The 243,793-nt window shown below is 45.9% G+C and overlaps 3 protein-coding genes and 1 pseudogene across 3 annotated transcripts; all 4 read right to left on the bottom strand.

Moving 5' to 3' along the window:
• Positions 1-2,912: 2,912 nt before the first annotated feature.
• LOC127047340 (perilipin-3-like) lies at positions 2,913-11,479 on the bottom strand. Its single transcript, XM_050945460.1, has 8 exons — positions 11,455-11,479; positions 9,292-9,371; positions 7,390-7,585; positions 6,586-6,668; positions 5,678-5,915; positions 5,005-5,180; positions 4,459-4,587; positions 2,913-3,278 (listed from the first exon to the last, which is right to left on the bottom strand). Exons 1-8 carry the CDS (start codon positions 11,477-11,479, stop codon positions 2,913-2,915), a joined length of 1,293 nt encoding a protein of 430 aa, XP_050801417.1.
• Positions 11,480-15,546: 4,067 nt separating this feature from the next.
• LOC127046257 (stimulated by retinoic acid gene 6 protein-like) lies at positions 15,547-119,726 on the bottom strand. The gene is made up of 24 exons (XM_050943058.1): positions 119,490-119,726; positions 114,325-114,400; positions 112,702-112,802; positions 110,471-110,601; positions 108,799-108,919; positions 108,404-108,449; positions 105,923-106,051; positions 103,379-103,449; positions 102,692-102,803; positions 101,643-101,796; positions 99,881-99,956; positions 96,877-96,958; positions 92,847-92,895; positions 92,633-92,750; positions 89,941-90,060; positions 88,952-89,115; positions 87,478-87,615; positions 19,257-19,327; positions 18,415-18,610; positions 17,638-17,720; positions 17,247-17,532; positions 16,364-16,554; positions 16,028-16,150; positions 15,547-15,925 (listed from the first exon to the last, which is right to left on the bottom strand). Exons 1-24 carry the CDS (start codon positions 119,507-119,509, stop codon positions 15,554-15,556), a joined length of 3,030 nt encoding a protein of 1,009 aa, XP_050799015.1. The 5' UTR covers positions 119,510-119,726; the 3' UTR covers positions 15,547-15,553.
• On the bottom strand, positions 44,061-47,962 carry LOC127046330 (perilipin-3-like; annotated as a pseudogene).
• LOC127046308 (perilipin-3-like) lies at positions 62,040-67,634 on the bottom strand. The gene is made up of 7 exons (XM_050943178.1): positions 67,575-67,634; positions 66,496-66,694; positions 65,709-65,791; positions 64,805-65,042; positions 64,131-64,306; positions 63,592-63,720; positions 62,040-62,405 (listed from the first exon to the last, which is right to left on the bottom strand). Exons 1-7 carry the CDS (start codon positions 67,632-67,634, stop codon positions 62,040-62,042), a joined length of 1,251 nt encoding a protein of 416 aa, XP_050799135.1.
• Positions 119,727-243,793: the final 124,067 nt, after the last annotated feature.

Genomic DNA, 243,793 nt, shown 5'->3' with positions numbered 1-243,793 from the left:
TACCAAGTGACCTGTCCTCTTTATAAGTTACCACTTCCCCGATTTTTTTTGCCATGTGCAAATTTTATCAGTGATGATTTTATTTTTTTTCTTCCAGGTCATTGATAAAAATGTTAAAATAATATTGGGCCAAGAACTGATCCCCATGGGACCCCACTAGAAATACATCAACTCCATGGTGATTCCCTATTTACGGTTACATTTTGAGACCTATCAGTTAGCCAGTTTTTAATCATATGCCATCAGCTAGCTCATTTTAACAGGGATATTAAAATAAATCAGATTTCTCTGGAGTGCAGGCAGCAGGGCTCGCAGGGGAATAGTGAGAGCCATACTTTTAGATGTTTTATCAGCATGATTGGCTGAGAAGTACAACTACTGAGTGAGACAATGCCTCTCAGGGAATGCTTAGGGCTCATGATTCCTGCCCAGAAGAGCTGACCACTTCAGGACAGCAGGACTTGGCTCCTAGAGGGCAGCGTAGCTAAAAGATAGCACTTGGACAAGGTAATCAGCCCATTTCAGGTCTCCCAAGCTCCCAGAATATGCTTCCTGGAGTCTGTAGCCCCATTCCACACTAGGGTGCTGACCCTGTTGTTCCGTGCAATTGAGCATTTTCTGTGGTTCTTTGCCTGTCTGTCTATTTTGGGAAAGGCTGAGATGTTTTCTTTGGTCCAGGACCACCAAGTTGCCTCCTTAGTTAATTTCTGGCTATCCTTATGGATTCCATTTATGATTTTAGCGTAATTTTCACTAGCCCCAGCTTGTCTAGGAATACTCTTAAATGTGTTCTACAGGTCTCTCTGCTGCTCCTTGGCAGGTTAGCTACCTTCTAGTACTGCAGTGACAATTTTCCCTTTGATTAAAATTGAGAGCTACACAAGTGCCTTGTGTCACATGGGCCAGGAAGCACACATGCACCTTTTCTGAGGAGAAACAGCTGCATAGGACATAAAAGGTCTCATTTGCTTATGCATGTGGTGTCTTTTCCATTCTCACACAGATGAGTGGTGGGAGCAGGAGAGACATTGTCACAAAACTTACTGGAAGTGTTTCACTAGTTAATTGCATGGGATTTTGCAAGCAACCAACTTGGGGCTAATTGAATTTCAGTGAAACCCTGGCACCTGAACCAGGGCCACTCAAGTACAAGCTGCTACATCTTGAGCTAAAGGAGGCCATAGCAAATATTCACAAATGGTTTATACTAACTGAGGCCAGACTGATTTGGTTTTTTGAAGCCCAGGAAGTTCTATAAACACTGCAGCTTTACTAGCATTCTAGTAATCTGAAAAAGAACCATTCATGTGGAACCACACTGTCCACAGCAGAGACACTTAATACTTGAGCTAGGGAAATGCTGTAAGTAGCTTTGATCAGAGTGACAATTGGAGGTGGGGGAGAAGAGAGAGGGAAGAAGCATTCCCTCAAATTCTTTTGGGTAATTTCTCAAGTGTTTTCTACCTGTGTTAGAATACTGGGCTAAGTTCTGCTTCTTTGAAATCCATGCAAGCATGTTGAGGGCAGTAGAAACCAAAGGGAGGAGCAAGTTATCTGAGCCTTGTCTTCAAGCTGGCTTGGTTCCCAGGTAGGTGGGGACTATTAAGGGTGAGACTACAGTCACCTTTCAGGGGAGCATTTTACACCAGTACTTGTAGCAGTGAGGATGCTTTAGCATCATCCTGCCTGAGACCAATTTCCCCCAACTGTGCCTGACTAGAAATAGTTAGCGCTAAACTAGCTTCTCTGATGAAGGCTTTAAGCATCTTTGTTAGAGCATAAAGCCACAGAGAGTTTGAGTGGCAGGACTCGGAAGGCAACACATGCTGTCAGGCTAAGAAATGGGGAAGGGAAGGGAAGGCAGAGTGGCAAGCCTCAGGAATCTGAGCGATCCAAGGCCGAGCATCATCCCCATGGCCAGGGTCTGAGCAATATTCTGGACCTGCATTGTCTACAGAGTGGTGGAACAGCACCTATGAGAGATCTTTTCCTGGCATTGTTAGCACTCAAAGCCTGTTCCAGGGAGTTGGGAAGGCCCAGGCCAGCAAAGGAACCAAAAAGTCAGGCTGCCCTACTCAGAGAGCTGATCTCCAGGACCTGGCTCAGTCAGAGGGTCCATTCGAGATGGGATAGCAAGACAGGGAGCCATGTGGAGAAATCTGCAGATGGTTCAGATGAACAAAAGGACAAGAGACTTTTGTTGAAAGCAGCTTGTGTTTATTGTGGAAGAGGCTAGTTGTGTAAACTTACAGAAATGTTTGGTCACAAACAGAGAGACCTTTATCCACTGGCCCATATGCAGTTCCATTAAGAAGGCTTGTTACAGTTACCTTAGAGAAACCCAGCACAGGAATGAGAGGTGGGAGGAACACCCATAACTGAACTAGCAGCATTGGTTAAATGCTGTTTGGAGGAAGGCAAGGTGGAGCCCTCATGCTGAACAAATGATACCTTAGAACCTCTAGGTGGACTGAGTCAGCCCCCTGTACCAGCATGTGCTCAATACCCCAGGATTCCCATGGTAGTGGGGTTCTCATCTCTGACCCACCCTTCTCCAGCCTGGAAGTTAGGCCCTACTGAGCTGGTTCTCCCTTCCTGCAAACCCATCAACAGCTGTCAGAAACCAAGTCACCATGACACACATGCCTTTCAGGGCTTCCAGCTAAGGCCCATTTAATAGGTGGATGTTCTAGACAGTTGGGTACTCATGAGAAGGTATCCTGTCAGTCACTAACTAGTGGGGAGGTGAGGAAACCAAGGATTAGAATAACAGACCCAGTGCAACTAGGCTCAAGGTGATGAGATTTGCCTGCATTCTGTGAGAGAGTTGCTGCAATAACTGAAGAGTGCAATATGCTCTTCACTACAAACATCTGCAGCATGGTGGCAGAAGACACATGGATACGAAACCTTCAGGCTGTGACCTTCTCCTCTGCTGGTTCCCCCACCGGCTCTGCAGAGTCTCCAGCAGGAACAAAGGGTCCCACGATCCATGTGAGGGGAGCGTTCTGCACCACATATTCCAGCAGCTCATCCAGGGATTCCTGGGCTTTGATCACCTTCTCCCGGGTCTGGGTCAGGATACCCTCAGAGAGCTCCTGGAAGGACTGGACATTGGAGAAGGAAATCTGGAGCTCTCCCATGTTCTCATAGGCTTGCTGAACCTTCTCCTGGAGAGAGGCAGGGAGACCCTGGATGTTGGGCAGGAGGCTATGGCAGGCAGTCTGCACCTGCAGGATGAGGTTATGGGAAGTGGCTAGAGCCTGGGACCCCATCTCCTGTGGAGAGATAGGAGGGAGTGTGACCAGGTGTGTGTGACGCTCACTCCTCACACTGCATTTTAACAAGAGGACAGTGACACTGACACTCTGCACCCCACATTCACCATAGTAATATGATTGTGGCATTTTGTACAGAGTATGCCTTGTAAGGTATCATTCTGAAAGTCTTCATCTGTTAAACATTAATATCTCAGATTGTATATGCTATCAGTGTATGTGAAGTTACAAAGTTTTGCTATGTAATTGAAGACACCCACAAGCAGCCTTTGAGGCACAATAATGAAGCAGCTATACAGTGCTGATGGCCCATCCACCAAGACAGTGGCCTATGGAAGAGCTTAGCCTTCCTGTGAAGGTTTCAGCCAGCCTGCTGAGTAATAGCAGCCATTACTTAGCAAGGCATGCAAGGGCACGTGACTAGACCACATGACACTGAACTCCATTTTGGTATCTATTCCCCCCCCCCCTCCTCAAACTGCGCTGGGAACAAAGGGTTCCCGCCATGTGGAGAGATGTCTCTTGGCCTTGCTCCCCACACAAGAGGGCTTTTGGAAATCCCTGAGAGGCAGGGTAGGCGAAGTGCTGGTCCCAGGCTAAAGGGATTTCTAGCCTAGGTATAGAAACTTGGTGGACTGCTCATGTCAACCAGGGTGAGAAACTGCGAATTCAAACCATATCAAGTATATTAGCATATAAATGCTAGCAAGCACATTACTTAGGCTTAGTTATCACTTAATTGCTTAAAGTCTATCTTTCTGTAGTTACACTGTTAAGATAAAACAAGTTTGTCTTAAAGTGAAGTGTTTGGGAATCCTGCCTCTGCTCAGAGGCTGTTGCATATCTTCCCCACATCAAGGGGGGAAGCAAACTATATTAATGAGAATATTTGTACAATCCCTGTGCAGCACAAGGTAGTATAATTCTAGGTTTTTGCTCTGGTAGTGGTGCATGGCAGGGGAGCTGGGAAATTGCATGAATGGCTTTGGTAAAGCTCTCAGATAACTCAGTTGGGTGTGTGAAGCCACCTGCTGTTGTGGTGGGTGATTCACAGCCAGCCTCTCCAAGGATTGTTATCAGCAGAGCAACATGAGAAAGGCCAACCCAGATGAGTATTTAGGGGGCTCGGTGGTTCCAACAGCTCCTAGATTGAACCCCAGGGGTACAACCCATCAGATACCTCTGGCTGTGGTGAGCTGTCATCCTCACTGTCACCCAGCTGGCCCTTGTGCCACTCCAGCCACATCTGCTGCAGCTTCTCCTGCCCATCATGAACCTTCTGACTCACGGCCTGCTTGGCATGTTCCATCTAGGAGGACACATGGTTCAGTCACTATGCAGGACAGCAGAGAACAAGAGTGACTCCCAGTATTGTTCCCAGTGTCTTGTGTACAGGGGAGCAGCAGAGGCTGAGTGAAGCAGACAGTGCCACACCTGTGATACCACTAGGCTAGAGACCCTCCACCTGGAAGGGAGCTGTTGACTTCTGCAGCCACCAAAGACCAGTGTCACCTGCATCCATGGGAGTGGGTGTCCTGTATCATGCACCCAGCACTACATGGCACCCAGCTGGGCTTTGGACTGTAGTTGTGTGCGGACACTACACGACCCACACACACCTGCTCATATGATCATTCAGGGACATGCAGAGCTTGGCAAGCACCAGTCTGAGCTTCAGTGATTAGAGCAGCTACAGGGGAAAGCACAATAAGAATAAAGGCCCTACCAGGTCGATGGTTTGCTGGAGCTGGGAGAGGGCTTGCAGGGCATGCTGCCTGGCTTGTCTCATCTTGCCCAGGGCGTGCTGGTAGGCTCGCTGGCGGAGTTTGGTAGAAAGGGAACCCAGACGCACAAAGTAACTCTTCTGCTTTCCAGACCCCTCCATAGGGGTTGCCAGCTCAGCTGGAATACAGCAAGGGAGAAATGGTCAGTTGTGATGAGATGAACTGCAGAGTCAGACCCCAGCATGTGGTATCTTCTTCCAGGCTATGGAAGCCTAGCTACAGGCACAGATATATCAAACACACAAGGTGAGGATCACAACAATGAGGGAGCAGGTAGAGACAGGGACACCAGGATTCATTCCAAGCCCTGCCTCCTGGATGAGACTGGGGATTTGCTTCCACCCACCAATACCATATTTTCTGTAAAGAAAGGATCTCTAGTCAATTGTTTCCAGCTGCCAATATTTGCTGCAGGATGTCCACCAGCTGCCACTTAATGGGCAGAAAATAAGTCAGAGTCTCAAGTTGCAAGAGACAGCAGGCCCATGTGATCAGGGTGGGTTGCATGGCCCTTGTTACCCCACAGAGCATGAGGGAGCAGAGGAGTAGGATACAGAGGTTAACAAAGCCCCATTCTGCTATTGGGCCCTAGAGATCCAGCACCAGTATTCTTACCAAGCTCCTCCGCTGTCATGGGGAGGTAGTGGTCAATCAGTTGCTCAGATTTCCCTAGCACTGTGCTCATGCTGCTGGTCACTGCAGATTTGGTCATCTCCATGCTCTCCTGGACAGCCCCTTTGGCCACACCCACCATGCTGGTCACTGCGTCTTTTGCCTCACCAGCCATGCTGCAGACTGCATCCCTGGCCTCTGCCACTGCAGCATGCACAAGGTCTTGGGCATCTGACGCCACCTAGAGGCAGGTGTCAAAGGAGAGGTTGTGGCACTCTTACATTAGAGCTTAGAGATGGCTTTTGGGGGCAGGGGAGGGGGAAGGAGAAGAGAAAAGCATAGCAAGAGAAGCCTGGAAGTGGGGCAGGATCTCTCCCTCCAAGTGGTTAATGCTCATATGTGGAAGCTTTCTAGCATACTAACCAGCATTCACCCCCCCCCCCCCCCCGCATTGAGCTGACTGTGTCCTCCTTGTGGAAGTGCTACAGCTGTAGGAAGCTCCAGACAGAACCTGGATTTCAAGAAAGCGGGGTGGCTCCAGGCACCAGCACGCTAAGCACGTGCTTTGGCAGACCGCCCCCAGTGACTTGCTGCCCCGTTGCCACAAGAGCGGCAGGCAGGCTGCCTTTGGCAGCTTCCCTGCAGAGGCTCCACTGGTCCCATGGAGTCAGCTGACTACCTGCAAGCGTGCCTGCAGGAGGTCCGCCAAAGCCATGGGACCAGCAGACCTCTGCAGGCACGCCTCGAAGGCAGCCTGCCTGCCATGCTTGGGGCAGCAAAATGTCTAGAGCTGCCCCTGCAAGAAAAGTGTTGGTTGCTACTTAGGAGCATCAATGAGTAGACATGGCAGTAATTGTGGTCTGCCCACAAACCATAATGTGTGTTTTGTAACCAAGATGAAGGGTTCTTACCTTCTGCACAGTCTGCTGCAGCACTGGCAGCTTCCCCTCCAGGGTGTCTAGTCCCTTACAGGCATATTCATTTGCTGCTGCAACTAGAAGAGGATCAGAGTTGTTTGCCTCAACTCCTTCCTATGTGCTCAATCACAGCAAGCATTTGGGCAGGGGGACCCCTTACCCCAATGTCCCTTTGTTGTAAATAGCCTCCCTATGTGTCATGTGGGGCTCAGGAAGAGGTTATGCAACTTGGCCAACAAAGTCACATGAGAGTCAGGATTAGAACTCAGGTCCTGGCTGCCAGTTCTGGTTTCAGAGCACTAGCCCCAAGATCCCTCAGGAGAACAAGACAGCTCCCTTAAGCAACCAGAACCTCTTGGAGATTAATGTTCTGTTGCACTCTAGCTCTTGTCAGGGATTCCCATGGGCTCCTGCAAGCATCACTCCAGTATTTTGTGGACTGGTTAGTGCCCCATTGGCTTTATGGCCATGGATAGATCAGGGCTGGATGCTGCTCACTCTCAGCTGGCTTCTCAGCCCATGGACAGGGGGAAACCATGCCCTGCCCCACAGCAATCCCTGCAGAGCAGCACTAGTCCCCATGGAGTGTTACCTGCCTGCCCAGTGTCTTGTCCTAGGACCTGTGTCCAGCTGCAGGGAGACAGCACACCAGGAGAGAGGTACTGTCTACAAACGCTCATTTGAACTGAGGCAGGATATGTCAGGTAGACACGCCCCAGGCTGGAGCCTCTTTGCCAAGCCCAGTACCCACCCCAGGCTGTTCATACAGGAGTTTCCTGCCTCCCGTCCCTTACTCACTCTGCGAGTCCAGCTGGTCCAGGATGGGCTGTGCCCCTGTGACGGCAGCAGAGGTGATGGCTCTCACCCCAGTCTCTGCCACCTCAAAGACAGCTTTCACGGCTGGGTGGGTCTCTTTGGTGGCCGCATAGCTGGCAGAGGCCATCTCACAGGAAGATCTGATCAAGGGCAGGCCAGCCACCCTGCCCACTGCAGTCTGAGGGAGGGAAAGGAGTCAGCTAGGGAACATCCACCATCTGGACCAAGTGAACTCTGCACCCAGCTAGCCACAGGGCTCCCCCATCCCAGGGGATTTCTGGCCCCCCACCCCCACAGCCTCAGCAATAGCAGCTAGTGACATCCCCAGAATGTTCCTTGCTTTCTTCTGCACATGTACAGCATAGCAGAGCTCTGCTTCCAGCAGCATAGGGGGCTATATTTATTATACCCTGGCTGGGATCCCACAGCTAAGCACTAACCCCATCGTTGCTGCTGCCACCAGGATTAATACAGCTAGTCCTGGGCTTCCTTTCACAAGAATTAGTTGACGGAAAGAGTCCTGCCTGAATCCCACTGTGCTCTAGGGTTATCAGCTGCAACCAGTGCAGCAGTGAGTAGGGCTGGGCTGCTCTAGACTCAGACTCCAGGACTGGAAGGGCACTCGAGAGGTCATCGAGTCCAGTCCCCTGCTCTCATGGCAGGACCAAATATTGTCTAGACCATCCCTAATAGACATTTATCTAACCTACTCTTAAATATCTCCAGAGATGGAGATTCTACAACTTCCCTAGGCAATCTATTCCAGTGTTTAACTACCCTGACAGTTAGGAACTTTTTCCTGATGTCCAACCTAAATCTCCCTTGCTGCAGTTTAAGCCCATTGCTTCTTGTTCTATCATTGGAGGCTAAGGTGAACAAGTTTTCTCCCTCCTCCTGAGGACACCCTTTTAGATACCTGAAAACTGCTATCATGTCCCCTCTCAGTCTTCTCTTTTCCAAACTAAACAAACCCAATTCCTTCAGCCTTCCTTCATAGGTCATGTTCTCAAGACCTTTAATAATTCTTGTTGCTCTTCTCTGGACCCTCTCCAATTTCTCCACATCTTGCTTGAAATGCAGTGCCCAGAACTGGACACAATACTCCAGCTGAGGCCTGACCAGTGCAGAGTAAAGCAGAAGAATGACTTCTTGTGTCTTGTTTACAACACACCTTTTAATGCATCCCAGAATCATGCTTGCTTTTTTTGCAACAGTATCACACTGTTGACTCATATTAAGCTTGTGGTCCACTATTACCCCTAGATCTCTTTCTGCCATACTCCTTCCTAGACAGTCTCTTCCCATTCTGTATGTGTGAAACTGATTGTTCCTTCCTAAGTGGAGCACTTTGCTTTTGTCTTTATTGAACTTCATCCTGTTTACCTCAGACCATTTCTCCAATTTGTCCAGATCATTTTGACCCTGTCCTCCAAAGCAGTTGCAATCCCTCCCAGTTTGGTATCCCTCTAGAACTGTTCTAGTTAGCACTTGCCAGAGCCACTTGGCTTTTCTTCCAAACAAATAAACTTCTCTACAAACCAGAGAGCACCAAACAGTTAAAAATCAGAAACACCACGATGTTTTGAAACAAGATTTGGAAAATTGACCTTTTCAGTTATAGCAACTGCAAGAGTGACAAGAACATTGATTTCACTTAGCTGCTCTGTGGAGTGGGAGCCTCGAAAACCTGAGACCCCCTGCTCCAGACAGGCTGCCCAGGACTCTGTGGGGCTCCCCTTCAGAGACTGGATTTTATCAAAAGTTTTTTGTTGACTCTGCAGTAGATTTGCTACAACATTTCACTCCAGCAAAATCAACATTTTCTGCCAGAATGAAGTTCTGTCAGAAGGCCAGGGAGATGCCAGCTCCCCAGCATGGACCTACCTGATGCTCCTGTCCCTGGGGCTCAGGGCAGGCAGCCTGGATTTCACTCCTGTTACCAGACATGCAGAAGGGAGTATTCACTGCAAGAACCAGGAGGGATTGTTAAGGGATCAGCAGGCCTCAGGTTGCAGCCTCACACTCATTTCTAACAGCTGCTGCAGTCCCTTGGCCAGTCAGTGCCTACCACAGTAGGGCACCCATGTGCTTCCCCACGGAGGGAAGCCACACTGCAAGACCAGGTACTGCAGGAGAGCCATTGCCCTTTGCAACTCTCTCTTCTGACTTGTCCTAGCTACACGGATGGCTGGGACCAAGGAAACCTGTCCCAGGCCCTGGAGACTTCAGTGAGTAGGACACAGGGTCAGGCAGAGGCAGGGGAAATTCCTCCTGCCAACAGGAGTCAGAGCCACGGCAGGGAGCTGCAGCCAGGCTGCAGGATCAGGGCAGTAACTGCACTAAGGGAGGAGTCAGCTTCTCCTTCTCTCCCACCTACTCAACACATCAACCCTAGCAGATCAGTAGGAAGGGTCTAGCAGTGCCCCTGAAGCAACACAGGCTAGGCTGAGGGGGGGAAGAACAGAGCAGCCCTGCATGTTTCTAGTGTCTGGCCCCCTCTCCTTTTCCACAAGCAGACCAACCACTTCTGGGCACCACCTCCTTGGACATGGGGGTGCGAGAGGAGATGTCTACCACACCCTGACCATAGACACACCCCAGGCTGGAGCCTCTTTGCCAAGCCCAGTGCCCCTGATGGATGGAGAGAACTGAAAGAGGTTCAAACTCTTCAGCTCTCCCAACTGAAAGCCAAACACGGCAGGGCAAGCACAGCTTTAAGATCCATTTCAACAACAGACAAGCTCAAACAAAACAATCCCCCCCCCAGAACTCAACATTTCAGACCCTAGAACCCCAAAGCCACAGTGTAACTCTAACTCTCAGCCCACCTCTCACCAAGCCTGCACTCTGAAGCTCCCTCAACAGTACACAAACCAGCCCCTGCACAGCTTTTATAGCCCAGTGATGATGTCAGCAGAGGGCAGGGGCCACTTGACAGACAGCTCAGCAAAGCAATCAGGAAGGTGCACTCTCTACCCTGACCGCTGAGGTCTGGAATAGGGGTGGAGCCTGGAAAATAGCAGCGTTAGGAGAGTTGTTTGCCTATATAGAGTCCCAGCTGTTCCAGATAGGAGCGTTGACCACTGTGATGCTATACGAGACCGTGGAAGCTGTTTCCAGGGCTCTGAGTTCTCCTTGGTTCATGTAGAAGGTGGTGGGATGCCTGTGGAGTGCTGAGGGGACATTTCCTAGGGTAGGCCACATCCAGCACCTGACTGCCCATGGGCCGGCCCTGCTGTTGTGCAGCTCTGCTGACCTCAGGAAAGGAGCTGAGGGTGGGCTTCAGGGCAACTCCACTCACAGCAGCTCAGAGCTAGTGTAGGATCGGGACTGCAGGGTTTTCCCCTGGGACGGTATGTGTATATCACAAGGGACCTCCTCACACATTGCATGTGGATGCTTCTCCTCAGGCAACCCTCCAGCTCCAGGTGCCCACCGAGCAGCGTAATATGCCTGTGCACTCAGCCGAGAGAGGACTCAGGCTGCTCCTGGAGCAGGATGGGGGCTAAAATCTTAAGCATCCCCCCAGCATGGACTAGGTGATATGCCTGCATCAGGCCCACCAAGCTGCAAATAAATATAGCCCTCATTTTGGAAGTGCCCATCAGCCAGGGAATTCCACACCAGCTCATTGGCATGTTTCAATCCAGGCGTTCAGGTCAGTGGGCAGCAGGGTGGTTGCTACAGCTGTTTGCTTCCCCATCCACTTTGGCAGAGGCTGGGTGCGTTCTCTGTCCCAGGGCTGGCTCATGCTGGGTGGAATTTCTCCCGGCAGACGACCTCTTTGTGTAGCGTTCAGCAGATGGGGCTCCATTCCGGGGGGAGGCCTTTGGCCCTTACCCCAGTACTATTCATATGTAGTGAATCGAACTAAGAACTCCATCCAGTATCATTACCTGAGTCTTGCTGTCTTCTGGGAGCCCTGTTCAATGTTTGACAATCTCTCTGCCATGGTTTGGTGTCTGGCTCGTATATGAGTTGATGCCGTCAGGAGCACTGTCCCAGCAACAGGCATTTCCTCAGCAGACTCTCCTGGGTGCCTTTTACCTTTGCTGTTGATAGCATTTCCCATCTCCACTAACTGCACTCAGTCTAATATAAGTGTCAGTTCAATACGTGGAACCCACAGGCTCAGGGGGTACCAGAGGAGCCTTTGGGGAGATGCTGGGGATGACAGCCACAGGGCAGGACTAAGTGTGGAGACAAACTCAGGGAAAAGCTTGGGGGTGGGGTGGGTCAGTCAAAGCCACTATGCTCGGCTCTGCCCTCTCCCCATGATCGTTCCTGCCCTAGTTACTCCAGTGCCACAGCCCTTCCTAGCTGGAGCGACAGCAGATCACACCATGGATAGCTTCTTTCCATAACCTCTCCATTTCCCTTCACACATGCAGTAAGGTCAAAGCAGGGAGTGCAAGTGGCTGGAGCAGCTGGGGAGAGTGACAGAGGCCTGGGGCAGAGGCTGGTGCTCACATCACTCCTTTAAAGCAAGCCTAGGTTTTCATATCCATGGTTCTGTCCCACAGAGGGATGTGAGTGGGCTTCCATCCAAAAACACGATCCTCAGCTTCAGTGGCTGCAAGTGCCAGAGTGGGGCAGTGTTAGGCCCTGATCCTACAGTGAGCCCTGCATTTACTCAGACCCCCATTAACTTCACAAGCAGTTGGGAAGAGTAGCTGAGTTCCCAAGGGCTCTGCACAGGTGCAAGGATCCCCAGCACACACAGACCATTGCATATTCAGGTCATAGAAACCACCTTTCCCTCCATAGCCCCCCACCACATGTACATGCAGGCAGCAGAACAAGCCCAAATGTGTTCAGAGCACAGTGCAAGTCTTTCTATGTGGTATCTGCAGCTACAGTTGCTAATTATCCAGGAGGTACCGCTCAGGAGAGAGAGAGAGCTGGGGGCAGGAAGCATCTCTTTCCTTTTTCCATTCCTCCTTCTAATATTCAGATCATTGGGATGGAGCTGGTGTGATCTCTCTGCTCATACCTTGGATCCTCTAACAGGCCATTGGATTAAACACTCGAGCCAGTTGGTGTATCATGCTGGGGCCTGTTGAACTAACTCATTGTTCCATGTGCCATAAACACTGCATCAGGGGTTGGTCAGTTCGCTTTCTGTAACTTAAGCCTGGTTCAGCAGCAGTTTCTATGGGGTATCTTAGGTCTGACCCTGGCTTGGGGATGTGTTAGAAACACTCCTTCTCTATGTAAAGATTAGCTGTAGGGACTGTGCTGGGGAAATGCAGGCTACAATGTTTGCCATGCTGTAAAGAAAATCCAGCAGCTGTTTCTATCCAACTTTGAAGCTAAGATCTGCTGATGTGAAATTCACTCATTGATCTCACACATTTTATTAGACTTGGACTAAATAGCAAAGGGCTTGAACACAGACGTCAGATTATCTGACCAGAACTACTAAAAATCTGTAGTTAGTTATGCTTCTATATCCCTAAAAGGAGCTGGCTAGGACCTTTACTCACACAAGAAGGGCTCCACCTAGCTAGTGCTTTTACTCTCAGTCTTCCCCATGAGTGTGTTGGAGGGACCTCTGTTAATCCAGAGCACAGTAGGGTTTATAACACACCTCCAGTTACACAGGCAGATTAGCATCAGTGATAGCTCCCTGTCAGTTAGGGAGCTTGACATCCCCAGTCCATTGGCGTACAAGAGAGGCCTTGTCCAATGAGGTCAGGAGTAACCAGCCATGTAAGCTGCTTACATCACCACTTTGGTTACTATTCTCCATCTTTGAGAGCAGTGGCATCTTTAAGCCATTCCTGGTCATGGTGCTGCTGCAGCGCTGAAGCCAAGACACATGTCCTTGCCTGAAGCTTTTTAATAGCTCAAGCCCTTGTTAAGATAAGCAACAGTGATGGAGCTGCTTAGATAATACTATGCAAGTGACTTCAAGTGTAGACACAAGCTCTCAGTAAAATGCATTAAAAGCCCAGTCCTGGTCCTATTAAGCATCTCCCACAACCATGAGCCATGTACCTGTACTGTTATTGGCCTGGCTAGGTTTGCACTAGGAAATGTTAGACAGGTTCTTGGCTAATGGCAGGGAGGAAGGATGCAGGAGGGCTGACGTCCATGCTTCAGCAAGACTATCTGCTGCTCTATTTCTTGCAGCTAGTCTCCCTGTGTGTGTTTTGTTAAATACCAGTTGCCTGGAATGGTCAAATCACCAACTCTTTTCCTAGACACTTGCAACCTGTTCAGCTGTCATGAGATGGTCCTGGCCATTGTGATGCTTCTGATCTAGGTTGAAGTAGCTGCTCTGCTTAGTCTCATTGCACTGGACTAGAAGCAACAGGGCCAGCTTTAGGAAGTGCGGCGCCCAATTCGAACATTTTCAGCAGGGCCCTGGCAGGGATGACTTAAAAAAAAGACTTTCATTTCTTGGCAACCTGTTCCCTATACAAAGTTCTGATTTTAGGGATGTGCCACAGTCTGTATTTTTTGTAGAAATAGGGTTACCATACATCCATATTTTTCCTGCCGGATGGCAATTTAAGAACCAAAAAGCCTGACATGTCTGGGAAAATACAGATGTATGTTAACCCTACCTAAAGTTCTTTTTTTTAAAAAAAAAAAAAAAAAAGAATGGGCCTGATCTAGAAATGAGCTCTGTTTCACATGTGTGGGTCCCCATCACTCCCTTGGGGTGTGCTAGGGTGACCAAAAGTCCTAATTTTATAGGGACAGTCCCAATTTTTTTGTCTTTTAATTATATGATCTTACTACCCCCCACCCCCATCCCAATTTTTCACACTTGCTGTTGGGTCACCCTAGGGTGTGCACATGTGTGGGTCCAAGCTGCTCCCTTCCCTCCCTCTTTGAAGCAGGTGTGCAGGGTTACTGCAGGGCACCAGTGGACATGGGGTTAGCTGGAGGCAGGGCAAGGAGGTGTGGGACTGGCTGGCTTCAGGCAGGAGGGTACAGCAGGGGTTGGCTGGAGAGAGGGTGGCGCTGGCTGGAGACACAGGCTGTTGCAGGGCTGGCTGGAGGTAGGGGTGAAGGTATGGGGCGGTACAGCCCACGCTGTATGGTGAGTGCCCCCTCCTCCTCCCTCTCCCACCAGGGTAGCAGCAGCAGCTGCCTGGGGCCCTGCTGGCAATTTAAAGGGCCTGGGGCTCCCCTGTTGCTACCACCCCAGCCCTTTAAATAGCCACCAGAGCCCCACCACTTCCCCAGGCCCTTTAAATTGCCCCCTAGGGAAGGCAGGCCACACCAGTACAGCGCACCAGCTCTTCCCCGTACACTGTACTGGGACTTGGGCATAGGGCCCTCTCAGGGGCAGGGCCTGATTCAGGGGAATTGGTTGAATTGGCCTAAAGCTGGCCCTGAGAGGCAAGGCCTGGCAGTCTCACATCACTTTATGTTACCCTTTTAACTGTGCTTGTTACCAATAGCAGGTTCTCAGTTCTCCACCCCCATTTCCTCTCAAGGTGATAGTGCCCTAACACCCTGGGTCTTGCCCTCTTAGTTGATCCCAGAGGCTGTAGTGTTGCCTTGCTACCCACTGGAAGCCAGATGAGTATTTCCAATGGGTTATTGCCTCCATTTCACATGCTTCTTTTGAGACTTTTCTCAAATAGGAGGCTCCTGAAGAGATGCCTTCACCCAGGAAATAAGCTCAGCCATTCTGGAGCCCTGCCAGAGAAAAGGAGGGTGGATGGGTCTGAAGGAGGCAGATGGGTCACCTGTACTGTACATGTTTATATAGCGCACAAGCTGGGAAGGGATCACATTAAGCAGACCGCAATTTGAATGCAGTTGAGGTTTATTGTGCAGTTAAACCCTAGTTTTATGCAATACAAAGAGCTAGGAAAAAACCAAGCTCAGCAGCATTTTGTATGTACAGAGAAAGACAGCTGTATGTCGGTCACAAGCCATGTCCTCAGAGAAGCAGACTAGCCCTGTAAGGGGTGCAGTCCTGCATGATTAGTGATGTCACCCTGTAACTGCTAATAAACAGTTCCGGGGAAGTGACCTGCAGAATTAAAGAACCTGAATAAGGAGAGTTGAAATCAGTCCACCATCTGCCTAAGCAGAACCACAGTCTCAGCAAGGACACCCCACACTAACTATGCAGGCAATTCAGCTGGATTCCTAACAGCAGCAGGGGGAATGGAACCCTTCAGGCCTCCACCTTCTTTCCTTCCTCCACCAGCTCATCAGGATATGGTGTGGACTCTCTAGCAGGAGTGAAGGGTCCCACGATCCAGTCCAGGGGAACATTCTGCATCACATATTCCAGCAGCTCATCCAGGGACTCCTGGGCCTTGCCCACCTTCTCCCGACTGTGAACAAGGGCACTGCTGGATAGATCCTGGAAACAGCTGGCACTGGAGAAGGAAGCCTGGAGCTCTTCTATACTGCTGGAGACCTGCTGGGCCTTGTCCTGGATAGTGTGGGGAAGGCCTTGGACGCTGCCCAGGAGTGTAAGGCAGGTGGTTTTCAGTTGCTGGGTGAGGCTCTGGGACATGGCTAGAGCCTGAGCTTCAACCTGCTGGAGGAAGAAAGCAAGACAGACTGGAGTATCTGCAAGTCACCCTTACAGATGGGGGAGTTTGCTAGAGCAAGGCTGTCAGGGAAAGAAGGAGGAGAATACCTCTGCTGAGTCTGGGTCCTCCTGTCCTTCAAACTTCCCCCTGCAGCACTGGAGCCACATCTGGTGCAGACGGTCCTGGCCATTGTGAAGCTTCTGATCTACAGCCTGCTTGGCATTATTGATCTGCAGGAGGAGAGTGCAGTTAGCTGGAAACTGCAGGACGCGGCTGGCCAGGAAACCTCCCCCACAGTTAGCTGTGGGTAGCAGGCAGGCAGCACTACTGCAGTGACACTGCGGGGCCTAGGAACAAACAGTGCCAATGGCACTGAGCACAGGAGGCTGCAGAGACCGTGGCCCATAGCATCTACAGGGAAGAGGAGAGGGTCATGTTTCTACCAGGTCAATGGTTTGCTGGAGCTGGGAGAGGGCCTCCAGGGTGCGCTGCCTGGCTTGTCTCATCTTGCCCAGGGCGTGCTGGTAGGCTCGCTGGCGCAGCGTGCTCGAAAGGGAACCCAGACGCACGTAGTAACTCTGCTGCTCTGCAAGAGCCTCTCCTAGTCCTTCCACTGGAGTTGTTGCAAGCTTAGCTGCAAGGGGGAAGAGGGGTTAGCTGGCAGCAGTAGTGCAAGTAAGCCAGTATGGTCAGGTACGCTGTACCATTAAGACATTTATTGCTGGTATGCTGTACTACCAAATGTCTTGCTATCTGCTGAACACTGCAGGGCTCTCCTGGGAACCACAGTGGTGAAAGGAGCAGAACAGAAGCAGCTCCTTCAGTGTGGCTGTACCACCCACAGCTGCCCCACCATCCCTTCCATACAGCTGCATCTCCTGTCTAGGAGTGGGGTTGTGTATGTGGGGTCACATGTCTCCACCTTTGGGTCCCTCCCATGAATTACTGTACTGGTACTGGTAAAATCTACTTGCACCACTGGTTGGCAGGGCCAGGATACAAGGCAGCTGCATTCAGACCTCCCAAAGCTTGTGGCCTACAGAATCTCTCTCAGGGCAGGTTTGGATGTCCTGCAGCACTGACCAGCCAAGAAGCTGGTACTTGTACAGGGAGCAGTGTCAAAGCCATTAGACCAGCCTCCTTTCATCAGCTAGAAGAGGGCCCAACATGAAGGAACAAGGGGAAGCCTAGAAGCCAAACTATGCTGCAAGGGAACCTCGAGGAGAGGTGGCTCCTTTGGCAGCTCAGCTGTCAATGCTGGGAGTCCAAGCCATGCCCCAAGACATCAGGCTCACATTGGTTTGTATTCAGCAAAGGGGTTCTTACCAAGCTCCTCCTCTGTCATGGGGAGGTAGTGGTCCACCAACTGCTCAGATTTTGCTAATGCCATGTCAATGCCACTTGCAGCCATCTGCCCCATGCTGGAGCCCATCACTGTGCTCATGCTGCTGGTCACTGCAGATTTGGTCACCTCCATGCTCTCCTGGACAGCCCCCTTGGCCACACCCCCCATGCTGGTCACTGCATCCTTTGCCTCAGTGGCCGTGCTGCAGACTGCATCCTTGGCACCCACCATTGTGGCACGCACTAGGTCTTGGGCATCCAAAGCCACCTAGGGAAAAAGGGGTCAGAAGAGAGGCCACTGAACACCTAGCAGAAGTGAAGGGCCCACAGCCTCAGCCTGCGCCAGGACCAGCCTGGACACTAGTGTGGTTACCTTCTCAATCGGCTGCTGCAGGATGGGCAGCTGCTCCTCCAGTCTGTCCAGAGCCCTACAGGCATATTCATTGGCTGCTGCAACTGTAACACAACCACAGAACTAGTTCCCTTAATTCATTCATGTGCACTGATCTTGTGGGGCTGCTTATCTGTGTACATGGAGGGACTGGTGTTCCTAAGCAAGTGTCCCCAGATTACTGATGGGGAAGCCAAGGAAGAGGGGTTGGGTAAGTTGCCCAAGGCTATGGAGCCAGTCTGTCAGAGCCAGGTTTAGCATTCAGGAGATCCCAGCTGCCACTCCCAGCTTCTCCTAGAGGGTTTCAGGAGTCTCCAGTGCCTGCAATGGGCTCAGATCCCTTTAGCACTGAAGCTGCAGCCAGTGCCCTCTAGCAAGTATTGCTCAATTGCATTAGGTGCCAGACTCAGTGCATGTGGCTGTGTGCCACTGGGCCAGCCACACACACCAGGGATTGTGCCTGGGCACTGCCTCCCTCTAGGCTGGCCCAGCCCAGCACTGGTACCTAAGCAAGAGTCACCAACAGAAGCTGCTGCAGCATCCGAGCCGCTCCGGACAAGGCCAGTGCCTTGGCCAGATCACTCTAGGAGCTAGCAGAGGTCAGTGGCACAGGAGACGGGAGTCTGAGGATTCAGTTTGCCGCCAGTTGGAAGTAGAGTTCAGTAGTGGGCCTAGAGCCCTGTAGGCTGAGCCTGCAGCCAGACTCACCTCCCCTGCCATGCACACTGGAGTGTTCCTGCCTCCCTTCCCTCAACTCACGTTGTGGCTCCAGATGGTCCAGGATGGGCTGTGCCCTGATGATGGTAGCAGAGGTGATGGCCCTCGCCCCAGTCTCTGCCACTTCACAGACAGCTTTGATAGCTGGGTAGGTCTCTTTGGTGGCTGCATAGCTGGCAGAGGCCATGTCACAGGCAGAGCTGACCAAGGGCAGGCCAGCCACCCTGCCTATTGCAGTCTGAGGGAGGGAAAAGGGGAGTCAGCTGGGGAAGAGCTCCTGGCTTGTCAAGGTGCCCCTGTCTCTTTCCTTCTGCAACCACTGATTCTGTAGGAGACTGTCCTCAGAGCTAGGCAGCCTCCTAGCCCTGTCAGCAAGGTTTCAGTGGCCTTCCTAAGATATTAGTTACCCACCCAGAAGCCTGGTTCCATTAGAATACCTGCCTATGTTTAGCAAGATCTCAGGAATGCTGCTTGCATCCTGGCATGCCCACCAACAAAACAGAACTGTGTCACAATCTCATTCTGTCAGCGAGAATGGGAACAGAGCGACTTTGTCTTTCCAAGTGCAGCCTTTCCTGATCAGGAGCCATGTCTCTGTCCAGCACCCAGTACAATGCCCCCCTCCTTTTTGGAGCCCTTGGGCACTACTAGAAAAAGGGATTTGCCAGTGTTAGTGCAGACAGCATTCACAGGGTCACCAGTGCCAGTGCTCATCCTGGCTTCAGGAGGCACTTCTTGGCAGTGACTCCAGCATTCTGAGAACTGGAACTTGAAGCATCGGCTAGTATTGTGGTTAGGAGTCCCCATCTCCAGCAATAGGCACATTCAAGCCAGACCAGCGACTCCAGCTGCCAGGCACACCTGCCTCCCCAGGAGGGACTCACCTGTTGCTCCTGTGCCTGGATCTCTACCTGTGTTTCATTTTCGTTAGCAGACATGGTGGAGTGAGATGTCCCTGCAAGACCCAAAAAGGAATATTGAGGGGCTATAACAGGAAACACTCAAATCAATGTTGTATAAGGACACCAGGAGAGCTGCTCCAGTTCTGTTTTCTCTAAAAGTCAGACCAGGTTGTGCCCCTGTGGTAACACCCTCTCTACAAAGAGAGCAGGCGATTGCGTTAAACTTGATCCGAGGCAGGCCCAGAGACAGACAGTTCCTCAAGCCCAGGGATGCACTTGTAACCCACACCTTCTGGGTGTGGTGTCTTGTCCCATCTAGTGGCACCAAGACCAGTTAGAGAAATTAATGAGTCTGCTCTGCAGCCGTAGCTAGCAGGCCTTGGCTTTTTGCTCATGCATTTAGCACCAAAGGTACCAGGTTCAATCCCACCCACCAACAACCAAGGTCTGTCAGTGTTACACATTCCCAAAGCTTCTATTCAGACTTACGGACTCAAAAATGCCTCCCAAGGGGAGCACCAGGACAACCACACAGTTCATCACAGGCACCCTCCTAGTTCAGTCTTTTCCCAGATAGTGCCAGGGATTAATTCCATTTGTACCAGAGTACAATCACTGAGATGTTTTCCTGCTGAAGGTAGCAGTCATTGACTACACACAGAGAACACTGAATTGAGACGGTCTCACTGGTGAGCGTTGGGACCTCTAGAACAGCTAGAGTAAGGAGTGTTTCAGTCTCCCTGGATATTTAATTACATAGAGATCCCCACTAGGGCAGACTGGTTATTTTAAAGCCAATTTAGCTGGTAAAATACAAGTATTTTCTATTATCAGTTAAAGACTGATCTGGTAAAGAAACAGATTCCAGTTCAGATAAACTGACACCATCACCCCTAGAAGTGAGAGTGAGACTACTAGCCAGAAAGCATTTCCATTATGGGAAGGCACCAGGCTGGTTTTCATTTAGTGTTTCCTATATCATCTGTAGGAGATACATATTGGTTACCCAGCACCTCAGTCTCAGCTGACTCAGTCACCTCAGCCAAGTGTTTCCACCTGCAGATCATTATGACAAGCTAGAACTCAGACCTCAACCAGAAGCCCCAAATCCCATCTATGAATGGGAATAGCACAGCTTCACTCAGGTAGAGAGGTAAGGGGACACTTTTTCCTATAGTCTAGGCTCTAATTTAGTTCTCTTTGTTAAACATTCCCTTCTCCTCTAGAGAAGCTTCTATCTCCTAGAAGCTACCATTAATCCAGGCCTCCTGGTTTGGAAGACAGATAGTCCAGGGAAGGAAACTGTTTGCTCAGGAGACTCAGCTATTACCTAGAGATAGCTTACACAAGTACAACTACCAAGCACTGAAAGGGGCTAAGAAATTCTGATCACTCAATCCTAACTACTACTGTCAATCAGGCAAGACATCAGGTCACACTCTGTGTAAGAAAAGAGCCCCCACCTAAACATCCTCAGAACCTAGGAACCAGAGACCCAGTATAGCACTTAGCTACAAATCTTACCAAATGGCCACACTACTAATCCTTCAGCAATACCAGGACCTTCCCCTCTGTCAGCCATTATATTCTTGTGATGATGTCATCATGGGGCGGGACACACTTGACAGACAGCTCAGGAGACCAATCACACAGCTGCATTCTCTACTTTACCCAGTAAGGGCTGTGAGCACCCTGAAAAGTTGCAGGGTTTCAGAATTGCCAATTTTGGTTGGATGTATTCCTGGAGGTCTCATGACATGATAATCTTTAATTAAAGATTAATCTTTAATTCCTGGAGACTCCAGGACAATCTTGGAGGGCTCGCAAACCTAGCTTCAGATTACGAGCTGTTTGGGGCAGGCCTTTTACTCTGTGTTTAGACAGTACCTAGCATGATGTGGTTCCAGTTCTTATTTTGGCTTCTAAATGCTCCTGTAATACAAATAATAATAATAATGCTTCATATTTTTATAGTGCTCCCGTTGTTCTCTCAGGAGAGCGCCTTTACACTCCAATTCCCTGGTAACATTTTCAGTGTAGAAGGTTTTTGTCAGTAAAATGGTCTAAGAGAGGAGAGTGCTGATAGCTGATGCATTGTTTTGCTTTTGTGCCCACTCCAGAAAAGGCTCTGGCAGTTTCTCTGGCCCCAATGGCGCAAGCTGCTTCCTCGGTTCATTTATAGCTTTCTTGTTAGTGGTATTGTCCAGAGTAGAGAACATGGCACAGATTTGTAAAGGTATTTAGCTATTGCTCCACTCAGCATTGCAAGGCCTAAGTGACTTGGGCCTAGAACCTCAAAGATAGTTATGTTGCCCCACACTGGGCAACAAGGGGTTAAGGGACTGCTCTGAGCTCTGCCAGCTCCACTCTGCCACATCTGCAGGCAATGCACCAACTGGAGGAGGAGTTAAAAGGCAGGAGAGCCACTCATTTGGGGGCAAGCCAGAGAAGAAAGTAGACCTATACCTCTAGGAGAGAAGAGGCAAGGCCATGCCTCTCCCTAAATAACTGTCCATAGGTCCCTCCCTGAGGGAAGGAAGGGCCTGCTGCAGACACATCCTGTGTGGGAAGCATTTCTCTTGCCTATGGATGTGTGTGGAGTCCCCCCTCTGAGGAGGCTAGTCCTTGGTTCTGCCCCCTCACTGTGGCTGGAACAATAAGCCCTACTCCTGGAGGAGCCCTGAAGTGGACCCCCCCTTAGCTGGAGGAGCCCCAGGCTGGTTGAAGCCTGGAGTCCCACCTGCTTGGAGGAGCGCTGAGCTCATACCCCCGCAAGCTGCCCAGGAAAAGCCACAGCATCTCTTATAAAAGGATCAGGTTCCTCTTTAGATACCCCATGCAGGTTCTGGGGTGGCTGATGAAATGGTGTTTGTAACTTTGCTTCCTGGGTTCATTAGTAATCTCTCTGCAGTCCAGGGAGATTACTGATGAACCCAGGAAGCTGAATAGCACATATCACTGCCTCAGCTGCCTGGGAAACTGCATGGGGCATAATAACCCACACAGATCCCAACAAACCCTGGGCATCTGGCAGCACCAATGGAGTCAGAGTATCTCCTGGCCTACTCTTCCTGCCACCCATGCCTATGAACTCTGGACTGGATTGATCCCCTTTATTTTTGTTTGGACTACCACAGTAGGGGACAGCCTTGGGCTGAGCTGGGCCATACCACTTGAGAAGGCAGTTGCCCTCATGCTGCATTACCCAGATGGCAACCTTGGGACAATTTCAGGGATGTGGTAGAAAGTGGGGTGAGATCAGGCTCCCCTACCAACAACCCCACTGCATGTCATTGGCCTAAGCCCTGACCACTAGGTGATGCCGCCCTCCCAGCCAACCTTGGATGAGGGCTATCACATTGCTACATACCTTTCAGGATCTAGGCTGTAGAGGCTATGTTTTAGTGCCAATCAATGGGATGTAGACTACCAAGTGCATACATCACTTTTGAAAATGAGATATGCCCTGCAGTGCTGAGTGGAGCAATGCTTATATATCAGGTGTCAGTCAGTTTTTGCTTACACCAGTGAGACTGATTCCATAGTGAAATGAATGAATCTACTTTACTTTTCCCCTTTGCTGAAGTAGTTTCAGAAATTCTTTCCTGGGTGCTGGCTGGTGAGTCTTGCCCACATGCTCAGCGTTTAACTGATCATCATATTTGGGGTTGGGAAGGAATTTTCCTCCAGGGCAGATTGGCTGAGGCCCTGGAGAATTTTTGCCTTCCTCTGCAGCGTGGGGCACGGGTCAGTTGCTGGAGGATTCTCTGCAGCTTGAGGTCTTCAAAGCACAATTTGAGGACTTCAATAACTCAGACATAGGTTAGAGGTTTGTTACAGGAGTGGATGGGTGAGATTCTGTGGCCTGCATTGTGCAGGAGGTCAGACTAGATGATCATAATGCTCCCTTCTGACCTTAACGTCTGTGAGTCTAAATACCCTGGGAAATCTTAGCGGGTGTCTTCCACTGCATGTACAAGGCAAAGCATGAGGCCCAGGCCTGAGAGAGGCTTCTGGTGCTACTTGAAATCACTCCCTTTGTCCCTGAATGTAGTGCTCCCCGGATACACTCTTTGAGCACCATTACATGTATTTGACAGTCTCTTGGCTGCTGTTTGGTGGTCTGGGTGCTGTTGGTGCTGAAATCAATTTTCCATTTTAAGTTAGAGCAATTATTATGCTGCCCAACAAGAGCATTGTCTCAGTCACAGAGATTTCGCAGGGAGAATCTTCCACATACAGTGTGTTAGGTTCCTCCTTTGCTTGTCATAGAATTTCCCAGCTGCACTTGTTACAGCCCCAATCCTGCAACTAGGTATGGGTTTAATTTCAGGTGCAAGTAGTTCAACTGAAATCAATGGGACTGCTCATATGCTTATAAAGTTAAGGGTATGCATAAGTGCTTTCAGGATTGGGGGACTATATTTTCAATTTGTAGCTCTGCACCCTGCAAATTAAACGAATCACTTTGGATTATATTATTTTTTGAGACTTTTTCTTATATAGACACTTATTGCCTCCCACCCCCGGTACCATTTTTTCACAGTTGCTATCTGGTCACCCCAAATTAAATGATCCATGTAACACTGGGCACTCATTAAACTGTTTGCTAGCTATTCTTTGTTTCCTCTGGAAAGCTAGCTTGTTTCCAGGCAGTATGATCTTGAATCAGGCTGTTGTTAAGGTCTTTGCAAGCAGAATCTGTAAGGTTTTTTCTGCTCTACAAACTATGAAGCCAATTCACAGTAGTGAGACAAGACTTTCCCCTCCATCTGACAGATGGTCTAACTGAGAACAGATGGGTTAGTCAGGAACACATCCACTGAGGTCAGTGACAGAAGCAGGTAACAGCAGTGGGAAGCTAGGCTGGCTGTAGCAGTGAGGTGGGTCCCCAGAAAGAAGGGCATCAGGAAGGCATGGAGATTTCTGGGTGGCCTAGGTGTGTTTCACTGGGAGCTAGATCCATTCTTATAATGGAAGTGGGAAGGCTCAGATGCTAAGGAAGAGTAACAGCTGGTATTATGGTGGATAAAATATGATCTCATAAAAGTGACCCCAGCAATGTTAAAGCATATTAAGTTTCCAGACCATGGATTGTGTAACAGTCAGCACTGCTAATCCAGTGCTACAAGAGCCTATGAAGTCACTGTTAATGTTGGGCATTACATTGCCAGTCTGAAAATGAGGTCTAGGGGTGTCTAGTAGAAACAAGTGAAGGCCTTATGGAATGTTCTCATCAGCATTCTAAATAATGTGAACACTGGGGAATGCCTGCCCCCCACAGAAAATGCAGGCTTTCCCCTTCTTTATTTGCTGCTTAGGTTAGAGGTAGATCAGGTGTGTCCTGCTGCAGCGCTAGCACTACATGAATGGTTTCTGTTCAGAGATTATACTGTTCATGTTGTGGGAGGGAGATACTATAATACCTTTGGCTGCTTTTTGCTGGCCCTGGAAGGAAAAGAATTGGTGCGTTTGAACAGGCTTTTGGAAAGCTACCTAAGTTGCACAGTAAGGGGAGGAGGGGAGAAAGGGAAATCAGCTGCAGTTGGTTTGGTCACATTACAGGAAATTGAGGGTATCTGGGCACGAGTCCCCCCACTGTGTAATGTGCTTCCATTTTATAGTAAAACTCCTTAGATTTTATACCTAGCAATTAAAACTTACATCTTCTCATGCAGTGCTTTTAATGTTTGAGGCCTGCTGCTTTTGTTGTGGAACAGTACCATGGAAGATACCAAGTGCACTTGAGAAGCCACTGAGATCTTGTAAACTCTCTGCTAAATTGCTAGTGTTAGATTGTTTCACATGCCAGAGCTCATTCTGTACCTATCCCACTTATCTGAACAATAGTCATGGACTCTCATTAAAAGGTCAACCACTGCACGTATTTACAGGCCACCACCATCCCACACCACCTACTAGGGATTTTTTTAAAAGCTTTCTTGCTTTAGAAAGTTATCAGTAGAACTGGCTGTGATCTAGTGCAGCATAGGACTGGTGATGATAGCTACGTGCTGAGAGGCACCTGGAGGGTCAAATGCTTGGAGTATCAGGAAAAGGTTGGGATGGGTAAGGGGCTGCAGGAAAGAAGCTGCTTTGCAGGGGCCATTAAATGAGGAAATTGGTTCCTACAGAGAGAGAGTTCAACACAGAAGCTTAGAGTCTTGTGACAAGTGTTAGGTCGGAACCCTGTTCAGAGAGGGGAGCAGGTAGAAGAAATGACTCTAGCCAGCTGCTCATCTAACAGACAAGTATCTTGTTTATGTCATCTTAAATTAGAGATCAAAAAGTAAATGTGGCATAAGGCTGGGTGAGATTATTTCAATAGTCTTAACAGAGTGCTAGTACAAAAGTGGGGTTCATTGCTCATGTCACTCTGCTGCTCCGAATTTGGTGTGTGCCTATCACTTCCTGTACAGAGACAGTAAGATCTGCAGGGACCTGGAAGGTTGTGCTTGTGTTTCCAGAGGGTTGTGGCTTCAGGGAACTGATCCACATCAGGCAGAGACAAGATCTCTTCATGCTAAGGGCAGGTGGCAGTGAGATGCTTCAACCATGCATACCCCTGGGGAGCACCATACAGGATGCAGATTAATTTTGGTATGCAATCATTTACCCACTCAGGGCATCAAGTTCAGACAGAAGTGGCTGTTCACCACTGGTCTTCACTCTTTTCTCTGCCTCCCAGATAGGCAGGTAACTCCTCTGGGTAGAAGTGTAGGTAGTAGAAGCCACAGCATGGACAGCCCTGACTAGAGATGGCCTGGCCACCCAGCTTGCTACATTCTGGTGGGAAGGAGAGACAGAGAATGAATCTCAGTGAAATAGCCTGAATGGAATTAGACAATCAACTGTTCCAAACTAACAGTCTCTCACATTTCTGGTCTCCTGAGTAGGAGGAGTCCCAGAAGTGGGGAAATATCTGGTGCTTTAAATTAGTTTAATGAGTACCAGGAGAGGCTAGGTACCAAAAGTTCATTACTTTTCACCCCTACTTTGTATTAGTGTGATGATTTGTTGCCACATCACCTGGTGGATGGCTTGTTAGCCAGTAAATCGGATCATGCTGGGCTCTCAAGATTTGCCGCCCAGTATTAACTCAGTCAGATTCCTTCAGAGGTTGTGGGGGAGAGTTAGACAGGGACAGAAGAGAAGAAAAACTCTGGAGTTACAAGCATTCAGGACTGGAGCGAGCCAGTAGTTTTCCTTCTTAATTTACAGTGCTGTTCCACCCTGCACCCTATGATACTGCCCTCCCCTGGGTGGCATCACCTTCACATTCATTCTGTTCTAGAATCACTGAAGCAAAGGCTGTTGGACTGTAGTTACACCAACTAGTTCTGGAAAACAAGACAATGGTTGTCTTAACAGTTGCCATCGGTTAGTTGGACACCTAGAACAGCCCATGATGCAAGATGTTTTTGTTACTTTCTCAGAACCATGGTGAAGTTGACAGCCACTGAAAGGGCAGAGGGGGATTGTTAAGGTGTAGCAGCCAGCAAATTACCCTATTTTGTAGCATGGTTAGAGTGAAGAGACAATATGCAGTGCCTAGCAGTGTTGCTGCCCACTGACTGAATGCACCCAGCCACTATGGAGAGGGCCCCCATTTTAGAATGCTAGCATGGGAAGGTTCTGTGGCAGTTGGGAGTGACAGTTGGGCAGCTCAGGTCAGCATGGGGGAGAGAGCAACTCTTGCGCGGCCTTTTCCCTTGCTCATCCTGCCCCACAGCACTCAGCGCAATGGCTGACAGAAGGGCTTGGCAGCTCTGGGCTTGGCATCTCCAGGGGACTCAAGACAAGCAGCCTCCCTCAGGTGCAGGCACACTCCCAGTTGCTGTCCATCAGGACATCAGTGGATTTTCCTGCCTCGAGAATATCTGCCACCTCCCAGTCAGTGCTGGAGCTGAACCAGCCATCACTGCTGCCTGGCATGGAAGTGCCAGACCAGAGCCTGCCAGGGGCTGACGGAGGGTGTGGGGATGTGGAAGGGACCTGCCCGTGACCCAGTAGTCCACAGGGATACAGGCTTAGTTAGGCTATTTATTTAGCTTCATACCCTATGCAGAAAAGCACCAAGCTAAGGCTCTGGATGCCTTTGACATAGGTTAAACAGAGTGTGGCTAAAAGTCAGATCTTGCCAGAAAATGAAGGATCCTCCTGGATCCATGGAGACTGACTGGACTCTGGATTTGTTGGCACCATACCAATGGTTGGAGAAGTGCTTTAGGTGGTGCAGCTTGGGAGTTCGAGCACATAAATTGACAAGGATGTGTTATTTTCTGGCAGGATCTGACTTTTACTCACACATGACCTGGTACCTAGCAACTGCAGTGTAACATGCTACATCCTGTAGCTCAGGGCAAACGGGAAAGGGAAGGTCCCACATCCCATGGTGAGAAAAGAGACAGTCCTAAGCATAGGCGTACTTTGACTTCTGTATTTGGGGGAGCAGCTCCAGTCAGACCAATGGGGCCATGCATGGGGGGGCTAATTCCACACCTGCCTGAGGCTTGCACTTTGCCATCCCCAAAAGTATTCCCATGGTCCTAAGGTCCATGAGGGAGAGGGGAAATAGGAGATACTTGGGGACAGGTTGTTCTATGTGGTGAGGTCAGTGAGCATCCTTAACAACTTTCTCTCCTCTTCTAGCTTCCTGGCTTGTGAGCTCAGGCTGTGGAGGTGGGCGTCTGCAGAGACAATACGTTGGCAGAGCTCCAGCTACAGGTATGCCATCTTTCTTTCCTGATTCAGAATATTGTCTACAGTATTTGCTGTTCTTGCGAAGCCAAAGGCTGTCCTTATGACTCACTGTGACTTCAGTGGGGCCAGGATTTAACACTGGGACTCAGGAGTTCTGGGTCCTATGGAAGCTCTGCTATAGGCTTCCCATGTGACCTTGGGCAACTCACTTAATCTCTCTGTGCCTCAGTTCCTCATCAGTGAAATGGGGATTGAAACAGGGTGGCTTGCCCCATGGGCTGTAAAGCCTGGGGCTAAGTCAATCATAATGACAGGATGAGCCCCACCTCAGAGGAATCAGGTGATTCTAGTATAAAAGGAGCAGGAAGGTGCAGTGAAGAGGGGAGTGGAAGCTCAGGAAATTGTGGCACAGAGTGAGACAAGCTCAGTGGACAGTGAGGCCTTGGGGAGAGAACAAAGGTCCCAGGAAGGAAGGCCTGAGAGGAGGAAGAGAGAAACTGGTTTGTGTAGGGACTTTGTTTTGGGGAGACATGGAGTTTTATTTGCACTTTTTTATATTAATAAACCCAGACCCCAAGGAGAGGTATTTTTTGACCCAGAAGAAGCCTGAAGTGACGTTTATTTGAATAGTCCAAGAGGGGAAGCTGAGGCAAGTTGTCTATGGTGTGACCATAAGCCCTGGGGGGGTGCATGGGAGACAGCTGGCCCACCCTCTGCCTGTGTAGATTGTAGGCTCTTCAACAACTGCTGCTTCCTCTCACTATGTGTATGTACAGCATTTACCACATTGGTGCCCATGTTTGATTGGAGACCTCATGTACTACTGTGAGATGAATAAATATCAATTTTTAACTGTAATGTCATGACGGTGTTCTGAAAAGCAACATGTTATGTTAGGACTATAAAGGTAGCTGTGCAAAAGACTTTAACTTTTAGGCATGGAATTAATCATCATCCTTGGTACATGTTTGTATGTCATTAAAGACTTGTTGAAGATCCTGAGTGGTATTGAGGAGCTGGGGCAGGTAGCAGGGTTCGCAGGGGAATAGTGAGAGCCATAATTTTAGATGTTTTATCAGCATGATTGGCTGAGAAGTACAACCACTGAGTGAGAGAGTGCCTCTCAGGGAATGCTTAGGGCTCATGATTCCTGCCCAGAAGAGCTGACCACTTCAGGACAGCAGGACTTGGCTCCTAGAGGGCAGCATAGCTAAAAGATGGCACTTGGACAAAGTAATCAGCCCATTTCAGGTCTCCCAAGCTCCCATAGGAGGCCCCAGAATATGCTTCCTGGAGTCTGTAGCCCCATTCCACACTAGGGTGCTGACCCTGTTGTTCCATGCAATTGAGCATTTTCTGTGGTTCTTTGCCTGTCTGTCTATTTTGGGAAAGGCTGAGATGTTTTCTTTGGTCCAGGACCAGCCAAGTTGCCTACTTAGTTAATTTCTGGCGATCCTCATGGAATCCAATTTTCACTAGCCCCAGCTTGTCTATGAATACTCTTAAATGTGTTCTACAGGTCTCTCTGCTACTCCTTGGCAGGTTAGCTACATTCTAGTACTGCAGCGACAATTTTCCCTTTGGTTAAAATTGAGAGTTACACAAGTGCCTTGTGTCACATGGGCCAGGAAGCACACATGCACCTTTTCTGAGGAGAAACAGCTGCATAGGACGTAAAAGGTCTCATTTGCTTATGCCTGTAGTGTCTTTTCCATTCTCTCACAGGTGAGTGGTGGGAGCAGGAGAGATACTGTCACAAAACTTACTGGAAGTGTTTCACCAGTTCATTGCATGGGATTTTGCAAGCCACAAACTTGGGACTAATTGAATTTCAGTGAAACTCTGGCACCTGAACCAGGGCCACTCAAGTACAAGCTGCTACATCTTGAGCTAAAGGAGGCCATAGCAAATATTCACAAATGGATTATACTAACTGGGGCCTGACTGATTTGGTTTTTTTGAAGCCCAGGAAGTTCTATAAATACTGCAGCCTTACTAGCATTCTAGTAATCTTAAAAAGAACCATTCATGTGGAACCACACTGTCCACAGCAAAGACACTTAATACTTGAGCTAGGGAAATGCTATAAGTAGCTTTGGTCAGAGTGACAATTAGGGGGCATGCGGGGGGAGGGGGGAAAGACGAAGAAGAGAGGGAAGAGTTCCCTCAAATTCCTTTGGGTCACTTCAAGTGTGTTTTCTACACTGTGTTAGAATACTGGGCTAAGTTCTGCTTCTTTGAAATCCATGCAGGCATGTTGAGTGCAGTAGAAACCAAAGGGAGGAGTCAGTTATCTGAGCCTTGTCTTCAAGCTGGCCTGGTTCCCAGGTAGGTGGTGACTATTAAGGGTGAGACTACAGTCACCTTTCAGGGGAGCATTTTGCACCAGTACTTGTAGCAGTGAGGATGCTTTAGCATCATCGTGCCTGAGATGAATTTCCCCCAACCCTACCTGACTAGAAACACTTACCAGTGCCAAACTAGTTTCTCTGATGAAGGCTTTAAGCATCTTTGTTAGATGATAAAGCCACTGACAGAGTTTGAGTGGCAGGACTCAGGGAAGGCAACATGTGACTAGTCAGGCTAAGAAATGGGGAAGGGAAGGTAGAGTGCCTTAGATCACTCAGATTTCTGAGGCATGCCAGAGCATCATTCCCATGGCCAAGGTCTGAGCAATACTCTGGACCTGCATTGTCTTCAGAGTGGTGGAACAGCAGAAAAGCACCCCTGAGAGACCTTTTCCTGGCATTGTTAGCACTCAGAGCCTGTTCCAGGGAGTTGGGAAGGTCCAGACCAGCAAAGGAACCAGAGTCAGGCTGCTCTACTCAGAGACCAGGACTCCAGGACCTGGCTCAGCCAGAGGATCCTTTTGAGATGGGATAGCAAGACAGGGAACCATGTAGAGAAGTCCGCAAATGGTTCAGCTGAACAAAAGAACGAGACCTTTGTTGAAAGCAGCTCGTGTTTATTGTGGAAGAGGCTAGTTGTGTAAACTTACAGAAATGTTTGGTCACAAACAGAGACCTTTTTTATCCACTAGCCCATATGCAGTTCCATAAACAAGGCTTGTTACAGTTACCTTAGAGAAACCCAGCACAGGAATGAGAGGTGGGAGGAACACCCATAACTGAACTAGCAGCATTGGTTAAATGCTGTTTGGAGGAAGGCAAGGTGGAGCCCTCATGCTGAACAAATGATACCTTAGAACCTCTAGGTGGACTGAGTCAGCCCCCTGTAACCAGCATGCGCTCAATACCCCAGGATTCCCATGGTAGTGGGGTTCTCATCTCTGACCCACCCTTCTCCACGCTGGAAGTTAGGCCCTACTGAGTTGGTTCTCCCTTCCTGCAAACCCATCAACAGCTGTCAGAAACCAAGTCACCATGACACACATGCCTTTGAGGGCTTCCAGCTAAGGCCCATTTAATAAGTGGATGTTCTAGACAGTTGGGTACTCATGGGATGTTATCCCATGAGTCACTAACTAGTGGGGAGGTGAGGAAACCAAGAATTAGAATAGCAGACCCAGTGCAACTAGGCTCAAGGTGATGAGATTTGCTTCCATTCCATGAGAGAGTTACTGCAATAACTGAAGAGTGCGACATGCTCTTCACCACAAACATCTGCAGCATGGTGGCAGAGGAGACATGGATATGAAACCTTCAGGCTGTGACCTTCTCCTCTGCTGGTTCCCCCACCGGCTCTGCAGAGTCTCCAGCAGGAACAAAGGGTCCCACGATCCATGTGAGGGGCGCGTTCTGCACCACATATTCCAGCAGCTCATTCAGGGATTCCTGGGCTTTGGTCACCTTCTCCCGGGTCTGGGTCAGGATACCCTCAGAGAGCTCCTGGAAGGACTGGACATTGGAGAAGGAAATCTGGAGCTCTCCCATGTTCTCATAGGCTTGCTGAACCTTCTCCTGGAGAGAGGCAGGGAGACCCTGGATGTTGGGCAGGAGGCTATGGCAGGCAGTCTGCACCTGCAGGATGAGGTTATGGGAGGTGGCTAGTGCCTGGGACCCCATCTCCTGTAGAGAGATAGGAGAGAGTGACCAGGTGTGTGTGAAGCTCACTCCTGTCACACTGCATCTTAGCAAGAGGACAGTGACGCTGACACTCTGCACCCCACATTCACCATAGTAATATGATTGTGGCATTTTGTACAGAGTATGCCTTGTAAGGTATCATTCTGAAAGTCTTCATCTGTTGAACATTAAGATCTCAGATTGTATATGCTATCAGTGTATGTAAAGTTACAAAGTTTTGCTATGTAATTGAAGACACCCACAAGCAGCCTTTGAGGCACAACAATGAAGCAGCTATACAGTGCTGATGGCCCATCCATCAAGACAGTGGCCTATGGAAGAGCTTATCCTTCCTGTGAAGGTTTCAGCCAGCCTATGAATAATGGATGCAAGGGCATGTGACTAGACCACATGACACTGAACTCATTTTGGTATCTATTCCCCCTCTCCCCCCAAACTGGGCTGGGAACAAAGGGTTCCTGCCATGTTGAGAGACATCTCTTGGCCTTGCTCCCCACACAAGGGGACTTTTGGAAATCCTTAAGAGGCAGGCTAGGGGAAGTGCTGGTCCCAGGCTAAAGCGATTTCTAGCCTAGGTATAGAAACTTGGACTGCTCATATCAACCAGGGTGAGAAACTGCTAATTCAAACCATATCAAGTATATTAGCAAATAAATGCTAACTAAGCCTAAGTAAGGTGCTTGCTATCACTTATAATTGCTTAAAGTCTATCTTTCTGTAGTTAAACTGGTTTTATCTTAACAGTGTGTCTTAAAGTGAAGTGTTTGGGAATCCTCTGATCAGAGGCTGTTGCATATCTTCCCCACATCAAAGGAAAAGCAAACTATATTAATGAGCATATGTTGTACAGATCCCTGTGCAGCACAAGACAGCATAATTCTAGGTTTTTGCTCTAGTAGTGGTGCATGGCAGGGGAGCTGGGAAATTGGCTGGGGGGCCTCCTGTTTGTCCATGAGTGGCTTAGGTAAAGCACTCAGGTAACTCAACTGAGTGTGTGGAGCCACCTGCTGTTGTGGTGGGCGATTCACAGCCAGCCTCTAAGGACTGTTATCAGCAGAGCAACATGAGAAAGGCCAGCCCAGATGAGTTGTTAGGGGGCTCAGTGGTTCCAACTGCTCCTAGATTGAACCCCAGGGATACAACCCATCAGATACCTCTGGCTGTGGTGAGCTGTCATCCTCACTGCCTCCCAGCTGGCCCTTGTGCCACTCCAGCCACATCTGCTGCAGCTTCTCCTGCCCATCATGAACCTTCTGACTCATGGCCTGCTTGGCATGTTCCATCTAGGAGGACACAGGCGTTCAGTCACTATGCAGGACAGTGGAGAACAAGAGTGACTCCCAGTATGTCTTGTGTACAGGGGATCAGCAGAAGCTGAGTGAAACGGACAGTCCCACACCTGTGATACCACTAGGCTAGAGACCCTCCACCTGGAAGAGAGCTGTTGACTTCTGCAGCCACCAAAGACCAGTGTCACCTGCATCCATGGGAGTGGGTGTCCTGTATCATGCACCCAGCACTACATGGCACCCAGCTGGGCTTTGAACTGTAGTTATGTGCAGACACTACATGACCCACACACACACACCTGCTCACATGATCATTCAGGGACATGCAGAACTTGGCAAGCACCAGTCTGAGCTTCAGTGATTAGAGCAGCTACAGGGGAAAGCACAATAAGAGTAAAGGCCCTACCAGGTCAATCGTTTGCTGGAGCTGAGAGATGGCCTCCAGGGTGTGCTGCCTGCCTTGTCTCATCTTGCCCAGGGCATGCTGGTAGGCTCGCTGGCGGAGTTTGGTAGAAAGGGAACCCAGACGCACAAAGTAACTCTTCTGCTCTCCAGACCCCTCCATAGGGATTGCCAGCTCAGCTAGAATACAGCAAGAGAGAAGTGGTCAGTTGTGATGAGATGAACTGCAGAGTCAGACCCCAGCATGTGGTATCCTGTTCCAGACTATGGAGGCCTAGCTACAGGCACTGGTGTGTCAAACACACAAGGTGAGGATCACTACAATGAGGGAGCAAGCAGCGATGTGGACATCAGGATTCATTCCAAGCCCTGCCTCCTGGATGAGACTGGGGATTTGCCTTCACCCACCAATACCATATTTTCTGTAAAGAAAGGATCTCTGGTCAACCGATTCCAGCTGCCAACATTAGCTGCAGGATGTCCACTAGCTGCCACTTAATGAGCAGAAAATAAGTTAGAGTCTCAAGTTGCAAGAGACACAGCAGGCCCATGGGATCAGGGTGGGTTGCATTGCCCTTGTTACCCCACAGAGCATGAGGGAACAGTGGAGTAGGATACAGAGGTTACCAAAGCCCCATTTTGCTATTGGGCCCTGGAAAGCCAGCACCAGTATTCTTACCGAGCTCCTCCTCTGTCATGGGGAGGTAGTGGTCAATCAGTTGCTCAGATTTCCCTAGCACTGTGTTCATGCTGCTGGTCACTGCAGATTTGGTCATCTCCATGCTCTCCTGGACAGCTCCTTTGGCCACACCCACCATGCTGGTCACTGCGTCTTTTGTCTCACCAACCATGCTGCAGACTGCATCCCTTGCCTCTGCCACTGCAGCATGCACAAGGTCTTGGGCATCTGAAGCCACCTAGAGGCAGGTGTCAAAGGAGAGGTTGTGGCACTCTTACATTAGAGAGAAGAGATGGGTTTTGGGGGCAGGGGAGGGGGAAGGAGAAGAGAAAAGCATAGCAAGAGAAGCCTGGAAGTGGGGCAGGATCTCTCCCTCCAAGTGGTTAATGCTCATCTGTGGAAGTTTTCTAGCATACTAACCAGCATTCACACACACCCCACACTGAGCTGATTGTGGCCTCCTTGTGGAGGTGTTACAGCTGTGGGAAGCTCCAAACAGAACCTGGACTTCAAGAAAGTGTTGGTTGCTACTTAGGAGCATCAATGGAGTAGACATGGCAGTAATTGTGGTCTGCCCACAAACCATAATGTGTGTTTTGTAACCAAGATGAAGGGTTCTTACCTTCCGCACAGTCTGCTGCAGCACTGGCAGCTTCCCTTCCAGGGTGTCTAGTCCCTTACAGGCATATTCATTTGCTGCTGCAACTAGAAGAGGATCAGAGTTGTTGCCCTCAACTCCTTCCTATGTGCTCAATCACAGAAAGCATTTGGGCAGGGGGACCCCTTACCCCAATGTCCCTTTGTTGGGAATAGCCTCCCCATGTGTCATGTGGGGCTCAGGAAGAGGTTATGCAACTTGGCCAACAAAGTCACATGAGAGTCAGGATTAGCACTCATGTCCTAGCTGCCAGTTCTGGGTTCAGAGCACTAGCCCCAAGATCCCTCAGGAGAACAAGACAGCTCCCTTAAGCAACTAGAACCTTTTGGAGATTAATGTTCTGTTGCACTCTAGCTCTTGTCAGGGATTCCCATGGGCTCCTGCAAGCATCACTCCAGTATTTTGTGGACTGGTTAGTGCCCCATTGGCTTTATGGCCATGGAGAGATCAGGGCTGGATGCTGCTCGCTCTCAGCTGGCTTCTTAGCCCATGGACAGGGAGAAACCATGCCCTGCCCCACAGCAATCCCTGCAGAGCAGCACTAGTCCCCATGGAGTGTTACCTGCCTGCCCAGTGTCTTGTCCTAGGACCTGTGTCCAGCTGCAGGGAGACAGCACACAAGGAGAGAGGTACTGTCTACAAACGCTCATTTGAACTGAGGCAGGATCTGTCAGGTAGACACGCCCCAGGCTGGAGCCTCTTTGTCAAGCCCAGTACCCACCCCAGGCTGTTCATACAGGAGTATTCCTGCCTCCCCTCCCTTACTCACTCTGCGAGTCCAGCTGGTCCAGGATGGGCTGTGCCCCAGTGACGGCAGCAGAGGTGATGGCCCTCACCCCAGTCTCTGCCACCTCAAAGACAGCTTTCACGCCTGGGTGGGTCTCTTTGGTGGCTGCATAGCTGGCAGAGGCCATCTCACAGGCAGATCTGACCAAGGGCAGGCCAGCCACCCTGCCCACTGCAGTCTGAGGGAGGGAAAGGAGTCAGCTAGGGAACATCCACCATCTGGACCAAGTGACTCCTCAATCAGTTACCCTCTTGGGATTGTTAACTCTGCACCCAACTAGCCACAGGGCTCCCCCATCCCAGAGGATTTCTGCCCCCCACCCCCACAGCCTCAGCAATAGCAGCTAGTGACATCCCCAGAATGTTCCTTGCTTTCTTCTGCAAATGTACAGCATAGCAGAGCTCTGCTTCCAGCAGCATAGGGGGCTATATTTATTATACCCTGGCTGGGATCCCACAGCTAAGCACTAACCCCATCGTTGCTGCTGCCACCAGGATTAATACAGCTAGTCCTGGGCTTCTTTTCACAAGAATTAGTTGACGGAAAGACTCCTGCCTGAATCCCACTGTGCTCTAGGGTTATCAGCTACAACCAGTGCAGCAGTGACTAGGGCTGGGCTGCTCTAGAACTGTTCTAGTTAGCACTTGCCAGAGCCACTTGGCTTTTCTTCTAAACAAATAAACTTCTCTACAAACCAGAGAGCACCAAACAGTTAAAAATCAGAAACACCAAGATGTCAATTTTCCAAATCTTATTTCAAAACCTTTTCAGTTATAGCAACTGCAAGAGTGACAAGAACATTGATTTCACTTAGCTGCTCTGTGGAGTGGGAGCCTCGAAAACCTGAGACCCCCTGCTCCAGACAGGCTGCCCAGGACTCTGTGGGGCTCCCCTTCAGAGACTGGATTTTATCAAGAATTGTTGACTCTGCAGTAGATTTGCTACAACATTTCACTCCACCAAAATCAGCATTTTCTGCCACAATGAAGTTCTGTCAGAAGGCCAGGGGGATGCCAGCTCCACAGCATGGACCTACCTGATGCTCCTGTCCCTGGGGCTCAGGGCAGGCAGCCTGGATTTCACTCCTGTTACCAGACATGCAGAAGGGAGGTGTCACTGCAAGAACCAGGAGGGACCATTAAGGGATCAGAAGACCTCAGGTTGCAGCCTCATACTCATTTCTAACAGCTGCTGCAGTCCCTTGGCCAGTCAGTGCCTACCACAGTAGGGCACCCATGTGCTTCCCCAAGGAGGGAAGCCACACTGCAAGACCAGGTAATGCAGGAGAGCCATTGCCCTTTGCAACTCTCTCTTCTGACTTGTCCTAGCTACACTGATGGCTGGGATCAAGGAAACCTGTCCCAGGCCCTGGAGACCTCAGTGAGTAGGACACAGGGTCAGGCAGAGGAAATTCCTCCTGCCAGCAAGAGTCAGAGCCATGACAGAGAGCTGCAGCCAGGCTGCAGGATGAGGGCAGTAACTGCACTAAGGGAGGAATCAGCTTCTCCCTCTGCCTCACACACTCAACATGCCAGGAACCAAGCCCCAGCAGAGCAGTAGGAAGGGGCTGGCAGTGCTCCTGCAGCAACACAGGCTAGGCTGAGAGGGGAGGGAAGAACAGAGCAGCCTTGGGTGTTTCTAGTGTCTGGCCCCCTCTCCTTTCCCACAAGCAGACCAACCACTTCTGGGCACCACCTCCCTGGACATGAGGGTGGGAGAGAATATGTCTACCACACCCTGACCATAGACACGCCCCAGGCTGGAGCCTCTTTGCCAAGCCCAGTGCCCCTGATGGATGGAGAGAACTGAAAGAAGTTCAAACTCTTCAGCTCTCCCAACTGAAAGCCAAACACGGCAGGGAAAGCACAGCTTTAAGATCCATTTCAACAACAGACAAGCTCAAACAAAACAATCCCCCCAGAACTCAACACTTCGGACCCTGGAACCCCAAAGCCACAGTATAACTCCAGCTCTCAGCCCACCTCTCACCAAGCCTGCACTCTGAAGCTCCCTCAACAGTACACAAACCACCCCCTGCACAGCTTTTATAGCCCAGTGATAATGTCGGCATTGGGCAGGGGCCACTTGACAGACAGCTCAGCAAAGCAATCAGGAAGGTGCACTCTCTACCCTGACCGCTGAGGTCTGGAATTGGGGTGGAGCCTGGAAAATAGCAGCGTTAGGAGGGTTGTTTGCCTATATAGAGTCCCAGCTGTTCCAGATAGGAGCGTTGACCACTGTGATGCTATAGGAGACCGTGGAAGCTGTTTCCAGGGCTCTAAGTACTCCTTGGTTCATGTAGAAGGTGGTGGGATGCCTGTGGAGTGCTGAGGGGACATTTCCTAGGGTAGGCCACATCCAGCACCTGACTGCCCATGGGCAGGCCCTGCTGTTGTGCAGCTCTGCTGACCTCAGGAAAGGAGCTGAGGGTGGGCTTCAGGGCAACTCCACTCACAGCAGCACAGAGCTAGTATAGGATCGGGACTGCAGGGTTTTCCCCTGGGACGGTATGTGTATATCACAAGGGACCTCCTCACACATTGCATGTGGATACTTCTCAGGCAACCCTCCAGCTCCTGGTGCCCGCCAAGCAGCGTAATATGCCTGTGCACTCAGCCGAGAGAGGACCCAGGCTGCTCCTGGAGCAGGATGGGGGCTAAAATCTTTCTTTAGCATCCCCCCAGCATAGACTAGGTGATATGCCTGCATCAGGCCCACCACGCTGCCAATGAATATAGCCCTCATTTTGGAAGTGCCCATCAGCCGGGGAATTCCACACTGGCTCATTGGTGTGTTTCAATCTAGGCGTTCAGGTCAGTGGGCAGCAGGGTGGTTGCTGCAGCTGTTTGCTTCCCCATCCACTTTTGCAGAGGCTGGGTGCGTTCCCTGTCCCAGGGCTGGCTCATGCTGGGTGGTATTTCTCCTGGCAGACGACCTCTTTGTGTAGCGTTCAGCAGATGGGGCTCCATTCCGGGGGGAGGCCTTTGGCCCTTACCCCAGTACTATTCATACGTAATGAATCAGACTAAAAACTCCATCCAGTATCATTACCTGAGTCTTGCTCTCTCCTGGGAGCCCAGATAAATGTTTGACAATCTCTCTGCCATGGTTTGGTGTCTGGCCCGTGTACGAGTCGATGCCGTCAGAAGCACTGTCCCAGCAACAGGCATTTCCTCAGCAGACTCTCCTGGGTGCCTTTTACCTTTGCTGTTGATAGCATTTCCCATCTCCACTAACTGCACTCAGTCTAATATAGGTGTCAGTTCAATACGTGGAACCCACAGGCTCAGGGGGTACCAGAGGAGCCTTTGGGGAGATGCTGGGAATGACAGCCACAGGGCAGGACTAAGCGTGGAGACAAACTCAGGGAAAAGCTAGGGGGTGGGGTGGGTCAGTCATAGCCGCTATGCTCGGCTCTGCCCTCTCCCCATTATCGTTCGTGGCCTAGTTACTCCAGTGCCACAGCCCTTCCCAGCTGGAGTGACAGCAGATCACACCATGGAAAACTTCTTTCCATAACCTCTCCATTTCCCTTCACACATGCAGTAATGTCAAAGCAGGGAGTGCAAGTGGCTGGAGCAGCTGGGGAGAGTGACAGAGGCCTGGAGCGGAGGCTGGTGCTCACGTCACTCCTTTAAAGCAAGCCTAAGTTTTCATATCCATGGTTCTGTCCCACAGAGGGTTGTGAGTGGGCCTCCATCCAAAAACACGATCCTCAGCTCAATGGCTGCAAGTGCCAGAGTGGGGCAGTGTTAGGTCCTGATCCTACAGTGAGCCCTACACAAACCAGCCCCTGCATTTACTCAGACCCCCATTAACTTCACAGGCAGTTGGGAAGAGTAGTTGAGTTCCCAAGGGCTCTGCACAGGTGCAAGGATCCCCAGCACACAGAGACCATTGCATACTCAGGGCATGGAAACCAACTTTCCATCCATAGCCCCCCCACATGTACATGCCCATAGCAGAAGAGGCCCAAATGTGTTCAGAGCACATAGATTCATAGACTCTAGGACTGGAAGGGACCTCGAGAGGTCATCGAGTCCAGTCCGCTGCCCTCATGGCAGGACCAAATACTGTCTAGACCATCCCTGATAGACATTTATCTAACCTACTCTTAAATACCTCCAGACATGGAGATTCCACAACCTCCCTAGGCAATCTATTCCAGTATTTAACTACTCTGACAGTTAGGAACTTTTTCCTAATGTCCAACCTAAATCTCCCTTTCTGCAGTTTAAGCCCATTGCTTCTTGTTCTATCATTAGAGGCTAAGGTGAAGAAGTTTTCTCCCTCCTCCTGATGACACCCTTTTAGATACCTGAAAACTGCTATCATGTCCCCTCTCAGTCTTCTCTTTTCCAAACTAAATAAACCCAATTCTTTCAGCCTTCCTTCATAGGTCATGTTCTCAAGACCTTTAATCATTCTTGTTGCTTTTCTCTGGACCCTCCCCAATATTCTCCACAACTTTCTTGAAATGCGGTGCCCAGAACTGGACACAATACTCCAGTTGAGGCCTAACCAGCGCAGAGTATAGCGAAAGAATGACTTCTCGTGTCTTGTTTACAACACACCTGTTAATGCATCCCAGAATCACGTTTGCTTTTTTTGCAACAGTATCACACTGTTGACTCATATTTAGCTTGTAGTCCACTATGACCCCTAGATCTCTTTCTGCCATACTCCTTCCTAGACAGTCTCTTCGCATTCTGTATGTGTGAAACTGATTGTTCCTTCCTAAGTGGAGCACTTTGCATTTGTCTTTATTGAACTTCATCCTGTTTACCTCAGACCATTTTTCCAATTTGTCCAGATCATTTTGAAATTTGACCCTGTCCTCCAAAGCAGTTGCAATCCCTCCCAGTTTGGTATCGTCTGCAAACTTAATAAGCGTACTTTCTATGCCAACATCTAAGTCGTTGATGAAGATATTGAACAGAGCCGGTCCCAAAACAGACCCTTGCGGAACCCCACTTGTTATACCTATGTATAGGTATGCAAGTCTTCCTGTGCAGTATCTGCAGCTACAATTGTTAATTATCCAGGGGGTACCACCCAGGAGAGAGAGCCAACTGCAGGCAGGAAGCATCTCTTTCCTCTTCCCATTCCTCCTTCTAATATTCAGACCATTGGGATGGAGCTGGTGTGATCTCTCTGCTCATACCTTGGATCCTCTAATAGGCCATTGAATTAAACACTTGAGCCAGTTGGTGTATCATGCTGGGGCCTGTTGAACTAACTCATTGTTCCATGTGCCATAAACACTGCATCCAGGGGTTGGTCAGTTCGCTTTCTGTAACTTAAGACTGGTCCAGGAACAGTTTCTATGGGGTATCTTAGGTCTGACCCTGGCTTGGGGATATGTTAGAACCACTCCTTCTCTATGTAAAGATTAGCTGTAGGGGCTGTGCTGGGGAAATGCAGGCTACAATGTTCATCATGGTGTAAAGAAAATCCAGCTGCTGTTTCTATCCAAGTTTGAAGCTAATATCTGCTGATGTGAAATTCACTCATTCACCTCACACATTTTATTAGACTTGGACTAAATAGCAAAGGGCTTGAACACAGACGTCAGATTAGCTGACCAGGACTACTAAAAACCTGTAGTTAGTTATGCTTCCATATGCCTAAAAGGAGCTGGCTAGGACCTTTACTCACACAAGCAGGGCTCCACTTAGCTAGTGCTTTTACTCTCACTCTTCCCCATGAGTGTGTTGGAGGGACCTCTGTTAATCCAGAGCACAGTAGGGTTTGTAACACACCTCCAGTTACACAGGCAGAGTAGCCTCAGTGATAGCTCCCTGTCAGTTAGGGAGCTTGACATCCCCAGTCCATTGGCGTACAAGAGAGGCCTTGTCCAATGAGGTCAGGAGTAACCAGCCATGTGAGCTGCATACATCACCAGTTTGGTTACTATTCGCCATCTTTGAGAGCAGTGGCATCTTTAAGCTATTCCTGGTCATGGTGCTGCTGCAGCGCTGAAGCCAGGCGACATGTCCTTGCCTGAAGCTTTTTAATAGCTCAAGCCCTAGTTAGGATAAGCAACAGTGATGGAGCTGCCTACCTAATACTAAACAAGTGACTTCAAGTGTAGACACAAGCTCTCAGGAAATTGCATTAAAAGCCCAGTGCTGGTCCTATTATGCATCTCCCACAACCATGAGCCATGTACCTGTACTGCTATTGGCCTGGCTAGGTTTGCACTAGGAAATGTTAGACAGGTTCTTGGCTAATGGCAGGGAGGAAGGATGCAGGCTGGCTGACGTCCATGCTTCAGCAAGACTATCTGCTGCTCTATTTCTTGCAGCTAGTCTCCGTGTGTGTGTTTTGTTAAATGCCAGTTGCCTGGAGTGGTCAAATCACCAACTCTTTGCCTAGACACTTTGAACCTGTTCAGCTGTCATGAGATGGTCCTGGCCATTCTGATGCTTCTGATCTAGGCTGAAGTAGCTGCTCTACTTAGTCTCATTGCACTGGACTAGAAGCAACAGGGCCAGCTTTAGGAAGTGCGGCGCCCAATTCGAACATTTTCAGCGGGGCCCCGGCAGGGATAACTTAAAAAAAAAAAAAAGACTAAAAAAAAAAAACAAAAAACAAAACCCCCATGTTAAAAAAAGCCTTTCATTTCTCAGCAACCAGTTCCCTATAAAAAGTTCTGATTTAAGGGATGTACCACAGTATGTAATTTTTCTATCAAGAGGGTTACCATACGTCCATATTTTCCTGCCAGATGGCAATTTAAGAACCAAAAAGCCTGACATGTCTGGGAAAATACAGATTATGTTAGCGCTACCTAAAATTTATTTGAAAAAGATAGGCCTGAACTAGAAATGTGCTCTCTTTCATATGTGTGGGTTCCCACCACTCCCTGGGCGTGTGCTAGGGTGACCGAATGTCCTTATTTTACAGGGATAGTCCCATTTTTGGACTCTTTTTCTTATATAAGATCCTATTACCTCCCACCCCATCCCAATTTTTCACACTTGCTGTTGGGTCACCCTAGGGTGTGCGCATGTGTGGGTCCCAGCTGCTCCCTTCCCTCCCTCATTGAAGGAGGTGTGCAGGGTTACTGCCCTGGGAACTGCAGAGCACCAGTGGACATGGGGCTAGCTGCAGGCAGGGCAAGGGCTGACTGGAGGTAGGGTCTGGCTGCAGGCAGGGCAAGGGGTTGAGGGACTGGTTGGTTTCAGGCAGGAGAGTATGGCAGGGTTTGGCTGGAGACACGGGCTGGTGCAGGGCTGGCTGGAGGTAGGGGTGAAGGCACAGGGGGGTACAGCCCACCCTGTATAGTGAGTGCCCCCTCCTCCCTCTCCAACCAGGGTAGCAGCAGCAGCTTCCTGGGGCTCTGGTGGCAATTTAAAGGGCCTAGGGCTCCCATGCTTCTACTGCCCTGGCCCTTCAAATAGCCACCAGAGCCCCACCACTTCCCTAGGCCCTTTAAATTGGCCCCTGGTGAAGCCAGGCCACACCAGTACAGCACATCGGCTCTTGCCCGTACTAGGGCTTGCGTGTGGGGCCCTCTCAGGGGCAGCGCCTGATTCAGGGGAATTGGTTGAATTGGCCTAAAGCTGGCCCTGAGAGGCAAGGCCTGGCAGTCTCACATCACTGTATGTTACCCTTTTAACTGTGCTCATTACCAATAGTAGGTTCTCAGTTCTCCACCCCCATTTCCTCTCCAAGCCATAGTGCCCTAACACCCTGGGTCTTTCCCTCTTAGTTGATCTCAGAGGCTGTAGTGTTGCCTTGCTACCCACTGAAAGCCAGATGAGTGTTTCCTATGGGCTGTTGCCTCCTATTTGAGAAAAGTCTCAAAGGAAACATGTCAAATGGAGGCACCTGAAGAGATGCCTTCACCCAGGAGATGAGCTCAGCCACTCTGGAGCTCTGCCAGAGAAAAGGAGGGTGGATGGGTGTTAAAGAGGCAGATATACAAACAGGGTCACGTGTACTGTACATAGAGCACGAGCTGGGGAGGGATCACATTAAGCAGACAGCAAATTTGAATGCAGTTGAGGTTTATTGTGAAGTTAAAACCTAGTTTTATACAATACAAAGAGCTAGGAAAAAAACAAGCTCAGCAGCATTTCATATGAACAGAGGAAGACAGCTGTATGTTGGTCACAAGCCATGTCCTCAGAGAAGCAGACTAGCCCTGTAAGGAGTGAAGTCCTGTATGATTAGCGATGCCACCCTGTAACTGGTAACAAACAGTTCTGGGGAAATGACCTGCAGAATTAAAGAACCTGAATAAGGAAGAGCTGAAATCAGTCCACCATCTGCCAAAGCAGAACCATGGCCTCAGCAAGGAGACCCCACACTAACTATGCAGGCAATTCAGTTGGATTCCTTCCAGCAGCAGGGGGAATGGAACCCTTCAGGCCTCCGCCTTCTTTCTTTCCTCCACCAGCTCATCAGGATATGGTGTGGAGTCTCCAGTGGGAATGAAGCGTCCCACGATCCAGTCCAGGGGAACATTCTGCATCACATATTCCAGCAGCTCATCCAGGGACTCCCGGGCCTTGGCCACCTTCTCCCGACTGTGAACAAGGGCACTGCTGGATAGATCCTGGAAACAGCTGGCACTGGAGAAGGAAGCCTGGAGCTCTTCTATACTGCTGGAGACCTGCTGGGCCTTGTCCTGGATAGTGTGGGGAAGGCCTTGGATGCTGCCCAGGAGTGTAAGGCAGGTGGTTTTCAGTTGCTGGGTGAGGCTCTGGGACATGGCTAGAGCCTGAGCTTCAACCTGCTGGAGGAAGAAAGCAAGACAGACTGGAGTATCTGCAAGTCACCCTTACAGATGGGGGAGTTTGCTAGAGCAAGTCTGTCAGGGCAAGAAGGAGAAGAAGGAAAATACCTCTGCTGAGTCTGGGCCCTCCTGCCCTTCAAACTTCCCCCTGCAGCACTGGAGCCACATCTGGTGCAGACGGTCCTGGCCATTGTGAAGCTTCTGATCTACAGCCTGCTTGGCATTATTGATCTGCAGGAGGAGAGTGCAGTTAGCTGGAAACTGCAGGAAGCGGCTGGCCAGGAAACCTCCCCCACAGTTAGCTGTGGGTAGCAGGCAGGCAGCACTACTGCAGTGACACTGCGGGGCCTAGGAACAAACAGTGCCAATGGCACTGAGCACAGGAGGCTGCAGAGACCGTGGCCTATAGCATCTACAGGGAAGAGGAGAGGGTCATGTTCCTACCAGGTCAATGGTTTGCTGGAGCTGGGAGAGGGCCTCCAGGGTGCGCTGCCTGGCTTGTCTATCTTGCCCAGGGCATGCTGGTAGGCTCGCTGGCGCAGCGTGCTCGAAAGGGAACCGAGATGCACGTAATAACTCTGCTGCTCTGCAGGAGCCTCTCCTGGTCTTTCCACTGGAGTTGTTGGAAGCTCAGCTGCAAGGGAGAAGAGGAGTTAGCTGGTAGCAGTAGTGCAAGTAAGCCAGTATGGTCAGGTGCGCTGTAACATTAAGATATTTATTGCTGGTATGCTGTACCAGCAAGACATTTGGTATCTGCTCAACACTGCAGGGCTCTCGCGGGAACCACAGTGGTGAAAGGAGCAGAACAGCAGCAGCTCCTTCAGTGTGGCTGTACCACCTACAGCTGCCCCACCATCCCTTCTATGCAGCTGCATCTCCTGTCTAGGAGTGGGGTTGTGTATGTGGGGTCACATGTCTCCACCTTTGGGTCCCTCCCATGAATCACTGTACTAGTAAGAGTTAAAATCCACTTGTGCACTGGTTGGCAGGGCCAGGATACAAAGCAGCTGCATTCAGACCTCCCAAAGCTTGTGGCCTACAGAATCTCTCTCAGAGCAGGTTTGGATGTCCTGCAGCACTGACCAGCCAGGGAGCTGGTAGCTGCACAGGGAGCAGTGTCAAAGCCATTAGACCAGCCTCCTTCTATCAGCTAGAAGAGGGCCCAACATGAAGGAACAAGGGGAGGCCTAGAAGCCAAGCTATGCTACAAGGGAACCTCAAGGAGAGGTGGCTTCTTTGGCAACTCAGCTGTGAATGCTGGGAGTCCAAGCCATGCCCCAAGACATCAGGGTCACATTGGTTTGTATTCAGGAAAGGGGTTCTTACCAAGCTCCTCCTCTGTCATGGGGAGGTAGTGGTCCCCAACTGCTCAGATTTTGCCAATGCCATTTGAAAGCCACTTGCAGCCATCTGCCCCATGCTGGAACCCATCACTGTGCTCATGCTGCTGGTCACTGCAGATTTGGTCACCTCCACGCTCTCCTGGACAGCCCCCTTGGCCACACCCACCATGCTGGTCACTGCATCCTTTGCCTCAGTGGCCATGCTGCAGACTGCATCCTTGGCACCCACCATTGTGGCACGCACTAGGTCTTGGGCATCCAAAGCCACCTAGGGAAAAAGGGGTCAGAAGAGAAGCCACTGAACACCTAGCAGAAGTGAAGGGCCCAGAGCCTCAGCCTGCATCAGGACCAGCCTGGACACTAGTGTGGTTACCTTCTCAATCGGCTGCTGCAGGATGGGCAGCTGCTCCTCCAGTCTGTCCAGAACCCTACAGGCATATTCATTGGCTGCTGCAACTGTAACACAACCACAGAACTAGTTCCCTTAATTCATTCATGTGCACTGATCTTGTGGGGCTGCTAATCTGTGTACATGGAGGGACTGGTGTTCCTAAGCAAGTGTCCCCAGGTTACTGATGGGGAAGCCAAGGAAGAGGGGTTGGGTAAGTTGCCCAAGGCTATGGAGCCAGTCTGTCAGAGCCAGGTTTAGCATTCAGGAGATCCCAGCTGCCACTCCCAGCTTCTCCTAGAGGGTTTCAGGAGTCTCCAGTGCCTGCAATGGGCTCAGATCCCTTTAGCACTGAAGCTGCAGCCAGTGCCCTCTAGCAAGTATTGCTCAATGGCATTAGGTGCCATACTCAGTGCATGTGGCTGTGTGCCACTGGGCCAGCCACACACACCAGGGATTGTTCCTGGGCACTGCCTCCCTCTAGGCTGGCCCAGCTCAGCACTGGTACCTAAGCAAGAGTCACCAACAGAAGCTGCTGCAGCCATCCGAGCCGCTCCAGACAAGGCCAGTGCCTTGGCGAGATCACTCTAGGAGCTAGCAGAGGTCAGTGGCACAGGAGACGGGAGTCTGCAGATTCAGTTTGCCACCAGTTGGAGGTAGAGTTGAGTAGCGTGCCTAGATTCCTGTAGGCTGAACCTGCAGCCAGACTGACCTCCCCTGCCATGCACACAGGAGTGTTCCTGCCTCCTTTCCCTCACTCACGTTGCGGCTCCAGATGGTCCAGGACGGGCTATGCCCCAATGATAGCGGCAGAGGTGATGGCTCTCACCCCAGTCTCTGCCACCGCACAGACAGCTTTGACGGCTGGGTGGGTCTCTTTGGTGGCTGCAGAGCTGGCAGAGGCCATCTCACAGGCAGAGCTGACCAAGGGCAGGCCAGCCACCCTGCCTACTGCAGTCTGAGGGAGGGAAAAGGGGAGTCAGCTGGGGAAGAGCTCCTGGCTTGTCAAGGTGTCCCCCCTCCTCGGTCTCTTTCCTTCTGCAACCACTGATTCTGTAGGAGACTGTCCTCAGAGCTAGGCAGCCTCCTGGCCCTGTCCGTGGCCTGCCTAAGACATTAGTCACCCACCCAGAAGCCTGGTTCCATTAGAATAGCTGCCTATATTCAGCAAGATCTCAGGAATGCTGTTTGCATCCTGGCATGCCCACCAACCAAATAGAATTGTGTCACAATCTCATTCTGTCAGCGAGAGTGGGAACAGAGTGACTTTTTGTCTTTCTAAGGGCACTCTCTCCCGATCAGGAGCCATGTCTCTGTCCAGTACCCTGTACAATGCCCCCCTCCTTTTTGGAGCCCTTGGGCACTACTAGAAAAAAGGGATTTGCCAGTGTTAGTGCAGACAGCATTCACAGGGTCACCAGTGCCAGTGCTCATCCTGGCTTCAGGAGGCACTTCTTGGCAGTGACTCCAGCATTCTGAGAGCTGGAACTTCAAGCATCAGCAATAGGCACATTCAAGCCAGAACGGTGACTCCAGCTGCCAAGCACACCTGCCTCCCCAGGAGGGACTCACCTGTTGCTCCTGTGCCTGGATCTCTACTTGTGTTTCATTTTCGTTAGCAGACATGGTGGAGTGAGATGTCCCTGCAAGGCCCAAAAAGGAATATTGAGGGGCTATAACAGGAAACACTCAAATCAATATTGTAAAAGGACACCAGAAGAGCTGCTCCAGTTCTGTTTTCTCTAAAAGCCAGACCAGGTTGTGCCCCTGTGGTAACACCCTCTCTACAGACAGAGCAGGCCCTTGTGTTAAACCTTTGATCCAAGGCAGGCCCAGAGACAGACAGTTCCTCAAGCCCAGGGATGCACTTGTAACCCACACCTTCTGGGTGTGGTGTTCTGTCCCATCTAGTGGCACCAAGACCAGTTAGAGAGATTAATGAATCTGCTCTACAGCTGTAGCTAGCAGGCCTTGGCTTTTAGCTCATACAGTAGAGACTCATGCATTTAGCTCCAGAGGTCCCAGGTTCAATCTTGCCCACCAACAACCAGGGTCTGTCAGTGTTACACATTCCCAAAGCTTCTATTCAGACGTAGAGACCAAAAAAGGCCACCCAAGGGAAACACCGGGACTGCCACACAGTTTATCACAGGCACCCTCCTAGTTCAGTCTTTTCCCAGATAGTGCCAGAGGTTAATTCCATTTGTACCAGAGTACAATTACTGACAGAAGTTATCCTGCTGAAGGTAGCAGTCTTTGACTACACACAGAGAACACTGAATTGGGACAATCTCACTGGTGAGTGTTGGGACCTCTAGAACAGCTAGAGTAAGTAGTGTTTCAGTCTCCCTGGATATTTAATTACATGAGGGATCTCCACTAGGGCAGACTGGTTATTTTAAAGCCAATTTAGCTGGTAAAATACAAGTATTTTCTATTATCAGTCAGAGACTGATCTGGTAAAGAAACAGATTCCAGTTCAGATAAATTGATACCATCACCCCTAGAGGTGAGAGTGAGGCCACTAGCCAGAAAGCATTTCCATTATGGGAAGGCACCAGGCTGGTTTTCCTTTAGTGTTTCCTACATCATCTGTTTGAGATACATATTGGTTACCCAGTACCCCTGTCTCAGCTGACTCAGCCACCTCAGCCAAGTGTTCCCACCTGCAGATCATTATGACAAGCCAGAACTCAGACCAGAGCCTGAAGCCCCAATCCCCATCCATGAATGGGAATAGCATGGCTTCACTCAGGTAGAGAGGTAAAGGGACACTTTTTCCTATAGTCCAGGCTCTCCTTTAGTTCTCTTTGTTAAATATTCCATTCTCCTCTAGAGAAGCCTCTATCTCCTAGAACATACCATTAATCCAGGCCTCCTGGTTTGGAAGACAGATAGTTTCCTTCCCTGGACTGGTTGCTCAGGTGACTCAGCTATTACCTAGAGATACTTTACACAAGTAGAACTACCAAGCACTGAAAGGGACTAAGATTCTGATCATTCAATCCTAGCTACTACTGTCAATCAGGCAAGACATCAGGTCACACTCTGTGTAAGAAAGGAGTCCTCACCAAAACATCCTCAGAACCTAGGAACCAGAGATACAGTATAGCACTTAGCTACAAATCTTACCAAATGTCCACACTACTAATTCTTCAGCAATACTGGGACCTACCCCTCTCTCAGCCATTATAGTCCTGTGATGATGTCATGATGGGGTGGGACACATTTGACAGACAGCTCAGAAGACCAATCACACAGCTGCATTCTCTACTTTGCCCAGTAAGGGCTCTGAGCCTCCTGAAAGGTTACAGGGTTTCTAAATTGCCAGTTTCGGTTGGATGTATTCCTGGAGGTCTCATGACATGATAATCTTTAATTAAAGATTAATCTTTAATTCCTGGAGACTCCAGGAGAATCCTGGAGGGCTTGCAAACCTAGCTTCAGATTATGAGCTGTTTGGGGCAGGGCTTTCACTCTGTGTTAAGGCAGTACCTAGCACAATGGGATTCCAGTTCTTATTTTGGCTTCTAAATGCTCCTTGTAATACAAATAATAATAATAATGCTTCATATTTTTATAGTGCTCCCGTTGTTCTCTCAGGAGAGCGCCTTTACACTCCATCTCCCTGGTAACATTTTCAGTGTAGAAGGTTTTTTCAGTAAAATGGTCTAAGAGAGGAGAGTGCTGATAGCTAATGCATTGTTTTGCTTTTTTGCCCACTCCAGAAAAGGCTGAGGCAGTTTCTCTGGCCCCGTTGGCACAAGCTGCTTCCTCGGTTCATTTATAGCTTTCCTGTTAGTGGCATTGACCAGGGAAGAGAACATGGCACAGAATTGTAAAGGTATTTAGCTATTGCTCCACTCAGCATTGCAAGGCCTAAGTGACTTGAGCCCAGTACCTCAAAGGTAGTTAGGTTGCCCCACACTGGGCAACAAGGGGTTAAGGAACTGCTCTGAGCTCAGCCAGCTCCACTCTGCTACATCTGTAGGAAATGCCCCAACTGGAGGAAGAGTTAAAAGGCAGGAGAGCCACTCATTTGGGGGCAAGCCAGAGAAGAAAGTAGACCTATACCCCTAGCAGAGAAGAGGCAAGGCCAGGCCAGGCCATGCCTCTTCCTAAGTAGCTGTCCATAGGTCCCTCCCTGAGGGAAGGAAGAGCCTGCTGCAGACACATCCTGTGTGGGAAGCATTCCTCTTGCCTATGGATGTGTGTGGAGTCCCTTTGAGGAGGCTAGTTCTTGATTCTGCCCCCTTATGGTGGCTGGAACAATGAGCCCTACTCCTGGAGGAGCCCTGAAGTGGACCCCCCTTAGCTGGAGGAGCCCCAGGCTGGTTGAAGCCTGGAGGCCCACCTGCTTGGAGGAGTGCTGGGCTCGTACCCCCACAAGCTGCCAGGAAAAGCCACATCATCTCTTCTAAAAAGCTCAGGTTCCTCTTTAGATACCCCATGCAGGTTCTGGGGTGGTTGAGGAAGTGGTGTTTGCTACTCAGCTTCCTGGGTTCATTAGTAATCTCTCTGAAGTCCAGGGAGATTACTGATGAACCCAGGAAGCTGAATAGCACATATCACTGCCTCAGCTGCCCAGGAACCTGCATAGGGCATAATGACCTTCCACACTCCCCACCAAACCCACAACTGGGCATCTGGCAGCACCAGGGGAGTCAGAGTATCTCCTGGCCTACTCTCCCTGCCGCCCAAGCCTATGAACTCTGGACTGGATTGATACCCTTTATTTTTGTTTGGACTACCACAGTAGGGGACAGCCTTGGGCTGAGCTGGACCATACCACTTGAGAAGACAGTTGCCTTCATGCTGCATTACCCAGATGGCAACCTTGGGACAATTTCAGGGATGTGGTAGGAAGTAGGGTGAGATCAGGCTCCCCTACCAACAACTCCACTGCATGTCACTGGCCTAAGCCCTGACCACTAGGTGATGCTGCCCTCCCAACCAACCTTGGATGACGGCTGTCACATTGCCACATACCTTTCAGGATCTAGGCTGTAGAGGCTATGTTTTAGTGCCAATCAATAGGATGTAGGCTACCAAGTGCATATATCGCTTTTGATAATGAGACATGCCCTGCAGTGCTGAGTGGAGCAATGCCTGTATATCAGGTGTCAGTCAGTTTTTGCCTATGCCAGTGAGACTGGTTCCATAGTGAAATGAATGAAACTACTTTACTTTTCCCCTTTGCTGAAGTGGTTTCAAAAAATCTTTTCTCATCATTATTAAGAAAAGTGCTCCAACATCATGAGCATCACAAGTGTAACTCTTATAGTAAGGTCCCAGCAGGGAATAAACTCCCACCAAGCGGAGTTTAGTAAAATGAGCAAATGTCCTTGCCTCTGGAATCAGCAACTCTTTTGAAGGGTATTATCCTTTTACTCCTTTGCTAAACTTGTCATCCACTTTAAGAGGAAGTTGGAGTGAGAAATGTACATATATTTCTTAACGTGCTTTTCAAAGCATTTCTACTCCACTGTGTGTGGAATAGAAATCTAAATCTGCTGCAATTTCACTGAATCTTTCTGCATGTCATTTTAACCATTCTTAAATTGAAATGCTGGTCAAAGCGGCTACCTCTAGATATAGTAATAAGAGGTGTGTGAGTCAAGTAAAAAGAAATGTCCTGATTGGCCTGAATATCAACCTTCTTCTGGTAAGTATGCCCAGTGGTCTGTGATGGGATATTAGATGGGTTGGGATCTGAGTTACTACAGAGAATTCTTTCCTGGGTGCTGGCTGGTGAGTCTTGCCCACATGCTCAGGGTATAACTGATCGCCATATTTGGGGTTGGGAAGGAATTTTCCTCCAGGGCAGATTGGCAGAGGCCCTGGAGGTTTTTTGCCTTCCTTTGCAGCATGGGGCACGGGTCATTTGCTAGAGGATTCTCTGCAGCTTGAGGTCTTCAAAGCACAATTTGAGGACTTCAGTAACTCAGACATAGGTTAGGGGTTTGTTACAGGAGTGGATGGGTGAGATTCTGTGGCCTGCATTGTGCAGGAGGTCAGACTAGATGATCATAATGCTCCCTTCTGACCTTAAAGTCTATGTGTCTAAATACCCTGGAAAATCTTAGCAGGTGTCTTCCACTGCATGTACAAGGCAAAGCTTGAGGCCCAGGCCTGAGAGAGGCTTGGTGCTACTTGAAATCACTCCCTTTGTCCCTGAATGTAGTGCTCCCCTGATGCGCTCTTTGAGCACCGTTACATGTATTTGACAGTATCTTAGCTGCTGTTTTGTGGTCTGGGTGCTGTTGATGCTGAAATTAATTTTCCATTTTAAGTTAGAGCCATTATTATGCTGCCCAACAAGAGCACTGTCTCAGTCACAAAGATTTCGCAGGGAGAATCTTCCACATACAGTGTGTCAGGTTCCTCCTTTGCTTGTTATAGCATTTCCCAGTTGCACTTGTTACAGCCCCAATCCTGCAACTAGGTATGGGTTTAACTTCAGGTGCAAGTAGTTCAACTGAAATCAATGGGACTGCTCATATGCTTATAAAGTTAAAGACATGCGTAAGTGCTTTCAGGGTTGGGGGACTATACTTTCAATTTGTAGCTCTGCACCCTGCAAATTAGAAGAATCACTTTGGATTAAATTAGGGTGATCAGATGTCCCATTTTTATAGGGACAAGTCCTGTTTTTTGAGACTTTTTCTTATATAGAGACTTGTCATGGTACAATTCCCCCACTCTGAACCTTAGCATCCAAAAGATGGGGTACCAGCATGAATTCCTCTAAGCTCAATTACCAGCTTAGAACCTGTAGCGCTGCCACCAACCAGGAATTCCAGTGCCTGGTACACTCTGGTCCCCACAAAACCTTGCCTGGGGACCCCCAAGACCCAGACCCTCTGGATCTTAACACAAGGAAAGTAAACCCTTTCCCTCACCGTTGCCTCTCCCAGGCTTCCCCTCCCTGGGTTACCCTGGAAGATCACTGTGATTCAAACTCCTTGAACCTCAAAACAGAGAGGACAATTCACCTTCTTCCCTCCTTCTCTTTCCCCTTCCCAGACTTTTCCTGAGAGAAAGTAATCCTGGCACAGAGAGAAATCAGCCTCTCTCTCCCTCTTCCCTCCTTTCTCCTCACCAATTCCCTGGTGAATGCAGACCCAGTCCCCTGGGGTCTCACCAGAATAAAAAAACAATCAGGTTCTTAAACAAAAAAAGCTTTGAATTAAAGAAAGAAAAAACAGTAAAAATTATCTTTGTAAATTTTAAAAAAATGGAATAGGTACAGGGTCTTTCAGCTATAGATACTGGGAACACCCTCCCAGCCTAAGCATACAAGTACAAATTAAAATCTTTTCAGCAAAATACCAATTTGAACTCCTTTCAGCCAAATACACATTTGAACTTCTTCCAACCAAATACACATTTGCAAATAAAGAAAACAACCATAATCCTAACCTGCTTTATCTACCTAGTACTCACTAGTCTGAACTTATAAGAGCCTGTATTGGAGAGAAACCTGGTTGCACATCTGATCCCTCTCAGCCCCCAGAGTGAACAACAACCAAATTCTAACAGCACACACAAAAACTTCCCTCCCTCAAGATTTGAAAGTAGCCTGTCCCTTGATTGGGCCTCTGGTCAAGTGACAGCCAGGCTCACTGAACTTGTTAACCCTTTACAGTCAAAGAGATATAAAGTGCTATTAACTTTTCTTATCTGTTTATAACAAGACTTATTGCCTCCCACCCCCTGTACTATTTTTTCACAGTTGCTATCTGGTCACCCCAAATTAAATGATCCATGGAACACTGGGCACTCATTAAACTTTTTGCTAGCTATTCTTTGTTTCCTCTGGAAAGCTAGCTTGTTTCCAGGCAGCATGATCTTGAATCAGGCTATTGTTAAGGTCTTTGCAAGCAGGATCTGTAAGGTTTTTTCTTCTCTACAAACTGTGAAGCCCTGATCCCGAGGCCCGCCGGGGATATCAGTTGGCTGCTCCTTCATGGGGCCGTGAGCACAGGCGTGTACTTGGCGCGGTTTACCCCTGTCCCGGACATCTGCCCCTTCTGCGGCATGTGGGAGACCCTGGCGCATGTTTACTTAGAGTGCGCCAGGTTGCAGCCCCTACACTGGCTCCTCATTAACATCCTATTATGTTTCTGGCTGCACTTTTCCCCTCACCTCCTTCTCTACGCACTCCCTATCCGCGGCCCCACGAAGTCCCAGGACCTCCTGGTCAACCTCCTCGCCCTGGCTAAAAAGGCCATCCACATGACCAGGGAGAGGAGGTTGGCCGATGGAGACGCCGGTGACTGTGGGGCTTGTTTCCAATCCATGGTCCGTTCACGTATCCGGGCAGAGTTCCTTTAGGCGGCGTCCACTGGCTTCCTTGACGCCTTCAAGGAGCAATGGGCACTGTCCGGGGTTCTCTGCTCGGTATTCCCGTCAGGCTCCCTTCTTATGACCCTTTGACCTCACTCCTGTCCCTGTTCTTTTATTAGTTGTCCCCCGGAATTAGTGGGTTTCTGAAGTCCTGTGGATCCTCCCCTTAGGCTGGAGGGGGACCCTTTAGTAGTGGGCGGGCTTCCGCTCGCCCGCCCACCTCTCTGATACCCAATAGATACATTCTGGTGGGAAGGAGAGACAGAATGAATCTCAGTGAAATAGCCTGAATGGAATTAGGCGTTCAACTGTTCCAAACTAACAGTCTCTCACATTTGTGGTCTCCTGAGTAGGAGGTGTCCCAGAAGTGGGGAAATCTCTGGTGCTTTAAATTAGTTTAATGAGTACCAGGAGAAGCTAGGTGCCAAAAGTTCATTACTTTTCACCCTACTTTGTATTAGTGTGATGATTTGTTGCCACATCACCTGGTGGATGGCTTGTTAGCCAGTAGATCAGATCATGCTGGGCTCTCAAGATTTGCAGCCCATTATTAACTCAGTCAGATTCCTTCAGAAGTTGTGGGGGAGAGTTGGACAGGGACAGAAGAGAAGAAAAACTCTGGAGTTACAAGCATACAGGACTGGAGCGAGCCAGCAATTTTGCTTCTTAATTTACAGTGCTGTTCCACCCTGCACCCGATGATACTGCCCTCTCCTGGGTGGCATCACCTTCACATTCATTCTGTTCTAGAATCACTGAAGCAAAGGCTGTTGGACTGTAGTTACACCAATTAGTTCTGGAAAACAAGACAACGGTTGTCCTAACAGTTGCCATCAGTTAGTTGGACACCTAGAACAGCCCATCATGCAAGATGTTTTTGTTACTTTCTCAGAAACCATGGTGAAGTTGACAGCCACTGAAAGGACAGAGGGGGATTGTTAAGGTGTAGCAGCCAGCCAGTTACCCTGTTTTATAGCATGGTTAGAGTGAAGAGACAATATGCAGTGCCTAGTAGTGTTGCTGCCCACTGACTGAATGCACCCAGCCAGCATGAAGAGGGCACAGAGAGACCCCCATTTTAGAATGCTGGCGTGGGAAGGTTCAGTGACAGTAGGGCAGCTCAGGCCAGCATGGGGGAGAGAGCAGCTCTTGCGCGTCCATTTCCCTTGCTCATCCTGGCCCACGGCACTCAGCACAATGGCTGACAGAAGGGATTGGCAGCTTTGGGCTTGGCATCTCCAGGGGACCCAAAACAAGCAGCCTCCCACAGGTGCAGGCACATTCCCAGCTGCTGTCCATCAGGACATCAGTGGATTTTCCTGCCCTGAAAATATCTGCCACCTCCCAGTCACAGTGCTGGAGCTGAACCAGCCATCACTGCTGCTTGGCATGGAAGTGCCAGACCAGAGCCTGCCAGGGGCTAACGAAGGGTGTGGGGATGTGGAAGGGACCTGCCCGTGACCCAGTAGTCCACAGGGATACAGGCTTAGTTAGGCTATTTATTTAGCTTCATATCCTATGCAGAAAAGCACGAAGCTAGGGCTCTGGGTGCCTTTGACATAGGTTAAACAGAGTGTGGCTAAAAGTCAGATCCTGCCAGAAAATGAAGGATCTTCTTGGATCCATGGAGACTGACTGGACTCTGGATTTGTTGGCACCATACCAATGGTTGGAGAAGTGCTTTAGGTGGTGCAACTTGGGAGTTTGGGCACATAAATTGACAGGATGTGTTATTTTCTGGCAGGATCTGACTTTTACTCACACATGACCTCGTACCTAGCAACTGCAGTGTAACATGCTACATCCTGTAGCCCAGGGCAAACGGGAAAGGGAAGGTCCCACATCCCATGGTGAGAAAAGAGACAGTCCTAAGCATAGGTGTACTTTGACTTCTGTATTTGGGGGAGCAGCTCCAGTCAGACCAATGGGGCCATGCATGGGGGGGCTAATTCCACACCTGCCTGAGGCTTGCACTTTGCCCTCCCCAAAAGTATACCCATGGTCCTAAGGTCCATGAGGGAGAGGGGAAATAGGAGATACTTGGGGACAAGTTGTTCTATGTGGTGAGGTCAGTGAGCATCCTTAACAACTTTCTCTCCTCTCCTAGCTTCCTGGCTTGTGAGCTCAGACTGTGGAGGTGGGCGTCTGCGGAGACAATTATGTTGGCAGAGCTCCAGCTACAGGTATGCCATCTTTCTTTCCTGATTCAGAATATTGTCTACAGTATTTGCTGTTCTTGTGGAACCGAAGGCTGTCCTTCTGACTCAATGTGACTTCAGTGGGGCCAGGATTTAACACTGGGACTCAGGAGTTCTGGGTCGTATAGAAGCTCTGCTACAGGCTTCCCATGTGACATTGGGCAACTCACTTAATCTTTCTGTGCCTCAGTTCCTCATCAATAAAATGGGGATTGAAACAGGGTGGCTTGCCCCATGGGCTGTAAAGCCTGGGCTAAGTCAATCATAATGACAGGATGAGCCCCACCTCAGAGGAATCAGGTGATTCCAGTATAAAAGGAGCAGGAAGGTGCAGTGAAGAGGGGAGTGGAAGCTCAGGAAATAGTGGCACAGAGTGAGACAAGCTCAGTGGACAGTGAGGCCTTGGGGAGAGAACAAAGGCCACAGGAAGGAAGGCCTGGGAGGAGGAAGAGAGAAACTGGTTTGTGTATGGACTTTGTTTTGGGGAGACATGGAGTTTTATTTGCACTTTTTTATATTAATAAACCCAGACCCCAAGGAGAGGTATTTTTTGACCCAGAAGAAGTCTGAAGTGAAGTTTATTTGAATAGTCCAAGAGGGGAAGCTGAGGCAAGTTGTCTATGGTGTGACCATAAGCCCTGAGGGGGTGCATGGGAGACAGCTGGCCCACCCTCTGCCTGTGTAGATTGTAGGCTCTTCAACAACTGCTGCTTCCTCTCACTATGTATATGTACATCATTTACCACAATGGTGCCCATGTTTGATTGGAGACCTCATGTACTACTGTGAGATGAATAAATATCAATTTTTAACTGTAATGTCATGACGGTGTTCTGAAAAGCAACATGTTATGTTAAGACTATAAAGGTAGCTGTGCAAATGACTTTGACTTTCAGGCATGGAATTAATCATCATCCTTGGATACATGTTTGTATGCCATTAAAGACTTGTTGAAGATCCTGAGTGGTATTGAGGAGCTGGGGCAGGTAGCAGGGCTCGCAGGGGAATAGTGAGAGCCATAATTTTAGATGTTTTATCAACATGATTGGCTGAGAAGTACAACCACTGAGTGAGAGAGTGCCTCTCAGGGAATGCTTAGGGCTTATGATTCCAGCTCAGAAGAGCTAACCACTTCAGGACAGCAGGACTTGGCTCCTAGAGGGCAGCGTAGCTAAAAGATGGCACTTGGACAAAGTAATCAGCCCATTTCGGGTCTCCCAAGCTCCCATAGGAGACCCCAGAATATGCTTCCTGGAGTCTGTAGCCCCATTCCACACTAGGGTGCTGACCCTGTTGTTCCGTGCAATTGAGCATTTTCTGTGGTTCTTTGCCTCACTGTCTATTTTGGGAAAGGCTGAGATGTTTTCTTTGGCCCAGGACCAGCCAAGTTGCCTCCTTAGTTAATTTCTGGCTATCCTTGTGGAGTCCATTTATAATTTTAGCCTAATTTTCACTAGCCCCAGCTTGTCTAAGAATACTCTTAAATGCGTTCTACAGGTCTCTCTGCTACTCTTTGGCAGGTTAGCTACATTCTGGTACTGCAGCTGCAGTGACAATTTTCCCTTTGGTTAAAATTGAGAGTTACACAAGTGCCTTGTGTCACGTGGGCCAGGTGTTACCAGATTTGCCCATTACTTTGGGATAGGCTCATTCATTTGGGTTACTTTTCTGGGGAAGGGGATTCTGTAATTCTATCAATGTACTGCTTGTGTCACTTGTGTCACATGGAGCTCTACTTCTCCCTTCCCACAAGTCCCCTCCCAATGGAGCTATCGTGCAGGACTTAGGTTCCCTAGGGCTGGGTTTCTCCAGCTCCAAAACCAGATGAGCACACACCCACGCACACATACATTAACAGAGCAAGTCTGAGCGGACCGGGTCAATCAGCACTGTCAAGCTGACCTCTTATATGTCCCTGGACTCACTGGGCTGGATGAAGCTGCACTTTCAGGCTGACTTTCCTTATATGCCCTGGGCTCCATGGACTGGATCAAGCATCACTTTCAAGCTGTTAACCTTATGTGTCCCAGATTCAGCACGTCCTTATCCCCACCTTCACAACACAATTGTACTGGCAGTAACCTACTTGATGAGCAAACCCCACAGGATTTTGGGTGCTGCAGGGATCTTTAGCTTAGGTAAAAGAAGCGTTGCTGCAGAGTAAATGGGGGAAGCTAAAACCACAAAAGAGTAAGGTTCAGCAAGAGAGAGAGAAGCAACCAGCTTAACCATACAAGTTATTTTTTGAATACAGGTGATAACTACACACGGAGGGCTAAACCAACATAACATACATTATTAAAGGTTAATACCTAAGGTAGAAAGGAAAAATGAAAAGAGAAAGAGAGAGAGGAAGGGGATCTCACCACTCCCTGAAGCTTGAACTGGTTGGGGTTCCCAGATGATGCTGGTAGCAGCGGGTCCTGAGGGCAGGAGGCAGGCAGAGTCCCCAGCACGATTAGTCAGGAGAGTAGGGAGTCCTAGTGGAACTGGTGCAGAGTTTGGATCTGAGCATCAGAACCCTGACTGGAGGGTGAGTAGGGATTTTTGTAGAGAAAATACAATTGTTCAAGGGAAAACAATAGATTTGTTTATAGGTGAGGCTGATAACTCAAGAGTTTTCTTTAGACTAGACAAAAGGAGCTGATCACTCTTGGCTATGGGTGGTGTTTTCTTCCAGGGAGCTCACAATGCAACTAGGCGGCTTTACTATTTAGATATCAATTAAGGATTCATTACTAGAATTGGTCTGATAATTGCTGAGCTGGGTGTGTGCAGGCCTAGGTTCATTAGCATCTGGAGCAGAGATTCCCATGATGCAGTACTTCCCTGATTTTTCTAGTCCCAGAATTCAGTGTGGTTCTTGGTTCTCCATTCTGTATGCAAATTGAGATGTCTTCCTGTCCCATCTTTCATGCAGATGAGCCTAAGGGATTCGTCTCTGCTCTCCATTCTGTATGCTAATGGAGATGTCTTAATCTTGTCACTCTTGTCAGGGGGGGTCTAGGTGTGTCTCCCAATGCCCTTCACTGCTCTCTGCAAGTTCTTTTCTCTGATAGGTTTTGGTTTAAGCAGAGGCTGAGGGGTGGGGAGGGGGAAGATTTTCATGAGTTAGGCTGGATACTGCACCCTGGTTCCCCAAGAACTCAGAGGTGTCTGGTATCACAGGAAGCAAACATGCAGACTTCCTGAGGAGAGACAGCTGCATAGGACATAAAAGGTCTCATTTGCTTATGCATGTGGTGTCTTTTCCATTCTCTCACAGATGAGTGGTGGGAGCAGGAGAGACATTGTCACAAAACTTACTGGAAGTGTTTCACTAGTTAATTGCATGGGATTTTGCAAGCCACAAACTTGGGGCTAATTGAATTTCAGTGAAACCCTGGCACCTGAACAAGGGCCACTCAAGTACAAGCTGCTACATCTTGAGATAAAAGAGGCCATAGCAAATATTCACAAATGGTTTATACTAACTGAGGCCTGACTGATTTGGTTTTTTTGAAGCCCAGGAAGTTCTATAAACACTGCAGCCTTACTAGCAGTCTAGTAATCTGAAAAAGAACTATTCATGTAGAACCACACTGACCACAGCAAAGACACTTAATACTTGAGCTAGGGAAATGCTGGAAGTAGCTTTGGTCAGAGTGACAATTGGGGGCAGGGAAGAAGAGTTCCCTCAAATTCCTTTGGGTCATTTCTCAAGTGTCTTTTCTACCTGTGTTAGAATACTGGGCTAAGTTCTGCTTCTTTGAAATCCATGCAGGCATGTTGAGTGCAGTAGAAACCAAAGGGAGGAGCAAGTTATCTGAGCCTTGTCTTCAAGCTGACCTGGTTCCCAGGTAGGTGGTGACTATTAAGGGTGAGACTACAATCACCTTTCAGGGGAGCATTTTACACCAGTACTTGTAGCAGTGAGGATGCTTTAGCATCATCCTGCCTGAGATGAATTTCCCCCAACTGTGCCTGACTAGAAATAGTTAGTGCCAAACTAGCTTCTCTGATGAAGGCTTTAAGCATCTTTGTTAGAGCATAAAGCCATAGAGAGTTTGAGTGGCAGGACACAGGGAAGGCAACACGTGACTAGTCAAGCTAAGAAATGGAAGGGAAGGTGGAGTGGCATACCCCAGAAATCTGAGTGATCCAAGGCAGAGCATCATTCCCATGGCCAGGGTCTGAGCAATACTCTGGACCTGCATTGTCTTCAGAGTGGTAGACCAGCAGAAGAGCACCCCTGAGAGACCTTTTCCTGGCATTGTTAGCACTCAGAGCCTGTTCCAGGGAGTTGGGAAGGCCCAGGCCAGCAAAGGAACCAAAAAGTCAGGCTGCCCTACTCAGAGAGCTGGTCTCCAGGAGCTGGCTCAGTCAGAGGGTCCATTTGAGATGGGATAGCAAGACAAGGAGCCATGTGGAGAAATCTGCATATGGTTCAGATGAACAAAAGGACAAGAGACCTTTGTTGAAAGCAGCTTGTGTTTATTGTGGAAGAGGCTAGTTGTGTAAACTTAGAAAAGTGTTTGGTCACCTGCAGAGAGACCTTTTTTATCCACTGGCCCATATGCAGTTCCATTAACAAGGCTTGTTACAGTTACCTTAGAGAAACCCAGCACAGGAATGAGAGGTGGGAGGAACACCCATAACTGAACTAGCAGCATTGGTTAAATGCTGTTTCGAGGAAGGCAAGGTGGAGCCCTCATGCTGAACAAATGATACCTTAGAACCTCTAGGTGGACTGGAGTCAGCACCCTGTACCAGCATGTGCTCAACACGCCAGGATTCCCATGGTAGTGGGGTTCTCATCTCTGACCCACCCTTCTCCAGCCTGGAAGTTAGGCCCTACTGAGCTGGTTCTCCTTTCCTGCAAACCCATCAACAGCTGTCAGAAACCAAGTCACCATGAGACACATGCCTTCTGAAGGCTTCCAGCTAAGGCCCATTTAATAGGTGGATGTTCTAGACAGTTGGGTACTCATGAGAAGGTATCCTGTCAGTCACTAACTAGTGGGGAGGTGAGAAAACCAAGGGATCAGAATAGCAGACCCAGTGCAACTAGGCTTATCAAGGTAATGACATTTGCCTCCATTCCATGAGAGAGTTGCTGCAATAACTGAAGAGTGCGACATGCTCTTCACCACAAACATCTGCAGCATGGTGGTGGTGAAGACATGGATACGAAACCTTCAGGCTGTGACCTTCTCCTCTGCTGGTTCCCCCAGTGGCTCTGCAGAGTCTCCAGCAGGAATAAAGGGTCCCACGATCCATGTGAGGGGAGCGTTCTGTACCACATATTCCAGCAGCTCATCCAGGGATTCCTGGGCTTTGGTCCCCTTCTCTCGGGTCTGGGTCAGGATACCCTCAGAGAGCTCCTGGAAGGACTGGACATTGGAGAAGGAAATCTGGAGCTCTCCCATGTTTTTATAGGCTTGCTGAACCTTCTCATGGAGAGAGGCAGGGAGGCCCTGGATGTTGGGCAGGAGGCTATGGCAGGCAGTCTGCACCTGCAGGATGAGGTTATGGGAAGTGGCTAGAGCCTGGGACCCCATCTCCTGTGGAGAGATAGGAGGGAGTGTGACCAGGTGTGTGTGAAGCTCACTCCTGTCAGGCTGAGCTATATAGCACTGTCACACTGCATCTTAGCAAGAGGACAGTGATACTGACTCTGCACCCCACATTCACCATAGTAATATGATTACTGGCATTTTGTACAGAGTATGCCTTGTAAGGTATCATTTTGAAAGTCTTCATCTGTTGAACATTAATATCTCAGATTGTATATGCTATCAGTGTATGTGAAGTTACAAAGTTTTGCTAGGTAATTGAAGACACCCACAAGCAGCCTTTGAGGCACAACAATGAAGCAGCTATACAGTGCTGATGGCCCATCCACCATGACAGTGGCCTATGGAAGAGCTTAGCCTTCCTGTGAAGGTTTCAGCCAGCCTATGAGTAATGGCTGCTATTACTCAGCAAGGCATGTAAGACATGTGACCAGACCACATGACACTGAACTCCATTTTGGTATCTTTTCCCCCATAAACTGGGCTGTGAACAAAAGGTTCCCGCCCTGTGGAGAGACATCTCGACCTTCCTCCCCACACAAGGGGACTTTTGGAAATCCCTGAGAGGCAGGCTGGGGCAAGTGCTGGTCCCAGGCTAAAGGGATTTCTAGCCTAAGTATAGAAACTTGGTGGACTGCTCATATCAACCATGGTGAGAAATTGCTCATTCAAACCATATCAAGTAAATTAGCAAATAAATGCTAACTAAGCCTAAGTAATGTGCTTGCTATCACTTAATTGCTTAAAGTCTATCTTTCTGTAGTTAAACTTGTTTTATCTTAACAGTGTGTCTTGAAGTGTTTGGGAATCCTATATCTTCCCCACATCAATGAGGGAAGCAAACTATATTAATGAGCATATGTTGTACAGATTCCTGTGCAGCACAAGACAGTATAATTCTAGGTTTTTGCTCTAGTAGTGGTGCATGGCAGGGGAGCTGGGAAATTGGCTGGGGGGCCTCCTGTTTGTCCATGAGTGGCTTAGGTAAAGCACTTGGGTAACTCAGTTGGGTGTGTGGAGCCACCTGCTGTTGTGGTGGGCGATTCACAGCCAGCCTCTAAGGACTGTTATCAGCAGAGCAACATGAGAAAGGCCAACCCAGATGAGTTGTTAGGGGGCTCAGTGGTTCCAACTGCTCCTAGATTGAACCCCAGGGGTACAACCCATCAGATACCTCTGGCTGTGGTGAGCTGTCATCCTCACTGCCTCCCAGCTGGCCCTTGTGCCACTCTAGCCACATCTCCTGCAGCTTCTCCTGCCCATCATGAACCTTCTGACTCATGGCCTGCTTGGCATGTTCCATCTAGGAGGACACAGGGGTTCAGTCACTATGCAGGACAGTGGAGAACAAGAGTGACTCCCAGTATGTCTTGTGTACAGGGGATCAGCAGAAGCTGAGTGAAGCAGACAGTCCCACACCTGTGATACCACTAGGCTAGAGACCCTCCTCCTGGAAGGGAACTGTTGACTTCTGCAGCCACCAAAGACCAGTGTCACCTGCATCCATGGGAGTGGGTGTCCTGTATCATGCACCCAGCACTACATGGCACCCAGCTGGGTTTTGAACTGTAGTTGTGTGCAGACACTACATGACCCACACACACACCTGCTCATATGATCATTCAGGGACATGCAGAGCTTGGCAAGCACCAGTCTGAGCTTCAGTGATTAGAGCAGCTACAGGAGAAAGCACAATAAGAATAAAAGCCCTACCAGGTCGATGGTTTGCTGGAGCTGGGAGAGGGCCTCCAGTGTGTGCTGCCTGGCTTGTCTCATCTTGCCCATGGCATGCTGGTAGGCTCGCTGGCGGAGTTTGGTAGAAAGGGAACCCAGACGCACAAAGTAACTCTTCTGCTCTCCAGACCCCTCCATAGGGGTTGCCAGCTCAGCTGGAATACAGCAAGGGAGAAATGGTCAGTTGTGATGAGATGAACTGCAGAGTCAGACCCCAGCATGTGGTATCCTGTTCCAGGCCATGGAGGCCTAGCTACAGGCACTGATGTGTCAAACACACAAGGTGAGGATCACTACAATGAGGGAGCAGGTAGAGACAGGAACACCAGGATTCATTCCAAGCCCTGCCTCCTGGATGAGACTGGGGATTTGCCTCCACCCACCAATACCACATTTTCTTTAAAAAAAAGGATCTCTGGTCAACTGTTTCCAGCTGCCAACATTTGCTGCAGGATGTCCACTAACTGCCACTTAATGGGCAGAAAATAAGTCAGAGTCTCAAGTTGCAAGAGACAGCAGGCCCATGTGATCAGGGTGGGTTGCATGGCCCTTGTTACCCCACAGAGCATGAGGGAGCAGAGGAATAGGATACAGAGGTTAACAAAGCCCCATTCTGCTATTGGGCCCTGGAGATCCAGCATCAGTATTCTTACCAAGCTCCTCCTCTGTCATGGGGAGGTAGTGGTCAATCAGTTGCTCAGATTTCCCTAGCACTGTGCTCATGCTGCTGGTCACTGCAGATTTGGTCATCTCCATGCTCTCCTGGACAGCCCCTTTGGCCACACCTACCATGCTGGTCACTGCATCTCTTGCCTCACCAGCAATGCTGCAGACTGCATCCCTGGTCCCTGCCACTGCAGTACTCACAAAGTCTTGGGCATCTGAAGCCACCTAGAGGCAGGTGTCAAAGGAGAGGTTGTGGCACTCTTACTCTAGAGCTATAAGATGTGTTTTGGGGGCAGATGACAGGGGAGGAGAAGACAGAAGCATAGCGACAGAAGCCTGGAAGTGGGGCCGGATCTCTTCCTCCAAGTGGTTAATGCTCATCTGTGGAAGCTTTCTAGCATACTAACCAGCATTCACACACCCCCACATTGAGCTGACCATGGCCTCCTTGTGGAGGTGTCACAGCTGTGGGGAGCTCCAGACAGAACCTGGATTTCAAGAAAACAGGGGCAGCTCCAGGCACCAGCACGCCAAGAGCGTGCTTGGGGCGGCAAGCCACTGGGGGCACTCTGCCAGTCGCCATGAGAGCGGCAGGCAGACTGCCTTCGATGGCTTGCCTGTAGAGGGTCCACTGGTCCCACGGCTTTGGCGGACCCTCCAAAGGCACGCCTACGGGAGGTCCGCCGAAGCCATGGGACCAGCGGACTTTCCACAGGCAAACCTGCGAAGGCAGCCTGCCTGCCATGCTTGGGGCAGCAAAATGCCTACAGCTGCCCCTGCAAGAAAGTGTTGGTTGCTACTTAGGAGTATCAATGGAGTAGACATGGCAGTAATTGTGGTCTGCCCACAAACCATAATGTGTGTTTTGTAACCAAGATGAAGGGTTCTTACCTTCTGCACAGTCTGCTGCAGCACTGGCAGCTTCCCCTCCAGGGTGTCTAGTCCCTTACAGGCATATTCATTTGCTGCTGCAACTAGAAGAGGATCAGAGTTGTTGCCCTCAACTCCTTCCTATGTGCTCAATCACAGCAAGCATTTGGGCAGGGGGACTCCTTACCCCAAGGTCCCTTTGCTGTAAATAGCCTCCCCATGTGTCATGTGGGGCTCAGGAAGAGATTATGCAACTTGGCCAACAAAGTCACATGAGAGACAGGATTAGCACTCAGGTCCTGGCTGTCAGTTCTGGGTTCAGAGCACTAGCCCCAAGATCCCTCAGGAGAACAAGACAGCTCCCTTAAGCAACCAGAACCTCTTGGAGATTAATGTTCTGTTTCACTCTAGCTCTTGTCAGGGATTCCCATGGGCTCCTGCAAGCATCACTCCAGCATTTTGTGGACTGGTTAGTGTCCCATTGACTTTATGGCCGTAGAGAGAGATCAGGGTTGGATGCTGGACACTGCTTGCTCTCAGCTGGCTTCTCAGCCCTTGGACAGGGGGAAACCATGCCCTGCCCCACAGCAATCCCTGCAGAACAGCACTAGTCCCCATGGAGTGGTACCTGCCCAGTGTCTTGTCCCAGGACCTGTGTCCAGCTGCAGGGAGACAGCACACCAGGAGAGAGGTACTGTCTACAAACACTCATTAGCCAGGACATTAGAGTGAACTGAGGCAGGATCTGTCAGGTACCCACCCCAGGCTGTTCATACAGGAGTATTCCTGCCTCCCCCCTCTTACCCACTCTGTGACTCTAGCTGGTCCAGGATGGGCTGTGCCCCAGTGATGGCAGCAGAGGTGATGGCCTTCACCCCAGTCTCTGCCACCTCACAGACAGCTTTCACAGCTGGGTGGGTCTCTTTGGTGGCTGCATAGCTGGCAGAGGCCATCTCACAGGCAGAGCTGACCAAGGGCAGGCCAGCCACCCTGCCCACTGCAGTCTGAGGGAGGGAAAGGAGTCAGCTGGGGAACATCCACCATCTGGACCAAGTGACTCCTGAGTCAGTTACCCTCTTAGGATTTTTAACTCTGCACCCAGCTAGCCACAGTGCTCCCCATCCCAGGGGATTTCTGCTCCCGCACAGCAGAACCTCAGCTGGGTCAGGAATAATAGCCAGTGACATCCCCAGAATGATCCTTGTTTTCTTCTGCACACATACAGCATGGCAGAGCTCTGCTCCTAGCAATGTAGGGGGCTATATTTATCTATTATATCCTGGTTGGGATGCCACAGCTAAGCGCTCACCCCATCATTGCTGCTGCTGCCAGGATTAATACAGCTAGTCCCGGGCTTCCTTTCAGAAGAACTAGTTGACAGAAAGAGTCCTGCCTGAGAAGTGCCTCTGCACGAATCCCACTGTGCTCCAGGGTCATCAGCTGCAACCAGTGCAGAAGTGACTAGGGCTGGGCTGCTCTAGAAGTGTTCTAGTTAGCACGTGCCAGAGCCAGTTTAGAAGAAAAGCAAACATCTCTGCAAACCAGAGAGTGTCAAACAGCCAAAATCAGAAACACCAAGATGTTTTGAAACAAGATTTGGGAAATTGACCTTTTCAGTTATAGCAACTGCAAGAATGACAAGAACATTGGTTTCACTTAGCTGCTCTGAGGAGTGGGAGCCTCCAAGACCTCAGAGACCTTGCTCCAGACAGGCTGCCCAGGACTCTGCGGGGCTCCCCTTCAGAGACTGGATTTTATCAAGAGTTTTGTTGACTCTGCAGTAGATTTGCTACAACATTTCACTCCACCAAAATCAGCATTTTCTGCCACAATGAAGTTCTGTCAGAAGGCCAGGGGGATGCCAGCTCCCCAGCATGGGCCTATCTGTTGCTCCTGTCCCTGGGGCTCAGGGCAGGCAAACTGGATTTCACTCCTGTTACCAGACATACAGAAGGGAGTTGTCACTGCAAGAACCAGGAGGGATTGTTAAGGGATCAGCAGACCTCAGGTTGCAGCCTCACACTCATTTCTAACAGCTGCTGCAGTCCCTTCGCCAGTCAGTGCCTACCACAGTAGGGCACCCATGTGCTTGCCCAAGGAGGGAAGCCACACTGCAAGACCAAGTAATGTAGGAGAGCTATTGGCCTTTGCAACTCTCTCTTCTGGCTTGTCCTAACCAGAAGGATGTCAGGGACCAAGGAAACCTGTCCCAGGCCCTGGAGACCTCGGTGAGTAGGACACAGGGTCAGACAGAGGCAGGGGAAATTCCCCCTGCCAGCAGGAGTCAGAGCCATGACAGGGAGCTGCAGCCAGACTGCAGGGTGAGGGCAGTAACTGCACTAAGGGAGGAGTCAGCTTCTCCCTCTTCCCCACATACTCAACACATCAGCCCAAGCAGAGTACTAGGAAGGGGGTGGCAGTGCCCCTGAAGCAACACAGGTTAGGCTGAAAGGAGGGGAGAACAGAGCAGCCCTGGGTGTTTCTAGCGTCTGGCCCCTTCTCCTTTCCCACAAGCAGACCAACCACCTCTGCGCAGCATCTCCTTGGACATGGGGGTGGGGGAGGAGATGTCTATTACACCCCAACCATGGACACACCCCAGGCCAGACTGGAGCCTGTGCCCTCAGGGACGGTATGCATATATCACCAGGGACCTCCTCACACATTGCATGTAGTCGCTTCTGCTCAGGCAACCCTCCAGCTCCTGATGCCTGCCAAGCAGCGAAATACGCCTGTGCCCTCAGCCGAGAGAGGACCCAGGCTGCTCCTGAAGCAGGATGGGGGCTAAAATCTTTAGCATCCCCCCAGCACAGACTAGGTGATATGCCTGCATCAGGCCCACCAAGCTGCCAATGAATATAGCCCTCATTTTGGAAGTGCCCATCAGCCAGGGAATTCCACACCGGCTCATTGATGTGTTTCAATCCAGGCGTTCAGGTCAGTGGGCAGCAAAGTGGTTGCTGCAGCTGTTTCTTTCCCCATCCACTTTGGCAGAGGCTGGGTGCATTCTCTGTCCCTGGGCTGGCTCATGCTGGGTGGTATTTCTCCCGGCAGATGACCTCTTTGTGTAGCGTTCAGCAGATGGGGCTCCATTCCGGGTGGAGGCCTTTGGCCCTTACCCCAGTACTATTCATACATAGTTAATCAGACTAAAAACTCCATCCAGTATCATTACCTGAGTCTTGCTCTCTCCTGGGAGCCCTGTTAAATGTTTGACAATCTCTCTGCCATGGTTTGGTGTCTGGCCCGTGTACGAGTCGATGCCGTCAGGAGCACTGTCCCAGCAACAGGCATTTCCTCAGCAGACTCTCCTGGGTGCCTTTTACCTTTGCTGTTGATAGCATTTCCCATCTCCACTAACTGCACTCAGTCTAATATAAGTATCAGTTCAATACGTGGAACCCACAGGCTCAGGGGTTCCAGAGGAGCCTTTGAGGAGATGCTGGGGATGACAGCCACAGGGCAGGACTAAGCGTGGAGACAAACTCAGGGAAAAGCTTGGGGGTAGGGTGGGTCAGTCATAGCCACTATGCTCGGCTCTGCCCTCTCCCCATTATTATTCCTGGCCTAGTTACTCCAGTGCCACAGCCCTTCCCAGCTGGAGCGACAGCAGATCACACTATGGATAACTTCTTTCTATAACCTCTCCATTTCCCTTCACACATGCAGTAAAGTCAAAGCAGGGAGTGCAAGTGGCTGGAGCAGCTGGGGAGAGTGACAGAGGCCTGGGGCGGAGGCTGGTGCTCACGTCACTCCTTTAAAGCAAGCCTAGGTTTTCATATCCATGGTTCTGTCCCACAGAGGGATGTGAGTGGGCCTCCATCCAAAAGCACGATCCTCAGTTTCTGTGGCTGCAAGTGCCAGAGTGGGGCAATGTTAGGCCCTGATCCTACAGTGAGCCCTGCATTTACTCAGACCCCCATTAACTTCACAGGCAGTTGGGAAGAGTAGTTGAGTTCCCAAGGGCTCTGCACAGGTGCAAGGATCCCCAGCACACACAGACCATTGCCTACTCAGGGCATAGAAACCACCTTCCCCTCCTTAGCCCCCCACCACATGAACATGCAGGCAGCAGAACAAGCCCAAATGTGTTCAGAGCACAGTGCAAGTCTTTCTATGTGGTATCTGCAGCTACAGTTGCTAATTATCCAGGAGGTACCACCCAGGAGAGAGAGAGAGAGCTGGGGGCAGGAAGCATCTCTTTCCTTTTCCCATTCCTCCTTCTAATATTCAGACCATTGGGATGGAGCTGGTGTGATCTCTCTGCTCATACCTTGGATCCTCTAACAGGCCATTGGATTAAACACTTAGACCAGTTGATGTATCATGCTGGGGCCTGTTGAAATAACTCATTGTGCCGTGTGCCATAAACACTGCATCCAGGGGTTGGTCAGTTCACTTTCTATAACTTAAGCCTGGTCCAGGAACAGTTTCTATGGGGTATCTTAGGTCTGACCCTGGCTTGGGGATGTGTTAGAACCACTCCTTCTCTATGTAAAGATTAGCTGTCGGGGCTGTTCTGGGGAAATGCAGGCTACAATGTTTGCCATGCTGTAAAGAAAATCCAGCTGATGTGTCTGTCTTAGTTTGAAGCCAATATCTGCTGATGTGAAATTCACTCATTGACCTCACACATTTTATTAGACTTGGACTAAATAGCAAAGGGCTTGAACACAGATGTCAGATTAGCTGACCAGAACTACTAAAAATCTGTAGTTAGTTATGCTTCCAGATGCCTAAAAGGAGCTGGCTAGGACCTTTACTCACACAAGCAGGGCTCCACCTAGCTAGTGCTTTTACTCTCACTCTTCCCCATGAGTGTGTTGGAGGGACCTCTGTTAATCCAGAGCACAGTAGGGTTTGTAACACACCTCCAGTTACACAGGCAGAGTAGCCTCAGTGATAGCTCCCTGTCAGTTAGGGAGCTTGACATCCCCAGTCCATTGGGGTATAAGACAAGCCTTGTCCAATGAGATCAGGAGTAACCAGCCATGTGAGCTGCATACATCACCAGTTTGGTTACTATTCTCCATCTTTGAGAGCAGTGGCATCTTTAAGCCATTCCTGGTCATGGTGCTGCTGCAGTGCTGAAGCCAGGCGACATGTCCTTGCCTGAAGCTTTTTAATAGCTCAAGCCCTAGTTAGGATAAGCAACAGTGATGGAGCTGCCTAGATAATACTAGACAAGTGACTTCAAGTGTAGACACAAGCTCTCGGGAAAATGCATTAAAAGCCCAGTGCTGGTCCTATTATGCATCTCTCACAACCATGAGCCATGTACCTGTACTGTTATTGGCCTGGCTAGGTTTGCACTAGACAGTAGGAAATGTTAGACAGGTTCTTGGCTAATGGCAAGGAGGAAGGATGCAGGAGGGCTGACGTCCATGCTTCAGCAAGACTATCTACTGCTCTATTTTTTGCAGCTAGTCTCCCTGCGTGTGCTTTGTTAAATGCCAGTTGCCTGGAGTGGTCAAATCACCAACTCTTTTTCTAGACACTTGCAACCTGTTCAGCTGTCATAAGATGGTCCTGGCCATTGTGATGCTTCTAATCTAGGTTGAAGTAGCTGCTCTACTTAGTCTCATTGCATTGGACTAGAGGCAACAAGGCTGGCTTTAGGAAGTGCAGGGCCCAATTCAAATATTTTCAGTGGGGCCCCGAGCAGGGATGACTTAAAAAACAACACCAAAAAAACCCGTATTAAAAAAAGCCTTTCATTTTTTGGCAACCAGTTCTCTATAAAAAGTTCTGATTTAAGGGATATGTCACAGTATTTATTTTTTGTACCAATAGGGTTACCATATGTCCATATTTCCCTCATGGATGGTGATTTAAGAACCAAAAAGCCTGACATGTCTGGGAAAATACAGATGTATGTTAACCCTACCTAAAGTTTTTAAAAAAAGATGGGCCTGATCTAGAAATGAGCTCCATTTCACATGTGTGGGTCCCCACCACTCCGTGGGGGTGTGCTAGGGTGGCCAAATGTCCTGATTTTATAGGGACAGTCTCAATTTGGGGGTCTTTTTCTTATAAAAAAATCTTATTACTCCCCACCCCCATCCCAATTTTTCACACTTGCTTTCAGGTCAACCTAGGGTGTGCATGTGTGGGTCCTAGCTGCTCTCTTCTCCCCTCATTGAAGCAGGTGTGCAGTGTTACTGCCCTGGGAACTGCAGAGCACCAGTGGAGATGGGGCTAGTTGGAGGCAGGGCAGGGGCTGATTGGAGGTAGGGTCTGGTTGCAGGCAGGGCAAGGGCTGCAGGACTGTCTGGCTTCAGGTGAGAGGGGTATAGTAGGAGTTAGCTGGAGACAGGGTGGGGGGCTGGTGTAGGCAGGACAGGGAGTGCAGCAGGGGCTGGCTGCAGGCATGGGGCTGGCTGGCGACATGGGCTGGTGCAGGGCTGGCTGTGGGCAGGGGATGCAGGTATGGGAGGGTATAGCCCACCTTGTATGGTGAGTGCCCCCTCCTCCCAGGGTAGCAGCAGCAGCTTCCTGGGGGCTATTTAAAGGGCTCAGGGCCCCCCTGCTTCTACCACCTGAGGCCTTTAAATAGCCACAGGAGCCCTAGGGAAGCAGTGGGGCTTTGGTGGCTATTTAAAGGGGCCAGGGCAGTAGAAGCAGGAGGAGCCCTGCACTTTTTAAATAGCCCCCAGAGCCCCATAGCGCTTCCCTAGGGCTCCAGCAGTGGGCCTCTGGTAGCAATTTAAAGGGCCTGGGGCTCCCAGCAGGGGCTGGAGCCCCAGACCCTTTAAATTGCCCCCTGGGGAAGCCAGGCCACTCCAGTACAGCACACTGGCTCTTGCCCGTATGCTGTACTGGGGCTTGGGCATGGGGCCCTCTCAAGGGCAGGGCCTGATTCAGAGGAATTGGTTGAATTGGCCTAAGGTGGCCCTGAGAGGCAAGGCCTGGCAGTCTCACATCACTGTATGTTACCCTTTTAACTCTGCTCATTACCAATAGCAGGTTCTGTTCTCCACTCCCTTTACTCTCAAGGCCATAGTGCCCTAACACCATGGGTCTTTCCCTCTCTTAGTTGATCTCAGAGGCTGTAGTATTGCCTTGCTACCCACTGGAAGCCAGATGAGTGTTTCCAATGGGCTGTTGCCTCCGATTTGAGAAAAGTCTCAAAGGAAGCATGTCATATGGAGGCACCTGAAGAGATGCCTTCACCCAGGAGATGAGCTCAACCATTCTAGAGCCCTGCCAGAGAAAAGGAGGGTGGATGGGTGTGAAGGAGGAAGATGGGTCACCCGTACTGTACATGTTTGTATAGTGTACAAACTGGGAAGGGATCACATTAAGCAGACAGCAATTTGAATGCAGTTGAGGTTTATTGTCAAGTTAAACCCTAGTTTTGTACAATACAAAGAGCTAGGAAAAAACCTAGTTCAGCAGCATTTCATATGTACAGAGAAATACAGCTGTATGTCAGTCACAAGCCATGTCCTCAGAGAAGCAGACTAGCCCTGTATGGGGTGCAGTCCTGCATGATTAGCGATGCCACCCTGTAACCAGTAATAAACAGTTCTGGGGATGTGATCTGCAGAATTAAAGAACCTGAATAAGGAAGAGCTGAAATCAGTTCACCATCTGCTGAAGCAGAACCATGGCCTCAGCAAGGAGAGCCCACACTAACTATGCAGACAATTCTGTTGGATTCCTTCCAGCAGCAGTGGGAATGGAACCCTTCAGGCCTCTGACTTCTTTCCTTCCTCCACCAGCTCATCAGGGCATGGTGTGGAGTCTCCAGCGGGAGTGAAGGGTCCCACGATCCAGTCCAGGGAAACATTCTGCATCACATATTCCAGCAACTCATCCAGAGACTCCCGGGCCTTGGCCACCTTCTCCCAACTCTGGGCAAGGGCACTGCTGGACAGATCCTGGAGACAGCTGGCACTGGAGAAAGAAGCCTGGAGCTCTTCTATAGTGCTGGAGACCTGCTGGGCCTTGTCCTGGATAGTGTGGGGAAGGCCTTGGATGCTGCCCAGGAGTGTAAGGCAGGTGGTTTTCAGTTGCTGGGTGAGGCTCTGGGACATGGCTAGAGCCTGAGCTTCAACCTGCTGGAGGAAGAAAGCAAGACAGACTGGAGTATCTGCAAGTCACCCTTACAGATGGGGGAGTTTGCTAGAGCAAGTCTGTCAGGGCGAGAAGGAGAAGGAGAATACCTCTGCTGAGTCTGGGCCCTCCTGACCTTCAAACTTCCCCCTGCAGCATTGGAGCCACAACTGGTGCAGACGGTCCTGGCTATTGTGAAGCTTCTGATCTACAGTCTGCTTGGCATTGTTGATCTGCAGGAGGAGAGTGCAGTTAGCTGGAAACTGCAGGAAGCGGCTGGCCAGGAAACCTCCCCCACAGTTAGCTGTGGGTAGCAGGCAGGCAGCACTACTGCAGTGACACTGCGGGGCCTAGGAACAAACAGTGCCAATGGCACTGAGCAAAGGAGGCTGCACAGACCATGGCCCATAGCATCTACAGGGAAGAGGAGAGGGTCATGTTCCTACCAGGTCAATGGTTTGCTGGAGCTGGGAGAGGGCCTCCAAGGTGCGCTGCCTGGCTTGTCTCATCTTGCCCAGGGCGTGCTGGTAGGCTCGCTGGCGCAGCATGCTTGAAAGGGAACCCAGACGCACGTAGTAACTCTGCTGCTCTGCAGGAGCCTCTCCTAGTCCTTCCACTGGAGTTGTTGCAAGCTCAGCTGCAAGGGGGAAGAGGAGTCAGCTGGTAGCAGTAGTGCAAGCAAGCCAGTATAGTCAGGTACGCTGTACAATTAAGACATTTATTGCTGGTATGCTGTACCAGCAAGACATTTGGTACCTGCTGAACACTGCAGGGCTTTCCTGGGAACCACAGTGGTGAAGGAAGCAGAACGGCAGCAGCTCCTTCAGTGTGGCTGTACCACCCACAGCTGCCCCACCATCCCTTCCACACAGCTGCATCTCCTGTCTAGGAGTGGGGTTGTGTATGTGGGGTCACATGTCTCCACCTTTGGTCCCTCCCATGAATCACTGTACTAGTAAGAGTTAAAATCTACTTGCACCACTGGTTGGCAGGGCCAGGATACAAGGCAGCTGCATTCAGACCTCTCAAAGCTTGTGGCCTACAGAATCTCTCTCAGGGCAGGTTTGGATGTCCTGCAGCACTGACCAGCCAGGGAGCTGGTAGCTTCACAGGGAGCAGTGTCAAAGCCATTAGACCAGCCTCCTTCCATCAGCTAGAAGAGGGCCCAGCATGAAGGAACAAGGGGAGGCCTAGAAGCCAAGCTATGCTGCAAGGGAACCTCAAGGAGAAGTGGCTCCTTCGGCAGCTCAGCTGTGAATACTGGGAGTCCAAGCCATGCCCCAAGACATCAGGGTCAAATTGCTGAATACAAACCAAAGGGGTTCTTACCAAGCTCCTCCTCTGTCATGGGGAGGTAGTGGTCCACCAACTGCTCAGATTTTGCCAATGCCATGTCAATGCCACTTGCAGCCATCTGCCCCATGCTGGAACCCATCACTGTGCTCATGCTGCTGGTCACTGCAGATTTGGTCACCTCCACGCTCTCCTGGACAGCCCCCTTGGCCACACCCACCATGCTGGTCACTGCATCCTTTGCCTCAGTGGCCGTGCTGCAGACTGCATCCTTGGCACCCACCATTGTGGCATGCACTAGGTCTTGGGCATCCAAAGCCACCTAGGGAAAAAGGGGTCAGAAGAGAGGCCACTGAACACCTGGCAGAAGTGAAGGGCCCACAGCCTCAGCCTGCGCCAGGACCAGCCTGGACACTAGTGTGGTTACCTTCTCAATCGGCTGCTGCAGGATGGGCAGCTGCTCCTCCAGTCTGTCCAGAGCCCTACAGGCATATTCATTGGCTGCTGCAACTGTAACACAACCACAGAACTAGTTCCCTTAATTCCTTCATGAGCACCGATCTTGTGGGGCTGCTAATCTGTGTACATGGAGGGACTAGTGTTCCTAAGCAAGTGTCCCCAGGTTACTGATGGGGAAGCCAAGGAAGAGGGGTTGGGTAAGTTGCCCAAGGCTATGGAGCCAGTCTGTCAGAGCCAGGTTTAGCATTCAGGAGATCCCAGCTGCCACTCCCAGCTTCTCCTAGAGGGTTTCAGGAGTCTCCAGTGCCTGCAATGGGCTCAGATCCCTTTAGCACTGAAGCTGCAGCCAGTGCCCTCTAGCAAGTATTGCTCCAAGGCATTAGGTGCCATACTCAGTGCATGTGGCTGTGTGCCGCTGGGCCAGCCACACACACCAGGAATTGTGCCTGGGCACTGCCTCCCTCTAGGCTGGCCCAGCTCAGCACTGGTACCTAAGCAAGAGTCACCAACAGAAGCTGCTGCAGCCATCCGAGCCACTCTGGACAAGGCCAGTGCCTTGGCCAGATCACTCTAGGAGCTAGCAGAGGTGAGTGGCACAGGAGACAGGAGTCTGCAGATTCCGTTTGCCGCCAGTTGGAGGTAGAGTTCAGTAGTGGACCTAGAACCCTATAGGCTGAGCCTGCAGCCAGACTCACTTCCCCTGCCATGCACACAGGAGTGTTTCTGCCTCCCTTCCCTTACTCACGTTGTGGCTCCAGATGGTCCAGGATGGGCTGTGCCCCGATGATGGCAGCAGAGGTGATGGCCCTCACCCCAGTCTCTGCCACCTCACATACAGTTTTGATGGCTGGGTAGGTCTCTTTGGTGGCTGCATAGCTGGCAGAGGCCATCTCACAGGAAGTGCTGACCAAGGGCAGGCCAGCCACCCTGCCTACTGCAGTCTGAGGGAGGGAAAAGGGGAGTCAGCTGGGGGAAGAGCTCCTGGCTTGTCAAGGTGCTCCTGTCTCTTTCCTTCTGCAACCACTGATTCTGTAGGAGACTGTCCTCCGAGCTAGGCAGCCTCCTGGCCCTTTCAGCAGGGTTTCAGTGGCCTGCCTAAGACATTACCCACCCAGAAGCCTGGTTCCATTAAAATAGCTGCCTATGTTTAGCAAGATCTCAGGAATGCTGTTTGCATCCTGGCATGCCCACCAACAAAACAGAACTGTGTCACAATCTCATTCTGTCAGCAAGAGTGGGAACAGAGCGACTTGTTGTCTTTCCAAGTGCAGCCTCTCCCGATCAGGAGCCATGTCTCTTTCCAGCACCCGGTACAATGCCCCCCTCCTTTTTGGAGCCCTTGGGCACTACTAGAAAAAAGGGATTTGCTAGTGTTACTGCAGACAGCATTCACAGGGTCACCAGTGCCAGTGCTCATCCTGGCTTCAGGAGGCACTTCTTGGCAGTGACTCCAGCATTCTGAGAACTGGAACTTGAAGCATTGGCTAGTATTGTGGTTAGGAGTTCCCATCTCCAGCAATAGGCACATTCAAGCCAGAACAGTGACTCCAGCTGCCAAGCACACCTGCCTCCCCAGGAGGGACTCACCTGTTGCTCCTGTGCCTGGATCTCTACCTGTGTTTCATTTTCGTTAGCAGACATGGTGGAGTGAGATGTCCCTGCAAGGCCCAAACAGGAATATTGAGGGGCTATAACAGGAAACAATCAATATTGTATAAGGACACCAGGATGGCTGCTCCAGTTCTGTTTTCTCTAAAAGTCAGACCAGGTTGTTCCCCTGTAGTAACTCTCTCTCTACAGAGAGAGCAGGCTATTGCGTTAAACCTTGGATCCAAGGCAGGCCTAGAGACAGACAGTTCCTCAAGCCCAGGGATGGACTCGTAACCCACACCTTTGGGTGTGGTGTTCTGTCCCATCCAGTGGCACCAAGACCAGTTAGAGAGATTAATGAGTCTGCTCTACAGCTGTAGCTAGCAGGCCTTAGCTTTTCGCTCATGCAGTAGAGAGTCATGCATTTAGCTCTAGAGGTCCCAGGTTCAATCCCACCCACCAACTGTCCATGTTACACATTCCCAAAGCTTCTATTCAGACTTAGAGACCCAACAATGCCTCCCAAGGGGAGCACCAGGACAGCCACACAGTTCATCACAGGCACCCTCCCAGTTCAGTCTTTTCCCAGATAGTGCCAGGGGTTAATTTCATTTGTACCAGAGTACAATCACTGAGATGTTTTCCTGCTGAAGGTAGCAGTCATTGACTACACAGAGAACACTGAGATGGTCTCACTGGTGAGTATTGGGACCTCTAGAACAGCTAGAGTAAGTAGTGTTTCAGTCTCCCTGGATATTTAATTACATAAGAGATCTCCACTAGGGCAGACTGGTTATTTTAAAGCCAATTTAGCTGGTAAAATACAAGTATTTTCTATTGTCAGTTAAAGACTGATCTGGTAAAGAAACAGATTCCAGTTCAGATAAATTGACACCATCACCCCTAGAGGTGAGAGTGAGACCACTAGCCAGAAAGCATTTCCATTATGGGAAGGCACCAGGCTGGTTTTCATTTAGTGTTTCCTATATCATCTGTAGGAGATACATATTGGTTACCCAGCACCTCAGTCTCAGCCGACTCAGTCACCTCAGCCAAGTGTTTCCACCTGCAGATCATTATGACAAGCCAGAACTCAGACCTCAGCCAGAAGCCCTAAACCCCATCCATGAATGGGAATAGCACAGCTTCACTCAGGTAGAGAGGTAAGGGGACACTTTTTCCTATAGTCCAGCTCTAATTTAGTTCTCTTTGTTAAATATTCCATTCTCCTCTAGAGAAGCCTCTGTTTCCTAGAACATACCATTAATTCAGGCCTCCTGGTCTGAAAGACAGATAGCTTCCTTCCCTGGACTGTTAGCTCAGGAGACTCAGCTATTAGCTAGACATAGCTTACACAAGTACAGCTACCAAGCACTGAAAGGGGCTAAGAGATTCTGATGACTCAATCCTAACTACTACTGTCAATCAAGCAAGACATCACATCACACTCTGTGTAAGGTAAGAGCCCCCATCTAAACATCCTCAGAACCTAGAGACCCAGTATACCACTTAGCTACAAATCTTACCAAATGTCCACACTACTAATCCTTCAGGAATACTAGGACCTACCCCTCTCTCAGCCATTATATTCTTGTGATGATGTCATCATGGGGCAGGACACTCTTGACAGACAGCTCAGGAGACCAGTCACACAGCGGCATTCTTTACTTTGTTCAATGAGGGCTGTGAGCACCCTGAAAAGTTGTAGGGTTTCAGAATTGCCAATTTTGGTTGGATGTATTCCTGGAGGTCTCATGACATGATAATCTTTTATTAAAGATTAATCTTTAATTCCTGGAGACTCCTGGACAATCCTGGAGGGCTCGCAAACCTAGCTTCAGATAATGAGCTGTTTGGGGCAGGCCTTTTACTCTGTGTTAAGACAGTACCTAGCACAATGTGGTTCCAGTTCTTATTTTGGCTTCTAAATGCTCCTGTAATACAAATAATAATAATAATGCTTTCTATTCTTATAGTGCTCCAGGTGTTCTCTATGGAGAGCGCCTTTACACTCCATCTCCCTGGTAACATTTTCAGTATAGAAGGTTTTTGTCAGTAAAACGATCTAAGAGAAGAGAGTGCTGATAGCTGATGCATTGTTTTGCCTTTGGGCCCACTCCAGAAAAGACTGAGGCAGTTTCTCTGGCCCCGTTGGCACAAGCTGCTTCCTCGGTTCATTTATAGCTTTCCTGTTAGTGGCATTGACCAGGGAAGAGAACATGGCACAGAATTGTAAAGGTATTTAGCTATTGCTCCACTCAGCATTGCAAGGCCTAAGTGACTTGGGCCTAGAACCTCAAAGATAGTTACGTTGCCCCACACTGGGCAACAAGGGGTTAAGGAACTGCTCTGAGCTCAGCCAGCTCCGCTCTGCCACATCTGTAGGAAATGCACCAACTGTAGGAGGAGTTAAAAGGCAGGAGAGCCACTCATTTGGGGGCAAGCCAGAGAAGAAAGTAGACGTATACCCCTAGCAGAAAAGAGGCCAAGCCAGGCCAGGCCTTTTCCTAAGTAACTGTCCATAGTTCCCTCCCTGAGGGAAGGAAGGGCCTGCTGCAGACACATCCTGTGTGGGAAGCATTCCTCTTGCCTATGGATGTGTGAGGAGGCTAGTCCCTGATTCTGCCCCCTCACCGTGGCTGGAACCAGGGCCGGCTCCAGGCCCTAGAGCACCAAGTGTGTTCTTGGGGCCGCAGGGGGTGCTCTGCCAGTTGCCGGGAGGGCGGCAGGCGACTTTGGTGGACCTCCCGCAGGCGTCCCACGGAGGGTACGCTGGTCCCGCGGCTCTGGTTGTGCATCCGCAGGCATGCCTGCGGGAGGTCCACCGGAGCCGTGGGACCGGCGAGCGGCAGAGTGCCCCCTGCAGCATACCACCGTGCTTGGGGCGGCAAAATGGCTAGAGCCAGCCCTGGCTGGAACAATGAGCCCTACTCCCGGAGCAACCCTGAAGTGGACCCCTCTTGGCTGGAGGAGCCCCAGGCTGGTTGAAGCCTGGAGGCCCACCTGCTTGGAGGAGCGCTGGGCTCGTACCCCCACAAGCTGCCCAGGAAAAGCCACAGCATCTCTTATAAAAAGCTCAGGTTCCTCTTCAGATACCCCATGCAGGTTCTGGGGTTGTTGAGGAAGTGGTGTTTGCTACTCAGCTTCCTGGATTCATTAGTAATCTCTCTGCAGTCCAGGGAGATTACTGATGAACCCAGGAAGCTGAATAGCACATATCACTGCCTCAGCTGCCCGGGAACCTGCATGGGGCATAATGACCCCGCCACATTCCCCACCAAACCCACAACTGGGCATCTGGCAGCACCAGGGGAGTCAGAATATCTCCTGGCCTACTCTCCCTGCCGCCCATGCCTATGAACTCTGGACTGGATTGTTCCCCTTTATTTTTGTTTGGACTACCACAGTAGGGGACAGCCTTGGGCTGAGCTGGGCCATACCACTTGAGAAGGCAGTTGCTCTCATGCTGCATTACCCAGATGGCACTCTTGGGACAATTTCAGGGATGTGGTAGGAAATGTGGTGAGATCAGGCTCCCCTACCAACAACCCCACTGCATGTCACTGGCCTAAGCCCTGACCACTAGGTGATGCCACCTCCCAACCAACCTTGGATGAGGGCTGTCACATTGCCACATACCTTTCAGGATCTAGGCTGTAGAGGTTATGTTTTAGTGCCAATCAATGGGATGTAGGCTACCAAGTGCATACATCGCTTTTGAAAATGAGATATGCCCTGCAGTGCTGAGTGGAGCAATGCCTGTATATCAGGTGTCAGTCAGTTTTTACCTACACCAGTGAGACTGATTCCATAGTGAAATGAATGAAACTACTTTACTTTTCCCCTTTGCTGAAGTAGTTTCAAAAAATCTTTTCTCATCATTATTAAGAAAAGTGCTCCAACATCATGAGCATCACAAGTGTAACTCTTATAGTAAGGTCCCAGCAGGGAATAAACTCCCACCAAGTGGAGAATAATGGCACTGGTAAAATGAGCAAATGTCCTTGCCTCTGGAATCAGCAACTCTTTTGAAGGGTATTATCCTTTTACTCCTTTGCTAAACTTGTCATCCACTTTAAGGGGAAGTTGGAGTGAGAAATGTACATATATTTCTTAACATGCTTTTCAAAGTCATTCCTACTCCACTGTTTGTGGACTAGAGATCTAAATCTGCTGCAATTTCACTGAATCTTTCTGCATGTCATTTTAACCATTCTTAAATTGATATGCTGGTCAAAGCGGCTACCTCTACATATAGTAATAAGAGGTGTGTGAGTCAAGTAAAAAGAAATGTCCTGATTGGCCTGAATATCAACCTTCTTCAGGTAAGTATGCCCAGTGGTCTGTGATGGGATGTTAGATGGGGTGGGATCTGAGTTACTACAGAGAATTCTTTCCTGGGTGCTGGCTGGTGAGTCTTGCCCACATGGTCAGGGTATAACTGATCGCCATATTTGAATTTGGGAAGGAATTTTCCTCCAGGGCAGATTGGCAGAGGCCCTGGAGGTTTTTTGTCTTCCTCTGCAGCATGGAGCACGGGTCACTTGCTGGAGGATTCTCTGCAGCTTGAAGTCTTCAAAGCACAATTTGAGGACTTCAGTAACTCAGACATAGGTTAGGGGTTTGTTACAGGAGTGGATGGGTGAGATTCTGTGGCCTGCATTGTGCAGGAGGTCAGACTACATGATCATAATGCTCCCTTCTGACCTCTAAATACCCTGGGAAATCTTAGTGGGTATCTTCCACTGCATGTACAAGGCAAAGCTTGAGGCCCAGGCCTGAGAGAGGCTTCTGGTGCTACTTGAAATCACTCCCTTTGTCCCTGAATGTAGTGCTCCCCGGATGCACTCTTTGAGCACCATTACATGTATTTGACAGTCTTTTGGCCGCTGTTTGGTGGTCTGGGTACTGTTGGTGCTGAAATTAATTTTCTCTTTTTAGTTAGAGCCATTATTATGCTGCCCAACAAGAGCATTGTCTCAGTCACGGAGATTTCGCAGGGAGAATCTTCCACATACAGTGTGTCAGGTTCCTCCTTTGCTTGTCATAGCATTTCCCAGCTGCACTTGTTACAGCCCCAATCCTGCAACTAGGTATGGGTTTAACTTCAGGTGCAAGTAGTTCAACTGAAATCAATGGAACTGCTCATATGCTTATAAAGTTAAGGACATGCATAAGTGCTTTCAGGGTTAGGGGACTATATTTTCAATTTGTAGCTCTGCACCCTGCAAATTAGAAAAATCACTTTGGATTAAATTAGGGTGATCAGATGTCCCATTTTTATAGGGACAAGTCCTGTTTTTTGAGACTTTTTCTTATATAGACACTTATTGCCCCCCACCCCCATACCATTTTTTCACAGTTGCTATCTAGTCACCCCAAATTAAATGATCCATGTAACACTGGGCACTCATTAAACTGTTTGCTAGCTATTCTTTGTTTCCTCTGGAAAGCTAGCTTGTTTCCAGGCAGTATGATCTTGAATCAGGCTGTTGTTAAGGTCTTTGCAAGCAGGATCTGTAAGGTTTTTTCTGCTCTACAAACTATGAAGCCAATTCACAGTAGTGAGACAAGACTTTCCCCTCCATCTGACAGATGGTCTAACTGAGAACAGATGGGTTAGTCAGGAACACATCCACTGAGGTCAGTGACAGAAGCAGGTAACAGCAGTGGGAAGCTAGGCTGGCTGTAGCAGTGAAGTGGGTCCCCACAAAGAAGGGCATCAGGAAGTCATGGAGATTTCTGGGTGGCCTAGGTGTGTTTCACTGGGAGCTAGATCCATTCTGATAATGGAAGTGGGAAGGCTCAGATGCTAAGGAAGAGTAATGGCTGGTATTGTGGTGGATAAAATATGATCTCATAAAAGTGACCCCAGCAATGTTAAAGCATATTAAGTTTCCAGACCATGGACTGTGTAACAGTCAGCACTGTTAATCCAGTGCTACAAGAGCCTATGAAGTCACTGTTAAGGTTGGGCATGACATTGCCAGTCTGAAAATGAGGTCTAGGGGTGTCTAGTAGAAACAAGTGAAGGCCTTATGGAGTGTTCTCACCAGCAATCTAAATAATGTGAACACTGGGGAATGCCTGCCCCCCACAGAAAAAGCAGGCTTTCCCCTTCTTTATTTGCTGCTTAGGTTAGAGGTAGATCAGGTGTGTCCTGCTGCAGCCCTAGCACTATATGAATGGTTTCTGTTCAGAGATTACACTGTTTATGTTGTGGGAAGGAGATACTATAACACCTTTGGCTGCTTTTTGCTGGCCCTGGAAGGAAAAGAATTGGTGCCTTTGAATAGGCTTGTCGAAAGCTACCTAAGTTGCACAGAAAAGGGGCGGGGGGAAAGGAAATCAGCTACAGCTGCAGTTGGTTTGGTCATATTACAGGGGATTGAGGGTATCTGGGCACAAGTCCCACCACTGTGTAATGTACTTCCATTTTATGGTAAAACTCCTTAGATTTTATACCTAGCAATTAAAACTAACATCTTCTCATGCAGTGCTTTTAGTGTTTGAGGCCTGCTGCTATTTAGTTGTGAACCAGTTCCCTGGAAGATACCAAATGCCTTTTATTAGGCCAAATCGCACTTGAGAAGCCACTGAGATCTTGTAAACTCTCTGCTAAATTGTTAGTGTTAGATTGTTTCACATGCCAGAGCTCGTTCTGTACCTATCCCACTTATCTGAACAATAATCATGGACTCTCATTAAAAGATCAACCACTGCATGTATTTAAAGGCTACCACCATCCTGTTACCGAAATGTCAGGTCTGCCTACCTGAGAGCCAATGACAGCCAGACAGGGATAAGGAAAGGTTGCTTTATTTTGCAGAAGAAAGGAGAGCCTTGTACCTTGGTACAAAAAACTTTACTTTATACAAAAACCAAGAATTTTTTATACAGACTTATACACAGGCTTTGGTTGTGCTAGCAATTGATTGGTGGTTAACAAACCCTGCACTTTTGCAACCTGCTTAGCAAAAACCAGCTAAGAACCAGCTTTAACTGTCTTAAAACTGATAAGGGGAGACAGTTCAAAAGTTCAGGCTACTGTGTCCGTGAGAAATTTAATTTTTTTTTAATGGTTGTCAGCTATTATAAGGCTACTAACTGTTAGGGGGTCTCTGCTAATTGTTACAGTCCCCCCTTCGGGCCTGACAATCCCAATTGTCAGGCCCGTTACGCAATTTGCGATTAAGCTGGAGGGTGAAATATTGTGTGTTTTTTACAGACAGTAGAGCTCTTAGTAATAGCACTATATAAACATTTTGCACATTGCAACATTACCCAAACAATACATAGAAAAAAAAGAAAAAAATAATTTATTTGACAATTGTATGGAAAAGGCCAATAAACCATGACCCAAGGTCTGGGAGGAGGTTTTTAAAATTAAGAGTATGATTAAGAGATACAGGTGGAAAACAACAGCTGCATTTTGTTTATACATAAGTTATCTGATATTTTGTTTTTTTTTATTTTTGAGAGATGCCAGTCTATTTATACAAGGTCAAAACAACTTCTTACACAGTTTTTTTTTGCTTGTTTTATATAATTTTTGCTTTTATAAATTTTGTGTTATTAGGGTTACAGCTAGCTTAACTTTGGCTAATAGAGAGTGTTATGTATTAAGATTTTTTACAAATTTTTGTTAGGTTTTTTTGTATTTTTATACTTCCCCCTTTTGCACGTTTAGTACAACAGATATTTTTATATTTTTATTTGCATTAAGCTATGGATTTTTGATTTTACATTAGATGTTTTAATTTTAGGGGTTTTTATTGGATATAATGACAATGCATGATTAGCATGGACATGAAAGGTATTACTATTACTATGTTTTTTACAACAACAATAACATAATTTTAAACTAACTAACAGCAATACAAGCAATAACATTTTCATAGCAACAATATGATGGGGTTGTACAGTTTTGGTTACAAAGCATAATATATTATATTTAGTACATAAAGTAGACACTCTATAAGCTGTATGAAAGGCATTTTTTTTAGCTTGATATATATTTTGAAACACGTGAATTTGCCATTTTACTTTAGAGATTTTTTGAATTTTTGGTAACAATGAAAGCAAATTTTGAAACCATTCAGGTATTAAACTAGTACAATTAAAGAGTATTTGGAATCTAAGGTTACTTGCAAAATTTTATTTGAAAGCCAATAAACAATATGATTGCCTGCAGTGGTAATGAGCGGCCGCAGGAGTTCTGGGTCCCAGTCAAGCTCTGCTACAGGCTCCCCATGTGACCTTGGGCAACTCACTTAATCTCTCTGTGCCTCAGTTCCTCATCAATAAAATGGGGATTGAAACAGGGTGGCTTGCCCCATGGGCTGGAAAGCCTGGGGCTAAGTCAATCATAATGACAGGATGAGCCCCACCTCAGAGGAATCAGGTGATTCTAGTATAAAAGGAGCAGGAAGGTGCAGTGAAGAGGGGAGTGGAAGCTCAGGAAATTGTGGTACAGAGTGAAACAAGCTCAGTAGATAGTGAGGCCTGGGGGAGAGAGAGCAAAGGCCACAGGCAGAAAGGCCTGGGAGGAGGAAGAGAGAAACTGTATTGTGTATGGACTTTGTTTTGGGGAGACATTGAGTTTAATTTGCACTCTTTTATATTAATAAACCCAGACCCCAAGGAGAGGTATTTTTTGACCAAGCAGAAGCCTGAAGTGATGTTTATTTGAATAGTCCAAGAGGGGAAGCTGAGGCAAGTTGTCTATGGTGTGACCATAAGCCCTGAGGGGGTGCATGGGAGACAGCTGGCCCACCCTCTGCCTGTTTAGATTGTAGGCTCTTCAAGGACTGCAGCTCCCTCTCACTATGGTTATGTACAGCATTTACCACAATGGTGCCCTTGTTTGATTGGAGGCCTCATGTACTACTGTGAGATGAATAAATATCAATTTTTAACTATAATGTCATGATGATGTTCTGAAAAGCAATATGTTATGTTAAGACTATAAAGGTAGCTCTGCAAAAGACTTTAACTTTTAGGCATGGAATTAATCATCATCCTTGGATACGTGTTTGCATGTCACTAAAAACTTGTTGAAGATCCTCAGTGGTATTGAGGAGCTGGGGACTGCTCAGATATGTGTGTGTAGAGAGAGGACACTGAAAACCATAAAGGGGCATAACAGGACCAGAAGTAAGTGAAGAATTTAGATGGGCATTTGTAGATAGAAGTAGAATGGCTTGGAGAAAGTGTGTGATAGGCTTGTCAGAAGAAGGGGACCTTCTTCCCACCACCTGCAACAGCTTGACTAGAGAAAGGTGATAGATAATTTCCCATCTTGACCATCTCAGGGTGAGGCAGCATGATAAGAAAACATAAGCATCCCTGTGCTGATCAGGGTTCAGTGGTTTGGTAGAATGAGAGAGGCTGATTCACTCCTCTGACCAGATCAGTCTTAGAAGTCCATAAAGAAGAAGAGCTCTGTGTAAGCTTGCCTCTCTCACTAACAGAAGTTGGTCCAATAAAAGACATTACCTCACCCATCTTGTCTCTCATCGGTAATTAAAAGCTATTAGTGAATAAGAGGCATCAGTTGTCAGCTATTTATAACTGGATTGTAACTTTTTCAAACTCACTGCCGGTGTTTAATTGCACATTCATTAGTCCCTGCACAGGCTCTGGCACAGTTGGGAATTAGGACAAACAAAAGTTGTGCTTGCTGTGAGAGGAAAAGTAGTACAAAACCGAACTCTCACTGGAGCCTTGTATCCAATGGGGAAATTTGGTTCTGTCCCCTTGAACTTGCATACTTGGCAAAATGAGAGAAGAGTGGTCCTTGGCCACACACAGTCAAGGAAATATTGGCCAAAACCAATGCACCTTGATTTGGTTTAAAACAATGAAAATATTGCTTGGGTTTATAGTGATTTAACGCAATTCACAGCTGTCTTTTGGAAACACATGTAATGCACAACAACCAATGACAGCAAGTGCTCCTGGACATCCATTCCCATAGCTCTCCTGTCAGACCAGGGCTGAGAGCCCTAACTGCTCATAGTGTATAGTTCCATCTTCTGAAGGTCCTAAAAGGCAAGTCACCAGCTGTTCAAGAGTCTTCCAATTTCCACCTGCAGAGTAAGCTAGACACAAGGGTTCTGTGGCACAGCACTGGCACCAGACTGCATGTTAGGCTTCCTGAGTTCAGTGAGCCTGGGGTTGTTAAGAAGGGTGTAGAGCAGCAACCAGCGTGTCCTGGCTCTGGTTGACACTCTGGCTTCTAAAATGAAATAAATACAGAACTCAACACACTCCACTTCTTTTTCTTTTGTAGCTCAAAAACTAATGAGTAATATAATTTTAGAATTAAATAGCTCAGAGTACTCAGTAAAGTGGCATATATGTTAAATACTCCAGTTAAAGTGCTTACCTGATCTATTATTGAAGGAATAGTATTTGGTGGATTTGTGCAGTTTTTTCTCAGCCAGAAGAATGTGACAAAAGCTGAGGAGGGTGGGGTTAGTGTGGTAGTGGTCCATAAATATCATACCAACCCATGTGTTGAATCCTGCATTAAAAAAGGACCAGAGACATGCAGCTTAACTCCCTTCTCTATACACTGCAGGCCCAGTACTGCATTCTTTGTGCACCTGAGACTCCTATTCAAGTCAGTAGGCATTTGCGAGAACAAAGAATGCAGGCTCAGGCTCTTCATTCATATACAGACACAAGCTTTTCAACCCAAGTCCTCCCTGGGCATGGTGTGGGTGTAGGGAGCCTTTGACAGGTTGGGTGGTGCTTGCTCCACTGCTCATTTTGAGGGGTGGAGGCACTGGAAGAATTAGGATTCTTTCATTCAAAAAAGAAAGAAAGAAAAACAAAATTTGTTTAACAGAGCAGTAGTAGTTCATAAAAGTTAGGCCATCCAATCAGGAAAGAGAAACCATACCATGTGACTTGAGTGGCCAGTCACAACATTCAAACAAAAAATTCTGAATGTGAAGGACAGTCTGAATACTAACTACAAAGAGTTTGTAAACAACCCTCAGCTCAAATGTGTTTGTGAACACACCAGGCCTTTGGAATAATTAATTGTGATCTGGTCTCAGAAAATTAATAAGCAAGGAGCAATAAATATATTGACCAGCTGTAGTCTAAACTCCCAAGTTCAATCCACAAATAAATTACTGATTCTGTGTTTTAAAAGAAAACTCCCCTGTGGGAGCTTTATTCTTCGGAAGCTTCCCCTTTTTGGCTCAAACCCATCGCTGCAGAGGGGCAGAATCTATCTTCAGGGTTTATATCTTTGTGTAGTGTTTAATGTTAAAGAAAGCCAAGGATAAAATCCTGGGAGAAGTGGAGTGGCTGCATCTGAGTAGAGTAACTGAACTATTCTGCCTGCGCTGTTTTCTATAGCACCCAACACCATAATACCTGTGATGGAGCCAGAGCTTGCTGCACAGTGCTCCAAGAAGGAGCATCATGTGCTCGCCATAGTGGCTGCTACTGTAAACCACCCTAGGAGATGAGGGGTCTTTGCCCCCCTCTAGTGTCTGACCAATGGAAGAGGTTAAAGAGTGCAGCATCTCTCAGTTACAGCAATCAGGTGCTAGAGGCTTGTGCTTTTAGCATGGAAGATCTTGGATTCAAACAAGCAGGATTAGTTACACTATTAGCTCTCAGATACATGTATGGAGGCCAAGGCCTTGGCCACGTACAGCCTGAGCATGGCTTGTGCTATATTCTGCCTTGCTCCTTTGCAGGTGTGTTAGGCATGAAGAGGTTCCCTGTAGATACATCAGATGTTTGCTTGAAAAGCTCCAATATTCTTTATGAGAGAGCCACCAAATAGCAAATCCCCATATAAGCCATCCATGCAATGCTCTGACATTTCATACACTTACCCATGTCAGCAGCTTCATACCCTTTCTGCATTATAGTCCTGTCTATCCGTGCAATCAGCCAAGTTCCCAACACGACACTGCAAAGCAGTCTGAACAAACAAGCCCCCAAGCCCAGGAGCACATTGTAGAAGAATAAAAAGTAATTGAAGTTGTGGAAAGCTTTCCTGAAAAAGAGGGGAAAACCCACTTTCACACCCACTGCCCAATCATGGCTTTGGTTTGAGGCTTCAGTGTGCCACAACAGCTCACAGGGAACTAACAGATAGACCAAAGACACAAAGGTTTTAGATCTCGATCCACCCCTAAATCCCTCATCCCTGGCCCCGCACCAGATCCCATATACCCCCAGCCAGAGCCCTACCCCGCACGCCGGCCCCAGCCCAGAGCCCCCTCCTACACCCCAAACCTCTCATTCTTGGCTGGGAACCCCTCCCTGCACCCCAAGCCCTTCACCCCAGTCCCACCCCAGAGCCTGCACCCCTAGCTGGAGCCCTCACCCCTTCCCACACCCCAACTCCCTGTCCCCGCTCAATGAAAATGAACGAGGGTAGGGAAGAGTGAGTGATGAAGAGGGGATGGAGTGAGAGGAGGGTGAGACCTTGGAGAAGGGGAGGGGCAAGGGTGTTTGTTATTCTGCAATCAGAAAGTTGGCAACCCTAAGATTCTTGGTGCTGAACTTGCAAAGTCCTTGCACTCCCCGAAGTATAAGGACTGCAATTTTTCAATGAGGGGAGACTTTTAGGGCCCACTCCCCCTCTTCCCTTTTGCTGACCTGAGCACAATAGACCCTGTAGCCTCACTTACAGTCCCCGCTCCTAACTGCATACCTTATACCACCTTACTACTTTGGGATTTGGCCCAGATCTCCACACACTCCCAGTCGCATGGTGTTTGAAATTCAGACCCTTTGTATGAATAGCCCCATGCAGTAGGAGATCCTTGTCTGGAGGATGCAAGACCATAAGGGCTGTTTCTTTCCTACCACTCACCTGTTATTGAGAGCTAATGGCTTCTGCTTATCATCTGGCAAGATCTTTGGCTGAAGGAAAAATCTTGCAGCAATCTTGATTTGTACTATCATGAGCCCTGTGGCAATTCCAACTGTAAGACTGTAATAGAAAAGGAAAAGAGAAATGACCCTTTTAATATGGATGTTGTTGTGAAAGGGACTGGGAATATAGCCTGTTAGAGCCCCTGAGTGATGGGAGGAGAGACCTGCATTTGATTGCCAGCCCCTGGGACTGATTCCCCACTGCCCTGTGCAAAGGAAGAACAAAGCAGGTGTGAAATGCCACCATTCTGCTTTGTAGGGTTTTATGCCCACTTCGCACAGGTGTAGAGGAAGATGCTGCACTGCCATCATGCACTTACCTGTGCTGTATCTCAGTGGTTCTCAACCTGTGGTCTACAGCCCTCCACCCCCACCCCTCCACCCCGGGTCTGTCTAAGGGGTCTGCAAAGGACTTAGACTGAAAACTGACTGACCAGAATTCAACTCTATATAAAGAGAATAGATTTCCAAAGGGGTCTGCGCCTCCATTCTGTTCATGCGGGTCTGTGAATGAAAAAAGGTTGAGAACCACTGCTCTATCCTGCGGAGAATTTCTTCCTGACCCTCTGCATGGCCCAGACTGTGATACCCTTACACATGGGGTAGTATCTCACCACAAATAGCTCCACTGGCTGAAGAGGGGCTGCTCAAGGTGTAAGATGCCATTCAGTGGGGCAGATTCTCCAGTTGAACGGGGGAGGCTGCAGGGAACCAGTTAACACTCCCTGATCCTCAGGCACTTGGTTTTGGCACAAGAAAAGCTGCATAGGACCAGCAGTAACGTATGCAACCACCATACGGTTCCTCAGGGACCATAGGCCAGTGGAGAATCATGTGTAGCAAAGCTCCACTCTGCCATACCTCCCTCCTACCCCAAAAGCTCCACTAAGACACTGTCTTCCTCATATTATGCTGAGGGTGGGGGTGAGCAGCTGGCACAATCGGTATCAGAACTGCTGTCCACCACCTTTAACCCCACTGGAGAGCTCACTTGCACAGGGAGAATTCTCTTCCTGCTTATCTCTGGTAGTTTTAAGGCCACAAGCCCCAAAGTGGCCTTAGTAAACCAGAAAATCTGGCCCAATGGGAACGAGGGTATCGGAATCTAGCTGTCCTTCTCAGAGCGCAAAAGGAGCACAGAGGCGGTGTGCCCTATGTAATATCCATCCAACCTAGTATCAGTGCACATATTGTCTAGTAGTCCTTTTTAATTCTAATAAAATCTTCCTCCTGCTTTACAATGCTCACAGAATAAGACTTTTAATGGTTTTTTTTAAATAACTGCTTATTCTAATTCAGTGGCTACTGGTCTTATTGTCTGTAGTCACCAACTGGCTGAAGATAATAAATAAAAAGAGGACCGCCCTCTGCAAAGATTTCTGGGATTCCAGGAAGTGAGTGGCTTCAGGAGACTAATAGCATCCTGTAGGCTATTGCCCCCATCCCCAGACCTTGGTTTGTCCCTCCCAGATTTTTTATAGGTCTATAAGCTCCATTATATCTTCCACGCCCACCCCCACCTTCCCTGACTTTGCAGGATATAATATAGTCATATTTAATTTTTCCTGTGCTGACACAATTTGCTCCCCTCCACCCTCAAATTTTTCTGACATGACACCCTGATTCCTGAGATTGTGGGGAAAAGAGCTCAGTTGGCCAGGCAACAAAAAGGCAGACCCTAGACCCATATAGGTGGGCTGGTGGCTCTGCCTTCAGAAAGTGGAATCAGTTGTTATATCTTATGAAGCCTTGAAACAGTGATAACCAATCTTTGCCAAATTGAGGACAGTGCCAGCAACTTGCTAGGAGGCTGAGAGACACTGTTAAGGGAAGAGTGTGGCTGCCTGATATTTAATGCAGAGATGTGGGCCAGGGAGATTGCAGGTCCCAGCATAGAATGATTCCTTTATTCGAGCAGTCAGGACATTAGATCAAAATGGAGCAATGCTTGCTGGGACCTCCTTGTCCGCATTAAAGAGGAAGGTGGAACATTGTGGACAATGGATTGCATTTTGGCACAGCTTTTTATTCTTATGTGCTTTCACCCTTTGATTACCCATTGTCAGCCAGTCCCCTCATAGTCAGCATTCTCCTTAAGATGGGAAAACAAACAATGTGCTTAGATCGCAAACCTCTCAAAAACTCCCCACAGGGAAAACAAGTTTAAAGATCTGCTGACCTTTGGAAAGGTTGCATGGCACATCTTCAGTGGAGGGCTGCTGAGGCTATGTTTAAGACAAATGCACAATTTATGTTATGTGGCAAGAAAAAAACCTCCCCCCGACCTACATAAGTTTCACAAGCAAAAATGCTGGTGTGAACAGTGCTACGTCAGCAGGAGCAGCTTTTCTGCCAACATAACTAACACCACTTGTTGGGGGTGGTTTAATTATGCTGGCAGAAGAACTCTCTCCTGCTAGCAAAGAACAGCTACACAGGAGACCTTATGGTGTCACAACCGTGGCAATACAGCTGTGCCGTTGTAAGATCCGTAGTGTAGACATAGCCTATATCTGTCACAGGAACCTGTTTTCAGATAGGTACCTTGTGTTATTTTATAGACCTATAACTCTAAATCAGCGCAAAGAAAGTGAGCTAACGCCAGGAACGTGTGAAAAAAATGCACTTACATTCCAATTCCCAAACCTTTTGCCATTTCCAGCCCTTGGCCATGCTGTATTGGCAAAACAAAACTGTACATGATCATTACACCAAACAGAAACTGCACCACATGAATGATCAAATAACCTGGAAAAGAGAAAACACATTTTTTACCACAGAGGAAAAGGGCAACCACTCTAATTTTGGTTGAATGCATGCTTATGCTGAAGGCTTGGCACGTACCCCATAATATGTATGCAATTTGCCAACCAGAGTATCTTGCTATTGCTGCCTGAGTTTAAAAAAAGAAGGACAGAAGTTTATGACATTGGAATTGCTGCATATTTGATCAGAGAAATAAAATACAGTCTTAGGCCCTGATTCTGGTCTTCATCGTGCTGGCTCCTTTGTGCCACCTTTCAATCACAGGACCTGATTCTCATTGTCCTTCACCTTGTTCAGCATTTACACCAGTGCAGTGTAAATGCAAAATGGGTGTGAAGTGATCCCATTCTCACTGGTAACAGTTTACCCCCACTCTGCACTGGGTAAGTCACTGGACAAGGTGCAGGGCAACCAGGACTCAGGTCCAACCCTTCATCGCAGACCCCAGGGCTGGATTGAAGCATACAGGAAAGGTGGAGAAGTGAAGTGAAGTATGTGCTGAAAGTGGAAGGAGATCAGAGGAGCTTGACTTGGATTCCTGCACAGCTCACACAAGGGACCTGAACACAAATACATTTACCCATAATTCTACCCGCAATAACTGTTAGAACATGTCTGAAGAACATAGGGACAAGAATTGTCTTCCCATTCACTTCTATGCAGGGTAAGGCTCCAGTCCTGCAAACATACAATATGCTTAACTGTCAGCACACAAATAGCCCTATTTGGGTCTTAGTCGATGGAACATTTGCTTATTTAACTGTGTGACTAAGTGATGGGGTGTTAGTCACCCCTTGTTCTAGTACCCTCACTTTCCTGGATGGCAATCTCCATTGAGTAAAGATTGTCATTTGTTATGTTTAGTGCAGTGTGGATTTGAAAAGATGCCATTTCTGTTGTTCTTTGGGAGATAGCTTCATCATTCTGAATGACAAACCAAACCACTGACATTGTCTGTACCAGATAATAAACTGCTACTGCATGGGGGCCGCTTTGATGTGTGGAGTGCAAAGTTGAGGGGTGAGTGGCTTTCCTTCCCTGCTCCATCCCTCCCTGAAAAGCTGACAATGCCCTTCCCAGCATCTGAGCTCTGGAGGTGTGAATGCAGTATGAGGAGATCACTGCATAGCCAGCAGCGATTAACTCCTGGTCCTTACACAATGGCTGTAATAAACAAATGTATGGCACATAGTGGTGATCAGGGTCAAGTTCCTGTGACAGCTTGTTATGAGACATATCAGTGTTAGACTGAGGGCTGGTCTGCTCTGAAAATTTACTTCAGCATAGCCATGTCTTTCAGGAGTGTGAAAAATTGACACCCCAAGAGACATAGCTATGCCGACCTAACCCCCAACAGCATTCCTCCATCGACCCAGTTACTGCCTCTCAGGGCTTGTCTACACTACAGGTTATGTTGGTATAACTTATGTCGCTCAGCCACCCCCTGAGGGCTTGTCTTCATTACCCACTGGATCCAGGGGCAGCGATCGATCCAGCTGGGGTCAATTTAATGCATCTAGTTTAGATGTGATAAATTGACCACCGAGCGCTCTCTTGTCGACTCTGGTACTCCAACAGGGGGAGAGGCGCAGACGGAGTTGACGGGAGACTGTCAGCCGTCAACTTACCACAGTGAAGACATTGCAGTAAGTAGATCTAAATATGTTGACTTTAGCTATGCTATTTATGTAGCTGAAGTTGTGTAACATAGATCGATCCCCCCCAAATGTAGATCATGCCTGGGTGAGATAAGGTCTGGTCTACACTACGAGTTTAGGTCAAATTTAGCAGCGTTAAATCGGATTAACCCTGCACCCGTCCATACAACGAAGCCATTTACTTCGATATAAAGGGCTCTTAAAATCGATTTCTGTACTCCTCCTAAGTTGCATCGACCTAGGTGCTGCTGTGGAAAGCACTATTTTAGCAGGAGAGCTGCTCCTGCCGACATAGCTCCTGCCTCTCGCAGAGGGGGGTTTATTAAGCAGGAAGGAGAGGTCTCTCCCCTAGGCACAGGGTGTCTCCACCAAACGCTGCATCAGTGCAGCTGCACCACTGTTGCACTTCTAGTGCAGACTAGCCTTCTGGGAGGGGGATTAACTAGCGTGATGGGAGAACCCCTTCTGTCACTGCCGTGAGTATCCACTCTGACGCACCCCAGCAGTGCAGCTGTACCATGGCAGTATTTTACGTAGTCATAGCCTAAGAATGCTAAGAGCAAGTAGCAATAGTCTCAGGCCTGGTCTACACTAAAAAGATAAGTTGACCCAGCCATGCTGCTCAGAGATGTGAAAAGTCCTCTCCTCTGAGCGATGTAGTTAAGCTGACCTCACTCCTGGTGTAGACAGAGCTAGGTTACCAGAAGAATTCTTCCATCAACCTTGCTACTGCTTTGGGGGAGCTGGATTACCTACCCCTCCTGTCAGTACAGGTGGGGGCTACACTGAAGCGCTACAGCGGCACAGCTGCAGGAGCATTTCAAGTGTAGCCAAGCCCTCAGATACCACAAACCCTCAGCTCGGCTGCAGAGTGTTCGTAAGCTAGGACTGGGGACTTTTATCCAAAGGGTGGGAAACAGGACACCCAGGACCCCACTAATATGAATAGGATGAGAAAAACTTGAAGGACAGAATGGAAAAGTGGTCTGGGTTTTGCTTGAGCACTGGAACTGTCCGTGCTAAACTGCAGCAGCTGGTGTGGGTGGGCCCGATTCTAAGGCACGTCCATGACTGTACAGTTGATGAAGTGTTTAGTGGCTCCCTATAGTGAAGCTGCAGTGGGAAAATCCCAATTTACACTGGTGCAAACCAGCTGGCTCATCTTCAGTGCTCTTAGGGTATGTCTACACCCCCTGCTGGATTGGCGGGTAGTGCTTGATCTATCAGGGATTGATTTATCGCGTGTAGCGTACACGCGATACATTGATCCCTGATTGCTCTCCCGTCGACTGCTGAACTCCAGCAGTGCGAGAGGCAGAAGCAAAGTTAATGGGGAGCCGCAGCCATCGATCCAGCGCTGCGAGGATGCGAAGTAAGTAATTTTAATTCGATCTAAGATACATCGACTTCAGCTACGCTAGTCTCATAGCTGAAGTTGCGTATCTTAGATCGATCCCCTCCACAGTGTAGACCAGGCCTTAGAGTGCCTGCCTGGGCATGCCTCCTCCAGAGCCAAGGCTTGTGGCTGCAGCCAGGCACACCTCCCCTGCCAGACTTTTCAAAAAGTCAGTTCCAGCCTGATGCTGGCTTCCCTTTCACTCCCTCCACCCTGGCAAATGTTTGTGTTCCCTCCTCACAGTCGTTGCACAGGAATCAAACCCAAATACCAGGAAACGCAGCACGTCTCTGTGTGACTGAACATCAGTTCAGTTAGGAACCACTTCTTTACCCCACCTACCTACCAGTGCTGTGTGCAAGGAGTAGCCCAGCCTCGCTAGTGGGGCAGCAAGGAGAGCTGGAGTGGGTGTGTGCCCCAGCCACAGGGTTGAGGTGCTGGTAATACTAAGATTTGGAGAACAGTGAGGCTGGGAATCTGGACCATTTCTTTGCTGCTGGAGGAGTTCAGTATAACTGTCATTTAGTATTAGCAGGTATATGCCTTTCTGGTGGGATAAATCCCCTTTACTCTTCCCATGCTCATTTCCCTCCCTTTGGTGCAGTGTCCATGTCCCACACCTAGACTGTAATACAGCAGCTGTCTGATTCAGACCACTCTGAATCAGTACTGTAGGTTACTTTTGGCATAAGCCTGCCTTTTACATTAGTTTTACATTGTGAAGCCATCATACAATGAGATTAGCATGCTACAGAATCAGGCCCATAGAATATTGCACTGACTCATTAAAACTATGGCCTCATCTTGCAAAATACTGGAGCGCACGTGTAAACTACATTTAGGATGACCAGACAGCAAATGTGAAAAATCGGGATGAGTGGGGGGGGTAATAGGAGCCTATATAAGAAAAAGACCCAAAAATAGGGACTGTCTTTATAAAATCGGGACATCTGGTAACCCTAACTACATTCACGAGTTGCCCCATTGAATTCCAAGTGTTAGCAAATCAGAGCTACGGGCTGGGAACTTTTGGGGAAAAGCAATGAGAACTTACCACACTTTGAGAAGAAGCAGGCTCATGAGATCTTAGTGGAAGGAAATGTTTCTTCCCTGCCCACAGCCGCTTCATGTGTTTCCTGAATAAAGGTGTCACAATTAGTTGTAAGAAGTTTCACACAAATAAATTGGAGATTTTATTCACTCAATAACTTTGTTTGACTGTTTGATCACAGAGGAGCTGTGTCGGATGATTTGATTGAATGTCAAAGGGCTCAGCAATCTAGACCTAAAGGCATCATGGATTAATGCAATAAACATAGAAGCAAGGGGAGCAATGGCACACATTGTGTGTTATTGGGCATGCCACCCAAAGCACAATTTTTGGTATATCACAACACAGTACAATATACAACACTGAAGGATTATCCTTTGCTTCAACAGGAGTTTTACTATCTAAGACTCTGCAGTACATCTGTAAAATAGAATCTGGTCTACATACCATACAGGCTAAGAGCACTTTAATTACGACAGAGGCTTTCTATGAAAATTTAATCCAAAATTGTGATTTCAAGAGTAAAAGACAGAGGTAAAGTGTAACCTTTCACCAAGGCTGTGTGTGTCAAAACCCTGTTTAAAGTTAAACCGCTGATAGCCACTGAGTACCAAAATACAAAAAGAGAAGTATCTGTCTGTAGACAAAGGACTCTTGTTTAATCTTGGAATAAATAACTTTGTTTTATGTGTATGGCTGAATGAAGATGAGTGATTGATTTTCTATTATTTCAGTTGCAACATTTTGCTAGCTCTGTAGTTTTTCCAATTTATTTTTGGGTTCTTGAGTTGGACCTTGTATGGGATGGTTGAGATAATCTCTGTGAACTGACCCATAACCAGGAAGAGTTGATCTTATCTCCTAAAATGTTTCAAAGTATTTTCAGGTCTGCTGACTGATTGATAATGCTTACTGGCAAGGAAAGTCTCTTTATTTGCATGAAGGTGACCTAATCCAGTCCCACTGGGTGATGTTTATGACTTTAGAGGAGGAATGCCCCATTCTGCTTTGCCAAGAAACTTCAGAGTAGAGTAGGAGTTCCAAGGGAGAGGAATCAGTCAGGGCACCATCCTCAAAAAATGGAAGGAAAAGAAGAAGCTATTACTTCTGGCTAATGGCCTCTGGTGTGGTGATGCTACCAGGCTTGACAAAGGGCTTGTGCTTCCTTCCCTTTCTCAGACAGTCACTGAGGTGCCAGAGTCCAGCAACACACATCATCCAAGATTTGGCATCTACAGGCAAGCAACCTCTAGCCCAGCGGTTCTCAAACTGTGGGCCGGGACACCAAAGTAGGTTGCAAACCTGTTTTAATGGGGTCGCAAGGCCCGGTGTTAGACTTGCTGGGGTACGGGCCAAAACCGAAGCCCGAGCACAACCACCCAAGGCCAAGGCCAAAGCCAAAGCCCGAGCACAACCACCCAAGGCCAAAGCCAAAGCCAAAGCCCAAGCCCCACCACCTGGGGCCAAAGCCAAAGCTGGGGGGCTTCTGCCCTGGGCAGCAGGGCTCGGATGAGCTTACACTTTGGTACCCCCTCCTGGGGTCGTGTAGTAATTTTTATTGTCTTAAGGGGGTCACGGTGCAATCACGTTTGAGAACCCCAGCTCTAGTCACTCAGCAAGTCTGTTGAGTTAGCCAGCGGGTCCAAGAAAACCACAACCACCAGCTAATCTTTCCAACCACATACTAATTTCCTGAAACTGAATGAAACGTCAAGAGTCAAGGCAAAGATCATGCACAAGTATCAACCTGACAAGGATTTTTTTCCCCAGTTTTTATTAGCAGAGGGACACCTCCACCTTGGCATTCTCACCCTTGTCCTTTTAACTCTAGCAGCTGACAGTGTGCATGTGGATAGAACACTCAGAATGTAGTTGAGTATGGTTCCTCAAACAGCCTGCAATAAGGTTCAATAGGTTCAGGGCCGAATTGCTCATCACTCAATAGGCTTATGGCACACTCATATTTTATGGGTTGAGTGGTGTGTGTTTAAATCCCGAGAAACTTAGTTTCACACAACTTTTTGTTTGCTAGTTAAATTTAAAAAGCTGTTTGTCTGGAATATCAGTAACTTTCAATTAGCATTGAAATAAAGAATGCCCTATTTTTCCAAGGCTTATAGCTAGACAAGGTCTGCTGTCTTCCCACGTGATTCAATAAAGTTTGCAAGGAATTGTGCAGTTTGGATTAATTAACCTGATAATTAGAGTAAGCTGATGATTTGATATTAACCCACTTTATTCCAATTTGTTTAGGTTGTGTTTTATTTTGAATTATTTAGCTTAGTTAATAAATTATATAAAATTGGAGGATTGTGTGGACCGATGTGTCTTCAACACCCATCAGAGCCTAGAACTGTGAAGCCCAGGGTAGATAATAGAGATGCCTCCCACTGAGTGCCGATGGAAAGGAGAGTAGAGTTCTAGGGCAAACAGAGGTCCGGGGGCCCCCTGGGGGCCATGAGCAGGTTTCAGGGTATCCACCAAAATAAACCAGAGAGCAGGGCTGGCATTAGACTCACTGGGGCCCAGGGCAGAACATAAAGAACATAAGAACAGCCATACTGGGTCAGGTCAAAGGTCCATCTAGCCCAGTATCCTGTCTTCTGACAGTGGTCGATGCCATGTGCCCCAGAAAGCTGAAGCCTGAGCCCTACTGCCCAGGGCTGAAGTCAAAGCCCAAGCAACTTAGCTTCATAGGCCCCCCTGTGGTGTGGGGCCCCAGGCAATTACCCTCCTTGCTACTCCCTAATGCCAGCCCTGGCTTTTAATCTAGTGGATATGCAGAAAAACAGTTGTTGTGGCACAGGTGGGGTGTGGAATTTTTATAGCATGGAGGGGAGCCTCAGAAAGAAAAAGGTTGAGAATCCCTGAGGAGGGGACAATCCTGGGAGCTGTCAAGTGCCTGTGCTGAGTTGACTAGTGTCTGCAACTCCCAATAAACTCCATGGTACTTGAGGACTGTCAGCACCTCTGAGAATTGAGCTGATAATCTGCTGCACGTCCATACCTGTAGCAGGCTAAGATGTGAAATACGTAGCTTACACACATCAGGGAGGCAGCAAAGGTGGTGAAAATCCAAACACCTGAAGAAAAAGAAAAGGAACCATCTGTTCAGAATGTTTTCCCTGCAGCTCCCATGACATGATTACAAAACTACTTTAACTCAGCACAAAGTTCACAGCTATTTTGTACACATAGAATCATAGAACCATAGTTAGAAGGGACCACAAGGGTCATCTAGTCTCACCCCTTGCCAATATGCAGGATTTGTTGTGTCTAAACCATCCAAGATAGATGGCTATCCAGCCTCCTTTTGAAAACCCCCAGTGCCTTTGCTTGGACGCATTTCTATTTGGAACGCTTTTTTTCCTAGTCGCTCAGAAATGCTTTGAATATTTATTAATCATTTAATTATAGAGCTGAGCCCAAACCAAAGCCCTGGATCAGAATTATGTACTCAAATCCAAATTTATACTGAGCAGAACAAAGATCTTGGATTCTCACATGTCAAAACTTGGAAGTGTAAGTTTTCCTACATTACTCTCCTAACATGCAGCTCAGTCTCCATGTCCATTCAGTCCTCGGTTTCTCTGGTGAGACAGCAAACTGATAAAGGTAACAACTGCAATTCATGTTAGCTGTGAGGAAGCTTTTTGCAATATGGAAAATTGTCCAGTAGAAACTAGACTGTGATCTCTAATTCATCTTGCAAATAACCATAGACAGCTTTCAGGCTCTTGGGCCCGAGTCAGATTTATACTTAGAGGGAACCCCTTTTGTTGTGTCCTCCTAACCATTTGCCCTCTCTTGGAGTCTTTACATCAAAGCTGAATGTCTTTCTAAAAACGTACTCTAGTTTAGCCACACATGTACCTGTTGGGCTTAATGTACGAATCATCGGGTGAAATCTCTGGCCTGTGCTATGCAGGAGGTCAAACTCAATGGTCTGAATTGTTCCCTTTGACCTTTAAAGCTATGAAATTCAAATCAATTATTTTAGACTCCTTTACTTAATAAAAACAAAGCTTTCCTCAGACACCAGCCATAACTCAATGAAGCCATCCCACCCAAACCTCTTTCCGGGGCCAGCTGAGCAAAGATGTTTAAAATAATACACATAACCATTTTTCTCCTGTTCTTTGGTCTGCCGTCTCTCTACTGTCAAACTCCAAGTTACTCAGTGTTCAACAATCAAAACACTAGGCAACAGGTAACGTGACAATTCATTCTTCATCATATAGTTTTGCTTCAGTATTAGGGACTAAGTATCTAGCTAGAGCTGGTCAAAAATTTTCCAATTGAAAGTTTTTCTATCAGAAAATGATATTTTGTTGAATCAAAACTTTTGTGGGAATGAGCCAATTATCATGAAATTTTGATTTGGGGGAAAAACTAGAAAAAAAAGCATTTTGATGGTTTTGAAATATTCCATTTCAACACTTTTAGAGTCGACTGTTTCAATTCTTCATTTTGAAATGATTTTTCATTTTGAATTTTTGATTTTTTAAAAATTTTCCTTAAATTTAAAATGTCAATTCTGAAATGCCATTTTCCATCTCAATGGACCCCAAATGATTTTTGTTTGAATTTCATTTTATGGGAAATGTATTTTTGTTTTCATTCCCATTTGGAACTAATGTGTCAAAATCCTGGAAGGAATCCGATTGACTAGGATGGGCTTTGGGTCAATCTTAAGAACTATGAGTTCATTCTGCTTTTTAAAAAAAGTATTGCACTCATTCCACCTTTAAAAAATGACATGTCTGTACCTTGAGTGACATTAATAAACTCTTTCAGCTGCAGGACAGCTGATACAAGTACTTCTGAGCCATTGCTAGAATCAACAAGCTCTTCAAATCTCTGATCCAATATCTTCAGCTCTTCGGAGACTTCCTTGTAAATGTAAAACTCAATAACAATAAACTGCAGAAAAAACAGATAAAAAACAGCAATTTAGCAAGCTTGTCATTGGCCACTTCTACAGAATAACACTACATGTCATATAATCACACAGGGCCACATTCATTCCTTGTGTGATTCTATGGGAATCTGACCTGTTGCATTTGATTTTAAACACACATTGCCTTTCATATATGGGGATTCATCTTAACCTTTAAATGACAGCAAGTGTATGTAGACAAATTTTGTCCTTCAAAGAATGTTGTTGGAGTTAATCTCCACTGATTTTGGACCAGACACTGAAGAAGACCAGGATGCCTAGAATTAAGCAAACTCGTAAGTATTCACAGGGAACAACATAATATAAATACACTCACACACGAAGAAGGAGGAGTACTTGTGGCACCTTAGAGACTAACACATTTATTTGAGCATAAGCTTTCATGGGCTAAAACCCATGAAAGCTTATGCTCAAATAAACGTGTTAGTTTCTAAGGTGCCACAAGTACTCCTCCTCCTTTTTGCTGATACAGACTAACACAGCTACCACTCTGAAACCACTCACACATGAGTATCATGTATTTCATGTGACACACACATACTTGGTAGCCTTTTCTCTCCTGCTTGCATCTCAAGCAACCTATCTTGAAGAAGATAAACTCCCATCAAACACCCATTGGCCTAGTTGGAAGGTACCCTGGTCAGGAAGCCAGTAGACTATGGATTCTGGTCTTAAAGTAGCCAGTAGCTCTGTTAGATACGTAGACGGTCCTTGTTTTAGTTTAATGGCAGAGATTTATGGGAGAGCTGTTTTTTCAACAACCTGGACTGCAATCCTTACAAAGAACACAAGGGCTGTGTGACATTGTGCTCCATTTGGAGGGATTCTTTTCAGGAAACAAGTGTGCAGTTTACTTACAATGTACAGGCAGATTAAGGCTAGCGCAGATGTGCCAATCATTCTGCCTGGGAACTGAAAGCATGGGTCCCATTCATACACCTTGCGCTGGAACCAAGATTTCTGAGCCTTTCTGTTAATGGATGAAGATGGATAAACAGACCTGAAATGTTTGGTGATGACACAGGGACACTAGAGGCATTTCAAGGCCCCAAACCCATTCCAGCATCGTTCCCTCCCTCTCCATAAAAACAACCCAGCACTCCTTCCTACCCCAAACTTCCCTCCCACTTGGCATGTCTGCAGAGGCCCCACCTGGCCTAAACAGGTGTCAGTCTTTCTCCTTCACACCCATTCTCAGCAGCCTACCTGCTTTCCAGCACAAAGCCACTTGGGGCTCACATCAGGAACCTCCACACTCCCACAGCCTCTGAGTCTGAGGTGAAGAAGATAGGAGACAGAGTGCTCTAGTGCACTGTTTATGGATGCCGTTCAGAGGGGAGATGGTGCAGGCCCATCATGGATGATCAGGGATCCTCCCAGTAGCCAGAGAACATGCCTTGTCCCTGGCTCACCCCAGGTGAGCAGGCAAGGCCCCAGTGTGCATGTCAGTCAATAAGTATCAGCAGATTTAGAAGCTCATCAGAACTAAATCTGAACTCTCTATGGCTCGGTGTTCCGGATCTGAAATGAAGATGCCATGCTCACCGCTCTGGGGGCTTCCTGACCAGACGTTTGACATGCTGAGCCTGATGCACCTCCAGAAAATGATTTTCCTGCTGTTTTAAAGGAACAGGGATTGTCAGCATATCAAAGAATGTTCTTCATTCCACTAGGGAAAAGACAGCAGATTCAAACATATAGATCCAGTGCTGCCTTGTGGGTGCTGTATTAGGCCGGTCTAACACGTGGAACTCATTGCCAGGGGATGTTGCAAAGCCTAAAACTATAACAGGGTTCAAGAAAAACTAGATAAAGTCATGGAAAATAGATCCATCAATGGCTATTAGCCAGGATGGGAAGGGATGCAACCCCATGCTCTGGGTGCCTCTAAACCTCTGCTGCCAGAAGCTGGGGATGGGCAACAGGGGATAGATCACTTGATGATTACCTGTTCTGTTTATTCCCTCTGAAGCACCTGGCATTAGCTACTGTTGGAAGACAGGATCCTGGGCTAGATGGACCTTTGGTCTGACTCAGTATGGCTGCTCCTATGTTCTTATGGTCTTAGTTATGAAGATACCTTACTGTGATGGGGGTACATCAGGCCTTTGCAGCCTTCTACTGGTGGCCCCACTGCTCTGCTGCACCCCACCCCAAGAAACAGTTCTCTGAGAGGAAAAGAGCAGCCATTTGGGGAACCAGGGAGATCTGGCTCTGCAGCAGCCAGAATGGCTGGGGACCAACAACAGCCAACCAAGGAGCTACCTACTCTCAGCAAGTCAGTTCCTTGCTGGAGCCAGAGGAATGAGGAGGGGTGCTCTTTAGGCTGCAGCAAAAGGACCTGAGACAGGCCACGCAGGGCTCACTGCTGCCCACCAGCTATGGCAGGAGTTCAGAAAGACCCTGCCAATTCAATTCCAGATGGATCAGAAACTAGTTTGTTCGTAACTGGCCCTGATGGGCAAGGAACTGCTTCTATTTTGAATTTGTTACCCCCAGAAGCGGTTTTGGACTGTGTGAGGCTGGAGGGCTGAGCCACAGAAGACCTGTAGAGGTAGGCTGACACCTGCAGGGGTGCTGGGAGCCGAAGAGAATGGCAGCACCAGACTCAGCTGGCAGTGGGGTGTTCAAGAGGTGAGTGCAACCCACTCTGCTTACACTGGCAGCCATAGGGAGAGGGGTGTGGCTAACAGAGGGCTCACCCCTTAATAGCTGGTGGGAGGGCCTGGGGTCAGAGAACCTGATTACTGAAGAGGCATACCTAGGTTGGATCAGGGGATTCCTTACAAAGAGCAGCAGAAAGATGCATGGTGAGGCTGACATGACAACAAGGCTGGGGCTAGGGCTGGTTGTTCGGATGAAGCAGACTGGGATAGCAGAAGAGCTCCGTGAGTGGCAGAAGAACAAGGGCTGACTATAAACTTTTGTGTTATGGACTTTATTTTGGGGACTCTGAATCATTTTTGTTATTAAGGGCCTTGAGGATTATTTGAACCTTTCCTGTTTTTAATCCAAGACTGGGTGAAGATCTTAGCCACAGGGGAGACTGGGTGGAGTTCTGAGGGGGCCAAGGAGGCAGAACATACGGACCTTTCTAAAGCCCAGGCCTGCAGAGCTGCCAGGCAGTTGGCATCTCCAGGCTGCCACCCAGCAGCAGCTGTAACCAGCTTGCGCTCCATTTCCTATGACTTGCTGTGGACACAGACTGCGTTCCTCCTCAAGGGTTTGATAGACAGCAGCCTCATGGCTCCTAATTGACTCCCTGCCCTAAGTAAACCCAAGGGCCATTCCAGGCAGCATCTAAGCAAGTGTGGCTCTTGTGTAGTTGCTATGACTGTTCCTGCATTCCTGGCTTTGAACACAGCTTGTTCTAGACTTTCCCTCCTGACTCTCCTGGGATGCTCATCCCCAGGACCGGTGCTAGGGATTTTAGCGCCCTAGGCACACGGCAATTTCGCAGCCCCGCGCCCTGGTCCCGCGGCTGCGGTGGAGCTGCCGCAGTCGTGCCTGCGGAGGGTCCGCTGGTCTGCGGCTCCGGTGGAGCTGCCGCAGTGGAGCCTGCGGGAGGTCCACCGGAGCTGTGGGAGCAGCCAACCGTCCGCAGGCACGACTGCGGCAGCTCCACTGGAGCCGCCTGCCGCTCCCTCCGGCAAAATGCCGCCCACCAATAATCCTGGCGATTGCCTACGCCGCCTAAATGGAACCGCTGACCCTGCTCATCCCATGTAATGCCGGGTATATCTACACTGCAATCATAGAATGCAGTATACTAGCCTGCCCAGTACACTGGGTAATTACTTGAGTGGCTAGCCAGCACTGAAGTCCATCATGGGGTCTTGCAGGGGGAGGTGCTCTGCCATGTTTTAAGTCAGGTGGGTGGTGATTTTTAGAAATGTGCCAAGATCTCTGGTGTGAAATCAATTCTTATTACTGGCTAAGGGTAAAATTCACCCTAGTGCAGAGGTGCACCAGCACAAAGTCTATGCACTGGTTAAATCCTACTTAATCCAGGGGTCAGCGAAGGAGTTTTCCCAGGAAATGGGGAGAGAAAGCTTAATAAACTGGAAGCAGTTACCCAGGAATACTCACATTTGACACATCCATCTTTAAGTGAACCCTCAGTGCTTTCACAAACATCAGGGCAAAGCGGCCCAGTAGAAAAAACAGACAGAACAGGGAAGGCCAATAAAATATAATCTTCTCATAGTCTCCCATCACCTGGGTGGGGAAAGCCGAATGTACAAATGTCATAGAACTCGTAATGGTGGGATAAGTCCAAAGAGTATGGAGGGGAGAGTGAAGTACAGGCACAGACACTCTAGAGCAATGTGCAGCTGGATATCAGGGTGCCTCCTTAAAGAGGAACATGTCCCCTGTGGAGTGACTGCTATCTCCCCCTGCCTCGTGGTCTGTGTGAGTGTGGAGTCACATTCCACAAGCTGTGGCCCATCACCATCTTTGGTATACAAAACCACCACCGTCAAACCAGAGTGAGATGTCAGCAAGCCTGTCTGTCTCCTTGCTTCTCTCTCTCTCTCTCTCTCGCATTTGTACCACACTCATCACCACGGGATTCGAGTGCTCAGCACAGCAACGTTGTGCAGGTTTTCCCCCGGTCAGAGCTCTGATTGTTCCTCTACATCCCATGATAGTGCTTACTGCTAGGTGGAGACAAGAGCACTAAAAGCCAGTTTTGGGTGCTGGGTGCTTTTGAAAATGCCACTCTCTGCCTTTTCTGGCATCTAAATACCTGTAAAAAATGTGGCCATAAGACCCAGATCCAGCAGCACGCTTAAGCACATATCAATTTCCATTGGTCTGAATGGGCTTACATATGTGTTTAAGTGCCTTGCCGGATCAGGACCTAAGTCGTTACTGCTCCCTCTGCGCCCATAGGGTTTGCTGTGACAGGACAAGGGAAGAGGGAGAATGGGGAGCAAGGGTCACTTGTCTAAAAAATGGGGCACAATTTCCGACAATGCAGGTAACTAGCCATCGACACAGATTCCCAAGGGAGATAGTGGAATCTCCATCACTTGATGTCTTTAAATCAAGGCTGCCAGTCTCTTTCTACGGCATCTGCTTGAGTTCAACCATATGTTCTGAGTTTGATGCAGGAATTCCCAAGTAAAAGTCTTTGAGCTGGCCTATACAAGAGGTCAGACTAGCTGATCATAACTGCCCCTTCTAGTCTTAAAAGCTACAAAACCGTGACATACAAGGTCAAGGGTTAGCTGGCAGCACAGTATGCGTTGTCCTGTGGGAGAAGCCCTTCCTGTTTGTTTTAGTGTAAATATATTTATTTGTAAATCTCAGTCTACTTGCAGTCAGCCCAGTACCATGTCTCCGGTCAGAGATGAGACTGAAGACGCTGTTGTGATGGGAATTCTCTACTGAGTCTACTGGACACAGACTTTGCAGTTCCCCAGCTCCCAGGTATCTAAACCAACTAGCGAGGCCTCGCCTCACCACTGAGGGCCTCCCCAGCTCCTAGGCTGGACTAGTCAGGGACAGGGCACTGGACTAGCCCATGACAAGGCACTCCCTCAGAAGGAAATCCTTGTATGTCATGCTGGAACTGGGCTCTCAGCTGTTAGTGCCATGGTTTCTGCGTCTTGCAGATCCACTGTACTCTCAGCCCCAGAAGGCAGGGCAGCCTGTCCCCTGTGCGAGGCACTCAGGGAAGTGAGGCTCCATCACAAACACCAACAGTTTGATGCTGCACAACTACTTATTTCTTAACCAACATAGTGGGCAAAATTTGGACAAAGCAAATGCATATCTCTACAAAGTTGTGATGCTTTCTGTCAGGCTCTGTGCTCAGTTCAAAACACTAGGGCTGTCTCTCAGCTATTTTCCAGATCTGCCAGGCTATCTCACCACCTTACCCAATTACAGCAGGCAGACCAAATGGGAAGTGTGCTCAGGCCTGAGTTTAAACCCACCAAGCCAGGTTCTCAGCTTGAGACCCCTAGTGCCAGGCACATTCAATGTGCCCACCTTGACCCCAATCCTGCAACTGGATCCATGCTAGCAAACCCTTTACAATGATGAAGAGCCCCACTGAAGTAAATGAGGCTCCATGTAGATCAGGCCCAAGAGTGGGAGCCCTAATTTCTTCGGGGAATCAAAGTCCTGGCATGCATACCATGTAGTTTTGGATGTGGGGGATAATCTGACCTCTGACAGTCCAAGAGCCTGTGTAGATATCTGATTTGCACATGCAGTCACGGGAGTAGGTGTGCAAATTAGGTGGGCAATTACATGTGCATTTTTGTGCATGGCTCTAGGGTTCTTCCTCTTCCTCCATCTGGAAGCTCTTGGCGTAAGGGCTTTCTCAGTTGGGGACACCATCTGTGGCATTTACTCCTCTCAGTTACCCCTCAAAGCCCCAGGCTAGGCATCTTCTGGGAAGGATGTTGAACACATTTATTTTCCTTAGCAGTGGATTGAACTTTTGGTTGGATTATTTGGCTTTCTAGTTAAATCTCTGTTGCTAAAGTGCCCCAGGTGGCATCATAAACATTGGTAACATATAAAATAAAGTCATCATCAGACAGAAATAGAAACTTGTCCATGTGGGCACTGCACAATGTTTGTGATCGTGATTATGAACCTGGAAAACACACTGGTGTTACTCTCCTCCCGTGCTGCTCTCCAGTACTGCCATGATACCCCATGCTGCTCTCCAGTACCCTGTCCCCCTATCCCAAGCTGCCCTCCAGTGTCCCCAGCACACTGCTCTCCAGTATAAAGATACACAGAACACATACTCTAAACAGTGCTGTGGGTGGAGAAAAGCGGTGAGTGACCCAAACAGGTTTCAGTTCTGCAATTTCTTAGCACTGTGGCCCTGGTCCAGCAAAACACTTAAGCACAAGGAGTCCCACTGAAGTCAGTGTTCAGAGCTTTGCAGGATTAAGCCCAGCCAGCCAGGGGCTGGATCTCAGGGTAACACCACTTACCAAGTGAACGTGTAGAAGAATCCCAGTACAGACCCTGTGATCTGGAATTCTGTCGAGAGGCAGGCGAAGAAAGGGAAATATGAAAGGCCCACTTCAGTGGCTCCTATGAGAAGCACAATGGCTGGAGAGAAAGCAAAGGATGCCAGGCTGTTATTGTCAGTTCTGAAATCCTTGTCCAACTGTGAACTACCGTCAGTCAATACCTGCTCAGCCCCAGCCTCCTCTCACTGGTTAGTGTCACAGCGGGGAAAGTGGATCCATTCCAGGGGGGGTCTGTGGAGTTACACCGGGGTTCTAATGAGGCCCCTGTGACCAGAATCAAGGTCCTGGTCTCCTCTTGCGACTGAATGAGCTGCAGCTCTGCACATGCACAGGGCACCTTCTCACTGTCAAGGACTCCTTGACGCTAAGTGACCTTCCAACAGGGCAGGAAGGTGACAAAAATACAGGAAATCCTGACAGAATGAGAAATCCTTCAGTATCTTCCAGTTTCCTTCAAAGAACAAACTAATTCAAAACCTAATCAGCTAACCCCCTACCTGACGTTAGCAAGTACGGCGCCTTTGGCAATCCCTGGGGTACATCTACTGGTGACCAATGGAAGCAGTTACACAAGCAGCTAGAGAATACCTAGTAAAGGAGGAGTGTGGGCCTGAGTCTCCAAGGCCTTGTGCCTCCTGTCACCGTGCACAGTGAGTGCCAACTGGTTACAGGACTATGAATAGTAGTACTTTACACCCACTTTGAACTCGCCTGGCACCAGCTTCAAGGACGACACAGGGTGCGTGGCAGCGGAGAATCAGGCCATGAGTGTGCAACATGAGTATAGCTTTGATATAAGTCCATTAATGCTGACCCATTTGTACCTCTTAAGTAACTAACCCACCACATAAGTCACCACGGAAATTGGTCTTTTGTTTCCCTGGCTATAACAGTTCCTAGGAGTGTCGCCTATCTATGCATGTACCAGAGTAATGACACCTCTGCAAACCCCAGTGCAGATGCAATATGCCGGTGCAATATGGGGCTTGCAGTGTAAGGCTTGCTAGCCCGTGCTGATGCCAGCCTGCATTTATAATGGTGCAGTACACCTACACTGGGATTTACACTGGTGTAGCTACATCTGTGCACGTGTCCTCAGGTCCTGAGACAGAGGATCAGACTCCGATCTCAATTACACCAGTTTAAATCCAGAGTAACGCCACTATCTTAACTGGAGTTACTCAGTTTGCAAACGGCAGAGGCCACTGGAGTTGGGGACAAGAATGATGATCTTTGGCCAAGTGACCACAGGTATATTAAATCTCTAATATGAGATGTGTCCCAAAGGCGGCCTGTCTTTGCCATGGTGATGGGGTAGGGATGTGGGTGGAGGGAAAAGGCCACAGCCACCCCAAGCTACCAGCTCTTCTTGATGCTCAGATCCAGAGCACCCTAATGCTTCCCAGACCTTGGCCCTTTCCTCATTCCCAGGCTTGACCAAGGCCATATGCCCAGAAGCATTATTGCATGAGGAAGCCACCAGGCCTTACAGAAGTGCCCAGGCGGCCATGCAAAGGTAACCCCTTTCCTGGGTTTAAGGTTGCTCCAAATGCCAGACTGAAGAGCTAGAGAAGGAAAAGATGGGCGAATACCCGCCTCTCTAGCGTGGTTTGTGTGATCTGCACCATACCTTGGGCCCACTTGGGCACTCGCAGTGGCTGGTAACCTTCCGAAAACAGGAACATAACTTTATTGGCCGTCGCTCCAAATGCAAAACCAAATGACCATCGGTTGCTGAATGTCCCAACAAAATCCAAGGGTCTGTGAACAAAGAGCAATTCCTGCTGCTGAATCCAAGGTTCCCACTCTGCTCTGCTCCTCAGACTTGATTTAATTGCAAATGCCACCAGTCATTCTTCTGCTCCCCTTTCCCTTTGCTTGTCTTTCTAAAGGGTGTGCTCTGGCTCAGCCAGAAGTGATGAACCTGATACAAGAATCACTGGCTGACGTTCCATGGCCTGGGTCATACAGGAGGTCAGAATAGCTGATCCTAATAGTTCCTTCTGGTCTATGAATCTATGACTCTGTTTCCCTTCATGAAGTGAAAAGGCCTTGGCTGGGATGATTTAGGTGGTGTTGGTCCTGCTTGGAGCAGTGGGTTGGTCTAGACGACCTCCTGAGGTCTCTTCCAACCCCAATAGTCTATGATTCTAAGTGGTGTTGTGACAGCTTTGTCTCTGTCAAGGTCTGTGCTAGCTTTTGGAAGTTCTGTGGCTCCTTCATCAACTTCTTTAATAAAGCTCCAGCCATCTCCCTGATCTATGATGTCCTCTTCCTGAAAACTCTTCCTTTTGGCTCTGAAAATTTGAACATGTTAGCTGGATGTGGAGTGACGCCCTGTTGGGCTGACCCTGTTATCACCACTGACCTTGGAGACAGCAGGACTCTGTCAAATGTGCTGTGATTAGCATCAGTGTCCCTTACTTCTGGAGATGGGTAGGCCCTTGCGGCCAGCATGGGATGTGCACCGCAAAAACTACCTGGGAATCCTGACCCCTAGACAAACCTTGGCTGCCGGTGGGTGCTGAGTCAGTGCCTATGGCTGTGCATATGGGGCAGTGAGAAGAAAAGCACTCGCTACACTACATCCTGGGGTCCTGCCACTCTTCTCTGCCATGCTCTGGACACCTGTGCATACTTTGAACCCCAAAAGACTTAACAGGTTGCCTTTTGTTCATTTTTTCTGTGTATCAACATCAGGCCTATGGTGTCCTGCTGCTCTGGGCAGCAGTAACCAGCTCTTGGGAGGCAGCTGCACCTTTCTATGGGATAATTCAAACATTTCAGTGGGTCCTTTGGCATCCTTGAGCCAAATGGGAAAACACGGGAGTTGACTGGGCCTAGTGGAAGCTCACTTCAAAGTAACAAATGGCCAGGCCCTCTAGTAAGGAGGTTCCCATGTGTGTAATAGTTCAGTGCTTCACACTTTCCCCTTCACAGGGTGTTCATAGCCATATGCACTGCTGGCTGGCTGCCCCAAGTTTTCTCCTTAACTGGGTGCTGCTGTATATTCCAGATACAGCCATCAGCCCCTTCATGGAGTAGATTTCTGCAGATTGTATCCCTGTCCACACATTCTAAATTAAGGGGACTATGGAGACCAGTTAGTTAATAAGACACCAAGGGGGTGGAAGAAGCTTGTGGGGAACATGTGCTTATCAAAATACCCAGTGCAGCTGTGGGTTAGCAAATCCCTTCCTGTAGAGAGGTTTGTAAGGACCCATGGGGAGGCTGTGTCTAGCACTGCGTGGCTGCTCAGAGACAGGAGAGGACACCAGAAGTCCCTCCCTCATCTTCCACAGGGGCCCTGAGCTCCAGTAGGGTGAGCTTTCTGCAGCACTAGAAGGGATTTTAGCCTTTCCAGAAATGATCCAGTGACTAGTGGAGACAGTCAGGCATGTGGGAGTGCATTACACTCTCTCCACAGGCCAGGGGCATTGGGCCTGCTTCAGAGACAATGGGCCTGAGTCTCCTCTTGGGTACCCTGCGTAAATCAGGAGTGCTGCACTGAGATGGATGGATTGGCCCTGGGGCAAATCAGGTGTCAATGAAAGGGGGATCAAGCCCATAATGTAGTTGATATTTCTGTGGCAGATGGATATATACAGAGCATCTGAATGACTGATTGAAGCAGCCTTCTTGTTTCTGGTGAAACCCGGCAGTGAGAGCTGGACACGGTAAGGGGTGCAGAGGCATTTCCTCTCCAAACTCTGCTTCCTGAATTAAAAGTTCATCATCATCTCACTCCCCTCCCACCTTTCCAGAGCACAGCAGCCTGCTCTGTGTGTTAAGGGGAGCATAGAACAGCAATGCCTTTGGAAATGGCCGGGACCAGCAGCAACAAGTTATGCTCAGACTCACATGACAATTCCAAAGTGACCATTAAGGCGGTGCAATTTTCCATCTATCTGACTCCTGCTCACTCTTCTTTCAAGGAAGGACAGCACCAAAATGATGGCAAACTACAAGGAAAGGAGAATAATTATGAGATGGGAGTGTATGAGCCATGGACTCTAGGAAAGAACACAAATTTGGAGCATGCCTATCCAGCATCAGTATGTGATCTTTTCTCCCACTTGGATTGTTGACAATCTGACTTTGACTTCTCTCCCCAGCCTCTCCCTCGTGGGGTGATTTTTCTACTCAACTACATGCTCCTTAAGAAAATCCCATCCAGTTCTCAGTGTAAGGAAGAGGCCCATAGCGTAGGGGACCAAATCCAAAGGTGAGTGTAAGTAGCTGTGATTAAGCCCTCTTAGTGTGTAAGTTATTGACAGACAGTCACACTCTTCCTCAGCCTGAGCATCTCATTCTGGGAACACCGCCACAAAAACCTGATGCTCAGACTCAGTCACAGTTGGGCCCAAGGTGTGGTGTGAGTATGAAAAGCAGAGATCCTTTGAGTTCCACAAAGATCCAGAGGATCCTGCCCACCCAGAATGACTACAAACATGACTGAATCCGTTCCCCTAGGCAATAAGCCTAATAAGCTAACTCTATGAAAGGAAACAGGTTAAGTAAATCCCCCCAGAGCCCACACACAAGTTGTGTACACACATAAGGTCTTAGAGTATATTTAAAATCAATATGAGGGAACACTGACATTTGGCACATGTATGTTTGTAGATATCAGCATGGGTGGTAGGTTTGTAGAAATTCTGGTGGTGCCCAGAACCTACCCCCCAAACTCTGCCCTCCAAACTCCACCCCCCACCTGCCTAAGGAGAGAGTTTGGGTGGGGAGAGGAGGTCTGGGGTGCAGGCTCTGGGATGGAGTTTGGGTGCTGGGTCACAGGCTCCAGGCTGGGGCAAGGTGTGGGGATGCAAGAGGGGGTGAGGGGTGCAGGCTTTGGGTGGGAGTTTGGGTATAGGCTCTGGGCTGGGGATGGGAGTATAGGAGGGGGTGAGGGGTTCAGGCTCTGGGAGGGAGTTTGGGGATAGGAGGGGGTACAGAGGTGAGGGCTGTGGGGCTGGGGATAAGGGGTTTGGGGTGTGGGAGGGAGCTCAGGGCTAGGGCGCACTAGGACCCTGCGGCAGCAGTTGATGTGGGGAGCTGGCAGAGCAGAGTCAGCATGGAGCTACAGGCTCCAGGGCCCAGGGGCAGCAAGTGGGGGCCGGGGGACACTGCGGGAGGCAGGTGGGGCTGGTAGGCGGGGCTGGGAGAGAGACCTGGCCCCAAACATTGGTGGAGCCAGGCCCCCAGTCCCTGAAATTGCTGGAGCCCAGACATCACGAGTGTATACAACTCGCTACCCCTGGATATTAGGATGGCTTGTTTCCCATATAAAATCGTTGTAAGCATTTTTCAGTTTCCTGCCAACATTTTGCAGTGTTTCAGTGCCTGAGGCTATTGTGGCTTGTTTCTGAATTGAGAGCTGTCATTGCAGCAAGGAATCGATCCATTATTGCACATAATCAAGATACATTTGTCAGTACTTCTGCTGAGCATGGCAGCTCTAGGCCGCTGGTGACTTGGTTTACTTACCGATGGAATAAGAGAGTAATGCAGAACCAGTTCCATGTCTACCGAACTCTCACAAGTGACATTTGTCTGCCAGTACCTGGAGACACGTGAGCAGATAATAAACACATTAGTTTAGCATACACAAACCCTCTCCTGGAGTATGCTTTCTGAATAGCAGACCTTTGATTATGAGTGTGTAGAAAATAACTCAGTGCACACATGCAAGAAAGTCCAAATGGTTCCGATACTAACACAGCTATGAGATAGTCAGCTGGAAGATAGTTCTGGATTCTGACATGCCAGATGCTTCAGAGAGAATCAAAAGAACAGGGCAATTATCAAGTGATCCATCCCCTATCATCCAGTCCCAGTTTCTGGCAGTCAGAGGCTTAGGGACACCCAGAGCATGGGGTTATGTCCCTAATCATCTTGGCTGATAGCCCTTGATGGGCCTATCCTCCACGAACTTATCTCATTCTTTTTTGAACCCCATTATATTTTTGGCCTTCACAACATCCCCTGGCAATGAGTTCCACAAGTTGACTCCTTTTGTTTGTTTTAAACCTGCTGTCTATTAATTTCATTGGGTGATCCCTGGTTCCTGTGGCTTGTGAAGGGGTAAATAACACTTTCCTATTCACTTTCTCCACACCAGTCACAATTTTATAGATGTCTATCTGTAGTGGGGCAGCTGCCCCATACCTGGAGAACAGGGGTTAAAACAGCCAAGGTAGGCTGATTGAAGTAGCAGCTACAGCTGCGGCTAGCTCAGTTAGGGCCCAGCTGGCCCTGATAATGGGGCTGTGGGCCAGAAGCTGGAAGAGTCTCTCTCCAGCCTTGGATGGAGAAGGATCGGGCCGCCCGGGAGCTCAGGGTACAGAGAACATAGCAGGGCTGGGGAAAGGCAAGAGGAGCTGGAGAGCTCCGGCCTGGCAACTCCCTAGGCTGTGGGCATGGTTAAAGGCAAAGACAGGTACTGGGGTTGCAGAGGCAGCAGCCCAGTGATAGGCAGAGGCAGCTGGTCCGAACCCCTTGCTAATGATGAGTGGCCATGACAGACTGCAGTTTGCCCCAGAGAAAGGGGGCTAAATGATGATTGGCATTAGCCACTGAGGCAAGATGGGTGAAAGGGTTAGGGGTTCCCCTGGGAGGGGAGACCCAGAGTGTGGGGGTACTGCTGGGGCAGAGCCCAGATGAAAAGGGCATCGGGGTCTGGAAGGGACACAGGGGCCAGCAACAGGCGAGACATCAGCCAGCAAAGGGTGCTCCGGAGCTGGAAAAGAGCTAATTCCCAGGATGACCAGCAGGAGGCGCCACACTGGTGAGTCGTCGCATCCCTACACTATCATATCCCCCTTTAGTCTTCTCTTTTCCAAGCTGAAAAGTTCCAATCTTTTTAATCTCTCCTCATATCGAAGCTGTTCCATGCCTCCTAATCATTTTTGCTGCCCTTCTCTGTACTTTTTCCAAGTCTAATATATCTTTTTGGTGATGGCAGGACCAGCGCTGCACACAGTATTCAAGGTGTGGGCGTACCATGGATTTATATAGTGGCATTATGATATTTACTGTCTTATTACCTATCCCTTTCCTAATAGTTCCTAATATTCTGTTTGCTTTTGTGACTGTCACTGTACATTGAGTGGCTGTTTTCAGAGAACTATCCACAGTGACTTCAAGATCTTTCTTGAGTGGTAACAACTAATTTAGATCCCATCATTTTGTATGTATAGTTACCTGGGATTATGTTTTTCAATATGCATAACTCTGCATTTATCAATATTGAATTTCATCTGCCATTTTGTTGCCCAGTCACCCAGTTTTGTGAAATTCCTTTGTCATTTTTCACAGACTGCTTTGGACTTAATTATCTTGAATAATTTTGTATGGTCTGGAAACTGCTACCTCATTGTTTACCCCTTTTTCCAGATAATTTATGACTATATTGAACAGCACTGGACCCAGTACAGATACCTGTGGATTCTGCTATTTACTTCTCTCCACGGTGAAAACTGACCATTTATTCCTACCCTTTGTTTCCTATCTTTTAACCAGTTATTGATCTATGAGAAGACCTTCCCTCTTATCCCATGACAGCTTACTTTGCTTAAGACCCTTTGGTGAGGGACCTTGTCAAAGGCTTTCTGAAAATCTAAGTACATTATATCCGCTGGATCACCCTTGGTCCACATGGTTGTTGACCCCCTTAAAGAATTCTAATAGATTGGTGAGGCATGATTTCTCTTTACAAAAGCCATCTTGATTCTTTCCCAACAAATAGTGTTCGTCTATGTGTTTGATAATTCTGTTCTTCACTATAATTTCAATCAGTTTGCCCGGTACCGAAGTTAGGCTTACTGGCCTGTAATTGCCAAGATCGCCTGTGGAGCCCTTTTAAACTCTCATTAGCATCAGACTTGCATCAGCCCCTGGGGGATCTGCAGCTAAGTTAACACAGTCTGACTCAAACCTGCATTTTCTAGAATGCCAGCTCTCTTTCTACTGCATAGCTCCCACATATCTCTTTGGTGCCAAAGGAGTGGGCCTGGAGGAGTGAGCACTACACACGACCCAACACATGCAGTTGCACACAACCGCTGGAGTTCAAATGTGCGCTAGACAGTGATTGAGCAGACACAATGCCAAAAATAGACACCAGGAAATGTTTGCAATTCATAGTCCCTGCAAATGTGAGGTAGATGTTGGCTCTAATGCATCTCAGGACAAACTGTTTTTATCAACATACGACACAGTGACTGTCTTCCGTGTCACTGCAGCAAGGTCTGGCACACGCACAGCTGCTGGAATATGGAGGATTCACACTGACATCAAGGAAGCTTAGCTGATTTATTCAGCTGAGGAGCGGGCCTAATGGGCCACATTTTCTTTCAATTGCACTGGTGTGGCTTCTTTTGAAGACAATGGTTTTCACTACAGTATAACTGAAAACAGAATTTGTACCAGTATTTTACATCTGCATAGCACTTTCCATGCTGATAGGTCCCAAAGCACCTCACAAGCTACATATACAGTGTGCACCACCAATGAAATGCAGCCATCTCTGAGAGGTTGAGAGCAGCAGCTAACTGATGTGAAGCAGGCTGCACTGTGTGGGGACAGAGTGGGGTCTGATTCTGATCTCACTTACTCCAGACAAGCATCAGAAATCACGGGGATACAAGAGTGTAAACCTGGGTGAGCTCAGAATCAGACCTCAGGACGATAACATTTTGGGCAAGGACCCTGGGAAAAGCCTCTGATCTTACAAAAGGTGCGATGCTGAGAGGTTTAATGTCCAAACAGCACAGGACCTTCATTATTAAGTTGTCATCTGAAACCTCCTCAGAGCTCACTGTATGGCATGGATTTTATCTGCCTTGGGAGGATTAAGGGATAAATCAACCTTGCTGGGATCTGTTCCCGGAGTTTAGATCACTAAGGCCCCTTTCCTATAGAAATCTTGAGGCAGTGTTCTCATTTGCATGGCAGTACCCAGAATGATCCTCAGGTTCACAGCTCTCACAGGTAAACTGGTATCTGAGCTGTGTAAACAAACTGACCTGCTAAGCTGTGCTTATGGAGGGCTGGGATCTTTAGTCCTGTTATATTGACTTTCCAAGTGAGAACTAGGGACACCCTTACCTCCAGAGCCTCCAGAAATGTGGTGAGTTTGAATCCCAATGAGGGGGGATTTCTGGTTCTGTGTTGGACAGGTGGGTTACAAATCTAGCAGTCTTCAGAAAATACTGCACTTATACCATACACAGGAGTCCACTGTAAAGTATATCTCACTGATTAAACAATAGATGGAAAACTTCCCCCTCTAGTTAAACATCGGCACAGTGCAATCAAGAGAAAGGCAAAGGTCCTGCTTGGGGAATCCTAATCTTAATCCAACTCTGCTCAATGGGACCTGGCACTTTGTGTTTGAGCATGACTGGCCTTTACATCAACACTTCCTTCTAGTTTGCATATAAAGCCATACAAGCGAAGAGTCACAGGTAGTAGAAAGAGTAATACTGACCTTCTAAATCCCTAAGCATCTGTCCCTGTGGTGGGAAAGGTTAGCCCGGGGACCTAGCACATCATTCTACTCATAGGGAGATAGGGCACTGAGACTGTTGGAAAAAGAGTTTAGGTTGGCAAATGAAGAGAATGTTCTTTGATTTCTTCCATCATGCAAAGAGCTTGTAATATTCCTATATGTGCTTTGTTCTGTTGATTAGGACTGTTATTGAGACAGTAATGTATAGTATGTACTGGACGCTCCTTTAACTTATAGATTCTAAGGCCAGAAAGGGCTGTTAGGTCCATCTATTCTGAGTTTCCATATAACACAGGCCAGAAAATTATACTCTGTGGTTCCTGCAAGAAGTCCATGACTAATGGTTCAGCTCGATATGAGCATATTTGATGAAAATGGGATGGGTGTTCCAGGACAATAGCAATTACTTTGCTGCGTAGCCATTTTCCACTGTTTTTATAGCACTATGGGATAATTTTCATGCATGACTATTTGCCAGTTTATTATCTGATGTACTGATTCTTGAAAATCAAGGCAAATACAAACCACCAATAACTGCAGCACATTTACTGAAAAAAATACACCGAAGAAAGACTGGATCTCCACAGATTGTGATGGTAACGATTAGACCAGGGCTCTCAAGTGGAGCACTGGTAGAAATGATTAACAGGCCCCTGCCTGTGTTCATGTAGGAGGGATTTGGCTGAGAGTGCATTTTGCTGCAGAACCCTGATACAGTACATTGTTTCCTGCTGTAACAGAGCCAATCCCAGTGAGTGTTTTCCCTCCTTTGTTGACACTGGCACTGATTCTCTTGTGGCACAGGACACATCAGGAGTGACTTATGGAAGCCAGTGCAGTTATACTGGGTAAAAGCAGTGTGAACTCATAATTAGGCCCACTGCTGTGTATCTCATTTTGCTCCTTGCTGTAGTTGTGGTTTTTCTTTTAGTTCCTCAATAATGGAGGCCTCAGGATTGCAGTAGTCGGTGACTCAGATTGAAAAAAAGAGACTGGATTCTGCAGACCACACACCTCTCATTTGAATGACGTATTGAAAGTACCGTATAAAATCTGCCCTTGTGGACTCAGGAGTTGGGCAACTGCATTTTAACCCCCACAAAGCCAAGCCCATCCTTCCAGGTTTCCTGCTTACACTTACCATGCCTCTGCAGAGAGCATCTTGGCTGTGCAGCAGAGAGCTCCACGAGGAGCTAAAGCACGGTGCTGTTGCTAGGTGCAGACGTGAGCAATAACTCAGATCTCAGAACACAGCTGGCACTTGGTGGGCACTCTTCCTGGCTGCTGTGCTGCAATCCTCTCAGCCTGCACTGGACACCCTAGGCGCCTTGCTTCAGTACTCCTCCGCTCAGCAGGAAAGCAAACATCCTGTCAGACACTGACTCCAGGGTAACTCCAAAGGAGAGGAAGTGACCTCTTCCTGATTTACTGGCCAGTAAGTTTGTTGCTTTCTGTCATCTGTCACTGAAGCAGAGACTGATTGGTTAGTTTTTGCCAGGCTTCTCACTGGGAAATGAATCCAGTTTTAACCTATGCTCTGCGCCCATCCTTATAAAAATGCCTGTGCATGTTACATGAATTCAGGACCTTTAAAAGTGAGACTTGAAATCGTTATAAGCCAGGAAACCCAGTATCCAGCTGTTGAGCACCGTGTAGGTGTATGCATTTGGATATGGTTTCTCAAGCTCTGGAATAGGCTTCCAAGGGAGGTTGTAGAAACATCATGGTTGGAGGTTTTTAAAAATGCATTGGACACACATGTCAGGGGTGGCCTAGGCTTATTGGATCCCGCCAGAGGGTTGGACTTGATTACTCATCAAGATCCCTTCCAGTCTGACAATTCTATGATTCTGTGATTGCATCTTCTTTGCAAACTCTGACACTGTCACTTACCCAGTTCTTTTTAATGGTCAATAAACACCACGAGCATTTTCGGTCTCCTCATCCTCTGAAGAAAGGGAGATGAGTCGATTCTGTGCCTGGCCTGTTAATTTTTCATCAGTTTTGCAAGTCTGCATTGAACGATCACATAATACTAGGCAATGTAACATACTAAGTGGCATATATTTACCCGCCACTAGCATGGCCACCAGGACATGAACATAGGCCACCAGAACTAGGAAGAGAGGGACCATCAATATGAAAACACCCCCCATGAGCATCAGGGTTTTGTGCCTGGAGGTGTCCTCACATGACAGCTAAGCCAGTGTCGGCATTTCACAGAAGAAATGGCTGACGATGGAGATATTGGCTAGTGTCATTCAGTCACACAATCCCAGCGGTCAAAAGTGCTCACTCATGTAGCTGGGAGCAGCTTACATGCCAGAGGCTGTGGGTACGTCTTCACTACCCACCATATCGGCGAGTAGCAATCGATTGCTCAGGGATCGATATATCGCGTCTCATCTAGACGCGATATATCGATCCCCGAACGTGCTTATATCGATTCTGTAACTCCACCAACCCGAACGGAGTTGCGGAATTGACAGGGGGAGCCGCGGACATCAATCCTGCACCGTGAGGACGGTGAGTAATTCGATCTTAGATACTTCGACTTCAGCTACGTTATTCACGTAGCTGAAGTTGCGTATCTAAGATCGATTTCCCTCCGTAGCGTAGACCAGCCCTGTGCATGAACAGTCCGGGAGTGGGGGTTCTCACAGCAGAGCAGGGTAAGGCTGGCTCCCAGAGTCGAGGATTGGATATCACTAGTCAATGTCAGTTCTCTGTAAACTGAAAAACATAATCATTTGTTCAGTCTTATGGTCCTAAACCACAAAGGGAATGCAGTGGGAGTTGGATTAACTGTCTTTAGGGGATGGTTTAGCTCCTAAGGGCAGATGTTGTCATTAAATATAACAAGGTGAGGAAGTATGGCTGGCTTACTTCCAAAGGAAGAAATTTTAATAGACCAGCCCTTCCAAAAGAGCATACTCAAAAATAGCCCTGTTTCATCAGCCCTTATAGCAACAGATCCTAACAAGCTACCAGTGATGGGGTGTGCCTACTCAGCGACGCTATCTATTTCCTAGTCTCATCAGACTTGGCACAGCAGGGAGGTAAGCCTGAGGTTTTAATGTTCAACAAACCTCCCTGATTTCCCTGTCTTATGGAGCACTAGTCTGCCATTGTCACAGAAGTGTCTGTATTTAAACAGTGTCTCCCAAAATAAATACTACAGCATTCAGACAAAGACTAGGGCTAATATAATATGTCAAAAACCTGAGTAAGTGATCTCATTTATGCCTCTTGGAGCAACTACATCTACATCTCCTTCCTCACCACTGACCCATAATTCCACTTTCTCTACAGAAAATGATGCTTGTTGAGTTTCTCTTCTAGCGCCACATATGTGACCACTCATGAGCTTCTGCCAGTACAGAAATACACCTGCCACTTCCTGGGTTGAATCAGCTAGGGTCTTAATGGTAGTGGTAAGCTACTACTTTCTTCCAAGGCCTATTGCCACCATGCCAGTTGACCTACATTGCTCTCTACCCATAGTACCCTGTCAGACATGAAAATCTTTCCCTCTGAGCTGGAATCCAGAGGTGGTATTACTCTGCTAGTATGACTGACTTACTATTCCTGCAACTGTCACCAACCTTAGTCTCATTTGAGCATAAACTAAAGACACCCAAAGTAATAAAACATAGCCTTAGGTCTCAAATACTACCGCTTCTAATTGGAAGTGCCTTTGTTTCCTTTAGACACAAGTGGTATCCTAGACTTCACCTTCTACTCCGTTTCTCTCAGCTTAGTTAGCATAGGCATTTCTGTTGCTGCTTCTTGGAGACACTGGGTGAAATCCTTTAGCACCAACATAATTTAGCAAATATGAAGTTGGGATATCACTTGCTATGGCAGTACAGTTCCCCTTAAAAGTAACCAGCCATAAGGAACAAGGAAAGAATGGGATTTTTACCACCTGGTGCAGCTGTGATGAATAAAGTGCCAAAAAAGCTACTCCTTGGAGAATTCTGTGCCACTGTGTGCATCCATAATTAATGTGACATGCATATTTTTTTCTGCAGAAAGTAACTTTTGCCAGAAAGCTGCAGCAGTTCTGCCTTTTGCCCACCAGAGGGTACTGTGTCACTAGAACAGAGCAGCGGTTCCCAGCCAGCCCCAGCTTCCATGGGGATGAGAAAGAGCCTACCTTATTCACAGCACGTGCCAGGTCAGGAGACAGGGGATATGGGGAGACAGACAGCATGGGGCACATAGGGTTGCTGGGGGTCACAGACAGACATAAGGGCTAGTGGGTGAGGACAGACTGGGGCAGGGGCTGAATGGGAGTGAAGATGCAGGGTCACTAAGACTGCATTACAGTGCTTACTATCTCCTTTTTGTGTCTCAAAGTACCAGCTAATGTGGTGTCTCCCACTGGGCTCTGGGCTGACACTTGAAGGACAGATGGAAAGCGCTGTCTGTGGGACACTTTCCCTGCGTTGCCAGAGAGTGGATGACTATGCCAGTGCAAGCTCTAGAATGGTCAGAACTTGACTGAATAAACTGATTTCTTCAGAAAGCAAGCCTCCCTCAGATGTAAAAACGTACGGGGGCCTGATGCATCACAGCATTGCTAGTGAGCAATTGCACTGATCCGAGCAATTGCACCGATACTGCTGTCACCAGTATGAATATGACTCATCTCAGCAGGGATTAAAAGTTGTTCCCACTTCATGGAAGTTTGGTAGCTTCTATTGAGAAACTTGCAGTTCCAGTTTCCATGTCCCATATTCATGACTATAGTTTGCAGTAAATTGTAAGCTGTTGGGAGTAAGAACTGTCCTTCGCAATGTTTTATACAGGGCCTAGCACAGTGAGGCCCTGATCTCAGTTGGGCCCTTTAGGGAGATCTCCAGTAGGGCCAGAATTGCCTTGCTTGCTATAAGTTGATGAGAGTTGGCAGCATTGTAATAAGTAGAAGTGGGGGAAAAAAATCAGAAGAAAGCAAAAAATGATTTAATTCTTAAAAAAAAAAAATAAACTCCTCATCTGAACGCTTGGGATTGGCAATACTGTAAACACTTGCAACTACATCCAGAGTCAAAATCACCACACATCTGTACTGCAAACCCTTCGTCCTTCCCTCCTCTCCAACACCTCTTCTTTTGTTGTCTGCTTTACATCTTGCTTTAAGGGTCCAATCCTGCCAACACTTAGGGCTTGTCTAGACTTGGAAATGTAATGAAATAACTATCTTGCTAACTTTTCAAGTGTAGACTGGGACAGATATAGCAATTTCCTGCAATGTCTTTGGCAGATCTTATTGTATTAAGTTAGGCCAGTGACTATGTAATTCCATGGGGGAGGGTGACCACAGCTCCTCTGGGGACTAAGAACTGGGGGACGGGGGTTGATTAGGCAAATTAACTCAGATTGTAACACCTCCAGGGAAGTACCACCCCCCAGAGAGGCTCACATATGCTAGTTCAGGCTGGATACTTTAGAGAACAATAGAGAAAGGACTTTTAAATAAATTGCCTGAGTTTAATGGCCTTCCTACCAAGGAGGGTCCCAATCCTTCCTAGGGGAGGTTGGAAGGACTTTAGCCTATATGAGGCCCAGTAAGTTTTGATGGTAAACCTTTAACATATGTGTATGAATGTTTATTGTTTCTAATGTTTTCTCTGGAATGCTTTCACCTTAAGAATAAATGTGCTTGCTCAGAAAGAGCAATGTGGTGACTTATAAATGCTGGCAATTACACTGTTCATAAGCCTTTGGAGAGACAGCAAAAAGACACTGGCCTGTTTAGAAGTCTGGCTTGCTGGGGACATCACAGTATAGGCAGGGAACTGTTCAGCCTGGAAAAACCCAGGCCAGGAAGGAGAGAGATGCAGATCTCTGCCCAAAAGAGGTAACTGTTGGGCAGCTGGGAGCCTAGAGTGTGTGCCCTTGAGGGACCACCAAAGAGAAATACAAGTGCGGTTGCTCTGACCTGTGACAAGCCTTTACACGAGTAATTTTACATGTTTCTAAGTTACTTCTGTGGCCTCTTACCATGGTGTCTAAGCACCTTATTCTTCTGGTTTGGTATCGGTGAAATACAGCTGGCTGTGCGAGGTTGGCTGATTAACCTTTAGTCTGATTTCCCAGTGTAAGGCGTCATCTTGAATTACTGGGTTGTTCTGATTTAAGGAGCTATTCGTTATGAGAGGTACCAGAGCCCAGCCATGGCAGGCATATTTCCAACACTGTCTAAAAGGGGAGGAGAGAGAGGGACCCAAAGGGCACGTAGGCACTTCTAAAGAAGAGAATTTAAAAGCATCAGTTCAAGAGTCATTTGGTAATGGAGAGTCCAGCTTCTAGAAAATAACACAGATCGGCCAGCCTCCACATCAGTATGCCTCTCTCGCAGAATGAACTAGGAGACAGTTTAAGTCAGTGTACTTCATTCCATCAAGTTCGGTTTGTGGACTAAAAGCATGTCAGTGACCTTAAATAACGAATTTGCAATGAGATAACTTTGCTATTTGCAGTATTCAAGGCATTGGGAAGTACAAGAAAGTACTGCAAATACTGAGGGACACATGGGGTTATTTTAGGTAACACTGGCAAGTTGTCACCTCTGTTGCTGTTGAATCTGGCATTTTATATGTTGTTCCATCTTTTGTCCAGTATCCTGAAGGAGAGCGCTTTGGCTGACATGCAGATGTACTATTTAGCAGAAAGGCTCCCTTCGCTAAGAAATCTGTGAACTGAGTTTCTGCTAAAATGTGATTAAACAGCTGGCAAATAATTTATTTTTAAAAATAGCATCAGGCTGTGCTTTTTCTGGTGTTTCTTCTGTTTTACTTGAGCCATTGCTGCGACAGACAGAGATAGATAGAGGAGGCATAAGGGGATAGACAGATTTATACATATATAGAGGGGGTGAAAGGAGATAAATGGATAGATAGCTAGATAGAGGGGGCGAAAGGGGATAGATAGAGTGTTATGCTTATAAGGAACACATGGGATCTTTTTCAGGGGAAAAGGCCATATGCTGTGTTTACCGAACATACAAATAATTAGCATATGCATTCAATCACATCACACACACTGTCCCGCCAGTTGATGTTATAGTTACCAGTCCAGAGTCCGGATCAATCCGGGGCCAGCTAGGTTGATCACAGGTAGGAAGGAGCCGGGTTCCATCGGTCGTGATATGATGCTCCGGGGAAGTCCTGGCAGGACGAAGCCAAAGTTTCATGGCAAGGCACCCTGTTTATATAATTTTCCTTCATTGGGACCAACAAGTTTTGCACGGTCGTGCTGCAATCAATTGTTTGACAAGCTATCGTGTCACCACTGATAGGTGCCTGTCTAATATTTAAAGTCCTCAATCTGCCCACCTCTGACATTTCAACCGGAGCGTGTTGCAGCCTCCTGGCACCCTTGCATCTGTCTCTGGTTCCTCCCTAGAGCATCTGGTTCAGTGATGGCCTTCACACTTGTTTCTTAATACACACATTCCTCATTCTCACACAAAACAGAATTGATTTACACAGAACATTTTGAACAGGAACATCAAGTTGCAATGCAGAGGAAAAACAACCATTGCATTCTTTTACTTATTTTAAAATGCTAAACCCACAAAGTGGTGACCTTAAAAGGTCTGTTATTGCTTTGAATTCAGTCCAGACACAGATTCCGGCTGATGCATTTTTACCAAATGGCCCATTAGGCCGTTCCTTTCTGCTGTGCAAAAAGAGTGGCTGTCAGGATATGATCAAATCATACACCAATACGTTTAATACATGCTACAATATTATTTTTTAATCCTTCATTATAAATTATACAAAATACAACATAAAATTCTACTACTACATATCCCCCTTTTGACCCCCTTAAGAACAATTCTTGAGTGGGTCATATTTTATACAATTGATTCATAGCATTATACTGCGAGACAATTTGAGCTTGTGGTTGTAATTTAACAAGCATTATTTTTGTCCAACAGCACATACAACACATTCTTAGCAAGCAAACACAGGACAATATTAACACAACTGGTAATGGCTGAAACATAATAGCCAATATGCCCTTAGAGGTCAGGGACCAGTCTGTAAAAACGTCATACCAATGATAGGCTGTCAGTTCTTTTTCAGACTTTGCAATTTTTAGCAGGTCTCCATTGACATGTAATATTTGAATGACACACTTCCCTATACTCCCCTGTGTCCATTGTAAAAACAGAGTCACCTTTTCTAGTTCATCCCTGTGACAGGGTTAGGACTCACCACCACACGCCTCCCGCTGGCATGTTTGGTATTAGCTCTGTCCTCTGCAGGGCGCCATCTGCCAGTGGTGTCCCATCAGTCATCTGCTTCCCTGTTGATGTCTGGACCTCCATGGTTCCCTGCTCATCAGTGTACTCTTCAGGACACTGCCCTCCAGCAGTGCCCACTGCTCTGGTCTCACCCCCTTCCGGGGGTCTGGTGTTATCAGCAGTCCTCCATCTGCACCTATTCTAGCAGCTATCTGCAGCCTCAAAGTCTAGCCCTTTTGTCACAGTAGCCAGCCACAGCCTGTATCAGGCCATGCTCCTCCTCAGCCAGGTGTAGTGGAAGCGGGGGGACCCAGGCCCATCACCTACTCTGGGTCCTGACCCAGGGACCCTCTAGCAGCAGCCACCCTGCCCTTCTTCTCTCCTCTTACCAGACTTTGTCTCTGGGCCATTTCCCCTTTGGCCTTGTGCACCCGCTTGGCCTTGGTAGGAAGGCCCTCAGCCTGTGATTTTCCTTGGCTGGAGCTCCCCAGCTCCTTCTGCCCTTTCCCAGCACTGCTCTATCCAAGGTGCAGGTTTCCTGCTCCAGAGACAGACCTTGCCCTATGAAGGTCTGAGAGAAAACTGCCTGCTCCTCTCCTAGGCAGCCTTTATATAAAGCCTAGCCTAGCTCTGATTGGCTGGCTGTAATCTTGACTCTGATTGGCTCTCAGTAGGCCCTTCTCTAATTGGCTGCCAGCCTGCGCAGCTGCTCTGGCCTACTCTAGCCCTCTCCCATGGAGGGTGGGGCAGTCACCCCACCACAGTTTCATACACATGTTCCCAATGACGTGTCCTTGCTGCATGGTCCTGTGGTCATAGGTAGGGACAAGCACACCCATTTCTGAGGGCTCCACTCCATACGTCCTTGGGTGTCCAATAATTTCTTCTCTTTCCCAGACCACTGACCCATAATCCAGGGTAGCCAAAAGGATCTCCTGGTCAATTTTGGGAGCGGGCTCACTTTCCATATTTCTGTCTCCACAGACTGTTGGTGAGCAATTTTAACAATAATTTCACCTCATAACAAATCAGGCTTAACCATGCTGGAAACATATTGCATCCATTCATATTTGTAGGTGTCAAACCAGAACCTCTTCTGTTGTTCGAAAAGATGCGTTAATACCCAAACATTCCAAGATATTATACAAAACATTTTGTGTTCAAGTGCTAACAGGGAGTTTCGCAAGGGAGTTCTCCAGGTGAAGGAGGAGCACAGACAACATCTGTGGGGTAAGTGACTGTCTGCAGTATGTGTGTGTTTCTGTTTGGGGGTTACTTGCTGTGTGCTGAGCTTGTGTTTGTCAGTCTGTTTGGTTGTTGTGGTGGTTTGTTTGTAGGACCGTGTGCTGTAGCTGGCAGTTGGAGGCGGAGCTACCAAGGAAGGTTTGAAAGTTAGAAGCCTCTGGTAATTGGCTGAGCCTTAACCAGTGGGCGGGGCATTCACTCAGGCCAGGGCCTCATAAAGCTGTGCACAAGCGACCAGGGAGCTTAGCAACCAGGAGCTGCTAACAGGGAGTTTGGAAGGGGAGTAGGAAGGGAGTGGGGGTCCTTGTCGGTCTCATCTGTGACCCATTGGTCCCCTGAACCTATAAACCAAGCCACATCCAAAACCTTTCTGTTTAAAGCAGAGCAGAGTGGACAGGGAGCTGCAGACGGGAATTTGAGAGAGTTTGACAGAGGGAGGCTTACGATGGTGAGGAGGACCCGCAACACCTGTGGCAGCACTGCTTCTGTCTCCTCCACCTGCGCCTGTAGCCAGACAGAGCACCAAAGCATGGATGCTTTTACCCAGATTCTGGTGTGGGCTTGCAAAGACTGTAACTTGCAATTTCCACTTCCTGATATCCAGGCTGGGGGTGGCATCCAATGTGAAAGGTGCCTACTGGTGGAATCTCTCAGGCAGCAGGTGGGAGAGCTACAGGAGGAGGTGGCTAGGCTGAGGAACATCCGTATCCACGAGCAATTCCTGGACAGTATCCATGTGGAGACAGCTGACGTAGCTGTCCCAGTTCACAGGACTACTAACACACCAGTGGAGGAGGAGATGGCTCAGGGTGGACACTGGCAGCTGGTTACTTCTGGCAGCAGGCAGTGCTCCACCCCTGCTGCGAACCCTCCTGCTGTGGTAATAGATAACCGTTATGCTCTTCTTGATACAGGAGAGAAGGAATCACCCCCAACAGTTAAGGAGGGGAAGCCTCGTACCCCTAAGGCTGAGTGGTCTGCTGCCACCACTGATAATAAGAAACGTAGGGTAGTGGTGGTTGGAGACTCTCTGCTGAGGGAGACAGAGACACCCATCTGTCGCCCTGACCGTTCATCCCGGGAGGTATGCTGCCTGCCAGGGGCCCGTATCCGAGATGTTACAGAGGCATTGTCGAGGATTATCCGGCCTTCTGACTACTACTCCATGCTACTCATCCATGTGGGCACAAATGATACTGTGAAGTGTGACACTGAGCAGATCAAGAGTGACTACAGGGCTCTGGGAGTACGGGTTAAGGAGTTTGGAGCGCAGGTGGTATTCTCTTCGATTCTTCCTGTCGAAGGTAGGGGCCCGGGCAGAGACAGATGCATCGTGGAGGTGAATGCCTGGCTGTGAAGATGGTGTCGCCAGGAGGGCTTTGGCTTCCTCGACCACGGGATGCTATTCGAGGAAGGACTGCTAGGCACAGATGGCCTTCACCTTTCGAGAAGGGGAAAGGCCTTATTTGCAAACAGACTGGCTAACCTAGTAAGGAGGGCTTAAAACTAGGTTCGACGGGGACAGGTGAGCAAACCCCACAGGTAAGTGGGGAACAAGACCTGGGAGATGCGTTGGAAACAGGAGGGAGCACGGGCTATAATGGCAGAGAGAAAGAAGGGTCAGGGCAAAGCTGGGAGGCAAGATCAACCCAGTATCTTAGATGCCTATATACAAATGCAAGAAGTATGGGTAATAAGCAGGAAGAATTGGAAGTGCTAATAAATAAATACAGCTATGACATTGTTGGCATTACTGAAACTTGGTGGGATAATACACATGACTGGAATGTTGGTGTGGATGGCTATAGTTTGCTCAGCAAGGACAGACAGGGGAAAAAGGGAAGAGGTGTTGCCTTATATATTAAAAATGTACACACTTGGACTGAGGTGGAGATGGACATAGGAGATGGAAGTATTGAGAGTCTCTGGGTTAGGCTAAAAGGGGTAAAAAACACGGGTGATGTCGTGCTGGGAGTCTACTACAGGCCACCTAATCAGGTGGAAGAGGTGGATGAGGCTTTTTTCAAACAACTAACAAAATCATCCAAAGCCCAAGATTTGGTGGTGATAGGGGACTTCAACTATCCAGATATATGTTGGGAAAATAACACCGCGGGGCACAGACTATCCAATAAGTTCCTGGACTGCATTGCAGACAACTTTTTATTTCAGAAAGTTGAAAAAGCTACTAGGAGGGAAGCTGTTCTAGACTTGATTTTAACAAATAAGGAGGAACTCGTTGAGAATTTGAAAGTAGAAGGAAGCTTGGGTGAAAGTGATCATGAAATCATAGAGTTTGCAATTCTAAGGAAGGGTAGAAGGGAGTACAGCAAAATAGAGACAATGGATTTCAGGAAGGCGGATTTTGGTAAGCTCAGGGAGCTGATAGGTAAGGTCCCATGGGAATCAAGACTGAGGGGAAAAACAACTGAGGAGAGTTGGCAGTTTTTCAAAGGGACGCTATTAAGGGCCCAAAAGCAAGCTATTCCGATGGTTAGGAAAGATAGAAAAGGTGGCAAAAGACCACCTTGGCTTAACCATGAGATCTTGCGTGACCTACAAAATAAAAAGGCGTCATATAAAAAATGGAAACTAGGTCAGATTACAAAGGACGAATATAGGCAAATAACACAGGAATGCAGAGGCAAGATTAGAAAGGCAAAGGCACAAAATGAGCTCAAACTAGCTATGGGAATAACGGGAAACAAGAAGACTTTTTATCAATACATTAGAAGCAAGAGGAAGACCAAGGACAGGGTAGGCCCACTGCTCAGTGAGGAGGGGGAAACAGTAACAGGAGACTTGGAAATGGCAGAGATGCTTAATGACTTCTTTGTTTCGGTCTTCACTGAGAAGTCTGAAGGAATGTCTAGTATAGTGAATGCTTACGGGAAGAGGGTAGGTTTAGAAGATAAAATAAAAAAAGAGCAAGTAAAAAAATCACTTACAAAAGTTAGATGCCTGCAAGTCACCAGGGCCTGATGAAATGCATCCTAGAATACTCAAGGAGTTAATAGAGGAGGTATCTGAGCCTCTAGCTATTATCTTTGGGAAATCATGGGAGACGGGGGAGATTCCAGAAGACTGGAAGGGGGCAAATATAGTGCCCATCTATAAAAAGGGAAATAAAAACAACCCAGGAAACTACAGACCAGTTAGTTTAACTTCTGTGCCAGGGAAGATAATGGAGCAGGTAATTAAAGAAATCATCTGCAAACACTTGGAAGGTGGTAAGGTGATAGGGAATAGCCAGCATGGATTTGTAAAGAACAAATCATGTCAAACTAATTTGATAACATTCTTTGATAGGATAACGAGCCTTGTGGATAAGGGAGAAGCGGTGGATGTGATATACCTAGACTTTAGTAAGGCATTTGATACGGTCTCGCATGATATTCTTATAGATAAACTAGGAAAGTACAATTTAGATGGGGCTACTATAAGGTGGGTGCATAACTGGCTGGATAACCGTACTCAGAGAGTAGTTATTAATGGCTCCCAATCCTGCTGGAAAGGTATAACAAGTGGGGTTCCGCAGGGGTCTGTTTTGGGAACGGCTCTGTTCAATATCTTCATCAACGATTTAGATGTTGGCATAGAAAGTACGCTTATTAAGTTTGAGGACGATATCAAACTGGGAGGGATTGCAACTGCTTTGGAGGACAGGGTCAAAATTCAAAATGATCTGGACAAATTGGAGAAATGGTCTGAGGTAAACAGGATGAAGTTCAATAAAGATAACTGCAAAGTGCTCCACTTAGGAAGGAACAATCAGTTTCACACATACAGAATGGGAAGAGACTGTCTAGGAAGGAGTATGGCAGAAAGAGATCTAGGGGTCATAGTAGACCACAAGCTTAATATGAGTCAACAGTGTGATACTGTTGCAAAAAAAGCAAACGTGATTCTGGGATGCATTAACAGGTGTGTTGTAAACAAGACACGAGAAGTCATTCTTCCGCTTTACTCTGCGCTGATTAGGCCTCAGCTGGAGTATTGTGTCCAGTTCTGGGCACCGCATTTCAAGAAAGATGTGGAGAAATTGGAGAAGGTCCAGAGAAGAGCAACAAGAATGATTAGAGGTCTTGAGAACATGACCTATGAAGGAAGGCTGAAGGAATTGGGTTTGTTTAGTTTGGAAAAGAGAAGACTGAGAGGGGACATGATAGCAGTTTTCAGGTATCTAAAAGGGTGTCATCGGGAGGAGGGAGAAAACTTGTTCACCTTAGCCTCCAATGATAGAACAAGAAGCAATGGGCTTAAACTGCAGCAAGGGAGATTTAGGTTGGACATTAGGAAAAAGTTCCTAACTGTCAGGGTAGTTAAACACTGGAATAGATTGCCTAGGGAAGTTGTGGAATCTCCATCTCTGGAGATATTTAAGAGTAGGTTAGAGAAATGTCTATTAGGGATGGTCTAGACAGTATTTGGTCCTGCCATGAGGGCAGGGGACTGGACTCGATGACCTCTCGAGGTCCCTTCCAGTCCTAGAGTCTATGAGTCTATGAGATGCTAAACTAAGAATTTGCATCTCAGTACATCCTATGGCCAAGGCAGTTTTATTCCCTAATTCTATTTGTTGTTTATACAGCAGCCAGGAGGTGGTGTTTAGTCACCGCCACATATTCCATGTTGCTTTTAGATTTCCCAGACCTATTTGTACCAAATCCACACTATTATCTGCCTGCTTGTGAATTAGACTATCCTGCAGTCATGACAAGAAACTTAACTTATTCTTAATTACCTCCAAGTCTAGAGTGTTCATAGTTCCTGCTCCAAATCCAACTCCTCCTAATGTGGTGTCTACTGCATCTCGTTTTGCTTGGCCATTGAAGTGTTCATGTGTTTTTATCCAGGCTGTTATAATAGGAAGGGCATAGAGTAAACATTTGGGTTCTAATTTAGACACGTTCAACTGAGTCCAATACATACCAATTTTCATTTTTACTAATAGTGGATTTAACAAGACTTTTACTGGATCACTTTGGGTCACAAACAATTTTGGTTTCTTTATCTTAATTGGGGTACCTCTTTCGAATGCATAGTCTCTGGTCCAGGTTCTGTTGCACGTGTCCGGGAATTCATTTCACTATGGGATATTGGACAGCATCCCTAATAACTGTTAGTATTGTTCCAGTCTTAACAGGTAATCATGGGTAGCTGGAACTCCAGGTGGTATCCCGATAGGGACCCTCTATTTTAACCCCTATTTCCCAGTGGTTTGGTATTCTTGTGGTGTTTATGAGGTGAACTTTAAGTCTCATAGACTCATAGACTCATAGACTCATAGGTCAGAAGGGACCAATCTGATCATCTAGTCTGACCTCCTGCACAAGGCAGGCCACAGAACCCCACCCATCCAATTTTGTACAACCCCTATCCCAGGACCGAGTTATTGAAATCCTCAAAAATGGTTTGAAGACCTCAAGCTGCAGAGACACCACCAGCAAGCGACCCGTGCCCCACGCTGCAGGGGAAGGCGAAAAACCTCCAGGGCACCTGCCAATCCGCCCTGGAGGAAAATTCCTTCCCGACCCCAAATATGGCGATCAGCTAAACCCTGAGCATGTGGGCAAGAGTCACCAGCCAGCACCCAAGAAGGAGTTCTCCGCAGCAACTCAGTACCCATCGCATGCAACATCACCCCGCAGACCATTGAGCAGACCTGTCTGGTGGTAATTCAAGATCAATTGCCCAAATTAACGATCCTATTATAACATCCCCTCCATATACTTATCAAGCTTTGTCTTAAAGCCAGGAAAGTCTTTTGCCCCTACTACTTCCCTCGGAAGGCTATTCCAGAACTTCACTCCCCTAATGGTCAGAAACCTTCGTCTAATTTCAAGTCTAAACTTCCTAATATCCAGTTTATACCCATTCGTCCTCGTGGCTACATTAGTACTAAACTTAAATAATTCCTCTCCCTCCCTAACGTTAACCCCCTTGATATATTTATATAGGGCGAGCATATCCCCCCTCAGCCTTCTTTTGGCCAGGCTAAACAAGCCAAGCTCTTTGAGTCTCCTTTCATAAGGCAGTTTTTCCATTCCTCGGATCATCCTCGTAGCCCGTCTCTGAACCTGTTCCAGTTTGAATTCATCCTTCTTGAACATGGGACACCAGAACTGCACACAGTATTCCAGATGGGGTCTCACCAACGCCGTATACAATGGTACTAACACCTCCTTATCCTTGCAGGAAATACCCCGCCTGATGCATCCCAAAATCGCATTTGCTTTTTTAACAGCCGTATCACATTGGCGACTCATAGTCATCCTGCTATCAACCAGTACCCCAAGGTCCTTCTCTTCCTCCGTCGCTTCCAACTGATGCGCCCCCAACGTATATCCAAAATTCTTATTATTAATTCCTAAATGCATGACCTTGCACTTTTCACTATTGTATTTCATCCTATTTCTATTACTCCAGTTTACAAGGTGGTTCAGATCTTCTTGAATAGTTCCCTGTCCTTCTCCCTCTTCCCCTTCCCAGGCATACACATTGGTATTGCCAAAGGGTTTTAAGATTTGGCTAGCGTTTTTATCATACCATTCCATGAGGATCATCAGATCCCGGGTAGGAATCCATGATTGCTTGGCGGGGGTGAATTATTCCTTAAATATTGGCATATAAGGATTGCATCTTCTCCCATGATTTGCTCTAATTATCTGGACACTAAAAGTTCCCAAAAGCAGGTAAAGCCAGACCTTACAATGGAGTCTTATTTTCCGTGAATTAAAATTGCGGTGGTTAAGCAGTGCCTCATGCTCAGGTTCCAGGATGTCCTTTTCTGCAAAGAATTAAACATGATTTATATAAACAATTTAATTTGTGAAACATGTACCCATTTCAGTTTTCCATCTTTTTCTATACGGTATACCAATGGGCTAAGGTGGTCCACTATGGAGTAAGGGCCTATTCACTTTGATTCCAGTGAGTGACCCCTTTTTCCCATTTTAAGATACATGACTTGGTCCCCTGTTTCCCACAGGCCTGCCTTTGTGGGTCTTTGGTTTTGAATTTTGTTGTTCATGTGTTTGATGGCCTGATAATACCATCCTCCAGTATAGGGGTAATCTTCTTGTAACTATTTAAGCCATTGAAAATAATCATGCTGGGTTATATTAGAGCTCTCTTCTTGACCCTGTACCAGGTGACTCGGATCAATCATTGCGCACATTGGGTGTCCAAACAGAATTTGGAAGAGTTGAATTTTTCTCCTTAGTCTATTACTGCTGCAGATGGCAGCCAAAATCAGATGCAGTTTATCCGGCCAGTCTTTCCCTGTGTGATTTACTACCTTCCGGAGAGCTTCCTTAATAGTGCGATTCATTGCCTCTACTTGGCCTGAGGACTGAGGCCAGTATAGTATATGGAGTTTTTGTTTAATTCCCAAGGCTTGTATCATTGTTGTAAACATTTCTCCTACAAAGGCTCCCCCATCATCAGAATCTATTATTTTGAGGGTGCCATATCTACATACTACCTCATTAAACTTTTTGACCACTACTCTGGTGCTATTATCCACCCATCCTGAAAAAGAATCAATCATCACCAATAAATACTGGAATCTTTCCTTACTCCTTGGCAATTTATCAATAAACTCAATTTGACCCCTATGCTACGGCCCAAGCCTTCATTGGCATATCATGGGTTGCCAGTGTGGAGGACGAGCCTTGTCCTGAGCGCACCAGACACAATTACGCACCCATGTTTTAACATCATCTTCCATACACTCCCGTTCTGCTACTTGCTTTAGCCTTCTTAAAATCCCTTCCACTCCTTCACGCATAAACTGATGGGCTACATTAAGTAACTCCTGTCTTTCTAGCTTTCCTGGAACTCGGTTAAGGTGGTCTGTAGTGCCATCTGTTGGCTTAGATGTGTCAACACAGACATTCCTTTTCTGACTTCTGGTTACAACTGCTATGTCATGCTGTAGGGCTATTGTATCTACCGATTATTCCAGGTGGCCTCCATACCCATTTCTTTACTGTGTGCCTTTACGGCACACCTTTAACAGTTTAGGGTTCTTTGTTACCCACTGGTAAATCCATTTCCATTCCTCTGAACATGCAATATCCTTTCCATCTGCTGCTTTCCATCCGTTCCTATGCCAATCAGGTAACCAAAACTATCGCCTTCACACAAAAATCACTATCAGCATAAATATACATGGGCTGTGGGGAATTTTCATATTTCCTTAAATCCTAATAAATTGTGTGGAGCTCGGCATGCTGAGCCGATCCATGGTCTAAATGTCCCTGAATGACTTCCTTTTCTAAATTAATGGCAGCATATTTTACACATCTTTTACCTTTTACTACCACTGCACAACTGTCCGTAAACCAGACATGCTTTTTTTGGCCCATTGGCGACTCATAGTCATCCTGCTATCAACCAGTACTCCTTTATTTGCCCACTCTTGTGCTGGGATCTAATTCTTCCAGTGAGGGTGCTTGTACCAAGGCAATTCTTTGCTCCAGAGTGACATTCATGTCAATTCCCTTTTTCAGTAGGGCACATGTTAGCATGTCTGGCTTGGACACTGTTTCTGTGGTCACCCCTCTGTTAACTAAAATAAGCCTCCATTGGGCCATTCGGGTGTTTGAGACTTTACCTCTCGTCAATCTCCCTGATAAAATGTACTTGAGAGGAGTGTGGGTGCTTCGGATAGTAATAGGGTCTGTTCCTGTAAGAGGCTGAAAAAATGGTACTGCCCAGATGGCTGCGAGCCACTAACGTTCACAGGGATCAAAATTTATTTCTGCTCCTTGTAATTTCCTGGATTCATATGCTACTGGCACTAGCTTTCCCTCTTCATTGTTTTGTAATAGTGTGGCAGCCAAGGCCGTGTTATAAGCCGCCAAACAAATAACAAAAGGCTGCAATTCATCAGGGAAATGCAGGGCTGGGGTTGTGAGAGCCTTCTGTTTTAGCAGGGTTAAAATGGAGTCCTGCTCTTCTCACCATTCTCATTTTGTCTTTTTCTTGAGCAGTTTCCACAATGGGTGAGTTATTTCAGCATATTTATAAATGTGTGGGCTAAGAAAATGGAATCCTCCTAGCAGTTCTCTTAAAGAGTGAGTGTCTGGTAGGGGCTGGCATTTCTACTAGGGCCCTGACCTTCCTCTGATCTACCTGTCTCCCTTCTTGTCCAACAACTGCACCCAGGTATGTAACCTGAGGTAGCATCAACTGAGCCTTGTCTAAGGCTACTTTGAACCCTGTTTCCTGAATTAGTGCCAAAACTTTTTCTGTTAGTGTTTGAGTTTGTGTCTCGGTTTCCCCAAATGTTAAAATGTCACCTACATATGAAAACACAAAAGGCCTTTCTTGTAGATATGCTAGACCAGTTGAGTCCACAACATGCCAATGGGCAATAGGCAGGTTGTTGTGATATCCCTGGGGCAACCGACAAAAGGTCCATTGTTGCTCCTTTATTGTAAAGGCAAACCGATCTTGTGAGTCCAGATGTAGGGGTATGTCAAAGAAACAGCTGGCCAACTCAATAACTGAGAAATATTTAGATGTGGCTTGCACTTTTAGTATGACCTGTGTGCCCTTATTGATTCTTCTATGATCAATTGTTAAACTCCAGGATTGGCCGTCTGCCTTTATCACTGGCCACACAGGGGAGTTAAAGGGTGAATTTGTTAGTGGAATTATTTAAAAACAAAACAAAAGTTAATTTATCTTAAACCTACAAAACAGAGTTTTGCAAGTCAGGTGTGTTGGTTTAGGTCAGGGGTAGGCAACCTATGGCACGCGTGCCAAAGGCAGCACACTAGCTGATTTTCAGTGGCACTCACACTGCTCAGGTCCTGGCCACTGGTCTGGGGGGCTCTGCATTTTAATTGAATTTTAAGTGAAGTTTCTTATACGTTTAAAAACCTTAGTTACTTTACAGACAACAATAATTTAGTTATATATTATAGACTTATAGAAAGAGACCTTCTAAAATCGTTAAAATGTATTACTGGCACGCGAAACCTTAAATCAGAGTGAATAAATGAAGACTTGGCACACCACTTCTGAAAGGTTGCCAACTCCTGGTTCAGGTTCTAAACACTCCACATATTTACACAATATATTTATACACAGCTGTACATAGATTACATTTGGGAGCAATTAAATTCCAATAGAAACCCTTTATGTTCTTTTAGCACATTTGACTAAATTGTTCATAGTCAAATGATTTAAATCAGATTCTCTCTCTGCCTGGCTTATTTATAGACATTCCTTTGGAAAAGGGCCCATTTTCCCTTTTGAATGGCTGCAAAGAAACCAAGAATTCTCTTTCTATAACACTTTTTTTTCCTTTTTAACTTCAACTGCTTAATTCCCCCGCAGCCTCTGCAGAGTTAACTTCTCACTCTATTTCCTTACACTTGCTTATTTCCCCAGATGACACCTTCATCAACTTAGATTTCACATTTCCAAGTATTATCCCAGGGATCTGAATTCCCCATGCTTGGACTTACTACTTCCCTTACTCCTGCCATTATGCCCCTCAGGGCTCCCAACCTGTTTTCCAGTCTCCTTATCTGTTGCCTGCCTGCTTGTCTGGGCCCAATTCTGCTTTCCTCGCTGAACCATCCCTTTTCATGGACACAGGCTGTGTTCCACTACCAATTTAGCAAGCAGGGTAGGCTCCTTAACTAGCCCCCCCACCTCTTCATCCCTTTTCTTAAATATGTTTCTTAAAATTGTGAAATCACAGCAATATCCCATAGTCCTATATCCTTCAAAGTGAGGTCTTACAGAAATCTACTCCTTTATTTGCCCACTCTTGTGCTGGGACTTACAAAACACAAAAAGTCTATATCCACTAAAAACTCTGCCTGATAGAGTAGGAGTGGAGAGTGCTAAGCCTTTTACCTTTTGGGCTTGATCCTGCTACAACCGAGGGTATATTAACCTGTGCAATTTTTCCCCGGCAGACAGGTAGGAGCGAGGACTCTAATCCTCCCTCTTATGGCCCTGCACCTCTACGACCAAGGGTGTATATACCTAGACAGTTTGTATACATCTTATCTGTATAGTTTTCCCCTGACAGACAGGTCGGAGTGAGGACTCTAATCCTCCCCCTATTGCCCGGTACTTCTACGACGGGGGGTCTTCACACCTGAATGATTGATCACTTTATACAGATGGTATACCTTTTAGCAATATTTTCAACAATCACAGTGCATGTCTTCCCCCTTTTGCAATTCTCCACCAAAAATGTTATGCTTATAAGAAGCACATGGGATCTTTTTCAGGGGAAAAGGCAGTATGCCGCGTTTATTGAAGATACAACAAGTAGCATATGTATTCTGTAGGTTTCAGGTGTAATCTGAAACTGTTTCAAAACCAGTTCCTTAAATTTACCATAGTTTGAAGCATCGCCAATAGGCATCTTATTGAATATGTCCAGAGCTTTTCCAGTCAATTTTGCCATCAATGTAGTCATTTTTTGATTGTCAGAGATCCCATGGAGGGTGCACAGTCTCTCAAAGGTGATGAAATATTTGGCAGTATCGCTGGATTCATCATACTGCAGACGTAGTTGCTCCCGTTTGTGGATTTTTGGGGAAGTGGAGCCAGCTGCTGGAGCATTTTGCCTCTTCCACTCCATAACAGTCAGTTCATGCTTCTGGGCCTCAATGTGGGCCTGTATTTCTCTCTCTCTTAACTTCAGGGTTAGCCTCTGGGTTTCCATGGCTCTTTGGTGAGCAGCTTCCTCCCTGGCTGCTGCAGTCTTCTCCTTGGCTGCCTCCGCTTCTTTGAGCCTCAGTTGAAACTCCCGGTCCTTTGCCTTCTCTTTTGCTTCCAGTCTGGTCAGCTCTAGTTTTGTAGCTGCCTCATTGGTAGTCATTTTCCTGCTTTCTTGTGCTTATTTTCCTCACCCAAAATAAACAAACAGAAAATAACTAACCAGTAACCATTTTGTCTGTTCTACAGTCACCACACTCAAAACTCATTTAAAATAACTATGAAAACAGCTTAAGAAGTGCTCCTGTCTCTAGCACCCAGATACCCAGTTCCCAATAGGAGCCAAACCCCACATAAATTTGTTTTATTCTGTATAAAGCTTATATAGGGTAAACTCATAAATTGTTTGCCCTCTATAACACTGATAGAAAGAGATGCACAGCTGTTTGCTCCTCCAGAAATTACTTACTTGCTCTATGTTAATTAATAAGTAAAAAGTGATTTTATTAAATATAAAAAGTAGGATTTAAGAGGTTCCAAGTAATAACAGACAGAACGAAGTAAGTTACAAAGCAAAATAAAATAAAACACGCAACTCTAAGCCTAATACAGTAGGATGCTAAATGCAGGTAAATCTCACCCTCAGAGTTGTTCCAATAAGCTTCTTTGACAGACTAGACTCCTTCCTAGTCTGGGTCCAGCAATCACTCACATCCCCGTAGTTACTGTTCTTTGTTCCAATTTCTTTCAGGCATCTCTTTGGGGTGGAGAGGCTACCTTTTGAGCCAGCTGAAGGCCAAATGGAGGGGTTTCCAGGGCCTTTTTATATTCTTTCTTGTGCAACATCACAGCCACAAGATGGGGTCTCTAGCTACCTGGGCAAGTCACATGTCTATGAATGATTCAGTTTTTTGCAGGCCGATGCCATTGTTTACATGTTAGGCTGAACATTCTCAGGAAAGCTCAGATGTGGATTGGCATCTCCCAAAGTCCATTGTTAGTTAAGTACTCCCAATTACTTGAATAACCCCTTCACACTATGTTGACCAAATCTTTAAATACAAGCATAGAGCCAATGCTCATAACTTCAGATATAATAATGATACATGCATACAAATTGGATAAATATATTCAGTAGATCATAACCTTTGCAAAGATGTGTTACATGACATATCTATCATAAAACATATCCCAGTTATGTCATATTTACACTCATAAGCATATTTCTATAAAACATTATGGGGAGCAACAGGATATTGGGCTAGATGGACTGGTCTGACCCAGTATGGCCATTCTTATGTTTCCATGTTAGTTACCACTCTTTTCCTTGTACATGTTGGCTCAGTCAAAACATATCTATCCAACATGCTCTCATCTGACCTTATCTTTAGGAGAGGCCAATGTGTCCTTGTTATCTTTGGGGAGAGTGTTTTTACCCCACTTGACAGCACGGTGTTCTCGTACCATCGTTCTGGACTGCATTTATGTCCTGTGCCTAGTATGTCTCAGGAACATGTGTGTTTTTGCAATACCAGCCCTGGTCTTGCCAGGTTCTGTGAGCTTGCAAGTGGGCATGTTCTATATTGGCCTGACTTCTGCTCACAGCCTGACTTTTGCTCACTTTACTTTATATCAGCAGGGCCTGACTATCACTTTAATCCAGGCCTCAGGCCCTCATACTGGGCCTCTTATACAAGGCCTCCTGTCTCAGGCTCTCTCTTTCTCCTACAGCAGCTGTGGGAGGAAATGTTTTGGGTAGAGCTAGTCAGGAATTTTCAACAGAATTCTTCTGTTGGTGGGTGGGGAGGGGTTGGAAAATACTGAACTCTGCATGTTCCAATGGTTCATCTTAAAACCATTAGGTCCCCAAATACTCTACATTGATGGCATGGAGGGTTCCACTAGCCAGTGTATTAATTGGGAGGTACTGTTCAGTTCTCCACCTGCCATGAATAAAACAGCTTTATTGAGTCTGCTGCCCCTTCTCAGGTAGGAGGCTGCAGTGCTTATTCAGCTCCATGTTGGCTCCTTCTGGCTACCTTTGTGCCACAGTAATATATTTCCTCCTGTTCTTCAAAAGACCAAGGGAAGAAATTCCTGTGCTGTAATAAAAGTAACTTACCACTTGGTGGGACTATTGTCTTCTTCCAGGCACACCGTCAAACAGCAACTGTCTGCTCCTATATAACAAAATTATCTTTGTTAATATTCATTAATAATGAATATTAATGAGATAGAGCAGAAGCAAGAGGGGACCGCAGAGACGTGACTAATTAATGAAATAGTTTTTAGCAACCCCTGATTATTTCTGAGCCTTCCCTAAGCTTCCATGCTCCCGCTGTGCAACTCAGAAGAATGGGGATTTTTTTTTCACACATTTATAATTACACAGCTCTATAGGACTGGACCAAACTTGTTTATATACAGCTCTCCAGGGCTCCTTATGGTTGTCGAGAGTCTCATTATGGCCCCTACTCTAACCATTTATCTCTTCCTAGAGCAAGAGAATGGCCAAAGAAATGAACAGTTAAGCTTTTTAATGAAAGGGAGCCAGCAGAATGTAAAGTAAAGCACTTAACTATTGGACAGTTTGACACACTGGGGAGTGGAATGCTGGCCAGAAGGAATGAGCTGACCCAGACTCCACAAAGACAATGATTATTTGGTTGCTGAGGTTCTAACCTCATGCATATGGCAAAATTTCCCTGGGGGGAGGTGAGGATGCATCCCAGTGGAACTCATTTGATACCGGACTTGAAGTGTTCTGCATCGTTACAATAAATACCTGTAGCTGGCTGTTGCCAAAGGATGTGTCACTTCAGGAATCAGCCTTCTGCTTCAGTTTCTCCAAGTGCGCTGTAACTCTGAGAACCTCAGCATCAAAAGAGAAGTGGACTCTTCACAGCAGAATTTACTTTTACTTATCTTCCAAAACAGCAGCACATATTAAATGAAGCACAAAAGCCCCACTGGTGTATTGATACTGTGTTAACTGCCTGACATAAACTGACAAATCTCAGGGAGTGCCTGATTCTCCGCTGCCATGCCTCTGGCATTCTGACATGTACCTGTGTGGAGTCCAATCCAGTCTGGTTGGTGGTGTTTTATGGCCACTTTGCACAGGGAGCCTCTGAAAAGAGCACGACAATTGTGAATCAGGCCTAGGGGATTCCCAGAGGATTACTCTACAAATACTTTGCTCTCAACTACTTTAGCGTTACACCACTGTAATCCCTTTGGGCTAGAGTATGCCGCCTCTCTAGCAAAAGGCAGTGCAGAGCTTCCCATTGGGAGCACCTGGAGCCATTCTTCCTCGAAGTCCCCAGCATCTCAGGGAGCATGAATGCTGCTACAGCCCTTCATAATTTCAAACATATGCCCCTTAACTAACTCATGAGGGTGACCAGAGTGAAGTTCTTGTTCTACCTGAGTAAGAACTTGAACTTTGATTGCCCACATCTTAGATGAGTGCCTGGGCGCTGGATACAGAATCAGCCTTTTGTGAATTCTCCTCAGTTGGTACTGTTCCACTTTTTGTATATGTAACTATTCTGCCATGTGGAGCCAGCAGCAACAAGGGTCAGTATCTTCCCTTCTCACAAGCACAGAGTCTGAGTGTAGCAAAAACTTTTAATAAAAGGAAGGAATTAACTCAGCATTAATTTGGGAAAACACCACAACTAGGATTCCTAAACACAAATCATGAGCAAAAGACCCACCCCTAAGTAAGTTGGGCAGTGTCCTTTCCCCCTCAGGGTCTTAAGTACAGCAACCTGAAAGTCACTTTAACATGCCCATCCCTTCTCTGTACCCCACTCACAGTTTCTGTCCTTGGCCAGTGCAGCCCCAGAGTTCAGAGGTTCATCCAAAGAGTTCACCTCCCACCCTGTATGGAAGGCAGGAGGAGGTAAGAAGGCACCTTACATGCTGCCCTACTCGGGCACTTGCTCGTGGCCCCAACGGCCGATTGCCACACCTCTGCATGGCACTGCTTTAGTCCTCTCCACCAGCTTCTCTGCTGGCTGCTTACCACACCTCTCCATCAGCTGCCTGCTCGCTAAGATGTTTTCAGGCCCCCATTCCCACACACTTAACAGAGCACTCAGTGAATCATAAAATATATCAGTGTTGGAAGGGACCTGAGGAAGTCATCTAGTCCAACCCTCTGTTCAAAGCAGGACCAATCCCCAACTAAATCTCTAAATGACCCCCTCAAAGAATTGAACTCACAACCCTGGGTTTAGCAGGCCAATGCTCAAACCACTGAGCAATCCTTATACAGCTTTTAGTGGTGGAGCCTCACTACTGGTGCACACTGTGCAGTCTCTTGCAATAGAGAAACTGTCCCAAACATAACAGTGATTTCAACTCTGCAGCATGTAACAAGACTCTCAATTGAGTCTAAAATCAATCTTTTATTATAGCATGAAGAGAAATAAGGTCAAACAGTGTCAATGGTCCTTAAACAGAGCCCATACCACTGAGTAGAATTACCTTTCCTCACCCTCTCTCAACTCCTTGGGCTTTGGAACCCATATCCCCTGGCTAGTGAATGCCATTCAGTTGAGGGTGAGTCCCTCCATTGGGACATGCCAGGTACAGTTCTGCAGCCCTCGGTTCACACAACAAGGATAACAACCCTTTATTACTCCTGCCCCAATAACAAGGAGACTGGGGCTTCAACGCCAGCCATGAATGATCATTTGGGCCAGCAGTCCCACCATGCTGAGCACCTAGGCAGAGTGAGTGTGTCCAGGCAAACAAGGTCAGTTTCTGAAGTCATTTTCCACAGCTCACCACTAGATGTCAGGGAAGAGCTCAGTCAGACTCTGCTTACATATATAATGAAATATTCATTGGGCGGCAGCACAAGACTGACACTATAACAGCCCATTAGACAGGGCATTGTCCTGGGATGTGGGATCTGCCTGATTCAGAACAGGACTTGAACTGAGGTCAACTACAGCCCAAGGAAGTCTCTTAACCATGGAGGTGGGGTGCTGTCTTGTATTTAGTCATGCTTTTTAAAAAAGGTCTAGTGTTTGTTTTTGCTCTTGGGCCAGCCCTAATGCCAGGGACACAAGCTGGCCATGAAGGGTGAGCTCGAAAGACCACTGAAGGTAATACAAAGACTCCCTCTGACTTCAGTGGGCTTTGGGTCAGGCACTATGTTATCAAATGTCTTACAAAATTCAATGGTTTAAAAAGTCATTTTTCATATAGCTAGTTAAATCAGTCTTCTTATTAGGGGGATATATTTCGCCCACAGGGCCTGGCTGTTAATGAGGTGTTTCAGCTCAGCGAGCTTTGCCTGCGAAACCACTTGTAGATTTAAATTAAACAAGAAATCCAATCTTCCTGCCTCCGACAGTGTGTATGAGTTTGGGACAAATTTTCTCCAAAACTTGCTGCTGCTACGCATTAGCTAAAGCAAGAATGATATTCTTTTATTAAAGTATCTATGGGATGAAAATGCCAACAGGGAAGTGCATCCTTATTTGTACAATAGCAGGTAAAGGAAATAGATTAAAATTATAGATGACATAAGGGATTTCTAACGCAACAGATTTGGAGCCCAGTTCTCCATTTGTGCTCTGTGTACATTGGGGAGCTATGAAAGTAAATGCTGTGCCCTGGGTCGTGTTAGCTTCACACCGTGGTTTCTCAACAAGGAAATGCAAGTTGCTAAACTCCTCTTGGGTTCCTGCCCTCGATTATAACTCTATTAGGCGTAGTACTCCAATGATGGCTTGAGTAGGTGGGATTTGCCTTTTCATGAGCAAATGGCTTCTTTTCTTTAAAAAAAGGGCAATGGATTTTTAAAGGTGGAAATGTGCCATTTAAAATGTGTTTTGTGCCTTTTCATTCTGCATAAGATGACTGACATTAATAATAATTATCACAGATATGTTCAATGTTATCTAGATTACATAGCTAAGATGAATGTATAGACGTGCTGAGGAACTTGACTGTGTGGTTCAAATACCAGACTGGAGAGCAGATCTTGGTTCATTTCCTGTCAGGGTCACAGACTTCTTACGTGACTTTGGGCAAGTCACTTCCCTTCTCTCTGCCTTAGTTTCATCGGCTGTAAAATGGGGCTAACAATACGTCCTTGGGTCCATTCAGAGACTCTTTGAGGCAGGGACTTCCTAGGTTTGTGCAGAGGTGCCTCGCACAGTGAGCTCAGCTGGGGATTCTAAGTGCTAATGTAATAGAAATAATTAAGCGGATGATTGGAGAGACTGGAGAAACATTTGTAAACAAGGGGCCTGATCTTCCTGTCTCAGGATGAGTAATTCCCTGAGGGCGGTTTAGATTCCCTGCCTTGACAAACATGGGGTTAATACCAACTTAAGCTCCTGCAGGAGTTCCTGGCAAGGTCTGTTAATGCAGCTGCTCTAGGAGTAGAGGGAAGGAGATTGTATGGAAGAACAGTAGTTCCTGATGCCAGGGCTTGTGGGTCTAGGTAAGGAAGTGTGTGTGTGTGTGTGTGTGTCTGTGTCTGTGTGTGTTCTCTTTGAGCAAGGTATCCAGCTGTTACAGGAGGACAGACTGTGTGTGCATGCATATGTGTGTCTGACTTGCTCCCTTGTGCTTTGGTGAAATTCAGTCTACATCCCGAGGCAGGATATCTGAGCCCAACAGTCATTCTGCGCTCGATTTTTAAAGGTATTTAGATGCTTAAATCCCTGTAAAAAGCTGGCCCTCTGTAACCAGATGTGTCCTTGCCTTTTTAGGAAGCTATTTCCCCCTTGCTCAGACCCTCCTTCTCTCCATTCCTTGGTCTCCCACCCCTACTAGAAAAGCTGATGGACTTTTTGTTCCCTCTCCTTTCCATCCTCCTGCAGTAAAAGTGATTTTAAACTATATTTGTAGACAGCTACCCCTCTGTGTAAAATTCCTATTTAATCATCTAGTACTGCTAGTGCTGGTCCAAAATATTGTGTCAAAAACATTTTTAAAGGAAACTTATAATTTCCCTTGATTTTTTTTTTAATCAACTCCCCCAACCTTTTTTTGTTCGTTTGTTTTTCAAATTTTCCCTCAGAGAACAGCTGGCTTTTTACTGCTTTTTTTAATCAAGTCTAGTGGTCATGACGCAGGAGATGGAGGGGTTGTGCACAGTCCTGTTTGCAGTATTTAGTGTAGGTAACAAGTTACACTCACATATGGGTTATAATTTGAGCTGATTGGATAGTTGAAATGATTATCTGGCAAATTTTGACTTCAAATTAGAAAGCGGATCCTGATGGGACTATTTTATCTTCTTATGTCAGCTCCCCATGGCTTTGGAGAACTTCCGCCTTAACTAGTTTAAAGTGAATTTCAAGCTCAATGGTTTGAATGTTGGTTTTACAAACCCAATGCTACAGCCATTGCCAGTGATGAATAGTAAATGCTACAATCACATATACAACCTGAAATGTGTTCTGCTAGAGACATAAGTCACATGGCATTATAGCTGGCCCTTTACTGTAATCATGTAATTAATTAAGACCATTGAAATTGTCTTCTGCATACAGCATTTGCAATCTCTAGATCATGAATTAGACCCTAAAGAAATCAGTGAATGCTTTATCGCATTTCATGAGAATTTCACGATTTGTTCATGTATATGAAGAAAAGGAAACATTAGCTCTATAACTTATTATTTGTATTACAGTAGCACTTAGAGGCCCTAATACAGGGGTAAGCAACCTATGACACACATGCCAAAGGCAGCACGTGAACCAATTTTCAGTGGCACTCACACTGCCCGGGTCCTGGCCACTGGTCCAGGGGGCTCTGCATTTTAATTTAATTTTAAATGAAGCTTCTTAAACATTTTTAAAACCTTGTTTACTTTATATTCAACAATAGTTTAGTTATATATTATAGACTTATAGAAAGAGACCTTCTAAAAATGTTAAAATGTATTACTGGCATGTGAAATCATAGCGACTGAATGAAGACTCGGCACACCACTTCTGCAAGGTTGCCAACCCCTGCCCTAATAGATAATGTGGTCTCATTTTGTAGGTCTGGTGCCTAGCATGTATTATGAGAAGCCGAGATAGAAGTCTACATACTTTTGAGGGTCTGGTGCCCCCTGTGTGAATGGGGAATCAGAGACATACAGAGGTAAGGTAACACCTTTCCTTTCCGCAGGCATCTCTGGAGGATGTTAAACAGCAGCTACTAAAGTTAGATATTCTAAAATAAACAGGTCTAGATCATTTGTCTCTAAGAGTTTTCAAAGAGTTGGCTGAGGATCTTTCTGGACCATTAATGTTGATTTTCGACAAGTTTTGGAGCACTGTACGTTCCAAAAGACTAGAAAAAAGTAATATTGTGCCTATTTTTAAAAGGATAAACTGGATAACTTGTGTAATTATAGTCCTGTCAGCCTGACTGAACCTGGGCAAGGTAATGGATTGGCTGTTATGGAATTTAATTAATAAAAAATTAAAGGAAGGAAATATAATTAATGTAAATCAACATGGATTTATGGAAAATAGATCCTCATCAAACTAATGTGATGTATTTTAATGATATTATAAGTTTGGTTGATCCAGGTAATTGTGTTGACTTCTCTAAGGCATTTGAGTTGGTACCCATGACACTTTGTTTAAAAACTATAAATGATATAAAAGGAACCTGGCACAGCTGAAATAGCTAAAAGGTCTCAAAATGTAATTGTATATGGGGAGTTGCCATTGAGCAGATGTGTTTCCAGTGAGGTCCCACGGAAATCAGTTCTTGTCCTTACAGTATCTAACATTTTTATGAGTGACCTGTAAGAAAACATAAAATCATCACTGATATAGTTTGTGAATGACACTCAAATTGCGGGGGGAGGAAGGTAATGAGAGGACAGTCTCTGAACCAGAGTGATCTGGATTGCTTGGTGAACGAGGCATAAAGAAACTATGTGTTTTAATATGGCAAAAAATAGAACAATAAAATACCTGAAAGATCATAATCTAACTAACATGGTTTCTGAAAAGGAAAAGTATGTCTCACTAATCTTAGAAATATTTCAATGTGTCAATAAAGTTGTAGATAAAAGAGAACCAGTTGACATGATTTAGACTTTGAAACCACCTTTGGCCAGACTACAGATATGTAGTCATTGGGTAAGAGGCACTACACTGTCATGGATCAAAAAACAGCTATAGAGGCAGAAAGCAAAAAAGTAGGATTAAATGGTCCTTTTTCATCATGACAACAGGTTACCAGAGGGATATATATTAACGTCCCATGTTAATATCTAACTGATCAGGAAAGAGGGGAATGAGTAGTGGGGTAGCAACATTTGAAAATGAGATAAGGTTATTTGGGTTAGTCAGGACCAGAGAGGACTGTGAAGAACTTCACCAAGACCTAACCAAGCTAGGTGAATGGGCAATGCGATGGCAAATGATGTTCAGTGTCATTAAATACAAAGCAACGCACAGTGGAAGGAAAACATTAAATTACTCCTACATTTTAGGAGATTCTGAAAAACTGCATGTCTGAACCTCAAAATATTTTGGCTGGAAACTCAAATATTTCAATTCTAAAATGCTGCCATGGTGTCCTATGGGAGGGATGCCTCATGCTCCCATTCTCCTATATACACCAAGCTCCCCAGCAGGAGTTAATTTCCCATGATGCACTGTAGTTATATGACTGTGTCATTATGTACTATTGTAGTTGGGCAGTTACCCAGCTCCTAGGAAAAAAGGTTCAAGGCTGATTGGGGAGCCAGCCACAGCTGTGGCTACACCAATCAGGCCACAGCTGGCCCTGGTATAAGGGCTAAGGGAGGAGTTGGGAGAGTCTCATTCCAGCCTTGGAGTGGGAAGGACCTAGCTGCCTGCAGGAGCACAGGGTACCTGATGTAGGGAAGTGCTGGGGAAGAGCAAGAGGAGCTGGGGAACTCCAGCCTGGCAACACTCCAGGTTGAGGCCTTGCTAAAGGCCCGAGGCAGGTACTGGGGCTGCAGAGGTGCAGCCCTGGGTTAGGCAGAGGCAGCTGGTCCAACCCCCTCGCCAATGATTAGTGTGCATGACAGACTACAGTTTGCCCCAGAGAAAGGGGGCTAGATGATGACTGCAGTAGAGTAAAGGATTTGCAGCAATACTTCTGGCTCAGGTGTTCTGTGCTGGTTCCCATAGCAGGTAATGGAGTATAACAGCCTTCATTCAACAGTTCAGAATACACTACTGTTGGGACTGTGATTTCATGAAAAGAATCATGTTCAAAGGCTGACGAATGAGCCTTGTTAATAAATAATGTGATGCCACCTCCGTACTCTTGCATCAAGGTAGTTAGCCTACCATGGAAAACAGTCGTTATCTCGCAGGCCAAAGCACTAGCTATCTCCATTTTTGTAACGCAGCTGGCATCCCACAAATAACTCGAGGAAAAAGGATAACTAGGAAAGTCACATACACCCCTAAGCCAGCTTGACAGCAGCAATTGCAAACCACAGTAATTAGAACCCATTATCCAAATCCTAATGGCGTGCGTACAAGAGTGCAAAGAATAAAATGAATTCTGTTTGCATATGAAAATACTTTCCAAAGCATTTTCTCTTCTCTCTTCCCACCAGTTCATTGAGTTACCAAAGGGTTGATGAAGCAGAAATAGTGCTAAACTTTTGTAATGAACCTGCTGAGAAAAGGGCAATTAAAACAGGGCTGAAATCCCTCTGTTGTTTTTCCACCATGGCCTGACACTGAATCAGGAAATAGTGGCTACAGTTGTGCAAAAATATAGGAAGGATGAGAGAGCGCCAGTCCTGTTGGTTTTTTGTCGTACGAAAGGCAGTGAACGATTAGAAAACCCTGCCATTTGGAGCATGGTGCTTAATGGTGCCATCACAGGGAATCAGTAGAGGAAATCACATTTCAAAGAGAGGGTATTTTAGTCCCCAGAATACACTGTGAGTTGTGCAGGTGTCAATGTTATTCATTTTGGAGCTGTTTGGCCCGCTAACAAATGGATAAATATGCACAGAACCAAAGTATGCACACTACTATCCTAGCCAAAACATTCTCCTAGCCAATCTGGTTTCCAATCTCCTATTCTCACACCAATTGAACTTTAGTGGTGCTTTAAGATCCTTCGGTCTGGCGGTGCTGTGTACTGGTAAAACGTAACCATGGTGGCTAAAACTGTGATGCATCAGTACACTATATCAGGATATTCTGTCTGAAACATTACAGACAGAGTTTTCAAAGCTGTGTAGGTGATTTGGTTACCCAATTCCCATTAACTTCTAATGGAAATGCAAACATTCAAACCCCTTAGGTGGCTTTTAAAATCCTACTTTCACCTTTTGTTCTTATAAAGAGCTGCATGAATGCTGCAAAAAGTCAGATTGAGGGTATTCCACTGAGGCCTTCTAGCATCTGCACTCAACCTATTCAGGGGAGCCATCTGCTCCTGCTGGGGAACATAGAGCAATGTGTCCCAGAGGAGAGGCCAGGGAAGGGTCAGGGGATCTCAGAAACCACTGAGGTGGGTGAGGATTCCTGTGACTCTGTAACACAGAGAAACAGTGTGTTTCCAAGTATGGGAAGGGCTGAGACTTGCTCCTTTCCCGCAGAAGGCAAAATGCACTCAGGATCGGGGACAGGAGAGGTGTTGGCAGTGGTTAAGGAAACTGTCCCAGGTGTTAGCTGGCAGGATTTTGCAGCTGAACAAGGGATGGACCCCTTCTCTGGGAGCACAGAGAAATGTGTCTTAGAGGGGGGCCCAGAGGAGGAAACTGGGGAAGAAATAGCGGGAGTACAGGAGTATCTCCTCACTGGTCACTTGGGAGAGCATGCCCAGGACCAAATGGCTGAGTCAGCAACTGTGCACCCAGGCACTCAGCCTGTGACCCAGGTTTTGAGAGGGAATTGTGTGACTCCCTTCCTGGAGGGGAGCAGTCACACAGCCGACTTCTCAGACACAGAGAAAGAGGTGGTGGAGGGTACCCTCATCCAGGTCCCAGTTTTTCAAGATGCTATTTCTGATAAGTTTTTGGAAAGTAATTGTCTCTTTAAATCAAGTTGCAGCTCCAACGCCTGTAATAACAGAGGAGTTGAGACCAGGAAGTTGCCAGGTGATAGCTTGTGAGAATACAAATGACCCAACTGGCAGAGAAAGGAGTGTCTTCCCCCACACTGGTGAGACACAGAAAGCAGTTATGGGAAAGGGTGCCTGTGGTCAAAGGATAAACACCTTTAGCCCAGAAAGCATAGATCTCAGCCCTCTAGGAGGCAGGGAAGGAGTCAGTGGTGGGAGGGAGAAACACAGGGTAACCCCAAAAAGGGAACTGGATTATTTTGCATATGTACAGTCCTGGGGTTGGGAGACCAAAGGACCAGCCAATATGCAGGATCCCCCTAAACACCTATCTTGCTAGACCCTGAGGCACTAAAATTCCAGAAACATGATTAAATTAAGAGCCCACGCAGAGGGGAACAATGGAGGGGAAAGAAAAGCCAGTGATTGATTATATGGGAGACAGTCAAAGACACCATGGGTAATGAACAAACCAACCTATCTGAACAGAGGGTGTGGTATCATAAAGATACTAAAAAGTTTGGCATTAATGTTAAGTTTTTGGGATAAGAATTTTGACATGGTATGGTATGCTAGTTCTCAGTTAATACATGTAAACAGATTTAAAGCTTATTGCAGCAGAGAAATCATAACAAACATGGTTTGCTGTGTGTGAAAGGGGAAACTGAGACACGTTGCCTAATGGCCTTGATGGATGGATGCCAAAGGAACTATAATACAAACTGACTTCGAGCTAGTCAGTGACTAACCCCCTTGCAGTAAACTATGAGGAGAGGTGTGACACTCTAGACCTTGGGGGAATACCCTGCGCCCCCATGTTCATCCTTATATGACTGTGTGGTATCCAATGCAAAGTTTGTCATGTCGAGTGTATTTGGAAGGCTCATGATGTGCTGAGCATTGTTGTTATAGTAATATTATAGGTTGTAATTCATGTATATAGTTGTGAGGCTGAAAATGCATCCTCATGGCTTAAAACAAGCCCAGGCAAAACTGTTCAGGGGCAGAGGGGCAGTTCACACCTCAAGACATGTATGGGACAAACCCAGCCCAGCCTCACAAGAACAAAGGACACTGGCCTAGGCAGCAAAAAAGGATCTGTTGGACTCTTGAGTGAGTCACCCCCCTTCCCTTGGTCAGTTTCAGACTTTGATGAGGTAATGCTCACCTGACTCTGGGGGGAGAGGGGGGAAGCCAAGAGAGAAGAAAGAACATGATACTCAAAGAAATAAAGTTATTCTTTAGCTAGTTAATATCTTCATTTAGAAGCTGGAATGGCCATGAAAGCTATGGTCTTACGGCAAATGAACTCCCTGAGACCAGAAACAAGACTTCTATTGCCTCTGAAACAAGTTTTGAAATGCAACTGAACTACAGACATCCTCTCACAAAGTGTTACCTTTCCTGTAAAAGTTGCCACAGAAACCTACTCACTCTGTATATAGAACAGTCTGAGGATATGGCCAGATGATAAAATTTGTTGCCATTTTTGGGGAGCTGGGATGGGTTATTAGAAAAGGTAACCATTGCTACTGTACTGCAAAACTAAAATACTGATGCCACTTTCTCCCTGTATTATTTCTCTCAGTGTGTCTGTAAAGGCAAAGCATTGCCTGCTAGTCAAACACAAGAGACATTTTTATAAAAAAATGAAAGATCAAATAATGGGTCTTCAAGTGTCTGAGTTAATGGAATCTAATGGCTACTTGCAGACAGAAGGAGAAAATAAAAGTGTTAAGGAAAGCTGTGTGGATTGGAGAAGTTATTTTAACCTTAGTGAGAAATGTTTGACAGCATGTATCTTTGAAATTACTGGGATAATGAGTTTATGAATAGATGTAGAAATAGGTGCTCTTTCGTGTTGAGAGCCTTCATTTAGTTATAGCCCACCAGTCAGTGTGTATAATGTCCCACTCTGTGCCTGATTCACGAGGGATATGTGTGATGCTCTGTACCTCGGGGGAACACCCTACACCCCCATGTTCATCCTTGTAAAATGATTGTGTGGTATTCAATGCAAAGCTTATGTTGGGCGTCTTCAGAAGGCTCATGATGCACTGAGCATTGTTGCTATAGTAATGTTATAGGTTGTAATTTCACGTATGTAGTTATGAGGTTGAAAATGTGTCCTCATGGCTTAAAACAAGCCCAGGCAAAACTTTCCAATAGCAGAGGAGCAGTTCACATCTCATCAGGGCACGTATGGGACAAACCCAGCCCAGCCTCACAGGAACAAAGGACTCTTGAGTAAGTCACCCCCCTTCCTTTGGTCAGTTTGGGACTGCGATGAGGTAATGTCACCTGACTCTGAAGGGAGGGCAAAGCCAAGAGGGAAGAAAGGACATGATAAAAGGGAGAGACATTTGCCATGCTCTTCCTCTCTCTTCCACCTTCATCTACAGACACCAAACAGCTGAAGGGCTGATCAAAGGGGAGAGCCTGGCTGAAGAGAACCAGCCAGCCTGTGGTGAGAAACATCTAAGTTTGTAAGGGCACTGACAGTGTTAAGATCAGTTTAGAATGTGTTTTGCTTTTGTTTCATTTGACCAAATCTGACTATTTGTGCTTTGACTTATAATCACTTAAAATCTATCTTTGTAGTTAAGATATTTGTAGTTTGTTTGTTTGTTCTACCTGAAGCAGTGCATTTGGTTTGAAGCATGTGAGAGACTCTCTTTGGGATAACAAGCCTGGTACATATCAATTTATTTGTTAAATCGATGAACTCATAAGCTTGCAGCGTCCAGCGGGAATAACTGGATACTGCAAGATGGAGGTTCCTAGGGTTGTGTCTGGGACCGGAGATATTGGCTAGTGTCATTCAGTTGCACAATCCAAGGAGCAGCTTACATGCCAGAGGCTGTGCGTGAACAGCCCAGGTCTGGGGGTTCTCACAGCAGGGCAGGGTAAGGCTGGCTCCCAGAGTCAAGGATTGGCGTGACCTAGCAGATCACCGATCCAGGATAACACCAGGGGAACATTACAATATGTGTCTGTTGCAGCTACAGGTACAAAACCTGGCTCTTTAGTTCAAGATGTAGTGCTCATTGTTTTAGCTCTGGAAGTCCCCGTTTGTTGGCCAAAAGGGAAGGTACAGATAAGTGGGGGATCATCAAGGATTCTGATGTGGGCCTTGGAGACTTGCTTTGTTCAGAGGAAGTATGTAACCCACTGGTCAGTTATGCTATGCATCTCCTTCTGGGCCCACTTGACAGAGGATGTAAGTCTATTACAAGCCATGGTTCTTTAGCTTAAGCTGTAGAGTGTTAGGAAGTGGGGCATAGGTGGCCTGGCCTAATGGAAGTGGCTTGGATAAGTGGTCAGGAAGCAAGTTGGAGCAGGTAGCCAAAAAACAAGCTGGGAGCAGAGCCAGGACTAGTAGTCAATGGTCAGGAGCAGAGCATAGGGGTGGGAGTCAGAGACCAGGAAAGGTCAGGCATGCAGCAGGAGCAAGGCAAGAACCAAAGGCAAGGGAAGGACTGAGACAGGAAGCAGCAACAGGAGAGGAAAGGAGCAGGAACAGGGCTTGGGCGCAGATCGCAGGAGATGGACTAGAGCATACCATACTGTCTGCGCAGTTGCTCGGATCGCCCACTCTGGCTCACACACACTACTTAAGCCAGGAAGAGATCAATCAGGAGACCTCACACATTGTGATATGACTTCCTGTGGGGCCTGATCTTCCAGGATTGGTGAGGTGCTGCTTTGTGTATCTCTCTTGGTGGTGACAAGGGAGGTGTCAGAGGCTAAGGGCCTCCACAGTCTCAGATTCTAGACCCACCAAAACTGAGGGCCCACACCCTTATATAGAGCTGAGAGCAAAGAATGGATTTTTTCGGTTCAGGAAGCCAAAACAAAACAAAAAACAAAAAAACCACCAAACCAAAACAAACAAACAAACAAAAAAACCTCAGTGGGTTGATTCAAACAACCCCTCTCCCCCGAATTTTTCATTTTTCATCAAAAAATGACTGAAACAATTTGGGTTGACTTGAAACAATTTTTGTTTGCTTTGATTTGATCCCTTTTTTTGTTCTGGCCAAATTTGAAAATGTAATATCATTTAGGGAATTAAAATTTACCCTTCAATAGGCTTGATATTGCCTACACTGAACTAAATTTGGCCCAGATGATCAGCTGGTTTGGATTTTTTTTTCCAAATGTATGCTTTAGGAATTATTTGGGGAAAGTTCTGTGGCCTGCGTTACACAGACTAGATGATCACAATGGTCCCTCCTGGCCTCTGAATCGAAGATGTAAATCCGCATAGCTCCACTGAAGTCAAGTAATGTTTTGCTGCTAAGGGTATGGCTCCATTGCAGCGGGGAGATGTGATTCCCAGGATAGGAGACAGGCTTGTGCTATTTCTGCTCGCACTAGCAAGCTAAAAATAGCTGACTGGATGCTGCAGCCTGGGTGGTGACTCAGGCTAGCCATGCAAGCTTGGTCTGGCTTGGATTTGGGTGGTTAGCCCAAGCCACTGCCCATGCCACAACATCCACACTGCTATTTTTAGCGTAATAGTGTAACCCACACACCTCCTGGGTGTGGTTTTCTGTCCCATCTAGTGGCACTGTCATAAACAGATAGCTAAGGGTTAATGTCTCTTTCACCTGGAAAGGAGTAACCTGAAACACCTGACCAGAGGACCAATCAGGAAACAAGACTTTTTCAAATCTGGGTGGAGGGAAGTTTTGGGTGTGAGTTCTTTGTCTTGTGTCTGTGCCCTCTTGGCTCTGAGAGTGATTTCTCTATCTCCAGCTTCTAATCTTCTGTTTCCAAGTTGTAAGTACAAAGATAGTAAAACAATAGGGTTATATTGTTTTTTTGTATTTACATGTGTGTAGTTGCTGGAGTGTTTTGAATTGTATTCTTTTTGGATAAGGCTGTTTATTCACTTTTTTTTCTTAAGCAATTGACCCTGTATATTTTCACCTTATACAGAGACTATTTTTAATGTATTTTTCTTTCTTTTTATAAAGCTTTCTTTTTAAGACCTGTTGGAGTTTTTCTTTAGTGGGGACTCCAGGGAATTGAGTCTGCAGCTCACCAGGGAATTGGTGGGAGGAAAATGTCAGGGGGAAAATCTCTTTGTGTTAGATTTACTAACCCTAACTTTGCATACCCTCTGGGTGAGGCGGGGAAGAGAGATTAGCTCTCTCAGTACTTGTGTTTCCAGGACTGGAAACAGGGAGGGTAGAGTCCCTCTGTTTAGATTCACGGCGCTTGCTTCTGTATATCTCTCCAGGAACCCAGGGAGGGAACACCTGGAGGGGAGGAGGGCGAAGGGAAATGGTTTATTCCCCTTTGTTGTGAGACTCAAGGAATCTGAGTCTGGGGGTCCCCCAGGGAAGGTTTTGGGGAGACCACAGTGAGCTAGGCACTGTATAAATCCCTGGCTGGTGGCAGCGTTATCAGGTCCAAGCTGGTAACTAAGCTTGGAGGTTTTCATGCTAACACCCATATTTTGAACGCTAAGGTCCAGATCTGGGAAAAAATGTTATGACAGGCACTAAGGGGAGAGACAGAGATCATATATATATTAATGAGTCTGCGCTACAGCCTTAGTGAACAGCTTTTAGGTCATGCAGTAGAGGCTCATGCCTTTAGCTCTAGAGGTCCCAGGTTTGATCCTGCCTGCTGACAGACCGGGTTACAATAGCTTGAACTGAGCCAGTGCAAATCCATCTATTTGTGCTGGGAATCAGACTTGTTAGGTGCTGTGAAGACATATCCTGAATTCTAAGGGAAGAGAATCAGATTCAAAGGTTTTAATTAAAAAAAGAAAAGAAACTTAAAGCGAAAGGGTCCTGTCCCTTTGCATCTCCTGAAATATTATGGGCCTGATTCTCATTAAATTAAGGCCCATTTACACCACGAAAGGGGCCTCAAAATGAGTTTGAATTGCCCCCACTTTAAGCGTAAAAGAGACTGTCCTGTGAATAAGAATCCGCCTTCTACAGGTTTTAAATCTGTGTATTTCTCCATACATGTTCCCCAGCAATTTACCCACTATGCTGAGTCAAATGTAATAATTGGATCTTCAAGGAGGTCTCGTTCGAGAATAATTACACTCTGTAATCTTAGTTATTTGGAGATGTATCTGGTGAGACAGTATGACCATCTTTGGATGTGCACAGACTTCCAGCTTCACCTCAGCTCAAACGAGTTAAGGATAATTATACACCCAGTAGAGAAGAAATGAAGTGAGGTAACAGTGTTCATTCTTTTCTGAAAATACCTGATCAAGGAAGCCTGGGGCAAAATAATTATTTCAGAATTCTCATTCTCACCTATTTAGTAATGGAAATTAAATCACAAAGAGCAATGTATACATAATATTACAGATCTGAATTAAAAACCATAACAGTAGTGTATGAACTGGTAGCTTGTGATAATCAACAAAGCCGTTTGATCACAAGAGTGGGGAAAAAAGTAATCTAAAACTTATGAACCCTGTAATTATTAACACAAAATGTGAAATTATTGTCTTGTTCTGAAATGAGAACCGGACCAGGAGCAATGCATGTACAAGTTATAAGCACACACCAGATAGTCAGCTGGTTCCATTTGGCAAAATAATAATGATACCTAGCTTTTAATCAGCTGATCTCCAAGCATTTTACAAAGAGGCTCAGTATTGTTTTACATGTGGGGAAACTGAGACATGGAGTGATTAAAGTGACTGGCCCAAGGGCACCAAACAGGCCAGTGGCAAAGTAAGGAATAGAAACCAGGCCTCCTGAGTTCCAGGTACATGTTCTATCCATTAGACAACACTGCCTCCTATTGACTTCAATACAACTCCACCCATAGGCACCAGCTGAGGACTTGGCCCATTAAGTTATGGGAGACTAAGGACTTATTTACCCTAGAAAGTTTTGCCACCTTAACTATACCAGTATAATTAAAGTGACCCTTCTACCAGTGTGGACACAGTTATACCGGTATAAATGTGCTTAGACCAGTACAGCTTATTTCAGTTTGGAAACCTAAATAAGCTATATCAGCATAGAGATGCCTTATATTGATATAACTGCATCTACACTAGAGCTTTTATGGGCATAACTGTTTGAGCAAAAAACCCCAGAACCTTAACTGACATAGTTATGCTGGTAACTTTTTAAATGTAGACAAGCCTATAGTGGAATCTAGAACTAACAAAAATTTTTTCCAGTTGAACAACTTTTCTTTGGAAAATGCTGATTTGATGATGTCTAAACATTTCACAGGAATTCATCAATTTAGTCCATTTTCATGGGAAATTATCAAAATATTTCATTTTGATACAAGGGCAAAGTGGCGTGTTTCAACTTTATCACTTTGACATGGGTTATAATGATGTGCCTACACATACTGTATATATTGCACTTATAATGTAAATGTCAAAATTATTATTATTCCGACAAAACATTTTAACAAGGAACAAAGTAGTTCCAGAATATTTCTTTGCATGAAAAATTCCAAATTGGCTTTTTGTCCCAATTTGGGATGAAGTCTAGTTGTGGGGCCTTGGATTTCCCATAGGATGGAAATTCTGAATTCTGATCACTCTGTTGGGAACAATAATAGTCCATTAATCCTAGCAGCTAATATAAATTAATTTTAATGGCTGAAATTATAAATACAATATCTTCAATAAAAATAAACCCCAAACTTGCCTATACTTGTCTCCTGGGATATGGTCTATAATTGTTTGGCAACAAATATCCTGCTTGTTTTCCTGACCATTCTTCTTCTTTTCTTCTTTTATTTATGATCTGGAAGAAGGAGCAAAAAGCACATTAGCTGCATTCATGTAGGATACTAAATTGTGCAGTTTTATAGTCACCAAAGAGGAGAGAAGAAGAATGCTGAGACCTCTTTACACCAGAGTAGAGGGGCCTTAAAGTGGGTATAAATTAAATCTGCATTGACACTACCAGAACAGTAAGACGTGGCCTTGCTGTAAGCCTGGCCTATTCTTCAAAGTATGGTCGGCATAGCTGCAGCACTCACACTCCTGAAAAAGTCACATTCCTGAGCACGGTAGTCGTGCTGGCCTAACGCTTGGTGTTGATGCAGCTGGGCCAATGGAAGAATGCTTCTGTTGAGCTTGCTGCCACTGCGTGGGGAGATGGAATGCCTACGGCAAAGGAAAAACCCTTTCTGTCGTGGTAGGAAGTGTCTGCACCATGAATCTACAGCAGCATCGCTACAGCGCCGTAGTTGTGCTCCTGTGGCACAGATATGGCCAAAATGAGTATCATTGTGAGTGAGACTGAGATCCTATTCCTACAACAAGCTAATCACTTCCTGCACTCTGCTAAGTGCCCTCCATGTCTATGAAACTCTAGTGTAATAGGAGGAGGTGCTGAGAATCTATCACTCCCTTCAAAGTCAACTCAACACCTCCCCAAGAGGTACCCCAAAGGTATGTTTACTGAACCTCACTATTTTGATCAAATTCTGAGTACAGTAGTTCTATGTATGGTATTTATACAGCCCCCATTACTGTCGTATCTGATCAGCTCACAGTCTTTAATATAGTCATCCTCACACCACCCCATGAAATGCTATTATCCCAATTTTATGGATGGCAAAACTGAGGCACAGAGTGACATGATTTGCCCAAGATCACACGAGAAGTCTATGGCAGGGCAGGGACTTGAATCTGACTGTCTTCAGTCCTAGACTAGTGCCCCACCCACAGGATCATTCTTCCTACACATAATTAAAATCCAAAAATTATCAACTTTCTCAGCTAGGCATCAGGAAAAACTATTTATTACAATCCCGGTGAAGAATTGAGATATACGTGAAATGTGAGGCATGCTCCTTTTGAAGGAGATGTTTGTACCTCTGGATGGATTTTGACAAATATGCGGTGTTTTTATTTTTGTCTGGGCCCATCCATGTAAATTGATGGCAGCTGCCCAGAGGAATTAATATGGTCTGAAAACAGGAAGAAAGATGATTTTAAGTGTGATGAGGCCATAAGCTGTAACAGAAGCCATCCATCATTGTCACATAAAGAAGTTACTCTAGTGTGAAGAGCTTCAGTACTTTGAATTAGGCCATGCAGCTTTCCCTGCCAAGCTGATTGTGTCCAGCTCAGCTTTACATGAGCCTCAGAAGAGATTACCCCATTATGACAAACACCCATCACGTCCACTATTAGGCTTTGAATAGCTCTATTATGGCTACCTATGCCTGCTCCATGATTAGTTACATTACATCTTGGGAAAAGGTCCAGTGCTGCTTCCTCGTGTTCTACATTGAAGCAATGAGGAGGATAAAGTGCTTTTCGGATTTTACTCAGGAGAATTTTTGTAGCAGCTCATTTTAAATCACTGCATTAAAAGTGAAACAAAGCTGTGCTCCACTCAGAGATTTGGATACTTTCGAACAGCAGGGTCTCTGATGCCTTTGAGGGTATAAAAAAAATCCCACCTCTCATTTAGAAAAATATCTCCCCCGAAGCAGGCACTTTACAGGAGAGCAGAATAAAAACAGAATTATTTCCTTTCAATGAGAACTAAGCTATAAGCTTCCAAACATTAAAAATGGATTTTGTTTTTATCCCCTTGCTAGGGGCAGCTATTCAAGCTCTTCTGTATGGGCTAATCTGTTTCTTAACTACAGAATTGTGCTAATAGAAAAAAATCCTGGCATCACATCATCACAAGGTTAATTACCTACATACTCATCTATAGGTACAGAAGCTGGCTGCAATCTGTGCATAGAAAGTCAGTAGTAAGCAATGTGCAGCAGAGGGAGCCTTCAACATCATAAAACTGAGCATAAAGTGACCGCAATATAAGCAGGTTAACATTTGCATGAGTAACTCATCATAACTTCAAGCAACTATCACACTGATGGCCCTAATCCGGCAAAGCTCTTAACAAGAAAATTTAAAGACTTACTTAAAATGATGCTTTTATATGGGTTTCCCGTCTCTTGCTTGGTTACACACCCCTGAGATATTTTTACAACAAAATATCAAATTAAAGGGGAAACCCCACAAAAAAGCATGAAGCATGGAAACAGGCTCTGTGGGGTGGAAACACAGCCAACTAAAGCACACTGAGAATAGCCTTGAGGAAAGGGTTATATATTGAATTAATTGATTAGGCATTGAAAATCTCTTTGGCTATTGGTGCGATCCTTGTTTATTAAGGAGTAGACACTGAATTTAGGCCTAGACTTGATCAGGGGGGTGGTGCACAACTGTATCACCTCAGGAGTAGCCCTTGGAGATATTGTGCTTGAGAGAAATGGCCCCATAGTGCTTCTTCAAAGGTACTTGATGTTCCTCTACTCAGTGGTATAACACCTAACTCCTAAGCAGCCTGCTAGTCACAGAATCCTCAGTCTGGAGCGAGGTGCCCAGGTTTCCCATACAATGAATGGAGAAAGTTAGGTGCCTAAGAAAGGGATCTTCAGAAGCCAGCAGGCTAAGCTAGGCAGGAGAAAAGTGCTGAGGAGAAGGGACTTAGGCACTTAAGCAGCTGCCCTGGTGTACCTGGCTGCCAGGTCACAGATAGGTACCTCCGTCCACAGGATCCTCAGCCACAAACCCTCTCCTGAAGTTAGGCCCCTAAGCCCTACAAGACTTGTTTAGGTGGCTCATATTCTAGCAGCTGAAACCATCTCTGTCTGGCTCATGCTCAATACTTCTCTCATGCTAGCTAGTCCTACATGTCCCTGTGCCTTCAGCCAAGGCTCTACCCATTTCCCCACTTTCCCTTGCCTCATGGAGGGTGGCAAGGGGCACATTGCCCTGCCTACTCCTGCATATTCAGATCAGTGTGTCCCATGTAAAGGGCTCTTACTCCCTCTTCACATCCCAGCTCTACATGTGTGACCATTATTTAATTGGCTCGATGCTGCTACCGTGATGTCTGTGTACCACCGGAGTGAGCACAAGTGCATGACAGAAATGAGGGATCGGGGGATATACCTGGGGAGTTGATCCATTCTCTCATATAATACATGGGGCTCTGTAGGAGGCTCTGAATGCTTCACCTCAGATGACGTGCAGTTCAGTTTTAAAAATGCAGACTACTGCACAAGGAGTGAATCGTTTTCTAGCAAATTTGCCAGCTGCCTGTCAGAAGGGGGTTACTTCAAATATGCTGCCAACAGAAGCAGCGATGGATTAATGTAATGGTGGAATCAAGAAGCCAGTTTGAAGTGCACTAATAAGTGGTGTAGTCCAGAAGAGTGATTTATCCCTAGATACAGAAGCTGGAGGCAGAGGAAAATTTTATGAGTTGGTGTTTATGAGAAGGTAGTTAACATTCCTCATTAGCTTCCATTGTCAGCTGAAAGTCAGCTTTATAGGCAAATGCCCATTCAGCTGTTTTTACATCCGAGGGTTTTTTTGCTACCCATCAGGTCTTCCCCATGCATATGCACGTCTAGAGTAATTGAGCTTTGTGAGAAGTCTAGTATTCGTCTCTCCTGTAAATTAAATGAAAACAATCAGTGCTCACTTTTGTTTGGCTGTCACGCATGTTGGCAGCAGTCCTCTCAAACCTGCCGAAGAAGAGAGAAACTGCAATCAGTTATCAAATAGGAGGCAGTGTAGTCTAGAAGACAGGGCACTGACCTGGGAGTCAAGAAATGTGGGTATCTCTGCTGGGTGACTTGGCCCAGATCCTGAAAGGGATGTAGGTGCTTAACTCCCATTCAGTAGGGGTTAGGTGCCTAAATATCTTTGAGGATCTGGGCTTTAATCTCTCTGTGCCGTTGTTTCTCCTCCCACTCCATCTTGTCTATGAGATTTGAGGCAGACACCATCTCTCACTGTTTGTTTGTACAGCACTTAGTACCATTGGGCTTCCAGGCTCTGCTGTCATAAAAATAATGGAGTGGCCAAAGATGGTCATGAGAAATGGGTGAACCAATCCAGTTAAAGTAGCCAGACAACTACATCTTTCAATCTCAACACAACACACATTTTGGATTCATCACCAAGGAGCCCAGCACCTTTGCAAATCTCTGCTTAGGCCATGACTATCATGTTGCTTGCATAGTGCATAGTCTGGGCAGTGCAATTGACTCTGCAGACCATTGTCCCAGGCATGCTAGCTCCGGATTATGCCCCTGAAGCATCCATGTGTAGGAGAGGAGGGATTTTGTCCTGGAGTGTGGAAGCACTTCTTCAGAAGTGGAGGCGGGGAAGGTGGTGGGATCAGGCTGCTGGTTTCTGAAGGCTGTGGTCTCCAGGAAGTGTGTAGATGAAATTACCATGTGAAGATGAACTACTAAGAAATGTACAGTAGCAGGTAAAGAATATAATGCATTTGATTCAAAACAGACTAACTGATGACAAGAGGGAATGTTGGTCACTAAGATTTCCATAGCAGTGTTATCTGCTCAGATACACGATTAGTCATTTTTAAATTAGTCTATTTATGTTATTACCCCAGCACAATCTATTAACATTTTCCTTCCCTGAAGTACTCTAGTACTGCTGCTTGGGCTTTAGAAAAAGCACCAGCTTATTTATATAAAACAAAGAAAGTCATAGGTCATTATTGTTCATGTGTATTGTAGTGACACCCAAGAGTCCCAATCATGGACCAGGAAACTATTGCACTAGGCACTATACCAGGGGTGGCCAAACTTACTAACCTTCCAAGCAACATACAACCATCTTCAGAAATTTGAGATCCAGGGTGCGCATGCCAGGGTTCAGGGCTAGGGTTGTCAACTTTCTACTCACACAAAACAGAACACCCTTGCCCTGGCCCCTACCCCTACCCTGCCTCCTCTGAAGCCACACCCATGCCCTGCCTCTTCCCTGAGGCCCTGCCCCTGTTCACTCCATCCCCACCCTCTTGCTCGCTCTCCCCACTCTCACTCACTTGCTCATTCTCACCGGGCTGGTTCAGGGGCCTGGGGTGCCGGGGGGGGTGAGGGCTCTGGCTGGGGTTGTGGGCTTCAGGGTGGGGTCAGAAATGAGGAGTTCAGAGTGCAGGAGGGGACTATGGGCTGAGGCAGTGGGTTAAAATGTGAGAGGGGGTGAGGGCTCTAGCTGGGAGTGCAGGCTCTGGGGATGGGGCCAGGAATGAGGGGTTTGGAGTGGAAGAGGGGGGTCTGGGTTGGGGGGTGGAGCTGAGGTATGGGGTTCAGAGTATGGGGCCTGAGGCAGGAGGTTGGGGTGTAAGAGGAGGTATGGTCTCTGGGCTGGGGGTGGGGGCTCTGGTGGCTCATTGACCCACAGAAAAAAAATCAATTATGGGCCACTCACCCACCAGGGAGTGGGGTAGAGATTCTTGGCTTCCCCTTGCAGCAGGGTGAGCTGGTGCTTGTGGCTCCAGTGGGGAGAAGAGGGGGCTTGGAGGCTCGGGGCTTCCCCTTGCAGTGGGACAAGCTGGAGCCACGGCTCCAGCCCCATGGGGAGTGCTGAGACTCAGGGTTTCCCCACTGTAATGGGGTGAGCCGACGCTCGCAGCTCCTGTCCTACGGGGAGCTGCAAGTTGGATGAAATTAACCATGAGGCCGGATCCTGCCCGTGTTCCCTAGGTTCTCCACCCCTGTCCTGTGCGTAGGAGCCAGAGAGGGGACATGCTGGCTGCTTCCTGGGAGCCGCATGGAGTGGAGGTTAGTAGGGAGCCTGCCAGCCCTGCTGTGCGGCACTGCCAACTGGACAGTCAATGGCTCGGTCAGCGGAACTGACCGGAGCTGCCAGGATCACTTTTTGACCAGATATTCTGCTTGAAAACCGGACACTTGGTTACCCTACTCAGGGCTTCAACCTCATGGAGAGGAGAGTCTTGGGACTTCAGCCCCACGGGGCGTGCTTGCTGACATCCTGAGCCCTGGCAGGGGCACCCAGTGGAGCTGAGCGCCCCCTCAACCCCGCCCAACTCTGGTGGGTGGAGAATAGCGGGGAGTGTGAGAGTCTTCATGAGCCACACTTCATCTGTAAAAGAGCCACGGATTGGCCACCCCTGCACTAGACAAACACACAACAAAAAATCTCTGTCCCGAAGATCTTCAGTGGCTAACAAACCCATCTTCTCTTTCACAGCAGTTCTTGCTAAGAAAGGCAGGGTCTAAGATTTCTTCTAAGGAATTCTGCTGGAATTACTTATGGAGAAGTGTTGTATCGTAACTGGCCAATAGTCCTGCTGCTCTTCTTCTCTTGTTCCACCCAGCTTGCAGCCCTCATTAGTCACAGAGGACAGTGCTGCTTTCTGATTGCATTCCTGAGCATGCCATATCCTTCAATGACATCCTCGGGGGTTTAAAAGTGGAGTGGCATACTTCTGTCAGTACGGAGTCTAAAGGATGAAACCAGGTGAGAGGGGGGTCAAATAGAGCCTTGTCGTGTTTTAGGAGCTAATTTATTTTCTGAGTCAGATGTGCTATCTTTTGCAGTGGCAGTTGGAGTATTAGTTTGGTTTATGTTGCTTTGGGTGGTATGATGTGAAGTGGCTGATGTAGTTTTGTGCTTGGTTGCTGTTAGCGTTTAAGGTAGTCTTGGTGAAATTGTGAGTTTGTTACTTGAAGATGATAGTTTTAACTTTTTGCAAATTTCATGTGGTTAGGGTAACTCATTTTGGTATCATAAAGCTATTGCATCTTCTGGGGGGTGTTCTCTTCAGTGGCAGAAGTGATTTGCATAGTTAAGTAAAATGATTTTGGATTGGCTGCATGATTGCATTACCCCTGTCTGATGTATTCTACTACTGGCATCTTGTAGGGCTGCTGAACCTAAGAGGTAAAAAAAATGAAACAAGCCCTGCAAATACCCCAGTCATGACTTGTAGCACTGTTGCTAGTGGTAACATCTGCTAGGTGAGGAGCAGGGGTGTGTATTTATATTGTGTTTCTTGTTTAGCTTTATTCCATACTTCTGAGAGCTGTATTTGTTTTTGATGGGAAGGCAAAGTCAGCAAACCTGGAAAAAGCTACCTTGCTTAATTGCTATGTGACTGGATACTTCCAGCTGTACTTTTCTCTTCATCCTCTGGAGGGGGGAAAAAGGTCATTTTTAAGACCTGTAATAATGACGCTGAAAAGAGCACAGAGAGGAGGGGTTAGTATAAAAAAATAAAATGAAGAGCTTTAACTATCGGTTCTGGTTCCAGAAGTGACCAGACCAACAGCATCCAACTAGCAAAAATGTTCCTATTGCTAGGAATAATTGTATTCCAGGGATGGAGAATTGGACTACTTATGAGAGCTGCTTTTTATTGTAACTGGGAGTTAGGTTGAGGTAGATGTAACACCTTGATTATGGTCAAGTATGTAGTATGTAGCTCTCAAGGCTTAACTAACTACAGATACGAGCCATATGTAGGAATAATGACAGAACTGGATATCTAGAAGCAGCTCTTGGCTTAGCCAGTGCATGTATTCATAACAAGGGTTGAAAAGTTTCTCTGAGAATTAAAGTGATCCCATTACAGTTGCAGCAGATCCAGCGAATACACCTGCCTGTGAAGGAATGGGGGAGAAGCTGTCTCTTTGGAAGGGGAAGATGATGTTGGGTGGAAAATGTCACACACTTAAGTTTATTAATTCAAATTTCTATTTCAACCAAAAAATACTCCTTGTGAATGATTACTGTGCCTTCTCCTGGAGCATAAGCTGATCATAATGGATTTCTGCTGTGAAGCTCTGACTACCCCTTACAATTTCACATATACTACACACATCCCAATTATATATTCATTAGTTCTCTTCCAATGACTATTCATATTCATTCTCTTCTAATCACCATTAAGTATTATATATCTTCCGCAGCTCCTACAATAAGCATGTATAAGCTTCAACTGTCATAACTGGTTTGCTGTCCTTGCTATTTTTATGTTATTTCTCTTTTCTAATTGCTTTTATTACTGATTACACACTAGCCATGTGTTTTTGACCTGGTGATTTTGACCCTTTTCTCTGTATGGGAACTTTAGGACTTTCCAAACTTCTTGGCAGTAAATCTTCTAGATCTGTTATTCTTCAATTTAAGCTCATCCTGTTGTCAAAGCATCACTCTTGTAAGTTGCTATGTGGAATAAACATATCACTTAAGCAAGTTTATATTTTTAAAAAGTGCTGAAAGTCAGCTAGTCAGTATATAAGCATCTTGGTATGTTCAAACTGATGCATCAGATATGACCCTTATAACAAGTCTCCATAGGGGTGACCCTTTCACTGTTCCAAGAGGAAGAGTAGTGTTACACCTGAGCTAGAGAGAATTAGTTGTGGAGTTGAGGTTTCCAAAGAGAATAGCATCCAGTGTTGGCTGGCAGTACATATTCTCAAAAGCTAGTAGTCTAGTTGTTGGTCAGAATTAGGCAGAAGACAAGTTATTGAAGTGTATTGGTCAAAGCTCTAGAAAGTGCCCTGAAGGAATGATTAAAATGCCTCTTTTAAAGATGAGCACATGCTGATCTTGTCTCCCAATTTGAATTAAACCTCAGTTCTTGGAGTTGGTGTCAACTTTCTTCTCTGTCCTCTTTCTGTAGGTGGCTTCTGATAACAAAGAGCTGGTACCTTGCATGCAGGCTACAGTTTGCAGTGCTGTCAGTGCGGTAAAGCATTCAGAGAGATTGTCCACGACAGTATAGAAACTGCCACAGCTGTGGCAGGCAGCAATGTGAACAAACTAATGGGATCAAGTATTGGTCAGATACTCATGAGTGGCATTGACGCAGTGCTGAAGAAGCCTGAAGAGTTGATTGTCCACTGTCCCCCAATGACAGATGAGAATCAAGGTAAGAATACATCTTCACCTTTGTTAAAAGTGGGAAGTGAAAATTTCTGTTTCCCTTGTTCTGCTAAGCATCTTCCTGTGTCAGATGGGGTAGATAACCCAGCCTTTCCACTAGGTAAGGAAGATAGCAAAGGGCTCTACCTCAGAACACAAACAAGCTAATCCTTGATCATATAACTCTAGGCTGCTGGATTCAGGCTCTGAGCTGGCAAAATGCCCATCAAATCATAGTTTTATCTTTGGCCTTTTAAAGCTGAAGTATGAAAAAACAAACCACAACATTTAACAGCACATCCCTTGGCTTGCAGCAGAAGACAACCTTCTTTGTTTCATAAAGCAAAACTGTTCACGACTCAGCCATGTAGTGCACACTCTGCTAAGTCTGAATAACTGCTGGCAGATTTTTATATAATTGGTTTAAAGAAATTCCAAGCCGGACCCACATTTTAGTCTAGTTGACTTATTTAGCAGATAGCCTCTCCTTTTAATTTGATTAGATGGCTAAACTTATTTGTTTCCTTCAGCTAAACTTGCAGCTTCTTTGGTGGGATCAGAAATGGGTTCCGCAGAGCAGCTCCACCACCAAGCTTACCAGGATTCCCTGGCCAAGATGGATCATGGTGGGCAAATGGCTCAGCAGACCCTTTGCCAGCTTCAACAAACTATTGACTGGGTAGGAGTACTTCATCTTCTAAACTTTGTTTCTGGCTGCAGCCTATTTATTAAAATGCATTTGAAATCCTGTTCATCTGATTGCTTTCTAGATCTAGTACAAAGGTGTCAAATGCAGGGACTGGTGGCAGCAAGTAGACTGCTTCACAAACTTGTGTCCCACATGATGTTCCAGGTCTTCAGAATCAAAAGCATTCAATCTTAGGGCCGACTGAAAACTTTCTTCTCAATCACTTTTAATGGAAATCTGGAGTTTTGAGAGTGAATTTTTAACAGACTGCATCTCCTTTCATGGAAAACTTTGATATTTAATAGAAAAATGAAAAATGCCTACTCCAGCCTCTGGCGGTGGCTAGTGCACTTATTCCTGTTGCCTTAAGTTCCTGTCTCTTATCACTTGTGTTCATCCAAAACCAAAAATGGTATTGCACTGACTCATGGAGGAGAGAGTTCAGATACCTTATGCTCCTAATCTTTGAGCCAGGCTCTCTAGCTGGACAACATATCCCATGATGCACTATGGCCAAGGACTCCTATGATGCCCTCCTCACCAAAAGGGGATAAAGAATGCATCATAGAGATGTAGAAAGATTGAGGTCATAAGGCACCCAAACTGCAGCTCCTAATGAGGCACTGCCACAGTATTTCTGCACTTTTTTATTTTTCTGGGGTTTGTGCAAAAAAGTTCTGTGTTTTGAATATTTTCTTTGCCCAAAAGCTGGAACCTTCCATGGGGAGTGGAAGGAGGGGAGCGACACCTAAAAATAAAACTCTGCACTTTTCAGTAGAATGAATTTGACACCTTAATTTATCTGCTTTCTGAGACTAATCTAGTTCTTCACAAGTTGACTTGTGTCAGTCTGTGCTACCAGAGTGTAGTGAAGAAATTGCTAAACCTTCAATGTTGCTTTTCATATATTTTTTGCCTCTCTCCCAGATCCAATATGTCAAGCAGGGTATAGATAAGAAGAATTGTAATGAAGAGACAACACTGAGACAGAGCACTGGGAAGCCCAAAGGGATTGAGGCCAATGATGCTGCTCAGTCAGAGGTATCATTCTGACCTTTCTCCAGCCCTTCACTCAGAGACTTAGGTGATGTCTTGGAATGAGTGAAGCCATACTGTTCACTGCCCTAACTTGTGCTAACCTGATTCTTCACAGCAGTTGAAGTCTCATACTCTGGGTATGTCCTGTACCACTATCCAGCAGCTACAGTACATCTGTCTGACCCTCATACCCATCATCCATGGCCTTCCGACCATCATTCAAGACAAAATCCAGAAGGTTCATCACAGTATGGAAGAGCTTCACATTTGCTTCTCCTCTGCTGCTTCCTTCCAGGACTTGTCCCATGAAGTTCTAAACTAGAGTCAAGAGAAGGTGAACAATGACTCTAGCAGCTCATTCAGAGACTTTTTGTATGTGTTGCAGAGCATTCCCCTCACATGACTTATGGAACCTCTTCATCCATTCACATCTTCCAAAAGATCAGCAGAGGATGGGGAATATAGTTTAGTCTTGCAAACATCTGAGCCCAATAAAGATACCAGAGGTCCTCAAAAACCAGTTACCTTCTGTTCCTCCAAAGCTTTCTCCTTGTAACCTTCCCTCTTCTTATATGGCTATCTGAACCTATATCTCACTTGCTCAAGACAGTGCAATGAAGCATAATCTGTCATTTTCACCGTATATGAATCAAAATGTTTTCCTTTTGAGGAACTTTGTACTTGAGAATTCTTTGACTATTTATGTGGTGCAGCGTATGACTGACGTTCTCTGAGAGTATCTGTTCTAATTCTCAGACCTCTAGTATATCCGAGACTGTGGAACAGGATTGCACTGGCAGAATATAAATGATTCTTACCTAAATTTGATTAGAGAATATCCACAGGTGTGTTGCCTCATCCTTGTTGGAGATGGGCAATTCAAAGAACGTATTGAACTATCAGAATACACTGTGCTCTGGCTCACCCCAAGGTTCTGTTGAAACTTTAGTTGTTTGGATTAAAGATTTCAGTGCAGAGCCAAACATAATGCAAACCTTTATCCCAACTTTATTACAAGCTATCAGATATTGTTCCTGTCTCCATTGGGGGAGATGTCTTCTGGCTGACAATGCTGCAGGGAGCGGGGCAGAAACTGAGTCTCAAAAGAAAACCTGGTCTGACTTCATTTCAGTAGTACAGGATTCTCCTCTGGGCGTTTAAAGGTGCCTGCCTTTACCATCATCCAGTGTACAGCCTCTAGATTACAGACGATGCTTACTCTTACAGAAACAGCAAACTAAATGTACCACCTTTTTTTAAATGGTAGTTTTCATCTCCAGCTACCCAATGGGGGGCCTAGTTCACTGAAGTGTTGTATTTTCTAGCCACTGTCTCTTTACAATAAACTCTAATAGCTTGAGTGGTGGTTCTAAAACTCATTACATAAGACATCTGTAATCATCCAGTTACATTCCCTATTACTGTAAAGACTCCTGGAGAAGAGATAGAAAAGCTGGCATGCTTCTCACTTCCAGCCCATGCAAACGTCTTTTTAGTATCTGGATTTAGATCCTCTCCTAGAGTACAGACTTCCTCATTTTGCTAAGGGTGGAAGAAGGTTCAATCCTTTTCTAATCTAGTCCCTTGTATCTCATCTCTGAATGTTGCAGCTTCTTCTAGTGCTCTACTACTTGGGAAAAATAATCTGAGGTAGATTTTCAGCTCGATGGCTAATGAGCTTTTTCATTGCTATTGGCTGAGCCTTGAGTTGTACTCTTTTTGGGGGCAGTCTTCAGGTGAAGGAGGGTTCACTACACAGCCCCTTGAAATTTGTTAAAACTCTGTCTCCAGCAGGCAGAAGCTATAGCTAAAACAAAGATAAAAACGTAACTATCACCCTACCCTCACTCACTTACCTATAACTAAAGTTCCCCTACTATTTTAAAATAGAACAAACATTTTAACATGCTGAAAGGAAGACATGGGTTGAATAGCTACCGACATGAAAAGCAGGCCTAGCACTTACTAATCACATGATTTAAGTAGCATTAGAGTGTCTTTCCATGAGTCCTACAAGACTTCTGTAAGTTACTAAAGGAATAAGTGACCCTATTCTCATTGCAGTCCCCTGTCTTACTCTTAAGTAGGCAGAAATGGATTTTTAGATACACTGTAATAAAGGCATTTTTCCTTGTGAGGAAGACAGGCCAAAAAAAACCCCAAACCTTTCCTTTTTTATGCTGTGAAACTCATTCTAAGTTTTAGTCTTCTTTTTTACCTCACTATAGAACTTCAGTCTTGAATTTACTAGTAAGGCGGGGGAAAAAGAATCTTAACTTGTCTTCATTCCTTATGATTTGTTCTAGCATGTGTGTTTCTTCCAATTTGTTTATTCAGGGCTTACACCAACTTCGCTGTGTAGCTAAGAACACTAAACTCCTAAGCTAAAATTCTTCATACTCAGTATAGTCTGTCTAATATTTATAATTCATTAAATGGTTAACTTTACCATTACATGGGGTGGATTTTTTTTTCAAAAGAACTCAATTCTTGGAGATAGGCCAAGCTGTGGGGGCTTCTAGGAAAACCCATTGTAACTATCTGGTTTTGAGAATGATGAATGAAGTGGGCTCTCCAATGTTAAATGGATTTCCTCTCTTTTATCACATTATCCTTTGGAGCGATGGAAAACTATGTGCATGTAATAGATAGAGGCTGTAACTCGCATTGGGGAGTCCCATCATTCTAGGCATTCTACAAATGGTCTGTCCTGGAAAGATTTCAACTTAAATAAACAAGGCAAATAAATGGGGGCTAGGGGAGAGACTCAAAGACACAAAGAGGGAAAATGAATTGGCCAGGGGCAGAATTGGGAACAGTTCACTTGACTCCTGTTTCTTGCCTCCCCTGCTAGGCCATGCGGCCTCTCAAGAATGAAGGAGCCATGCTCCCAACAAGGTGGCAGTTGAATTAATTGTTCTTCCTCTCCGATTTTTTTCCCCTCTAGAGTGATTTTTTTTAAAGTATGGTAAAGATTTACAATAAAAGAGGATTTATTCTAATTGTGTTGAAAATGTATGTATGTATGTAAATCTGTTACAATTTCCTGTGTGCCACAACAGTGCGGAAGCCTTCGCAGACAACTAAAACTTGTGTTCATAGAATGATAAATTCCCTTTCCTTACTCACGTGTGTTGCTAAACAGTGATAGTGTTCACCATGAGTCTAGGTGTAATTTGCTCATCACTTGCTTCTCCAGAGAATGCAAAGCCAACTGTACCATCAAGCCTGCAGGACATTTTCCATGATGGACTCTGTCTTTTGACCTTTGGACTTCCCCAAACAGCCCTCTTGAGTTTCTCATAGGGTAGCCCCTGCTCATAGGACTAATTAATTTCAGAAGGTTAATTTTTGACTGAACTAGTCACTTTGAGGTTGTGGTTTTGAAAACTGGGGTATGTGGGTGGAGGGCTGAGGTGCTATTTTCAGAATAAAGAAAACAAGTCAGTTGGTCTGCCTTTGTTCTTGTTATTAAGAGAGGAGGAGAAAACCAGGTCTCTTGATGACTCCTCTAAGGGCTGTTCGTGCTATCTGCAGAGTCCCTCTGTACCCTGTCTCCCTTGGGCCTTGAACCAACATGGTGCTCTTAGCAAGATTCTTTGTTATCCCTGAGAACTGGATCAAGGATGTGGTTTTTTTTTTTGTGGTTTGTTCTGTTTTTGCTTTGTCTCTCTGAGGCACACCACAAAACTCACAGACCAAAGGGAGAAGGGACTAAGCTGATTTTGAGCCAACATCACAATCTTGCGATTCTGCACTGGGTTACCCAAACTGAGCCACCTACTGTCAGCAAGATCATCTACAAACCTGACCCAACCTACTTTCTGTGTTGAAGAATGGGGGCAGAGGGAGGGTTCTCCCCTGGCCATATCTGAGATTTTTACTGTCCCTTTCTGCTGCTGCAACAGTATCAGAGTTAGAGGAAGCATTCCTCCCCAGGACTCTCCATCAGTTCAGTGGGATGTCACTGTTAGAGCTGATCAGAAAATTCGATTTAACAAATCTGGTGTGTGTCTGTGTGTGAAATTGGATCAATATTTATGAAAATTCTTGCTCAAATACATTAATTAAAAACTTAGAAATGTTGTATAAAAACAATTTTACTTTCAAACCTTCCCCCCATTTTTAATATTACCTTTATTTTTGTATTTCGTGACATGGCAGTAGAAGCAGTGCATCACAGGACATGCCATATATTGATGTGACTTGACATGACATGTATGGCATATTGCATGCTACTACTGACATACTATGAAATAATATAATGTACAAATAAAAAAAACCTCTCTCCATTCCCTCTTTAATTGCCAGTTTGCCCCTCTCCAAAAAAAGCCCTTATGTTGTGGTTTTGAATGTTTAGCAACAAGGTTTGAGCTATGCCATCATTGTGAGCTGGTGTGTGGTTGTGACATCATCGAAAAGATCCAATCAGAATGTTGTTGGTCTTGGGCAACACACGAAACATGGATCCTTAAGCCTATAATAAGAGATCAATAGAGAGATGATGACATGAGAGAAAAAAAGGAGACATACTTTATGAAGGAAAAAATCATAGAGTGGAGTGACAAAGAGAGACAAGAAAAGAAAAGGAAATAACATTTACAAATTACCTCTAGGTAAAACATTTACAAAACCTTTCAACTTGTTTAAGTCTCCTTAGTAAGGAGATGTTGGTAGTGACTCCGTAGTTAAGGATGAGTTGAGTTTTGTACTTTAATCAAAGATTCAGCCTCTCTTTTTCATGTAAGAAAAGTATAATGTGGCCTCCACAGAATTACTCTTTGAGTACAGAACCAGTTTTTGGAGAACTTACAAATAATATGGGTTGGCTTGATCCTTCACTTTAACTGGTGAGCATTATGTAATATAAATTGTTGCTTACTGTTTCTGTTCCCTCCTAAGAACACTGATCTCAGCCGTTACTCTCTAGTGGTACTGGTGAATTAATTCTTAAGGCATGTCTATGGTGCGGTCACAGGTAAGTAACCAAGCGGGCAGCTATTTTAGACTTACTTCTGACAAACAGGAGGAATTGGATGCAGACATGAAGGTGATCATGAATGAAAGTGATCATGAAATGGTAGATTTCATTCCTCAAGGAAAGGAAGGAGTTCAGGTGTCAGAATAAGGACAATGCAGACTTGAACAAACTCAGAGAACTGATCCGTAAGGTCCCATGGTAAGAAAATCTAAGGGAAAAAGGAGTTCAGGAGAGCTGGCCATTTCTGAAAGAGACAATATTAAAGGTATAACATCAAACTATCCCAGTGTGAAGAAAAGATAGGAAGAATAGATGCCAATATTAAATTATACAAAAAGTAGCAATTCATCCATATTTCCAAGGATAAATACAAAAGAGTAGCACAAACATGTAGGCATTAAATCAGAAAAGCTAAGGCACAAAATGAGTTACACCTAGCAAGGGCCATAGAAAGCAAAAAGAATAGGTTCTATAAATATATTAAGAGCAAGAGAAAGATGAAGGAATGTATAGGTTCTCTAGTTAGCAGGAGGGAGAGTTAATATTGGGCAACACCAAGAAGGCTGAGGTGTCGAATGCCTGTTTTGCTTCTGTCATCACTAAAAAGGTTACCAGATGCTTAACACAATTAATATTAAGAGCAAAAGAGAGGGAAGAGAAGCCTGAATAGGGAAAGAACATGTTAAAGAATATTTTGATAAATTAGATGTCTTTAAGTCAGCAGGGCCTGATGAAGGGGATATGTGGTCTCTGGACTATGTCATACTTAGAGGCCAGGTGCAGTGGTAATACCAAATAAAGCAATTCAGCCCATTATTCTGGCCAAAAAAAGCTGAGTCAAACAAGTCTACCATAAACTCATCCTACTGATTGACCTCTTTTTTTCCTCTTTCAGTAGATCATGGCATCCTCAAAAGAAGCATTTAAATCTGATGGCAGCTTTTCATCCATAGCCGGGACAAGCAGTGAGGATGTTCCAGTGGCAGGAGAGGGATCTTCAGACTCAAGATGCCCTATCTGCTTGGAGAGAATCCGAAATGTGTCTTACTTAAATCCCTGCTTCCATGGGTTCTGTTTTGTTTGTATACAGGAATGGTCGGAAAGGAAAGCTGAGTGCCCGCTCTGTAAGCAACATTTTCATTCATTCTTCCACACTATCAAGGCTGACAATGATTTTGAGGAATATATTCTACCCGTGGAGAACAGATCCTCTGCCATGTTTGAGGTAAGGTCAGCTTCTGCTCAAAGGCCTGAATCTCCACCAGACCATGGGATCCTGCATGATGGCTTTTCAGGTCCACCATCTCGAGTGAGGGAGAGAGCAATTGATGAGCTGATGAGACAATTTGCAATCAGGAGACCATCTCACCCTGGGGGAATATCATTGGGGCAAATACGGGAGCAGATTACAATTAAGTTCAGGAGAGCTCTGTATCGATCTGGAGTGTGGGTGAGGATTGTCCAAGCTGGAGGTTTCTACCGGGATATTTCAGCAAATTTTTTCCACCGCAATCCCTCCCGCCTCCACAGATTAGTTCCATGGCTCAAGCGTGAATTAAGAGTACTGTGTGGCACTCATGTGTCTTTGGTCAATGATATACAGCATATCATCCTGCACAACATGACTCATTATGATCTGGAAAGTCAGGCCTTTGCCGATATCCTACAACCTCACTTGCTGTATTATACTAATCACTTCCTTCATGAATTCATCAATTTTGCCCGATCTCCATTCAACATTAAGGCATATGACTGGCGAGCCAATTATGATATTCCCTCTCTTCTTCATGAATCGGGATACCAGTTTTATTCTTCATTTACTACATCTTCAGAGGAGGAAGAGGATTCCCAAGATGATGATGATGTTGAATCGATAGCCAGTAACGATGAGGAATCTTGGGATGATGAAATCCCAGGATCAACTTGTTCCAGTTTAGAACAGGCTGTTGATGACTTGGTTTCCACTCTTGGTTCCTCTGATGGAGAATTTGTCAGGAGAAACAATGTACAGAGGTTGTTTCAGATGCAGACACATTTTGATGAGGCTAATAATTGCTCTCCTTCAGACAACTGCATCCTTTATTCACTAGCTGCGAGGATGGCCGACACTTTTGATTCATTCTCCAATACTGCAGAGACTAAACATGATGGGGAAAAAGAGGAAGAGAAGATGCAGCCTATAAGGGACCCCGACACTAGCAATAGTCATGGTGCTGGATGTTTGACTGTTTCCAATGATGGCCAGTTTGATAATCAAAGACATGATACACTGCCCCTACCCCAGCAGATTCAGCCTGAAAGAGAAGTTGTCCATATCACTGAGCACGTTCAGTCAGAAGCAGAAGAAATAGATAACAGCAAGCAGATTGAGGCCAAAACCGAAGAGCCAGTTATATTTGAATTGATTCGGTCCAAAGCAGAAGAGACAGTTAAGAGTGTGCAGCTTCTGTCCCCAGGAGAAGAAATTGTTAACAGTGGGGAATCACCCTCTTCCACAGACAACTTGCCAAGCAGCTCCACTAAAAAAAGGGACAGTAGATGCTTCCCATGTATCAGAAGATCATAAATCACAGTGATAAAGCTGTGAGGAAACTCATCATGTTCTTCTCTGGTTGAGATGATACTCACTATAATCAAACTGATACATTGTTATATTTGAAAAGCGTGTTTAAAATATTATAATGGGAATCTAGTGATAAGCTAGAGAAAACATTCCTGATGATCACACCTTTCATTTCATAACTAATATGCATGTGCCATAGTTTGTGGGTTCCTGGTGATTTTGTTTGGGCTTAATGATTATTAGTTTGGAGGAGAGGGTAGTGGACGGCTAATTCTTTGGCTGTGGCTTCTTGTAACTTGCCATGGAACCATACTGCTTTATTTTTCTCCTTCATTCCTTTGTTCAGGGGCATGCATGCCTTTTGTGCTTCCTACTGCATGCTAAAGTAGCCTCACGAACAGAGCTGGTTTGGAATTTTCTGTCAATATTTTCCATCGCAAGTGTAGTTTCCACAAAATCAATTTTTTCTAGGGTAAATCTATTCTAATTATATTGTTAAGAAAAGATCTGACCTGAAAATTAGACTGTTTGTTCTTTGAAAAAAATGGGGGTTGTCTTGGCCAACTGGCACTTGTAGGCCTCTGTAGATAGCCAGTAAATGGAATCTACAACCTACAGCTTCCATTTCCTATCTGTGTATGGCACTGATGAAATTACTGTTGGAATATTGTGTCCAGCTCTGGTGTCCACACTTCAAAAAAGATACTGAAAAATTGGAGAGGGTTTAGAGAAGAGCCACAAGAATGATCTGAAGCCCAGAAACTTAAGCAGCTCAATCTAATGAGTTTATCAAAGACAATATTAGCAGTGACTTGATCATTGCCAATAAGTAACTACACAAGAAGAAAAAATGTGATGGTATATGTAGCATAGTCATAACGAGATCCAGTGGTTGGAAATTGAAGGTGGGCAAATTCAAACCGGCTATAAGGTGCAAATTTTTAATAGCAGTTGTTATTAATCATAGGAACAGCTACCAAGATGGCTGATGGATTTTCCCTGACTTTGTCTTGATTTAAAGACTGTATATCTTTATAAAAAATGTGTTCTTATTACCTTGCAAGTTACTGAGCTTGATGCTGGAATAACCAAGTGAAAATATCTGGTTTATGTTATGGAGAGAGACAGAATTGGTGAAGTAATATCTTTTATTCAACCCACTTCTGCTGGTGAGAGAGACAAGCTTTTGAGCTGACGCAGTGCAGACTTGAAGAAGAGATCTGTGTAAGATTGAAAGCTTGTCCTCCCACCAACAGAAGCTGGTCCAATAAAAGATATTACCTCTCTGTGACAAAGTTCCTCCTCTACCTTGGTGGGTCCTGAGCTTATTGGCAGAGTTTGCTCACCTCAGTGATCTTCCCCACAGTCTGGGTCAACTTCTCCTGTGTCTGATCAGGAGTTGGGAGGTTTGGGGGGAACCTGGGCCTGCCCTCTATTCCAGGTTCCAGCCCAGGGCCCTGTGGATTGCAGCTGTTTATAGTGCCTCTTGTAATAGCTGCATGACAGCTACAGCTCCCTGGGCTACTTCCCCATGGCCTCCTCCAAACACCTTCTTTATCCTCACCACAGGACCTTCCTCCGCTTGTCTGATAACGCTTGTACACCTCAATCCTCCAGCAGCACACCCTCTTACTCTCAGCTCCTTGTGCCTCTTGCTCCCAGCTCCTCACACACACTTCCTCTCCTCTGGCTCCCCGTCGCCTGACTAGAGTGAGCTCCTTTTTAAACCCAGGTGCCATGATTAGCCTGCCTTGATTGGCTGCAGGTGTTCCAATTAAGGCAGACAGGCTGATTAGTTCTAGTAGGTTCCTGATTACTCTAGTGCAGCCCCTGCTCTGGTCACTCAGGGAACAGAAAACTACTCATCCAGTGACCAGTATATTTGCGCTCTACCAGACTCCTGTACCGCACTGGCCTGGGTCTGTCACACTCCCCTAACCTTGTCTCTCTAATATCCTGGGACCACAGTGACTACAACATGTGTTATTCAGGAAGTCAGTCTACATGATCACCACAAAGAACCATTTTGGTCTTAAAATCACTGAATCTTTTCAGCCTTCCTCTCATCTACTGCCTAGATGCTTGCAGAGTCAATTTTGCCAGCCAGCCAGATCACTCCTTTCATAATAGCAGCAAAGAATCCTGTGGCACCTTATAGACTAACAGACGTTTTGGAGCATGAGCTTTCGTGGGTGAATACCCACTTCGTCAGATGCATGTAGTGGAAATTTCCAGGGGCAGGTATATATATATATGCAGGCAAGCTAGAGATAATGAGGTAGTTCAATCAGGGAAGATAAGGCCCTGATCTAGCAGTTGAGGTGTGAAAACCAAGGGAGGAGAAACTGGTTTTGTAATTGGCAAGCCATTCACAGTCTTTGTTTAATCCTGAGCTGATGGTGTCAAATTTGCAGATGAACTGAAGCTCAGCAGTTTCTCTTTGAAGTCTGGTCCTGAAGTTTTTTTGCCACAGGATGGCCACCTTAAGGTCTGCTATAGTGTGGCCAGGGAGGTTGAAGTGTTCTCCTACAGGTTTTTGTATATTGCCATTCCTAATATCTGATTTGTGTCCGTTTATCCTTTTCCGTAGAGACTGTCCAGTTTGACCGATGTACATAGCAGAGGGGCATTGCTGGCATATGATAGCGTATATTACACTGGTGGAGGTGCAGGTGAATGAACCGGTGATGGTGTGGCTGATCTGGTTAGGTCCTGTGATGGTGTCGCTGGTGTAGATATGTGGGCAGAGTTGGCATCGAGGTTTGTTGCATGGATTGGTTCCTGAGCTAGAGTTACTATGGTGCAGTGTGCAGTTGCTGGTGAGAATATGTTTCAGGTTGGCAGGTTGCCTGTGGGCAAGGACTGGCCTGCCACCCAAGGCCTGTGAAAGTGTGGGATCATTGTCCAGCATGGGTTGTAGATTCCTGATGATGCGAGGTGCTGTTGTCATCATGAACAGGTCTGACTACCAAAAGGAGGCTGCCAGACAACTCTCCAACACCAAATTCTACAGGCCACTTCCCTCAGATCCCACTGAGGAATACACTAAGAAAGTGCAACATCTACTCAGGACACTACCTACACTAACACCAGAAGAAATCAACATACCCTTAGAGCCCCGACCAGGGTTAATCTATCTACTACCCAAGATCCACAAACCCGGAAATCCTGGACGCCCCATCATCTCGGGCATTGGCACTCTCACTGAAGGACTGTCTGGATATGTGGACTCTCTACTCAGACCCTATGCCACCAGCACTCCCAGCTATCTCCTTGACACCACTGATTTCCTGAGGAAACTACAAAGCATTGGTGACCTTCCAGAAAACACCATCCTAGCCACCATGGATGTAGAGGCTCTCTACACGAACATCCCACACACAGATGGAATACAAGCTGTCAGGAACAGTATCCCTGATGATGCCACAGCACAACTGGCTGCTGAGCTCTGTGCCTTTATCCTCACACACAACTATTTCAAATTTGATGACAATATATAACTCTAGATCAGTGGCACCGCTATGAGCACCCACATGGCCCCACAATATGCCAATATTTTTATGACCGACCTGGAACAACGCTTCCTCAGCTCTCGTCCACTCACGCCCCTTCTCTACCTACGCTACATTGATGACATCTTCATCATCTGACCCATGGGAAGGAGTCTCTGGAAAAATGTCACCACGATTTCAACAGCTTCCACCCCACCATCAACCTACACAGGAGGTCCACTTCCTAGACACCACAGTGCAAATAAGTGATGGTCACATTACCACCACCCTATACCGAAAACCTACGGACCGCTATGCCTACCTTCATGCCTCCAGCTTCCATCCCGGGCACATCACACGATCCATTGTCTACAGCCAAGCACTGAGGTACAACCGCATCTGCTCTAACCCCTCAGACAGAGACCAACACCTACAAAATCTCCACCAAGCATTCTCAAAATTACAATACCCGCACGAGGAAATAAGGAAACAGATCAACAGAGCCAGACGTGTACCCAGAAGCCTCCTACTGCAAGACAAACCCAAGAAAGAAACCAACAGGACTCTATTGGCCATCACATACAGTCCCCAGCTAAAACCTCTCCAACACATCATCAGGGATCTACAACCCATCCTGGACAATGATCCCACACTTTCACAGGCCTTGGGTGGCAGGCCAGTCCTTGCCCACAGGCAACCTGCCAACCTGAAACATATTCTCACCAGCAACTGCACACCGCACCATAATAACTCTAGCTCAGGAACCAATCCATGCAACAAACCTCGATGCCAACTCTGCCCACATATCTACACCAGCGACACCATCACAGGACCTAACCAGATCAGCCACACCATCACCGGTTCATTCACCTGCACCTCCACCAATGTAATATACGCTATCATATGCCAGCAATGCCCCTCTGCTGTGTACATCGGCCAAACTGGACAGTCGCTACGAAAAAGGATAAATGGACACAAATCAGATATTAGGAATGGCAATATACAAAAACCTGTAGGAGAACACTTCAACCTCCCTGGCCACACTATAGCAGACCTTAAGATGGCCATCCTGTGGCAAAAAAACTTCAGGACCAGACTTCAAAGAGAAACTGCTGAGCTTCAGTTCATCTGCAAATTTGACACCATCAGCTCAGGATTGAACAAAGACTGTGAATGGCTTGCCAATTACAGAACCAGTTTCTCCTCCCTTGGTTTTCACACCTCAGCTGCTAGAACAGGGCCTCATCCTCCCTGATTGAACTACCTCATTATCTCTAGCTTGCCTGCATATATATATACCTGCCCCTGGAAATTTCCACTACATGCATCTGACGAAGTGGGTATTCACTCACGAAAGCTCATGCTCCAAAACGTCTGTTAGTCTATAAGGTGCCACAGTATTCTTTGCTGCTTTTACAGATCCAGACTAACATGGCTACCCCTCTGATCCTTTCATAATGCACACTTTAACTGCATAGGAAGGAATATCTTTGTTACCAATTCTTAACCTAGATTGCAAGAACCTGAAACTGGAACAAATGTCATTCTAGTTCTTTCTCTGGTAATTCACCCTCCCCACCAAAAATGGTGAAATTTGAAATTTCCGTGTAAAAATGGAGGCGAGAGGGGCTTTATTTACTCTTTTTTACATTTTTCAATCAGCTCTGTGTTCACTTTGACTATTTGCTTTTTAACATGCATTGTATGGGGTTAGTCATGTAGGCCCGGATGCACAAAAGGGAAATAGGTCCTGTGACTCTCACTATTGCAACACCTATCTTTTAGGCATCCAGAAAATCACAGGAATAGTGTGATCCACAAAGCTTAAGTTAGGTGCCTAATCTCCTGTCCAATGAATGCCCAGAGAGAGACATCTTAGAAAGTGATCCACAAATTCAGCATGTTAGGCAGAAAGCCGCCTAAGCTAGCCAATGGGAGATGCTGACGAAAGGGGTGTGTGCTAAGCTCCGTCCCTCTCTTAGAATTCAGCATCTACGTTCAGGCTGCAGGGAGGAAGCTGTATTCACTTGTGATTCATGAACTGGGAAAACATAGGCATTTAGCAATGTAAGTTGCATATGGGTCCTGATCAGAGACTGCCTAACTCCGCAGAGAACAGCCCAGGTCTTCCCTTGTAACCTTTGGTTAAGGTACTCAGTTGAGATATGGAAGCTCCCTCTACCTGATTTGTGACTTCTAAGGTGACTGCCCTACGCATTAGGCTATTGAGTCATTCTAGCTATTTATCTGGCCCAATTAATATTTAACTATTCAATTATTTAATTAGAGTGGAACAACTTCAGTAGGAGAGACTGAGTATCAAATTATTCCTTAGCCCAGTGAGTAGGCACTCACCTGAGAGGAGGCTGATTACTGTTCAGGTCCCTTCTCCTAACGAGATACAGAGGGGACATGAGCTGGGGAGTGGTATCCCACATTCCATGTGAGTACCCTAACCTGTAGGTTACATGTTATAAGGAAGATGCTGTGGAGGTAGGTTGTCTGTGAACAGACCTACCAGATTGGGCCCCGCATATGACTTAGGTGGATGAACGTATCTTTTCCAGCTCATGGATTGCTCTGGGGCTTAGGTGGGAGATGAGCTCCGGGGGGCCTAGAGCAAGGCAGCAGTATGCATGCTCAGAAGGTGAAACACATGTGCATAGGGAACTTTTATTGCAAAAAAACAGGTGCCAAGAGACTAGGCATCTACAGGATTAGGCAACTGCTGGGTGAGAGTGTTGTGGTTCATAGCGGTGCCTAAAGATGGGATTTGGGGACCTAAGTATTTTTGTGAATCCCACCGTTAGTACATTTGATATTCTTTCTGTTCCCTGATGGAAGGACAGAAAGGTGGAGTTTTTTTAAATGAAAGTACTGTGAATAAGAGAGCAAAGTTCTGTACAAGTATTCAGATGAAAAAAATATTTGTGCTAAAATGCTTGTTACTTCCAAGATCCATGAACATTTCACTATAGTGTAGCTATTCAGAAATAAATAATATGACCTCCACAAACATTAGAGGACCAAGTTCATCACCTTGTTTTTTTTCCCCATCACACTTTGACCCAACTCTGTTCGTTACCCAGGACAGCTTTTAGGAATATATCACTGTAGTAATTCATACTACAGTTTTAGTCAAAAGAAGTCTACAGGAAGTCTATTGACCTCTTTTAATGATTATGAAATCACCAAATAAGGAGCTTATAGCTGATAGCAGCTTTTTACCCACCATTGGGAAGAATAATTTAAACCAGACTATACCAGTTGACATATCTTCAGACTCTAAATGCTCCATCTGCTTTGAGAGAATACATGTTGTAGATATTTTGGACTCCTGCTTTCATAGTTTCTCTTTGCTTCTACACCTAAAAGAAAGTGGCACGTCCATTTTGTAAACAGCATTTCCATTTGCCCACACCAAAAAAGCTGACAGTGAGTTTGACATTCTAATTTTGAGAAATACTTCCTTTCCTCAGTCTAAAGGAAGGGAAGGTCAAACACCATCTTCTGCTCAGAGAGCCGTCTCAACACAAGAGAATGGAACACTGCATCATTAAACTATGGGATCACAAACTCAACAGGGAGTTGGTTATTAGCTGATGAAACCATTTCAAGTAAGGAGAGTAACTAACAACGCAATAGTAGCCCTTGGAAAATTTAAAGTCATAGTATAATTCAGTTCGGAAGATCTCTATATCACGTGGGGATGCTTGTTAAAATATTCTTAATTATAGATGCCATAGAATTATTTCTGCTATTTTTTCCCCTGCAAAAACCCAACCAGTCTCAACAATGTAATCCCATGGTTATGATGGGAAGTAAGGGTATTGCATCATAATCATCGACAATTGGTTAACAGACTATATTAATTTAGCTGATGTGTTGAGCCAGAAACTTGTCGATATCGTACAGCATCGCTCACTTCATTATAAGCTTCAGTTTTTTACATCTGTTCACCAGTTTCATGTATTCTTCCTACAGCATAATGGGGTATGATTGGACCGCTCATTAAGTGTCCTGTCGTTTTCAATGAAAATTCAGATTCTTCCATCTCTTCAACATCTGCAGAGGAAGAAGGTTTACGGAGTAATGTTCATGCATCCAGAGCCAGTAATAATTTACATGGAACCTCAGGAGCATCAGATTCCAGTTCAGAAAAAGTTTTTTGATGCCATATTTCTTCTTTGGAGACTTCAAACAAAAAACAAGGGAATAATTCAGAGATCTTGTCCAACTCTGATGTGCTTCATGAAGAATTTTGAGATTTCAAAATTTGGCTTTGTCACAAATAGGGATAAATCCTCAAAAGTTCAAAATTCTCCATGAAGGAAAATTCCAAATGATGTTTTGGGTTAATCAAAATGTTTCCTTTTCACAAAACTGGATGTCTTTTATGGATATGGTTGCCTGGTTTTGAGTGTGCCTTTTCATTATTTGATGCAGTTAGAGTGACAGTCAGGGCATTAGACCTTTGCTTTTTTTGTTTGTTTTGTATTATAGTATAATTTTTTTTAAAAAAAGTCATTTAAAAACAACAACAACAACAACAACAACAACAAAAGTCACTGTGAAAATGTGGAAATAGGATGTTTTGACATTGTTGGAACTTTTTTTCCGTTTTTTTTCTAAACTGAAATTCCCACAAAATCAACTTGATTGTGCAAGGTGTTGTGATTTTTGACAGAACTGCATATTCTGACAATATGGCTCCATCAAAAGTTTCTCTGACCATATCGAACTATTATGCCCATTTTGCAAGTGGGAAATTTATGCACAGAGAAAATAAATGGCTTGCTTAGATCACAGAGCAAGTTTTAGCAGTGTGGGGAATTAAATCTGGGTTTTCCACAGCATAGACTACTGCCCTATCCCCTGGACCATCAAATAATGTCAAGAAATATTGTACCTCACACAACTGTATCAATAACAATCGTGCAATGCCACCACCAGCTACAGAAGCACAAGTTGATGTTCCATTCTTCAGTGCTATGAGGCTAGAGATGTTGCTTATCTTTAGCACCTCTGTGATGAAAAGAATGAAGAGATGCATGCATCCATACTACTCATGCAGCCCTGATATGGAAAACAACTAAGTGAATTTTGGGTCTTCCCTGAAAGCACCTGTTCCTAAAGTATTTTAGTTGTTTTATATACAGTTTTACTTGGTATTCTCAAAGCTATTTTGCTTTCCCTGTAACTGAATGCTCTTTGTGGACTGCAGCCAAAACCACTCTTGTCATCTCTCCTTCCACCAACACATTCCCACTAGAACAGAATCCATCACAAAAGCAAATGTTATCCATAGGTCTGGCCATCTTTGGAGTAGCAGTGAGGTGAGGGCATTGATCTTTGTGTCTGGAACAGAGCGATTTCTCATGACAGAGAGTGGGACTTCCTAAAGTGCCTCAGGCCCAAATCCACAAAAAGTATTTATACTTCTAACTTTAATTGAAATCAATGAGATACACAAGGTGGGTGAGGCAATGTTTTTTACTGGACCAAATTCTGTTTGTGACAGTGACAAGCTTTTGAGCTTCAGCAAGCTCTTCTTCAGGTCTGGGGAAGGTAACTGTTAGAGGCTTTCCCTTCACCCCTCCCCTGGTTTTTGTCACACAGACAGAAAGCAGAATACCGGAAGTCTGAAGTGCAGCCAATGCGATATTTATTGGGGTTAGTGTCATAAACAGATAGCTAAGGGTTAATGTCTCTTTCACCTGGAAAGGAGTAACCTGAAACACCTGACCAGAGGACCAATCAGGAAGCAAGACTTTTTCAAATCTGGGTGGAGGGAAGTTTGTGTGTGAGTCTTTTGTTCTGGTCTGTGCCTGTCTCTGTCTCGGCTATGAGAGGATTTCTGTCTCTTGCTTTCTAATCTTCTGTTTCCAAGTTGTAAGTACAAATATAGTAAGGCAGTAAGGTTTATATGGTTTTCTTTTGTATTTACATGTGTGTAGTTGCTGGAATGTTTTGAATTGTATTCTTTTTGAATAAGGCTGTTTATTCATATTTCTTTTAAGCAATTGACCCTGTATTTGTCACCTTAATACAGAGAGACCATTTTTATGTACTTTTTCTTTCTTTTTATATAAAGCTTTCTTTTTAAGACCTGTTGGAGTTTTTCTTTAGTGGGGAACTCCAGGGAATTGAGTCTGTGCTCACCAGGGAATTGGTGGGAGGAAGAAGTCAGGGGGAAATCTGGGTGTGTTAGATTTACTAGGCTGACTTTGCATTCCCTCTGGGTGAGGGGGGAAGAGAGATTAGCTCTCGGTAATTCTGTTTTCCAGGACTGGGAACGGGGAGGGTGGAGTCCCTCTGTTTAGATTCACGGAGCTTGCTTCTGTGTATCTCTCCAGGAACCCAGGGAGGGAACACCTGGAAGGGAGAAGGAAGAGGGAAATGGTTTATTCCCTTTTGTTATAAGACTCAAGGAATTTGGGTCTTGGGGTCCCCAGGGAAGGTTGTTGGGGGGACCAGAGTGCCCCAAAACACTCTAATTTTTTGGGTGGTGGCAGTTTTACCAGGTCCAAGCTGGTAACTAAGCTTGGAGGTTTTCATGCTAACCCCCATATTTTGGACGCTAAGGTCCAAATCTGGGAATAGGTTATGACAGTTAGTTCCTAGCAAACATGTCCATAGCTCTACACGCTGGCAGAGTCTGTTTCCCAGTGTTCCATTCCCAGCTTCTACACTGCAGAGCATTTACCCCATGTCCCCCTTCCCAGCTCTGATGTTGCAGAGCCTAGCCTGTGTCCCCATTCCCATTTTCCCCATTCTCTGTCCCCACCTCCTTTTTATCAGGCCCAAATGTACCTGCAACACACACCTACAGTCCCACCCCTTACAACTTAAGGTCATGTTCCATTTTGGGTCGAGGGTCTTCGTCCTACCTCTTTTGTACCCCAAGGGAGGAGTGAGATTGTACTGCGGTCACGGACAGATATTTCTTTGGTCTTTTAGTGTTTTATACTTTTCTCCCCAACCCCTTTGCCCCTCCCAACTGGTTGCTTGACCTTGCCTTGAGATAGGGGTTGAGGCAATCTTAACGTGTGCTCTCGAGTAACACTTTAACCGCTGTTATCTGTTCCCATTGTACTAATAAACCCATCCGACTAGGCAGAAGCAACATACACAGTCTTTGTCCTTTGTTTACACATATTAGTATAAAATAAGTGAAACCCCAAATTCTATCTCATACTGACAAAAAGGCGTATAGGCTAACAGTAATGAGCATGTCTAAGCTAAATAAATTGACTACAAGAAACTCATGAATCAAGACACACCAAGAAATCTTTTATCTATAGCCAGGCACCCAGATACTACAGAATTTGTTTCAAAGAGAAAGTCCGGGATACACACTTAAAACAGCCTTCACCAAACAAAGACACTCCCTCAGAGAAGTAGATCGCATCATGGAACAGGCCACCCAAACACCCCTGGTAAACCTACTGCAATACAGGGGGAAAAGCCCACTGACTTCACACTACCACCACACACTGGAACACATTTGGGGTATCATCAGACAATTACAATCCATGTTTAATGGGGACTATGTCCTGAAAGAAATCTTTCCCAAGCCTCACTGAGATCATCATCAGAATTACACTCCCCACAGACCAGGACACTCCAACTCAAAGCAGTACCAGACCCTGCCAGAACAACTGATGAAAAAGCTGTAGACATATTTCCATTGCCATGATGATCAATACCCACTGCAATACACCTTTCAAGATCCACGGATCCTGCACATGCCTATCTCAACATGTGGTGATCCTCTTTCAGTTCATCAAATCCCCCAACAACAACGACGTGGGTGAAACTGGACAACTACTGTGCTCTTAAATGAACTCACACAGAAAAATGAAAAAAGGAGAAAACACCTGTGGGTGAACATTTTTTCACAAACCAGTGATTCTGTCTGAACTTTGAGTCCTTGTCTCAATAGGAAACTTGTGTAAGACCTTCAAAAGATTAGCCTGAGAAATTAATAAATCTGCTAGATACTGGATTTAACAGACACGCTGTTTTGATGGCTCATTACTACAATTTGTAACACGCCTTCTGGCTGCTAAACTTTGATTTCCCACTTCAGTTAAAGTGGTCTCCTACAGCCTGTGTGAACCCCTTATGCTTAACAATATGTCCCAATTGTATTTGGCTTAGACACTTTGGTTACCTTCTCTAGACCTGAAGAAGAGCTCTGTGAAGCTAAAAATCATGTCCCTTCCACCAATAGTAGTTGGTCCAATAAACTATATTTCCTTGCTTACCTTATCTCTCTCATGTCCTGGGACTAACACAGCTACCATAACACTGCTACAATAACACTGCAAATATTGCAATCATTGGAAGTTAGACTCCTAGCTACCTCTGTGGATCTGTGCCTAAGGAGCACATGTCTCACTGAGTTTCAGTTATGTGTTTGGGTTTTTTTAGACCTCCTCTCATTCAGCACATACTTAATTTCAAATACGAGTAGCCCCAGTGAAATGAAAAGTAAAGTTAGGCATCTGCTTAAGTTCTTGGGTGAATCAGGACCTGACTCCTCCCAATTTATGCTGAAGAGATCTAAACATCTAAATTAGAATATTCTTCCCATCCAGAATTGCCCCAGTTCCCCCCATTGTGGTATCACCAGTGTCACAAGCTATCATTCTTAAAGTACTTGTTTTCCCTGCAAGTATCTGCTCAGAAGTGATCTTGCTGTTTATCTCTCTCTCACACATGAGTGCATACATTCTCAGTTTCCCCTCCAATGTTGTTTGGGTTATCTTCTTTGAAGGCTACTAAGCTAAACAGCACAGACTACCCAGGGACCGATTTCATTTCCCGCTTTCTGAAAAAAGAATCTCAAGCTACAAAAATCTGATTTCAGATAGAGCAAGGACCAGCTTCTTTCAAGAACTATGATGTACTCTTGTCATAAACAGATAGTTAAGGGTTAATGTCTCTCTTACCTGTAAAGGGTTAACAAACAGGGACCCCAAACACCTGACCAGAGGACCAATCAGAAGACAAGCTACTTTCAAATCTCTCGGGGAGGGAAGCCTTTGTTTGTGGGTTTGGGGTTTGGCTTTGTTCTCTCTGAGTCCTGGATGGGGCTAGAGTTGTAACCAGGTTTCTGCCAATCTCCCTGCTACAGTCTCTTATCTGTTCAGAATTGTAAGTAGAAAAGGTGGTCATAGTCTTTTAATTTGTTTTCTTTTTCATTTGCATATGTGTACTTGCTGGAAGTAGCTTAAATTGTGTTTCTGCTGGAGAAAGTTTCTTTCTATTGTTTATAAGTTGAAAGACCCTGTAGCTTTTTACTATCTAAGTGCAGAGACAAGTTTTATGTTTTTCTTCTTTTATTAAAGTTTCCTCTTTTTTTAGAATCTAATTGATTTTTTTCTGGTTATCTTTGGTAAAACTCCAGAGAAGGGAGTCTGCACTCACCAGGGAATTGGTGGGAGAAAAGAAAGGGGAGGAGGAAAGGGAAACCTGCTCTCAGCATATATCTGTGTATCTCTCTCCGTGGAAGAAGGGAGGGGGGAGTGGTGATTCAAGGAGTTGAATCAGGCGATCTCCTAGTGTTCCCAGGGTGGGAAAAAACTGAGAGGAAGAAAGGAGGGGGGAAGGGAAATGGTTTATTCCCCTTTGTTGTGAGACTCAGGGAATCTGAGTCTTGGGGGTCCCCAGGGAAGGGTTTGGGGAGACCACAGTTTATCAGGAGCTCTAAATAAGTCCTGATTGGTGGCAGCCTAGCAAATCTAAACTGGTAATTAAGCTTAGGGAATTTCATGCTAATACCCATATTTTGGATGCTAAGGTCCAGAATTGGGAATTGTATTATGACAACTCTGTGGCTTGGATTGAGTCAGAATTTATCTGAGAACAGGTGTGTGTGTGCAGATGTTTGACACTTCTGCTTCCATTGTGGGATAAAACAGGAAAAAATAGAGAAGCATCTAAAATGCTTTAAAAATTATACGAGCATCTTAAAATTTCAAATAATTCAATTTGAAAGACGGGTGAAGATTCAGGACAGTTCTTATTGTATCAGGACTAGTTTAAACAACTTTTCAGATTATCTCATGCTTATTGTTAGCATTTAAATATGGTTGGATTTTCATGCTGGCAAATTTTAATAATTTTTTTATCTATCATCTCACATCCATATTATTGCCAAAAGATTTGATCTTAATAAATGTCATTGCAATGCATTTCAGATGAATTAATGATTGGCAAGTTATTTCAGAATATTACCATTAAATCCATAAACTTTAAATATATTAAAATGCGAATCCAACTTTATTGCCTGTATAATTCTGAGATAACAGCAAAGCAACTGGTTTGTTCTTTCTTCCATGCTTGCTAAAGTGTATATATATTTTTTATTAACTGGTAATTAACCTTTAGTATCTGCTTTATTAGACCTAATTTAAATGCTTATTTGTGACAGCTCATTTGAAGTGTAAATACTTTGCCAGCCAGACTGACTTTCTGTTTCACAGAACTTTTCAATTAACCTCTTTGTTACGCAGGAATTCAGGCTGGCACTGTAAATGGCAGCAATGCCTTGCATCTTAATATAAGGATTACTACAGTGGCAGTTTAACTGATATTTAACACCTTATTTGCATGCATATTATTACTTTTAATGCTTAGTACATTTAAGAGTCCTAGTGAAACTGTGATTGAGATTAGTTCTCTTGTGAAGCCATTCCTCCACTCCCCACCCCTGAAAGATTTCATCAGTGTGGTCCCAAATTAGGAAACCCCTTAAGCATGTGCTTAAGTGTCTCTCTGTTAATGAGTGGGGGTGCTGAATGGAGGACTGTCCTGAACTGGGCCTTAAAAGTTGCTCTATAAGCAGAAATACAATGTGCATACTGCAATGTATTGGAATGATCTGAGACTTTTGTTCAACTTCACTATTAAATTTAATTCCACCATCAAAGGGCTCACTATAGAGAGGTTCTGCTCTATATTACAGGCCTTTTGTATGCTTGTTCTTACAGTCTCTTGATTAATTTTATCAATGCTGAAGTCTTTATTCAGGTAAAGGCCAGGTGAAAAGGAGAAAACAACTAGAAAAATAAGGCTCTTTTGTCAATGCATTTTCTGTTCTTTATTTCCCAGCTACATAAATATGATGATGCCCTGCCAGACTCAGTATTTTTGAAGAAGTGCATTTCCCAATGTTTGTCTCTAGAGCAATCACATTTAAAATCAGTGTTGCCAATTCTTGTGATTGCATTGTGAGTCTCACAGAACTGAGTGCTTTTCTTAAAGCCCTTAGCTGCTGGCATCACGAAATTGCATGAGAATCTCAACTATTATTAAACAAAAATAGGAAGTTTCTAGCCCTCAGAGTTGTAGAGAAAAGCTTGAAAAAATGAAGTGAATGCATCCTAAAGACTCAGAAAGCTGAAGACAAATAAAAGAACCCCAAACATCAAATTTATTGTTTTTAAAAAATCTCATTATTTTAAGCCAAAGTCGGAGGGCCTGGTTCATAATTTTTGAAAGTTAGGGTTTGGCAATATTGAGTTCAGAGAGGAATTTAGAATGTTTGTTTATTTTTAATGAGTTTACTAAGGGTATAATGAGCTATTGTGAGCAGGAATGTTCTGAGAGCTTCCAAAATGCCTCACCCACAAAGATCTCCAGCAGGATATGAAAAGACAAGACTTGGCCAATAAAAACACGGATTAGAGGCATCATATCAGCAGAACAAATCTCATGGGCTCATGAAGCCCTAGCACTTCCTGAACACTGTCTCTTCTAACTTAACCCTTTCCTGGGCTTGCGTTCTCCATACCAAAACACAACTTGCCCAGCCTCCTCTCCAGACATCTGATTCTTTCCAAAACCACCCAGAGGGAGCCTATTTTGATTTTATTCCATTGTGATTGCAATTCTTAATAAAGTGAAGAAGCATTGACAGTCTTGGTGATTTTAATCAACAAATGACTCAAAATGAACTTTTGCCATCTCTTCTGCTTGCTGATTTGGGCAGCAAAAAAGAACACATTTTACAGATACATCAGCTACTTAAGTAAACTGATTGGAAATGTGGGGATTTACTCATATTATCGTCACAGCTGGTGAAGGATTAACCACTGGCTACAAGAGTAGATTTACTTTATTTAAGATTCTTTGTGACTAATCAAAGACACTTTTGCATAAATTAAGACGAAAAACCATTGTAGACTAGACAGACCAAAAAAAGCTAGGCTCTAATGATTTGTTCAATCTGTTTAGGATATTGCCATATATCTAATGGCAATGTATACAATGGGGTGAGTGAGCAGTAAGAGGCAAAGGGTAGTTGGAGGATGGGTTGAATAAAGCTCTCTTTAGTATCCTCTCTATATGGCTGTTGCAGATAAAGGAAGAGACTATAGTTAACAAAGTACTATACTGTCAGCCTCATAATTACAGGCCTCAGACTTCTGCATCTGCTTAATTTTATGTGCATGAGTAGTCCCACTGAACTCAACTGAAGTTAAGCAAGGGTGCATAAGCCTTTGCAGAATCAAGGTCTTAGGTTGGAACAGGGACCGTCTCTGACTTTGCATCTGTGCAACACCTTAGGGCCTCCCGATGCTGCTGTAATACAAATAATAAGTAATCACAGAGCAGGATGCTGATTTGAAGGCCCCAGGATTGCGTGCATCCCCCTTGATTATAACCTTTCTAAAGATATAGGTGGATGACAGTTTAAATTCCTCTCCTTTGCCCCCACCCCGAAAAGAATCCATCTTCCCTCTGCCTCAAACTGACTGTAATCCCCTTTCGAAGCCATACAGATGTGGTCTAGTATCCCTGCAAAAGGTATTTTTTAAGAAGTTTCTGCAAATAAGCTGTGCAATTAGGAAGTATTATGGAGCATTGAACTTTAGTGGGACATGGGACCAAAATGAACACGCTATGATTTATCTCATTTATGCTGGATTTATTGAATAAAAGTGAGGTGGTACCTTTGCAAAAGAAGTGGGACGAGGTAGCTTACTTGATATGGACAGCAATAGATTGCGTGAGTCATTGCGCTGCACCAAGCTTATGTGTGAGGTGCTGTCATTAGCCCTCCTAAGCTAAAGGGTATGGGATTGGACCAAAATGCGTCTAGGAACCTGGGGGTCAGATCTTTAAAGTTATGGAGACACCTAAATGCAGATAGGCACCTAGTGGGGTTTTGAAATCTTGCCCCACCTGCTTAAGGAAATTCTGTGGTGTGTCAGCAAGTGACATACCCCAGATCAATGAGGATTCATGCTCTGCCCTACCCATGGGACCCCTATCCCTAGCTCCAGGGGCCCTACCCATGGGACCCCTATCCCTAGCTCCAGGGGCCCTACCCATAGGAACCCTATTCCTAGATCCAGGGGCCCTACCCATTTTTAGGATTTTTTAGGTTTTTATCCATCTATGGGTAAGTCATTTCATCTCCCTGTTGTCCCATCTGAAAAATGGGCATGATGACACTGACATTCTTTATGAAGGGGTTTGAGATCTACTGATAGAAAAACACTGCAAGAGCTGGTGGTGGTGGGGTGTGTGTGTGTGTGTGTTTTTATGTATAATAAGAATATATAACACATGGGGGCTAAACATCGTAAAGCGAGGCAGGAATTAAGGAGGACCATGGCATGAGCTGTAACTAGAGCCTGTCTGTCACCTTAACTCATGCTGGAGTTGAAATATTTACGTGCGTCAGCAGGGGAGTTGGACTGTGATCAGCAAAGCCCTCAAGCTCATGCTTAAGTCCTATTGAAGTCACTGAACAGTGGCCACACTACTTACAGGTTATTACAAACATTTTAAATATTAACCCGAATACAGAACTGTCCTGCCAAAATGTATTGGCAATATCGGTTGGACTGGAATTGGTGTACATGAATGGGTGACTCTAGTAGTAATGTAACAGGATGTGGTACATCAAATTACATTCTGAATTTTCTGGTGGTGTTGCTTGATGGTGTCTCATCCTGCATCATTTAGGTCAATCAGAGTTCTGAATGGGTGCAGGATCAGGCCCCCTCTGAATTAGCAGTGACTAGGTCATGCTGTAAATGTAGAAAAGCCAAAATGAGTGGAATTGTGTTCTTCTCTGGTCACTGCAGCAAGACTCCGAATCGATTGCAACCTTGCACTTAATCTGTGTGTGGTATGTGTATTATACCCATACTTCTGTTTTCATTGGGAAAACTTTTAAAGAAGTTCTATACCCAATGTTTGGTCAACATATTGATTTGCTGAAAATCTGGCCCCAGTCATGAGTACTGACTTACTCTTTACACCTGGTTCCTTGTCATAAACAACCACACACTGCTTCCCCTGGAACCTGCTACATTTCAAGGAGAGTCTTGTTTACAAAATTGTAGCTTCCAGTCATCTTCATTGAGAGGCATAATACCTGAGGAATTACTGTTCCAGTATTTTTCCAAAACAAAACTGAGGCAAATTCTGATCAAAGACCAAATGCTGAACAATTTTTATTAATCATTGACCCATTTAGTCATTCTGCTGTTGAAAAATATTCTGCAATCCAAGGACAAGTGGGCTAGTGAATGTTTATACAGCTCACCAAAATACCTTGAACCTGTAAGACACTAGTACTAGGCTGAAATATGCCACTTGTCTCTATCTTTTTAAATAGAAATGTGCAAATTTCATTGAAAAAAATAACTGAACATGCTCTATTCCCTGAATTTCTAATTTAAGACATCTAAACATCTTTAAGGTCTGAAATGTTTGTTTATGTTTTTGATACTTCTGTTTCCTCACTGGGACCCGGACTGGAAATGTTGCTGGAGACTCTGCTTTCTGGTGCCTGATATTCCAGACAATGTGAAATTCTGTGCATTTTAGGTCACTATGCTACCAATGTCTTCCCTGGAACCCTTTTCCTGCTGCTTAGCTCAGTCTCTCAAATCCTCAGATTGCCTGCTCTTACCCAGCTAAAGGCAGGGAAACCCTAATTTCAAAGTATAACCAACCCCCAGTCTTCAATAACCATGAGGCAGCTCCATAAAAATGAGTACTTTTAAAAGGAGACTTCAAAAAAAAAAAAAAAAAACCCAAACCAGAAAAAAACCCCAACCACCTCAAAACTATATTCTGTGTTGTTGAACCTTTAGGGTACATATTTTCAAGCATTTTGCTGAGCCAATGGGGGTGAGAAACTTTTTTTAAAAATTGAAGTTGAGATTCTCAGGTAATAGCATGACTCCAGGAGCTGGAACTTGCAATATTTTTTATAAGTCTTGCAGTAGGAAAACAAAAGGTCAGAACAGTGCTTTATAGCTCTCTTTGGGGCTTCATACAGGACTTTCATCCATTTGTCAAGCCATGAGACATGATCACCTTTCTTCTTCCTCTTGGATTTGTTTTTGGTCATTTTGTTTTGTCTGGTTTTTCTGGCGCAAATATGTTCTGTTCTTCGAAGTTATTGAGTTTTCTGGCTTTTTTTTTTTTTTTTTTTGTGCTTTACAAGACAACAATGAACTGGCAGATAAAATATTAATCAACGATTTTAAAAAAAATCAAATATTTTGAGCTACTGATTCCTCCCAGAAAACATGGAACAGTTCCATCTACCTCCTTCATATTTTCAGATCATCTTGCTTTCATGTCACTGTTTCTATGTCAACCAGTTAAGTGTTCATATCTGCTTTGCTCTTCTCCACTCTTGAAACATTCTGGTGATGCTCCTTAGCAATGGGATTGCCGCATGATGTATGTGTGCTTGTTTCTTGGGCAAAAGTTCACCTAGTGTGTGGATGCACTTGGATCAAGACTGAAAGAGGTGGCCTGCTGTGTACATTGCTTGCATATTGGGAAGTCTTTGAAGCCATTTGCCATTTCAATGGGATCAGCACTATTTCCAGTAAATGGTGCCACAGTTAGATTAACGTGTTTTTAAAAGATGAGTATACCATAATGCTCTGTAGGCCACAGAGGCTGCTTAAATTGACTCATGACTTCCAGACTTAATCATCCTGTTTCCTCTCTACTTTGTGTCTGCTGCAGTATGCGTCACCTAGGCAAAAATTGATATAAAAGTATTACCACTGTGATCTGGCAAATTTTTACATCGATTTAGCACAACTGTAAATAACTACATTAGTTGCCAGAAGAACCATTCCCAGGTGGTGTTAGGAAAGTGGATAATGGAATAACAGTACTTTTAATTTCGTTTCTCTATTGAAGTACCTTGCATATGACTAATCCCCAAATGCTTGATGTACCATTGCCTGGAATGTTTGTGTAATCACTCACACCAGTGTTGTGTGGCTGTAAGATTCTGCCAAATAAGCTACTTAAGGTGCAGAGCACTGGAGAACTGGGTTCAAAGCCTTATCACTACAGCTTCGTAACCATCAGCTTTTCATTAGAGGAGGGATATTGGTTTGGGATTTTTGGGGTGTGTGTATGAGCTTATATTTTACCTAAATAAAGAGCAATATTTTTTTCATTCTTGTTCATAGTGAGGAATACCTTGCTCCTTGTGCTTCCATTCATTTCATGGAGACTACTTGTTTGATAACTTACTTGATCTGAGTAAGAGCATAGTGATAATTCAGTGCTAGCTCTTATTCAGTGCTTTTCATCAGTAGATCTCAACGGAGGTCAATATCATTATCCCCATTTCATAGATGGTGGAAAATGAGGCACAGAAAGGGGACATGGCTTTCCCAAGTCACCAGCAGGTCCATGGCAGAGCTGCAAGTATGTCCCAGGTCTCCTTAAATGATTAATAGCATTTTTTTGTAGTTAAATGGTATTCTGAGAGCTAAAATGTTAAGAACTAAAATCTTTAAAAGCAATCTTTTTTTAAAAAGAAGTTAACCTTTTCTCTCCCAACACAGTTTGTAAATTGAGAATGTGGTTAGCAAAGGCAAAAACATCTGTATTCTAATTTGTTATTATCAGAGAGGCACTGTAGGTGTGTGGAGGGTGTAACTTAATTTTGGTGGTAGTTACTCCAATTATTACCGTACTTGGCAACTGGGCACTTTTTAACAGCAAAATGTGCGTTTAATAATAAACATCATTATGATAGTTACACTGTGCAGCATGAGGGATAGGGTCCGTGGTCACTTAAAATTACGTGAATACAAGGGATAGCAGTAGAAATTGTAAAAGAGAAATTAAAAATAATTATCACTATCTCTGCTGCTGTGTTGTTGAATTCAGCAGTGTTTCAGAAAGTCATGATGTTGATTTCCAAATAAGACATAATGGTCCTAATGTGTGTCAAGCGCCTCTCTATAATAACAGGTTTCTGTGTTAAAAGTAACAATGGTTCTGGAACAATAAATCACCTTCATCTGAGGTACCATAGCTCAGACCTGCCACTAGATGTCTCTGTTACCCTCTCAGAACATCCCATTAGCCATTATTCAGGATTGCTTCCTGTGATGATATAGCCATACATCAAAAACTTCTCCAGAGAAACATGAACACAAGCTGCAAGGTTGCTTGGTGCTTCAGCATTTGTTAAAGCTGCTTTATGTTTGTTGGTGTCAACATGGCAGTGTTTAAAAGCTCCTAATCTTAAAAGAGGGAACAAATCTAACAACTAATCCTTAAGGATATGCAGCCAGCAATTATGATACAGAACTGGTCACTTGGGTTCAGGCTGCATTTTCAATAATGAACTAGTGGTTTAACTTCACCAGTTTTGCTGCTGTGGTTAAGGATGACGTGACATTTCCGTTAAGAGATGCTCACCCGTATCCTCATTCACTGATGACTTCATTGGTACATTCTTTAAAGATCCATAGCCTTTAATCCCTTCATTTTCTCCTTCATTCTTTGATCTTTCCATGATTTGGTACTTAACTGCCTAGATAGGCACAACAAAACTAGTGAGCTCCTTGCCTGCTGGAGGTCCCTACAGTTAAGGCACTGTGGTAAGAGATGGAAAATGCAGTTCCACAATCAGCTGCTACCTTCTTGTGTTGCTTCATCTCTGTGCCTCAATTGCCTGCAAATATGGAGTAATACTTCACAGTATCACAGGGTTGACTAGAAGCTTGATTCATCAGAATGCAAGGCTCTAGGGCCCAGATCCTCAATGATATTTCGATGTCAATCTCCCATTCATTTCTATGAATTCGGTATCTAATACTTCTGCAGAACTGGACCTTGACTACTGTAGAGATGGGTGATATAAATACTTAGATAGATGGTCTGGCAGTTTTTGCAGAATGGCCAGTGTCTGTAGCTGGTGTTCACAGAAAACTGGTCCACAAATCCAGACTAGATCACTGCTGAAAGACTTGGGACCATCTGCACTGTTTCCAGCTGCCAAAAAGCCTCACCACAAATGTCATGCTTGTGGGTATGGGGCTCAAGGACAGAATGTGTAGGGGAAACTCTATTTCTAGAGTTGCTCTACCACTTCAGAAGTGAGGCACTTCAGGGAATGGACTGGGAAACGTGTACTTCTCTTGTGCCTGAATGTGGAAAGGTTGAGTCCACTGGGCTGATGTTCCAGCATTAGTTGTGAGCTTTCAGTTCTCAGTAAGAAAATAAACTCACTGATGAGCAAGAAATAAATGTCTTCATTTCATTTCAGTCATCATAAAGTCACACACACAACTGGACATAGGAAAAAATGTGTGCAGTTCACTTAACTTAGCTATGAAGTTACCTCAAGAACATACAAATATTTGAAAAGGGTGCGCATCAATAACCAGTTGGGCATCTTAAAGATTATTTTCAAATACCTACTTCCATGCACAGCATCTCTAACATCAAGCACAAAGTTAGTGCACAACTGCACACACATGGTGTTTTGTGGGGTGGGGTGGGGTGTTTTTTGTGCGCTTATCTGAGTGGTGAAAATCAGGTCCTTAACATTCATGACCAGGAAATCCTGAGCAGCATGTTCAACTTGTCTTGGATTTTCCACTCGCTTCAATCTCTATACAGCTACTCCTGGTGTGATTCTCTGCCTCTTTAACCTTCCCAAAGACTCCAACAGCCTGCCAGGCTAAGTGACTCCAGACTCCACTGTCTTCCATGCAGGGCCAGCTCTAACTTATGCCACCCCAAGCAAAAAAAAAAAAAAGAGCTCTGCGCCGCCCAAAGCCCCTGAATCCCCTCCGAGCGCCACCCAGCGGAAACACAAACAAACAAACAACCCCTCCAGTCCTGCTCTGCCGAACCAAAAAAAAAACCGAGCGCCGCCCTGCCTCAAGGTGCTGCCCCAAGCACGTGCTTGGTCGGTTGGTGCCTGGAGCCAGCCCTACTTCCATGGGCAATTCCTACTCCAGCCCTTGCTTCCTTACTCTCTATTGGATTAATCCAAAACCCAGGGTCCAAATAACCCTGACCTTTGGAGAAATTCAGTAGTGGATCAGGATCTGCTTGTGAAAGTAAGTTGGACCCATCTCTGAACACTAGAGTAACATGATTTAGACCAAATCCTGTTCCCTTTAGTGAGACAAACAGTACTGCTAAGTCTTTGAAACTAAGAGCCTGAATAAAGTGAGCAGCTTTTAGCTCTCAATGGCTACCTATGGAAGCACATATAAGATACTATTTTCTTTAGTTTGAGACTTTCCAAGCTGTGTAGAGGGTCTGGATGCCTGACCCCTATTAATTTTAAAGGGACTTTTAAAGTCAAGTTTCTTCTGCCACTTTGGAAAATATCTTCTTTTGGCTGGTTTAGATTTTGATACCTAGTACACATCATGTTACAAAAGGCTTAATGATAATGACTTGGTAATATAAGCCAGATATAACTGGCTGTCCAATTCAGGCAATCTAGTGCATGTGTCAGACTAAAGTATATGTCTAAGCTTGTCTTTAGTTTTTCCTTTCCTTTGAGAATCGATATTATCTTTAATATTTCTTCTGTCCTTTTGTTCTATATTTGTGGTGTTATCCTTTATACAAAATCTATATCTACAGTTAATTTCTGTGACAGGGTTCCTGGGGTGCAGCCTGGGACTGCTGTACCCCCTAAACTCTCTCCAGCCTGGGCTGTCTTTCACAGTGCCTTACTAGTGATAAGCAGGAAGCCTCTCCAGGTGCTATCATAGGCGCCGAGTCTGTGAGTGCTCCAGCCACAGGGAAAAATTAGTGGATGCACTGCACCCACTGGCAGCCAAGCTCCGCTCCCCGCCTCGCCTCCATCTCCTCCCCTGAGTGCTCCACGTCCCCACTCCTCCACCTATCTCCCAGTGCTTGCCGCCACTAAACAGCTGTTTGCAGTGTAGCAAACTCCAGCAGGGAAGGGGGAGGAGCAGGAACATGGTGCGCTCGGGGAAGAGGCGGGGCTGGGGTGGGGATTTGGGGAAGGAGTTGGAATGGGGGAAGGGCAGGGTGGAGGCAGGGCGGGGGCAGAGTAGGGTCAAGTACCCACTGGCACGAGCAGAAGTCGGCACCTATGAGTGCTGTTATCACAGGGTACAACCACATATGGAGCCCCACACCCAGCTAGATTGCATGGATGCTCCCAGAGCCACTCACGAATCACTCAGAGAAAGACACCAGCCACATCCCCCAGTTCCCAGCACTGCACCCCAGGAATATACCATCTTGCACTGCTCAAGACAGGAAGTGCAAATTTATTAATTGGTTCACCCCCTCATCAATGGAAAGTGGATATACACCAGCCTTTGCAAACCTGAGCAGTTTTGCTGTGCACGTCATACAATCTTACTGGTAAAGATAAACAGTAAAACGAATTTATGGACTACAAAAGATGGATTTTAAGTGATTATAAGTAATAGGCAAGAAGTCAGAATTAGTTACCAACAGAAAATTAAATATAAGAACACAGTCTAAACACTCAACCCTATTAGACTAGGGAACATCTAGATTAAGCAGTTTTTCTCATCTCACTGGATACTGCGGTTCATAGTAGACAGATTTTGCCCTTGAAACCTGGGCCAGTCTCCTCTGTTTGAGTCTGAAGTCTTCTCAGTGTCCTTGTTGCTTGCAGTGTAGGTCAGGGCAGGCGAAAAACCAATCATGATGCCCTGTGTTCTGATTAATACCTTCAGTCCCATATGCTTGGAGAACACAAGTCCAGGGATGTCTCCTGGGCATTGCTGAGTCCCCGGGCAAGGTTGAGCAATTTCCCTGGTGTGGCCTCATGCAGGTGAGTCATTGCATTGCAGCTCCCTTGCTGGACAATGGCTGGTAATGTCTGTTCAGCAGCACTCCTCTGGGTGTTAATTTCCCTTCTCTTTGTCTCTTTAGTGCTAGTATCTGGGTGCTTCACAAACCCACAGAAAATTTTAGTGAAAACCCTACAACACAACTCTTATTTCATATGCACCGATACACCTCTGTGGATAGAAAAACGACTTCCAGCAGATCATAACCTTTCCCCTGATACCTCACACGCCTGCTTTACATGCGAGATCATAATTGTATATAAATGAGGAATATGGGGGTTACAGGGTGGTCCCCCAAGGTACAGAATGCTAAAGGTTTTTACCTTTTTTGACGGTTAGAAAAAACTTTAGGACATTTTTTTTGGCAAAAGATCTTGGAGGCCTTTCTTTGAAATCTTTGTTCAGCAGAAATCTACATCATGCTTTCAGCCATCGCAGCTCACCCCGAGAGCAGCTTTGTGGTCTGTCTTGGAATATATAAAAACAAACTTCAGACTTGACAAACTATTGCAAATGTAACTCTGAGTTCTCTGATACCTGGAAGGAAGCACAGATGGTAACACAGGTCTCTAAATGACTGTCAGTAGAGAGATACAGGCAGTTTAGGATGGAGGGTTATTCTGATTTATGAGATTAAATGGCAAGAAAATCCACAGCGCTCTCTCTGACACTGTAAATAGGCCTTGAAGTATGTGTATGTTATGCTGGCAGAGTGGTGCAGAACAGAGAGTTTGCTGGAAAACAGAATATGCCTCCTGCAAAAGTGCTTGTTTTATTTTTATTTTTTTGGGGAGAGGAGGAAGAGGAAATGTACTGAATCAGGATCAAGAGTCGTGAACTGTATTGACTCCAAATGAAAACTGTTCCAGCAGAAAATCTTTTCTAGCTGCCCTAGAGAGGCCATGGTGTAAATAAGAATCGAGCCCAAAGCCTCTTTTTCATCCAAATATTCCATTTCACGAGCTGTAGAATCAGGACTACAATTGATTTTATATTCTACAGTATTTCATGGCATGATCCCATCCAGGACTTGACCTATTTGTTAATTAGCCAAGTCATTAATGTCTTATAGCAACATAGAAGGTGTCTATCTGAAATCATTTATTTTGAGCTAGTGGAGAAGTGTCACTTGCGGCTTTGAGACTTGATTCAAATTACCTTCAACAGCCTATACACACTTGAACAAACAAAACTGAAGTCAAGCTGTACGTTCGTGAGACTTTCAAGATTGTTCAGTGTTTGTTCAGCCTTTGAGACTTGTCTCTTGAAATCCTGTGTCAACAGTGAAAGGATGTCTGGTTTCGTATCAGGCTCCAAGTAAAAAAAAATCATCAGATATATCATTGTTCAAATCCCCTTATAGTACCTTGTTTTCCTCGTTCACTTAATAGGCCTTTCTCAGTATCCGTGTAATAACACTGACCGTACTTAAACATAAATAATTAATTCATTAATACCTTTCACCCAGAGTCGATTTGTCATGAAACACCAGGTGGCCCCATGCCGGCAGCTCCTCCAGTGTGGCTGTATCACCCTGTCATAAACAGATAGTTAAGGGTTAATGTCTCTTTTACCTGTAAAGGGTTAAGAAGCTCAGTGAACCTGGCTGACACCTGACCAGAGGACCAATGGGGGGACAATATACTTTCAAATCTTGGTGGAGGGAAGTCTTTGTTTGTACTTGTAGCGAGGCGGTGTGGCTCCCCTCCCCCTCAGGGAGGGTCGATCCCCGTCAGTCATCCACGGGGGCGGGGCCGTTGGGTGGAAGTCCCACCCCTCAAAGGGTCAGGCGGCGACCCGGAAGAATAAAAGCCGGGCCCCAGCATTCAGTTGCGGCTCGGCCACCGGCAGGAGCAGACGTGCCCGCTGCTGCTTGTGACTGGGAGGCTGCCCAAGCCAGAGGTCGAGACCAGGAGCCGCCGGAGTAGTTAGGGTCACCATATTTCCCAAAGGGAAAATGGGACATCCCATGAGGTTGGCACCAGCCGCTCACCTGAGTCCCTTCCCTCGTGCTCGATGTTGTTGCTAGTCGCTCAAACTCTGCCTGCCAGAACCCTGCCTCCCTCTTGTGCAGGACTGGCATCTCCACTCTGATCAACTGGCAAGAGCAAATAGGACAAATGGCCACTTTTGCAAAAAAAAAAAAAAAAAAAAGTTAAGATGGCCAGAAGAGGGCTTTAAAAAAGGGACTGTCCTGGCCAAAATGGGACATGGTCACCATATCAACAGTAACTATAGAACCTTACTGATTCTTTTTCATATTCTAGTATAGGATAGTTCCATAAGCATACACCCAGGTTTTTTCTCCTCTGCTAGTAACTTCTCTTAATTAGCCTCTTACAGTTGGTATGGGTACTTCCACCTTGTCATGTTCTCTGTATGTATAGATATCTTCTTACTATATGTTCCATTCTGTGCATCTGATGAAGTGGGTTGTAGCCCATGAAAGTTTATGCTCAAATAAATTTGTTAGTCTCTAAGGTGCCACAAGTCCTCCTGTTCTTTTTGCTTATACAGACTAACATGGCTGCTACTCTGAAACCTTTTAATAAAAACTACCATGGGAGGAAGTGGAAACTGGAATAGGTCACAGTAAAAGTGCCAATAATACATGTGTTGTAGACTATTTGGCTGAACAGAAAGGGTCGACAAAACAATAGTAGGTCTGCTGAAAGACAAGACAGTGAGAAGATAAATAGTGCAGGTGGTAAAATGCAGGTGCTGAAACAGTCTGTGAAATATGGGCCCCAAAAATGACACTCTCAGTGGAAAGAATCCTGGAAGTATAGATTAAGTTCTGTGTGTTTTGCATGAAGAGAAATATAATTAAAGTAGGGAGGAGGTTAGGTTTACTGACATACAACAATAGGACTGGGAGTCACTCTGCAAGATTTATGAGAATGTATTATGTGCCTAAGGATGGTGAGGGATACAGTGCACTGGATTTGAGTATTTGTGAGCCTAGAATATTTTTAGTCTAGAGAATAAGTTAACAAAAAGATTGTACTGTTCCATGAAGAAAACAGTCTCTAACACTTAACAAATGTTATGTATACTTTAAATTTAATCTAACTTATTATGAGTAAGTGGAATGAGCTTAACCGAACAAATGTGTTCAGAGAATGTTGCCCACATAACTTGCCTGTTGTTTTTCACCATTACGTGGAAAAAGTCAATTGCTCACATGTAACAGAGATCTAAGTAACAACATTTAAGTCCTGACCTAAACTGAAGTTAAGCCCAGATTTGAGGAGTGGTGTTTCAGATCTTCTCATCATCCATCCACCCTAGCCACAAATTCAAGGCAATTTGGATTCTGGCCATTGATTCAGGCCGATCTAGCGTAAATCATTGCCTCTCCTTTACTTCAACTGCACTGTACTAGCTTACCTCAAAGTGGTGAATTAATTAATGAGCTTGCTTTCTTCGGTGTAAGATGGCACATTTCTGAGGTGCAAGGCTAAGGGGCTGGGGAGATTTGCTTGTGTCTCTGTACTGTTCATGAGTGGCTTGGAGAGAATTCATGCAACTTGGGTGTCTCTGCATGCTGGTGGCTGAGTGATAACAGTGCCTGGAGGGGTTTGCTGCTTGTTACTAGCAAAACATTGTGGGAGACAGCCCGGGCTGGAGAGTTTAGGGGGCACAGCAGTTCCTGGTTGCACCTTGGGGGGGTCTTGTCACACAAGTCTCTGCCTCCATCTACAATCCATACATTCCTTCTTTCCTTTCCCCCACCGTAAGTCTAAAGCTGTTTTGTCTACTCCATTATCTTCCTGGTTCTTTATATCCAGTCTCTCTTCAGTCTCATCCGCTTTCCACTCTAGACTTTGAGCTTTCACCCTCCTCCAAGTATCTTAGTTCTCTTTCTTTCCCTCATCCATGCCAACCTCCTCCTAGCTCTATTTTGCTTTCTTTTGGGTTTACCCCACTCTCTTTGGCTGGTGGTAGCTCAGTTCCAGAATTCTAGTTTTTCCTGTGCTTCTCCACACCACTGATGTTCTTTTGGCTGCACCTGGATCTTTTCAACTGTCACTCGATTGCACTAACACTGGTGCTACTGACACTTACCATCACTTGGGCTTCATTCTTGCCTTCAACTAGAGTCCATTCTTTGGCCAGGGATCAGCTATTACTCGTGATGTCTGTCAGTCAAGCTGGAAAGGATAGTGTTAAAATTAGTGGTTCTCAACCTGTGACCCACAGGCTGCTTCTGGCCCAATCAGCACAGAGCTGCGGTCCATGTGACCTCCTCAGGGCCATATAGGTAGTACTGGATGTGGGTCACAATGGTAAAGAGGTTGAGAACCACTGGTTTAAGTGAACTCAAACATCATGAAAACTATCAGTCCCATAGAAGAAATTAGTCAGCTCCAAGTTCCTCAATGGCTTCCCTGCTAACTAGATAAGGTATGCTCTGTCTCTTTGTAAAATTACTCAGAAATCCAATCAAATGTTGAATACCGTTGTACAGGAAGAAACTGTTTTCTCTATACTTCTATTTCCTAGACCCATCAGAAATGAATGCAACACTGGGCATGACCTCATCAACAGGAGAAAGTGCACTCTTTTTGTATTAGGAAAGTTCATTCCAAGTGCAACAGATCATGAAAAACTGGTACACAAGAATATGAACAAAATGAAATGAAGTATAAGGAGGTACAGAGAAAACTCTCGGAGAGAAGGATCCTGTGAGGTGCTGAATCCCTGCAGATCCCACTGAAGCAAAATGGGGAGCTGTTTGAAGTGTCTCAGCACTCCTCAGGATTTGGCCTGGCGTATGCTATTAAGTGACACTGGAGAAACAAGTGCATATTGTGAATGAATGTAAATTAATGGCTCCCTTCTTGGGTGACAAACCAGGGAGTGAATTGGGGAGCTTGGGAGCTAAAAAATGTGAGCTGCTACAGTGTGAACTTAAGTTCTTGAGCTGGAGGTCATATCTGATGCCTGAAAGAAATGGATCTGTCACAGAGGGGGACCTGCAATGCACACTCCCCAGGAACAAAAATTAACAACCTGTGTGTGGGGGTTAAATCATACCTGTGGGAGGCTGGGAATGGTAAGGTCCCCAGACAGTGAGTGACTGGGACAGGGACCCTCAAATTGCTTTCTATACCCATGGCAGTGAAAGATGGAGGTTCTTTCAACCTGTCTGCTGCTCCCCTTGTCTATAAACATTTTTGGAGGGGAGAAGGGGTATCTTTGACCCAAACAGCACCACCACATTCCCTGGTGAGCTCCTTGTTAGTCAGCAAAAGACTTGAGGCCCCTTTAGAAATGTCTTCAGTCAGGATGGGAGGAATCAGTGCTTTCTGAGACATTGGGGGACTCGCTGAGTGTGTTCCGTGCTTTCTGACGTGTCCTTTCCAAAGGTCTGAAAGCCATCTATTGACCTAGGGATGCTGCCTTTGGTAATGATCTAGTAGCTAAGTGGGCAGAACTCCCTGTCCTATCCAAGGATAAATAGCTCCAAAACAGGATGTGTCTTCATGGCTCTGGTATTTGGGAGGTTTGCAGGGGTTGAGGAGTTTCTGCAGTCACTTCTAAGCAGAGGCAAGCTAGAACATTGAAGGATGAAGAAGCCCTTCCAGGGCATCTCTTCCACTCCATTCAACTTGGCTTTAAGCGTTCTATAAATACTTCTGAAGATGGATGTTAGATGTGAGAAGAGGCGCTGCCACCGTTGGGAGCAAAACCAGATGCCGTGTGCCAGATTTTCCCCTTTATGTTGTGAAAGTAGAATGAATTATATTGTGAAAATAGAAAGGATTAAAGAAATGCTGTCTGTACCTTTAAGCAAAATTGTTGGAATGCTGCAATCCAGGTGTCAGGAATACAGACATTAACATAGAACAATTGCACCGTTTAAGGGCAATTGGTGAAGTATTAGCCTTAGATCGATAAGAGTTAGTAAGGAAGTAGGATATGCATGCTGTGCCCCAGGTGAATTTTACTGTTTTGCTTTCTTTGTCCCTTTGTCTAATTCCCGCTCTTTTATCTGTATAAATAAGATAGTTTGTGTCTTGCATGGCGCTCACATTATCTGGGTGTTTATTAACAGAGCGCTGTGCTAATAAAACAGAGTGGTCTGACAAACTGTGAGTCCTGAGTTTAACTTTGACAATGTGTAAGAGAGAATTAATGGGGAAACAATACCTCAAGGAAATCTACTCCGTGTAACGAGAGAATACAGATTACTCCTTCGCCAGCTGTCAGACTCTAATATGGACAGCAAAAGTGGGTGAGTTTTAGGGAGCTGAGACATTCCATTAAAGGAGATGACTGTTTACCCAAATACAGCAAAAAACTTTCTCAGGGCTTGTCTACATCACAAAGTTGCAGCGCTGGTGAGGGGGTTACAGCGCTGCAACTTAGGAGGTGTACACATCTGCAGGGCATCACCAGCGCTGCAACTCCCTGTTTGCAGCGCTGGCCGTACTCCCGTTTTGTCTCGGGTGTAGAGGATCCAGCGCTGGTGATCCAGCGCTGGTAATCAAGTGTAGACACTTACCAGCGCTTTTCTTGACCTCCATGGAATAAGCAGGTATCCCAGCATACCTGAGGAAGCCTCTGGTAATCAAGCTGGTCTCCTTCCCCGGTTTGCTCTCGCGTTCCCCGAACCCCGAGCAAGCAGGTCTCCTTCCCTGCGGTTTGCAGGGTGGTTCGGGGAACGCAAGAGCAAACCGCGGCGAAGCTGGTCTCCTTCCCCGGTTTGCTCTCGCGTTCCCCGAACCCCCGAGCAAGCAGGTCTCCTTCCCTGCGGTTTGCAGGGGGGTTCGGGGAACGCGAGAGCAAACCGCGGTGAAGCAGGTCTCCTTCCCCGGTTTGCTCTCGCATTCCCCGAACCCCCCTTGAAGCTGCCCAACAGCGCTGCAGTGTGGCCACATCTAACACCACTTGCAGCGCTGGTTGCTGTAAGTGTGGCCACTCTGCAGCGCTGGCCCTATACAGCTGTACTAATACAGCTGTAACAACCAGCGCTGCAAAATTGTAGATGTAGACATACCCTCAATGATGCTTTGAGATTCAACAAATAACAAAGAGCCCACTGTGCTATAATGACAGTCTGTGATGCATGCCAGCACCGTCCCTGGGAATTGCCTGGTCCTTCCTTTCTCTTGCTAGTGCAGGGCTGCCTCCTTTTTCCCCCAGCATACCTGTCTGAGGCTGGATCTTTATGGCTTCAGTTGTAAGCTTCTGCAGCCTTAAAGTTGTCATTTTGTACTTGGCAGCTGCCTCTCTCATCTAGAAGAGGGGTCAGCCACCTTTCAGAAGTGCTGTGCTGAGTCTTCATTTGTTCACTCTAAGGTTTCATGTGCCAGTAATACATTTTAACATTTTTAGAAGGTCTCTTTCTATAAGTACATACAACAATAGTTTAGTTATATAAGATTTTTAAAATGTTTATGAAGCTTCATTTAAAATTAAACTAAAATGCAGAGCCCCCCCAGATGGGTGGCAAGGACCTGAGCAGTGTGAATGCCACTGAAAATCAGCTCGTGTGCTGCCGTTGGCAAGCGTGCCACAGGTTGCCTACCCGTGATTTAGAATATTTTCTGTTTCTCTTTCTCTCAGAGATAGCATAGTCTCACACCTATAAACTCTGGTGTTGGAGATATCTCTATCTACACTAGGTTTATCCCTGCTTAAGAACAAAGATAGTTGAAGGGTTTGAGGATTACTGTCTAATAGAAGACTTGTCCTGTTCAAAGACTGGCTTAGTGATTACACTGGAAAAATAATAAAAGGAGAAATAAACATTATTTCTTATATAGGGGAAAGTGGCCTTCAGTTGCACAGAACCCTTTCTAACATTTGCTTTAAATATCCTACACTGCTTTGCTGGTGCGTACCTGTCTGCTCTGGAATAGTTTGCTAACGTCTTTCATCTGCATTTAGAACTTGAGCAGCATAGAATATCTAGGGGGAGAAGAGGGAAAGCCCAAACAGTCTCAGGGACTTGAAGTCACTGACACAGGATCACTCAGAAGGAAGTACAGTAAGAGTAGAGGTAAGTAAGCATAACAGGTTGGCAGTAGGACATGGTACCACTAGTTACCATGGTTACCATGCAATAGAATGTCAGCACACTTCTTGAGCTCACCTGTGTGTCAGTAACTATCTTTTCAGTTGCAGTGGATGAATAAATTTAAATATTTATGAGGTGTGTAGGAACAACTGTGTGTTTCTGCTCATCCAACAGGACTGCCCCTGGCAGAATATTTACATCTCAATGGATTCGTCACAGGGACACTATTTCAGATTTTGGAGAGGGGGCAACTTTAACAGTGATTCCAAGGGCTATTTATGCACCTGAAAACTCTAGGTTTTTTTTGCAGATAGCAGAACTGCATCTAATTCCTATATAAAAAAAGAAGATTTAAAAAATTAGACCCACTCAACTCTAATACTAACATGTTCACACATCTTGTGTCAAGTCACTTAAAGAACACTGGGTAGGTTTAAAATTTTAATGTATATTCTTTGTTACTAACTCTTGGACAACTGAAATAATTGTAGAAAAATCTAGATTACATTCTATCACTTTTTTTTGCAGTTCACCAAACTGGGAATAGATCATTTAATTTTGGAAACATCCTACTAGGGCAAGACCCTGTGAGTTTATACTGCACCTGCCTGGGGTCTAGAGGTGTTACCTCGCTACAAATAATAGACTAGAAACTAACCTTAAACAGGAGTGAAACTGACACTTTCAAGTCATTTTCACAGTATTGCCAATCCCAAATGTTCAAAAATCATGAATCAGGCTCTCCAAAAATCATGAGTGGCTTTAAAACCATGAGATTATGTAACAGATTTGCCTTCTGCTTTCTGAGCCTTTAGGGTGCACTGGGGTCATATTTTGAAGCTTTCACCACAGCCATGAGGACTAGAGACTTCATCTTTCTTTAAGAATGAAGGCTGAAATCATCACATATCCACTTGCCTCCAAGAGCTGGGGCTTTAAGGAAAGGAGTTATCATGAGACTCATGACAAAATCCTTGAAGTTGGCAACACTGCTTTTACCTCTGTTTAAAGGCCAGTTACTTTCCAGAAGGCTCTTAAACACAACACTACAGTGAATCATATAACATCAGGGTTGGAAGGGAGCTCATCTAGTCCAACCCTCTACTCAAAGCAGGACCAATCCCCAATTAAATCATCCAACAGATTTTCACCCTATATCCCTAAATGGCCTCTTTAAGGATTGAGCTCACAACCCTGGGTTTAGTAGGCCAATGCTCAAACCACTGAGCTATCCCTCACTAATTCCCAACTAAATCATCCCAGCCAGGGCTTTGTCAAGCCTGACCTTAAAAACTCCTAAGGAAGGAGATTCCACCACCTTCCTAGGTAACCCATTCCAGTGCTTCACCACTCTCTGAGTGAAAAAGTTTTTCCTAATATTCAACCTAAACCTTCCCCACTGCAACTTGAGACCATTACTCCTTGTTCTGTCATCAGGTACCACAGAGAATAGTCTAGATCCATCCTCTTTAGACCCCCCTTTAAGGTAGTTGAAAGCAGCCATCAAATCCCCCCTCATTCTTCTCTTCTGCAGACTAAACAATTCCAGTTCCCTCAGCCTCTCCTCATAAGTCATGTGCTCCAGCCCCCTAATCATTTTCATTGCCCTCCGCTGGACTCTTTCCAAGTTTTCCACATCCTCCTTGTAGTGTGGGGCCCAAAACTGGACACAGTACTCCAGATAAGGCCTCACCAATGTTGAATAGAGGGGAATGATCACTTCCCTCGATCTGCTTGCAATGCCCCTACTTATACAGCCCAAAATGCCTTTAGCCTTCTTGGCAACAAGGGCACACTGACTCATATCCAGCTTCTTGTCCACTGTAACCCCTAGGACCTTTTCTGCAGAACTGCTTCCTAGTCATTTGGTCTCTAGTCTGTAACAGTGAATGGGATTCTTCCGTCCTAAGTGCAGGACTCTGCACTTGTCCTTGTTGAACCTCATCAGGTTTCTTTTGGCCCAATCCTCTAATTTGTCTTGGTCTCTCTGTATGCTATCCCTACCCTCCAGCGTATATACCACTCCTCCAAGTTTAGTGTCATCTGCAAACTTGCTGAGAGTGCAGTCCACTCCATCCTCTAGATCATTAATGAAGATATTGAACAAAACTGGCCCCAGGACCGACCCTTGGGGCACTCCACTTGAAACCAGCTGCCAACTAGACATGGAGCCATTGACCACTACCCGTTGACCCCGACAATCATGCCAGCTTTGTACCCACCTTATAGTCCAATCATCCAGCCCATACTTCTTTAACTTGCTGGCAAGAATACTGTGGGAGACCGTATCAAAAGGTTTGCTCAAGTCAAGGAATAACACATCCACTGCTTTCCCCTCATTCACAGAGCCAGTTATCTCCTCATAGAAGGCAATTAGGTTAGTCAGGCATGACTTGCCCTTGGTGAATCAATGCAGACTGTTCCTGATCACTTTCCTCTCCTCTAAGTGCTGTAGAATTGATACCTTGAGGACCTGCTCCATGATTTTTCCAGGGACTGAGGTGAGTTCCCTGGATCCTCCTCCTTCCCTTTTTTAAAGATGGGCATTACAGTAGCCTTTTTCCAGTCCTCCGGTACCTCCCCCATTCACCATGAGTTTTCAAAGATAATGGCCAATGGCTCTGCAATCACATCCGCCAACTCCTTTAGCACCCTCAGATGCATTGCATCCAGCCCCATGGACTTGTGCTTGTCCAGTTTTTCTAAATAGTCTTGAACCACTTCTTCCTCCACAGAGGGCTGGTCACTTTCTCCCCATACTGTGCTGCCCAGTGCAGCAATCTGGGAGCTGACCTTTGTGAAGACAGAGGCAAAAAAATCATTTGAGTACATTAGCTTTTTCCACATCCTCTGTCACTAGGTTGCCTCTCTCATTCAGTAAGGGGCCCATACTTTCCTTGACTTTCTTGTTGCTAACATACCTAAAGAAACCCTTCTTGTTACTCTTAACATCTCTTGCTAGCTGCAACTCCAAGTGTGATTTGGCCTTCCTGATTTCACTCCTGTATGCCTGAGCAATATTTTTATACTCCTCCCTGGTCATTTGTCCAATCTTCCACTTCTTGTAAGCTTCTTTTTTGCGTTTAAGATCAGCAAGGATTTCACTGTTAAGCCAAGCTGGTCGCCTGCCATATTTACTATTCTTCCTACACATCGGGATGTTTTTTTCCTGCAACCTCAATAAGGATTCTTTAAAATACAGCCAGCTCTCCTGGACTCCTTTCCCCCTCATGTTATGTTATTTTCCCAGGAGATCCTGCCCATCAGTTCCCTGAGGGAGTCAAAGTCTGCTTTTCTGAAGTCCAGGGTCTGTATTCTGCAGCTCTCCTTTCTTCCTTGTGTCAGGATCCTGAACTTGACTATCTCATGGTCACTGTCTCCCAGGTTCCCATCCACTTTTGCTTTCCCTATTAATTCTTCCCTGTTTGGGAGCAGCAGGTCAAGAAGAGCTCTGCCCCTAGTTAGTTTGTCCAGCACTTGCACCAGGAAATTGTCCCCTACAGTTTCCAGAAACTTTCTGGTTTGTCTGTGCACCGTTGTATAGCTCTCCCAGCAGATATCAGGGTGATTAAAGTCTCCCATGAGAATCAGGGCCTGCGATCTAGTAACTTCTGCTAGTTGCCAGAAGAAAGCCTCGTCCACTTCATCCCCCTGGTCTGGTGGTCTATAGCAGACTCCCACCACGACATCACCCTTTTTGCTCACACTTCTAAACTTAATCCAGAGACTCTCAGGTTTCTCTGCAGTTTCATACCGGAGCTCTGAGCAGTTCATACTGCTCTCTTACATACAATGCAACTCCCTCACCTTTTCTGCCCTGCCTGTCCTTCCTGAACAGTATATATCCATCCATGACAGTGCTCCAGTCATGTGAGTTATCCCACCAAGTCTCTGTTATTCCAATCACATCATAGTTCCTTGACTGTGCCAGGACTTCCAGTTCTCCCTGCTTGTTTCCCATGCTTCTTGCATTTGTGTACAGGCACTTAAGATAACTCGCTGATTGTTCTGCTCTCTAGGTCTGAGACAGGAGTCCTCCCCTCTTGCACTCTCCTGCTCGTGCTTCCTCCCGGTATCCCATTTCCTCACTTACCTCAGGACTTTGGTCTCCTTCCCCTGGTGAACCTAGTTTAAAGCCCTCCTCACTAGGTTAGCCAGCCTGCTTGCAAAGATGCTCTTCCCTCTCTTCGTTAGGTGGAGCCCGTCTCTGCCTAGCACTCCTCCTTCTTGGAACACCATCCTATGGTCAAAAAATCCAAAGCCTTCTCTCCGACACCTCCTGTGTAGCCATTCGTTGACTTCCACAATTCTACGATCCCTACCTAGGTCTTTTGCCTGCACAGAGAGGATGGACGAGAACACCACTTGTGCCTCAAACTCCGTTATCCTTCTTCCCAGAGCCACGTAGTCTGCAGTGATCCACTCAAGGTCATTCTTGGCAGTATCATTGGTGCCCACGTGGAGAAGCAGGAAGGGGTAGCGATCTGACAGCTTGATGAGTCTTGGCAGTCTCTCCGTCACGTCGTGTATCCTAGCTTCTGGCAAGCAGCAGACCTCTCGGTTTTCTCGGTCAGGGCGGCAGATAGATGACTCAGTCCCCCTGAGGAGGGAGTCTCCAACCACCACCACCCTCCTCCTTTTCTTGGGAGTGGTGGTTGTGGAACCCTTAGGACAGTGCATCTCATGCCTTCCAATCGGTGGAGTCTCCTTCTTTTCCCTTCTCTCAGATGTACCGTCTAGTCCACTCTCCACATTAGTACCTGTGGAAAGAACATGAAAACGGTTGCTCATCTGCATTTCCACTGCTGGTACATGGACGCTCCTCTATCTTCTTCTGGAGGTCACATGCTGCCAAATTTCTTCATTGTCCCTCTCTCCCCTCTGCACAGCCTGCTCTGATTCTTCAGGGTGTTGTGCCCGTAGAAGCATATCCTGACATCTGTCCAGGAAATCTTCATTTTTTTCTTATGCAACGCAGGGACGATACTTGTTGCTCTAGACCGCGAACCTTCTCTTCCAATATGGAAACCAGCTTGCACTTTGTGCAGACAAAGTTGCTTCTCTCCTGTGGAAGGAAGACAAACATGGCACAACCCTGTACAGCTTACAACAGCTGAATGCTCACCTTCCATAATTTCTTCCTTCCAAGAACTTCCTCAGCTGTTGCAGCAACTCAGAGAAGCCCTCGGGTTGGAAGCCTCAATGGGCTCTCCCCAGGCGAACTCCCAGGCAAACTCCCTCTGTTCGCTGCTCAGCTAGTTCGCTGCTGACTGCCTTTTTATAGCAGTCAGGCCCATACCTATATGACATTTCCCATTCCTTCCTTTTCTCAAATGCAGAACAAAAAATGACTGAACAAAATGGTTTTCAGTTAAAATGTAAAATTGCACAGCAGCCATTGCTGTACAACCCAGCCTGGGGCAGAATCTGCCACCCCTTGGGAGTTAAGTGATTGCCTCTCATCTGACTCTCATTCTTCATCCTTCCTAACCTCTGCGCTGCTTTTCATGCTGTCAACCATGACATATATCCTGGGACCATTTGCTGGAGTCTCAGAGAACTGGTTGCCTTGGTTTTGCTCCCATCTTTCAGAGTCTTAAATTATATTTTTTATTTAATAGAGAGAATAGCTGGCCTGCTGGAGAGGGAGCTAGCCCTGAAAGACCTGGGTTCTACTCCCCCATGGACTTCCTGTCTGACTCCAGTCCAGTGCTTTAAGGACAGAATTTCAAAGGTTTTTAGGCAGCCAAAGATGCTGCTAGATATCTAGTGGGGTTTACAAAGCATCAACCTTCTAAGTGCCTTTGAAAATCTGACCCTTAGTCTGTGTGTGCCTCAGTTTTCCATCTGTACAATGGGGGTAACGGCATTGCTCTACCTCATCGAGGAGCTGGGCAGAGAAATAGGTTAGATGTTGTGAGGCACAGCCTCAGATAACATGGTGACGGAGCCATATAAGTACCACAAGTAGAGTGGGAACTTCTCTATACACTGCTAGCCCTTTCCTGGGTTTGACTCCTTCTTTTCACCAATGCCCCCAAACCTCCCCCTTTTTGGAATGTAACCTGGGCTCAGTGCTTTGCTGTATCTTTTTCTGAGACACTGCCCCCACCCTGCTCCTGTGTTCCCTATAAAACAGCCCCTCCCCCCTCCACAGAGGGATTCCTCTTTTTACAGGCTAAACTTCCATATCCTTAATTTAATCACCAGCCCTTCTTCTCGTAATCACCCTAAACAAAATACTGACTCCATGTCCCAGGGGCACTTCTCTGCTACAGAACTTACATTTCACAGTAATGCTGTGCTGTAGGTAAGAGCTCCACTTGAGAGCTTGCACCTCCTGTATGAAACTTGGTGTGCGTGTGTGTGTGCGTGCACAGGGGGGGCTTCTGCCCTCCCCTGCTCCCCCTAATTGGTGCCCTTGGTTCTTCACTGAACAAATATTTGAATGACAAACTAAATGAAATGGCTGACTTGCCAGTAAGTCATGCTAGGGAACTCCTTGGGTTTGTATGTGTATTTGAATGATAATCTCTGCTGTCTAGCTGCAATTGTTTAAAATGTTATGCCATAACGTGTGCATTTAATTGATGTAATCTAATAAATATGCTACTAGGGACAGGCAACCAAACTTCTAAACAGCTGGAGTTGCTGCATGTCTGGGGTTTCAATGTACATCTGTTCCTAATAAAAGTGCTATAGTGGTGTGCCAAGTCTTCATGTATGCACTCTAATTTAAGGCTTCGCATGCCGGTAATACATTTTAACATTTTTTAGAAGCTCTCTCTATAAGTCTATAATCTATAACCAAACTACCGTTATATGTCAAGTAAACAAGGTCTTCAAAATGTTTCAGAAGCTTATTTAAAATTAAATTAAAATGCAGTTCTTATTAGTTTAGTGTGATCCTTGCCCTTGCTTTTCCTTGCTGAGTTTTCCAATGTCCAAGGGAAATTAAAACAACCCAGGAAACTACAGACCAGTTAGTTTAACTTCTGTGCCAGGAAAGATAATGGAGCAAGTAATTAAAGAAATCATCTGCAAACACTTGGAAGGTGGTAAGGTGATAGGGAATAGCCAGCATGGATTTGTAAAGAACAAATTGTGTCAAACCAATCTGATAGCTTTCTTTGATAGGATAACGAGCCTTGTGGATAAGGGAGAAGTGGTGGATGTGGTATACCTAGACTTTAGTAAGGCATATGGTCTCACATGATATCCTTATCGATAAACTAGGCAAATACAATTTAGATGGGGTTACTATAAGGTGAGTGCATAACTGGCTGGATAACCGTACTCAGAGAGTAGTTATTAATGGCTCCCAATCCTGCTGGAAAGGTATAACAAGTGGAGTTCCGCAGGGGTCTGTTTTGGGACTGAAGGAGGAATGGGAAAAGGAAAGAGATGCTTCCTGCCTGCAGCTGGCTCTCTCTCCTGGGTGGTACCCCCTGGATAATTAGCAATTGTAGCTGCAGATACTGCATAGGAAAACTTGCATACCTATACATAGGTATAACAAGTGGGGTTCCGCAGGGGTCTGTTTTGGGACCGGCTCTGTTCAATATCTTCATCAACGACTTAGATGTTGGCATAGAAAGTACGCTTATTACGTTTGCAGACGATACCAAACTGGGAGGGATTGCAACTGCTTTGGAGGACAGGGTCAAAATTCAAAATGATCTGGACAAATTGGAGAAATGGTCTGAGGTAAACCAGATGAAGTTCAATAAAGACAAATGCAAAGTGCTCCACTTAGGAAGGAACAATCAGTTTCACACATACAGAATGGGAAGAGACTGTCTAGGAAGGAGTATGGCAGAAAGAGATCTAGGGGTCATAGTGGACCACAAGCTAAATATTTGTCAACAGTGTGATACTGTTGCAAAAAAAGCAAACGGGATTCTGGGATGCATTAACAGGTGTGTTGTAAACAAGACACGAGAAGTCATTCTTTCGCTCTACTCTGCGCTGGTTAGGCCTCAACTGGAGTATTGTGTCCAGTTCTGGGCACCGCATTTCAAGAAAGATGTGGAGAAAATTGGGGAGGGTCCAGAGAAAAGCAACAAGAATGATTAAAGGTCTTGAGAACATGACCTATGAAGGAAGGCTGAAAGAATTGGGTTTATTTAGTTTGGAAAAGAGAAGACTGAGAGGGGACATGATAGCAGTTTTCAGGTATCTAAAAGGGTGTCATTAGGAGGAGGGAGAAAACTTGTTCACCTTAGCCTCTAATGATAGAACAAGAAGCAATGGGCTCAAACTGCAGCAAGGGAGATTTAGGTTGGACATTAGGAAAAAGTTCCTAACTGTCAGGGTAGTTAAACACTGGAATAAATTGCCTAGGGAGGTTGTGGAATCTCCATGTCTGGAGATATTTAAGAGTAGGTTAGGTAAATGTCTATCAGGGATGGTCTAGACAGTATTTGGTCCTGCCATGAGGGCAGGGGACTGGACTAGATGACCTCTCGAGGTCCCTTCCAGTCCTAGTGTCTATGAATCTATAAATCTATGTCTGGTGGCATGTATTTAGATACTTTAAGCTGCACACAGGCTTCTGAGTGATCAGTTGATAACCAGCTGGCAGGAGATCAGCGGCTGGAACCCCAGATCGGCAGCTGAGGTGAATGGAGCTGGTGACTGGTAGGGCTGAGCAGGGCTGGAAGCCTGGACCCTGTGTGGCAGGGGGCCTGCGCTGGAAGCAAGGTGAGTGGGGCTGCTGCAGGGACTCCGGCTGGTAAGGGGCCAGCAGCCGGAACGCCAGAGCGGCAGTGGACTGAGCGGGTCAGCCCATCCAACTCTGGCGTTTCAGGGGTGGGCTGAGCATCTCCACCAGCCCCCCTCTGGGGTTTCAGCTGCTGGCTCCTGCCAGCAAGGGTCTCAGCCCACTGCCAGCCTGAGGTTCCTTCCCTCAGGCCAGCAGCGGGTGCTGAGTGGGACCAGCAGCAGGAACCCCAGAGTGACAGCGGGCTGAGCGGCTCAGCGTGCCATCAAAACCACGTGCCATAGGTTGCCGACCCCTGTAGTACAGTGAAGGCTAGATTTACAAAGGAAATTCAGTGTTGTGCTGCTCAGCAACAAAATGCCTAACTTTTAGTCACTAAGACAAATCAGTGGGATTCACAAAGCCTGAGTTAGGTTCTCACGCTTCCTATACAATAAATGGAGGAAGTCTGGCATCTAAGAATGAGTTTCACAAAAGTCAGCATGCAAGGTGGCTCCCTTCTTAAACTAGCCAATAGGGGAAGCCGAAGAGATGGGATGTGTCCAACTCCCACTTTCAGGGGAGTTCAAAATCTAAGTCTGGGCTGGAGAGAAATACCCATCTTTGCTAGGGATTCTCAGCTGTGAACCCTCACCTGGTGACAGGCAAGAAGCCTGGAGGGGTCAAGGTTTGGGACCAGGAGAATCTCCCTCAACTTTTAGCCCAGTGGTTAGAGTACTCACCTGGAATGTGGCAACCCCCAGTTCAATTCCCCCCCCCCACCTAAGGGAGAGAAGAGATTTGACTATGGATCTGCCATCTCTTTAGTGAGTGCCCTGACCACTTGGCTATGGGACATTTACAAGAAGTTGTAAATATCCTATGCTGATCAGTGGCTTTTCTGAAATAACTTGGTGTGTTCCCTTTGGCTATTATGTGACATGTATCACATCTGGCAACTAGCTGACATCTTTCTTTGTAATATGAGCTCAAGAGTTGAATGGACATGGAGACCAAACTACACTCTGTGTCCACAAACTTGTGCTAGCCTAATAGTTCACAGATGTTCCATTAGAAACAAGAAATTCATACCCAGCTTTGATGAAAGGTCAGGGACGTACACCATTGATTCATAACTACATGCTGCACCATGTGCATTAGAGACCTGAGCTGAAATTGCCAGGTACCATTTTTTCCTGGAGGGGCTTCAACAAAATCTGTAGGGGCAGTCCAGTCTCTACAGACAGGCCAGTTCTTGGCCTCTCTTCTGCTTGGATTGCTAAGAAGTTTGGTGGAAAAATACAATGTAAATTATTTCCTACTACCCTGACAGGTTGTGCATACACCATGCAAAATGACTGTTCATCATTCTAACTCAACAGTCCAATTCACTATTGCCTTGTCTCTTGTGTGGTCTTTTATATGAGTGCAGAATATAGGGTTAAGAAGAAAAAATTAACACTGAGTTGGTAGCATTTTGATACATAATATATAGTTATCCCGTGTTAATATGAATATACAAGGTGCTGAACAGTGGTCCACCAGGCACTCCATGACCATCTTGCTAAGCTCTGTTTTCAGGTTTAAAATATTGAATCTCGCTTACCTCCCTTCAGAGCTGGGGAGTGAATAATGGGTTCTGACTCTCTATGAGTCAAGATGGGAACAGGGTAGTTGAACAATCAACGTGCATGTTTTATTAAAACACATCACTTGTTTGAAGGGGACCTTAAAAATACCATGTGTTTTCACCACCTCCACTAAGAGGTGACTTATTCCTTTTAGCAGGAGCGGTTCTTCTGTTTATTCCTTAATTTCAGCATACTATTGATGATAAAACTCCATTTCTGATAAAAAGGCATTAAGTGTAATAAGTCTGGGATATATTTGTGCCTGCTAAATCTCTCTCTCAATGATAAATTTCACTGGAACTTTTAGTTCTCATTACAGTCTTGTTAAAAAGAAGGAAAAATCATAATTGTAATGTCTTGCCTGTTCTGTGAGTTTTTGTAGCATGCTTTCATTGTGCTGACCTTTTCCCTGCATGGTGTCTGAATGGTAATTTGACATTCCTCTTCTTTGTTTTGATGGTTTCCATTAATCTGTCAGTAAAAGATGGGATCATTGCTGGCCAATCAAAATACATAAGGTTAGAAAAGTAGAATATTTATTTCTTAGAGTCCTGCCATGAGTGCAGGGGACTGGACTAGATGACCTCTCGAGGTTCCTTCCAGTCCTAAGTCTATGACTGAATTTAAATAATGCAGGTTCAAAGTCTCTATCAAAACCCTTCATTTCTATCTTTTACCAGTGCTACCAAAGTTGCCCTGAAGTACCTGAGTGAGAAAATTTTGCACAGAACACTATTATCAGGCGAACATAAGTATGATTCCCTTCCAGTTGCTCAACTGAAAAGGAAGTATTGGCTCATCAGACCATAGTAGTGGATCCTCTTTGGAAGCTGTGTCTGGGATGTGGTTGTCTGGCTTTTAAACTAACCAATGAAAATACTAGAAGAGTTCAGACACCTGTTCCATAGAATAAATAGCCCATAAATAACATGAGCCTGACTGTTTCCTCCCTGTGATGCTTGTACAGAAGAGGTCATTCACATGAATTTCCCTGTGCATGGGAACAACAAGGAGTCCAGTGGCACCTTAAAGACTAACAGATTTATTTGGGCATCTTTAAGGTGCCACTGGGCTCCTTATTATTTTTGTGGATACAGACTAACACAGCTACCCCCGATACCTGTGCATGGGGTGAGAGGTAGGTTGCATCTCTGTTCTGTCTCCCTTTCCTCAGACTCACTGAAGGGGAAACCTGTGTAGTGTAAAGACTCCTCCCATAGAGGTAGAGAGTCTCAGAGGCATCACTTCTTTAGCAACGCAGTGCCGACAACGAGCTCCAGATGGGCTGTGAAGGCTGATGAAGGGTCTACACAGTGCCATAAAGAACCTGGAATTGAACCCAGGCGTCCTGAGTCTCTACATTCCTCTGCTGTCAGCAAATATCTACAAAACCCACTGACAAAGTGTGTGTCTATTTCTCCCCACTCTAGTAACTGGTCCACATAGAGCAGTGGTTCCCAAACTTGTTCTGCCGCTTGTGCAGGGAAAGACCCTGGCGGGCCAGGCCAGTTTGTTTACCTGTTGCGTCCGCAGGTTTGGCCAATCGTGGCTCCCACTGGCCGCAGTTCGCTGCTCTGGGCCAATGGGAGCTGCTGGAAGTGGTGCGGGCCGAGGGACGTACTGGCCACTGCTTCCCACAGCTCCCATTGGCCTGGAGTGGCGAACCGTGGCCAGTGGGAGCTGCGATCGGCCGGACCTGCGGACGCGGCAGGTAAACAAACCAGCCCGGTCTGCCAGGGACTTTCCCTGCACAAGTGGCAAAACAAGTTTGGGAACCACTGACATAGAGGATAACAGCCTAATACTAGTGCTACCAGCTGCTGCATCAGCTCAAGTGGCAGAGGTCTGGATTGCAGCTCTGAAGGTCTGCATGAAGAGTTTGTCAAAAACCTATCATTTTAGTTTTCTTGAAACTTTTCATGAACTTGACACAAATTGGCACCATTCACAAAATAGCCAAAGGACGAGGAGTGGTGACTATGGTCCCCTTATAACTGTTAGCTTATTGGTTAGAGCACTCGTGGGATATGGGGAACCTGTGCTTCAGATCTCCTTTCTGTCAGATATGGGACAGGTATTTGAGTCTCCCTCCTCCTAAGTGAGTGCCCCTAACCACCATGCTACGGAATTGTTTTCTCTCTTGCTGCCAATGATTTTGACCGAAAACAGAATTTGTTGAGTCACTGACATTTTTGGCTTGACTCAAACCAATATATCTTAATTTTTTTAATTTTCCAGATCTACCAGTGACCCAAAAAATCAGTTTTGCCCAGCTCTAACCTATAGCTACCCACCTAGGGACCTGGAGCTGATCTGGGGCACTGTTAGTCTGTATACGATGATGCAGTCATCTACCAATGAGAACTCTTGACACATGTGCAGTTCCTCTCACTCCAGCCCATGTAATAGCAGCATGCAAATTAACTGGGTGAAATCCTATCACATATGCTAGGCAGATGGTTAGAGGAGATGGTCATAACAGAACTCTTGGGCCTTCGAATCTCAGTCTCTGGTAGAGTTAGCTCTGATGTCACAGTGACACTGTTCTATAATATTCTGAGCGGTTGAGTTGGCCTCGACAACAAGGATAACCGAGCTCTCTGCTAGACTGAAGCACTTGATCCATCTGGTTAAACACTGATACAAAGAGGTACGATGGCCACACCGGGCTTCTCAATTAACCCTGTGCTCAGCGCACAAAGGTGGTGGGTAAAGACCCATTCTGTGAGCACCCAGTTGGAACTGGCAGGGCACTGCTTATGGGGAGCTCCCAAGCCCTGGGTCCTAGGACTGGCACTAGAAGAAGGTGCTGTTTTGTGGGGAGTTGTGTCCGGGGTATGGTTGGCTTTAAACTAGCCAGAAAAAAATACAGATCACTGTCACAGGCACTTTACACCAGGTAGTCTGTATAGGCTATGTCGTGTTTAGCCTAACCAAACAAAGGCTGAGGGAAGATATGATTTCAGGGGGAACTCTGTGAGTTGATTCTTGTAAATTTCCTCCTCCAGGCTGTTTCCCTACAGGCACTTCCATAAGAAGGCATGCTCTATGCAGTGTTAACTTCCTGGAATGAATGTCTCCTAACTAAAATCAGGAGGGCTGAAAGGCAGATGAGCTAATTAGGGGGGGTCACCAATGTAAAACACAAAACTGTACTGAACTTAGAAATATCAGATTTAGCATTTAGAGGAGATTTACTGGTTTTAATCAGACTTTTATGCAAATATGACTTTTCCTAAGGACTGTGATCTAATTATTCTACATAATGGGAAAATCTTCATTAAAAGATCACTGGAGTCTTTCTGGAAACATTATCTCCATTCACCTTGGGCATAAGAGATCTAGATAACCTAGACTTGACCTTATGCACGGTTTCATGGCTATGGTTAGCCTGATATGTTGCAGGAGCATGTGTTATTGGCTTGAAAACAATAGATGAATGTGCAACCAAGCTTTAAGTAAGCAACATGCTCTGTGTACCGTGTTTACTCCTCAATGTGTGACCTCTGTTAGAGGTGTTTTATAGGAGTTACAGCAAGGGGTTTGTTTCAGGGATCCTGTGATTATGGTTGATTTTCCGTAGGTAACATATAGTTGTTGGGGACATCTATTTGAATAGATCATATGCTACTATTTCACAGTGTGAATTTAAACTTGTACCAAAATAGTGCCATGGCATTGGAGGGGTGTCCATTATTATTGTTGTAAATTGAAAGTCAAGTTTCATATAGTCCTATCTAATATACAGTAGATTGGCTATAATTTGTGTACCCTCCTGGAAGAAGGGAATATTCCACTGGGGTAAAACCAGAGGCTCTTATGCCAGCTTCTCTGTTACGGAGAGCATGTTCTGGAATGGAAGGAGGATGGGATGGTTAGAGATCTCCTCCACTATATCAGTTCACTTAGACTGGCCTAACTTGCATTAGGGCTATGGTACCTTGAGAATAAGGGAGCAATACCTGCCTCCCTGATTCCCTGCATTCAGAAATACTAGCCTGATCATCATACTCACCAAAAAGACTTCAATAGCACCTTGTTCCTTTTTAATACCTGGTCTTGATGTTCCGAGCAGCTGCAGCTCCCATGGCAATTGGTGGGAGCTGCAAGTACTCAGCACATCCCTGGATCAGACCTTTTAAAATGTTAAACATAAATGCAGAAATAAGAACCACCCATGGAAAATCTTGGCAGAGACAAGAGAGGAGAAAAATACATGGGATTTGGCTCACTATAAAAGCTCTAGTTACTGTCACTACTTATAGTACTTACTACTTGACAGACAACATAGATGGGTTGATTATTTCATGTCACTAGGGGTGTATACTCCAGTTTTAGCCATTTAGTTGCATCTGGCTTCCCAGAGTCTCAATTCTGGAGACTTTTTCTGGAGGTGTTTTATCTCTTATGCTGTGTTTGATTTTCTTTCCCTCTTATGTGAGTGTGAGGGCCGTGTCTCAGTGCAACTGTAGATCCAACACAGTACTAGATCATGGATATGGTGTGTGATTGTTTCCTTATACTGCAGCTTTATATATAATGGGGCCAGATTCTTTAGTGTATCCTCACTAACTTCAAAGGAATGACACCTATTTACACCAGCTGAGGGATCTGGCTCAACGATTCTTCCCAGTGGTCTCTGAATGGATTCTAGATGTTGCAGAATGGGTGAGGTGCTCTTCTTTGTCCCTCAATGAAATGCTTAGGTTGCTTTTTGTTTTGCTTAGACGACTCTTACCTAGTGGGTTGGCTTTTGTGGATCACGGTCTAAGGTGCCAATTTCTCTCCATTCATTGTATAGGGACCCAACACTGTTAACTTGCTTTGCAGAGCAAAGTGATTCCTGTGATTTTTTTCATGGTGCCTAAAAGTTGCACACAATGCTCAGTATTGCAGTGCCCAAGTCCCTTTGTGGATCTGGGTCACAGGGATGGATGTGGCTGGCACGAGGGATATGTGCATTTGGTGCAAGACCCCTGGAACAGTACAACTGCATGCGTATAAAGCTGACATTGTTTGAGAGCCCACACAGCTTGTCTGTCTTTGGGTTTCATTACATATTTTGCTAGGCAGATAATGTGCTGTGATCACTATTTATTATTACACTTATTTGTGTCTCACTATGACCTTGTGCTCCCCCTACCATCTATCTGTTGTAGTCACGTGTGAGTAAACTTCTACTGGAGGGGAAAAGACAGGGAAAATCCAATAAACCTAACAAGAAGCAGCTGCAGAGAGTTAGAGTACCCCATGGATTAGAATTAGGCTCTAGTCCAGCTGGCTCCAAGTGTCTATTCATAAAACCTACTACGTATGAGAATGAATCTATATTACAGTTCCAGCGCCAACCTCAAAAGAGCGTGTATGCTGCCGAAGGTATGCTGGAGTAATCTGCTATAGAGAGGGGAACTCTTTAAAGATACTATGCGAGGAGAAGTAATGCCTTGGAAAAGGAGGTATGAAGTTTCGGTACAGGCTGAGGCTTCCCTCCCTTTAAAGACTTTCCCTGTACAAAACTGTTATGGGGAAGTGGGTCTAAAAGTAAATGAATGTCTGGGGTGGTGAAATAAAAACAGAGGCACTGCTCTTAAGAACTGTTCCTTGTGTGGCTTCCTGTCCTCCCCTCTGCTGCCATGTTATGGGGTAAATGGATCACCTTGGCCACCAGGAAGTAATGACAACCTGTGTGTTTTTTTGTTTGCAAGCTTTTTTAGGGCAATGATCATATTTTTCTGTGTATAAGTGGGGTCCCTACATACAATACAAATTATTAATAATAAACTTGAATGTTGGCCAAAGTTTACTGAATTGTTCACTGAGGGTCATGTTCTAGGCTAGCTTGAAGGGATCAATTGATGGTTTTCTGGGGAAAACGTGAAAAGTATTTTAATGGGCTTTGACTGACTCCCTGTGTTTGTTTCATTTTGCCTGATTCTTATTTAGTCTACTACGCTTTTCCTTCTGGAAAGCATCAGTGCATTTGGTTTACTGAGCTATTTCTGAGCTAGTTTTGTCTTCAGGCTATAGAACTCTGAACATGATCCATCAGGAGGAGTATTTGCCCTGCACTCAGCATTGCTTTTCTAAGGTGGAAGTGCAATGAAAATGTCCTAGCAGCTCAATAATCCAGTGCTATGCTTATCTTTCAAGCAAACATTTTTGTTGGGTCTTATCTCAAGTGTAAAGGGTCTCTATTGTTTGTGAAAACACACACACAGAGAAAGTGGGGTGGGAAAAATGGGAAGTGATATGTATGTAACAAATGAATGTATCTGAAATTGTTCTAGATTGTGTATAAAATACCAATGATTACCCATTTATTTTAATATAATTATTCACTGGATTCCATGGTTTTTTAAAAACTCTTATATCAGAAAGGAAAACCTCAAGTTTGTGCCAAACAATTAATACTGAGTTGGCATCATTCCCGGAAAATGTGTGCTTTGCCCCTCCTGCATTTATCTTACTTCAGATCTTATTGCATCAGCAGACCAATGGTCCATTTGGTCACTTAGTGTCTGGCAGTGGCAACTACCAGAAGCTTCTAAAAGTGGAAAACACTATACCAGTCGGATACCTTTCTTGAACTGACACTGCTAGAAGTACATGTCTTGAGACATGAGGAGAGTCTCTAGCCTTTATTAACTGTATTAGCTAATGTAAATAGCATTAATTTCTTGCACAAATGTAATACAAGTTAGGAATTCTGGGATCGTTAACATTTGCATAACTCTTTGTAGTCCACAATCCTGGAATACACTGAAGCTAATGGAAGGGACAGACATAACGGTGGATCTACCAGGTAAAGGAAATGCTATACTGCAAAAATAGCATCAACTTTCTTTCCTTAGCCAAATAAGGTGACTTTTTTCAGTGTGAAAGTTGCTTGTACCCTCTCTGTTACACACATTTAACTAACATACATCAAATGGAAGTTTATCATCTTCAGTAGTAAACTTACTTAAAAACCTGTCCTAAGTGCAAGTGAATTTGAATGAGAACAGAAAATCAGTGCAGTATGTTGCATAGATGAAATCGTGGAAGTGGAGAGGGGAGGGTAAGAACTGCCTATGAAAAGGTCTATTTGAATTTAAAATTGAATTTTGATTTGAATATTTGTCACATTTTCACATCCCTTCACCCTCTCTTCCACTCCCACCCCCAACCTCTTGGAACATCTGCTTTGGAAGCATGGTCTAGCGGACAAGATAGTGGTCTGGGAATTGGAAAGTCTGGGTAATATTCCTGGCTCTGTCACAGACCTACTGTTTTATCTTGGGCAAGTCACTTCGTTGCTTCTTCGAGGGATTGCTCATATCAATTCCAGTTAGATGTGTGCACTTGCCAAGTGCACAGTCATTGGAAAGTTCTTCCCCTAGCAGCACCTGTCAGGTCGGCTGTGGAGCCCCTTTGAGTGGCGCCTTCATGGTGCTCAATTATATGATTCTGCCGACCTGGTACCTCCTCAGTTCCTTCTTACCACCAGTGATGATCGTTGGAACTGTGGCATCTTGCTTAGCAAGTTCTACCACATTTCCCTAGCTTTCTTCATTTGTTCTCTATATACATTAGTTAGTTTTCATTTGTTAGTAGTTAGCAGTTAGGCTGGGGGGGTTCCCCTCCATCCCGACCCCTTTCCTCTTAGGAGGGCTTTCATGCCCAAATCCCAGGGCTTCAAGTCCTGCAGCAAGCCCAGGCCAGCGGGTGACCCCCATGACAATTATCTGAAGTGTCTTGGGATGCTCACCAAGTCAATCGGTGCAGGATTTGTAAGGGGTTTCACCCCAGAACCAAAAATAAGCCAGACTTTTGCCTCAAGCAGCTTCTTATGGAGGCAACATTCAGACCTCAGCCTCTGCTGATGCGGCAAGACCCGGTGCTGAGTTCATCGGTGCATAGTGCCCCAGTGGCAGTAGTGGAAGGGGCACCACAGAAGGACTCTGGCAGACACCCACTGCACCGCCACTCCCCGGCGCTGAAACTGGTGGGATCGACCTGGCACTGCTCCCACTTGCCAGCACAGAAGCGGCACTGGAACCAAGAAGCCGCCAATGGGGTGCATCCTTGTGAAGAGCACCCAGCGCAGAAGTCTGTGGTGATGGCACCATCAGCTTAATCCCCGCAAGGGGGACTGTCAAGTCCAGTGCCATTGGACTCCCTGGCCCAGGTAATCGAGGAGGTGGAACTGCTATCCACCTCAGACACCTTTTGAAGCCACGAGCGACCTCATCACCATGACAGCGCTGAGGTCACCCATCCTTTGTGCCATTGAGTGGCACTGTCTCAAGGCAAACTGGCGATGCTCTGGCCCTCAGCACCTCTGATGGACTCGCGGCACTGGTCCAAGTTGCATGAGCATTCCCGCTTCCGACGCCGATCCACGCATCAATCCCTGTCGCACAGCAGGTCCCATTCCTGGCACCTGTCCCGGTGCTGCTCAGTGACCCCGTGCAGCTCCAGATCATGGCACCTCACTCCAACCTCTCAGCACCATTTTCAGGTGTCAAGACATCGCTCCCCTGCCTAGCGCCGCTCACTAGATCAGCTCCACTTGGCACCGCCCTGGCCTTCGCGGTACCGATCCCAGTCTTCGGACTCGGAGGCAGGATCTAGATACTCAGAGCAGGGTCAGCACCGATTGGGCCATGGATGCTCTGAGGTGGTGGCAGGGCCGTGGCCTGTGCAGTGGCAGGGAACAGCTCAGTGGCCATTTTTGACCCCATGGGTGAACCACCAAACACAGGGCGCCCAGTCTAAGGCTCCCGATCAGCCACCTCTGACCTGCAGATGATGGAGGCTTCCTTCAGTTGCCCCACCCCTAGGGGTGCTGAGGAGGCGCTGTGCCCCTACCCTCCCCCCACAGAACCAACTCCAACTCCGCTTATTGAGCAGGACCCTGGTCTGCCTGGTCCAGCCAGCAAGACAGGACAGGAGGTTCCTAATGAGCAGGAGGGACAGGAGGACCCTATTCCCTTGTCAGCCTCCTTGTCGTCCTCCCCAGATGAGGTTATTGTGGGCACTTCTGTCTCCGGACCACCCCCTATAGACAGCTGGTGGGCACTGCGAGGGGAAAAACTTTCTGATGACTGTGCATGCAGCGTGCACGCACCTAATTAGAATGGACATGAGCAACACATCTCGAAGAACAGTTACAAGAGGTGAGTAACTGTTTTTATTCTCTGTTCCTATTTCCTGCCCTGTCTTCTGTCTAGTTGGTTTAGATTGTAAGCTCTTTGGGAGCAGGGGCTGCCTCTTACTGTGTTTGCCTAACACCTGACACTATGTGATCCCACTCATGTGGGGTCTCTGTAGCAAAGCTAGTTCTAAGGACCTGATCCAAAGTCCAATGAAGTCAATAAGACGGCACTCTTTGACTTAGCAAGCTTTAGATTAGGTCCTAGGTTGTTGGTTTTTTCCTCCCCCTCTCTCCAACACCTCCCACTCACTTATTGTCTCCTTCTATTCTGTGGACCTCCACTGCCATAGATCCTTGCAGTCCTTTAAACATAAGTTGATAGCCCTTGGAGAGCAGGGCCTAATTTTGTACCCTAAAGAAATACTTTTATTGGAGAAGTAGAAATTAACCAGAGCACTGGACCTGTCCATACCCCTTTAAAAGGTGCCCTGGGATCTTTATATTAATGAAAAGGTATTTTCTGCCCATCTTTGGTAAAAATGAATGATACTTTTGCAGAGAACCTGTGTTCAGCTTATGTTCACAATATGGTTATCTTTTATAGATGCCTGAAATACTGCTGAACTGGTGGCAAATCTGAAACTTGACTATTGAATAACAGTTTCTCGTAGCATCTGTGTTTCAATGAAAAAGGGGCTGGCTGCATGGCCATGTATTCAAAGGTGATTTGTTTTCGGGGTGTGTGGGGGTGGTTATATTCTCTCATGGCCTGTGCTTGGGATCTACCGCCATTTGTCTGCTACAAAATAAATAATCTTCGTAAATTAATTGTTCCTGTTTTTTTTTCCACACCTGTTAATATAGTAAAACTTGCCTTGCTGCAAATATTTTTCTTTCTATGGTAGCTCTCCCATTTTACATGGCCATACTGGAGGATTTGCCTTTTGCAACATGCAGAGAAATGTGACGTCTGTCACTGCAAGCCAACGTCCTGAATATATTTTTCTATAGTGACTTCTCTCTCTTTGAAAAAATTTTTGTATGGGTCACATTGACATGCATTGTCTATTTAAAGTTGGCCATAGTTATTTTAATGTATCTTTCATGAGGCTGGATCACTTCTGATTCTGTGCAATAACAGGGTAAAACTAAATAGATGGGTTTGAATATATTTATTGTGAGTGACTCAGATGAGAACATCCAAATCTCAACCTCTTGAGTGTAGAATTGTACCTGTTACAACTTTCTGTATGACTGTAAAGAAACCGACTACTTCTGTTATTAGGCCAATTGTGACCTTTATTCCTTATATGTCAAGTGCACAGCTAAGGTTTTGTGGAGGTAGAGGATCAGTGCAGTGGACTGGGTCACTGTTCTTTCCATATGCTAGTGATGCCCAGTTCTTGTGCTCGCGCGCTCTCTCTCTCTCTCTCTCTCCTCTGACTGAGCTGTACCGTACTGAGTACCGTACCCAGTGTTTGAGGCTGGGGTTAGATAACCCAAGCTCAAGCAGGATAAGGATAAGGCAATGTTGGCAGGCCAGGCAATTAAAGGAAAAGGCAAAGCTTATACCTGACCCCTGGAGTGAGTGGCCCATTGTTTCTTATTCAGGTGAACAAGCAGGGAGTTAATGTATACTCGACTGCCTTTGACTCTAGCCAAGACCACTTCTTTCCATCTGTATTTGACAGGTATGTGAGATGCTTTCTTGGCTGTGGACCCTGCTAGGATCATCCATGCTTTTGTCACGTTGAGATTACTGATACAGTGTGATCTAACTGGTAGGTCACTGGCCTGGAAACCTAAAGACCTGGGTCCTCATGCCACCTCTGAAGCGCCATGTGACCTTGGGCAAGTCACTTCATCTGTTTTTCCTGTCTTGTCTGTTTATATGGTAAGATCTTGAGAGCAGGGGTTCTCTTACTATGTTTTGCATAGTGGGGCTACAATCTTGGTTAGGGCCTCTTGGTAATATTGCTATAATAATAATATGATCTACAGGGGGCTTACGGAGAGGTGGTGTATACTATTCCCAGATCTGCCATTGACATGTTGGGAGATCTTGGGCAAGTTGCTTCCCCTCCCTGTACATTAGTTCCTCCTGCTGTGAAATTGGTAGAATATTACTGATTTCCTATGTAAAGTTCTTGGAGATCTACTGTTGAAAATCACTGTATCAGAGAGAGGTTTTATTTTATGGAGTCTTGATATATCTTTCGCTTTCTTTGCAAATCATAAGGGTTTTTAGGAAAAGCTGCAGTGGACTCTTGCATCAAGCACTCTCGAGGCAAATCCTTTCTAAACTTGTTTATATTATGTCAACTTGTAGATGTGTAATTATGCTGATCATCTGAACTGCATTAACAAGGAAGAAATCAATTTCTTCCTCTGTTTTCTTCTTGTGGTCTCTGAACTAAGCCCATGGTTTAAAAAAAAAATCTAAAGAAAATAAAAGAATGAAATGTTCTTTTCCCACTTTGCTCCAAGCAGTCATTATTATTCAGTACAGAATGTGAAGAATGCTCTTCTGATAGCATCTCTGCAATTCATGCTTTATCCTGTATAGCTGTTCTCCCTGATAAATGAATTTCTAAGAAACAGCAAATTGTTGTAATGTGAAAAATCAAAAGGGTCCAGTTTTTTGCTGTTAGACTGAGCACAAAAAAAAGCAAAAACCAAAGAAAGACAAAAATTTTGTGTTTACTGGGTAACAGATATGCAAATTATGCCATTGCCTATTTGCAATTCAAACCTGCCAAGCTTCTCGATTGGAGTGAGACTCACTGTTGGGATCAATTTCTTTTTTTAAAGTACCTCCACTTTTTTTATTGTAGGGTTCTGCAAAGGGTTTCAATGAGACATTAAAAATCTCACTCATTTTCTCATCTTCCCCAGCCCCCAGAAATCTTGCTGTAGCAATATAAATGATCATAGTCTGAGCTGACCTGAAAAATGTTTCATGTGATTTTACTAGTATGACATCTGCATACTTCATGAGGAAATAAGGCTAAAAGCTCCAAGCTTTGCTGGAAGAAGAAGTGGCTAATAAGCTGAGTAGATGTTTGTACTGTGGTAAAGTTTAATTACAAAATTCAATACTTCTATCACACTAGTTCCCAGAGGCCCCAATTGGGATTACAAACCAAAGTAACTTTCCCACGGATTTCTTGAATCAACTTGAGTGACCCAGAAGTTGAACCTGATGTCTCCAAGGTCACACAAGGACTCAGGACAACACTTAGGGTATGTCTATACTACCCGCCAGATTGGCGGGCAGCGATCCATCCAGTGGGGGTTGATTGATCACGTCTATTCTAGACACGATAAATCGACTGCCAAGTGCTCTCCCGTCAACTCCTATACTCCACCAGCATGAGAGGCGCAGGCGGAGTCGACGGGGGAGCATCAGCAGTCAATGCACCGCAGTGAAGATACCACAGTGAGTTGATCTAAGTACGTGAACTTCAGCTACGTGAATAACATAGCTAAAGTTGACATACTTAAATCGATTTCCCCCCCACCATAGTGTAGACCAGTCTTAGTGTCTGTGCCTCCATTTCCCACCTGTAAAATGGTTCTCCCAACCATTGTCTATTTAAATTTTGGGTAGAGACTCACCCTCTGGTTACCCTAGCCCCAAGTGCCATACCTACAGAGTGAAAGTGTGAAAAATCAGGACGGGATGGGGGGGTAATAGGCACCTATATAAGAGAGACTGAAAAGTCGGGACAGTCTTTATAAAATTGGGACATCTGGTCACCCTACTAGGGCCTCTGTGTAATTATGCTGATCATCTGAACTGCATTAACAAGGAAGAAATCAATTTCTTCCTCTGTTTTCTTCTTATGGTCTCTGAACTAAGCCCTCTTGCATCAAGCACTCTCGAGGCAAATCCTTTCTAAACTTGTTTATATTATGTCAACTTGTAGATGTGTAATTATGCTAATACAATACAGGTAAGAACTTTGGGGCTATGCCTAATACAATCATGAAGGGAACCTTTGCAAGCCAATCCATCTTTCTTTTGTGATGGCTATTTCATAAACTGTCATTAATTGTTGTTCAAAAAATAACTACTATGGAACAGTGTTGTTAAGTTACAAAGGTGGTTAATCTTCATGTAAAAAATGTATATGTTTTGAGAAAAGACCGTCCAAGCATTTGGAAGGAAGATAAGACGAGACTGGGTGTAAGAAGGCCAGGGTATAAGAACTAGTAAAATTGACACTTATGCTGTTAAATGAACAGACTCCTAAACCAGTAATAAAGCTGGTGAAAGAAACATGAAAGCATGTAAAATACTATCGTATCTTAGAGTTTTAGAACACTTATCAGAGACCTGATGCTTCCATCAGATGGAGTTTCCCTGCATCAGGAATGCAGGATATGGTCCTATAAAGCAGACAAAGAAAAGCAGAATTTCTTGTCAAAATGGCAAGGTAAATTCAAAACACTGAAGCAAAAGCTCAGAGATGTAGTCACATCAGTGAAAACTGGGTGTGAAATGTTACTACATCAAGTGTAGTGTTACACTTATTTTGTACAAGTATGTATAACTGCAGAGGGTTTGGAATATTTAGTGCTGTAGCCTTCCAAATGCCTTGTTACAAAGGAGCAGGATGGCTGTACTATCTCTGGTGTCTTTAAGGACACAAGAATGTGTCCGTCTTTCTGGTGATGGTGTAGTAAATGACTCTGGATGGCTAGTTCCAAACACCTAACATCAGGAGTACAACAGTGAGGCTTAAACTGGAAAGGAAGGATAGTCTAGCTGGTGTGGGATTTGGGAAAATGGAGTTTAATTCCTCGCTCCACCACAGACTTATGGTATGTTTACACTGCGATAAACCGTGGTTCTGAGTCTGAGTCTGGGTCACTGACTCGGGCTCCTGTGGCTCTGTCTGCAGGGCTAAAAATAGCAGTGTTGCCGGCAGATAACTGCCTGAGGCCAAGCAACAGCGGGGGGGTCCGTCGCCTGGTGTGCCGCGCCAATAAACACACCAGGGTGGAGAAGCAAACCAAGTTTATTTGAGATCTCAAAGCGGTGCAGGGAGATTGACTCAGATCAAGCACACCTAAAACAAGCAGTCTGTTCCTTTATATCCATGAGAACTTTTCTCACTGACTAGCAATCCCCCGTTTCCCCTCCCTCCTCCTCCTTCCTCCCCCTGTAGCAATTACGTAAGCGCAGGTGCATTAAGTAATCTTGGCCGTGGCAGCTCGTTAGTAAGTTTTCCTTCTGCAAGTTATCTTGTCCTTCTGCTAAAGGTGCACAGGCCTCATTATTTCTGCTTTAGACCAGTTAGAACTGTTGCAACTGATAACGGCTGTTACACCTGGCCTTTTAGGTCGATTAAAGTTCAAACATGGAGGGACTCTTGTCTGCTGAGGCCTAAAACCAGGAAGGCTCCATACTCTTGTGGCCTTCCACCCTCCCGAGTTACGTAGGGTTATGCTTAGTGACACCAACAACTCCCTCCTTTGAGAATACTCAACAAACTTTTGGCTGAGTGTTCTCACATTTAAAGGATAACATGTGATTTAGCTCTAGGGAGCTGAAGTGCTTTACAGCAAGCAAGCAAGAGAAGAGTAACAATACACAACACCACACCAGTGAGCAGGAGGTGAACAATGCCTTCCCCTATTTTTCCCAGGTTAAGTAACCAGCCCCAGAGGGAATCAGAAATAGTGGGTTTCCTTTCCTGGGCCTTCCACTGTTTTAAAAGCCTGTTTGGCTGACAGGATGTACTTTTTAATATCCTGTGCGTCTTCTGGGACATAAGTACAGCATTCATCCCCTATAAGGGCGCACATCCTGCCCTGGGAAGCCACACTTCCACCCAGGAAGTGTCCAAGTATGTCTCCATGATCACAGATCAGATGGTATTTCTGATGCGTCTGTAAGGGCAGTGGGCCAAGTCTGGTACTCAAGATCACTTCAAATGGCCATCATCTGGTAATTCAGGAAATCCCGAATTCCTAAACATACTAGATCCCACTGCAATGCCTTCCCAGCCTCAGTGATATTCAATACCATCTTTCCTTGGTGTAGTACTATAATACACCTGTTATTTAACTATTCTCAGGTACTTTCAAAAGGCATCGACATTAATAGCATAGGAGGGGGGTTACATTATTAGTCACTCTCCAGGACACAGGGCGCAGCCTGTAGAATAAACCCCAAGCTCCAATCAATACCACATTTTCAAGCATGGGTCCCACAAATGTCCTCCCGCCAGTGTATAATTCTTTGTTTCTTCACCAGGGTCAGTTCTTAATGTCCTTTCTAGTCAGGAATTCCTGGACTTTGGCAATTTCAGTGGAGCGAGTGTTCCTTCTTCTTTCCCAAAACAGTCGTGGTGCAGCATCCTTGTACTTTTTCCCTACTGTCCAGAAGGCACAGTGGAGCTAGAAGGTGAAATAGGCTAATCATCAGTAGGAGAATTCTCCCGATGTGGAGGGGTCTTTTTGCAGTGAGAATCTTGGGTCCATGCAGTCAGTCTTTGACATTTTACAGCGATGTTGGTAGTCACCGGGACTTAAGGGCCTTTCCAGGGTGGAGCCAGAGCAGACTTTCGTCGGTGGACCTTTACATCAATCCCGTCTCCTGGTTCCAAAGAGTGGTAGGGCTGCTAGGGTCTTTGGGTAGTGCTTCTTTACCTGTGAGAAAAGAAACTTAACACATTTCATTAGTGCCTGGCAATGTTTTGCAAATCTCATAGCTGCGTGGGCAAATTCAAGCCCTCCTTTTCCTGGTTGTTAGCCAAGTCTTAACTGTGAGCAGTGTTCTTGAATGGAGTCAGTGTCTTATCTATAGCCTGAGCTTGCTATTTTATTTTTTTTTTTTTTCAGTTAATTCATTCTGTTCTTTGTCCTTCTTCCCTTCTTGGCTTCTTTTAACCTGCAAAGGAAACTTCCACTTTTTACTTATACACCTTCTTCCCAACAATGAAGACATAAACATTGTCATTATACAGTACATTAGTCTTATTATTTAATATATGCCACACACACCCTTTTACTAAAATAACCTTATTACAGAGCTTTGGAGCAACAAACCAGGACAAGCACACCCACTTTGAGGAGTTCACTCAATACAACCTCTAGTCCAATAGCCTTTCACCATCCCTAGCCCTCTGGCTAGAAATCTGAGGTAGCCAAAAAGATCCCATGTACAATATGGGGAGTGGGTTAACTTTTCATGTCTTTGCTTTCAAAGACTGTTGGTATGCAAATTTTAACAACAATTTTTGCAATTAACAGTTTGGCCAATGAAATTTATTTTCTTTACTTAAGGAAATGCATTAGACTTTAGTATATTACATTCTCCTGATTTATCCAAACACTTTATATTCCAAGTTGAACAAAACAAATATCTGCATTTTAATTTAATCTTTTTGTTTGATTTTAAACTAGACTATTTTATAAAAATATTAAACACAAAAATTCCGGCCACAAGACAAACACCACAGGACAGAACATAGAACACAAAACATGATTCCTATTGTGCCAGTAAATGCATGGTACGTTGAATGCTGTTCAGCTGGCATCAGTTTTCTCTGATTATCTGAAAGACAAAAAAAGAGAGGTCTACCCACCCCTTCTGGGCAGACAATCATCGCTTGAAATATACAAATACTCTTGTTGGCTTCAGGCAAAACAGAGGAATTACCCCATAGTTTCTTGTATTTGTTTCATAGGCAGCCCAGGTTTTGAATTACATAACACTGTATACATTCTTCAGCTAATTCAACTAAATTGTTCATAGCCAAATCAAATGATTGCAATCCAATAATTTCTTTGCCTGAATTTATTTACAAACATTTCACAGATACCAAGAACTTTCTTCTTTAGCATTTTTACAAAGTTCAACTGCTGTTTCGTTCAGCAACTACAGAGTTAACTCCTCACTCTCCTTTAAATCACTTGCTTGTCTCCCAACAGCCACTTTTATCAACTTAAATCACCATTCCAAGTAAGTCCTGGGTATTTGAAATCTCCATGCTTACACTTACTGACTCCTTCCTTCCACTACACCCTTAAAGTTTTCCAACCTGTTTTCCAATCTCTCTGTCTGTTGCCTGCCCGCCTGGGCCCGATCCTGCTTTTCTTGCTGAACCGTCCCTTCCATGGGCACCAACTTGTTCCACTACCAGTTTAGCTAGGAGGGTGGGCTTCTCATCTAGCCCCCACCCCTCCTGGTCTCTTCCCTTAAACATTCTTACTCACAAGACTACCCAAGTCCTCCTTCATGAGGCTTGCCACCTGGACAAAAACACATGGCCCATTGGGCAAAGGCCATTTACTTAACATATAATTTAAAGGACTATTCTTAGAGGGTTTACCCAGAGACTCATTCATCTATTTGACACTTAAACAGAAAAGAGAATTACACAGAGAGCAGAGGGAATTACAGTCTAAGCCAGACTTTCCCACTTCTATACACTGACCGCTACAGGGGACGGGACAGAAGGATCTCAATTCAACCTCAGAACTTTCTCGCACACATGGCTTCCACTCCGAGGAATTACGAACAAGAGGTTCAGTTCTGCCCACACTCCTAACGCCCAAATGAACAGAGCAGAAAAACAACAGTAACCGGTTAAACAGAACAGAACCAGAACCAGATAGCGTTTTCTTATCCTATTAGGACTCACTTTTACTCATGCAGTTCTCAACATATAACACCAACAGTACCAAGCAAAGCAAACACAAAATAACAAGGGTAAAACAAATAGATGGTGTAAATTCTGCAGGGCTCCCCCCTTCTTAATTGCTCACCAAACTGTGACAAATTTCTGTTACCAATCTATCCCTCGTGTCAGGTGATCAGGCTGACACTACAGGATCGTTGGGGGAAGATAAAGAAAACACACCATATAACTGTATTTTAAAGCTTCATTAATAAAACAACAACAGAGAGTGTTGAACGCTCCCACATCACTCAGGAAAATATTAATGCCCCAAGCCCCTTTCATACCCACACACGTACGTCCAGACTGGCCACTTCTGTGTATAATGTTCAGAGAAGGGGGAGAGGTGGACAGGAGATTATCCTGTATACAGCTTGTCCAGAATTTCTAACATGCTTCCGCTCTTTGGAGGGCTGTTCTCTTGCACCCTGGAATCTTCTGCAGCGTCTCTTTCAGAGATTCCAGTCCAGGTCAGCTGCCTGTGGCTTCTTTGGTGTCACCAAGCCACACCGACTCCAGGGTCACAAAGGCACACTGTTGGATCTTACTGGACAGTTAAGCTTTGCAAATGTAATCTCAATTCTGTAACTTGTATTTCCTTTGCTTCGCCTCTGTCTATATTTTTTCCTTCACAGCCAGCTGGGGCCGAAAGCAGCCCCTCCCTGCACCAAGCACAGTCCGCGCCGATTCCTGACCCTGAACGCAGAGCAATCCCCCCCTTCCATCCCTGGGCCAAGATGATTTTTAAATTAACCCGTTCCTTTCCTCAATAGACAAATTTGCTCACGCTGTGTCAGGGCTTTTTGGTGATTAAACGCTCCTCTTCGATGTATGATCTTATCTAGATTGAAGTACCTTCTAGTGGGCATTGTTTAGATGGATTTTCACGCGTGTAAATATTCAATTTCTCCAAATACCTGCAGGTTGTTGAACTATAATGTACGTACATGTAATATGCTGGGGTACCCTAGGGGGTGAGGTGGAATGTTTAGACTGCCCCCCCCATTTTCCACTCACACACACAGGGAGGGTGCCCTGTCCGCGCTAGCGGCTCATAAACTAAGGATTTTTCCCTACAGGGTACTCACACAGGAGAGGCTAACGAGGATGGCCACGACCCTCCTACACCTCCCTTCAGCAAAGAGCGTCGGCTAGTCTCTGGGAGACGGCGCCGCTTACTCTGATTGCATCCAGTGAGATGATCAGACTGTCAGTAGCCCACACAGAAAGGAAAGGGGAAGGGAAGGTGGGTACACACACTCCTAGACCCAGGCAGCTTCCTCACCGGACGATGCCAGGCCAAGTCAGCCCACCATGGGTTGGACCTCCTAAAGATCCACTAGTTACCGGGCTTGCGTTAGAGTAGTCCTGGTCACGAGCTTTTGCTTCACAGGGTACTCTGGGCGTCTTCCGGTAACAGTCATTCACACTGGCCCCCAGTACCATTCTGCATCTGATCTTGCTTTTTAGCTACAACAGGAAGAGAGTGCACTAGGACATGGGGTCTCCCCTTTCTAAACAGGTCCCTCCTTTGTCCCTGCACTATCCCTAACCTGCTTTTGGATCCCTGCACTCTGCCAGACAGAGGGAAGAACTGGAGCTACAGTGGGGTATTTTTACAAGAGCTCTCCATACAAACAGCTTCAGAAGCTACCCATTTACTGACAAAACAGGAGTAATTGGAGGATCGTGTTATAATTAAGTGATCCTTCCGGTGGCCACCTTTCTGGTCCTCTAGTTGATATTGAGGCCAGTCTACTATACAGAACTTTTTAGTTTGCTTTTAGTTAGTGGATCTGATCCAAGCACTTCCCAATTCGCTAGAATGCATTCTAAGGGTGTACACCGTGCCCTGCCTGTACTCTGTCCCTGCCCCATATCCTAGGGTGACACTGGGCGTCCCCAGGTCTTAACAGGCAAAAATCCAGACCACTGGACTGTTCCTACCTTATCCAAGGGACCGGTTCCTCACCGTCGCCCTCAACTGCTTCTCCACTACTCGAGCGCGTTGCACCGTTGTGCCCTCTGGGCTCAGTTGAACTGCGTCTCCGCCGAGGCCCCCGGTGAAGTCACCAGTGCGCGCTGGGCGTCGGTCATCGCCGCGATCCGTCAACCACCAGAAGGGATCCAGGCAAGGCTAATTTTAGCCTCAATGCCCCACGTTGGGCGCCAAGAACTGTTGCCGGCAGATAACTGCCTGAGGCCAAGCAACAGCGGGGGGGTCCGTCGCCTGGTGTGCCGCGCCAATAAACACACCAGGGTGGAGAAGCAAACCAAGTTTATTTGAGATCTCAAAGCGGTGCAGGGAGATTGACTCAGATCAAGCACACCTAAAACAAGCAGTCTGTTCCTTTATATCCATGAGAACTTTTCTCACTGACTAGCAATCCCCCGTTTCCCCTCCCTCCTCCTCCTTCCTCCCCCTGTAGCAATTACGTAAGCGCAGGTGCATTAAGTAATCTTGGCCGTGGCAGCTCGTTAGTAAGTTTTCCTTCTGCAAGTTATCTTGTCCTTCTGCTAAAGGTGCACAGGCCTCATTATTTCTGCTTTAGACCAGTTAGAACTGTTGCAACTGATAACGGCTGTTACACCTGGCCTTTTAGGTCGATTAAAGTTCAAACATGGAGGGACTCTTGTCTGCTGAGGCCTAAAACCAGGAAGGCTCCATACTCTTGTGGCCTTCCACCCTCCCGAGTTACGTAGGGTTATGCTTAGTGACACCAACAGCAGTGTTGATGTTCGGGCTCTGGTTGGCACCTCCCCCCTTGCACGATCTCAGTGCCTGGGCTCCAGCCCGAGCCCAAATGTCAGCACTGCAATTTTATATTCCCATAAGCCTGAGTCAGCTGACTCAGAATATTCAAGGCCATGCCACAGGTTTTTTTAATCGCAGCATAGACATCCTTAGTGTCTGCCTCAATACCCCATCTGTAACCATACTGGTACTGATTAGGGGATAATAGCACTTCCCTACCTTGCAAAGGTGTTACAAGGCTAAATACACTAAAAATTCTGAGGTGCTCAGATATTGCAGTAATGGGTTATAATAATAATGGCAGATAGGAGAATATTTAAAAAAGCATAGCTTGATTAAGGATATTAATTTCAGATTAGAAAGTTGCCTCTTTAACATGTATTTAAAGCCTTGATATATCTGCCAATCTGATCTTTTTTCCCCACACGTATAAAACTGGTTACCACATTAGAAGCTTTTCAAGATGCAGTGTAGCGCTGGCTGACCAGATCATGATAGAGAGTATTGAGGTCAATTCACTTGTGTAGATCAAAGTAATGGTTAGATGTATTACTGTGTCTATTCAGACATTTAAATGTCATGAAAACTAATGGAAGGTTACTTGCGGTGTTTTCACTTCTGTTCCTATCATACTGTAATAGCAAACATTTATATAGGTAATTTAGTTACAAGAGTATTTGCCATCAAAGAAATCCTGTGAAAAATGCTAATGAAGGACTTAAGGACTTTAATAGAAAATGTTAATTTCAAAGCAAGTGGCCATGATGTACATGGTCAGAGATCAAAAGTCTATGTGCATTCCTTACGCTCTGTCATCAAAGGAAAAGCCCAGGTCTGTAGAGACACGGTCAGCTTGCTTTCTGTGTGAAGATACTGTAAATAGTGACTCAAAGAAAGATTCTGTATCTCTGGACTGTTTGGATTCTGAGAGGGTGGAAAAACTGAACGAGAAGACAGAGGTCCCCAGAATTATTCGTGTAATTCCTGAAAGACTTTTGGGAAATTGGCAGTGATTACATCACTGCCACCATTTGGAGTTATGAACTCTGATTTACCTGTTATATTTTACCTGCTTTTGTTTCTCAACTCATTTCTTTTTCTTAGCTAATAAATCTTTAGATTACTGTAGATCTGGCTGCCAGAATTGTCTTTGGTATAAGATCTGGAATACCAGCTGATGTAGGGTAAGTGACTGGTCTCCTGGGACTAGGAGAAACCTGATGTGGTGCGATTTTTTAGGTTGAAGTAACCTTTTATCACAAAGCTCAGTTTGCCTGGGTGGCAAGATAGACTGGAGAGTCTAAGGGGACTGTGACTTCATGGTATGACTGGTGTAGTGATCCACGAGTTTACATTTGTTACTGGCTTGGTGAAACCTAATTATAGATGAGATACCATGAGTTTAAGGCATCTGCCCTTATTTTCTGACCATCTGAGATAGGCACTCGCAGTTGTCAGCCATGCCAGACAGCATGACATACAGATACACACACACATGCTCACTTTCAAGGTATCTTTCAGAAAATGGAAATGGTAGGAATTGTTTAGGAAACTTGTGAACATTCTTACTCCTGAGTATGATGTTACTAAAAGCAACAATTTCTATTGATAGATCGACACCTTCATTTGATGGGTGAATCACCCCACCCCACCCCCCAAAAAAGTGGTTTTCAGACAAACATGCAAATTTGAATGCCTATCCAAATGATCCAAACCTCAGGAGTCTGCAAAACTCCTCTGTCCGTTGAGCACAATCTTCCAGCCTTGATGCTTTTGGACAAACAAAAGGAGAACCTCTGTGTAACATCTCAGCAATTCTGGTCCTGGGGTCCAATCCTGAAGCCCTAACTCACATGAGTATCCTCACTGAAGTCAAAAGAACTATCCAGGTGAATAAAGGCTTCAGCATCAGGTCTTTGTGACAGGCAAACTTACGAAACACTGCGACACTAGAAATGGTAACACAGAGACCAACCCCCTCCCACCCCCTCCCCCAACAATATTTCTCAAGCTGTACTGTGCTGCAGTAAGAAAACATACAACGCTCTTCCCCCGGACTTTGGGGTCTCTGATACCTAGTGTCTCCATGATGCAGGGCTGACCTTTCTAATATGATTTTTTCCATCATGTCTCCATTTGGGGACATCGGGAGGGGGCCTGGCCCTTTATAGTAGCTGTAGTGTTTCTCTGCCAAATTTAAAGTGACTTTTGCAGTAGCTGTAATTGTTACATTGTCCTGTCTAATTCTTAACTCCTGTGATTTCTGAGCTTACTTTAGCTCCAGACAATGAATAGAACTGGTCAACTTGTGTTCTCATCAAAAAGCACGAACAAAATAGTTCTTAAGATCTTTCACTTTTTTGTTTTAATTAAAAAAATTTGTTTATGAATTATTCTATTTTGGTTATTTTTGGACTCTCTTGCCCATTTTTTTCACCTTTCCCCACCATTTTTGTGGAGTTGGGGAATGGGAGGAAATTGGTGGGTGGGGGCTACCTGGAGTGGGGAATTCTACCAATATTTGAAAATGAAAACTTGAAGCAGGTTTTTTTTTTTTTGAACTTCACTTTAAAAAAAAATTGTGAAATTTAATTTTGTTGAAAGTTATGGTTAACCAAGATGAGTGATAATATGCTGGAAGCAAAGGGATCTGGTAGCATGCTAG

The sequence above is a fragment of the Gopherus flavomarginatus genome, chromosome 3 (assembly GCF_025201925.1).
Source record: "Gopherus flavomarginatus isolate rGopFla2 chromosome 3, rGopFla2.mat.asm, whole genome shotgun sequence".
In the NCBI taxonomy this organism is placed as follows: domain Eukaryota; kingdom Metazoa; phylum Chordata; order Testudines; family Testudinidae; genus Gopherus; species Gopherus flavomarginatus.
Note: the sequence above shows the minus strand (reverse complement) of the source record. Positions and strands in the feature narration are given on the sequence as shown.

Coding starts and splice junctions, on each gene's coding strand:
- LOC127047340 (XM_050945460.1), bottom strand. CDS start 11,479: ATGGGAAATGCTATCAACAGCAAAG. Junction 7,586..9,291: donor CCCAGGGACAGGAGCATCAG/GTAGGTCCATGC, acceptor TCCCTCCCTCAG/ACTGCAGTGGGCAGGGTGGC. Junction 5,916..6,585: donor TGCAGCAGACTGTGCAGAAG/GTAAGAACCCTT, acceptor ACCTGCCTCTAG/GTGGCGTCAGATGCCCAAGA.
- LOC127046308 (XM_050943178.1), bottom strand. CDS start 67,634: ATGTCTGGTAACAGGAGTGAAATCCAGTTTGCCTGCCCTGAGCCCCAG. Junction 65,043..65,708: donor TGCAGCAGACTGTGCAGAAG/GTAAGAACCCTT, acceptor ACCTGCCTCTAG/GTGGCTTCAGATGCCCAAGA. Junction 63,721..64,130: donor TCCAGCAAACCATCGACCTG/GTAGGGCTTTTA, acceptor GTGTCCTCCTAG/ATGGAACATGCCAAGCAGGC.
- LOC127046257 (XM_050943058.1), bottom strand. CDS start 119,509: ATGCTCTCTGCAGAGGCATG. Junction 19,328..87,477: donor TTCCTTCAATAATAGATCAG/GTAAGCACTTTA, acceptor TGGGTCTTGCAG/GGACATCTCACTCCACCATG. Junction 18,611..19,256: donor TCCAGGCACAGGAGCAACAG/GTGAGTCCCTCC, acceptor TCCCTCCCTCAG/ACTGCAATAGGCAGGGTGGC.